The 288358-nt window shown below is 39.2% G+C and overlaps 7 protein-coding genes, 1 long non-coding RNA gene and 1 pseudogene across 18 annotated transcripts in view; 7 read left to right on the forward strand and 2 right to left on the reverse strand.

Annotated features, from left to right (window-relative positions):
• AGPAT3 (1-acylglycerol-3-phosphate O-acyltransferase 3) overlaps nt 1–34061 on the forward strand; it is a 105047-nt gene extending 70986 nt beyond the window's left edge. For 3 of the 5 annotated variants that reach the window (XM_026713627.2, XM_087937670.1, XM_087937669.1), the window contains exons 2-9: nt 19307–19533; nt 21505–21674; nt 22062–22223; nt 23382–23535; nt 25381–25483; nt 27244–27319; nt 28457–28655; nt 31267–34061. In XM_026713627.2, coding sequence (XP_026569412.1) covers nt 19356–19533; nt 21505–21674; nt 22062–22223; nt 23382–23535; nt 25381–25483; nt 27244–27319; nt 28457–28655; nt 31267–31355 — 1131 coding nt within the window. In that variant the 5' untranslated portion in view covers nt 19307–19355 and the 3' untranslated portion in view covers nt 31356–34061. Of the gene's footprint in view, nt 1–4477; nt 4855–19306; nt 19534–21504; nt 21675–22061; nt 22224–23381; nt 23536–25380; nt 25484–27243; nt 27320–28456; nt 28656–31266 lie in introns of those variants that run through there. The other 2 variants (XM_087937668.1, XM_087937671.1) reach the window with 2 other exon arrangements.
• Nucleotides 34062–34847: 786 nt separating this feature from the next.
• LOC148125346 (uncharacterized) lies at nt 34848–36832 on the forward strand. The gene is made up of 2 exons (XR_015744365.1): nt 34848–36402; nt 36657–36832. It is a non-coding gene; the product is annotated as an uncharacterized LOC148125346 (long non-coding RNA).
• Nucleotides 36833–54007: 17175 nt separating this feature from the next.
• TRAPPC10 (trafficking protein particle complex subunit 10) lies at nt 54008–132608 on the forward strand. The gene is made up of 23 exons (XM_026713658.2): nt 54008–54330; nt 94133–94214; nt 95140–95275; nt 95952–96148; nt 97191–97386; nt 98181–98292; nt 98458–98705; nt 100855–101001; nt 101839–101953; nt 102520–102596; nt 103134–103225; nt 104049–104189; nt 106326–106438; nt 107222–107736; nt 110183–110324; nt 112082–112240; nt 113414–113643; nt 114131–114231; nt 114693–114819; nt 123165–123335; nt 123943–124120; nt 124796–124990; nt 129838–132608. The coding sequence occupies exons 1-23, from the start codon at nt 54219–54221 to the stop codon at nt 130074–130076; spliced, it is 3825 nt and encodes a 1274-aa protein (XP_026569443.1). The 5' UTR covers nt 54008–54218; the 3' UTR covers nt 130077–132608.
• Nucleotides 64378–67136, forward strand: LOC148125347 (uncharacterized). Its single transcript, XM_087937867.1, has 3 exons — nt 64378–64563; nt 66408–66644; nt 66885–67136. Exons 1-3 carry the CDS (start codon nt 64378–64380, stop codon nt 67134–67136), a joined length of 675 nt encoding a protein of 224 aa, XP_087793993.1.
• A 3300-nt stretch (nt 132609–135908) lies between the features above and the next one.
• Nucleotides 135909–162067, forward strand: PWP2 (PWP2 small subunit processome component). The gene is made up of 21 exons (XM_026713659.2): nt 135909–136015; nt 140857–140969; nt 143044–143138; nt 143367–143466; nt 143811–143954; nt 146730–146865; nt 147713–147939; nt 149056–149199; nt 149909–149979; nt 151065–151201; nt 152693–152841; nt 153810–153957; nt 154618–154768; nt 155743–155923; nt 156624–156771; nt 156928–157036; nt 157818–157883; nt 158556–158774; nt 159264–159414; nt 160618–160692; nt 161235–162067. The coding sequence occupies exons 1-21, from the start codon at nt 135998–136000 to the stop codon at nt 161389–161391; spliced, it is 2739 nt and encodes a 912-aa protein (XP_026569444.2). The 5' UTR covers nt 135909–135997; the 3' UTR covers nt 161392–162067.
• Nucleotides 162068–164410: 2343 nt separating this feature from the next.
• Nucleotides 164411–177724, forward strand: GATD3 (glutamine amidotransferase class 1 domain containing 3). The gene is made up of 7 exons (XM_026713660.2): nt 164411–164600; nt 166753–166805; nt 167522–167635; nt 168441–168560; nt 170564–170656; nt 172040–172196; nt 176868–177724. The coding sequence occupies exons 1-7, from the start codon at nt 164469–164471 to the stop codon at nt 176994–176996; spliced, it is 798 nt and encodes a 265-aa protein (XP_026569445.2). The 5' UTR covers nt 164411–164468; the 3' UTR covers nt 176997–177724.
• ICOSLG (inducible T cell costimulator ligand) lies at nt 167481–201866 on the reverse strand. Of its 7 annotated transcripts, none has more exons than XM_087937680.1 (6): nt 201564–201820; nt 193822–193862; nt 191936–192280; nt 188438–188707; nt 186512–186664; nt 167481–168312 (listed from the first exon to the last, which is right to left on the reverse strand). In XM_087937680.1, the coding sequence occupies exons 1-6, from the start codon at nt 201581–201583 to the stop codon at nt 168218–168220; spliced, it is 924 nt and encodes a 307-aa protein (XP_087793806.1). In that variant the 5' UTR covers nt 201584–201820; the 3' UTR covers nt 167481–168217. The 7 variants fall into 7 exon arrangements, with proteins under 7 accessions (XP_087793806.1, XP_087793807.1, XP_087793812.1 ...); XM_087937681.1 differs by having other exon boundaries at nt 167571–167876; nt 201564–201817; XM_087937682.1 differs by lacking the exon at nt 167481–168312 and adding an exon at nt 182444–183599 and having other exon boundaries at nt 201564–201817.
• Nucleotides 201867–209465: 7599 nt separating this feature from the next.
• DNMT3L (DNA methyltransferase 3 like) lies at nt 209466–247303 on the reverse strand. Its single transcript, XM_087937901.1, has 13 exons — nt 247213–247303; nt 246354–246446; nt 240005–240079; nt 238426–238470; nt 237672–237751; nt 225095–225207; nt 222922–223093; nt 221295–221385; nt 218744–218832; nt 217827–217902; nt 213362–213501; nt 211809–211894; nt 209466–209775 (listed from the first exon to the last, which is right to left on the reverse strand). The coding sequence occupies exons 1-13, from the start codon at nt 247289–247291 to the stop codon at nt 209631–209633; spliced, it is 1284 nt and encodes a 427-aa protein (XP_087794027.1). The 5' UTR covers nt 247292–247303; the 3' UTR covers nt 209466–209630.
• On the forward strand, nt 238486–239381 carry LOC113444716 (small ribosomal subunit protein uS2-like; annotated as a pseudogene).
• Nucleotides 247304–288358: the final 41055 nt, after the last annotated feature.

Consider the following 288358-nt stretch of genomic DNA (forward strand, 5'->3'; position numbering starts at 1 on the left):
TTTGAGGCAAAATTAGGTGCCTCAGCTTATATTCGGGTCGACTTATACTCGAGTATATACAGTACTCCTTTTATCTGGGTAAATTGTAAAGGTAACAATAGAATAACTGCCACAATCTTTTAAATAATATTATTGGGAGTCTTCTAACTGAAAATACCTTGTATTTTCAAAGTCCTTAATAAAAAATATTGAACTTGGCCAATATTTGTTGGCGGAGAGAATAATCAGTATAGTAGTTATTAATACTTTCTGAATTAAATGACTCAGGAAGTCAAAATACTGTTTTTCTGTAGCAAGATATAGATTGCCAAAACCAATTATCGATCTAGATGTTAGTAATTGCAGTAAATCATATTGCAAACCAGAAAGGTAGAAAAAGACCATTTTCAACTATAGGTAGTCCTTGACTAATGACCACAGTTGGGACCAGAATTTCTGTCATAAGTCTAATGGGACTCGGTTTTACAAAAAATTTTTATGGCACTCATTAAGCAAATTACAGGTTGCTAAGTCAACATTTTTCCCAATGGGCACTTTTAGCCAGACATTTTGCTTTTTTCCAGCAAAATAAGTTACAGATCATCATCACATGACTACAGAATACTGCAACCCGTTGTAAATTTGAGCTGGTTACTAGTGCCCAAATAGTTACCATGGAGTAGTACAATGTCATAACTGAGTAGAGGTCATAAGTTACTTTTTCTGAGGCTGTCATAATTTTAAATCTTTGTTAAATAAATGGTCATAAATCTAGGGTTATCTGAATTATTATTGTTTTATTTTTCACCACTTATACATTTTAATATTTTTTGCAAAGTCACCTTGAACTATAGAGTATTGTGGGAACTGTTACATACTTTGAGAGTAAAAGTCATGGTACATTCAGCCTCCCAAACACAGAGTTTTAAGCAAGACTGTCAATTCAGAAATATGTAAATAGATTTTCTATGCAGTTTACCGTATACCTTAATTTACCGTATTTCTTTATAATCTAAAATTGACAGCTGTTTCTTACATTGCTGATACATTTGAAAATGTTTGAGGAAATATTCAAGGGCAATAACTAAAAAAGAAAATAAGTATAAACCAGCTTGCCCATCTGCCTACTTTGCGAGTCCTTTAAAGTTGATCTATTTCCAGAACTGGTATAAGTCAATAATGCCAGCTAATAGGGACAGGTGCATCTTCTGATCATTTACCATGTTAATGAAAATGACATGCAAATTGCACTAATCTGTAGTTCATTAGATATTTGTAACCATAGCCTTTGGCACCAAGCAAGAGGATCATATCTGCATTAAAGGATTATGATACTGGCTTGTATTACATAAAATAAGAGAAGTTGAGTGTATTATACTTAAAAACTACTGGAAAGTGTTTATGCTACAGGAGACAGAAGTAATACCTTAACAGCTGCACACACTGTTTGCTTAATTATCTTTTTTAGCCCTCCTACTTTTTACTAGCTTTATATTCCAGAGAACAATCTGATGTTACTTGTTCTTTAGTGTTTTCACACCAGCTTCACACTTGTTGGTCCACCATGTCAAGTTAGAAATGGAAATGTAGCCTTTTGAAGGATAGAGAGAGGACGGTATCTATGGATTCTAACGCTAGCCCTCCATTTAGAGATGATGGGTTGAACAAGAAGGCCTTAAGTGCACATCTAAACTCATTTATATATTTTTTTTTCATCAGACCTTTTCTATTGAGAAGAGATTGATATGAGAGAGGAGAACGACATATGGCGTAACAATTTATTGTCTATTGAAACCACATTTGTAGCTACCTAACACTCGCTTGATTACATAATTTATATTCATAATTATTGTTCCCCACATTTTTTCCTGTTAAATTCCCCAGGACAAGTGAGGTGCTCTTCTTAGTCTTAATGTTGGGAAGTCAAAGCATTTTGAATAATTCAGTAAGATATAATTACAATATAATTACAATTTGTTCTTTTATCACATTCCAAAATTTTAATACATATCTGACACACAATCCAATGAATATTAATCACACTTTTATATTTTAATTCCTTTTTTCTATTAATCAAAGTTTGGTATGATGGAACTCTGTTAAATAATCAGAACTATAAATGTTTTTCCTTTTGAACATGTGCCTCTTTTTCTTGACTATAAAATATGGACATAGATCCCAGTGAAATTAATAGTCTGTGTGGTTGTGGGCTGTGTGTGTCCTTCCTAAGCTAGGCATTTAGAATTTTGAAGTAATGCACCCTGTTCATTGTGTAGATTTAATTCAGCTTCAGAAACATAATTCTAACATTATATAGACTGGGATTAGAATTAGAATTTGGCTTCTTTTCAGCATGGTGAATAATGTTTATTGTTATATCTGGATCAATATCAGTGCACCATGCAGTCTATAATCTCCATCTGGGTTAAACAGCAGATCTCATACTTGAATCACTGTGGACAAATTGCTGCATTTTCTGGGTTCTCCACATCTGTTACATCTTGCTTGGTGAAGCATCCTGCAGAACTAGCCTGTGCTCCCAACAGGGGCCTGCTCCATTGCAGATAGAAAAGATTCCCATCCCCAGACCATCCGTTGTATTGAGTTTTAGATTTTCTATTTAATTCCTCCAAATTTAACTGTCCCGTAGGACTTTTAAAAAAAACTTTTTATCATATTGTAAGCCACCCAGAGTAGCTGTATCAGTGCGATGTGCAGCATAAAAAATTAATAAACAAACTCAAAAGCTTACACATTTCCCTGCTAGCATGCCAGTTATACAGTGAATTTTGATATTTTTTTCCTTGTGGGTTTGTGTTTTACTAATTATGGGTGCCTCCTAAGGATTCCTGAAGATCTTTTAATAACTTTTCTTGCAGATTGGCAAGATCTTTTTCTTCTTGAAGATTAAAAATGTAGGCTTTCTGCATCACAAGTACTGTGTGTTTTTATGATTGAGCACAAACTGAAAAAGAGCAGTGGAATAAATCTGTCTCTTTTTGCTTCTTATCCTCCAGATCAGGTTGCCTAAAGAAATTTAGGAGAAAGAGCGAGAGCAAGCAGTTCAACTCTTCCCTCTAAGCCTGCAGATAGTCAGAGTTTGTGAAAATGATAAAAGTCACTACAGTCACTATCGGAGAGCCACCAGCTGGCTCACCCCCCCAGCCCTGCAAGGTTATCCATATTCATATACAGAGGGAAAGTTGCAATATTCGGAACCCACAAAGGCAGAAAGTTTGGTGTTTCTCTGATTCACTTCTGTATCTCACTAATTGATTTGATGATACAAATTAAATAACTTATTAAAAGCTATGCACAATGGGTGTATGCCATATGCATAAATACAGTAATTGAGGTAACTATATGAATTGTATCCATATATATGTATTTTATCCAACAGACTTGTATTATTTGAGCTATTAGTAGCTACTAGACCAGGGGTCGCCAACCTTTTGGACCTCAGGGACCACCAAATTCATAATTTTAAATCCCACGGACCACTAATATGAATTTTGACTGACGGTGGCTGCAAGAAAAAAGTCTGCAGGAAAATTCCCCACCCCGTTTTCCTACCCATCGATCATTATTTGGGTTCGCAGGATACTGTCTCCAACTCCGTTCTCGGGGAGAGAGAGAGAGAGACTTTTGGCTTCATGCAAGGAAAGCAGCAAAAGCAGCAGAAGTCTTTCTTTCTCTCCCCCAAACTCCGCCAGAAATGAGTCTTTGCCGGCACAGCCTCTTGGAGCAGGATGCCTTGCAGGGTCCCAAAGACTCGTTTCTGGTGGAGTTTGATGGAGAGAAAGAAAAACTTTTGTTGCTTTCCTTGCATGCAGCCAAAAGCAGAAGCAGAAAGAAGCAGCCCGGTGACCAGGTGAGGCGTGTGGGGCGAGTGGGGCAAGTTTCCCCCCTCCGCCATCTGCCACCTCCCCTCAGTACCTTGTGTTGTTCGCAATGCAAGTGACGCAAGTCTTGTCTTCCCATGGGCCATGTGGGCGGATCAGCCTTGTGTTCCTGCACAGCCTGGATTAATTGCTTTGGGGGTGACAGTTCTCTATGGACCACCAGTGGTCCTCAGCCCACTGGTTGGCGACCACTGTACTAGTCAATGAATAGTTTATAAATTATTTCTCCTGTTTTTATTCCAAAGTCTTAATTTTGTTAATGTTGTACCATTTCTTTTTTGAGTCTATTTTAAAGTAATAATTGTTCCTGTTTATACTGTGCTTATAAATGCAAATGTTTGTAATAAAAAGCATAGTATAAATAAATTTAAAGGAAAACCCTAGATTTTTTTAAAACAAAAGTTAATTCTATCATGAATAAATTATAAAAATGACCATATTTACACCACTCCATTTATTATCTTATCCTTTGCTGTTTCCTCATTGTGCAACACAAGATCTTGTGAAGCTTTGCATTGCATTTTTCCTTAAGACAATTATTGGATTAAGTCAGTGACTCAATATATCAGTGTTGCCTGTAATGTTTATTGAAAGGTCTTTATGGTATTCTTTCCTTGATTGCGGTTTTTTAAATTTTATTGAATTATTTGGATTGTTTAACAATAATGCTATTGAGAAAAGAAATGGTGCTGGGAGAATAGACAGTTTCTGAGAAGGCAGTTTTAGTGGCTGCAGTGTTTCCAGATTTGCTACTCTGTGTTTTTGCAATCATAATCCTTCTTTCATGTCAAGGAAGATTTGTCCTTCAAGTAAGGACTGCTAAATTCCTGGGTTCTCTGTTGCTTTTCCCCCGCCATTATCTGGAAAACCAAAAATATATTTAAAATATGCTGACAAACCGATCAGGAATGTTTTTCTTAACGGGCATTTGTTCAATGCTGATTGTCCTGGCTCTTTCCTATTACTTATATTGGTAAGTACTATATAGCATCTTGCTCAGTAATTGCTTAAAAAGATTGGGGCCACATGGGTTTTGAACACTGTACTTGTAACTGATATGATTAAGTATAGTAGCTAATTTATATGGATTTTCTTTTTTTATGTTGGCGCTCATTAGAGGAATCTTTTGGATGAAATAGAAGGAAATGCCTTATGTCTTTACTTATGCTTCAGCTGGGCATAAGTATTTGACTTGCGAATATAGCTCAGGAATATCTGTCCAAGAAACTGTAAAATGCTTTAGAAATGCACAGAATTTTGATTTGTTTGTCAAGCTTTTTTGTCAAAGGTTCTTTGAAATGCTATAATTTATGTAATACAGATCGGGGTAGGAACAGATAGGAAATCCTGATAAGTTCATTCTTTGGATATGTGATGATGGGTAGTGATCACCATAAGTAGGCTGTCCTGTGAACTATAGGAAGCACCCCTGAATTCCAACATCTATTTAAATTGTTTTGTTTAATTTTTCCCCATTCTATTATCTATGTAATCATGTTTTGATAACTACAAACAATAAGGGGTGTAACATCTAACTATATAATCAAGGAATGATTTTTGAAGGAAATATTAGGCAACATTACGACTTATAGAACCCCTGTAAAAATTAAAGTTGGCAAGGTGGAAGCCAGTGCTCTTCAGATAGGAGAAAGTAGCCAAATAAACATTGAGCAGATAAATTCTTCTTACCTATCCTTTTCCTAGCTCCAAAAGAGCCCTTTATTTTAAAAGGGTGGTAGGAAACAACTAATTATGTATGTATGTATGTATGATATTCAGCTTTGTTCGGGTATTTTCCCACGTCAATATAGTTGTGCTTTTAAAGTTGTAGCAATGTTTTGGCAGAATCTCATCTGCCATTATCAGGCTTCTGTGTTTGTCAGACGAACACAATACAAGAAGCCTGATGATGGCAGATGAGATTCTGCCGAAATGTTGCTACAACTTTAAAAGCACAACTATAATGACGTGGGAAAATACCCGAACAAAGCTGAATACCATACATATAAATACCCATGAAAACTTAAGAAAACATACATACATGCATACATACATACATATATATAAAAAACTTGATTTTTCTATTTTGCATCATGCTTATCTTCTGTGTATAACTGACTTTTTCCCCATTTAAAATAAAATAATATATCTAGCAGCATGGAAGTCCTTAAAGTTTAGCTGAATGTGGGGATAGGTTTCTGGAAGAATAGAAATTTAGGCCCATTCTTGACTTGAACGGCAAGTGTACGGTGATAGGGTTGGTAGAGGTCACTTAGAATATGGAATGTAATCCCTGCTTGATATAGGAATCCAGATTAAAGCATTCCAGAACCTGGTTGCCTAGCGTCCAGTTGAACACATCCAATGAAGGAGAGTATACGTCCCTGGTTCCACTGTTAGAAAGTTTTTTCTAGCATTTGGTTGGAATCTGCAATTCTGCAATACGGTAGCCCTTGGCTTACAACCACAATTGAGCCCAAAATTTATGTTGCTAAGTAAGACATTTGTTAAATGACTTTTACCCTATTTTATGACCTTGTTTGCCACAGTTGTTAAGTGAATCCTGAAATGTTAAGTTAGTAACATAGTTGTTAAGTGAATTTGGCTTCCCCATTGATTTTGCTTGATAGAAAGTCACAAAAGGTGATCACATGACCTCAGGATACTAAAACCATCATAAACAGAAGTCAGTTGCCAAGCATCTGAATTTTGATCACATGACAGTGAGGATGCTGCAACAGTTGTAAGTGTTGAAAATAGTCATAATTCACTTTTTTCAATGCCATTGAATGGTCACTAAATGAACTGCTGCAAGTCGAGGACTACCGGTATATATCAATTATCTTCTGTTCTGCAACTCTGGAATAAAAGAGTTTGGATCTTTTCTTGCAATATCATAGTTGACGTTCTAGATATTTGAGGAGTGTTGTTATATCCTGCCTCCCTTTTCTCAAAAAGTTAAAAGTTCTCTTCACAAGGCTTAGGGTCTATCCACACTGCCTCAATACACACCTCTCATCCTTGAGATGGGAGGACAGTATGTTCATCCAAAGATCGCTGCCTTCTTTATGTTACTCTTACTGCACTTCAAGAGTGTGATTCAATTCCAAACATCAAAAAATTAATAGGCAAGTTAATGGATTTTGGTAGAATTTGATTAAATATGGTAAAATGAATGGAGAAACTCTGAGATGTCCAAATGTTGGTAGAAAAAGTTAATATAGGTAGTCCTCGACTTATGACCAAAATTGAGCCCAAAATTTCTGTTGCTGTTTTGCCCCATTTTATGACCTTTGTTGCCATGCCTGTTAAGTGAATCACTGCAATTGTTCAGTTAGCAACATAGTTGTAAAGTGAATTTGGCTTCCCCATGGACTTTGCTTGTCAGAAAGTCGCAGAAGAGTATCACATGACCCTGCAACACTCATAAATATAACAGCACCTGAATTTTGATTACATGACCGTGGGGATGCTACAGTGGTCATAAGTGTGAAAAATGGTCATAAGTTACTTTTTTCAGTGTTGTAATTTCAAACGGTCACTCAATTAACTGTTGTAAGTTAAGCACTACCTGTATATGATTGGTTATATGGTATGAATATTTTTGAAAGAAGAAAAATGGCCACTTTGTTTTATGGAAGTGAGAATTAGGTATTTTAGGAGAAATATAAAAGTAACAGAGGGAGAATGTGATACTCCAGAAACATGTGTGGTAAAATAAGAGGATCAAGAATAAGTGGTTGCTGAACATACAAAAATGAATGACTAGTATAAAACCTATATTGACATGATTGATTAAATAGAAAAAGGCAATGAGGATTCAATTGCAAAACAAATTTACAAAGAAAGAGTGCCGAGATCAAGAATATGGTGAAGACTGAGAAGATCACACTTGGGTGGAGTTAATCTGATCCTCAAAAAGAGAAAATGAGAACTTAAAAAACTGCAATGAATGAAGCAATGGATAAACATGGTAGAGATGAGAATGTTTACAAGGAGAGATAGGTACAGTGCAATATAGTGAATAATATTGGAGTAACCTAAATTTAACAGTATTTCCTTTTCTTATTTCATCACGTTAATCATTTCAATTTACTATTTTATTCATGAAGAGTACGTATCCATATATGGATGATAAACATTTAAATGAAAATTGAACAGAAAACTGCATCTTTTAAAACCTCTTTTTTAAACAAAGCTGTTTCATTCTGGAGAATAAATCAAATGGAAATATTATTTTTATTCTAAAAATATTCAAGTTCACATATATAATTAAGATTATTGTGTAGCATTATATAATATCAAACATGATGATGGGTGTGTTCAATTAAAGTTAGATCATATAAAATTATTTACTGCTCTGTGTTTAGATATAAGAGGAATATAGAATTCTGTTGCTAAGTTCTTTATTATGCAAATGATAGCCTAAAATAGATGTGCGAAATAAGGTACTAAATCTAGCTTTTTCTATAGCCATAAACTTTTCTTACCATTTCAATACTTTAAAAAATGAAAAATATAACTAGAAGTGCACAAGTTTCTAGGTGCAAGTCAAGATGTTGCTATTACTTTTAAACCCCTCCATGGCACAGGAGTAGATTACTGTGGGACCGCCTCTCCCAGAGGATATGCGCCCTTTTCATCGGATCAGACAGCATAGTCACTCTCCAGATTCCTTTCCTTGAATGTTATCATATGGCTGGATCTAGGAAGTGTAGCCTTTCTAGAATGGTCCCTGCTCAATGGAACACCCTTCCATTGAAATCTGGCAGGCCATTGGCCTTTTAACCTTCCAGAAAGCTGCAAAGAGTGTTGAGATACATGAAGACAGAGTTAGAAGAGAGTGTTGTGGATTATATCAGTTTTGTGGAAGTTTAGATATGGTGCTGTACAAATATTTTCATAACAGTCAATAAAATGAAGTCTCATTTTAGTGGAATATGTGTTTAACATCCAGGTTGCAATATTTTGGAGTTGATAATGCCTTCTGCAGTATTAAGTAAACCATAGCCAGAGGTTGGTTTCTTTTTTCATGTAGGATGATTGCTTGTCAGTGAAGCATGATTTATTTAGAACAGTCAATGAAGACTATTTTCTAAAATCTCATAACTAGTCTGTTGATAGCCAAACATGGAGACCTAACATCAAAAACGTCATCAATAAAGCACAACAAAGAATGTTCTTTCTGCGCCAACTCAGAAAGCTCAAACTGCCCAAGGAGCTGCTGATACAGTTTTACAGAGGAATTACTGAGTCTGTCATCTGCCCCTCTGTAACTGTCTGGTTTGGTTCTGCAACCCAACAGGACAGACACAGACTTCAAAGGATAATTAGGACTGCAGAAAAAACGATTACTACCAACCTGCCTTCAATCAAGGACTTGTATACTGCATGAGTCAAAAAGAGGGCTGTGAAAATATTTACAGACCCCTCACATCCTGGACATAAACTGTTTCAACTCCTTCCCTCAAAATGACGCTATAGAGCACTGCATACAAGAACAACTAGACACAAGAACAGTTTTTCCCCCCGGAAAGCCATCACTCTGCTAAACAAATAATTCCCTCAACACTGTTTAACTATTACAAAGTCTGCACTATCACTGTTCATCTTCTAATCAGTCCTTATCACCCATCCCCTTCCACTTGTGACTGTATGACTGTAATTTTGTCGCTTGTATCCTTACGATTTATATTGACTATTTCCTAGTGTGATTTGATTGCTTATTGTACCCTATGACTATCATTAAGTGTTGTACGTTATGATTCTTGACCCTTGATGAATGTGTCTTTTCTTTTATGTACACTGAGAGCATTTGCACCAAGACAAATTCCTTGTGTGTCCAACCACACTTGGCCAATAAAGAATTCTATTCTATTCTATTCATAACCTATACTGATACTTATATCTATATCTATAGCCCACACACTATATACGTGTAGCCATGATATCCCCCCTTTGTAAATACTATCTAAATTTTTCAACCTGCTGCTGCTGCTACTACTAAGCTTCTTGTATAGGTGCTGCTTCTTTAAAAGTTACCCTTATCTTTGATAGTCATCCAGCCTGGAGAATTATTAGCCATGTATCAATTAAACTTTCATCAATTTACAGTATTCATTTGATAACAGTTCTATCCTGTTAATTCCAAACAGTTTAATGACAACAGTACTGTCAAGTTCTTCATCGTGGTCTTTGTGATTCATGTACAGGTAGTCCTCATCTTAAAACCATTTGTTTAGCAACCATTTGAAGTTATAACAGCACTGAAAAAGTGGCTTAACTAGTCCTCACACTCATGACCATCACAACATCCCCATAGTTATGTGATCAAAATTCAGGCACTTGCCAACCAACATATGATTGGTTGTAGCATCCTGGGGTCATGTGATCACCATTTGTGACCTTCCCATATGGCTTCTGACAAGCAAATTCACTGGAGGAAGTCAGATTCTCTTCATGATTCACTTAACAACTGCAATGATTCATTTAACAACCATTTCAAAGAGCTGTAAAATCAAGTGCCGCTAACTTGGCCTAGCCATTTTTTTCGGGCGTCAAAAGGGCCTTATTTTCTAAAAAAACACGGTGTGTAAAGAGAGGGAAACATATTGTGTAAGTAAATTGTTCGAATAAATAAAGATTGGTTTTTGTGCTCAGAAAAGCAATTTTTCATTTCTTAAGATTGGTGGGGAAGACATCTCTGGGAGGAGTGAGAAAATATAAATGCAAGTCCAACATGCAAAGAAGCTTGGTTGAGCACAGAAGAATAATTGCTAATTAAAAGCATAAAGATTGAATAATCTTTATTGTAAGAAATGTACAATGTTTTGTAAATAAATCTCCATGTTTAAAATGAGCTTTAAGCAATTAAATCAGTGTACAAAGTAGTGGGGCAACTGGGGAGTGAGGTGTACAAATATTTACAAAATATTGAGCCAGATATAAAAAAATATCAACAACTTTAATGCTCCAAAAGGACACAGTAACTTTTTTTTCCCCACTGTTGTTTGTTTTCCCATAAATATAATAAAAAGTATGTAAGATTTCTAGAAGAAATATGCTCACATTTATATAAAGAAGCAAATCTATATTTATGTATATATCTATAGTAAGAGTAATAAGAATAAAAAAAAATCAATCTGTAATATAGCCAGACTTGATCAGTACTATCATTCAATAAACAACACAAATGGAAGTGTCACCACAATCTATAAATGCTTAAGTTTTATATGATTTCCTGAGTGACATCAAGGAAATAGCATGGCAAATTTCAACTGGAACAACATTCCAAAGATTAAGTTCTGACACTAAAACAGGACCATATTAGCTGTGTTTCATTAAAGAACTGCATTGACAGGGACAACTCTAATTGGAGGAGGCAGACTTTAAAGTACCTAAATGCCAAGTCATATGTGGATTTCTAGATCTAAACCAACATTTTAAAATTATCTGTTGGGAGCTAGTGCTTGGCCGATAGTGTTGGGTAACATCTGGAATTAACACATGGGCCACTCCATTCTGGTCCAGGCACAGTTTCTTAGCAGTCTTTAAAGGCTAGTATTGTGTCTTGCAGGAATTCAATTGGATAGTGATGAGTTACCATGACAAGCTCCATCCATTTCAAGTAGAATTGAAATTGCCACACTGGCCAGAATTGAGTAAAAGTCCCTGTGGCAAAAGACTTATAGTGCAACTCTAATAGAAGCTGTGCATCTAGTAGGAAGCAAAACAACTTACAAAACATTTCAGGAGTATTTTTATAGAACAGCAAAACCTATTAAGAGCAATCATGAATGTAGTTATCTCAATCATAAAAGTAGTAGTAATTATCAAAATGTTTATATTCCATTACAGTGTTAAATCTGCTGTAAAACATGATAGCTACCCCTCATGCTTTATTGGAATACTTAAGAGTAGAGTAGTGCAGAGTAGAATAGAAATTTTATTGTCACTTTATATGTACACTAATCAGCATAAATTAAAATGAAATTTCATTGTATTCAGCTCACAAAAGTTAACCATTATGCCTATACTCACATACACACACACATGTGACACAAACATCACAAAGAAACATCACAGTCTAGTCTGAATGTCTGAATACATGGCGAAAAACTCTCCAACAGTTCCAAAATAATTAAAAACTCTCCATGCTAATAAAAACTGTTGGTGATAACAGACTATCTTGCTGAAACACCCTTATATCCCTGTAAAAACGTTTTACCATCAAGAGCTAGTGCAGCTGCATTGAACAAGGCGCCACCTCTTGTAGGATTTACTAATACTGTGGAACCTTGGGTGACGACCAGAATTTTTGCTTCTGTTTTGCTTCTGGTCGCAAACAGATCTTTGGGTGGCGACCAAGCAAACCTGAAAATGGCTATGGTGATTTTCCCTTCTGCGGCAATTTCCCCTTCAGCATCAATTTATTTTTTTATTTTTTTTGTCCGCACGTGCACAGACGGTCATGCTTCTAGTCACGACCAAATAGGGTTGCGACCCTAGTCCTGGAACGGATTACGGTCATGACCTGAGGTTCCACTGTATAACTTTGTCCAATCAAAATCCTAGATATCAAAAAATATATTATTTGATAGGATGTGTGTTTCTTGCAGCTAATAATATCAGGTTATAATTTGTGAAATTTGTTAGAGATTTGCCCCTTCTTTTTAAAGTCTGTTTACATGGCAACTGACTATCTTATGTACCATTCTTCTTTGTAGATAAAATATTCCTCACTGTCAGTTTCCCAACATTAGAAACTTCCAGGGCTGTAAAAGGCACACTAAATAACAGTGTGTAATAACAGTGTGTAATAGACAGTGTCTATACAAACAATGTATAATAATGTTAAGGCAATTGATTGCCTGGTATTTGCCTAACACATGTATGTATGTATGTATGTAGTAGCCTTATATATCCAGGTGAAACTTGAAAAATTAGAATATCATGCAAAAGTTCATTTATTTCAGTAATGCAACTTAAAAGGTGAACCTAATATATGAGATAGATTCATTACATGCAAAGCAAGATAGTTCAAGCTGTGAGGTGTCATAATTGAGATGATTATGGCTTACAGCTCATAAAAACCCCAAATCCACAATCCACAAAATTAGAATATTGTGAAAAGGTTTAATAGTCTAGGCTCAAAGTGTCCCACTCTAATCAGCTAATTAAGCCATAACACCTGCAAAGGGTTCCTGAGCCTTTAAATGGTCTCTCAGTCTGGTTCAGTAGGAAGCACAATCATAGGAAAGACTGCTGACCTGATAGTTGTGCAGAAAACCATCACTGACACCCTCCATAAGGAGGGAAAGCCACAAAAGGTAATTGCAAAAGAAGTTGGATGTTCCCAAACTGCTGTATCAAAGCACATTAATAGAAAGTTATGTGGAAGGGAAAAGTGTGGAAGAAAAAGGTGCACAAGCAACAGGGATGACGACAGCCTGGAGAGGATTGTCAGAAAAAGGCCATTCAAAAGGGTTGGGGACTTTCACAAGGAGTGGACTGAGGATGGAGTCAGTGCATCAAGAGCCACCACACACAGATGGATCCTGGACATGGGCTTCAAATGTCGTATTGCTCTTGTCAAGCCGCTCCTGAACAACAAGCAACGTCAGAAGCATCTTACCTGGGCTAAAGAAAAACAGAACTGGTCTGTTGCTCAGTGGTCCAAAGTCCTCTTTTCTGATGAGAACAACTTTTGCATCTCATTTGGAAACCAAGGACCCAGAGTCTGGAGGAAGAATGGAGAGGCACACACTGCAAGATGCTTGAAGTCCAGTGTGAAGTTTCCACAGTCTGTGTTGATTTGGGGAGCCATGTCATCTGCTGGTGTTGGTCCACTGTGCTTCATTAAGTCCAGGGTCAACGCAGCCGTCTACCAGATTTTGGAGCACTTCATGCTTCCTTCCGCAGACGAGCTTTATGGGGATGCTGACTTCATTTTCCAGCAGGACTTGGCACCTGCCCACACTGCCAAAAGTACCAAAACCTAGTTCAATGCCCGAGGGATTACTGTGCTTGATTGGCCAGCAAACTTGCCTGACCTGAACCCCATAGAGAATCTATGGGGCATTGCCAAGAGAAAGATCAGAGACATGAGACCAAACAATGCAGAAGAGCTGAAGTCCTAGAAGCATCCTGGTCTTCCATAACACCTCAGCAGTGCCACAGGCTGATAGCTTCCATGCCACGCTGCATTGAGGCAGTAATTGCTGCAAAAGTACTGAGTACTTGAGTACTGAGTACAAACCAAATACTGAGTACATATGCATTCTTATACTTTTCAGAGGTCCAATATTGTTCTCTGTACAATCCTTGCTTTATTGATTGCCTGTAATATTCTAGTTGTCTGAGATTGTGGATTTGGGGTTTTCATGAGCTGTAAGCCATAATCATCACAATTATGACAAATCACAGCTTGAACTATCTTGCTTTGCATGTAATGAGTCTATCTCACTTATTAGGTTCACTTTTTAAGTTTCATTACTGAAATAAATGAATTTTTGCACGATATTCTAATTTTTTGAGTTTCACTGTAAACCACTGTTAAAAGACAAAACCTCTGTGTCCTGTGTTTTACTCCTGGATTGTCTTACAATAGGAGTCATGCTGTAAACACACTGATAGGTTATGGGCCCAGAAAAGAGAGAAGGCCATGGTGATGGGAGAGACTAGAGAGAGGAGAGACCTAGTGAGAGCTTGCACCAGAGCTAGAGGGGTTGTGCAATGTGGTTTAATCGTGGTTAGTGGCTTGTGAAAGAAAGCAGGTAACATGGCTTCCGTGGGCGTAATGCGAGGAGGTTTCTTGGTGTCTCAGCTGAATGGGACAAACTACCTCTCTTGGAATGTGAAGATGTACTTGCGGAGGGAGGTGTGGTGGACGATAGTTACTAATCCACCGCCAGTCCTGGATGATAGCGTTTATGATAGAAAATGCCCCAATTCTTATACCGATTACTTTCCAAAATGCAATGTTATGTAGCTCATCTTGGTGTATTTTTCTGCTCGTAATGTTTATAACTGTTCATGTGTGTGAGTTGTAGAGATACTTAATCCTAACCAATACAATTGGCATCTTTTCCTGTTATTTGAATTGGGAGACTTCTGTTACTAAGATGCCTTATAAAAACTCCTAATAGCAGTAGTGATCAAGCCACATAGATTAGATGTTTAGAAAAAATAATACAATGAATCTAATTTCTGTAATGCAGACCTAGTAAAGTAAAGATCTTTTATGTATTTAAAACAATTAAATACATAAAAGATTACAGTGGTACCTCAGTACTCAACAGTAATTGGTTCCAGGAGACGTGATGGGTACAAAAAAAGATGAATACCAAACAGATTTTTCCCATAAGGAATAATGTAATGAATCACAAGAACCAACAAGTTCTATCTTGTGTATTGAGTACCAAGCAAATGATGAGTATTGGGAAAAAAATTTCATGACAAAATGTGTTCAGTACCAAATTTGATGAATTTCAAAGCAGTTGAGTACCAAGGTGTTTAGCTATTCAAGGCATGAAAGCTTGATATTAAGAACTTTTTTCCTATCTGTTTTTTTCCTTGCCTTTTCCAGTGAAATAAAGTTGCCTTCCTTCCTATTCCAAATCTCCAAATGTGTGAAATCATTTGGATAGAGAAAAAGATTTAATTCCTGAACATCCAATGTTTTGAATTTGAGTGAATCACAAAATGATTGACTAAATCAGGGAACTGTTAAAGAACTTATTAGTTGCAGCAGAGACACTGCGTTACTCAGGCGAGATGCTGTATGAAAGTAAACTCTCTTCCCTCCTTTTTAGGACTTTTGGCCAACCAATGTTATAATCATCCATACAAAAGGGCAGTATGCCAATTTTTGCACAGCATCCCTATATATGTCTGTGGCTGAGGAATCAAATGGAGTAATCTAAGGGGACAGAAAGGAGCAAGTACATGGGACAGAAGGAAAAGAAATTACTTATAGGATGCTTGTTATTGAAAAATATAAAAGAAATTTCTGTTCTTTACTCCATAATTAATGGCTTCCTCTTTCTATTTGTGCCGGAAACAACCTTCCTCACCGCTTTCTTCCAAGGGGGGGGGAATTACCCCACCACCCTTTAATTCTGGCTTTCTCTTTTCCCTTTTCTTCCCAGGGGGCTCTTTTCTGTGATGTTAAAGAAAGCTTTCAAATTCTCACCTAGTTCGAACACACTTTCTCTTTTTTTCTTTCCATCTGAGACTGTCCCAGCCATGTAGCGCTTTCCTTTCAAGTCGGCTAGAGAGGCTATCTCTGGATCTACCAGGGATATTGCGGTATCCCTGGGATCAGCAGAGTGTCCTCTCTTCAATCGTCATCCCTCTGGGACGATTTAGGTCCAATAAACCACCAGCTTTGGGGATTTCAGTGTCCTCCCTAGGAGCCCCTAAGGATTCCGCTATATCACTGCAATGTCAGCTCTGCCCTCCGGAGGCTGAACTCTGGAAAAACTGAATGGCTTTGGGTTTGGGATCCTTCTATTCTGTGATTATGCCATTTTTGATGCTGAATGAGGTTATACAGTTGAATTCTGCTCAATGAGCAGGTAGCAATCTTGGCTAGGAGGGTCTTTGCATAACTTCAGATTGTGCACCAGTTACGCCCATTCCTAGACTGCGGGTCTCTTTCAGTCACTCATGCCTCAGTCACCTCCCTGTAAAAGTCTGGATGAAGACGGTCACTACGGATATTTCAAGCAGACCTCATCAAGGACACTGAAGTCAAGAAGATTAAAAGTGAATAACATTCCAAGAATGTAGGAGATCTTAAAGTCCAAAATCAGGAGAGGAAATATTATTGAGGCAAGTATACCAGAAAACTGAAGAAATAAAAAGGTCATTGGAATAACTGAAGGACAATTAAGATGCACTGAAGGTAGTTCATCATGAAGACTTACTGAATATTGGAGAAGCCAAACTGATCTACATGAAAAGCTAAATGAAGAATAGAAAAGAGACATGACAAGGCAAAGTATTAATTATATGGCCAGTATGTTAAAAAAAATAGCAGGCAAATAACAAGACCTGGCAATGGCTAAATGCAGGAAAATTGAAGGAGGAGGCAGCGGGGCTAATTCTGGCTGCAGAAGCCCAAGCTTTAGAAAGAAATGCATGCAAAGCAAGAATTGAGAAGACAGCAATAAACAGCAAATGTCTCTTCAGCTGATACTTTGAAGAAACAGTGGGCCACCTGGTTAATTGCTGCAAGAGGTTTGCACAGACTGACTCCATACAATGGCATGACAACAAAGCAGCAGTGATGCATTTGAATATCTGCAAGAAAAACTATTTGCCTGCAAACAAGAATTGGTGGGGCCACAAAAATAGACAAAATAATAGAAAATTAAAAAGCTAAAGCGTGCCAGGACTTTAAAATTCTAAAGATAAGCACTTGCCACATAGCAGCCCATACTTAGCAATTGTTAATAAGAAAAACACTCTGGAGAGTGGTTAGTCTATACAGATGGAAATGAAGAAACTATAATTGCCCAGATGTGGCAGATTTTAGTTTTTAGCAGCCTTAATAGCCAGTGTGACCAATCCAAGGTTTCAATAGTAAGCCTTTTTTCTCCCACCTTCTCCAGAAAGTGTTTTTCCCCCAGACTAAAGAGTCAAAGGACATCTGTTCTAAGTTTATACTTCACAATGATTCTGTCTGAACTATATACTGTTGGCGTCAGCCTTCAAGATCTTCTTTCTGGCTGTCATGAGTAACGGGGGGAGGAAAGGGGAAGGCTGGAGATGTTACTAACTAATATTGTATAAACTGAGGAGGGTTTCTATTTCTTGCTTGGCGTTCTCTGCGCAACTGCAAACCTTTATCTGAGTAAGCCAAGGTCAACTAATCATCACCACCTGGAGATGTCCACATGCTGAGGTTCACAACTTTTAATTGGAAGAACCGTTTGAACTGTTGGGGGTGGGTTGAACCAGCTGACAGTTGGTTCTTGTCTTATGAGCTCTAATCCTTAAAAGTGCTCAAAAATTAAATCTTAATGTATGGTTACAAGAGTTTAAGCTTTTAGGTTTCTATCATAATTTGATTTGAACAGTGTTGACATTAATGGAAATACTTTTAAGCTAACAGATTCTATCCTATGAAAAAATGCGGCAGCAGAGATGTTATATTAGCATTTGAAATGTCAAATCTTATTTCTGGAATAAAGAAACATGTTAGGGACTCTGCCCGCTGGATTAGCTCCCTGATACAAATAAAATTGTTACTTCTTTCTTTCGGCTTCTGTAACACCCCCCCCAAAGTACACTCTCCAGAGAGATGGTCATATTTTGCAACAAAACCCAACAGGGAATTTTGTGGGAGTGATGCAGAATTATTAATGTGTATATGTTTTTGCGAAGGGCAGACTCCAGACTGTTTAAAAATAGGTAAACTGTTACAGGATTTAATTTTTCTTGACTCAAAAACTGGATTTTGGTTCATAATGTTTTTCCAAACATAGATTATACTTAGTTTTAAACAAGTAAGACATAAAGCTTTCCTGTTGGTTGAGGGCATTTTTCTTTGGATATTAATCAATTTTGAAAAAAAAAAAGGTTACTTGGGAAGAAGTGTGCCAAGGTATCATCCATTAAGCCTATACTCATTTTTCCCTTACTCCCCTTATTTCAATAAGTTGCTATCCACTTGTATTTTTGCTGACCACAAAATTCTGCTGATCTATTCTTTCTTTGTTATCTTTGTCATCTGGGTTCTCTCCAATACCAAGTATGACAAAACCCAGTAGATTTTACATGCCATGAGATGGCCCTTGAATGGTGTTGAAATAGAATACAAACCAGAGATAACTTAAGACTGCTCCACTCATAAGCTGGGCACAAGATAAAGGCTGTGGTAGAAAGTACATGTTGCCGGACGCTTTCTATATATGTTTGGGACACCTCTATCTGGGGCTAAGGAAGAAAAGCTAATAGTCCATTCCTTTTTAAGGAGCTGAAATTAGTATTTCAGTGAGCCAATGCAAAACATTTACAGTTTCTCGATCTTAAAAGACCTCTGAAACAAAGTATTTGTATTTTCCTGTACATACCTAGGTGATTTTTTTATATATATATTGTGGCTTTAGAGGCTAGGCCTTTTGGAAAACCATTTTGCTATAAAGTATATTACAATTGGGTTGTCATTTAATAGCAAGAGCTCCTATTACTATTGCTTGGAAATGAATATGTAACATAGAGTGCTAACCAATTCTTGACCCACAGCCAGAGAGAACCTGAATGGAATTGGCCTGGTGACAAAAATGGTCTTTTATGGTCCCCAAGCTGCTACATGAACTAGAAGAGTTCTTTGTGTCTTTTTTTCTCCTCTCTCCCCATTTACTCCCTAGATTACAAACATTTTATTTGCTAAGCAATATTTCTTTTTCCTTTATTAGGATTGTTGTTCTGAGTGAAGGACCTTGCAAACGCTACTAAGGGACTATCATGGGCAAACTTGCATTTCTGAAGACTCAATTTATAGTTCACCTCCTGATTGGATTTGTCTTTGTTGTGAGTGGCTTCATCATTAACTTCATCCAACTATGCACACTAATCCTCTGGCCTATAAGCAAGCAGTTTTATCGACGAGTAAACTGTCGCCTTTCCTATTCATTGTGGAGCCGTGAGTATATTATAGTTGCTCTGCATTAGCTTGGAATGTGATTTATTCAGATTGTTCTCACACTGAAGAACAGAGGTGGAGAACTATGGCCCCTTTATGACTTGTGGACATCAACTCCCAGAATTCCTGAGCCAGTATGGCTCGCTCAGGAATTCTGGGAATTGAAGCCCACAAGTTATAAAAGTTCTCCACCCCTGCTATAGAAGATCATTTTTGGAGCAAAATAAAGGCTTGCGCTTTAGAAATGTATTTGCACGCAGAAATATTAGACCTCTGGGATGATCTACGGCTTATCTCAAGAAGTGGTGTCTCTGAATTATTTGTGCATGGACTTAAACACAAAATATATCTTTCTGATTTTCCAAGTGTAGTTGCAGTTATGGAAGCTGCTGGGATAAATAGGAAATATATAGGAAATTCCTATGCCTTTTATTTCTTTATCTGATAAATCTTGAGAAAACAGAACTTTTTTGCAGCACGCATTTTCAACATTGATGCTGGAAACAAAACTGCTGTTGAATTGGAATATATTTAACTAGGTTATCCAAGAAACAATTTAATTGTGACATCACTTGTCCCTCAACCTTGATCTCCCCTTGGTGCCTATCTCAGGTCTTTATACAATATATTTGTACTGCAGTGCTAGCTTAAAAGGTTCTGATTATAGTGACCTTATTCTGAAAAATCTAGAACAGACTACAACTTTGTATAAATAGAAATTATATATTCAAATTTAAACAAATGAAGCTGAAACAATTATGGTAAATCTCAAATTCTCTAACCCTTTTGTTCAGTTTATAAATAGCAAATCTACTTTGTGTATCTGAATTTCTTATTAAAGTGATTATTTGTTGCAGATGTTCATTAAGATGGAGAGGTAATTAATTGTGACTTCACTATGTGCTGTCAAGTATTAGCTAAGGTACAAGTTTCTTCTTTAGATGCAAACTTCCAAATAGAGAAAAGGCATTAAGGAAATACCCTACAGGCTATCTCACTGAGCCAGTGGGCTATATCCATTTCAACTCAAATTTTAAAAGAAGGCAATCATAATACATTTAAGAAATATCAGTTAAAGAAATGTTAAAGCAATATTTCATGGGTTTTGAGATCCATAGCACTGAGAACAAAAAGCTTTGCGTTAGGCAAACAACTAAATAATTCTGTTTTAGGCTTGCCAATCAGCAGATTGAACAAGCTAAATCTATAAATATTTAAACAAAATATTAAAATGAAGAAATTTAAAGGCTGAACTTATTAACAGTGCACCTTAATTGTACTTTATTAAAACACTCTCGGACTAGCTGCCTAATTCTTATAGAACATAATGTACCATTTATTCAATTTTCAACCAACAATGACCAGTGTTTAGTACTGGAAAAATATTGTAGGAGTTATGATTAAGTAGATTAACACACACATGGACACACACATACACTATTTTCTCTAGTCCTAGGGAAGTCAGTATTTCAGCTTTGCTTCTCATTTTTGCCTCAAGTTATATTGTGTTAGTAAGAAATGTCAAGAGAGTAAAATTTTGCTGCAGAATGGAAAGGAAGGATAGACTAAAGATATAGTCCTATGCAAAAACCAGAATAGATTTAATAGCTGGCATGTTGGCAATGTTATTCCTTTGGTGTTAAAAGGGCTTTTGGGAGACATTCTTCCTATTAACAAAAATAATGCTCTTGTTTAGGACTAAAGTATATTGGAAATCTTGGTCAGTTTTATTCAGTTAAAGTTTCCAAGCACTGCTGAAATTTAGAAAACTTGCTGTTTTAAAATATGAGTCTGGGCCTGTACAATGATAAATCAGGATTTGTAGACTATATATTGCTTTCTTCTGTCCTCTGTAAGTAATGCAGTTGTAGAATTAATATCTACTAACCAAGCAAAGACCAAGTTGTAATACAGGCTTTCTCATACCTAGTATCCTTTATTTTTTTATTTTTTTTGTCTCCCATGATCTAGAATTAGTAATGTTGCTGGAATGGTGGTCTGGAACAGAATGCACTTTATTCACAGAGCAGGCCACAATTGATAAGTTTGGGAAAGAACACGTCATCATTATTCTCAACCACAACTTTGAAATAGATTTTCTGTGTGGCTGGACAATGACAGAACGGTTTGGTGTATTAGGGGTGAGTGGTCTTAACGTATGGTTTTGTTCTTTGCAATTGGGGAAATGGACATTTTGTATGTTTTTTTAAAATCCAAGAGTAGGAAGCTCTCAGACTAGGTGTATTTTTTGTGTGCTAACTTATTGAACTAAATTAAAATAAATTGAATCTAAGAGAGCCAATGTAGTTTAATTAGGGAGGCACAATATTCAAGTCACACTTTGCTAAGAACTTGTTGGGTGCTCTTAGGAAATTTATTAGCTTAACCTGACCTACACCACAAGCTTCTGGACAGGAAATAGATAATTTTAGAGAAATTTGTTAGGCTATTGCAGAACACATTTGAAAGGACTTGTATTTGCTAATGATATATTTCAGATGAACAAATAATGTTTGTGTGTATTTTAGAGTTCAAAAGTTCTTGCAAAGAAAGAACTATTGTTTGTACCCATAATTGGCTGGACATGGTACTTCTTAGAGATCGTTTTTTGCAAAAGAAAATGGGAAGAAGATAGAGACGCTGTTATTGAAGGGCTGAAACGTCTAGCCGATTATCCCGAGTATATGTGGGTAAGTGAAGTTCTGCACATCAACTCTTTTAATAGGATAGTGAAAAATATTGATTTGTTTAGGTATGTGTACTGCATTTATGTGTTTTCATAAGACGTATATGGTTATATACAGTACACAGGCTGTTTTTCCCATTATACATAGATGTATAATATTATTAAATTAAATCCATAGCTTTTACAGGAGATATCATTACATTCAATCTTTAATCATTTACAGACAGATATAACGTATATGCAGATCAGTCATAACTGCAGCTGGTATAATGTGCACTTTTAGAGTGCAATAAAAGCACTGTAAAACAAACCATCTCCATGGCTTTCAGAGATTCAAGCTTGTATTGTCCTTTCTTTCAATACGGAGAATTTTTGTGCTATTTGGGATCTGTCTAAATGGGGCCCCTTTTCACAGCAGGACTTCTAACTTCAAGGCAACCCAAGCAGAATTCTGCTTCAGAACATCTAACTCAACAATAGGAGCTGGGACATTAATTTCATATATGGACTGGAAAAATCAGACAACCATAGCACAAAACTTCGTTATCATGCAATTCTCATTTGAACTGTTGCACAGCCCAGTCATGGTAGCGCTAATTTAGGAATAAAATATTATTGCAGGTATTGTTGGTTTTGCAATAACACTGCAGTGAGCAAGTCTGTGATCTGATTCCAAAATATGTGTTCTGGACAAACTGCCGCTGGTTTGTGGGTAGGTGATAGTTTAATGAAGGTGGTTTGTTAGAAATAAGGGGAGCTCTGGAAATGAGATAAGAATGTTGAGAAACCTTCATCACCTACAATAGTGTTCCTTCAACCATAGCAATTTTAAAATATGTGGACTTTAATGACTAGGGTTCCCTAGCCGGCATGCTGACTGGGAAATTCTGGAAGATGAAGTCCACACATCTTGGAATTTGCCAAGATTGAGAAACTTTAATATGCAGAGGTATTTGCAGCAGAATGTTCCCCACTACCCCCAAGGAGCAAAAAAGGCTATAGGCTCCAAATGTTTTCTAATCTTTATTCTAAAGCAAAATATTTTGAACATATTTAAACCCCTATTTATTTTAGTTGTCTTCATGCCCTAAAACTTTTTGTAAAACAATTTAACAGTACCGTAATGCAAGATTTCTCCACCTGCCCCCCTTCTGTGCTACAGTTTCTGTTATACTGTGAAGGAACTCGTTTTACAGAAACTAAGCATCGTATCAGTATGGAAGTGGCTGAATCCAAAGGATTGCCTAAACTCAAATATCACTTGTTGCCCAGAACCAAAGGTTTTACGACTGCTGTCCAGTGTCTCAGGGGAACAGGTACCTTGGCCTTGCTTATACTGTTTGTGAATATGCATATTATGTTTCTTAGCTTAATTGTTGTGATAGTCATTACATTTTCAATATGCAATATCTGTATTAATACAATGTTTAGTATTTAAATGGTGAACCTGATAATATAAGTAAACCTCAATACTTCGATTAGTTTTCTTGTTTAATTCAGAGAAATTAATAATTCTACTTCGCATTTTACGTTTCTAAGCTGGTGTTCTGAGCTGGCTGGTGTTCAAACATTGTCTAATTTACACTTGCAGCACACATGTGAGATGTAAGTTCATGTTATACCACATAGGAAAAGGTGTTAAATAGGAAAGATGGCTGATTAAATACTACGGATGGGTTAAATATTTAACTACGTTCTTCCAGCCAGCAGCATTAAGGGAGTACTGTGAATAGTGAAGCTAAATGGGTTTAGAAATGCATTCCATTTCTTTTCCCTGATGGAGAACCAATTACATTATTTTACATTAGTCTTTCACATTAACAAGTAAAGACAGGTTGACATCAGTAAGTCTGAATACAATGTTTGAATACACATTTCAACATATTGCATTAAAAGTATTTTTTCTTCCTAACACCCACCCCAGGTGCTTTCTTGATTTGGTTTTATTTAAGGCCAAAGCAATACATGAGAAACTGGAATTTCTATGGTTTCCTTTCTTGCTAAAGCATAAGCATACAGTAGAAGCTATCAAACATTCTTAAGGACATAGATTTTAAATGACATTTGATGTATTTCCCAAAAGACTTTATTTTTAAATAGGCTTCACATCCCTTTTAAACCTGCTACATATTGAAATCAAAATACCATCCCCAAATTTAGGAGGGCCTTTAACCAGTGGGGTGATGCTAAATGTTTAAGAACTGGCTCTGTTGGCTCCATAGCAGCCATTGAAACCACCAGATAGATCTTACCATTCAGTTAGTTCATTTTATGCTAATATCAACACCATGAATTATTACCTTCGCATTTAATTAAATTTCTTGGTCATTTAGATCATTTTTATTTACAATTTTTGCTTTCGGACTCAAGTGATTCTGGCCAAATTCTTTCAAATATTATGTAAGATGTGCTATACTTCGATTGATGTGCTTACCTAGTTAATTAATCACAGTTTGTTTTATGTATGTAGTGGATTTTATGGACTAATTATTGGAGAGGGGGAGGGGGAGGAAGGGAGAGAGAGAGGGAAAGAGAGAGGAAGAGAAGATACACAGGTGGGGGAGACTTACCCCAGCAATTTGCAACATTCCCTGCCAGCTTTCTTTTTGAGGAAGCCAGTAGGAAGCCACACAATCATGTGGTTATGGAGCACTGCAACCAGTTGTAAGTGTGAACTAGTTGCCAAATGCCTGCAATCATGTCACCATGGGATTATAGGGACATCATGGACTTGTTGTGGTGGGCTATAGAACTAGGGCAAACAATAATAACCAACATTCTTCAGCGCTATCATAATTTTGGTCACTAAACAAATGGTCATAAGTCCAAGATTATTCTAAGGCATAGTCTGCATCCAAATCAAAGTTTGAAATCACTTTCAGACCATGGCTTTCAATCCTCCTTTTTTTTAGACAGATGTGGGGTTGATATTATCTGAATGGTGGGCTTCCAGATTCAGGTATACCCACAGATGTAATTCTAGAGCTACCACAGCTGGGCTGCAAAAATCTTCATGACCACTAAAACTCTTTGCTGCCACTAGTAGCCATTATTCTGAAATATAGATATAATAGTGTTTGTGTGCCTTTTAATATAATTAATAACTCTTGAATTCCAGCTATGTGAATATTGAAACAATAATGTTATCTTTCTTGTGTTAGTTTCAGCAGTGTATGATGTAACATTAAACTTCAGAGGAAACAAAAACCCATCCTTATTAGGAATTCTTTATGGAAAGAAATATGAAGCAGATATGTGTGTTAGGTGAGTGTGTGAGTATGGTTTGTAACTGAGAGCTGTCACTGTGTCCAATTATTGCAATAAAACGGCCACCCACACCTATATTTTCCCATCTTTAGCTTTTCAGACTTAGTTTAGAAGAGACTTGTTTTACTATGAATATTAGTGGACGGAAGCAAATATATGGATTTAACATAGTCAATTTCTTTTAAATGTGGCTATTTAGTCTCTTGTTGTTTCACTTGACTTCAGTTTTAGTATAAAAACTCATTATGGTCACTAGATATACAACTTTCAAAACTTCAAAAATATGTCATACCAAATAAACATCTTGAAAAAAGTAGAAGAGGCCTTCCTTGGTGCTGTTCCCAATCTATAGAATGCATTCCTTTGCAACCATACTCAGCCCTCATTCTTTCTTTCTATTTTTAAGAAAGCAGTAAGGACTTAGTTAAGTCTTTGAATTCATTTGAATGAGATGAACATCTAGCAGATATCGCCTCTGCTACCTTAGATTGGGGGAATTTAATTCAATACATTTTGCAGAAATTCTGCACGAGGCAAATGCTTTTTTCCATGTTCAGGATTGGCTTCAGATAAGAAAATTGTTCCTTATATGATCTTTGCTATCGGCTCCCTCTAGTGGCAAATTTATTGCAGGATGTGACCATAACAGTTTGCACTGACAGATGATTTAGAGAGCTCTATGCAGAGAGTATGCCTGGAACAGTATTGTCCAGCAAGGGAAAACTAATAATGTAGCCATTTATCATACTGAAGGTTACAGATGTATGCCACTTTTGTAGCCATTTAGGTTCAATGTGGATATTCTACAAGCAAATATTCAATGGATGGCTGTGCTCAGACTTGTACAACCTTTCGGCAACCTTCTATGAATAAACAGTGCAATCCTATATATGTTTACCCAGTAGTAAGTTCCATTGTGTTCAGAGGGTTTTATTCCCAGGTAAGTATGCATAGGGTTGCAGCCTAAGTAAATTTTTGTAAGGTTAATTTGATACAAAAAATCTTACAGAGGCTGTGCAAAAAATTTAGCAAAATGGTCATTCAGTTTCACTCCAAAGGCCACTCTGCCAGGAACATTTCAAGCACAAGACCACATGCAATCATTGGAAGTTCACCTAAACAGGTTTGGGAGGGCCATATCCCAGATTACTTCATTGTTTGGGTTCTTTGTTATGCAAATTGTTCTAATCTGCTGCTTCTCTTGTGCAAGAATTTATGGTGAAGACAAGATTTCAACCAGATGCTTAGAGTTTAGTCTTGTAGCCATGGCATTTCAACTTTTGAGGTTAGATTGTCAATAAAATCAGAGGTGATGGGTTCTTGGCATAGGAGATATAAAACACTTCTTCATTAATTTAGTAAATATAATTCACTGATTTTAATTTTCAAAATGAGAATTTCTGAGGTGAAGCCATTGTTCCAGATTTTACAGTTATTGCTTAAGAGTGTAATGGCATTTTGCCCATCTGTAAAAACATTTTTTATTATGAAGATACTAAGACTGAGAAAAAGTGAAAAAATACTCTTAAGTGCAATCTAAGTGATAGCTATATTGAATTACTGCTACATTTTTCATATGTCACATGTTCTAGCTATTTACAATGCAAGGGTACATTCATAAAATGCATTTTTATAGGAAATAGAGGTCTGGTAAACAGAGAACAATATTAACATCTTTTAATTCTGAAGATATTTTCCTATTGTAATTATTGTCACTCGAATAAAAAAAATTATTGAACCCTTTTTCTATAACCTAGAAGGTTTCCTTTAGAAGATATCCCTTTGGATGAAAAAGAAGCAGCGAAGTGGCTTCATACACTTTATCAGGAAAAGGTAAATAGCAATAGCAATAGTACTTAGACTTATATACTGCTTCACAGTGCTTTACAGCTCTCTTTAAACAGTTTACAGAGTCAGCATATGGCTCCAACAGTCTGGCTCTTTATTTTACCATCCTTGGAAGGATGGAAGGCTGAGTCAAGCTTGAGCCTGTGAGAATCGAACTGCAGGCAGCCGGCAGTCAGCAGAAGTAGCCTGCAGTACTACATTCTAACAACTATGCCACCATGGCTTATGGGTTGTTTGCATAAATGAATTGTTTGCATTTAAAAACTTGCAGAGCTATGTGCTAATAGAACAATTATTTTCGAGTAGAATAAATAATATTGATAACTTCAAGTGTTTTTTCTATTTTAAGTGCAATAAGAGAGCTCTGTAATAAGATGTTACATGATTATTTATAAAGTTATTTAAGAGAGTTAATAAAATTGTCCTGCTATCATATCTGTGTATTTCCTTAGAACAATGCTCCTAATCTGACTTGCCCCAATGACTACTTTTAGCTTTAAAATAAATTATAAAATCTGGAATTGCACCTTTTTCTTTTCTTCTTTTTTGATGCTTCAGTATCTGAGCCTATATCTAATTTGGGACAGTTTGTCTTGAGTTTTAAGTAGAAAAGTGTGAGAGAATAATGATCAAACATATTTGAATGGGTGCTGTCCTGTGTGTTGTCTAGACTTTCTGAAATCATTTGATTGCTGCTGGTGACAGAATGTTTGTGTATACTTTGAATTCAGAGGGAGGGAGGGAGAGACAGAGATGTCTATGGGAGATTTTCAGTCATCCAAAGGGGCTTTTTCAAAAGGCAACTGCTTGCTTGACGTCAGAACTGAAGAAGCTTCTTGGATGAGAAATGAAACGTCTGCAAGCAAAAACAAAGCGAGTCCGGTGGCCTTTTGAAAAAAATACCTTTGGGAGAGAGAGGGAGAGGCAGAGGGAAAGATCTTTTGCCTTCACTTTCTCTCCTTTTTGGGGAACTGTCCTTTCCATTCTACCGTTATCATCTAAAATTCTACCAGCAATATTCTTTCTGAATTGAAAAACTTTACAGTATTTACCAATATACAGATATATAGAAGAAAGCATAAGTGATTAGAACATTAAAGAAAACTTCTTTCTCTCCTCAAGGATGCCTTACAAGAGAAGTATAATCAAGAAGGCTTATTTCCTGGACAACAATTTAAACCTCCCAGAAGACCATGGACACTGCTCAACTTTCTCTTCTGGGCTGCTGTTCTTCTCTCTCCTCTTTTCAAATTTGGGTTTGGAATTTTTGCAAGTGGATCCCCTCTTCTGATTCTTGCATTCCTCTGCTTTGTTGGGGCAGGTAATAGAATTGGCTAGAGTGGATTATAGAAATGGAATTGAAAATGTTCACGAAGCCAGTGGTCTGCATTTTATCAAGTGGCCAATTCCCTCAAAGGTTACTTGTATAGTCAGCTTAGTGACAGGATAGGGAAGAATGATGTTTACAGTATTGAATGCCTTTTAATATTTGCCCAGCTACCTTTTTACATTCATCCCAGCTGCATAGCTGTAGTATTCTATCTTAAACTCTTGGGAATTTTCATTGCAAGTTATCTTGAGACTTTGGTTGAAGGAGGCTTTTCACTAGAGCACAGCAGTTGCTATATCTGTAACTGAATACTTTATTCCCTATTTGAACTTTTATTTCTTATGTCAAATTCACATGCAATATATAGTTCAAATTTATTCTGAATATCTATGTTCAAAGCTACTCCCTAATCCAGACATGACAAACTCAAGTCCCCTGGATCAGATCCAGCCCACAATGTGGTTAGATCTGGCCAACGGGGCCGTCCTGAAGATGGCCAGTGGCCTTGAGAGCTCCCCCTGGGTGTCTGCACAGGAGACAGTGAGTGCGCAGGGGTTGGTGCACCGCTGATCTGTGATCAGCACCATCTGACTCCGCAGGCTGACTGTGTTCCAATTGTAGTAGAGCAGTGTGTAAGCCCAGCAGCAGCGCCACGCCTGCTACCTCCGCCTCCTGGCCTCTCCCACTGGCCCCGCAGCCCGCAAGCCCTTCTCTTTCACCAGGACAGCTTCTGCCGTGTCCCCACTTGGGAAAGCCATGACCACCAGCTGCGCTGCCACCCTCTCCCCCTTCCCTCGTCCCTTCCTAGGGAGGGAGGGAGGAAGGAAGGAATGATAGGGAGGGCCTGCCTTAGTACTTATATTATAAGCCTTTTATCAGTTTTGTATTACATTGGGAAAGTTCTGGCCCTCAAGTAAACCACCAAGTATTTGGAAATGCCAAAAGAGTGAGGAAGAAATCTAAAATTTAAATTCTGAAATATATAAAATCTCTTAACATCTTTGCATGATTGTGTTTGAGGTTTCTTTTTTCCTTCTTCTAAAAATAAATAGTTAAAACCAGTCGAATCTTTTCTAGGAGCCAAGGCTAGCCAGGAACTGAATTTAGAATCAAATGGCTGTGGTCTGTGATTATGCAGAGTCCAGGTTTGATGCCTAACCAGTACTTATTTAAGATCTAGTTGCAAAACGGTTTACCTTATTGAATTATCCTGCCTTAGCTCAGCTGACACTCAAGAAGCTGGTCTGGCTGCAAATCATTTATGCATGTTAAGAATTTCAAAGATGGTCTTCTTTGCAAGTGAGCAATGCAATACAGTGGTGGGATTCAAAAAATTTTACTACTAGTTCTGTGGGCATGGCTGGGGGCGGCGTGGCTATTGGTCATGTGACTGGGTGGGTCAAAAGAGAAACTCACTTTAACAATGCTGTTGGAGCAGAGGGTTGGACTAGATGACTTCCGAGGTCCCTTCCAGCCCTGGATTGCTATGCTGTTTCAAAGCATTCTCTGAAGCTGCGTCTAGTGCCAGGGTTTGTGGTCCTTCCTTCCTTCCTCTCCCTCCCTCCCTCCCTCCCTCCCTCTATCCATATCTCATTCACTTTCCACTTATCCATATGGCCATCCATCCATATCTCATTCTTCCTTCCCTCCTTTTTCTTTCTTTCTCCCCTCCCTTCCTCTTTCTTTCTTCCTCCCTTCCCTTTCTCCGCTCCCTCCCTTTTTCTTTCTCCCTTCCCTCCATCCCTCTTTATCTTTCTCCTTCCCTCCCTTTCTCCCATCCTTCCCTCTTTCTTTCTCTTTCTATCTTTTGCTGCACCCCTCCAGATCCCATTTTGGACCTACCAAGCCTCCCTGGAGCCTCAGGGGAGCCAAAACGGGGCTCGGGGGGGGGCACTGTACTCCCTCCCCTGCACCCTGCTTTGGGCCTAGGAAGCCTCCCTGCACTTACCTGGGATCCAGAACGGAGTGTGTGGGGACTCCTGGGAGGGGCAGTGTGGGGTGGGGCCAGCTGGTCGCCAGGACTACCAGTTTGCCGAACTGGATGTAAAATTAACATCTGGTTTGCTCAAACTGGCTGAATCCCATCCCTGATGCAATACATCCCTACCTTTTGATATTCATTGGGCACTGATATTCATTGGACATTGGGCACTTGTTCACGGGGGCTTAGTTGTACTAGTGAATCTAGGAAGAGACCCCTTTGTTAATAGGAATGGTGTTGACTCAAATTTTGAGCAAGGGTTTATCTCAACCATCGTAGAAATTTGGGATTTACTGACCCATTTTTCTTCCTTTGAAGAGTGGTTCTCAGGTAAAATGTGGCAGTAGAATTGCTTTTTCTTTTTCTAATACCTGGTAGAAACATCATAAGTTTTACAAAAAATTGAATGTATGGCTAAATAATGCATATGTGTATATTCATTCATTTTGTAAAATTAGAGATTTGATCTTGGGTGTAAGAGTTTGTTATTTAAAAAAACTCATAGAGAATATCCAATCTGAAGTTTGGATTGTGTTTGAATCTGTATGTGTACATAAATTTTGCTCTGAATGTTGAAATTACTCCTGGAATAATGCAATCTTTTTTCTCTCCTATACAAAGTGTCCTTTGGAGGCCGCAGACTGATAGGAGTAACGGAAATAGAAAAGGGCTCCAGCTATGGCAACCAAGAATTCAAGAAAAAGAAATAATTTTACAGATGCATTTTGACTATAAAAGACAGTGATATCAAATTAACTTCATTGGAAAGAAAGACACTTAGAAAACTTAACTTCTTTTCTTATTAACTGCTAACTAACAATACTTGAGCCAAGACTGAAGAATTTGGAAGATTCAAGAGACATGGAAAAAGTTGACTACTTACCCGACCAAGGATCCTTGTATTTGTAGTTTTTGAGAGAAATTTGGGCTAACCTCATGGGTTTTTTTTGTTTTGTAGCAGATAGGAAGATGAATTAAGAGAGGGAATTCAAGCATCTTCAGATAACTTTATCTTTTAAGAGTGTCACATTTGCTTTGCAAGAGAAATTATGGAATGTTTCTTCTTGCTACAGCAAATCATAGTGTCTAGTTTATTTACAAATGTTTCTTGTGGAAGATTTCACTTGGGAAACAAAAGCTGTATCATTCTTCCAAGCATTTTATTTTAAAGGTATTTTTATTTTAATAATTATTACCTTCCACAAAAACTGGTATTTTGATGATAGCATCATCCAACAGATAAATGCATATTTTCAACCAAAACTTCCTAAAACTTAATGCACTTCTAGTCTCTTTCATTTTTGCACATTTTTCTACTCAATGTTATCCTAATTAAAACTGAAACATGTTTGGCTCAATTGCTTATATAGATATTGCTTTGCTTTTTCCTTTCTTTGAAAAAAAAAGTGACATGACGAGCCAGTAATTTAGATCTGCATATCTCAGAGTGTTCAGTCTCTGGGTCTTGAGAGTTTCTTCAAAATGTTTCTTTTGCTCAAAGTCTTCTGCATGGTGTGTTATGAAACATATGAAAAAAACACAGCACGGCACTATGGAAAGATCTTGCATTGAGAACTAGGGGATAAGCTGGTATCTCTAGGACTCAAACCTGATATATGCTTATTTGAAAATATTTTAAGCTGCAATCAGAAGAGATATTTTCCAAGTAAACATGTTGATGGGGTAGGATCTAAGTTGCCTGGTTATCCATTTATGTTACCATGTAAACCAACAGTTGCTTTAATACCTAAACGTTGGAGGTTGGGGTAAGGTTATATCTTTCTTACAAATTTTCTGCCATGCTAATGTTACAATAATGTTTTTTTTTAATTCTCACTGGCTTGGAAATATATCTAGAGGAGCTAAATAGCTTTATGTGGCATCCATATCCAATTCCAGTGCATGGGCGGTGCCTCCATTTAGAAAGCTATGAAGCCGAAGTGGACTGCATGCCAGCCAAATTTAGACTTATATGGCAGCTCTTTAATGGATTTTGTATGTAAATAGTTTACCACCAGGAAGAAACCTCATAGAATCTGCCTGCTGATATCTTTAATCTGTAGCTGTGCTGACTGATGTTTGCAAATACTTAGAAAGGAAGTATTCATTTATTAGCATGTGGCCATGGTTGTTTCCTTTTTTTTTTTTGATGTTGGAAAGAAATTTGACATCAGCTCAATCCATCCATACCTACATATATACAGAATCTGATTCAGCTTTATAACTATAATTCTTCATGAACTTAGATCTTTATCTGGTTTATATTTTTTGAATAATTCTACTAAATATTTTTTCATAGCCAAAGGTAAATATGTCAGATTTTACCTTCAAACACTAACAATACACTTAAGGTTCTCTGTCTTTTGGAGCTCATTTTAAGTGTTTTCATGGTGTATTGATTTTACAGCTTTGTAACTCATCTCTAGCAGTGGGAACTACTACAGAAAAGTTTGATGCACAATCATTTATTTTCTGCAAGAATACATGCATCTTTAGAATACAACTTTTTGCTGCATCATTCCCCTTTGTGCTACTAGACCCAAAATAAACTGTAATCTTTCTTACAAAGAATCATATTCACCTTGTCTCTAAGGACTGAGAGCTCTGATTCACTTCACTGTAAGTTGAATAAGTGATTTGGGTGGAAGGGGCAGAATCAACACATGATGTATTATTCACTCAATAAATAGTTTTGTTTGCATTTGTTTTTAAATCATTAAGAATGATTCTTTTTTCTGACTAGGCAAACTTTTTAAAAGCTTGATAAATAAATCTTGCTTGTTGGAAGTTTTTTCCCTTTGACAGATGGTATAGAGTTGCTTTCTGACAAAGATGTTGAAAATACTTTAACAAAAGACAAGTAGGAAGGTCTCATATTTTGTGTTGCAATTATAAGGAGTTTTGTGCTGATAGATTAAAAACCAGGTATTTTGACGGAAATAAATGGGACAGGGTGGGATTAGAGGGAGGGTCATTGAGAATATTGCTGCTAGGAAGAATAAGCAAGTGTCCCCTTTCTGCTTAGGGCATGGCTATTATGGGGAGGAAACATATTGACATAAAACATTTCTGTTTTACTTTCATATCGTAACATACTGATCATACTTTCTTTTAAAACCATGGTAAATTTAGTTTGAAGTCTTGAAAAACACATCCACTTCAACAACTAAAGTGTATAACACTGCACAGTGATAGCTCATCTTTTTGGTTTGTCTTTCAAACAAATAAGCAGAGTGTATGTGAAAGAATATTTCTGAAAATAGCAGTGTATGGCATAAAGAATATCAGTTTCTTTGGATTGGAACAGTAAGAATAGATTTTATACTTTCCACTATTTTGTTCTTGTTTAATAGAACATAGCCTGTATATTTGACTATGAAGCCCTTTGAGAGCAATAATAAACAAAATATATCATACTTTTCTTTTCCTTTTTCTTTCTGGTCTTGATTATTACATTTTGATCATCATTCAAATATGGCAATCTTTCTCGCTTCTTCCTTTATATATTCAGTGTTCTGCTTGGGGCTTGGATGTATTGGATTAAGCTGTAGGTATAAAAAAATAATGAGGATGGGATTCGAAGAGCTGCTAGAGGTAAGTGGAAGGACTTGAATATGAGGATTTTCTTTTTTTTTTTCTGTGACAAATATTAACCCAGTTGGCTGGTTGGCTTGTTGGTTAATTAGTTAGTGGATTTATTGAGTTAAGCTTGGTAATGTAGCTTTCTTAGGATAACAAGGTGTTCTTGTTCATCAAAAAACCCAGTTCACCTGATCCATTGCCAATTGCCTATACAGAGCTATGGTAGCTGTGCACTTCATTGGAGCTATATTGTTAACTCAAGTCTCCTACAATTTGATGCAATCTGGCACCCTAATCCATAGAAATATTCATAGAATCATGGGACTGGAAGAGACCTTGGAGGTCTTCTAGTCCAACCCCTTCTTTACCCATTTGTCTGTTCCAGACAAATGACTATTCAATCTTTTCTTGAAAACCTCCAATGATCGAGTCACCACTCTGAGAGGCAAGCCAGTTAGTTTTAATTTAGTGCTTTCATTTAACTAGGATTTTTAAAATTATATCACAACACTTTCCATGTATACCTCTAGTCTAAATAGTTTTAAATCACATCCCAAATAAGAAAGTTAAGATAAGACTACTCAGATGAAAATAAATCAGAAGATCTGTATATTTCCAGTATCTAAATGAAGAATGTATATTTCATTTCATTTTCAAAAGTAGATTATTTCTTGACTAAATAGGCTGGGTTGTACAGAAAGTGGATTTTGCAAGAGTGAATATTGGACATCTGTAGAAAGATAAAATTTCTTTGTAAAAATGCACTGTTTCCAATTGCTTATTATTTGATGCTGTGATACTGTAGAACAATGTGGACTGACAGAAGAATGAGGCATTTGTGGACAAGAACTGAACTGCTAGTGAGCTGGCCTAAGACAGATAATCCAGTCTTTATTCCTATTTATTTCTCTCCCATATTGTTAACTTCCCCCACAGGGCGAAAGGCAAAATCACACCTGTCAGTATGGGGACTGATTAACATCCACAAGAGCAGCGTTTTTCAATTTAGCAACTTTAAGAAGTATAGACTTCAAATCCCAGAATTCCCTGCTGGGCTAGTTTCCCCAACAATAGGATGCTTTGCAGTGACCCTGTTTAAGGCACATCCAGAAAATTGGTCATTTGCTGTCATCCATTCTGAAGATAGCAGAAAAGTACCTCAGCATAATTTGCTCTGTCCCCACAGCCAAACATTCTGCTTCAGTTACAAGGCTAGTAATTTACTTTACGGCAAGTTAAGGTGTCAATTGGTAGATTTTCCTGCCCAAGGTGTGTGTGTGGGGCGGAATCTATCCAATAATTATCCCACTGTAGGCTGATAGAAGAGGCATGTTTTCATAGGTTGCTAGAGTGATGTGATAAGCATAGCCACCTATCCGAACCCTGAAGTATCACTACTGATCCACCTGTCTGCTTGTCAACCTATGTAGATAAAAACATATCCTTCCTGGAAGTTCACTTCAGAGGTGCTGGTTTCTTATTTTCTCTAACAATATGGATACTACCGCTCTCCTGGTGTCGTGTCAGTCCAACAGCTCAAATCAAATTGGCCAACCAAGGAGTTCAGATGGCAGACACTTCTGGGGGGCAAGTCCACAACAGCTATAAATAACCAATAGGAGATCTCAGCCCTGCCATTCATTACTATGGTCATTGCCAAACAAAGCCAAACATGCATACAGCAAGATGTGTCAACAGAAGATGGGAAATGATAGTTCTATATCAGATTAGAAACAAACAAATTTAGTGGTCTTGACTGTTAGGTAGACTAAGGAAGACTACATTGTACATATGTATCCATGAAAAATCATTAGCAAGACATCATCAAGAAAGGTGGAGTGATGGACTTCCGGTTTGAAGGGCTTCGGTGACAGACAAATCTGCAATTGTGCGTGGTTTCTGTCTGGGCTCGCTGCTGAAGTGCCCCGAGCCGGCTGGTTTCGGGGCTAAGCCACCCCGTAGAGGTGGTGAAGAGGGGGGAGACTGCCAGCAGGGTTGACGAGAGCCGCATCTCTCCTACTCAGCTGGCCATTACTCCCTTTCCCGAAGGCGGTTGCAGCGGTAGTCAGAAATGGCCACCACAAAGGAGAACTTGACTGGAAAAGAATGTGCAGGAGGAAGATAAGAAGTGAAAGTTTTGGCTGACCAGGTTAAATTGTAAAAGCAACAACTAAGGTACCCTGGAATTTAAACTTACAAAAAATAACACCGCTCCCAAAGAAGAGTCTGAAGCAGCGAAGGAAAGTGAAAAGGGAAAGGTTTGGCTTTTTTTTTTCTTCTCCTTCCCTATACTGACAACTAAGAGACTTAGTTGAGAAATCGGAAAAATCTGCTTTGACATCAATAGGCAATTAAGCTGAAAATAAAACAAAATGCCAAAGGAATAATAAAGATTTCTGGACATTAAAATTTTTCTTTTTCATAAGCAGGAAGGGAGAGAAAAAGAATAAGGGCAGGATCTGGAAGAGGGAGGAGACTGCCTGGAATTAAAAAGAATCTACAGTAAAACTTCAACAAGACTTCTAAAAGATACATTTTAACTGAAACTTTGCAACTAAATAGTAACCCCAGGAAGAGAAAGTGAAAAAAAAGAGCAAAAAAGAAACAGCTTGCGTGTATTTGGATTATTTGGTGATCTTTGAATTCTTGGTTATTATATTTGAATGACTAAAATCAATTGGGTGGCTATTTAAAAATTTATACAACGGCACCACTTCTGGATGAATTGAAAATGGAACTTAAAAAGTACAAAGAAGATGCACAAGAAGGGAAGGGTTCTTTTGGCTTTGTTTTTCAATTCTTAGAAATGGAGATTTGGAACTATGAGAAACAACAAGAAAAGACTGCAAAACAAGAAGACTGGGACAAAGAAGAAGCCATCTTTAATGAACAAGCAATTTTATGTGGGGAAGTAAAAGGAAAGTGGGGAAAGAGAATGGAGAATTTAAGACTTAAAAAACAACCAAAGAAAAGAAAAATAATTCGAAAAATAAGTATAATACTGGAAAGCAACAGAAAAGGGGAATACAGAAGAGAGAAATAGAGGTAGAGAGACAAGAGGGTAAAAAGGGGAGAGAGAAGAAGAGAGAGAAGAAGGAAAGGAAAAGAAGTTACAAAGGACCAGAGCAAGATATAGAGAAACAGGACCTATTTAGAGATAATGGATGCAAATCTAACTGAAAAGGGGATATTGTAAAGGTACATAAAATTGTATTGTTATATTAGTAATAGAAATAACTGTAGAAAATTGGAAACAATGTGTGATTAAAATGAGGGATAAAATAGTGTAATTTAGTGAACTGTTTGTGAATAAAATAAGTGAAATAAAATAAATGAGAACATTGAATTAGGAAGGAACGGGAACATTTTAATTAGTGAATGTTTTATAAAATATAAGTGAAGGGGGGGAATTAGCTATGGAAAGTTTATAATTGTTCCCATAGAAGTATGATATTTAATTGAAAAGTAATGTTAACGATGTTAAGACTTTAATGAATATTAATATTAATGATAGAATTGAATTGGAATGGAATGGAATGTTGTTTTAATTATATACATTTATAATTTTTTCTTTTTTTAAGAATACAGTGTGAATACAGTATTTTAAGAATGTACCAAGCAGAATCCGAATGGAAGTTATGTATTATATTGAATGTTACAACTTTAGGGAAAAGATATAAAGGCGTCATACTCCAATCAGTAACTACAGCAGAAATTTTGTTTAATGAGAAAAGATAATAGATAATTGAAACAGGACAGACAAAAAATATAAACCCAATGATTTGAATTGAGATGAGATAATTAAAATAAAATTGAGAAAATTAAAAGAGGGGAGAAGCTATGCAGAAAATGTAAAATAGTAATAAGATATGGAATAGAATATAAAAATGAGCATGAACCTGAATTTGTGTCTGTACAAAAAAAAGTAACCCGGGATTACGCTACTTTCAAAAAAGATGTTTTTGTCTTTTTTTTTCTTTGTGAAAATTCAAATAAAATTTACAAAAAAGAAAAGAAAAAGAAAGATCAGTGATAAATGCTTTTATCTCAAGGATAGACATTTCCAAATTTGGCTTGATTACAGATGACTGCATCCATGCAGTTTTGGCTGTATTACTGAAGTGATCTGCCTTTGCCACCTTCTAGAATTTTTCTCCTTTGAATCTCAAATATAACCAAGAAACCTGCAATTCCTTGGTGGTTTCTATCTTATGTATTAATTTGACCTTGTATTGCTTTCTGAGATCAAGTAAGCTCAACTCAACAGAGATTCTACTTTTATGCCTTGCAACTTAAGATATCTATGCTATTCTCACCACTTCTTTCTCTGCTATTTTTCAACATGCTTTTTGCTAAAGTGTCTAAACTGGAAAAAAAACCCACCCCCATTTTTATATTTATGATATAGGGACTTTAATACTGTGTTTTCCCAAAAATAAGACCCAATCTTATTTTCTTTTGGGCCCCAAAATAAGCACTGGGCCTCATTTTTGAGGAATGTCTTTATTTTTTCCCCCACAGGTGGCTGTGCAGTGCATCCGGCAAGCTGATGTCGCCGCCACAAGTGAAGGCAGTGGGTGGGGCTAGGGCAGGCCACCTCCTGTGTGAAAAAGTAAGACAAAGCAAAAGACAAAGTGGGTGGGGTGTGAGAAAAGGTCCGTCCAGGAAAAAGAAACAGAAAGGCAGAAAGAGCCAGGGAAAAAGTCACACCCTTCTGCCCACTGGGTCACTTCACCCTTTGGGAGAGAACCAAGTTTCAATCCTGCTTCTGGGGTGGAGTGCAGAGTGGGGCACACGGGAAGCCTGCCCTGTGGACTGCCGGCTGGCCTTGCCTGACCTTCCCTGTCATGAAGGAGACTGCTCCCTCCCTTTCTATATCCTTCCTGCAGCAGCAGCCCCCCTCTGGCCCCGCAATACCGCCCATCTCCATGTCCGGACAGGTGGCAAAGGATACTGTTAGGGTTGCAGGGCCTGCAAAGCCCTAAAGCTGATGGGGTGAGGTGGTGGTGGCAAGAGTCCCAGCCACGGCCACAGCAAGTGATGAACTAATTTTAATCCATTCAAATGCATTGGGGGGGGGGGCGTGATTGAAGTAAGGAAGGGAAAGGGAATAGGCGGCCTTCAGGAAGCAACCCTTTCCCCACCCTTAGAAGACACAGAAAATGAATTCATATTCACCCCAAACATGGTGATTTAAAGCACATTTTTTTAGTTCGGGAGATTTATAGTAAGAATGTGAGCTTCCCAAAAAGTTGTAGAGATTCTCAGTCATCCAGGTCATGATTGTTCCAAAGGTACTTTTTCAGGAGGCAACTGGACTTTCTTCTTTTTTCTTTGAAGACGTTTCACTTCTCATACAAGAAGCTTCTTCAGCTCTTAACAGGATAGAGAGAAGCGAAACGTCTTCAAAGAAAAAATAAGGAAATCCAGTTGTGCTATGTTCTGAAGTTCCCCCTCTGGTCCAGTTTCCAGCAGGGGGCGCCCAGCCACAACCTGATTGGCCAATAGTTTGACAGCCGACTATATAAGGAGCTGTCAAACAGGCCAACAGATGTTACCTCACGGCTGAGTGGTTTATTCGCTGTTAGTGCGCAAATTCAATAAAGCCTGACCAACCAATTTAACCGCCTCGCCTCATTCTGTTGTGTGTTTGTTCCCAATACGAAGCAAGTTGCCTCCTGAAAAAGCACCTTTGGGAAAAACCATGACTTGGATGATTGAGAATCTCTACAGACTTTCAGCTATACAGTTTGGGATGAACATCCTTTGAATGGTGTGGGAATAGGAATGGATTTCCAGAGGGAAAAAAATGGCAGACTCCAGGAACCAGGAGCATTACTCAGGTGACTCTGAGGACACAGATAAAAACCTCCAAGTGCTTCAAGGACCCTCTAATAGGATGCAAATGACCAGCTGTTTGCAAGGACTATAAATCCTTCCATTCTCCACTATCCTGTCAAAGCTAAAGAAGTTTCTTCAAAGAAAAAACAAGAAAGTCCAGTTGCCTCCCCAAAAAGCATCTTTGACATTCCCAAAGCTTCCTGGTCTCATTCCTAGCCTTAAATACCACTACTGTATTATCTCTCCCAAGTGGGCTAAATATTCTGACATGTTCCATTCAGCAGAAAATCTAGAAGAAGGTCCTGTAGAACAGGGGTCTCCAACCTTGGCAACTTTAAGCCTGGTGGACTTCGACTCCCAGCTGGCTGGGGAATTCTGGGAGTTGAAGTCCACCAGACTTAAAATCGCCAAGGTTGGAGACCCCTTCTCTAAAAGACCACGAGGCTGTATTGTAGGCATCAGCTATGAAACATCGCCCAATCTTATTTTAATGAAATCAGTGATACAGCAGACAAAGACATCCATAGATTATCCTGACATCTCCAAATCAAATTAAAATCTGCAAGCAATTAAGAATTTACAATTGTCGGCAAAAAAGTTAATCTCACCAGACTTCAGTATTCTCACATGACTTGATAAAAGAATTTACTTGTTAAGATTTTAATATTTTGATATTCTTAAAATGAGATTGCCTGTTTTCATAAAGTTTTAAATATATATTTTCTTTGGAGTCTACAAGAGAAATGTATGATAGCAGCTGAATAGATTGTCAAACTCTACTGTAAGGTTAAATTACTGTCTTTTAACCCATTGCTTACAGCTGCAATACTGAATATTCACACATATATACACACTCGTTTCTCCTTGTCGTTTTTATTTTGAGAAAGCAAGTAAACATCAAATGGTACACAGAAATATTTCTGAGACAAAATATGTCATTATGGCTGTGCCTGCTTACAAAAATATGTATTTTTCTTCATTGTGCTTTGATACCTAAACTTTACGTTATTCCGGATCTTTTCAGTCAAATCGTTGTATTTTTTAAAAAGGTGTCAAAACTACATGAGTTTTTTTTTAATTCAATTGGTTCCATAACTATACTTTAAATCCCAAAGAACATTCAACAAAGAACATTTGTTTAATGTGTGCAGTTCTTATATAACCAATTGATTGCAAGAATGGAAACAAGAACAGCCTAGTCTCCCATTATTCAATCACATTATCTTAATTATTTTTGTTTTTCCCTTCATTAAACACTTTTTCTCCTCCACCCCCTTCAATATTTTTAAAGAAAGGCAAAAGAGCATAAGGATACAATAAAGCATCATCACTCCAAAGCTAATATTCCTCACATGGATAAGGAGAAACTACAAATGCTGAATACTCACATGGGTCAGTAAAATCTAGAATGGCTTAATTTACAAATGCTGAATATTATTGAGGCACAGTACTTTGTTTTTCCCGTTTGCTTCTATTTTCATTAATTATCCAAATTCCTGATACGGTTTATGCTTATTTCTAATGTCATTTCGCTCCAATGAAAAAACTGCAAAAGTTCATTACTTATTCTGCACATACATTCAATGACTCATAAGTTATATTTGAAATATTTTAGTCAATAAACCATAATTAACTGAGTTTGCTCTGTGCATTAAAAATAAACAATGGCTAAATAATAAACACACCAAGCAAAAACAAAATATACTATAGCTTAGAACTTTTCGATACAGCCACATTTGCATTTCTTCAACCCTTGAATCAGCTCAAATATATGCTAATATAAATTACATTGCTCTGATGATGACCAAGACAAGTCCTACGGTGCCTCATTTAAGGAAAGGTAGTAATATGTATTCCCCAGCTCCATTTCTATTGCCACAAGCATCACCTGCTGGCAGGAAAAACAACCACAACAACCAGTAACTGACCTTGTGGCAGGACGGAATTAAATAGACAGGTGCCTGGGATATAGGATTCACATTGCCAAAGGGATAGGTTCAGTGGTGGTATTTGACCGGTTTGGCCTGGTTCTGGTGAGCCAGTAGGAGTGATGAGCAGTGGAGACTGAACCAGTTCTCTCCGCCATTCTGCTGTTGGGCCCACCCACCACCCAGGCTCCCATACTCACTTTATCTACTGCATTTGAAGCGGAGCTGCATTGCGCAGCACAGAATAGTGCCACGCGGCAGCTGCTGAAGCAACCAGGATCATGCAGGCTTGCAGGAGGCAAATTAGAACACCTCTGCGCCTGCACAAAGGGCACATTTGGTGCACGCATGCATGCAAAGTGTGGGCACGCACGCAAAGCATGCCCACCAAGCCACGCCCACTGAATGGGTGGCAACAATATTTGAATCCCACCACTGGATAGGTTCCCAGGATGGAGGGGCTTAATCTAGAGATCTGTCATCCTGACTGTTACTGAATATAAACTGAGCACTATTCTGAGAAAAGCAGCTGAGGAGCCAGGTTGGAGGGTAAGATCCAGGACTTTTCTGAAACAACACCCCATAACTAAAAGTAACTTTATTATGGGTTACAGACCCAATCTGCATAAAAGAAAATACAACATAAAATACAAAATTCAATGTAACATAAAAATGTAAAAATAATTCAAGTGGCAGGGCACAATCACAGAAAGAAAAGTTAGTAGAGGTTGCAACCAACAAACCTCCCACTTTGCCTTGCACCTATCCAATTTAATGTGCCAATTACTATGCTACACAGATAGTCCTCAGTTAACAAAAATAATTGGGATTGGAATTGGCATCATTAAGTAATGCGGTCGTAAGGCATGATAACATATGACTGCTGCTCTTAGCAATGGCAACACTGGCACTCCCTGTTGCCATCGTTAAGTAAGGAATGCAGGTTGTTAAGTGAGTCCTAGGTAACTTGCAAGCAGGCTGGCAGACAAATAAAGTGTGAGATGCAGTGCAAGCATGGCAGGGCCAGAGGTAGCTGCTGCTGGGTGGGGGAGGAAGTGAGTGACTTACTGGAGTACTTGTGACCTTCCCTGCTGGCTTTCCCATTTACTTTGTGGGCAGGGAAGGTTGCAAATGGTGATCACATGACCATGAGGTGTTGCAACTGTCATCCATGCAAGGCAATGACTATGGGATGCAGGGATGCTTGAAACTTCTAGGACTTGCTGTAAGTACCATTTGTTCAACGCCATCATAACTTCGAATGGTTGCTGAAGGGTAGTCATTAAACAAGGAGTACTGATATTCAGAAGGAAATGTTTATTTATACAATTGTTCTCACAGCTCTGGATGGCTAATGGAATATTACGAATCACTACTGACATCCAAAAAGAACAATTAAAATAATCATAACAAGAACAAAATCCTCGAAACAATATACAATACACAGTACAATGCGCCAAAGCCCAATAAAAACAAAATTTCTCACCGACCTACAAAGTAAACATTGGACAAATCCTACTCCTGCTGACAATGCTTGAAGGTGTCATTTAAAATATAGAAAACATCAACATTCAAGACAGAACACAAGAACAAGAAAAAATAGAAATGACAAAAAAATGAATATTATTCAATGTTATGTTTCTGTTATAAAGATTTAAAATGTATAGGTTTATAAGCTTACTTAGAAAAGGTATCTTTAGAGAGAACTATCAATAAATAGCAATTTGACTTCCAGAACTAAAGCTTCTGATGGGAATCACTCCTCTTTAAGGAACTATAGTAGAAATCACAGAAGAAAAGCGGGGACTCTTTGGAGTAATCCCTTTTCATATTTCATGTTTTGTTCTTTGATTACCTGTAGCTTATGGATTAATACCAACTTATTTCTTATGCTTTTGTTTTGTACAAAATATTTCAGCAGAGCCTGATTTATCTTAAATCCTTAATCTCAGAGTTAGCCATCTGATGAAGGGAGAGGTGTATCTTCTTTATTCATTATCTCTTTAGCTCTGAAATGTCCTTGACACAAACTTTATGCCTGGGAAAATACATGTCTCTCTCTCTGTCTCATTTTCTCAAATCAAGAGAAGTGGTTAATTAAAAAGGTACATGTTCTCTAAATCACACCTAAATCTGAATTTCCATGGGATCCTGGGAAAGTCAGTTTTGGGGTTTATCTGCTATAATCTCTGAAAGGGCATAAAGTTGTTGTACTTCATACACTTCCAATATATAATTAATTAGTGTTACCCTCTGGCATGTATCCAATCTTCCTACCTGCTACCTCAAAACAAAACAAAAACAATCAGAAAAATGTAACACATATTAAGCTTTGTTAAAAAAACAACAACCCTATCTTAAAGTGCATTTTTCTCCCATATCATTTTTGTGATATGAGAAATAATCTGATATTCAGTAACATGGGATAGTTTTGAGCTAAAGTATTTAAATCCAGGGAGGTATTATTATTTTCATAGAAAAATGAAAGACTTAAAAACATAAAAGGCCACTATGAAATAAATGAACAAATGAATATAAGATTTACACGGATTATCACTTATATGTTGACCTTGCCATACTAAAAGACATGGATTAATTATGCCCAAAGACCCCATGGAATGATATCCTTCCTGAGGGAAACAAGGAATTGCAAAACCAGAGAAAGGACAGCACCCCCTGGGTCTGAAAATTTGAAATCAGATGATATAATTATGGCAGCACTATGATTCAGATAGCAACAGCATCTCACTTAGCATAGAAACATGATTCTAGTGTGCTGGTTTGCTTCTCCAGGGGCCAACATTTACCCTTATTGACATGGGGAGCTGAAAATACTAGGAAGCTGGTAGAGAAACACACATGCAGCACAAGTTGCAGAGGTGTGACTGACAAAACATTACATGGATATGCATCATAGATGTTGGGTATTGTGCATATAACAGACAAGAAATACCTTCATTCCCATCATGGGGATATGAAAGGGCAAACTGACCGCCTTCCCATTCTACCAATGACATTCGCTTTGGAGGTTTCCAGGGGAACATTACTGATCAGTGTGCAAAGAGAATGCTGGAGTAGACAAGCTTGTAATCCAAATCAACAAATGTAGCCTTCTTAATAGTCTTATCTTGACAGCTGCTTCCTGTTATGGATGCACCACATCAGTGAAGGCTTGTTCAATTCACGACTGGATCCGGAGAGGAGATTTTGACATTCAGATTCACATGCATCCTTATTCAAAAATAAATAACACAAACACTTACTGCAAAATATATGTGCCAAACATTACAGCCTTCACGATTTTTAAACTTTTTTTTCTGCAGTTCAATTACAAGATTAGTCAGCCATCCTTGAACCAGCAAAATGTTATTCTAGCATAACATTTCCGGTCCTTACTGCCGCTCCCTATCCTTCCTCTGTTCTGCTTTGCTGCTGGATTATGTCTTGATTTCAGCTGTGTGGGATCAAGCTATGTGGCTTTGCTCTCCTCTACTTTCTAAACTTTATTAGCTGATGGGAAAACCATCTGACAACCACAGCTCTCAATCAACTGCCAGGCAGTCTTGGTTGAATTGGCTTTCAAAACTGTTGGACAGTCAATTCACAAGATGACTCCCTGATAATCAGGAGAAACTGCAGGTAGACCTTGTTTAGAAACCATTGTTGGGACCAGCAACTTGGTCACTAAGTGAGGTGATTGCTAAATAGAAAAGCATGTGATCACAATTGTGCTTATGATTTTACTTTAGCTTCTCTTTTTTCCCCATTCCCCCATTGTTAGTCCTGCAATGATAATAATCTGCAATACTTCAAACTCTCTATTGTGTCAGGTTATAAACTTTTAATTGTAAACATGAACACCTTATTTTCTATAATTTCTCAAAAAAATGGCTACTGGTTTCATCGCGATTCTTCCATCAAAATTCTCAGTGCCAGTAGCTGCTTTTTTTCAGAGTTTGCTTCACAGGTAATATTATAACCTCTGTACTTTGTGGACTTATTTCAAAATACAGAAGCTATTAAACTGTTAACTTTTTTTTTTTTTTGCATTAACTCCTAGGCATACATCTAATGATTTTGCTTAGTATAAACTGGGTTTATAGAAGGCATGATTTACATGCCAAAAATGGCTGATTGTGCCAAACGAAATATGAGAATGCACATTAGTTTACCAAACTATTAATTAAGCATAAACATTTATCTCCTTTAGAAAGTAATCTTGAGGTCAGGCTGATCAGTTGTATTGATATAAGAGGGGCTGCATCTGCAACATTAATGTGTGCCAAAATAATTATGTCTAAGTCACTAGCCAAACCTATCTGCCCTCACCGAATATCTATTTCAGTAACAATTTTTGATAATTATACCATGGCAAAACTCCGTCTGGCTTTTTTGTCTGTGTTTCAGAAGTGGGGTCTTCTTGAGTTTTCTACCTTATTTTCACTCAAAAAGCAATGGATGGTGCAACCTGATAGTATTATACTTTGGAAATCAGCCAGGATGTGTTTTGAAGTCTTCGTTGATTATTTCTCCAGCATTTGAAACACCCTTCTGTTTTTAAGTGTTGGTCAATTTTCCTCTTGGGTCAATGTCAAGAATAGTTGGCTATAGGTCCATGGACCTTAAACTTGACCTTATTAGCCACCATGGACACAGGAAATAAGACTCATTGGTTGATGGTTTTCTAATTTTTCCTTTTACTATCATGTTTCCCCGAAAATAAGACCCAGTCTTATATTTTTTGCAGCCTCAAAAGACATTAGGGCTTATTTTGGGGGAAACACAGGCAACATGGGCAAGTCGAGATCGTGGGACAGATTGTCACCCAATTTAATGGAGGCAGGGGGTTCCAATGCATGGTGGCAGTGGCAGCAGGCAGAGACAGGGCAAGTGATCACAACACATCATGCAGTTTTCTGTGTTGCAGCTGCAGGCAAGCCAAGAGATGGTAGGAGAGACTGACACCCAATTTAATGGAAGCAGGCAATTCCAACACATGGCAGCACCAGCAGCAGGTAGATGCATGAAGGAGGAGGCAGGATATTCTGATGCACGTCAGAGTCACCTGCCTTTCCCCCACTCCTTTGCCTGATGCTAGTGCCATTGCAGGTCCAAATCTCCTGTCTCCATTAAATTGTCAATCCATCAACTCTTGGCTTGCTCACAGCTACAACACAGGCGGCCATGAATCACGTTGGGATTGCCTGCTCTTTCCCTCCATGTCTCTGCCTGCTGCCTGTGGCACCTCGTGTTGGAATCACCTACCTCCATTAAATCAGATGTCAATCTGTCCCACTGTCTCTTGGCTTATAAAACTGCAAGGAGGGCTGAGCCAGAGATCACAATGCTGGGACTCACCTGCACTACACAGGATGTGGTTGCTGCCGTACACCATCTTCGCCCTTGTGTTCAACACCTTCTGTGCCCGACAAACCCACCCACCCTACCCCTGCTGAAGATCTTCACTGGGGCTTATTTTGGGAGGGGGTAGGGCTTATATTAGGAGCATGCTAAAAACCAGACTAGGGCTTATTTTCTAGTTGGGCCTTGTTTGTGGTGAAACACGGTATGCTTCCTTTCCTCATCAGGCAACACTCTGCTTTCCTTTTCGTCTATAGCCATTGTGCTGCATACAATACAAAGTGCCCGGGGATTTTGCTCCATTCAAATAGGCTGATTATAAAATTGAAGACACTTATGATACCAATTAAAGATTCTTAACAGACCACTAACATCCAATGATGCATTTGAACTTCTAATGAGTACTAGTAAGTATGCCCATGCCGTTTTCATTTTATTATAAGAATATGCTAAGTCATACATCAAAATCGAAGCATCTACCTTTGGGACAGTGGACTACAGATTAGCAGATGCCATTTCCTTGTATCAGTTTCAACTTATTTCATGGAAACTGGTGACTCTTAAGAAAAAAAGCAGAGGGTATCAATACTTTTGGCCACATATGTATATAAAGAAATTTTAGTAAACTATTCTAGATCTTCCTAGAATGGAAAAATAGCAATACTGGGAGCAGCTCCATCTGGAGAAATGGCTGCATGTATTTGCATGATAAGTATTTTCTAATTTAGCTTTTGTGAAAGGATTTCTGTATGATTTAACCACATCAACTAATGTGTCATATTATAGGATTTTCTAATATTTGTTACGTTCACTCCTTGTCGAGCACAATGTAAGTGCAACATAATGAAAAGTTCGGCTACAGTTTTTCAGCTTATTTTTTTAAGTCTTCTTTAAAGACTGTATACAACACATTAAAATCTGAGAATCTTAAAAAAAAAAGACAACATAACAATATGACAGTTACAAGAAATCCTGTGTGTTTTACTCCAAATTATTTTTTTTCCTCACAACCATGTTAATGTGTGTCTGCCCTTTCTTGACAGAGAAGAAAAGTAAGCTAGTACAAATTCAGTTGGTTTTATCAGGTACTGCCACAGGAACAAGAGTAACATTGGTGCTGTTCTGATTTTAATGTAGGGAATTAAAGGAAAATGATTGGTGGGTTCTTCTGACTTCGTTTCTGCTCATTAAGCATCATCAGTAACTGGAAAAAAAACTAATTGCTTTCCTTAAATGTGGAGGAAAAGGTTGTGGCAAAAACAGGTGCTCATTCAATAGATTTAGCCACCTTTCCAAGTCATGGGCCACAAGTGCGAAACTGCTTTGCAGCTGATATTAGTGATAACCACTAATTTTGGATTTAACATGATTTTAAGACATTGCTGCAAAAACAAAACTGTTGTGCATTTTATACAGAAGCCTCCAAATCCTTCAATCTTCTGCCTAAATTCTTGGATCTTAATAATTATCATTCACTTATAAAGCCATTTTCTTAGTTTAAATAAAATCTTAACAAGAAACTTGCATTTTAGTCCTTTATATAGTTTATTTTATTTAAAATTGAAATTTTAAAATTTTAGTCCTCCTTTAGTGACTACAATTAGGAAAATTAGGACTGTCAATTTGGTCACCAAGTAGAAAATTACGTGACTGTGACTGGTATGATTATGCAGTACTTCCCCTTCAGTTAAGTGAAGTAAAGCAGTGACTAAGTGAATAATCATATGCCTGCAATGTATTATACTTTGAACTTCCAAAGTCAATTTCTTTTATCTTTCAAGAACTGAACATTTTTAACGAAATGAGTAAAAAATTGGACTTTACAATTACAGTATAGTAAGCATTACTATCAGTCATTCAAAATTAGTATTTTCTTGTGTTTTTAGAAAAGTTGGATATATTGGGATAGCTAGCTGAGGATTGTCTCAATCTTCTATTCCTCTAAATGAGGAGTGGGTAGAGGAAGGAATTATAGCCATGGAAGGAGTAACTTTCTTAAAGAACTGATGAATTTTGGTTTGCACAAGTTTTTTTCTTTTTTTCTTCATATATTTCATGATAACACTTTAAGATTTTATGCATATCCTGATACACCTTTCCAAAATGTTCTACATTTGGATCCATACTTTGTAATTTTGATAAACTTTGGTTAATGCCCAAGAAAACACCAGCTAATGCTTTCACATTGAACTTTTTGGGCTGAATTTCTACATGTTTTTCCTTCTCCTCCTCTGGTTGTTCTTCTGGTTCCTCCTCTTCTTCTTCTTCCTCCTCTTTTGGTTTCTCCCCCTGTGGTTCCTCCTCCTCTTCTGGTTCCTCCTCTGGTTCCTCTTCTGGTTCTTCCTCTGGTTCCTCCTCCTCCTCCTCCTCTTCCTCTTCTTCTTCTTCCTCCTCCTCCTCTTCTTCCTCCTCCTCCTCTTCTTCTTTGACCCTTCGTGCTTCCAATTCTTCTTTCAGTTCGATTAAATCCTCATTTGAAAGTTCTCCCTCAGTGTAGGTTATCAAACTTTTCACATCTTCAGCATTGACTTCTAAATCAAGGGATTTCACAAGTGTCAAAATTTCCTTATTTATTTCATCCAAATCTTTGTTATGGTCAAATCCTTGAAAATTATTTACCAGAACAGGGTAACATTTTAAACACTTTTTCCAAATCCCTTGCATGCATTTTACAGTGACATCCTGCCACGCTGCTTCAATGTTTCTGATACAATGGAGGATATTATAGTTTTTCCAAAACTCACGCAATGTCACCCTCTTCTCCTCCTCCACTGCACTGACGGCTTTGGCAAACATTGCACGTAAATAGTATGCTTTAAATATTGTGATAGCTCCCTGGTCCATAGGCTGTAAGAGAGGTGTGGTGTTTTTGGGTAGATAAACCACTTTTACATCTGGATAGATATTATGAAGATGTGGAGGATGTCCAGGTCTGTTGTCAAGGAGCAGGAGAATTTTAAAAGGAATCTTTTTTTGCAAGCAATATTCCTTTACTTGAGGTATAAAACAATTCATACACCAATCCTCAAAGAGGACTTGTGTCATCCAAGCCTTCTGGTTGGATCGGTAATAAATGGGCAGTGTGCGCTTGCATATGTTTTTGAATGCGCGATGGTTCCCCGATTTGTGGACCAGAAATGGCTTCAGCTTGAATCCGGAGACATTTCCGCCCAATAGCAAGATTACTCTCTCCTTAAATGTTTTATAACCCGGCATTGCTTTGGCCTCTTTGTGGATATAGGTCTGCTCTGGCATTTTTTTCCAGAATAACCAGGTTTCCTCCACATTGAATATCTGTTCAGGCAAATAGCTCTCCTTTGTAATAATATCATCTAGTTCATCCAGAAAACGTTTGGCAGCTTCATCAACACTTGCACCTTTACGTGACTTGCGTGTGCTGTGGTAATTAAATCTTCGCTGAAACCGCATAAACCAGCCACGGCTGGCAGTGAAGACTTCGGTGCACTCCTGACCTGCTCTTTCTTTCAGTGTTGTGAAAATGCTGCGTGCCTTTGCCTGAATGAGAGAAAGGCTAATCGGAATCCTCTTTTGGATTTGATCTTCAATCCAAAGTAGTAGTAGTTTTTCTGTTTCGTGGATGAGGCCTGTTCGATGTCTTGTTATAATGGCATCTGTTCCTGATGCTCCTTTAATTGCTTTTTTGATCCTTTCCTTATCCTTCAGAATAGTGGAGATGGTGGAATGGGCCAGCCCTTCTTCTTGTGCTATAATGTTCACCTTCTTCCCCTCGTCATGCGCTTTGATGATCTTCATTTTCAAATCAAGATTGATGGTTTTCCTTTGCTTCTTCCTTCCTTCCTTAATTGAAGTGGAGCTCTTTCTCTTTCCTTTTGAAGACATTTCCAGCCAAAATAAGAGCCAGTTGCAAAGTACTGTAGATAGATAGAGATAGAATGTTGAGAAGGATTTATCTTCAGTATTAGGATGGGGGTGGGAGGGGGTGGCAGTACTGTAGTGCAAAAATGTATTTTTCTTGTTTTCTAAAAAATTATTTCCCCTGAATGGTCACTGCTACCAGAAATGTATTCTAAATTCATTTACTATTTCATGTGTTTGTTGGTACACTCATTTTGTCCTTAATTGAATCCCTACCCAGCTCCACCTTTTTCTTACTGTATAGCACCTGAAATATTGAATCTGATTCTTGATAATTGGCAAGGTTGAACTGTGAATGTTGACTGCACATAATCCACTTGTAAAGAAAAGCCAAAGGTTCATAGGAAGCCTTAAAAATTGTTTGCAAAGTTCAGGAGTTTAGAGAATAGATAGATTAGACTCCTATAGCAATATTGCTTCACAAGTATTTTATTCTCAGGTTGGTCTCTGTCATCTGCATAATCCGGTCACTTTTCTCTCTCACACATACAGATCACTGTCACATATGGAGACAAGAGAATACACTCAGAGTAGTCCTTGCTTAATAACCACAATAGAGATCAGAGTCTTGGTCACTGAGCAAAGTGGTAATTAAGCAACAACCAAATGACTGTTACACTTAATGACTGCAATCCCAGTATCCCCGTTGTGGACATTTAAATGATCTCATAATCCTTAAGAAAATAACAAGTTTTTCTCACTGGCTGTGGAGAGATTTGGGGCTCTATGCATGCTTCAATTCAGTTGCAGAGGTTCAAGCAGACATGGAGCTGGGTGACCTTCTCTCCTTGCCTCTCTGGGGCTCTCCATGAAGGCGGGCAGACAGGGATTTTGGGCTCCACGCATGCTTGGATTTCAGCTGACAAGATCCAAGCAGGCATGAAATGGCAGGGATCTTTTTCATTCAGTCCCCAGAGACAAGAGGGAGTCATCTAGGGAGGTGGCAGCAATTTGCAACTTTTCCCACCAGCTTCTGCAGAGACCGGCAGGGAAGATTGCAAGTGGCAATCATGTTAACACAAAGCACTTGGCACCCAGTCATAAGAGTGAAGAGAACTACCTCTATATAGTCCCCTTCCAGCAGAGTTAGAACAAGGATAGTTACATTGGAAAGGGAAGAAAACTAGTTTGAGATGAGGCGAGGAGAAGAAAAGGAAAAGAAGCGAGGGGGGGGTGTCTGCTCAAGTTATTTTTTCTGAATTCAACTTTGAAAAAAACAGGATTTTTAAAGCTTTACTGCAATAATCAATTATGAAAAACTTTATTACTTCAATATATGTTGTCTTCATAGAGCTAAAAAATTGGATATCTTGACTGCACTATATATGTAGAAAGCTACCTGAACATATACAAACACATAGGCAGCCATCACTGAATACTGAGTAAAAGTAGCCCATGCTTACCAACTACCTCACGTAGCAACCTTTCAAAGTTATAATGGAGTAAGTTTCACATTATGATTTTCTATTTAGTAACCATGTTGCTTTAATTAACAACTGAAGAGGAAATAAGAGAAGCTCAAGCACCTGATTGTCCACTTAGTGACTGTTGCTGGTCAGAAGTGTGATCATTATGTGAGAATAACAATGTATAAGAGCATTCAGCCTTATGGGCTTTTTTAAAAAAAACAAGCTAGATCAAAGGCTAGAATGTTTTATTTCTTACCTTCAAAATACTTCTCTTTTATTTAGAAGAACTACAGTACAGGTAGGCCTCGGCTTAAAACAGTTCATTTAGTCATCATTCAAAGTCATGGCAGCAATGAACGAAGTGACTTATTACGGTTTTTCACACAACTGTTGTGGCATCCCCATGGTCATATGATCAAAATTCAGAAGCTTAGCAACTGACTCATATTTAAGTTAGTTGCATTATCTCGGGGTCACATGGTAACCTTTTGTTACAAGCAAAGTCAATGGGGAATCCAGATTCACATAACAACCATGTCACTAACTTAAGCAGTGTTTCACTTAACAACTGTGGCAAGAAAGGTCCTAAAAATGGGACAAAATTCACTTAACAACTGTCTCACTTAGCAACATAAATTTGGGGCTCAAATTTATGTGATTGTAAGTTGGACTACCTGTACTTACTAATACAGTATTAACTCTGCTCATCACAAGTGAAAATGCATGCTCGTTGTGAAATTTACAGTGGCCATACGTCTGAAGGATGCCAAGACCATCGTAAATGTGTGCCTTTAGAGCAGCTATTCGTTTTAGGGGCTTGGTAACTGTGAAGGGTCATTGCACGAGGCAGTTGGTAAGCAAGGCCTACCTGTATATTGTCTAGAACGATACATCAGACTCTACAGAACTGCTGCAAATGAATATATTCACGGCTGCAAAACGCGACCTATTTGTAAAATGCATTTAGTTCTACTTAACAAGCGCAGCAAGACTCTTCCGGCGTGCATCTTACGCCCCTATTTGCCAGGATCAAATCAAGAAGGTGCCTACATCAACTCCTCGGGAGAGAAAAACAAGCCAGGTCATCAGGATGTAGAAATAAATAACGCAAGCTAAGATTCCCTTTTCCGAAAAAGAAAACGTCTATGGCCCTGCTCCGCTCGCCCACTTGCAAACAAACCTTTCTACGGAATGCCAGGCATCCGCCACCCCCTTACCTGCTCTTCTCCCTGCCCTTCCTTTCCACTGCACACTCCCCTTTTAGGAAAAACGTAATCGGAGGCCACGGCAGATTCCAGCCTCCCCTTTAACATCCGCTTCTCCCTTTGCCGGAAGGGGTAATGCTGGTCGGTGATACCGGAAGCGGATGAAGCCGGAACGCTCTTCGTGCCGAGAGACGACCGCGCGCGAGGGGGGGGCCGGCCCGGGTTGGAGGGGGGGCTTTCCGGAGGGTCTCTTCGCCGGAGGCGGCAGGAGGGCGGGCGCGGGGGAGGCGCGGCGGGCCGGCTTTATGGCTCGGAGCAGAAGGAGCCGGGGCTGAACGCCCTGCCCACCCATGGAACTCGCGCCGGTGGCGGCAGCAGTCATCGCGGCGCCGGGAGAAGGCAGGACATCGGTGGAGACGCCGCCGGTTATCTACACGATGGAGAACAAGCCCATCGTTACCTGTGAGTGAGCCGACAGTGAGGCGTGCGGCCGGGGGCGACTCTGCGGCAGGGTCGTTCCGTGCATCCCCCGCCCAGGGTCATCGGCGAGGGGCGGGAACCTTTGCCTTGGGAAAGGCGGATTTTTTTATTTTTCTGCTCGGGGGAAGGGGCTCCTATGTCGGGTGTCACCGCTTAGAGGTGAGGCGTCGGGTCACCCTTGTGGGGTTGGTACCGGAGAGCCGAGGCTCGGTCCACGGGGGCAACCCTCGTCGAGGCTCTTTCTCTTCAGTGCTCGTTCCGCTATTCCGCACAGGAGGCAGTTCTTGGAGAGAGCTCTCCTTAGCGCTTACTGTGCTGGGATGTCAAACGATTCCACGCGTGTTTCTGTCACGGAAGGGACGGACCCCGCTAGAAGGATGGAGAGGTATCACGTTGGCTGTCTCCTTTGGTTCCTGGGAATCCCACACACATAAACGTGTGTGCTGAATATCCCAGTTTCACTTTTCCTCTCAAAACAAATCTAGGAAAAATGGATTTGATAGAAAGGAACGGTAGAAATCTGGGTTTGGGAAACTCGGGTGGAAAGCAAAGAATTCACTGGCCCCAGATCTCTCAGTTGTATGTATACAACTGTAGGAAATTTGCACTATCAACCCTTTTGCTATGTGGTAGTTGTTAACACAGTTGTTTATTCACAGATGAAAGTAGTAGGTTGAGGTCCTAAGAAATGACTATTTGGAGGGCTATGATACAACTATTAAAATGTAAAAAGATGGAGAGTTAAGAGCCTTTTTCACTTTTCGGTTTCAAGGTAGAGTGTCTTTATACCATCTGTTTTGCTACTGGTGGCAATTTTAAAGAACATAAGCAATGTAGATCTATTTTGAAGCAGGATAAATAATTGTCAATTTAGAAATAAATATAACAAGATGAAAAGGTTTAAGTCAAGATATGTACTATCCCTTCTATATTTCTTCAAAATAAGCAGAACAAAAATAATCTGAGCTATTGTAGGAATGGAGTATAAATACATTTCTAGCAGGTTTTCATTCATGCAGAGTATTCAGTCTTAGAATTTTAGCTCTGACGTTTTATAAGATTAGTTTGTGATATGTGTGGTGAACAATAACAACTTGCCTAATGCTAATTAGCAAATGGGTGGGGGAAACATTTTTTGATCACTGCACTAGCTTACAATATTTCTAAACTTACATTTATTGACTTCTTAGTAATAACTACTTGACAAACATTGATTGGTTACATTTGATTATGTGCATAAACATGTTTGTTTCTATTAGAGATTAGTCTGCATTTTTTCAATGTATAGTTTTAGCTTCATTCTGTTTAATAAAAGTGTACATTTCATATTTCCAATAAAAACACTAAAAGTTATAAGTGAAATTGAATTTTACTGTTGTTTGAATGTTAAGCCTTAAAACTTAGAAAAGGCTATGTTTTTTACATTGTTAAAAGTTCTTCATACATGTTATTTCAGCAATCAGTAACTCTTTAAAGTCTGCAGGGAAGAGAATGTCATTTCAGTATCTCACAACTGAGAAAGATATAGTGCATGGGTTATCTTTGATTACCTATCAGGGTTTTGTAATTCGCTCTTTCCTGGCTTCTTGTTTTTATATTTGGCCTGAACATGTCTTTTATCCCACAAATGCCTGGCAGTAAGAAAAATCCCTCCCCCCAAATCCTTAGTCCTACCCACTCAACTCTGCCTGAGGTTCATACATTGTTTTCACAGGTAATTACTGCCACAATCTCCCCCCCCCCCCCAACTGGGGGGATAGGACCAAACTGAAGAAAAGATAATACCTTCTACTTTGTACTAGTGAAAGAAAACACAATATTATTTTAAAGCCATCAACCAGAAGTCAGTTTGAAAAAGCCTAGACCATCTGAAAGAAGTGGACCATTTGCGGGCGGGGGGGGGGGGGGGGGGGGGGGGGGGGGGGGGGGGGGGGGGGGGGGGGGGGGGGGGGGGGGGGGGGGGGGGGGGGGGGGGGGGGGGGGGGGGGGGGGGCGGCTAGTCAAGGGGGGGGGGGTTTTTTGGCCCCCCCCGCCCCGCCAACGGGGTTGATGATTCTTAAAATAGGGAAAGGGTCCACATAATTAGGTTCCAATTTCTTTGATTTTGGGGTAGTTTGTAAGTATTTAGGAGACAGATACACTTTATCATCACTTGAAACCCTCTTAGCCCTCTTTTTATCAGCCTGTTTCTTAGGGGCTTGATGTGCCTTATCCAGCGCCTTATGCGTGATGGGCCAGGTGTGTTGCAGCTGTTCAATCCACTCCACTAAGGAGGGGATCAGAGGCTTTTCCTGAGACAATTCTGGTATGGAGATGAAATCTTGACTGGAAGCAACTTTGAACAGGGTGAAGCCAGTACTACTATGTTCTGAGTTATTATAAGAGACCTCTGAAAAGGGCAGCAGGTTGGGCCAATTTTCTTGCTGGTAATTTACATAGCACCTAAGATACTGTTCCAGAACCGAGTTGGTTCATTCACAAGCCCCGTTTGTTTGAGGGTGGTGAGCAGAGCTTAGCCCCAGGTGGAGCCTAACATTCTTAAGAATTCCCACCAAAATTGGGAAGGTGAATTGTACCCCCCTTTCCGAGATGATACGATCAGGAACTCCATGTAGCCTATACACATGTTGAATAAACAGTTTAGTTAATCCTTTAACTGTAGGTATCTTAGTGCATGGGACAAAATGCATCTGTTTAGAAAGTAAATGTGTAACAACTCAAATAAGTGTATTCTCCCCACTCTCAGGCAATTCAATTATAACATCCGTTGATATTTCCTTTGATGGGGCCTTAGGATTGGAAACACTCTATAGAAGTCCAGTAGGCTTCCCTGGGAGCCGTTTAGCTGCAGCATAGACAGGACAGCTGGGAAAATAAGTCTCAATGTCCTTTTTCAATGAAGGCCACCAAAACTGCCGCTTGATCAGGTGCAAAGTCTTCACAAAACCAAAATGGCCGGCAGTTTTTTTTCTGAGCCATGGTAATCACAGGAATGGCCAGCTGCTTAGAAAGGATGACTGGTCGGATTACTTCAGGCCTAACACTGTTATATTGAGGTAATCTGGACAAAGCATCAGGCATAAAGTTCTTTCCCCCAGGAATGTAGCGCAGTGCAAAATTAAACTGGTTAAAGTCTTGTGCCCAACAGACTTGCTTAGGTGAGAATTTTCATGGCATTTTCAAAGCCTCCAGGTTTTTGTGATCTGTCCACACCTCAAAAGGCTGCTTTGCCCCTTTTAGGAAATGCCTCCAAGTTAATAGTGCCCATCACACAGCAAAGGCTTCCTTCTCCCAAATTGCCCACCTCCTTTTGGTCTCAGTTAATTTTCTGGAGGTGTAAGGTCTGAGTTGTAAGGCCCCCTTTGGCATTTGCCTGCAACAGCATGGTTCCCAGAGCCACATCACTAGTATCAGCCTAGATCACAAACAGGCATCGGTGTTGGGGTGTTTAAATATAGGTTCAGGTGCACTCGCCATAAGATGTATTTGTAAATATGTCACCAATATTGATTACAAACAAGGAACCATAGACTGTCGATAATAGAATTGCTAGGGGTTTTTTTTAATCGTTTTTTTTTTCTTTTTCTTTCTGTGTGTTGTGAATGCGTTTGTTTGACATTTTAGTTGTATAATCAATAAAGTTGATTATAAAAAAGTTTTTTTAAAAAATAAATATGGGTTCAGGTGCAAACAGCCACTTGTGCTTTTCAAAGGCAGCGTGGCATTCCATTGTCCACTCAAGGGGTTGGCTGAGCTTAGGCTTGTTTTCTCACTTAGTTTTCAAAACATTAGTGAGCAATGCAATCTTAGCAAAGGAAGAGATGAATTGCCTACAGCAGAGGTCTCCATACTTGGCAATTTCAAGACTTGTGGACTTCAACTCCCAAAATTCCTCAGCCAGCCTAAAAGGTCCGTAAAGGGGCCATGAATAAGCGCACCAGTGTGCCTACCATCCCTCTCTTACTGTCCTCATTTATCTGTATTTACTTCCTTTGTTCATGTTTATGTTCATATCTATACTTGTTATCTTGTACATGTTCGACAAACAAAATAAAAAAGAATAAAATTGCAGTTTCCTGGTTTTTGCAAATTTTTATAGCGCTCTCAATGCTAGAACCTGGGGGGGAGGGATTTGGTGTGACTTTCAATGTGTAACTTGCATGCATCTTTCAGATCTTGCCTAATGTCAGGCCTGCCTCTGTTCAAACCCTAAGAAAGAAAACCTCCAACTACATTGGTTTAGAGAAGAGTTACTTTTACTAAGTTTGAATTGTTAGCAGCAAAAGCAAGGCAAGATCTGAACCAAGTGTTGAAAGTTACCCCAAATCCTTCCCCTTGAGGTCCAGCACTGAGAGTCCAATCAACATCCAGTATGATGTTATGGGAAAGCTCCTCTGCAGGTATTTCTCACATTTGGAGTCTCAGGATGGTTGGCCTTAAAGAAGTATAAGCAACTCTGCTCAGTAGTACCATAATTCATGAGTGGAAAACTCCCTTTCAACTTCACACCAGCTTGCTTCAAATGCCCAGGCAAATCCAAATGCCTAGGCCCACTCCCTGTTTCTTTGGCAGCCGAGAGGAAGCCACCTTCAGAAAATCATGCTGGAGATCTGGCTGACAGTTAAAACTTTTCTGGAATGAAGAGCTTATAAATAAAGTAAAATAGGATATTGAATTACAGTTATTTGTATGTGTGTTCTGGTCTAATGAAGATCACTGAAGCTTGTCTGCGCCCTTTACACAGTTTATTGAAATTATTGTGCATATTATAGGACAGTAGCTATGTTAGACTATGATAGCAAAATGTAAGCATGTGATAGCACCTTTTCCAACTAAATTCCCATTGTTACAGGTTTTTCTATCTATCTATCTATCATCTATCTATCTATCTATCTATCTATCTATCTATCTATCTATCTATCTATCTATCTATCTATCTATCTATATTTCAAAGTGACAATCATACCTAATACTTCTTTCTCTTCTATTTTTCCCACGACAACCTTGTGAAGTGGGTTGGGCTGAGAGAGAAAGACTGGTCCAAAGTCACCCAGTTGGCTTTCTTGCCAAAGGCAAGACTAGAACTCCTGATCCTTCAGTTTTTAGCCTTGTGTCTTAATCACTAAAATAAACTGTCGTTATACACATTTAAAATATATAAATATTTTAAAGTATTTATATTACAAGATTGTGTTTGTTTATGGGAGTTATTTGCTACCTAGATCCAAAATAGGTTCTAGATCATGTATAAAATACAAACATATCACAAACACAACAATAATAATAATATAGTTTAATTTTTGTCGGTGGTACAAGCAAATAATATTGTTGTACTAGTTAAAATCAGAAAAGAGGAAACCATCAATTTATTAATCAAATGTAAGTAGATTTCTAAATCTACTTTAGCAGAAAGTAATAATTATTGTAATAATTTATGCCACAGGAAAAATAAGCTTTTTAAAAAAAAGCTTGTCACATTTTCTTGAATACAGGCTTAAATATCAGGAATATTGCTACTTTTCAAATTTCTGAAAACAATTCTCTAAGCAACAATCATAATGCTCACAAATAGTGTAGTTCCAAACTGTCAACATAACATTAACATCTTTAATACTAAAATACATCCCTATATATCTGTTTATTTACATTAAATATTTTCCAGAAAGATGTTAGTGATCTATAGGACCAAATTATTTGAGCCAATGGAACCCTGACATTTCTTACATTGCCAGCAGAGAAAATAATGATGCTTGTCCTTTTGAATACGTTTTTTGGAGTATCCAGTAAATTCAAAATAAGATTTTTTGATGAATCCATTTTAAATTTTAAATTAAATGAAGCAAATTTAACATTTTTAAAACCTGAAAGCATTGGTGTCCCATTACTGAGTTTTTCAGTTCTTTAATATGTGAACCATAAATGTCCTTAATGCTGACTTTAAACATGTTTCTTTGTTTTGGAGGTGACAGTTTAATGTCAGACATCAATTCCATCAAATATGTTGACACCCAAGGTTTCAAACATTAAAACATATTTGAGTTGATATTATTGTGAATGAAGAAAGCAAAAATCTGTTTGAAATTCAGAAAAAGATATTGCAAAGTAATTTATTTAAAATATGTATTCCAAATTCTACCCATTCTACTCTATTTTAGAGGAGTTTTTTCCCATAAAGTTAAATATTCATGGATCTCAGCATCCAAGTTTATGAGGCCCAAGCTTGTTTGGTGGCTTGCAAACCTGGAAATTTATATAGCTTTCCATTGCACATAACAGGTGGCTCTAGGTGGCATGCAATAAACTACTTTGTTAGAATGTTTGGTCGCATATTACTTAAACTTCCTTTTAGTATAGTTTTTAATTTAATTTAATTTAATTAAACCAGTAAGACATATTCACAATTAAAGAGAGAGAAATTTAAGTTACTGAAGATTGAGTTCTCAAAGTTGTCAAAGAAAATGAAATATAATTGGTATGCCTGTACCAGGACTACTGAACTTCACATGAGCTCCAAAAATACTAGATTCTCTTTTGCCCAGAAGGAAGCTTACTTTGACTATACCAAATTCTGAGAATTTTCTATTTGGGAAACTTGAGGGCCCTTTTGATGTAACCTAGCAAACAGAAAAAGGAAAACAGTTGTAACTTTAAAAAAGAAAATCAACAAGATAACATTTGCAGGAATATAAATATTATAATCAAAGATAGCACATATGGAAATCAATGAATGGAGTTTTGAGGTATTGCGGTTAGTTAGCCATTGTGACTTATTCTATTCCTGGTTATTGTAGGGCAAGTGTGTGCTATCTCAACTTGTAGCTATTTAGTAATAGTATTTTTATCCAATCCATTCAATTTATCCATTGTCTTTTTTAACTTCGTTAACTATACAGTAATAATTTTCTAGTCCATCATCTGCTTGCTTCAAGTGATGTAAGTTTCTGCTTGCTGATCATTGTCTCAAGGAAACATTCACTTGTTTCTTCTAGGATTGAATGCTTAGTTTTTCTTTTAAGTCCGCAGTACTCTTGGTAACCATCTTCAGCTACTTAATTTGAAGACATTTTTCTTTTTTCTTTTACTCTTTTTCAATGTTTACTGCCATTCATTAGCTGAAAAAAGAGCTTTAATTTAATTCTTTGTCCTAAAATGTATTTAGCAGTCATGATTTTTACCAAAGTTTGCTATTTCAGTTTCTTGGGATTGGTCTTTTTATTTTGAGGGTACACTCTCTCCTTTAGTTACTCTTGAACTAGAAAAGAAAATAAACCAAATCAAAACTTCAGTTTTCTGATACCAACTATAAATTCACTAAGTATGCTGACTGATATTAGTTTCGCTTTGATATTTTACATTAACTCAGATTTTTCACTTTTTATTTTTCACTTTCATAATTAGCTCTTCTAAATAGCTTTGCCTTTACTGCCAGTTTTAACTTCATGTCATCTTTTTCAATCCTACCATTTTTAAATATATATCCTGTATGAGATGTGGAAACAATATTAGTCCTTGTCTTACTTCATTTTCTATTTTGGGTCATACAGTTTCTCCAGATGCATTTCTTACAGTAACTTCTAATTCATGATAAAGGTTTTTAAGAAGAATATATTATTCTAGGATATCCATTAGCCTTAATATGTTTCAGCTTTTGGCATGATCTATATAAAGATCTTGCTGTAGTCAATAAAACAAACTACTTCTTTGCAAAATCTCTCCAATATCCATTTTAGATAGCATAAAATGAATATTGAAGATAGATAAAGAAGTGGTTTCATATCTGTCTTTTGTCCTATGTCTTTTCAGCAACATGACAACATTTTCAAAGTCTGTAACAATAGCAATAGCAACAGCACTTAGACATATATACCGCTTCATAGTGCTTTACAGCCATCTCTAAGTGGTTTCCAGAGTCACCATATTGCCCCCAACACTCTGGGTCCTCATTCTCCCTCGAGCTGCTCGGATCATCCAGAGAGTGGGAGGCGCTCCAGTCTGCGTCTGTGTAGGCTGAGCTTAATTACTGAGGAACGCTCCGCCCTCCATCACGTGGTCCCTTGTAGCGTTCCCCAGTTTATGCTCAGCCTTCGCAGAGTTAGGCTGTGTGTTTGATTGTGCTTCTCACTCTTGGCTGATTCAAGCAGGATAATAATTATTTCAGGTTTGATTCTCAGTTCGTTACTTTCCTTAACCTCTGCGCATCTGAGGGTGCCTTGGGATCCAGGGGTGTGCATTTTTCCCCCCAGGGGGCTGAGCGGGCAGCTTAGCAGCGCTTTAGCGCTAACCCCCTGCCGTTTTCTCTTCTCCGTTCCTGCCTTGTCGTCCTTGTGCCGCCCTAGCGGTCCGGATCCTTTCAGTACTGGTTTTCCCCCCATTTAACGCCAATCGCCCTGGTAGAGGCGATTTTAGCGTCCTCGCCCTCGTGGCTCGCAGGACTCATATGCCCTGAGCAGCCCACTTCGTTTTTTTGCATCAATCTCCAGGCGGCCGCCATTTTGGGCATCGCCTCGTGGCCGGGCGCCATTTTGTAGGCCTCCATATTGCTGCGACGATCTGCTGGCCCTTGCCTCAGGCTCCCAGGCCTAGTAGGGCCCCTCTCTCTCTCCTCAAAAGGGAAGAAGCATTATTTATATTTATTTTTACTGGTGGTAAAAGTGTTGGCTCCCGCAGCAGAGCTCAGGGCGTGGAAGTAAGTGCAGCCACTCCCTTCCTTGGGGGTGGGGGGGTGGGCAAGCTGCCTGAGGCCTTTTATTCCTGGCGTTTATTTGACTAATTGGCTCTTCTTTCTCTACCACAACTGCTAGGTTGTTTTTTAGTCACTCATTAATACAGAATATCTTCATATTTTTTACACTGGTGATCCAATCTCATTCAATTGGCATTTATTCTCTCTCAGATTTGCTTAGAGAGATATAGCCTCTCATTACTGCTTCAACAGTGTGTTTTTTTTCCTGGATCCATATCCTGATAGGATATATTTTGTATAATAGAAGTCTATAACTGTGACAATACAGAATTTTTGGTCATATTTTTCAGATTATTCCTTACAAATTCTAAAAGGGCGCGGGCCAGTTTCTGGATACCCGGCCTTATCCAGGTCGTATCCTAGGCGTGCCAACCGCCTATATATATATATATATATATATATATATATATATATATATATATATATTCATATTGATTCATCTATTTGTTTCACAATGGCAGACGACAACTCCAACACCCGCCATTCTTTGAAGGCAAAATCTAAGTCCCATCATGTGTGCAGACAGGCTAAGGAAACCTCCCAGGAGGCTTCCAAGGCCTCTCAAAGGGACGCCTTAAGGCGCCATAAGGCACTAGAGAGGGAGTTCGACAGGTGCTCTAGGGTGACTCAACCAACACCCCCAGCCGCCCCTTCTACTTCCAGGCACCCCCCTCCAGTTTGTTCCCTCTCTGCAGGCACAGCTCATCCCAGGAGTCTCACGCCCCTGGACCAGCAACCAGCCGGATGCCCGAAGCCACCTTCACCTCCACGGCCTCTGGCCTAAGACAGGAAGACCCGCCCACGATTGAGATGCCTGAGTACATGAGAGTTTGGATGGAGCAGGCTATTCGCCAAGGAATAGCTCAAGGCATGCAGCAGATGGCCGGGCCAGGCCTTCCTCAGACGGCTCCTGCACAAGAGCCTGTGCCAACCAGGTCCATGCCCACCCTGGACCCCGCTCCTGGTCAGGTACCCTCCCGGGGGGCCAGCCCTCTTCCAGAAAGGGAACTGGACGAGGGAATGGAGATTTTAGACCAATACAGGGAGGAGGAGGAGGAGGACCTTGAATGGGGATCCACCTTCCATGGGGAACCCTTTTCGGATTTAGATCCACTGGAAGCAGAGCTGTCGGAGGACGAGGGCCTTACCCCCGATCAGCCTTCCTTTGTGGGGTTATTCAAACCCCACATGTTCAAGTCCATCCTGTTCAAGGCCAAGAATACCTCTGGCCTGGCCACTCAACTCCCCTCTGCCCCCCCTCCTCTGGGGAGGACCCAGAGGACGCCATGTTCAGGCAGCCTGTGGTTGCTGAGGATGTGATCCCAGCCCCTCCTATTTTCCACGATCTGGTTTCTAACCAGCTGGGCTTTACGGGGGCCCCTCCTGCCCCATCCACCCAGGATAAGAGGTTATTTAACCTCGAGCCGAGTTTTTGCTCCCTCCTCAAAACCCCGGAGGTGGACGAGCCCATTGTTGGTCTCGCCTCATCCTCCTCCCCAAGTGACCCCCCTGGAGGCCCTCAAACCTGAGGACAGGAGGTCTGAGTTAGCCTTGCGTCGGGTTCATCTCGCCGACGCCTGGGCCATTAGATCGGCCACCGCAGCCTCTTTCTTTACCAGGTCCTCTATCCGGTGGCTCCGTCAACTGAAGTCGCATATCCCTCCATCCAACACAAGGGCGCTTCAGGACATAGTGAAAATCACGGCAGCGGCAGAATTTTCAGCCGACGCCACGTACCATGCTGTCAAATTCTCCTCCCGGGCGCTAGTGTCTCAGGTCACTGCTCACCGTCTGCTCTGGCTCAAACCATGGCAGGCGGACGTGAAAAATAAGGTCAAGCTGGCCTCCGCCCCCATTAAGGGGGAGAAGCTTTTTGGTCCGGCCCTGGACCCCCTATTGGCCGAAACTAGGGGAAAGAAGAAATTCCTCCCCTCTCTTTTTCGGAGGCCAGACTCTAGAACCCCTCAGCCCTTTTGAAGAGGGTCCTCCCAGTCCTTTTACCAGTCACCCTTCCCTCCCAGATACCCGAGGCCTCCCTCGTATAGAACACCATATCCCCAGGATCGTTCCAACCCAAGCGATCGGAATAGGAGGGGCGGAGGGTTTAAGCGTCCCTTCAGGGGTTCCGGGGGGAGACCCTTCCGGCGCTCCAAATAAATCCCGTCTTTTTCCTCCCATTGGCGGTTGGCTTAGACATTTCGCCGACCAATGGGACTCCACCACCTCCAATAAATGGGTCAGGGACTCCATTAGGTTTGGACTCGCCCTGGAGTTCAACTCTCAACCTCCCGAGTTTTTCATGACATCTCCTCCCTCTAGGGACCCCTCCAAACGCAACTTGATGGATTCTGCCATCCACCATTTACTCTCCATCCAGGCCATCCAGCCAGTTCCCCCCTCCCAATGAGGTCAGGGCTTCTACTCCCACCTCTTCCTGGTTCCCAAATCCTCGGGGGGGTAGAGGGCTATCCTGGATCTCAAACGGCTCAATCGCTACCTAACCCCCCGTAAATTCAAAATGCACACCCTTCAATCCATCTTTCTGGGCACCAGGCAAGGAGTTTGGCTCTCTTCTATAGACCTCTCAGAGGCATACCTCCACATCCCAATTCGGCCCTCCCACTCTAAATTCCTTAGGTTCTGTTACAATCACCGTCATTTCCAGTATGTGGCCCTTCCCTTTGGGTTAGCTTCCGCTCCTAGAGTTTTCACTAAGATCCTCGCGGCCTTGGCGGCTCGCTTAAGGGACTACCCGGTCCGGCTCCACTGCTATCTGGATGATATCCTCATCCTGTCCCACTCACAATCCCAGGCAGAGCTGGACACCAAGACCACCCTCTCTGCACTCCAGGCCCATGGGTTTCTGGTCAACCAAAAAAAGAGCCAACTGGTCCCTTCTACCTGAATTGCCCACTTGGGGGCCATTATTGACATGGTGCAGGGAAAAGTGTTCCTTTCTCCGGAAAGGCTCCTGAGTATTCGAAACTCTATTCATGTTATTCAATGATCAAAGAGGGCTTCTCTATTAGAATTGTCTAAATTACTGGGAAAAATGGTTTCATGCATCTCTATTATTCCTTGGGCCCGTCTTCATACCAGGTCCCTGCAGTGGCTCCTGCTCCCGTTTCAAAGGTCCGGCAGAAGCAACTCAAAATCCACCATCAAGGTACCTCCAAAGGTCCTCTCGTCTCTCCTCTGGTGGACCAACCCTGCCATCAACAGGGGTCATCACTTCAAAGATCCCCAGCGTCTCATCATCACCACAGACGCCAGCCTGAACGGCTGGGGCGCTCACATCCAGTCCCTTACAACGCAGGGCAAATGGTCCCAAGCAGAGCGGGTCTGCAGCATAAACTGGCTGGAGCTCCACGCCATCCACCTGGCCCTGCGCCACTTCCTGCCTCAGGTACGCGGGCGGCACGTCCTTATTCTCACGGACAACGTTACCGCCAAGGCCCATGTCAACAGGCAAGGCGGGACCCAGTCTATCCGGTTGATGAGAGAGGCCGAAAGACTCTGCCGTTGGGCAGAGCGTCACCTCCTCTCGATCAAAGCAGAACACATTTCGGGGGCCTCAAACACCCAAGCGGACTGGTTGATCAGGGCCACCATGGACCAGTCCGAGTGGCGCATCCATCCATCCCTTTTCAGGGAGGCGACCATGATCTTCGGCCTCCCATCAGTGGATCTCTTTGCATCCCCCCGCAACATCCAGCTCCCTCAGTTCTTCTCCAGATTCCCTTCCCCCGGGGCCGAGAATCACGACGCACTTCGCTGTCCGTGGCCCACGGGGCTCCTGTACGCCTTCCCCCCGTTAGCTCTACTTCCCAGAGTCATTCAGAAACTGATCCAGGAGGAGGCAGAACTGATCCTAGTGGCCCCCTATTGGCCCAGACGGCCATGGTTTGCGGACCTCCGCAACCTTTCGGTTTCTCCTCAGTGGAGAATCCCTCCGGACAGGATCTCCCTCTCCCAGGGGCCCATTCAGCATCCGGAGCCCCAATGGCTCCAGTTAACCGTTTGGAGGTTGAGCGGGAAAAGTTGAGGAAGGAGAATTTATCTGACCAGGTCATTAACACCATCCTGGCCGCCAGACGGCCTTCAACCAACCGAATATACAACGCTACCTGGGTCAGCTTCTGCACGTGGTGCCATTCCTCCCTGGTCAACCCGCTCTTGCCTTCGGTGGCCCAAATTTTGAACTTCCTCCAGGACGGGCTCAAAAAAGGTCTTTCACCTAACACCTTGAGTCGTCAGGTAGCAGCCCTCTCGACTGTCGTCTCTGGTGACAACCTGTGTCCCCTTTCTCACCATCCCCGTATCAGGGCCTTCCTCAGGGGAGCCACTAACCTCCGTCCCCCTGTCGTGCACCGGTACCCCACTTGGGACCTTAACAAGGTCCTGGTGGCCCTAACTAAACCTCCTTTCGAGCCTATTAGAGAATCCTCTCTCCAAACTTTGACCTTTAAGGTAGTGTTCCTGGTGGCAATTACCTCGGCTCGCCGAATATCAGAGATTGCGGCCCTTTTGGTGAGAAAGGACCTTTGTATTTTCCACTCCGATCGGGTGGTCCTACGCCCCGACCCGACCTTCTTGCCCAAGGTCAATTCAGCCTTTCACAGGGCTCAGGAGCTAACACTCCCGAACTTTTGTCCCAATCCTTCGCGGGAAAGGGAGAAACGATGGCACACCCTAGATGTGAGGCGGGCCCTCTGCATATACATTAATCGCACGCAACCCTTTAGAAGGTCCGAGTCCTTATTTCTTTCCTTCCAGCCCAAGTCATTAGGCCACAAGGTGTCCCCTTCCACCATCGGGCGATGGATCAGAGCCACCATTGCCAAGGCTTATTCGTCTCAGGCCTTACCAGTTCCCAGCGGGGTCACTGCACATTCCACCAGAAGCGCGGCCACTTCAGCGGCCTGGGCTACCCAAGCTCCAATTTCAGACATATGTCGGGCCGCCACCTGGGCTTCCCCCTCCCCTTTCATTAGACACTATAAGATTGACATCTTTGTGTCAGCGGAGGCTTCGTTTGGCAGACGAGTCCTCCAGCGGGTCATCGATGACCCAGGGGAGCTTCCACCCCAGACGGATTCCCTCCCGTAGGACAACCAAGCTTTGGTATGTCCCACTCTCTGGATGATCCGAGCAGCTCGAGGGAGAATAGGCGTTGGTCTTACCTGACACGCCATTTCTAGTCGAGCTGCGAGGATCATCCAGCCCCACCCTTTTTTATTTTTTTCCGTCTGGGGGAACCTTGTTTCAGCCAATGATACCTTAAGTCTAGTTAGATGAGAGTTAGACGACTTTCCTCCTCTCTCGACTTCGCATAAACTGGGGAACGCTACAAGGGACCACGTGATGGAGGGCGGAGCGTTCCTCAGTAATTAAGCTCAGCCTACACAGACTGGAGCACCTCCCACTCTCTGGATGATCCTCGCAGCTCGACTAGAAATGGCGTGTCAGGTAAGACCAACGCCCATTTTACCCAGTTCGGAAGAATGGAAGGCTGAGTCAGCCTTGAGCCTGGTGGGATTTGACCTGCCAAATTGCAGGCAGCCGATAGTCAGCAGAAGTGGCCTGCAGTACAGCACTCTAACCAGTACGCCACCCAGGTTCTGTGACTTTCTTGTTTGCCACAGGATATATAATTTGTAGTATAATGTTTCTTATAGTGAGGAATATTGATTTTTTAGGATTGGTGCTGCAGAATCTGCTCGTTATTTTTAGTTCTTTGCCTAATTCTTCCAGTGAGGCTTATCAATGCATGATGTAACAAGAGCCTTTTGTTTATAAGTTGTACTGTTACATAATTTAATGCTGATTTGGGTTGAGAGGTAGTAATTGGCCCAGGGTGAAGAATACTATATTTGTATGTATTACAGTGAGGAATATACCATAATTTATTTTATAGATTTCTTGTAAGAAGGGACGTATGTGACAAATTTCAAATCAATGGCTTAAGAGAATTTTGTGCAAAGAAAATAGCAAACAGTATTTTCCATTGTGAACTGATTGTCACTAACTTTTATAGGTAGATATTTGTTTATTACTGAATGCTGTATCATTTTCCTCACTGTTTTCTAAAATATTAGGAACTGCCAAAACATGGTGCCTTTAAAGATATTTTCAATATTTTGGGAGGCAATTTGTTCCTTGATATCTAAGTTATTTAGCTTGCAAACTACATATTGGATATGGAGTTTCATGGAGGACTTTCAACCAAGATAATCTCCAGTGAGTTAATAAATGTTTCCAGTTGTCCCATTTTACTCTGGACTTAAGGAAGTAGGCATAAACAATAGAGGAATTAAGCAATCATATGATAGTGTTACCTTGTATGATAATTAAATACATACTAAACAATTGCAGGCTGATATAGGGTTTTTTTTACAGGAACAGTTATAATTACCTTGTGTAAAATATTCTGTATACTTTGTTGTTGTTAGTTGCGAAGTCGTGTCCAACCCATCGCGACTCCATGGACAATGTTTCTCCAGGCCTTCCTGTACTCTACCATCCTCCGGAGTTCATTTAAGCTCATGCCTACTGCTTCAGTAACTCCATCCAGCCACCTCATTCTCTGTCGTCCCCTTCTTCTTTTGCCCTCAATCTTTCCCAGCCTTAGGCTCTTCTCCAGTGAGTCCTTCCTTCTCATTAGGTGGCCAAAGTATTTGAGTTTCATCTTCAGGATCAGACCTTCTAAAGAGCAGTCAGGGTTGATCTCCTCTAGGACTGACCGGTTTTGATCGCCTTGCAGTCCAAGGGACTCGCAGGAGTCTTCTCCAGCACCGTAGTTCAAAGGCCTCAATTCTCTGGCACTCAGCCTTTCTTATGGTCCAACTTTCACAGCTATACATTGCAACTGGGAAAACCATAGTCTTGACTATACGCACTTTTGTTGGCAGGGTGATGTCTCTGCTTTTTAGTATGCTGTCTAAATTTGCCATAGCTTTCCTGCCCAGGAGCAAGCGTCTTTTAATTTCTTGGCTATAGTCCCCATCTGTGGTGATCTTGGAGCACAGGAAAATAAAATCTGTCACTATCTCCATTTCTTCCCCATCTATTTGCCAGGAATTGAGAGTGCTGGATGCCATGGTCTTAGTTTTCTTAATGTTAAATTTCAAGTCAACTTTTTTTTGGTATGGATCTTAATAATATGCTGCATAGCACAAATAGAGAATATTGTTTGATTTGTGGGTATTCTATGGCTGAATTGTAGCCACATTTTGGTTTGCTTATTGTGGCTTAAGGCTTGTGTGAGTCCAGCTATTGTGGTTTCTAAAATAAATTATTAGGAATTTTAATCTAGGATATGACCTGGAGCCTTCATTATACTAGGAGAAGTAGGAGAAGAAGAAGTAATTTGATATGTTTAGGGTTCTCTTGCTGGTATTCTTGCCTTGAGAAAGGCCTGCCTGCTAATTAGTATTGTCACATAGCAGCAAGTTCATCAGCTTTATTTTATAAGTGAATCACTGCAATTGTTCAATTAACAAGGTTGTTAAGTGAACCTGAGTTCCCTATTGACTTGGTTCATCAGAAGGTTGCAAAAGGCAATCACAAGACCCTGCGACACTGCAACCACTATAAATTCATGCCAATTGCCAAGTCTAAATTCTGAGCACATGACCATGGGAATGTTGCAATGGTCATAAGTTTGAAAAATGGTCATAAGTCATTTTTTTCATTACCGTTGAATGGCCAATAAACGAATAGTTCAAAGTCAAAGACTATCTGTACTTTGCCTTGGATCTCTGGGACAATAACATAACTTGTGTAATTTGGTTATTTTTGTATATTGTGCATTTTTAAGTTCTGTATTCTAATTTCTGTATTTTTGAATCATTTTATGTAAGTTGCTTAACATAAAAATCTGTAGACAAGAAAATTGGTTCATGGTTGTCTGCAGAACAGTCAACAGTATGTTTACTCCATAAACAAATAAATTGATATAGATGAATTGATATAAAAAGATAATCCCTTTAAAATAATTGAGGTATTCTAGAAGTAGATACACTATTAATTAAATATTTATAACACAGGACTTAGAACTTTGTGAGATTTTCATGCTTGGGAAAAAAATTACTTTCAGTTCAGGCAGCTCTAAAAGTAAAGATAGTTCTCTTGTTTATCCTTCCAACCATTTTGCATGATGTAATTAGGCTTGATTTAAATCACTTTTTTGATTTTAGCAAGTATACATTATAAATAACTTTTGTAATTATAAATTTATAACCTTAAAACCATTTACTTGGCAGGGTCTTTGGAAACTTTTTCTATCTCTTGGTGGAATCCGATTTTTCATACATCTACCATTCACTTAAGACTAGCATTCTGGTATCTTGAATGGATTGCTGAAGTGGTGCAGCTGTTATATAATCAGTCTTGATTTTTTCTTAGTTTACTTCATAATTTTATCATACTATTGCTAAAGTCCAGGATTGCCCCACTCCTTTTATAGGGCTTCTACATAAAATGGTTACATCTGTGTCAAAAAGCAAATTGAAGTATTGTTTAAAAGCAATTGTGGGTTCATTTTAATCTCAATTGGCAATTATGTAAGTACACTAGCTATTCAGAATTCAGACAATATTGCTGGTCCTTTTCCTCATTGGCCAAATTATGCCTCTTGATTTGTTGTTGTACTTCTACTTTTTTAAAAAAAACAAATTTTATTAATTTTCAAAGACAATACACAAACAAACAAAACATAAAACGTAAGAACATAAAAAGAGATTCTGCAAAAGTACCTAAGATTGTATTGTATTTATATTTGAAATAGAGTTAGAAAATTGGAATATTTTATGTGTTAATAGAATATTGTAGGGATTGTACTTCTACTTTTTGTAGTCAGTCTGGAGGATGGATTGGAGTGATAGAAAGTTTAATAAAATGAAATTCCTCCCCTTCTCCAAATCCTTATGGCAGATAATATGGCCTTGGATGCTGAAATCCTACAACTGGAATTCAGGAGGAAGATGATGCTTATTTTTCTCTGATATCCTCTCCTAGACACCAATCAAAGATCTACTCTTGAATATTAAGAAATCTCTGAAATAACAGGGAAGATGATACAAGGAACTGAAGCAGAGATGGTAAAAATTGGATTCCTTCTATCCCGAAGGAATTTCTGATTTGCAAGTGATTTTAGAGGTTTAAAAATGAGAGGGAGAGCAAAATTCCAGGGAAATTTGATATTCCCGTGTGCTTTCTTAAAAAATAGGATAAAATGTGAGATTTTCTGTTATTATGAAATTACTGTTAGCTTTTCTATCCCACCTTTTTCTGGGTTTATAAAGTGGCATAAAACACCATAGTGTTGTATAGTGAGAAAATCTTGAATGGATTGCCGTAATGGTGCATATATAACATATATAAAATGCTCAGGAAAATTATTTGTATTGCTATCCAATTTTTACTCTAAATGATATGCTTGGAAGAATTTTATGTATAGGTATTTTACAGTATTGGATTATATTATTGTTTTCTGTATGCAAAGGGAAAGCTATGCAATTTAGCTGTATATCATCTTCCATATGGTATTGACATTAAAAAAAAAAAAGACCAAAGACCAGATTGAGGACTTGTTTTCTTTCAGTGACTTTTTATTTATGAGGACTCTTTCTATCCTCTCTCAACTCAGCGAGGTAGGCAGAACAACAGCAACATTAATAAATTAATGTTGCTGTTTTGCTTACCTCATTGACTAAGTCCAAATGTATGCCAAATTCCCCTTTCTATTTTCTTTTTCTGGAACAAAGAAAAACAAACCCGAATGCAAAATTTCAGAAAACTCTGCATTTGCAGGTCTCTTACTGTGAAGACTGCAGTCCAGTTCAGTATTGTTACTTTCCTCTTTTTTTCTTCTCCTGTAGTTGCCTTATGGATCTTTATATTTGATTGAAAATTTATATTTTGAGAATAAAGTTTGCTTGCCTTGTCTCAGGGAATGTGCTTCTGAATCAGCATCCTGATTCCTACAAAGGGCAACTAAAGCCTCCAGAACACTTAAGAGCAAGCCCTTGAAGGAAATAATCTTCCGCAGCAACTTGTATTCCCTAGCAGTGAGTGTTATTAAAACTGGAGGTTCCATTTTGTTCAGGTTAAGGTAATTTTCTAATTAAAATGACGCAATAAATTCTAGAATTTTACAATGCCGTACAGGATAATGTGGCTACAGCTAGCAGTTACAGTGATTTTTGGAACAGAATATTGTTAAGAATAACTGTTCCAATTAACAATTCTGAAAAAAAAAATGCGCTGGCTACCAGTATATTTCTAATCAGAATTCTAGCTAATAATTATGATTAAAAGTTCAAAGTAGTTTGTAATTTAGATACTGAGCTCATTTTACCTGCCTGTTATGATCTATCATGAGAATTCTATTCGATAGTGGGAACTACAGGAATTCAGAGATGGAAGAGCCTGGTCAACTCTGGCACCTTGATTAGAGATTTCTCCTTCAGAAACTTGGCTGATGTCATCATTGTCTTAATTTTTGTGGCAAATTAAAACCTACTGGTAGTTATTTACTAAATTTAATTTCCTTGTGATATTCATTGTTATGGTGCTATTAATGTTAAACTCTTGTATATTTTGTACTGTCAGTTAATTTATAGATAATTCTTGACCTATGATGACAATTTATCCTGAGATCTTGGTTGTTGAGTGAGGTGGTCGTTAAATGAGTTTCATGTGACCACTTCACTCAACGACTGCCTTCCCAGCTCTCCCATTTGTGGTAGTTAAGTGACGCTAATGGTCACTAAGTGGGTGCTTCAACAGAGGGTGCTTCAACAGGAGGTAAGGCCTGGGAGCCCAGGGCCCCACTGGTGCATGTAAACTTGCTGCGTGCTGGGAGGCCTCAGGCTACCAGTGGGGATGAAGCCATGCAGCTTACTGGCCTTGGCCTGCTCCTCAGTCAGCTCCAGGGCCCAGCAGCATCCAGTTGACCTTTCCATATATTTTTTTTGCAGCTACTGATAGATGTGCCTAGCCAATTCAAGGCTCAGCTTTCTTACAGAGATAGCCTCATGTCATTCTGCAAGCAGGTCCTATTCTCATAATTTTTTGGAAGGCTTCATGTTTAAGGAGACTCTGTTTTAAGGAGGCTCCATTTGAAGGAAAAAAGCCACAGCGAGAGAAAATAAAACAGTGTCATCTGCATGAAGAAATATAGCAATATGCTTATTTCCCAGTTTTGGGAGTTAGTTGGCTATGTTATTCAGATAAGAAACCAGGAAGTTGGTATAATAATAGGCAGAAAAATTCAATCTCTCCTAGTGCCCTATGATTTGATTTATTTGTAACATAGCTCTGAGATAGACTTTCAAATGACAGTTGTCAAGGAACTTGTATGATAACTGTGTCTATATACAGTAGAATTCTTAAAAATAGACTATAGCTTAACTTAAAAATCAAATTAATTGCAAATTTAAAATCTACACAATTTTCATATAAGGCTTGAACCTTAAAGTGCTGCAAAATAAAAGTATTGCTTAAAAGACAGTAGCCTACACTGTCTGCAGTTAGACTGCTTGGGAGATTACCTTATGGCAGTGGTCTCTTTTAGACTTGTGGACTTCAACTCCCAGAATTCCTCCTCCAGTCATGTTGGCTCAGGAATTCTGGGAGCTGGAAGTCCACAATCTTAAACTTGCCAAATTTGAAGACCCTTGCCTTATGGGATAGAATTTTTCAATGATAGCATCTAGACTTCAGTACATCTTTTTTTTAAGCTCACGTCTTGGTAGATTTTTATTTACTGACCAGGAATCGGATAGCATTGCCAGGAACAGGATGATAATTCAAAGTCTGCCACTATTGAATAATATATTTAGAGAGTCCTTCTCCCATTTAGTTTTCATATCAAATCTAGCTTTGGGGTGAGTTAGGCAAGCTGCTGTTATGTGGCCTCTGCCTCGATGACTGTATTAAGCTGTACTAGGTATGTGTCCAACTTACTGTAGTTACTGGTTAGTAAATTGCCTTTTCATATGAAATATGTATATAAAGCGCAGCATTTTTTATTTTATTAAAGTTTATTATAAAATACAAATGATAACAAAGATCATAGGGGAAAGTGGTCCAAGATAAAGAGGAAAGAAAAAGCAGGGACTTCCAATTTTTTTCAGTGCAGTAGAATACATAATGCAGTTACAACCTCAAATTTTGCTTTACATATTTAGTAAGTAATAGCCACTTAGAGTTAATCTAACCATCAAAACCTAAAATCAAAGTTTCAGTTTTTCTGTTTGGAGCATAAAGTTCAGAAGCTGTTTCCAAGTGGAAACAAAACTGGAATTCTTTGATTAAGAACAGTTAATTTTGCCATCTCTGCCAATTCCATCACTGTTTCCATCCATTCTTCCATTATGGAAATTGACATATCTTTCCATTTTTTAGCATATAGGATTCTCATTCATCATATCATAATAAAGTTATGAATTTTTTATCAAGTTCTTTAACCAATAATCTTAAAAGAAAAAATTCTGCTTTCAACTTTGTATTTGTTGTAAAAATCTTCTGAATCAAAACAAAAATCTGGCTTCAGTATTTCTTTGCTTTATCACTGGTTCACCAGTGATGATAGAAAGTACCTTCTTCACAGTTACATTTCCAACATTTATTTGAAACACCTTTATACATCTTTGATAATGTTTTGAGTGTTAGATATCTGTGATTTACAGATATGCATTCTTAATTGTCCTTGTCATACAAATTACATATTAATGCAATATATGTATGCTTGGGGCAGAGTTAGCCTAACATAGATAATGGCTAAAATGTATTTGAATATTAGTAGCTCAGGTTGGTAGTTGGGCTGTTGGTTTGACCTGGCAATTTGGTTGCAAACGTTTCATCAAACGTTTCATCACTATTTGAGGATACATTGTCAGTGCACTTTGAAGTTAATAGCATCAAGTAGCTTATAAAATGTTGTACTTAAAGCTTTCTCAGTGATTGTCAAAGAAAATTTTCTTAAGCTGAAAAGGAAAACACATTTCTGCTTTTCTCTGAACAAGTGATTATGGTCATATCTGCCAAGTCTAAGGAGGCTGGCTGATCAGCAATGTATGTTATGAAGGAGAATATATCAAATTGTTCTTTGCCCTTCTACCCTCCTCCATCTGCATGTGAGCCACCCAGGATTGTTTTAAGATAGGGACCATACAAATCAATCAATAAAATATGTACATACTTAGATACAGTACATACAATGGCTAGTTGCATTAATGGAAATAAATATTATGCCACATGTTGGAGCTTTTCTTTTAGTATTAATTTTTTATATGTGTTTGTTTATTGAAGAAAATATCAATAAAAGAAACATAGGTGGAGTAAAAGGGCATTGTCTTTTCTGCTACCTATAAGTAAAATGACCTTTGCAAACTATTTCAGAATTATCTTCTATCTAAATATTATTTAGTTTTAGTTGGTAAATACTGCTATTTCAAAAGATTTTAAAAAATGATTTATAACTATAAAAGTTCCTTTCTGAGCAGTTTATAAATATTTAAACTGAATAATTGTTTTCAATAATTATTTTCAGTGGCTTCTTGTAGCTTCAGTAACCCATGACTACATCTGCTGCTTTTATGCTGGTCAATATATTGCAATTAGAATGAATTATGCAACTTAATTTATTGAAAGAGATTTAAATTTGCTTCATACAATTTTTTATGCTAGTTAAAATTCAATAGCTGCAGGTTTTTTTCTGACAAAAAGGCTTGGTTTGTCTATCTGTCTGTCCATTGTTGAAACAGCTCCCTGATTGCTAAATCTTTGTCCCCCATATTTTTGAAAGACCAGAGTTATGTTAATTCTCCCTCGAGCTGCTCGGAGCATCCAGAGAGTGGGAGGTGCTTCCGAGTCCTCTCTCACAGGCTGAGCTTCAATTGAGGAACGCTCCGCCCCCTCACGTGGCTCCATGCTGCGTTCCCCAGTTTTTGCTCAGCCTCGGAGAGACAGGCTGTTTGCATTAAAGGCTCCTTGGCCGACTCAGGCTTTCTTCTATTTCGTCCTATTTCTTCACTACTCCAACTAAGGAAACAGGTTTGTCTTAGCCTCCTAGCCCCTGTGCAAAGGGTATTGACCTAGGGGGAGGTTTCCCTCGCCCCTAGGGGCTCAAGCGGGCGGGATCACAGTGCTTCATGTGAGCCCCCCACCACCATCAGTTCGCTTCTCTGCCTCTGCGCTGCTTCAGCGGCTCGTTAATTTCGCACCCGAGGGCGCTGCTGGTTTTCCCCCCACCTGGAACGCCGACCGTTGGGAAGGACTAATTTCCTCCTCACAGCCCTCTAGGCATGCTGAGCTAGCCGGAGGAGCCCTCCCTTCCGTCCCGAGAGGCCCCGACAATAGCTCAGCTCACGGCCGCCATCTTGGCGCCGCCTCGTGGTCGGGCGCCATTTTTTTCTACTGTTTAACCGCTGCGGTTGATTCAGCTTCCATCAGACCCCTAGGGTCACAAGCTCTATTCCTGGGTGCTACTTTGATTGATCCAGTCAAGCACGTTTGTTGGGCTCCCGCAGCCTCACTCGGGGCGAAGCTCAGCAGTCTCCCCCCCTCCAGTTTTCATCTGGAGGCCTACTGCTAGGCCTCTCTGATACAGGCCTCAGGCGTTCATTTGGCAAATTCAGTCATTTACTCTAGCCAGTCCAATTTATTTAACCTTGTTATTGTTTAAAAAATAATATTAAAAAAAGAGAATTTTTTATTAATAATCAAAATCATAAAGAATATCAGATAAAAAAAACACTTTTATATAAAAATAAATAAAAATGAAAAATACAATACCTTGTATATATTTATATCTTATTGCTATCTTCAAGTATCTTCCTTCCTGGCATCATTGTATATACCAAATTCCAAAAGTGGGTGCGGGCCAGCTCAGAAATCACCCGGCCTTGGTCGTAGGCCGAACTCTAGGCGAACCAACCGCCTCTAGTGAACTTTATACATTTTCATTTATCAAAATGGCAGATGACAATTCCTCTAAACGCCCTTCTTTGAAGGCTAAATCGAAGTCTTACCACTTGCGCAGGCAGGCTAAGGAACCTTCCAAGGCCTCCCAGCGGGACGCCTTAAGGCGCCATGAGGCATTGGAAAAGGAGTTCGATAGGCGATCGAGGGAGTCACCTTCAGTGCCTCCAGCCCTTCCTCCTTCCACTCCCTCCACCTCTACTCAACACCCCCCTCCAGACCTCTATTCCCGATCCAGGCGCAGCTCACCTCAGGGTCATCAGGCCCCGGGACCGACGACCAGACGGACTCCTGAAGCCACCTTCACACCTACGGCCGCTGGTCTGCGCCAAGAGGGTCCTTCCACAATGGAGGTTCCCGCTCACATCAAGGCATGGATGGAAATGGCTATCCGCCAGGGTATTGCGGAGGGCCTGCAACAAATGTCCAGACCCGGCTTCTCCCCAAGGCCCCCTGAACACGAGTCTCTGTCCATCAGATCCCTTCCAAGATCGGATCCTCCTATCGGTCAGGTACTCTTACAGAGGGATAGCCCTCTTCCGGAAAGGGATCAAGAGGAGGAGGAAGGGGCCTTTGACTATCTCAGGGAAGAGGAATCCCGAATGGGATCTTCCCGTTACAGCGAGCCCCTTTTAGAGGCAGAACTGAGCGAGGGGGAGATGTCGGAGGATGAGGGGCTTACCCCCGACCAACCTACATTTGTGGGGCTGTTCAAGCCACACATGTTCAAATCCCTTCTGTTTAAGGCCAAAAACATTTCTGGCCTACTTTCCCAGTCTCCCTCTGCCCCCCCTCCACATCGGAAGCCCCAGAGGACTCCATATTTAAGCAGCCCGTGGTGGAGGCCAAGGTCATCCCGGCCCCACCCATTTTTTCAGACCTAGTGGCGAAGCAACTGGCTTCCACGCCCCCCCCCCGCGCCTTCCAGCCAGGACAAGAGATTCTTCAATCTCAACTTGGACTTTTCTAGTCTTCTAGACATCCCTGAGGTTGATCAGCCCATTGTGGGCCTAGCGTCCTCCTCCACCCCCAGTGAGGCCCTGGAGGCGCTGAAGCCCGAGGACAAATGGGCGGAACTGGCCTTACGCCGGGCCCACCAATCCGATGCTTGGGCCATTAGATCGGCCACGGCCGCCTCCTTTTTCACCAGGTCCTCAATTGGGTGGCTTCGTCAGTTGAAGCAGCACGTCCCCTCCTCCAACGTACGTGCACATCAGGATATAGCCAAGCTCGTGGCGGCAGCAGAATTCTCAGCCGACGCCACCTACCAATCAGTGAAGTTTTCCTCTAGAGCTATAACCTCACATGTCACTGCCTGCCGCCTGCTCTGGCTCAAACACTGGCAGGTGGACGTTAAAAATAAAGTTAAACTGGCCACCGCTCCCATTAGCGGAGACAAGCTGTTCGGCCCAGCTCTAGATCCCCTGCTAGTCGAGGGCTGCAGCAAGAAAAAATTTCTCCCCTCCCTCTTTCGGAGGTTGGAACCAAGAGGCCCTCAGCCCTTTTGGAGAGGCTCCCCCCGTCCCTTCTATCAGTCCCCCTTTCCGCCCAGATACCCGAGACCCCCTTCTTTCCGATCCCAACCCCAGGATCGAACCGACACGGGCGATAGAAGCAGAAGGGGCGGCAACTATAGGAAACCCTTTAGGGGATCAGGGGGAAGACCCTTCCGTCGTCCCAGATAGAATACATTCCTCCCCTCCCTCCCCAGACACTTAGCCGTCCAGTGGGATGCATCTACCTCCGATGCTTGGGTTAGAGACACCATCAGATTCGGTCTCGTCCTTGAGTTTCGGTCCGCCCCCTCTGACTTCTTCATGACATCCCCCCCCCTCAAGGGACCCCGCCAAACACCAATTGATGGATGCCGCCATCCAACATCTCCTCGACATTCAGGCCATTCAACCCGTTCCCCCAGCCCAGCGAGGGCGGGGATTTTACTCCCATCTCTTTGTGGTTCCTAAGCATTCTGGGGGATGGAAAGCAATTCTTGATTTAAAATGACTTAATCGTCATTTAATCCAGCGCAAATTTAAGATGCACACTTTGCAATCTATCCTCTTGGGTACCAGGCAGGGGGACTGGCTATCCTCTATAGACCTTTCCGAAGCATATCTACATATCCCAATCCGGCCCTCCCACCATAAATTCCTCAGATTTTGTTACAACAACCTTCACTTTCAATATGTGGCCCTCCCTTTTGTTCTGGCATCGGCCCCAAGGACCTTCACTAAGGTCCTTGTAGCTCTAGCGGCTCACCTCAGAAGCCTTCCTGTACGCCACCACTGCTATCTGGATGATATTCTCATCCTCTCTCCGTCCAAATGCCAGGCAGAGAGGGACACCAGGGCTACTCCCTCTGCGCTCCAGGCCCACGGGTTCCTTATCAATTGGCAAAAGAGCCAACTGGCTCCATCCACCCGAATTACTCACCTGGGGGCCGTAATCGATTCGGTCTCAGAAAGGGTCTTCCTCTCCTCAGAGAGGTTCCTCAGTATCCAAAATTTGGTCAAACAAATTAGGCGGTCAAAGAAGGTATCTTTACTTGACCTCTCCAAACTACTAGGTAAGATGGTCTCATGCATTTCCATTGTTCCCTGGACCCGTTTACACAGCAGATCCCTGCAGTGGTTCCTGCTCCCATTCCAAAGATCTGGAAGAAGCAATTCGAAATCCAGGGTCAAGGTACCTCCACAGGTCCTCACGTCCCTCCTCTGGTGGACCAACCCCGCCATCAACAAGGGCCATCTCTTCAAGGAGCCCCGGAGGCTTACCCTTACCACAGACGCCAGCTTATCCGGATGGGGCTCTCACGTCAATTCGCTCACGGCACAGGGCAGATGGTTAATGATAGAACAAGGATGCAGCATCAACTGGCTGGAGCTTCACGCCGTCCATCTGGCCCTGTGAAGCTTCCTCCCTCAGGTGCGCAGACGTCATGTCCTCATTCTCACGGACAATGTAACGGCCAAAGCACACAACAACAGGCAAGGGGGCACCCAGTCTATTCAGTTGATGAGGGAGGCCGAACGTCTCTGTCGTTGGGCAGAGTCCAACCTCCTCTCGCTAAGAGCAGATCATATCTCCGGAGTTTCCAACATCCAGGCGGATTGGCTGAGCAGGGCCATGGTGGACCAGTCAGAATGGCGCCTCCACCCATCCCTGTTCAGGGAGGCGTCCAGGATCTTCGGCCTACTGGTGGTGGACCTTTTTGCATCCCCATCCAACGCACAATTTCCCAGGTTTTTCTCGAGATACCCGTCCCACGGGTCAGAGAACCACAATGCGCTACGCTGCCCCTGGCCCCCAGGGCTCCTATATGCCTTCCCCCCTCTAGCCCTAGTGCCCTGGGTGATCCAGAAGCTCATCCTCGAGAAGGCAGATCGGCTGTTGGTGGCCCCCATTGGCCCAGGCGCCTGTGGTTCGCGGACATCCACAACCTATCAGTAGCGCCCCCTTGGAGAATCCCCCCGGACAGGATTTCCCTCTCTCAGGGGCCCCTTCTACATCTGGACCCTCAATGGCTCCAGTTAGCCGTCTGGAGGTTGAACAGAACCGTTTGAAAAAAGAGAAATTCTCCAGTCAAGTAATTGATACCATTCTGGCCTCCAGGCGGCCCTCAACCACATGGATTTATGATGCCACTTGGAATGGCTTCTGCAGGTGGTGTCATAAGTCCCAAGTTAACCCCCTCTCTCCCTCTATTGCCCAGGTCCTGGAATTCCTCCAAGAGGGCCTGCTCAAGGGGCTTTCCCCTAACACCCTGAGGTGGCAAGTCGCAGCCCTGTCAACTGTTGTCTCTTGCAACAGCTTCGGTTCCCTCTCCCACCACCCTCGGGTCAGGGCCTTCCTCAGAGGTGCCACCAACTTGTGCCCCCCGACTGTTCACAGATACCCTACCTAGGACCTCAATAAGGTTCTCATTTCGCTTACGAGGCACCCGTTTGAGCCTCTAAGGGAGTCCTCCCTTCAATTTTTAACATTTAAGGTAGTTTTTCTGGTGGCCATCACATCAGCACGGCGAGTTTCGGAAATCGCAGCCTTATCAGTTAGAAAGGACCTCTGTGTGTTCCATGCCGATCGGGTGGTCCTTCGTCCCGACCCCACCTTCCTGCCCAAGGTCAACTCAACCTTCCACAGGTCGCAGGAATTGGTTCTACCAAACTTTTGCCCCATACCCTCGAGGGACAGGGAAATTCTTTGGCACACCCTAGATGTGAGACAGGCTTTGCCATCTACATTAAGCGCACCCAACCCCTGAGAAGGTTGGAATCCCTTTTCCTTTCCTTTCAGCCCAGGTCATTGGGGCTCAAAGTATCCCCCTCAACCATCAGCCGCTGGATTAGGGCAACTATCTCCAAATGCTACCTATCACAATCCCTCCCCACACCCAGTGGAATCACTGCTCATTCCACCAGGAGTGCAGCTACTTTGGCAGCCTGGGCCACACAAGCCCCAATCGCTGACATATGCCGGGCGGCCACCTGGGCCTCCCCGTCTCCCTTCATCAGGCATTACAAAATAGACGTATATGCCTCAGCGGAGGCTTCGTTTGGCCGATGAGTCCTACAGAGGGTCATCAGTGACCCGGAGGGGCTTCCGGCCCAGACGGAGTCCCTCCCGTAGGACTGCCAAGCTTTGGTATGTCCCACTCTCTGGATGCTCCGACCGGCTCGAGGGAGAATGGGCATTGGTTCTTACCTGATACGCCCCTTCTCGGCGAGCCGCGAGGAGCATCCAGCCCCACCCTAATTTCTCCGTCTGGTGGGGGAACTTGTTTCAGCCAAGGATCCACTAGTTCACTAGGATGAGTACATAGCCTTTCCTTCTCATCCTCGCAAAAACTGGGGAACGCAGCATGGAGCCACGTGAGGGGGCGGAGCGTTCCTCAGTTGAAGCTCAGCCTGTGAGAGAGGACTCTGAAGCACCTCCCACTCTCTGGATGCTCCTCGCGGCTCACCGAGAAGGGGCGTATCAGGTAAGAACCAATGCCCATTCACATGGGAAATAGCAATTAACAAGGTCTGTACTCAGATCAGGTCTGGTCTGATACACATTCTAATTATACTTTGATCATATCCATGGTTCCATTCATTTCTCTTCGTGTAATGCTTTCATTACACAAAACAAAAGAAGAAAGCAAAAGAAGAAGGGGACAGCAGAGAATGAGGTGGCTGGATGGAGTCACTGAAGCAGTTGGCGTGAGCTTAAATGGACTCCGGAGGATGGCAGAGGACAGGAAGGCCTGGAAAAACATTGTCCATGGGGTCGCATGGGTCGGACACGACTTTGCAACTAACAACAACATTTTCATCTTTTTATCCTAATCTTTTTCTTTTTAATCTCTGCTTGATCTTTTATTTTTGTGTTATTTTATCGATATTTATAGATTTGCATATATAATTCTGAGATTACCTTTCATTAAGGACAGTGTTAGGATTATATTTTAATAATAGCCAAGCAGTAAAATATATTCCTTGAAAAATCCATGAAATAACAGGAAGAAAAACTAATCTGATTAATTATCTGAAAAAAACATGGAATTTTGCTTTAGGTCTCCAAGGTTAGGGAAGCAAGGACAGTACCATCCAGGACTCTTGGTTTTTTTCTAATAAGAAAATGAGCTTTCAAGGCTGTGATAAGTCACAGAGCAGATATTTGTTCTGGCATAAAATATATCTCTTTTTAAGCAGTAGGAGAATTGCTAAGTGTATGTTGGCAGTTTCTTGTTCTTGATAAGTGCAAAGCCTAAAGCAAATTGAAAGTTTATGGCCTTATCAGACTATTTGAAAAAATATTGTGTTTACTGCATATGCGTTGTACTTTTTAAGTGTACTTATATAGTACTGTTAGTACATTAAATATAAACAATTCTCTTATTCAGCATCCATTTCTTCAAAGCTATTAAATATATTTGTTTTGCAATACTTAAAGTTTATTTGGAAATAAAACTCAATTGGAGCACTAGTCCAGAAATTTTATAACAGGCTAGTAAAATAAATTATATCCAGATTTTCAATTAATCACAGATTAATTGATCTCAGATCTTTTAAGCAATGAAAAATCTTACATAGTCAAAATAATATCAACTGAGAAAATTCCGTTCGTTTAGCTAATTGAGAATTCCCAAGTGATAATCCTGTCATTTAATAAGTCATGATACTGATTAATTCTTTGTTCCCTATGGTGCTGATCTATTACTGATATGTTACCCTAGGCTATGGGATGTGTGAAATCATGAATTATGGGAGCTACATAGAACACTCTCTAAATATCTATTCCTACAGCATTCACATTTACATTTCCTCATTCAAATCCAATTCTCATTTCCATATAATGAAATGAAAAAAGGAGCCCAATTTTATAAACAACAATTTTTATGCTTTTGATAAACATTTCCTACAAAAAATTACATAAATATCCCTATTGTGTACCAACATTTGCTTGTCTTAAAATTTCTTGGAAAGAAATTAAATAAAATGTGAATTGAAGATCTTTAGTTTGTCTAACCATAAAAGACTTAATATATGTGTATATGTATCAAAATGTTAATAAAACTTATAGCTTTTCTGTTTACTTTTAATAAATAAACTAACATTCCTCTATCCAATTATCTAAAACATATTTTGAATTTACTGGGCTGCATTGTGTTGTATAAAGTAAATTATTTTCAAGAATTGCAGTGAGAATAATTCCTTTTCGATATTATTCTTATTGCCAACATCTTCAACAACAAACTTATGTAGTGGATTGAAGATCTTATTTGCAACATATAAATAAATTGCTTACTAACATTGTGCATGGACAATTATAATGAAACATGGCCATATGTTAAACATTTTATGTAAAGTTCTATATAACTATAGACCATACATTCAAGACCTTATATATACATTTATGCGTGGAGAGGTCTTTCCTTTTCCCCTTTTCTTTCTGTTTTTTTTTTTCTGTTTATTTTTAATAAATAAACTAACTTTTCTCTATTCAATTATTTAAATTTAAATTGTAGTAATTCATTCATACTTATTGCATCTTTGAATCCAATATTCACAGCTTATATTATTATTTCAATCAAAATATTGTCAAACATATTCTGTTAGCAAATTCATTTCCATTTATTTTTTAATTCATTGCTTTTGTATAAAGGAACAGAGACAACAATCTTCTAATTGTCAGAGATGTAGTCTTTATTCATGCTAATGATGTCAGAGAGCCATTGCATAAGCGAACCATATCCATTTTTAACATTTTTCAAATATACCTTGGAAAATATATACCTGCAGCCTTTCTATTTTTTTAATGTTCCATTTTATCAATCTTTCCTTGAACACTAAAATTCATAGCATTATTTTTAATTCTACTGACATTTTATTGTTATTCAAACAAGCCTCTAAAATATTTTTGCCAGAATTCCCCTACTTCAGTTTCATCCCTAATTTCATTCTTAATTTCATTCATGCTATTTAAGACTCCTTTTCATTAACTTAACAATATTGTTTGGGTGAAAAAACATTACATAATGTCCAAATGATACAAAATTAAATATAATGTTCATTAGAATTGAAAATGCAATAATTTACAGATTCAGATTAAGTAAAAAAAACCTGGCTGCTAGAGAGATTTGGGCACCTTCCAGTGGGTTCAGTGTGGCTTTTTTTTTTACTGTAAAGTTTTTATCATGCCCCCCCTCCAATTATTAACCTGTTAGGTTACAATTAGCTAGAGAAAAACCGTACACAGATATTCTGGTATTTCCAATCCTTTAAGAATCCTATTTTTTAGTTTATATTAGCATATGATCACGTTTCTATAGCAATTTGTAACAAGTAACTTCTGTATCTTACATCTTTATCTCCACTTTTCAATCATTCTGTGGTGAAATTAATGGAAGATGTTATACTTACAGGTTTCTTATTTTCTTTCATTCTCTTTTCATTTTTCTTTATTTCACTTACCATATATACTCGAGTATAAGCCGAGTTTTTCAGCACATTTTTTGTGCTGAAAAAAACCCCCTTGGCTTATACTCGAGTCAGATTCCCTCTGAAAAAAAATGGAGTGGAGCTCTGGAGCTGGGCAGCCGCTTCCCTGCTTCCGTGTTTCCTGAGATCGCAAGCCTAGAGCCAGAAAACAACATGGGCCACTGCCACCACCTCCTCCTCCCCCTCCTCCTCCCGAGCGGACTGAAAGCAGCTAGGGCTGAGGAAACGAAGCCACCTCGGCTCGCGTTGTTTTCTGAGCCTAGAGCCAGGGCGCTTTCATTGCACGGCGGAGCTTCTTGTTTCAGGAAACACCGGGCGTCGTTGCTGCCCCCTGAGGGGAGGGCGATTCTGGGCTGCGCGATTGGGGGACTTCGTGGCTTTGGGTGGGTGGGTGGGAGTGAGGACGGATGGAGTCCGCGAAGCGGGGCTTGCCTGCCCTTGCTGGCTGCCTTTGCTTCCTTAGGGGCGGGGAAGGGGGCTCATCTGGACCAGGGGTGAGTCTCCCCCTCAGTTTCCCCTGAAGGATCTTCTGTCGCTTTTGCCTTCTCCCTATGTCTTCCCTCTGTTAAAATCCCCCCCCCACACACACACACTTATTTTCAGGTGGATAGATTTCGTGTCTGAGCATTCTCACATGACAGTGGGTCTTTTCCCCCCCCTAAAAACAGTTAAATAAAGAAAAAACAATATATCCTCATGCAAGAACTTTTCTGCTTCCGATTACCCCCATGCTTACAAGTTGCAATGCTTACACGGAAGCAGGGAAGCGGCTGCCCAGCTCCGGAGCTCCACACCATTTTTTTTTCAGAGGGAATCTCACTTGAGTATAAGCCGAGGGGTTTTTTTTCAGCACAAAAAATGTGCTGAAAAACTCGGCTTATACTCAAGTCAATAAGTTTTCCCAGTTTTTTGTGGCAAAATTAGGTGCCTCGGCTTATATTCGGGTCGACTTATACTCGAGTATATACGGTATTTCCTTCCTTATTTCCAAGAGTGAGTCTTCAGAGGAAATTTATGGCACTACCAAATGATCTGTCCCAAATTTGGAACTTTTCATCCCCTCATAACATTCACCAATTCTCTAAAATCTTTTTATCATAAACAATCATATTTTAGGATGATTTTTTGTAGTTTATTTGCATGAATGGATATGCTGAAGCAAATGTCTTTTTCTAAGCTGAATTTAACTAGTAACCATTCTAAGTCATTCTTAGGTTTCTAGTTGGAACAATATTTTTTCGTACTTTTGTCCCACTCATCTGTTCATATCAGATGAGCAACACCCCTCTCCCAATTTCTCTCATTCAGAATGTGTAATTCTCTTCTAATTATCAAATGCAAAGTATATTCACATATAGGATAGTTGGCATTTTGTCCCAGTTGTAGTTTTTAGATATTTTTCAAAGTTAAATAAATGCAACACATGGTACAATTATAGGTGGGTTGTAGCATTTTCTCCAGATAAACATATATTTTATTTACACTATGATTAGTTCTAGATTTATTAATTTCAGACATTTAGAGATAAAATAAGTAAAATTAAAAATAGAACTTACAGGCAGTCCTCAACTTATGACCACAATTGAATCCAAAATGTGTGTTGCTAAGAGAGAGTTATTAAGTGAGTTTTGTCCCATTTTACAACCTTTCTTGTCACAGTTGTTAAGTGGTTCATTACAGTTGTTAAGTTAATGACATAGTTGTTAAGTGAACCTGGGTTCCCAATTGACTTTGCTTGTCAGAAGGTCGCAAAAGGTGATCACATGAGCCTGGGACACTGCAACCGAGTTAAATATGAACCAATTCACAAGCCTCCAGATTTTGATTACATGACTATGGGGATGCTGCAATGCTTGTAAGTGTAAAAAACAGTCATAAATCACTTTGCTTACATTGATCAGTCACTAAATGAACTGTTGAAACTCAAGGACTACCTGTCTTCTGTTTCTCCTCCATGCTGCATCGGGAGCCCAGGATGGGTTGACTCCTTCCTATGATGTCATTTAGCTGAGTCTTAGTACAAAGATATAAAAGCCAGCCCCTGGAAGAGACCCCAGCTTTTTGACTCAGCTCCTTTCAGTCAGAAGCTGTGTCTCTGAAAGCTTATGTTAGATAACACTCACCAGCGATCTTCAATGGTGTTTTTCCTCATTTCAAGCAAGGTTGGGAGCAGCGTTGCCAGAGCGCTGTTCAGGCAAGTTGGGCGGCGTCTGTAGACCTCCCCCATGCCTGCGGTTTGAGCGGTCGTAAAAAGCGATCAGCAAACCGATAACACCTTCAGCCAGCTGAGGTTCTGTAGATAGCACTCACCAGCGATCTTCAGTACCTTTTTTCCTCGCTTCAGCAGCTCCCAGGATCTGGGCAGCTGCTCTTCCAGGAGAGCAGGGCTCTCTCTCTCTCCTGCAGCGTTGGGAGCAGCATTGCCAGAGTGCTGTTCAGGCAAGTTGGGCAGCGCCTGTAGACCTCCCCCACGGCTGCGGTTTGAGCGGTCATAAAAAGCGATCGGCAAACTGATACCAGCGTCAGCCAGCTGATCGTGTGGCCAGAGGCTGCCCTTTCCTTTGCTGACTTCACTCGGGGCTCTTTATAGCCTAAGGAGAAATTCTTCGATCTCAGAGCCTGTTTCCCATAGTCAGTGGCCACCTTGGATTGAAGCCTTCCACCACGAGGTGAAGTGGCCATTTTGTAAGCCCGGGGGCCAATTTATACCCTAAGGGGCTTAATACAAAAAATTTACAAACAGTTTCTTTCCATCGTAAGAGCCTTTATTCTTCAAATGGAGCAAGATAAGGGTCAGGCAGAGGTCCCCCCCAGTGGAACAGTCTCTTAAGCCAATAAGAGAAAAAGTTGTAGGCAACGCACCCAATCAGTCCAGAGGGAGGTGGCTGATAAAATCAGAGCTAAGGCTCTAGCCCCTAAGAAGGCAACTCAGGCTGAGTTGAGGGCAGAAAAGCACAGACATGCAGCCCTAGAGAGGCAGTTCAACAGAACTATTCAACAGAAGGGAGTGCAACTACAGCATGTTTCAGGTGATACCTGTGGGCCCCAGCCAAGTGCTCTCAGGGGAGGAGAATTATCTATGAGCCTGTTTCCTGAGGCTTTTGCAGTGCAATGATCCTCAGGATCTAAGCAGATCTGGGCCTTATTTCCAACAGACTTCTGGGCCCTATGCTCCTCCCCCTCTCTCCAGGCCTCGAACCTCAATCTAAGCCTGAAGCCACCTTCACTCCCTCAGCAGCGGGCCTTCGGCCTTCTGCCCATACCTTTGAGCATAGACCAGGGGATATCCAAGATGTTGTCTCTTTGGCCATTTGGCAGGGATTGGCTGAAGGCTTCAAGCAAATCCTTCAACCTCCGGAAAGGGTTCAGGCTCTTCTCCCTTCTCAATCTATAAGTTGCCTCATCACCCTGATTTACACAGGCCCCAGGACCTCAGGGTCCATTCTTCTCTACCAGAATGGGAGGAGTTTGATGAGGAGGGAAGGGCTTCACCATCTGAACACAGTTACTCCTCTCGTTCAGAACGTGAAGAAGGCGAGACCTTTGACCAAAATCTTTCAGAGGAAGAGGACTCTCGCCCAGAGCAGACATCCTCTGCATTGGTCTTCAATCCTTCTCTCTTCAGACCATTACTCAGCATGACCTTGGTCACTGCCAAGCTGACGCCAGAGGAAGTGGCTCCCGAGCCACAAGGAATTCCCTCTAGCCAGGGAGACTCATTCTTCTCCAAGCCTGTAGTGCATGCAGGGGTTTTGCCTTCTCCCACTTTGTTCCTGGACATGGTCAAGGAACAGTGCGCTTCCCCTTTGGCAGGTCCTCACCCATCTTCTCTGGATAAGCATTTCTACAACATCAGCACAGCCCTGGACAATTCCCTGGCAGTGCCTTCTGTTGACATTCCGGTTCTGGCCTCGTTCCCTTTTTCTGGCACTCTCACATGGGCATCCATACGGTGGGTGCACCAACTCCAGATTAGATTGCCTACATCTGACCTTCGGTCTCACCAAGGCCTTAATAAGATTATCGCAGCGGTGGAATTCACTGCAGATGCCACTCTCAATTCTGCCAAATTTGCATCTAGGGCCATGGCATCTTCAGTAGCAGCAAGAAGACTGTTATGGCTCAGAAATTGGCAGGCGGAGTCACGCCATAAATGGAAGCTGGTTTCAGTTCCATTCGCAGGCGATAAGCTTTTTGGCGATGTTCTGGAACCTTATCCCATTGAAACCAGAGATAAACGTAAAATTCTCTCTTCCTCTGGGAAGAGAGCTGACTATCGCTCAGCTCCTTATACTGGTAAACAGCCCTTTCGGGAGGGTGGGGGTCGGTCCTGCCATCGCTCTAAGTAATCCCTCGTTCTCCCCACCCATAGAGGTCGCATAGCCTTCTTTGCCTCCAAATGGGAGGAGTCAACGGCGGATGCCTGCGTGCTCAGCACTATTAGGTCAGGATTACAATTGGACTTCCTAATGCACCCCCCCTATTTTTTTTTTTTTTTTGATCTGTCCTGTCTTGGGACATTTCAAGGCAAGACCTCATGAATCAGGCCATTCAACTCCTTCTTGAAATCCGAGCTATTCAAACCTGTTCCCCACTCTCAATGGAGACGTGGGCTTTATTCTCGCCTTTCATCATTCCCAAAGCCTCGGGGGGTAGCGAACCATCCTGGATCTAAAATTTCTCAACCAATTTGTAAAATACAGGCTATTTAAAATGCAGACACTGCATTCTATTTTAGAGAGCATTCGGGAGGGCGATCTCCTCTCTTCCACTGATCTCATGGAGGCTTACCTCCACATCCCCATTTGGCCTCATCATCGCCAGTTTTTCTGTTTCTGTTATCAGAATACCCATTACCAGTATTGAGCACTTCCCTTTGGCCTCTCATTGGCTTCAAGGGTCTTCACGAAGGTTCTGGCAGCTTTGATGGCATCTCTGCTTTCTGTTCCAGTGAGGATCCAATGCTACTTGGACAACATTTTGATTCTGTCCTCCTTCATCCATGCAGCCCATCGGGATTTGCAAATTACCCTGTCATATCTCCAGAGCCACGGATTTTTCCACTCCTCTCCACTCTAATGGTTCCTGTTTCCCTACCAACAAGCAGGAACCAGCCACGCATCCATCAAGGTCCCTCTCCCGCCACAAATCTGGAGATCTCTCAATTGGTGGTGTTCCCTGTTAATCTGTAAGGGACTCCTTTTCAGGATCCCAGACAGGCTAGTGATAACCACTGATGCCAGCCTCCTGGGTTGGGGTTCCCATATGTAGGGCCAGATAACTCAGGGCGTTTGGTCCAGATCAGAACAGATCCTTCCCATAAATTGGCTCGAGCTCAGAGCCATTTTTCTAACTCTCAAGCATTTCAGGCACTCAGTGACCAGCTCTCATGTTCTAGTCCTTATGGACAACATGGCCGCCATGGCTCATGTCAACCGGCGGGGGGGACGAGGTCCAGAGCCCTCATGGGAGAGGCTCTATGGTTGGGGTTATGGGCAGAGCAACACCTGTTATCAATCTTGGCAGACCACTTCTCCGGGATCAACAACTCCCAGGCCGACTGGCTCAGCAGGAGCTTAGGCAGAATGGTCTATTCCTCCTTCTCTATTCAGGGACCTTTCCCTCAGATTCGGAACGCCGGAGGTGGATCTTCTCCACTCCTCAAATTGCCCAGGTCACCAGATTCTTCACCAGGTTTCCTTGCTAGGGAGAGGAGGGGACCAATGCCCTTCGATGCAGATGGCCCAAAAGTCTCCTCATACCTTTCTCCCACTCCCATCATTCCGGCAGTAACTCGGAAGATGTTGGAGGAACGAGTGGAGCTCCTCCTCCTGGCACCCTATTGGCCAAGGATGCCCTGGTTTGCAGACCTGGTCAACCTGTTGGTGGCTTCTCCTTGGAGGATCCAGCCCATCTAATCTCCCTTCATCAGGGGATTCTGCTCCACCCAGAGCCCCAGTGGCTCAGGCTGACCATGTGGCACTTGAGCGGCAGCAGCTAGAGGTGGCTGATCTTCCTGAAAGGGTCATCATCACTATCCTGGCATCTCGCAAACCTCTCACAAGGTGCATCTATGATGCCACCTGGAAGGCCCTTCCCAATGGTGCCTTAGGGAGGGTCTCTCTCTCCTGCTTTAGCCCAGTTGGCAGAGGTTCTTAGATTCCTTCAGCATGAGCTGGAGAAAGGTTTGGCCCCCAACACCTTACACAGGCAGGTTGAGGCCCTCTCCTCGGTTCTTTCATGGGGTTCGCTTCCTTCCTTATCCCATCACCCTTCAGTCAGGAGGTTTTCGAAAGGGGCTTCCAACCTGCACCCTCCAGTGGTTCACAGGTATCCTTCCTGGGATCTTCATGTGGTCCTTTATGCCCTTACAAAGCCCCCTTTTGAACCCCTTAGAACATTGTCTCTCCGTTTCCTGACTATGAAGGTAGTGTTCCCCGTTTCCATCACTTCAGCCAGGCGGGTATCTGAGCTTGCTGCTCTTTCCATCAGACAGGACTTTTGTTCCTTTCACGATGATAGGGGTGTCCTCAGTCTGGACCCCTCATTTATTCCAAGGGTTAACACCTGTTTCACAGGTCCCAAGACATTATGTTGTCTGGCTTCTGCCCCCTCCCACACCATGACTTAGAGCAGCAGTGGCACTCGCTAGACGTAGGTAGGGCTCTTAGAATATACATTAAGTGCACTTCCTCCTTCAGGAAGTCTGAAGCCATTTTTTTTCCTTTTCCCTTCTCACTTGGGGCACAAGGCCTCTTCTCCTACTATTAGTAGGTGAGTCAGATCTTGCATTGAGCAGGCTTACAAAGCTGCGGCCCTTCCGGTTCCTCGAGGTCTGACAGCGCACTCTACCAGAAACGCAGCCACTTCGGCTGCCTGGACGACCCAAGTACCCTTGGAGAAGATCTGTCGTGCGGCCACATGGACATCTCTGTCTCCTTTCATCAGATACTACCATCTGGATGTCTTTGCCTCGGCAACTGCAGCCTTCGGCAGACGGGTGCTTCAACGAGTGGTTCAAGAGTCGGTGTGATGAGCCGGACGAGGACCCACCCATGGACATGCAAGCTTTGGTATGTCCCATCCTGGGCTCTCAATGCAGCATGGAGGAGAATGGGCATTGGTAGAAGTTACCCTGAACGCCCTTTCTATCTATGCTGCGAGAGAGCCCAGCCCCTCCCTTGATTTGTCCGGAGAGGGTAAGTCATATTTCTGTATTCATTTGTGCTTTCAGAGACACCTTTCAGTCTGTCAAGTATCTTTGCCAAAGCTGGGGTCTCTTCCAGGGGCTGGCTTTTATATCTTAGTACAGACTCAGCTAAATGACATCATAGGAAGGAGTCAACCTATCCTGGGCTCTCTCGCAGCATAGATAGAAAGGGCGTTCAGGGTAACTTCTACCAACGCCCATTTTCTTTTTCTTTTTTGTAAATTCAAACAATTTTTTTGTGCTGAATGTTGTGTTCTATTAATTAATTTAGATATAGATGTATTTCTTTACATGGGTAAATGTACAAGCTGTCTGTATGGTTTTGTTTTCTGGTATCCTTGTTAAAATAATTGTCAGAAATCACATTGAGCTTGTATATAATACATTCTTTCCTGCTCATACTAAAAGTGCTCTCTCTTCTTTTGTTCTTGGGGGTTACCTTATATCAGCAAAGAGGGTATTTCTGGCTTATCTATATCAGGGATCCTCAACCCTCGGAGTGAGGACCAGTATCTGTCTGTGGCCCATTGAGAACCGGGCCACACAAGTGGTGGGCAACTGTATAAAGCTTAGTGCATATGCGGGATTAAGTTGCACACACAAAACCACAGCCGCTGCCTCTAGTCCATGGAACCAGAAAGATTGGGGACTGCTGATTATAATTATGATTGCATATTTATCTGTAAAAGTTTAATATCTTCTTCATTGAGAAATATAAATGCAAAAACAACTAGTATCTTATTCAAAACATTGGCCAATGGTTATGTCAGTTCATCAAGATATCTAATACATATAACTTTATTTTAAATAACTTTATTTGAACAAGAATAATGTTCAGATTCTGATATTTTTATGTCTTAGGTGCTGGTGATCAGAGTCTTTTCAGTTCTCTGTATCCAACACTTTCTCAGCAGCTCCCAAAAGAGCCTATGGAATGGAGACGGTAATACATTTTTTTTTCATTGTTCATATATTTGCCATTATGTACCACCAATGTAGACAGACTAATTTCCTGTACAATTAAAGTCTATTCAAACATGCAATCAAAACAACATGCAATAATTTTCCTTATGAAATAACAGTTAAATGTTCTTTAATGTCTTGACACTAGTTGAGTATAAGACCAACAGCTAAGGAGGAATGCATGTGACCATATAACTTACTTGTATGCTTCTTTGTTGTGTTTAAATAGATAAGTAGAACTGAAATGAATTCTAGCTTCAATTCAGTAAATCTTTGGATATCTAAGCATATCATGTATAAAAATAGTATATGTTAAAATGATTAAATGAAAAAAAGTTTAATTGAAATAAAGCATGGAGATTTCAATACATGTTTTTATGTTTTGGAAAAAACATTTGAGAATAATAAACAACTAGTAGAGCACTTTCTCTTTCACTACATTTTTTTTAAATTTAGTTTTTTATATAAGTTCTATAAATTTTAGTTTTTTATAACAGAAAATTGTATGAAATTTTGTAAATTAGCATGACACTTTATATAAATTATTAAATCTGCATATCCAAACTAAGTACCATTTCTTTCTTACCTTTTCTATAAATATTTATCTGTTGTTCTTTTACCTTTGTTCAGTATACATGTAGGAGATGAGTAGGCTGAGCTGGAGGGTTGGATTAAATGCATAGTCAGTTTGAAGTCATTGGGTAGCCACGTGAGACCCAAGTCCAGCGCCCCATGAATTTCATTGACTCTTATTTAGCACCAATTTAGCTTGGATCATTAGTTGTTAACATTCTTGTGATAAGTAGCAAAAATAAACCCTTAGTGCTTTGAATGCAACTCCTCTTCCTGTTTATTTGGACCTGACAATACAGTCAACTAATGTAAGTTTTCTAAATATTATTCAGATCATATGGACGGGCCCCTAAGATGATCCATCTGGAATCTAATTTTGTACAATTTAAAGAAGAGCTACTACCTAAAGAAGGGAACAAAGCTCTTCTGACATTTCCTTTTCTCCATATTTATTGGACAGAATGTTGTGTAAGTAGTCTTGTGTGTTCAAAACGTAAGTCTTACATATTTTGATGATTGAAGATATTGTATATTTGATTTTGAACCTTGCCATATTTATATTATAAAATATAACAAATTGAGAAACAATGGAAACATGCAGCTATAAAGAAGCACATAGTACAGGTAGTCCTCAGCTCATGACCACATTTATGTTGCGAAGTGAGTTTTGCCCCATTTTATGACTTTTGCCACATTTGTTAAGTGAATCACTGCCATTATCAATTAGTAACACTGTTAAGTGAATCTGGTTTCTCCATTGACATTGCTTGTCAGAAGGCCTGGGACACTGCAACTATCATAAATGCGAGTCAAGCATCCAAATGTAAATCACGGGACCAGGAGATGCTGCTATGATTGTTAGTGTGAAAAATGGTCATAAGTCACTTTTTCCAGTACCATTGTAACTATGAACAGATATTAAGTGAACTGTTGTAAGTCGAGGACTACCTGTATACAGGTGGGATAGACAATTAAAAACAAATGGTTCTTATTCTAATATATTTATGATCTGAAAAAAAGATATTGGCCTTTCTCATTCAGCTTGATAATTGTGAACATTTTTGCTCCCAGTTTTATCAGAAAAGCAGTTCACGTTTATTTATCCAGCAAATGTAATCTTGTGATTCATCACTTATACCATTAGGATACAGAAGTATATAAAGCTACTGTAAAAGATGACATCACCAAGTGGCAGAATGTTCTGAAAGTTCATAGTTCGATGGATTGGTTAATTGTTGTGGTTGAGTGTGATGCCAAGAAAAAAAACAAAACAAATATCCTTCCTCGAACGTCTATAGTAGATAAAATACGAAATGATTTCTGCAATAAGCAGAGTGACAGGTAAGATTTTTGTGATGTTGTAACATAGATCTGTGCTAATCATTGCTAAATATGCACTGAAGTCTTCAGAATCAGTATGTTCTTAGTGTTTCTATCTAAAATAACTAAAATAACATAGGTTATACATAGGGGATAAAGTTTAACCCCTTTATCATGTTAGTTTGGAGATTGCAAATTAATTTCTGCTATGGGAATGTTTTATTTTTGAAAAGCAGTTATTATATAAACAAGCAAAATGTAACTATATAAGAAATTATAATTATGAAATGCAAGCAAATATAACTTGCTTATAGCAATAGCATTTAGACTTACTTATATAGTGCTTCACAGTGCTTTACTGCCCTCTCTAAGCGGTTTACAGAGTCAGCATATTGCCCCCAACAATTTGGGTCCTCATTTTACCAACCTTGGAAGGATGGAAGGCTGAGTCAACCTTGAGCCTGGTGAGATTTGAACTGCCAAATTGCAGTCAGCCAGCAGTCAGCAGAAGTAACCTGCATTACTGCATTCTAACCACTGTGCACCATGGCTCTTATATTCTTATATTCATAAGAGACACCATTGTAATTGTCCGATTTTTCTGATTTTACTTTGTTCCATTATGTTATTGTGATATTATTGGATAAATTTATCTATGGTTTTATAATAATCACAGGTATCTGTGTAACACACATTAAGAGTTTTGAATGTAGATTTATAATCTGTGGTGATGTGAATGTATATAACAATTTATTAAACTTGTATGTTGCATAACTTAAATGTTTGTTTTTTATTATGATTTAAAGATAAGCATCCTAAATGTTTACATTTACAAAATTTGGATCTAATGAGAAAACTGCAAAAGATTTAATCATGGGGCAGTTATCTGAGAAAGTCACAGCAACATATGACTGATGTGGTGCATTTCTTGAATGAGAGGGTGTTTCATCCTCTGGAAAAAGGGCCAAATCGGCTCGGGGACATTTGTCTATAAGAAAAAAAAACTATGTTCCATTTGATTGTGTAACCTTGACTGAAATATTCATTTATTCACTTACTACAGATGTGTAGTTCTCTCTGATCCTTTGAAAGACACTTCCCGCTCTCAGGAATCCTGGAATGCCTTCTTGACAAAACTTAGGACACTTCTTCTCATGTCCTTTACCAAAAATCTAGGCAAATTTGAGGATGACATGAGGACTTTGAGAGAGAAGAGGACAGAACCAGGGTGGAGTTTTTGTGACTATTTTATGGTCCAGGTAAATTAAAATACTATATAAAAATAATTTCTTAAAACAATATTTTTACATTGCTTTGCTTTGCTACTCATGTAATAATAGAACCTTTTTGTGATTAAAATATATGTTCTTAAAATGACTATAAGCTAAAATCATGAGCAAAAGCTCTAATTTTGCTTGCATAAGTAGCCAATCCAAAGTCAAACTGGGTTATTTATCAGAGAGCTTATAGACTTCATATTTTTAAACAGTTATGATGTTGCAGCAGAGTGATAATATTTACAAGGTTTTCCTGGAAAATATGATTTGCTGTTTGATTGTTTTTTCTGTTATAATCCTGATGTCAACATTCCGACTAACACACCCAACCAAAGCAGGCACCAAAGTGGACAATCCAATCTCTTAATGCAAAATTTTATTGAGTACATCATTTTGGCACTAAAGAGGGCAAAACCAGATCTAGCTAATTCCCGCACAAACCCACATAATCAAAGTATAGGATTCTCCCCCTCCACATTATTGTAGGTCACATTGTCCAATTGAGTCCCATTGTATTGTTATGAGAAAAAGTCTTTGGCTTTGGCAAAGACCTGCTGAAGTGTCCTTGGCTCTCATACTCGTCTTCTTGATATCTGGAGCCTACATTTCATCTCCCCCATCCCTCCCCCCTGGTTCGTTAGCAAGCTGAGAAGCAACAATGGTTGCAACAGCAAAAGCGCACTTTGAGTCTTGGCACCTGATCAGTTATGTGCATGTATCTTTTAAGTGTGCGTGTTTGTGTGTGAATATATAATGTTTTTTATTTGTATTAAAAGGAAGAATTGGCTTTCGTATTTGAAATGCTTCAGCAATTTGAAGATGCCCTGGTGCAATATGATGAACTGGATGCTCTATTTTCTCAATATGTTGTCAATTTTGGTGCTGGTGGTAAGTATTTCTGTATATGCTTGATTATTTTTCCTTTGCAACATTTCAGTAAAAGCCATGGGGATTGTTTAAACTTGTTATTGCTAAAAAAACCCTGCGTATTTTGGAAATATTAAAATATTTTCATCTGTTCTGTATCTTATTGTATATATTTTCTTGTCATAGATGGGGCAAATTGGCTGACCTTTTTTTGTCAGCCAGTGCGAAGCTGGAATGGGTTGGTTCTTCGTAAACCAATAGATATGGAAAAAAGAGAACTGATTCAAAACCAGGAAGCTACTCTGTTAGATCTGCGCAGTTACCTTTTTTCTCGTCAATGCACATTACTGATCTTCCTTCAGAGGCCATGGGAAGTATCTCAGCGAGCACTAGAACTTCTTCATAATTGTGTGCAAGAGCTAAAGCTTCTTGAAGTAAGTCTGGTTAATTCAATCCAAGTAATTAAAGCTTAAGTCTCTGTCATGTTTCATTTGCCATAGGTTATAGAGATGATGCATAATTTCAAATAGGATTGCTAGCAGTTAGTGGTTTATGTTAACTGTGCAAAAGTTCCAGGAAGCAGATTATAGTTTGGTATAGAAATTATAATTGAATCTTTTAAGTCAAAGAAGGTGAAATTGTTTTATACCTCTTTTTTATCTGCAATAATTGTCTCTTCACATTTGAACCAACATATGTCTGATGTCTTGAAACTGGATAGGAAATTAATAGCTTGATAAACTTACATTTTACCTGAGAAAAACAATGTTCCCCGTTAAGTAATCTACAATAATTGTTTTATAAACAGCCAAGTGACGTTTTAAATAATTTATTCAGTCCTTGTTTTACAAAAATAGGTTGTAGCAGTATTTTAGGTGAATTAAGGCAGATAATGTTTGTCACTTCTTAGATATGAATACAGTTTGAAGTCATTCCACCTCTGGGAAAAATGTGGAATGAATGTATAAAAATGAAATTCATCTTTTTCTTCTGTTACTTTCTGCAATGCTTCTGATAATGTAGTTGGGAATATGGTGGAGTTCATATTTTGGATGCCAGAAAATATAAAATCTTTTTAAAAAAATGTCTTTTGATGCATTAGAAGTGAAAAACAATGCCTAGGTTTAGGATATGCAATTTGTGCCACTTTAGAAGTTTCTGAATTCCTCCTCCTGCATCATTCAGTGTACTGGCTATAGCCGCTAGAAACTGTAATTCAGCAACATCTACAATGCCAACGTTTACTTATTTCTTATGGCTTATATCAAGTATGGATCCAATTCAGAATAGATTCAGAAGTATTGCATTATTACATTATTTCCATTTTCTATACAATTAACTTTATAAAGTTGGAAGTTATTTCTGTTCATATAGATTTTTTAGCCTTACAGTTCTGACTTTGACTGCAATTATCTCCATTTGGAAGAAATGATAAATTTTAAATCATGGTTCCAGAAACAAATGTTCACCGCCTTATTAATAATGCCTGCACTGGGAATCGGATAAAAAAGAATAACATATAAGCTGTCTGATTTATCTGAGTAGTAACTTAAAAGAAACGTTATTAGTAGAGAATAATTTTAAAAAGAACAGTACTATAAAGCATGCACTACATCCCAAATGACAGGAGTATAGCCTTTTAACAATGGGGCACTTGTAAATCTACCTCGCATAATTGCAGAAGGTAGAATATTTAGTATGTCAGTAAAAAAGCCTGGAGATACCTTGGAAAGAAGTTTATAGGTAAATCTTTGAGTAAGAGCCTGGGCCAGGATTTTAAAGTTCTCAGTGGCATAGGATTACATTTTACATTTTAAATAACAGAATGGAAGCATTGACATGTAGAAGACTCATATTACCATTTTTAATTTAACAGATGTTTTAAATTAAACAGTAATTTCTGTTCTAGTCATATCTACTTCTTTGTCTGTCCCTATTCTCTTTCCACCATTGCTTCTCTCCCTATTTTACCACCCAATTTGCCATGTATGTGGGGCTGTAGAAGCACAGCATGAGATTAAAAACAATAATCTTATTGATATCAGGGTCTTGGTCTAAGTATTATATTTAAGAGCAAACATTTTAAAATAATTTTTATAAGTTATTCTTGTTTGTTTACTTGTGTTATTCTTTGTTTACTTGTGTTATGTTTGTCAGATATTTTGACAGTTTTTGTCTGTGTAGGATTTTAGCATACTCTTAGAAAATAAGACTTGCTTATTTTTTAGCTGTCAATATCTGACGGTTGACTGATTTGGATGAATCCCTTACTCTCTCTTTTAGTTGTTCTGATTGTCTTCCCCCTACATCTTTCCCTTTTCTTCCTTCCTTCTTAGTGGCATTATGGGTACATGGATTACATTCTTTCTTGCTTCTGTTTATTTTTAAAAAATATGTTCTGTAATTATATTTATATTTAATTTATATTTCTGTCCTCTTCAGTTAGCGCATAGTACTTTTGTTCTGTACAGTTTTGTGTTGTGTGAGAGCATATTAAAATCTTTCAAAAATAATTTTTTGTCTTAAGTTATATTCTGTAATAATATTCATACTGATTGATCTCTTAACTGAATTTATTTTAAGGTCTCTGTTCCTCCTGGGGCTTTGGATTGTTGGGTCTTCTTAAGCTGTCTTGAGGTTTTGCAAAGAATAGAAGGTTGTTGTGATCGGTCTCAAATTGATTCTAATGTTTCCCACACAGTTGGATTATGGAGTTATGCCACTGAAAAGGTGAGCAGAAGTAGAACTGTGACCAAAAAACAATCACATTTAAAATACATTTAGAATAGAAAATATTCTATATTTTTTGTTAAAATCAGGACATGTTTAATTAAAAATATTCCTCTATATAGCATTTTATTTTTGAAGTATTAAAGTTTTACTGATGCAGTAATATGCTAATATATGGAATAGCAGACTATCTTATTTTCTTCAGACAACATTGTATCATCAGAATGTATTTGGATGGCCATGGTTCAAGCTAGTGTATATAACTTCATTTATCCAGTTGGCAACTTGTTTTCTCTATGAAAACTCTCTCTCACACACACACACTATCTATATGATTATATACTAGATTATAAATGCTGAGAGAATTAGTATCATCTCACTCATGCTACCTTATTAGTATGGCATTCTATTCTATACATTATGTGCTGGACCTAATTATATATCTATGTACAATCCAGTATGTGTAGAAATCAATTATGCCAAGTATGTACACACACACACACACACACACACACACACACTTTGGTTATGCAAATATATATGTAATTTCCTAATTATTTCTTATAAATATCACTCTTGCAAGTTGTTTATATTTATTCTTTTGAAAAAATAAATTTGTTTTTCAAATTTGCAAAATAAAGTTTTGCACATCTTAGCTTAATAAATTTCAGACAGTTAACTATGTTACAATATTAAGAGATAGATTTAAAATTTGTTAGCTTTTATCGAAACTTGTCAGTATCCAATTTCTAAATTTTAACAAAAACTTATAAGTCTTTTTTAATATACATTATTACCATAAAATGAAGATACTTCTTGTTTATACTTCTCTTACAGTTGAAATCTTTGGGGTACTTATGTGGACTTGTGTCAGAAAAAGGTCCCAATTCAGAAGATCTTAACAGAACAGTTGATCTTTTGGCAGGACTTGGAGCTGAGCGTCCTGAAACAGGTATCAACATATCTGCTTATAAAACAGATTGATGCTTTTCAAGTAATAATTGATATTTAGAATCAGTGGTTATGCATTTGTTTGAATATGTGCTAGTGATTATTTTTAATATGCTTTTATTCTTTTTAAAATAAACTTGAAAAACTGAAGAGTATATCCAATAAGATAATTCAAACTAACATTTTGTATTGTCCCAAGAGGGAGGGCTTACAAGGGAAGTGAAGTTGAGGAACACAGATGTTCCCAGTCCATTCAGGAGTCCTTCTTTGGCCCAAAAAGGAATTGAAAGCCAAATCTGATCTGAATGTAAAAACTATCTTTTGCTTTCTACCTGTAATAGCTGGTGGCAGGTTTCTATTTTTGCAAATATAGCATGGATTTTTGTTGCAGAGGTGCTAGTGAACATTCCCCTTTAATGGAGGCAGTAGCATTATAGCTACATCTGAATTTCCTCCATCCATCAATAGTTAGAATTAAAATTGAAATCCTTAGCAGAACACTTAGTGCAAAGCTGTGGATGATGCTTTTGCTTATGTTTTCTATTATGTTCTGTTTTTTTTCTGAAGCCAATACAGCACAGTCTCCTTATAAAAAACTCAAAGAAGCTTTATCATCTGTAGAAGCTTTTGAAAAGCATTATTTGGTAAGGATGGTTTATGTATTTATATATTTATAAAATATGTTGAGGATGGCTAACTACATAACTAGTATTCTAATTAATAGTTAGAATAGTATAGTGTTTTTAGATGTGAATTAGAATGTAGTTTGAAAAATAGCATACATTAGCAGCTCAATCACTTAGTAAAATGAATTTAAAGTGTAAAAATTTGGATATCCAAAATGAAACATCTCAGCTAAGAACATTAATCAAAGTACCTCTCCCTGAAATATTATATGTATATACGAATTCTGGAGTGGAAACTAATTGAATTTTGTAGTCAACTCTTTCATTTTAATATGCTCTTGGTAACACTTAGATGAATAAATAAAAGTGCTATGTCATTAAAAAGCTTACGACTTTTAAATGGTGACTTGAGTCCCTTAAGTTACAGAATCTTGTTTGCTTAGACCAACTTTAGGACATCTATATTCCTGAATTTAGATAAATTAAACCTAAATTAAAAAAGGATGAGTTGTAACAGTATAGTGTATCCTCAGTCCTTTTGTTTCTTTTTCACAGGATCTTTCACATGCTACTATTGAAATGTACAAAAATATTGGAAGAAAACGCTCAGCAAATCTTGTTGGAAAGGATCTGGCAGAGTTTTACATGTATATAAACTTATTGGAATTGTTGCATATAATATTCTGAAAAGGGTATCTCTAACTACTACGTGCATTTCACCTTTAACCATAAAAGCACACTGCAGTGCTTTTGAATAGTTGGAGAACTGTAACTTCCAGGTTCCCTACCCATATCTTGGCAGAGGCTAAATATTCCACCGATTACAGGATGGTGCAGCCTTATTAAATCTTAAAAGATAATATTTTCCAAACTATGTTTTATTCTGCTATTTGTGGCAGCCAGAAATAGCACACATTCTCTATTTGGGAAAAATACTTAATTACTGCCAAACTATGCTGCTCTGACTACTGAACCAGGATACTAGAACAGTGTTGGTCACTTAAATATTTTATTGATTATTGTAATGGGCAAAAGGAATCCTATGTATATTAAGGTGTACTCTTTTTATAAAGTTCTTTCTGATAAAATACACTGATCAGTAGTTAAGTTACTAGCTTCTCTGTACAATACAAAGAAAATTACCTTAGATCTAGAATAGGGAAAGAGAGTACTTTGTGATTTTGAAACTTCAAATGTATTTGCATGTGAATAAATGTTTAGGGAAGAATTTAATAGACTTACTTTTTTTGTAGCACATGACCTGGAAATATGGTTTAGTTATATTCTAGCTGGATTTTATATGTTTATTAGTGAATTGACTCTACTAAATGAAGAATTTGCCACCTATTCATTAGTTGATAGTTGTAATAGACAATAGCTAAAGAAAAGGGTTTATAAATAAAAGCTATATATGAATGCATTTAATGTATTTTCTTTTCTTCCCTTTCTTTTGATGATTTTGTTCCTAAGGAAAAAGAAGAGTCCTCAAAAAGCCGAGATTTACCTTCAAGGTGCATTAAAAACTTATCTTGCTGAAGGATGGGCATTGCTTATTACACATACACGAAAGCAATTAGCAGAATGTCAGAAGCACCTTGGACAAATTGAAAAGTATCCCTTTTTTAAAAAAGTGGAAAATTGCTGATTATGTGTGCTTGGATTTATCTTATTAAGTAAGGGCGGGTAGTAGAACCAAAAACACATCTGAGAGGAGCAGAAATATTAACTTCCAAAAGGCTGCATGTGTTCATATTGCTATGTAATAAAGATAGATACCCTTTAATCAAACTTGACTCTTGAGTACCTCAGTGCAGTTCCTTTGGTAGCAGCATAAAACAGTTTGCCATATATTTGACTTCCCATCTAAGTATTTTGTCCTGGGATGCATTGATGGTTCCTTATGCAAATATTAAACAGGCCTAACTTTGCTTAGCTTCAGAGTGCAGACAAGGTCGAAAATGTAAATATATAGCACACTCATGAATTTGAATAGACTCATCCCTGAGGATATTTAAATTTATTGAATTCTATTTATTTAATTTTCCACTTTTTAAGCTTTTATTAACTTTGCTAATTCCCTACTATTAGGTTATTTCCTTTTTAACATAGTCAATTCCAGCATTTTAAACAATGCTAATTAGTGCCAAATACTGTATAATCTCCAGATTCAATTTCCTATTCTGTTATAATCAAAAGTTTCTCTCTGAATTGTATCACTTCTGTTTAAGACATTTTCAAAAATTTCTTATGTTTTCCAATTTCTCTCTTTCTTTCAAATCGTCGCTAAAACAATCCTTCACGAGAATTCTTTCCTGTTATTTCCAGGGTTAACTTTTAAAGTGCAAAGTATTTCACCTGGTCCACACACTGTTCATGACTCACTGGTCCAGCATAACCTTAGTTTCCCAGATAGCTTCCCATCTTCATGGTAGCCATTGTAGGCTACCGCTACAGCTCGTCTTCAGAGGGAGTGTTCCTAGCCAGGAAGGGGAGATGCAGCTCCCCTCGACCCAACAAGCGGTCCCCCTTTCTTCATCACCTCTCCACAGTGGTTCTGGTCCTCTTTGGGACACTTCAATGAGTAGAGCTCGGACCAGAGCCATGCACGATCACGGACTCCAATCCAACTTCCATGGAAGTGCCACTGGAAGTTGTCTGGGTCATATGATCATGGGGATGTTACAAAGGCCATAAGTGAACAGCTATTAAGTGAACTGTTGTAAGTCGAGGACTACCTGTATGCTTTTATTTTTTTGTTGTAGTTAAGGGTAACATGCAAAACTACCAGTAGGATCATGGAAGCCTGTTATATCATGTATTATCATATATTATCATCATTCCCTAAAAATTATAGTAATTACATCCATTCTAAATGAAGCTAAGAAAAAAAATCAGTTTCTAGCAAGGTATTGTGTATCATGTTCCTTTAGTTATATATTTAATGGTTCAGATACTCCAATAGAATTTTTTTGCAGTTCTTAAAAGAGATTCTCAAATCAAAGGAAATATGCTAGATGAGGAAGAATGGATGGGTTGATATGCATGTGTGTGCACGCGTGCACCCACATGCACACACATACACATACAGGTAGTCCTTGATTTACAACCACAACTGAGCCCATAATTTCTGTGGGTGAGACATTTGTTAAGTGAATTTTGTGCCATTTTACAATCTTTCTTGCCACAGTTGTTGGTGAATTACTGTAATTGTTAGATTACATGGGTTGTTAGGTGAATTTGGCTTTGCTTACCAGAAGGTTGCAAAGGGTGAACACATGACCCAGGGACACTGCAACCATCATAAATATGAGTCAATTTCCAATGTCTGAATATTGAACATGTGACCACGGGAATGCAGCAAAGGTTGTGTGAAAAATGGTCATGAGGCAATTTTTTTCAGTGCCATTGTAACTGAATGTTACTAAATGAACTTGTAAATTGAGGACTACTTTGTGTGTATTTGTGTGTGTGTGTATCCCTTTCTCTTGCTTCTATTTAATTGCCTTAAATACATATTTTCACATGTTCATATTTGAATCACAGTTTTAAATAAAGCATCAAGAATACTGGGTGATATAGAAAAAATGGTTTTTGCACTATTTCAGCATAAAATTGCTACTGAACTACTAAAATTATTGGATTATTATCTGTTTAGTGTTTCTGATGAAGGGAAGATAAAAGAATTGACTGATTTTTTATCAAGAGTTGTGTACATTCTTTTCCCATCCTTCCTTATCTTTGTGCTAGCTATCTTCAGACAAGCAGTCTTTTAGCTGGTGATAATAACTTAACTGAAGAAGAGCGGAAACATTTTTGCCAAGAAATATTAGATTTTGCCAAACAACCCTCAGAAAAAGAAGGTAAGTTTGAGGGAATCAATCAAACTTCAAATAAACTACTTTCAACTTCATTTGGTGAATGTCAAAATAATGTCTTAATTTTCTCAAGATTTTTACTTGTGCCTGCCTTATTTTATTTTGTTTGATTACAAGTAATTTCAGGTCAGTTTAGTTTTAAATTCTATGTAAATCCAGCAATTATATCACATTTACAAAATATGATAATTCGGTTTTAGGTTTTTAGAGCAACAAGTTTCTAGTCTTTACAGCAGAAAAAATACAGTTTAAATATATAAGTAATATTTTTGAAACCACAGAAGCCAGAAAAGTGAATGAATACATTTTCAAATAGGTTTAACTCGAAGCTTTATATCTCCCTTATTCTAGAACATACTAGAAGAAAATGATAAATGGCAAAATAGTTTGCATACAGCAAGAGAAAAAAAACAATATAATTTGCATAATATATTTACTTTTCTTAATATTAATTCCCTTATTTTAATTTAGTTAACTTAAAGCTACACTCTATCTTAAGTGTTTAATTCAGCGAAATGTAGGGTTAAAAAATATTTTAGGTGTACTCAATGTTTTGTTCCAAACTGCAGGGCTTTAAATAAAATTGTTTTGGGTTTGAGGATCAATGAGGTCATGTATATTTATTGAGTTACATATATTTAAAGGACTAAACTAAGAAATTATTTTTCCCTTAAGGTTATTATAATTAGATAAATGGAAATGTTGTTTTAGTAGAACTGATCCTGCCAACATAATGTACCATAAATCCCATTTATATTTTATTCCCAGGACAGAAAGTTATGCTTTCCATACATTCCTTTGCACAGTTGAAGAATCTACATTTTGATCCTCCTAATGCTGTGGTTCATGTGGGTGGAACCCTATCTATAGAACTGACGTTGGTAAATCTGATGCCCATCTCAGTGAATGTGGATCACATTGCTATTAATGTCCATTTCAGCATTGAAAAAAATAGCTACCGGAAGACAGCTGAATGGCTTACAAAGCACAAGACTTCCAATGGTATTATCAACTTTCCAAATGAAATTGTAGGTGTTTCTCTTTCAAGAAGTGGCTTACAAGGGCTGGAGTTGTATGAAATGTATGAGAGAAGTCCCTCGGATAATTCTTTGAACACAACAGGAATCATCTGCAAAAATGTGCATATGCTCTTACGAAGGCAGGAGAGCAGCTCTTCACTGGAAATACCTATAGGGCTGACTCTGGAGGATGGGGCCCACATATTAAAATGTAGCAATTTAATACTGGAACCAGGGATCAATAAAATAACTTTCAGAACCCAGGTATGTTTTGTACTTTTGCCACACAGAAATGTGTAGTTTGGGATTATTTTCCTTAGAAAATTAATGAACTAATACAGGTGAAACTCGAAAAATTAGAATATCATGCAAAAGTTCATTTATTTCAGTAATGCAACTTAAAATGTGAAACTAATACATGAGATAGAATCATTACATGCAAAGCAAGATAGTTCAAGCCGTGATGTGTCATAATTGGGATGATTATGGCTTATAGCTCATGAAAACCCCAAATACACAATCTCAGAAAATTAGAATATTGTGAAAAGGTTCAATATTCTAGGCTCAAAGTGTCCCACTCTAATCAGCTAATTAAGCCATAACAGCTGCAAAGTGTTCTTGGGCCTGACCCTTCAGTCTGGTTCAGTAGGAATCACAATCATGGGAAAGACTGCTGACCTGACAGTTGTGCAGAAAACCATCATTGACACCCTCCATAAGGAGGGAAAGCCTCGAAAGGTAATTGCAAAAGAAGTTGGATGTTCCCAAACTGCTGTATCAAAGCACAATAGAAAGTTATGTGGAAGGGAAAAGTGTGGAAGAAAAAAGTGCACAAGCAGCAGGGATGACCGCAGCGTGGAGAGGATTGTCAGGAAAAGGCCATTCAAAAGTGTTGGGGACTTTCACAAGGAGTGGACTGAGGCTGGAGTCAGTGCATCAAGAGCCACCATACACAGACGGATCCTGGACATGGTCCTCAAATGTCGTATTCCTATTGTCACGCTGCTCCTGAACAACAAACAACGTCAGAAGCGTTTTACCTGGGCTAAAGAAAAACAGACCTAGTCTGTTGCTCAGTGGTCCAAAGGCCTCTTTTCTGATGAGAGCAACTTTTGCATCTCATTTGGAAACCAGGGGCCCAGAGTCTGGAGGAAGAATGGAGAGGCACACGCTGCAAGATGCTTGAAGTCCAGTGTGGAGTTTCCACAGTCTGTGTTGATTTGGGGAGCCAAGCCGTCTGCTGGTGTTGGTCCACTGTGCTTCATTAAGTCCAGGGCCAACACAGCCGTCTACCAGATTTTGGAGCACTTCATGCTTCCTTCCGCAGACGAGCTTTATGGGGATGCTGACTTCATTTTCCAGCAGGACTTGGCACCTGCCCACACTGCCAAAAGCACCAAAACCTGGTTCAATGGGATTACTGTGCTTGATTGGCCAGCAAACTCGCCGGACCTGAACCCGATAGAGAATCTATGGGGCATTGCCAAGAGAAAGATGAGAGACATGAGACCGAACAATGCAGAAGAGCTGAAGGCCGCTATTGGAGCATCCTGGTCTTCCATAACACTTCAGCATGCCACAAGCTGATAGCTTCCATGCCACGCCGCATTGAGGCAGTAATTGCTGCAAAAGGGGCCCAAACCAAGTACTGAGTAGATATGCATGCTTATACTTTTCAGAGGTCTGATATTGTTCTATGTACAATCCTTGTTTTATTGATTGCATGTAATATTCTAATTTTCTGAGATTGTGGATTTGGGGTTTTCATGAGCTGTAAGCCATAATCATCTCAATTATGACAAATCTTGGCTTGAACTATCTTGCTTTGCATGTAATGAGTCTATCTCATATATTAGTTTCACCTTTTAAGTTTCATTACTGAAATAAATGAACTTTTGCACGATATTCTAATTTTTCGAGTTTCACCTGTATAATATTTTTGACTCACATGTTTAATTGGGTTCTTTTTATCTCATTTTAGGATTTGCATAGAGAATAGATAATAGTTTAGCTCATATTTATGAAGAAATATTGAGAGTTCCAAAGGATACACAAGCTTTTAAATACCACTGTACTGTGTACACAGAAACATTGACCAATACAAAAAATAAAGATAAACAGAAAAGATCAAAAGCAAAGCAAACCCAAAACTCAGTTTGTAATCAATTAACACGACACAAAAAAAACACTCCATTCTTAAAACTGAAAATTCTCATGATATTGAGGGGCCTGGTATGAAGACCATCAAATAATAACTGGTCATAGGTGAAAATTTAACTAACAATGGCCAATTCAAACATGTATGTACATGAAATAGCACAATTCCTAATGCGAAGGATTTATTTGTGTAAAGAAGAGCTTCACTATGGCTGGTTGACCTGCATATGCTTTTCCTGCTACATATAGCAGAACACAGTTCAATATTCACAGGGTGGAATGGTTGGAAGTAGAAACTAGATGATAGTCCTCTTCAAATTAATGTAAGTTCAAATTATTTAATATAAAAGTGAACTGAAGCTGTGTTAGGTCTTTTTGCTCTGTTCATAAAAATACAGAATATACCAGTGGTTATATGGGTATCCCTTTGAGGATGAAAAATGCATTCTATTTCGTGTAATTATATGCTGATCAGATGTTAAATCTCTTGCTTTGCATAAATAGCCTTCTTGAGAAGAAGTTTAATATATAAATACTTCAAATGTTCTCATAGGGCAAAGAACCTGGAACATATACACTTAGGCAGTTATGCCTTTCAGTGGGCAAAATGCAATTTGTTCTACTTCATATTTATCCAATTGTGCAGTATGATATCTATTCTCAGGAGCCGCAGCTAAAAGTGGAACCATGTACTGGTAAGTAAATAATTAGAAGTTGTACTTCGTTATTATTTCTTATAGTTTTAAAATTATTTCTCAATCAGAAAAACTGCAACCTAACTTGTGAGGACTAAGTTCCTTGCAGCTATCTTCCATTAATCATTTAAAATAATAATAATAATGTATTTGGACCAAATGTAATTTGATTGTTCCTAAGTGATAGCTTACACATATTTAAAGATGTTATTGGTTATTTGTTTTGGGAATTTACACATTTAAACCTTGAAAATGATTACTAATGATTACAATATGGAAGTGTCTCAGTGTTGAGAAAAAGTGTGTTAATTCTTTATATTTGTGAATGCTCCATTAATAGCAGTTTAAATCTCAGATCTTATTAGAAGTCACAGTACTGCATTATTGCAGATAATTCTAAAGAGTTTACAAACTTTTTCTTACTGCAGTATATAATAATTTCTTTAAAATCAAGAATAAATATAGCTTGATGAATTCAGGGGAACTGTTAAATGAACTTCACTGTTCATGTAATGGCACTAAATATTTTTAAAATGTGTATCTGTTGTAATATATGAGAATATCATAAAAATATGGAACGTAATAGAGTGAGTTCCTGGCACTGTCTTCATTTCCTGTGTTCATTGTGAAGGTTTAAGCTGTTTCTAATGGATGAAAATACTCAGCTCCTTGTTCATCTAAAACAAGATGTTCTACAAATAATCTCTACTTATAAAGCTGTTTGCTTGAGATCTTTCATAATTAAATGAAAGTGAAATACTCATATGATAGAATTATGTGATAGCAAACAGGATATTTGAACAGCATTTTATTGTTTTGTGAATGCTGAAATAATACCCATATGTGTAATAGACTTGATATGTGTAATAGAGTTGATATGGGGCTATTCATAACATGGTAAATGATTTGGTATTGCTGGAAAATTGTTCAAAAATGTGAACATTGCAGTTTATTGTTTCTAAATCATACGATCATGCACCTGGAAGAAAAGGAATCCTCTGGCTGGGTATAGTATTGGGGGTACAGTGGTAGAACAACAGAAGAAACAAATTTAGGTGCGCTCATAGCAAACAGCGTGGCAAACAGCTGTGAAGACAAACAAAATTTTGGGATGCATCACTAGAGGGATCACAAGCAGCAAAAAGGAGGTCATAATCCCACTGCATAGAGTATTTATTAGTCAGAGCCCATTTGGAATAATGTGTCCAGTTCTAGATACCTAGAAACCTTAAAGGGTAGACTCAATTGACCACTAGGTCTTTTTTTGCCATCAGTTTTCTATGTTTCTACAGAGAATTTGTGATTTGATTCACTGAAACTTTTTGGTAAATAATATTTATTACCTTTCTGGTGGTCCCAATATAACAGAATTAACAGTGTTTTCTTAATGTGTATTTTGTTTGTTCCTTTTGTATGTCTCTGTTTTAGCTAAGCTGTTAATTTAGCAGTTATTGGACAAACTTTTTGGAGTTTTTAATGTAGACTGTCAAACTTTTTTAATGTACACTGTCAAGACGGGGAAGGAAGATGGATGGATGGATGGATGGATGGACAGACAGATGATAGAACTTTCTGAGCTCTTACAGGCACAGTATTGTATTTTTAAATGTTTATATGTGATAAAAATTAGGGTTAGGGTTAGGCAATTAGGCACAGTAAAACAGATCTTGTGCAGTTGATTCAGTAATATCCAAATTATGTTATGCAAGCAATGATTCCTTTGCCACACCCCTTATTATCAACTCATTATTCTCCAGATAGCCTTTTGGCTGGCATTCCTCAGAAGGTAAAATTTACAGTGACTACTGGCCACTATACTATAAAGAGTGGAGATGCATTACAACTAAGTAATGCTGATGCTATGCCTGTCTTGTACCATCCTGAAAGCAAAGCTGTGATTTATTCAAACACTCAAGGTATTTATATTTTTTGTTACACTCAAGATATTCAGTTTTGTTACATTTTAATCCTATGATAAAAGAAATTCCAGATTATAAACAATGAAATTGTAGTTGTTAACACATAGTGCACCATTTTCACTGAGATCTTATTTTTTGTTGCATTTAACAATATTTTGTGACAATTGCAGTTTGCATTTTATTATGATTTGGTATAATATGTGTATAGTTGCTCTGTGAGTGTGTAATGGATAGTTTCCAAATTTGATACATACATTTATAAAATTAAATAGAATCAAATCTATTTCTGAAGTTTTACTTCTCCTTTCTTCCATGCTGTTTAAAACACAGGGAAATAGCATTAGAAGTAACATTAAGTCTTAGAACATCCACACATCTGTTGCTGTTGCCAATTAATGAGAATGTGTTTTCACAATGAATTCTCTATCTTAGTGCTAACAAGTTTCTGAAGTAGGTTTGGTTGTAGGGTGATCTAGCAGGCAACTAGAGTTTTTCATAAGAAAACAAAATAAACCCTCCTCAGTAAAACTTGAAAGTCAACTTCTGCAAAGCATAAGAATATGCATAGAATGCACAACCATAAAAAGCTTAAGAAATAATTTTGTATTAATATAGTAATTTTATATACGTAGATATGCATATACACATTGTGCATGTATGTATCTAAAATATTAATACAAAACTGATTTATGCCAAATCATAAGCAACCAAGCAACCATTATTAAAATATTAAGATTATGTGCCTTCAAAAGAATACAACACACTTGTGGCCTTTCCTACATGCATAACCTTAATTTTCTCATAACAATAATTTAGAAAAACTTTGCTCTGCTATTTTTCTGACTAACAAGGAATTTAAGTCCTATTTTATTTTGAATACTTAACTCCTACTCCAGCCCATCCAATCTACAGCAATAGAAGTTTGGGCATGGCTGATCACGAATGTGCTGGTGCTGGTTATCTCCTTCTGCTTCCTTTCTCCCTTAAAACAATTACAATACTCAGAACAAATAAAATAAAACTGTGAAACACATACTTTACTTCATGCTTGGAACATTCAAAATAGTTACTTGGAGGTCAAAACAGGGTTTGCTTATATGTTACCAACTGAATAATTTATTAATTCAAATATAAATTATAGTCTCTAATTTATATTTCATACAATTTTAGAAAAGGTATCAGAAGCATCATTAACTGTTCAGTCATCTGAAAAAATCACAAGCATCAGTTTACCGATGGTTCCTGCTTATCATGTGATTACCTTTGAACTTGAAGTTTTATACTCACCATCAGTCCCAATATGTATGATGGAAAATGAGAATCTATCAAGTAAAGAGTGTAGGAAAAAGGGCAAAGAGAAAGAAACATCTTACAATAGCATGACTACGATTGACCAAAAGGTAAGAAATTATGAATAAAGATTAATATTTAAATTAACTAAAAATGAAATTCAGATGTCAATATCACATTTCAAACTGGCAAATAGTTCTATATTAATAGTTTGCTGTGCTGCTGTTTTGATCCCTGGAGATGTTTTGCTAATCTTCCAATGTTTCTGTATTGTTTTGCATTATTTTTGCTAAACATACACACATCAATTCCTGAGAGAGTTTGAATATATTTTCAAGCTTGCTATTCCAACTAGTTTGCTTTAAAATGGTTGTTTTGTGCATTTGATGCAGAGATGAAAGAATTGCAAGACAATAAATCTGTAATAAATTAATTCAGGATTCTGGATTGGATTGGAATGGATTGGATTGGATGTGCTATGCTACATATTCTTCACTTACTCTTCCATGCCCAAAATTGAAAAATGTAGCAACTATTTGTCTGTAAATAGAAATTTTAAGCCATATATCAGATGATTTTATTATATGTTTCATATAGGTAACCATCGATTGTCCATGGTCAATTTACTCCACTATTATTTCACTTACCTTCAGTGTACCTTTTAAAGCCAAGCATTCCTTATTATCAGCAGGCATAAGGTAACTTATTCAAAATTCTCATTTTCTATTCCATCATAAAAGTTTTTCTTATCAAAACTATGAATTAGGTAGTTTGAATGAGCAGGAAGGGTTGAAAATACTTTTTAATCCCAAGGGTCCTTTTATATTTTAAATTGCAACTCCAAACCTACAACTTCCTTGGGAGAAAGCTCTGTTGAATTTAGTTTGACTCTTCTAAGTAGGTATGTATACAATTGTACTGTCAATTGTGTGGTGGGATATTTTACCATTCAAATGAGATCTTTGCTTAAAACATCATTTTAGGGTATAATCTAATGTAAATTAGCATGTTTTTCTTATTTTTTAAACTATTGTTTTCATTTGGTTAATTCTGCTGCAAGGGTATACATGCGTGCGTGCACACAACTCAATTAAATTGTATATAGCAATACCTCTTTATAATAGTTTCTTATTTTTAATTTTATTTTTTCTTATTTTAGGAAATATATACAAGTTTGTGTGCAGAACATGTCCGAAATCTGTTTTCAATTCTCTGAAAATAATCTCAAAAGTTCTGACATTTACCTAGATTTAAGTCTTCAACCTCTAAATCCTAAAGCTGAACAGGTAATTATTTTACATGTATTTCTTGTAATAACATAAAACATAGATTTGAACTACAACTCAATTTCACTCATTTTGTTATGCATCTTAAAAGTTATAAATATATATATGTGGCTTCAAAAAATCAAGTGTTTATTTTAAAAATGATTATAAAAGCTATCATTTTATTGTAATGCCTGAAAAGATTTGGGAAGAACAAATGGAACCTCACGAGTCCCTTGTCTCATCTAATGCACTTTTATGGAGAGAAGGGGCGTTGGTTCTTACCTGATACGCTTCTTTTCATGGGGCTGCGGAGAGCGTCCAGATTGGGAGGTGCTTCAGTCTCGGCTCCTACAGGCTGAGCTTGAAATTGAGGAACGCCTCTTGCCATCACGTGGTCCTCCGGCGTCCCAGTTTTGCGAAGACGAGAAGGCAGGCCCTGTACTCGTGCTAACTAAAGAACGTTAATGTGCTTGGCTGAACGATGAGGTTCCCCACCAGACGGCTTAATGGGTGGGGCTGGACGCTCTCCGCAGCCCCATGAAAAGAAGCGTATCAGGTAAGAACCAATGCCCCTTTTCCATGGAGCTGCTACGAGCGTCCAGATTGGGACATACCAAAGCTTGGCTAGTCCTCCGGGTGGGTTCCCGTCTGGGGTGGAACCTCCTCTGGAACTTCGATAACACGCTGAAGGACACGCCTGCCAAAGGAAGCCTCAGCGGATGCAAATATATCAATCTTATAGTGCTTGATGAAGGGAGAGGGGATGTCCAGGTGGCAGCCCTACAGATGTCAAGTATCGAGGCTTGCGTGGCCCATGCGGCAGAAGTAGCCGCACTTCTGGTGGAGTGGGCGGTGATGCCCACTGGAGCGGAAAGTGACTGAGCCTGGTAGGATTTGGCGATAGCGGCCCTAATCCAGCGGCCCACAGTTGAGGGCGTCACCTGCGACCGAGAGAAGCAGGATGGAAAGACACAAATAAGGCCTCTGACTTGCGAAAGGGCTGGGTGCGTGTGATATACATCCTCAAGGCGCGTCTTACATCAAGGAAGTGCCACTGCCTCTCTTTCTCGTGAGAAGGATTGGGGCAGAAATCAGGAAGTATGAGCTCCTGATTTCTGTGAAATGCCGAATTCACTTTAGGGAGGAAGGTGGGGTCGGGACGGAGGATGACTCTGTCAGAGTGAAAAGTACAAAGATCCTGTCTAATAGAGAGGGCCGCCAACTCCGAGATCCGACGGGCGGATGTGATGGCCACGAGAAAGACGGTCTTGAAGGTGAGGAGCTGTAAGGGAATCTCCCTTATGGGTTCAAAGGGGGACTTGGTGAGGGCGACCAGAACCTTGTTGAGGTCCCAGGTCGGAAAACGGTGTATGGTTGGGGGGCGGAGGTTGGCAGCTCCCCTAAGAAAGGTCTTGACAAGGGGGTGGTGGGAGATGGAACCCCCAGTGTCTGAGGGGACAACGGTTGCAAGGGCAGCAACCTGGCGTCTTAGGGTATTGGTAGAAAGACCCTTGTCGAGACCCACCTGGAGGAAGTCAAGGATTTGGGGTATGGAAGGAGAAAGAGGATTAATTCGACGTCTGAGGGCCCAAGAACGAAAAGCAGCCCATGTGGCATTGTATATGCGGTTGGTCGAGGATCGTCTGGCTGCCAGGATGGTGTGTATAGCCTGGTTAGAAATTCCCTGAGCCCTTAGACGGCTCCGCTCAACCTCCAAACGGCTAACTGGAGCCATTGGGGTTTGGGATGAAGTAGGGGGCCCTGAGACAGGGAGATCCTGTCTGGGGGATCCTCCAGGAGGGGCCACCGAGAGGTTGCGGAGGTCCGCAAACCAAGGGCGTCTGGGCCAAAAGGGAGCTACTAGGAGGATCTCTGCCTGCTCCAGGATCAACTTGTGGATCACCCTGGGGATGATGGATAGGGGGGGAAAGGCATAAAGGAGCCCTGGGGGCCAAGGGCAGCGGAGGGCATTGTGGTTCTCTGCCCCGGGAGAGGGGTACCTTGAAATGAACCTCGGAAGTTGAGCGTTCAGAGGGGAAGCGAAGAGATCCACCAAGGGGGCCCGAAGATGGAGGCTGCTTCCCTGAACAGAGAAGGGTGGAGGCGCCATTCCGCTTGGTCTAGGGTGGCTCTGCTGAGCCAGTCCGCTTGAATGTTTAGGACCCCGGATATGTGATCTGCCCTGATGGAGGCCAGGTTTGATTCCGCCCACCTGCAAAGGCGCTCGGCTTCTCTCATGAGGCTTGCTGACTGAGTGCCCCCCTGCCTGTTGATGTGGGCCTTTGCGGTGATGTTGTCCGTGAGGACCAGGATATGACGACCGCGTACCTGGGGTAGGAAGCTGCGAAGCGCCAGGAGGACAGCGTGAAGCTCCAGCCAGTTTATGGAGCAGAATTGCTCTGTTGGTGACCATTTGCCCTGTGACGATATGGAGAGGACGTGAGCTCCCCAACCGAGTAGGCTCGCGTCCGTGGTGACGGATAGCCTGTCGGGCTCTTTGAAGTAATGACCTTTGTTTATGGCCGGCCTGGTCCACCAAAGGAGGGACGTAAGAACTCTCGGAGGAACTCTGACCCGAAGTCGGGAGTTGCTCCTTCCGGAACGTTGATACGGCAGCAGGAACCATTGTAGAGACCTGGAATGGAAACGGGCCCAGGGAATGATAGATATGCATGAAATAAGCTTCCCAGCAACTTAGACAGTTCTAAGAGAGAAACTGTTCTTGCCCTCCTGACCTCCTTAATTGACTGTTGGATGCTAAGCCACCTGTCTGGGGACAGGAAAACTAGTTCCCAGTTGGAGTCAATCACTGCCCCCAGGTGAGTAAGTTGGGTAGAGGGGGAAAGGTGACTTTTCCTCCAGTTGATAATGAACCCATGGTTTTGCAGGGTATTAAGGGTGAGTTTGGTATCTCTTAGGGCGAGAGCTCTAGAGGATGAGAGGATGAGGATATCGTCCAGATAACAGTGAAGTCGGACGGGGAAGGAACGCAGGTGGGCGGCAAGGGCCGCCAAACCTTCGTGAACACCCTGGGAGCGGAGGACAGACCAAAGGGAAGCGCGACGTACTGGAAATGTTGTCTATTATAGGCAAAACGTAGAAACCTGTGGTGGGAGGGACGAATAGCAATGTGCAAGTATGCCTCAGAAAGGTCAATTGAGGATAGCCAGTCCCCTCGACGGGTTCCCATAAGTATCGACTGCAAAGTGTGCATCTTAAATTTGCGGGGGGCAATGTAGCGATTTAGTCTTTTAAGGTCTAGGATCGCCCTCCAACCCCCCGAGCTCTTGGGCACTACAAACAGGTGGGAGTAGAAGCCTCGCCCCCGTTCAGAGGAGGGAACGGGCTGGATGGCCCTTATATCTAGGAGGTGGTGAATGGCGGCCTCCATGAGGGCCCGTTTTGCAGGGTTCCTGGAAGGGGGAAGACATAAAGAATTCGGGGGAGGAGTGGAACTCGAGTGCCAGTCCGAGACGAACCGTATCTCTGACCCATGCGTCAGTAGTGATGGCCTCCCATTGGTGAGCAAAATGCTTGAGGCGGCCGCCTATGGGAAGGTTTGCCCTAGCGAGATCGACGGAAAGGTCGGTTTCCGGATCCCCGGAAAGGCCTCTTGAAGGAACCTCGTCTGGACCTGTCAGACGAGTCTGACCGGACCTGCGAGGAGGGGGTTCTGTAGGGAGGTTGGGAGAATCTGGAGGACGAAAGGAGCCTCGACGAGGGGAGGGGGAGGGGCCTCTGGGGTCGGGCCTCCGAAAAAGAGAGGGGAGGTACGTGCGTTTGTTCCGAGTCTCGGCCAGAAAGGGATCGAGGGCCGGTCCAAAAAGTTTCCCCCCAGAGATGGGGGCTGAGGCCAGCTTGGCCTTGTTTTTGACATCCGCTTGCCAGTGGCGGAGCCAGAGCAAGCGGCGGGCAGTGACTTGGGAGGAAATGGCCTTGGTGGAGAACTTGGCGGCTTGAAAGGTGGCATCCGCCGAGAATTCAGCCGCGGCCATAAGTTTGGCGATGTCCTGTTGGGCTCTGAGGTTGGCCGCAGGGACATGTTGTTTGAGTTGTTGGAGCCATTTAATCGAGGACCTAATGAAGAAAGAAGCAGCAGTGGATGCCCTGACTGCCCAGGCATCGGAATGATGAGCGCGGCGTAGGGCCAGCTCGGCTCGTTTGTCCTCGGGCTTGAGGGCCTCGAGAGCATCGCTAGGGGTAGACCGGGAAGCTAGTCCTACAATGGGCTCGTCCACAGGGGGGATCTAGCAAAAGAGTGAACTGCGGGTCAAGATTAAAGAAGCGTTTATCCTGGGCAGAGGGAGGGGGGAGGTCCTGAGGAGGCTAGCTGCCTGGAGACCATGTCCGAGAAGATAGGTGGGACGGGGACCACATCGGTCTCCACCATGGGCTGGGAAAAGATGGAGTCGAGGGGTTCCCCGAAGCCGCTGGTTGGGAAGGAGTGGGGGAGGTCAGGCCGGAGGTATTCTTGGCCTTAAATAGAATGGACCTAAACAGGTGCGGCTTGAACAAGCCCACGAAGGCGGGTTGGTCCGGAGTGAGGCCCTCGTCCTCCGACATGTCCCCCTCCAGTGGGTCTGCTCCCGAGAAGGGCTCACTGCCAGAAATGGACCCCAAGTCTAGGTCCTCGCCTTCCCCAAATTGGGTAGGATCCCCGAGCTCCTGAGTTTCTATCTCCTCCTCCAAAGACAGGGGAAATTCCGTGGGATGCTACCTGCCCGTGCGAGGCCTCGGATCCGGAGAATGAGCGAACGGAAGGTGCCTGCGCTTCAGAGGTCGCGGGCCGTGGAGCCGGGCCGGCTATATGCTGGAGCTCTTGCGTTATGCTTTGTCGGATGGCCAACTCCATCCACTGCCTGAGATTCTCCGGGATTTCCAGCACGGGAGGTGGGTGAGGCTCCTCTGGGCGTAGACCTGCAGCGGTGGGAGTAAATGTGGCCTCAGGGGCCTGTCTAGGCTGAGAGTGAGAGGAGGGTGCCGGGAGGAGGGGAGGGGGGTTGGGTGGAAGTTGAGGGAGTAGGGGCGGAAGGAGCCAGAGGCACGGAGCCTAACTCTCTGGACCGCCTGTCGATCTCCTTCTCAAGTGCCCTGTGTCGCCTGAGGGCATCTCTCTGGGAGGCTTTAGAGGCTTCCTGGGTCTGTTTACGCAGGTGATGAGTCTTTGATTTGGCCTTCAAGGAAGGGCCACGAGGTGTTTTGTCATCTGCCATCTGAAGGAGCAAAAAGAGGAATTTTGGGTTAGTATTAGACGGTTGGCACGTCTGGATGTGGCCTACGGAAGGCCAGGAATCCTAGCAACTGTTTCACGCCCCCCTTTGATCAAAAAATTTTTTTTTTTTTTTTTTTTTTTTTGGGTGAACTGCTATCGAGTTGAGGGCCTGGCCCCTGAAACCAATCAGCCAAAAGGTGAACGCCCAAGCAGCTACCCTCTCCGGACGGACCGGGTGGGGGATTACTATGCTGCTACCTCGCCTGCTGGGTAGGCTGCGAAGCCAGCGGACCCTTGAAGCTCTGTAAGCCTTGTGAGAGGCCTGGGAAAACGAGCGGTAGTCTAGGTAGTCCCGGGGCTGCCTAGAGTCTCAATTACCTGCAGCCTGTAACAGAGTGCCTCAGACAAGAAAGGTAGGCCAGAAAGCCACATTCAAAATGGTGTCGCTGTCTGAAGCCACATTCAAAATGGCCGACGCCATGCGGTGAGGCCACATTCAAAATGGCGTCGCTGTCTAAAGCCACATTCAAAATGGCGGACGTCATGTGGTGAGGCCACATTCAAGATGGCGTCGCTGGCTGAAGCCACATTCAAAATGGCGGACGCCATGTGGTGAGGCCACATTCAAAATGGCGGACGCCATGCTGAGGCCACATTCAAAATGGCGGACGCCATGCGGAGCCCCAAAATGGCGGCCGCAAACAATTTGAGCTAAACCCAGCGGCGGAACTCTCCTAATGAAGGAAGAGGCAGGGAGCGGTTTCCCTGAGCTAAAGGCGTTCGTGGGGGAAACAGTGAGAAGAGAAAGTCAAGGCAGGCAAGAAACGATGCGTTTTCACCGGAGCGAAGGAACGACCAGCGAAGGAGGGGGGGGTGGGGGGTGGGGGGCGTTCAGAAGGCTAGCCTCTGCCCCTGAAATACGCGATAAAATTCTCCCCTTGTATCAGGGTACTCCCTTGAGAGTCCAAACCTCAATTTTCCTGCGCTGGTTGAAGAGAGGGTCCAATAAAATGAGTAGAATGAGTAGAAAAAACGATCAGCCAAGGAGCTAAGGAGCGAACAGCCTGACTGCCACGAGGCTGAGCTAAAAACTGGGACGCCGGAGGACCACGTGATGGCAAGAGGCGTTCCTCAATTTCAAGCTCAGCCTGTAGGAGCCGAGACTGAAGCACCTCCCAATCTGGACGCTCGTAGCAGCTCCATGGAAAATATTAGCTTCAGTTTGGGCTGATATTTTTTCAATAATTTTACTGTAAACGCTATTGAGATTATTTGAGAGGCAGCAATAGAGATGGGGTTTTGAGAAAGTATTATGACAGGTTCTTTTATTTGATTGGTAATCTGTCTTGACTAAAAATCTGTTTCTGATCATTTGAATTGCAGTTTTCTATTAGAATACATTTATTTTCAATCCACTGAACTACTTAAACATGTAGGACAAGAAGAAATTAAAAGGCTAATGTTAATTGCACTTTTTTCAACAAATAAAGAACAAAATTGTCTGCCCTAGAGACTGAAAGATTGGCATACATAATTTATACTAAAAAGAGAATATGTAAATTTCTAAACATTTAATTCCTAAACACTAGCAAAGTTTTTGTTTAAGATCTTGCAAAAAATAATAGATCCATACATAGAAATAGAAAAAAATGGCCAGCCAACTTCAGAAAATGTAGAGAAACATGAGTTCAAATAGCTAATAATAGAAAGAGAATGAAAGTTTAAGAAGGTAGTTTGCTTTTGCTTCATTGTCTACAGAAAAGCTATTGTATAGATTGTGTTAGAATATAGAATAGCTTAAGTTAAGGAGCATGTAAAACATTTGATTATATTTCTGCAGAATATTTCTAATAAAAAAGTTACTGTAGTACTAGGAAAGAGTTTGAGCCTGTTGGTTCTGAGGAAGTGGATAGAGTACTTAAGCTGTAAGTATGGCCACCTGTGTACTAGATCTATGTCCCACTTGATTGGGTTAAGGCCTTTCATGAAATTTTTAATTTAATTGAGATGATGGTGTATGCATACTTGAGGGAAGGGGTAGTCTCTCTAGCTCTTAGATAAGTAGTGCCCATCTTCTTAAGAAACCATTGCTTGATCCAGTAGTGTTAGGCAGTAGGGAAGGTTGTTGAGAAAGTACTCTGGAGCAGGGGTTGCCAACTTTTGGACCTCAGGGACCACCAAACTCATAATTTTAAATCCCACGGACCACTAATATGAATTTTGACTGATGGTGGTTTGCTGACATTAGTGGGAAAGTCGTTCCCATATTCCAGAGCTGTAGTATTCACAGGACTGGCCCTTTGGTCATCCCAGAGCAACGACTTTCCCACCAATGTCAGCAAGCCACCCCGGGGTGGATTTCCTTCCCCCACCGTTGGTCTTACCTTCCAGTTCCAGCTCGTATGGCTCTACTCAAGGTAAGGTTTGTGCTTGGCCGAAGGGTGGGGGCAAGCGGGTGGGCAGGCCATGTAGGCGACGCAGCCTTGTATTCCCATGCAGCCTGGATTAATTGCTTGTGGGGGAATGCTTTGGGGGAAATTTTATCTGCGGACCACTAAAATGTTCTTGCGGACCACCAGTGGTCCCCGGCCCACTGGTTAGCAACCACTGCTCTGGAGGAAGCTGATAATCTGCTTACAGTTGGCTTTCAGACCTGGATATAGTACTGAGATGGTGTTGATTTTGTTGATGATGGTTGGCTGGCTGGACTAGATAGAGGTAATGCAATCAGTCAAACCATTCTTGACTTTTCAGTAGCCTTCAGTACCACCAGTCATGACATCCTTTTGGACTGGTTTGGCAGGGGGACTGGGAGGTGGCACAGTATTATAATGGTTCTCTTTCTGCTTCTGCGGTCAGTTTCAATTAGTGTTGTTTAGAGGGAGACAAGACAAGAGGTTTCTCAGTGTTCTAATCTTTTCCCGCTTTTATTTAACATCTACATGAAATTACCAGATGAGGTAATCTACTGTAAGTATACATCTCTTCCCTAACTGACCAACATTAACTGTTTCTAAGTTAAGCCATTGGTTCTGAAAATATATAAATGAACTCGTAATTGCTTTATTTATTTAGAAAATATTTCAGTTCTACCCATTGCTATCCAATATTACAGTTCTAATGTAATATTAATTAAAAAATTCTTTCTTAGCACATCTACAGTAAGCAAGCAATATTTTTTGTCTGGGAACTGAAGTGGACAAAAGAGCTTCCCCCAACATTGCAGTGCATATTTTCAATGAACTTTTGTTCTGCACTCTCTGAGGATCACTCATTTTCTCTGAAGCCGTACACTTATGAATTCCAGCTGGAAAACTTTTTTGTAAGTTGTTAATACCTTGTTGTAAGAACACTAGGATGCAATAAGAAATAACAATTTACATTAAATTTGATATAGAGATGCTATTTTAACACTGTAGTACTTGACATCATGTATGGGTTTATATTTTATACTTGCCCTATTTCTGTCTTTGTATGTGGCAAGCAGCTTTTTAAAACTACAGGATCAAGAAGGATATATATTTAATTATGATAGTCCTGTGGGGTTTTCTAGTAGAGTATCTTTATTGAACTTTCTGCTGATGTTGCAAAGTTATACAAGATTGCAATAAAGCATTTTATATAATTATTGTTCAAAGTATTTATCATCTATCTATTGCAATCACCATTAAGGTTTTACATTTGGGATACCAAAGCAGTGACTAGCAAAATGTTTGATGTCATTGCAACAGTAGCAATTTTTATAAATGTCAGTTTTAAACATAAGAAATTGGCTTATATGGGATTCTCCCCCCATGCTGTGTTTATAGAAACTCAGAGATTAGGCTGTTCTATCCACTCAGAAAAATGGATTATCTCATATCAATTTGAATAGTATGAAAAAGTTATCTTTTGTATGTTGACCATAAATATTATTGTACTCCTGTCAGACATTGTACAATGTGAATGCTGAGATTTCCCCCCCATTGGGGGCAGAATATTGTAAAACAGGCTCGCTCTGTTCATTGGAAGTGTCAATTACCCGTCTTTTAGACCTCCTGGATGTGGATAAAGATGAAGCATTAACAGAAACTGATGGATACTGTACAACCAAACTGATGTATGAAGGTTAGTGAATATTTATTACTCAAGATTTAGTTTGGTTACTTATTGATAACTTACTGAGCCATGTTAACATCAATTGTCAAAACAAGCACTTTTCTTTTAGTATCTCAGGATATCATGTATTTGTTAGATTTATATCGTACCTTTTGTACAAGAACTAGGGACAATGTACACAGTGCTCAGTCCTTCTGTTTGTCTCATCAATAGCAGCAACCCTGTGGGGTGGCACTGAACTGAGCAAAGTTGCCCCATGAAATACTAGAAACCTGGGTCTTACAACTTCTAACTCAGCACCTTAATTGTTACATCAGATTGTTGTCATTGTAAACAGAACAGTGAAGATGTTTAGAGAAGAATCTTATAAATTCCTTTAAAAGTACTAGTAGAATCATAACCTAAACTTTTTAACAGAATTATGTTTTTTCATAGAGATAATTATATGATGGAAATATGTTTTATATTTCCTTAACAGGCAGGGATGCTTGAATATTCAATCTTATAAATATGTTATACTTCCAAGATTGTTTCTTTTATAAGCATGTCAAATCTGTAAATTTAAGCACCAGGTGGTATCAATCTACAAAGGTTGCTTCACAGGATGTTATCCAGTATTACATTATGATACCATATTAGTTGAAGTAATAGTTGATTTTGAATAACATTTTCTCTTTATTTTAGTTGTGGATGACAGTAGTAACTGGGCAGTCTGTGGAAAGAGTTCGGGGGTAATATCTATGCCAGTAGCAGTTCAAGCAACCCATAAAGTGCATATGGAAGTAATGCCCCTCTTTGCTGGATACCTTCCTTTTCCTGATGTTAAACTATTTAAATATCTCCCCCATCACTCTGCTCACTTTATGCAGCTCGACGCTGGTAAGAATGTGTATTTTTAAAAGTTATGTGAGAAAGGGCTAACATAAAATTACAGAACATCCTTTCTCTATAGAGTTATAATTTATAGCATTACACTATGAAAATTCTTCATGATTAAAGACATTATTTTGGGTTAATAGATATTTATGTGGATGTTCCCATTCTCTGAAAAATGCTAAATTTAATTTGAACAAACATATTAACTGGGCAAACCAATGCATTATAGGACAACAATTTTTGAATCAAGGTACTTCAAATAGACTAATTTACAGAATGTGTTCAAAATCTGAGACATATGACTCCCATGGAATTGAAATTTGGCAAATTTTATAAATCATTTTATGACACAAAAATTACCATAAAATGGTTTGTGATAATACAAATGGCATCGAACTGTTACATCTCTAAATACCTCCCTGAATCTTTAAGAACTTTTCCGTGAAGGCAGAACATTAAAAACTCATCATTGCCGAAGTCATTGGGGAAACTGGTAAAGCAGGGGTGTCAAACACAAGGCCCGTGGGTCGGATCAGGCCGGATCCGGCACACGTGGTTATCCTGAAAACTATAAGGGTCCAGCCTGCATCACTTTGGCCTGGCCCCCACCATCCCGGCATGCGTGCATGTGCACAGGCCCCGTTCTCTGTCGCCACATGTAGAGCAACTAAAGTAGTCTGTCGGACTAGGGTAAAAAAAATAGTTCAGACCTTCCAACCTCGCGAGATCTTTTTTTGTGTGAGAGAAGCTGAACTATTGTTTTACCGTAGTCCCACAGACTATTTTAGTTGCTCTGCATGAGGTGGCAGCAAAAGGAGCTGGAAAGGTTAGTGAAGGGATATGGCTGCCCTGGGTGGTGGTGGGGGGTGAGGGTTGGCCTGTCTGAAGGGCCCTCAGGTAAGCTGGATTGGGGCAGGGTAGGTGGGGCAGCTCTGCACCCCCTGCCTTGCTTCGTCCTCCACCCCCATCACCATAACCTAGTAGGAGGCTGAGCAACGCACTGGTGCGATGGCCACAAAGCGAGGCATTGGTGGACTACGAGGTGGGGGGGTGCGGAGCTGCCCCCTCTATGCCCTGCAGCGGCTTACCTGAGTGCCCCACCAGCCAGGCACTGAAGTGCCACAACTGCTGCACCAAGACAGAGGGTATGGGGCTCTGCAAACTCTGTGTGTGTGTATGAGAGAGAGAGCGTGCAATGCCTGCTTTAGTTGGGGCATTAAAGCTGCTGCTGGTGGCGGCGGCAGGAGAAGTGGGCAGGAGCCACCTGAGCAGCTGTTTTTCTCCTCATCCTCCCCACTGAAGCAGCAGCGGGCTCTGTGGGACAACAGGGCTTCTCATTTTTTCCCCAGCATGGTGAACTCCAGCTCCAAGTGGGGCATTTAACTGGCTGGTAGTGGCAGCCACCTAATGATTGCCCCCTAACCAGGCAGCCTGCATCACCTGACCTGCTCCCTGCCAGCTGGCGCAAAGTTTCGTCATTCTTCTCCTCGTCGTGCTCCCTGCCCAAGCGGCAGCAGGTTCCACAGGACAGGGTCTCATTCCTGCCCCGGTGCAGCGAACTCTGGTGGGTTGGACGCGGGTGTGAAGGGCCTGGCCCCGCAGTGCTTCCTTGCTCAGTTGAAGGCTTTGTTTGTGGCCGTGGAATCAGAATCAGCTGGGTACAGGAACCAATCCCATCTATGGCCCTGGTGCGTGGAGGAGAAGGGTGCGGAGAAGAACAGTGAGGCTTTACACCAGCCGGCAGGGAGCAGGTCAGCTGGCTGGCTGGCTGGTTGGGGAGGTGGCAAATGGGGATTAGCTGATTGCCACTGTCAGCAGCTTAAATTCCCTGACTGAAGCTGGAGTTTGCTGCGCTGGGGGAGAACTGAGAGGCCCTGCTGTCCTGCAGAGAATGCTGCTGCTTCAGTGAGGAGGACGAGGAGAAAAACAGCTGCTAAGGTGGCTCCTGCCCTCTTCCCCCACTGCCAGCAGCTTAAATGACCCAACTAAAACAGGGATTACATGCTCACTTCCCCCACCTCTCTCACACACACACACTTTGGAGAGCCTCCCTCTCTCTGTCTCTCACTGCAGTGGCAAGGCACAGTGCTGGGCTGCTGGGTGCTCAGCATCCTCCGCCTTGTTTCATAGTCCACACCCCCCCTGCCTCGCTGCTCAGATGGCTCCTGTCCCCTACGCCATACAGATCTATTTCTCTCTCTCTCTCTCTCTCTCTCTCTCCCTCCCTCCCTCCCTCTCCCTCTCCCTCTCCCTCTCCCTCCCTCCCCCCCTTCTCTCTCTCTCTCACACACACACAAAATTAGATTTCTCTTTCTCTCTGTCTCGTCCCATTTGCTCTGTGGGACACAAGGTCTCATTAAGTAGTTAAGTGGAAAGTAGTGGGGGAGGGAGAAGCAGGAGACCGGCAAACACTTTTGACACTGAGAATGAAAGTTTTTGGGTCCCTGACTCTGCAAAAGGGGATAGGTGCCTGAATCTGCACGATACAGCAGCCAGGAATATCCATTTTTGCCACAAAGCATTTCCCAGCCTACTGTCCTCTCCCTTCCTCCCTTAAAGCAAAGACAAAGAAACAGAGAAAGAAAGAGAGGAGATAGATGTTTGCAAGGTGAGTCCTTGTTGCAGGAAGGGAGTAAGAAGCATGAGGTATCTTAGTGGGAGGGCCTGTTCTATCACTAGCCCCCCCCCATGGCTTTCCCCACTCTGAGATACCTCATGTGCACATTGGTATTATTGAATTGTGAGCTCTTAGGAAAGTATCCCCTCCTTGTGTGTTGCAAATAGCTATTTTCAGTGGGGAAAACAGGACAAAGAGGGAAAGAAAGAAAGAATGAAGAGAGAAGGAAAAAGGGAAGGAAGATAATAATGAGAGTGAGGGTCAGAGGTAAATCTTGCCTGAACACTTGGACACCAGCAGCCCTGCTGCCTTTTGCCATCCTCTTGTCCCCTCTTGACCTCTCCTGGTGGTCTCCCATCCTATCACTGAGGATGCTTTGGTTACAAAGCCAGGTCTCCTCGTAAGGAGATGGAATGGGCCTCCCTCTGACCCACCTGTACGTACCATGAGCAACCTGACCAAGGAGAGCAGCAGTGGGAGCTGGTCACGCCTACCACACCCACGCCCACCATAGCTCCCCAAAGTCAACCACAATCCTGATGTGGCCCTCAATGAAATTGAGTTTGACAACCCTGTGGTAAAGGAATATCTACAAAACAATGACTCAACAAAAAAGTAACTAAAAGTAGGTGTTTGAGACTTCAATAATCACATCTAAGGTATTATATCTTTCTCCTTATAAAACTATTGTTCTGATGACATGTAGATGAAGTATAATTACTTTTTTTAAAAAAAAACAATTTTATTGTTTTTTTAACAAACAAACAAACAAACAAAACATAAAAACATCAGCTCTCATCCTTATTTATATACAAACAGTGAGTCGGTTGGTTCATCAGTTTTGTGCATTCATTTCGTAGTCACAATTACAATTACCTTACATAATAATTCTTATTATCAATCCAAACTTATATATCCTCGTATCATTATTAAAGAAAAAAAAGATTTGACTACTTTTATTCAATCATGCCTTATGAGATAACTATAATTTAAGTAATTTACTCGAAATCAATATTATTCCTTATTGTCTAACATTCTAAATATTCTATTTTTGTATTTCATCATTCAACCATTGATAGAAAAGATCCCAAATTATATAAAATTGTTTATCTTCTTGCTCTCTAATTTCAAAAGTCAATCTACTCATCTCAGCACATTCCAATATTTTCTTTATAACTTCTTCCTGCAATGGAATTTTCTCATTTTTCCAATTTTTTGCAAATACAATCCTAGCCGCAGTTAACACATTTACAATCAAATATTTCAAATCTTTACTATAAACATCTGGTAAGATTTCCAATAGAAAAAGCTCCGGTTTCAAATCTATATGCTTCTTTGTCATTTTTTCCAACCACATGCGGATTTTAGTCCAATATTTTCTAGCATCCTCACAAGTCCACCACATATGGTAGTATGAACCAGGTTTCTGATGACATTTCCAACATTTTTCGGATTTGTTCTTGAACATTCTTGCAATCCTTGTCGGGGGAAAATGCCACCTGTAAAACATCTTATACAAATTTTCTTTATAGGCTGTGGACATTGTCATTTTATAGTTTTGCACCCATAATTTCTGCCATTTCTCTAAGTCAATCCCGTATCCAAAATTCCTCCCCCAAGCAATCATAGTTGATGAAGTATAATTACTTCTTTGAATGCTGCCAATATATATCTTTTGTTGGTAAAAAGACTGATTTAATCCAGTGTTTTCCAATCTTGACATCTTCCAGGACTAGGGATTCAGATCCCAGTTTTTCATCTATTGCTGTGCTGGCAGTGGAATTCTGGGATTTGAAGACCACACCTGGAAATTGCCAAAGTTGGGAATGATCTGATTATTCCTTCTGCATTGGAAGTTCCAGTAAGTGGTCTGAAATGTATGTTGCCTTATGTTAAGGCACCAGGTTAAAAGACAAAATTGTATTATAATAGATAGCTCTTCTCTTTTCAGGAACTCCTTAACTTAGACTTTTCATACGCTTCAGTGGGGATGCATTCAGAGTTTTATCTGTGAAAACATTGAGAAGAGTTGTGTCCTGGCTGGCCTTCTTTTCTTTTTAATGAAATTGATGTCATAAATTTGTCAGATATTCTTCTTATGTTAATTTAAATGCATTCATAAATAATCTCTGATAATTTTAGTTAATTATGAGTGCAAGCAAACTAGTTATAATCAACAATATCGATAGATGAATGTGAAATAGACCTTCACATTTTTTATGTTTTTTTACAGATAGCTGGATTGAAAATGATAATCTCTCTGTGGATAAAAATATGGATGATCAAGCTGACAACAGTAGCATAAAGAGCAGAGGAAGCATACATTCAGCAGCCAGTGCAGAACACAAAGGTTTGCCCATGCCCCGACTTCAATCATTTTCCCCTGGACAGGTCTTCAATTCCAGCTCTGGCATGCAAATCCTTGTCATTCCCAGCAAAGATGATCACATTTTGGAAGTCAATGTCACATGACGTTTCTCTGTAAATGTGTAAAAATATGCACATGAGACTTGAATATAAATGCACTTTAAAAGATCATAACCTGATAGTTCACCATTGAGATATTTTAACACTATGGCAACTTATTCCTTACTGGCCCTGGAAGCATCAGACAATTGTATCAATTTAAATGTACAGTGATACTTGTAACTGATAGATAATATTGTTACATTTTATGTAAAATGAATTCTGGGATTTTTTTTCCTCTGTCATTCTATTGATGAAATAAAAGATGCTTACCGCAAATCGTTAATTTGAGCAGCTTCAATAATTAGGTTCCTGCTCAAATGATATTTCAGGTTGACAGTGTAAGTCTTGCAGTGTGGCAATTAAATACTGAAGTGGGTGCCTTTCTAGTCACATGATTGTCTGATTTCCTGGACCAGGGTATTTTTCCAAATTTCTGTGTAATAGAGCGATTCTTAAACCCATAACTATCGACAAGATTTTAAATAATGCATGTGTGTGTGTGTGTGTGTGTGTGTGTGTGTGTGGAGGGGGAGGGAGGGAGAGAGAGAGAGAGAGGTTTCTTGAAGACTTAACTTCTTCTGTGCCTTGGAACATAACAGATTTATCAATCTGCTGATGCTTTTGAATTTGTACCATATAGAGAATCACATTGTCAACACATGGGATAATATGCAGAGACACATACACATATATGCATGCACACCTTGATACAAGTAGCAAAGAGGCACAAAAGTGGTTAAATTAAAATTAAACACACAATTCATTTAGTTTGGAGTGAAGACACAAAAATTGGTCTAAGGTTGTTCCCAAATCTAATACTTAAGTGATTATGTGTAAGATATTAGGTCTTAAGTTAATTGATTTTGTTGAATATTTCACCTGATATTTTTAACACCAAAGTTTCTGTTTCTGTTACAGTTGTTAATTTATTATGGACTGCAGAGCCATATATATAGTAAAAGAGTAAGTGTGTATGTACAGTATATACACACAAACTTCCATACCATACTGTAAACTGAAGAGGCAAGAACTGCAGGGAGCCTTAATTGTTTTTGCAATCTGGTTATAGGTGAATTTAAGGTCCTAGTTTGAATTTATGGTGCAACAAACTGCATTTACACCAACTGATTACATTTTAGTTGTAAATCTATTGTATAAATGATTATTTTAAAATGTTTGAAATAATCTGATGTATTTGTCTGTGTATAATTTGTTCCAGAAATCAATGACAAAATAAATGTGTTTTTAATTGGTGTGAAAATCAAAGCTTGTAAATACATTTAATATGTAGAACTTTTTCCAGTTCTTAGAAACAATGTATTTTTGTACATAAACATTTCTTTAAATTTCATTGTAATTACCTTAGCTGTTGCTCTTATCAATTATTAGCTTACAGTTACTTTATTAGTGAATATATGTAGCCTCTTAGTAATCAGCCTCCATCACATTTGAAAACAATTATAATTCCAGATATAGGAGGCATAATGAAATTAAAATCCAAATCATTTATTAAGCTATATAGTATGTAAATGTGTTCCAAAATTGTGTATCTATTCTTGATTACTTTGCCTACCTTCAGAGCAATTCAACCTTTTTTTAATAAGAAATGAGACATCACATTTCTGCTAATTTGTCAATAGCTGTTTGTATGTTTAATTTTCTTCCTTTTGTAGAAACTTCCCTCATGAAATTTCCATTGAAATCAGGTTGATTGTCTCTTTGCCATTTGCTTTATTTAGAAAAAAAATGCAAGCTCTCAAACATCTTTTTGACAATAATTTCTCTTAAGTTTGATTATTTTCTTATAAGAATTAACAAGATTACACACAATGAACATATGTATACACATGAGTTTCTTTATATATATTTTTTAAAATAGAGACTGTCTTTCAAACAAATTTGAGTATAAATGTATATTTTGGACATAATGAATAATCTGATGTATTGTGAAAAAATCCAAAGGCAAAGTTTTATCAACAATTAATGTGGAAGACTTTGTTTTGTTATAGTTTCAGAGCAGCATAAAGTATTCATGTTCATATTGAAATGACGAACTTCACTAAAATACACCAGAAGTGTATTTTAATCACTGCTGAGGTGATAATATACCGTATGTATAGAAGGAAACGATTGCTTTCTAACTTGTAAATAATTGATTCAATTTGCAATATATGCATCTGGCGGAAAAAGACAAATTATCTTATTTGTAGATAACTTTCAAGCCTGTAAATATGTGTTAATGGGTTAAAGGAGTAAAATTTTGATGATTTTCACAGATTTGTGATTGGAAAAATTAACTCCTATGGAAATTGTTGAATTTAAATGACATTTATGACATACCCTACTTGCAACTCTGTACAATATTACACTATAGGTGTAATGTCAATGTTGAAAAGCAAATAGGAAAAATATCCAGAAAATTATTATCCAGTTTTATTCTTTCCTAAAGCAGTGCCATTAAAAGTAGGGAATAAACTGTTAAAAAATGGAAAACAAGCTACTGGATAAAATGAATAAAAATCTTGAATATTTTAAGTAAGTTGTTCTGATTCTCAACATTTGTGTATACAATCCTTTGTTTCACCTGAAAAACAAAAACCAACCATGAGTTGAGCTTGACTCTTGGTTGACTTCATGGACAGAACTATGCAGTTTTCTTGATAAACTGAACTATTGGTTTGACTTCCCAATCTAGCCTTCAGGCCTGGTAGGAATAGGTAGTCTCCCATACAATTATATGTCAGGGCTGAGTCATATCATGCCATTTCATTGCACATTCTTATCATACACAATTAGCAAAACAATCTTTAATCTTAAAACCATTAATAGAAACAAAACAAAACAAAAAAAGGAAAGGGAAAAAAATTAGGAAAATTCCCAACACCAAATAAACTAAAAAAGGGGGAAAGTAGGAGGGTGAAATCCACTTTATATATTATATTAAACAATAGTGGTTTATTGATCAATACAATAATCTGACAGAACAAAATATTATACCACAAAGTTTCAGCCATTGTGACATATGTTGCTGCATTTTACTAGAGAATGCCTTTTTCAAAACAGATATACATATCCAACAGTCAGTCTTCTACATCTGGAACATCGTATTTCCAATTTCTCAGTATTAGAACCCTCTTACAACCATAGTTCCTGATAAACAGTCAAATTTCAAACTTTGCTTTATAGTTCAACATTACTTTGTTCTGATTATCCTTAGCTCTCCAAAACAGACAAGGGTGACCACATTTACCATTGGCTGTATCTTGTTATGGTAATATCCAGATGGCTGGATATTAAAAGACTTAGACTTACCATTCTAAATTGATCTGGTAGAGATTTATTTTAATAGTTTTTCTATTAGTTTAATGTGTTATCTCCCAATTAATTACTTTTCCAGATGGAGTTTGACAGAAAACACCATGTTGCTATAAGGTTAATTAGCATAAATAGTACATGAATCCTGTCTTATTTCTGATTCTTATTTCTTATTTTTGTTAGTTATAAAGCAGTCTATAGAGATTCTCAATCATCCAGGTTGTTGTTGTCCCAAAGGTGTTTTTCCAAAAGGCAACTGGAAAGCAATTATATAAAAAGTCATTTGCCTTCCATCTATTAGCATGTAGGTACTTTTAATGAATCTAAATTTTTATATAGAATTATACTTGTGCTTCAGAGATTTGGTAAGCAAATATTAAAATTGGAATGCCCAGTGCAGCAACTGCAGGTGGCAATACACTTAGTGGAGACATGCTATGCTGCTTCGTTTTTCCCTTTTTCCTTTTGGATCATGAGGATTATGAAATTCAAGAAAATTGAATAATTTATTTAAATTCTGAATATATTTCTTAGAGACATGGACAAAAATTCATGCTAGCTATAATACAGGAAAATAAGTCATTTTAGCTAATTTGTAGTTTCATTGCAGCCAAAGGGATGATACACAATTTATATCCACTCTTAAGATTTTTTTGTGTGCTCTTTTTCTATACTTCCTCTCATATAGAAACATTTTGGCCTTGAAGGTAGTTGTGTTTTTACATTCTCTGCATCTGAGAGTGAGTGACTGACCCAGTCACCCAGCTAGCTTTCATGGCTAAGGTAGGACTAGAACTCACAATAGCAGTTTTTCTAGTCTAGTGTCTTCACCACTCGGCAAGTGATGGCTAACTTTTTCTGCACTGAGTGCCCAAAGAGCAAGCACACATGTGTGTGACCTTCCAAAATGCAATGCATGTGTGTCCTGCTGCCCTTTGCCCCCAGCTCATGCGCAGCAGAGACCCAAAGACCAGCTGACTGGCAGGAGGCATGCGCTTGTGTGACCGCAGAGAGGACTCTGTGTGCCACCTCTGGCAGGCATGCCATAGGTTTGCCATCACGGCACTAGGCCAATCTGGCTCTGTGTTATTGTTTTATTCCTTTGAAGTTTTGTTTATTGTTTTATGTGTCTTTTCTAGCAGTTCCTTTTTTGTTATGACAAAGGTGTTGTCTATATACTGAATCCGTACTTTTGGTTATACGTGTGGCATATGTAGTATCAGTGTCAATGACTCCTAGTTTCATGTCATGATTTGTAATCTAAAACTATACAGTGGATGTCCATCATTCCATTAATTTAAAGAAGCTGAAGCATTTTAGGAATATTTTTTTTATCTATACATACAGGTAGTCCTTGACTTACAACCACTTATTTAACAATATTTCAAAGTTATGAAGGCCTTGGAAAAAGCGTTTTACAACCTGCCCTTAAAGTTACTACTGTTGCACCATTCCAAAAGTCATGTGATTGCAATTTGGGCACTTAGCAGTTGTCTTAGGTTTCTGTCCATTTGCAGCATTCTGTGGTGATGTAATCACAATTTGCAACCTTCCCAGCTGGTTTCTGACAAGCAACATCAAATGGGAAGCTGGATGCTTAATTACTACGTGATTCACTTAATGACTGCAATAAAAATGGTTATAACATTGGGACTGTTCACATATTTCTACACACTGGATCTATGACAGCTATAGCAGTACACAACACACCCAACCTAGCCAAATACATTAAGATTGAAGTATCCAGAGTGTTGGATCTCATCAATCTCAGCCTCACTACCTACGTCCAGTTTGACAAGTAAATTAACAATCAGAATGACACCTGTGGGATCACCACTCTCGGGACTTGTGGTAGAGACTGTAATGCAGTGTCTAGAAATATAACTGGGGACCTGCACAATTTTTATAAGCTTTCTTTTTGTGGCAATGATTGACATATTTATTTAAGGCATCACACATTTTCCTTTTTATTTCCCCAGAGTAATAGTGACATACCATCTGAGTGTTCAAATAATTTGAGGGTTTACCTACTAAAAGGCTGTCCCAGATGTCAGAATACAAACACTATATTGATGCATCTGGCTCCCACCTTAACAAGAGGCCAGCAAAGTGTTTCCCTTAGGTTTCCTTTTCTATGTAGTGAAATTATGCCAAAATGCGTGCGGAGGGGGTGAACTGTGGAACTCTGGGCAACTGTTCAATTTGCCCATACCTAAAACCACCATCCAATTTGTAATTTCATGGCCACGTACGACCCTATGCATCGAGGGGCTTGCTCCTAAGAAACAATGCACGGCGACTGGCAGTTTAAACGTCTGTTAAATCTTTTGCTGGCCAATATATGCAGAGCAATGACTGCATATTATCAAACGCACACAAAACCTCGTCCGGTCAACGGGAATCCGGACCCTCCTGCTTCTGAGCTCGAGTCTCCGAAGATTTACAGCTCAAGTCGACTCGTCTGCACAAGGTTAACCAAAGACGCCTCCAGTTGCTATGGAAACATTTTTGACCCGGAAATGAAAAGAGGAAAATCTTCCGGTTGCCTCGCCGATTTCACGTGCTGGACGCTTTGCTGCAGGGAGTGGGGCCAGGAGACCTGCGGGGATATGAAGTTCGCTTACCGGGTGAGAGAACGGGGCCCGGTGCAGACTTGGGGATTTGCAAGTCTTCTTGTGTGGGTGGCTCCCTTGTTTTAGGTTTTCCTCTCCCCATCGGTTTGCCATCTTCTTTTTATCCCATGGTTGCTTACCCCCAGGTTTCACAAGTGGAGCTGGTTGGATATCCCTAACTTTCCAAAACGTAACTTGAGATGAGCCACGGTTCCTTCCCGCTTCCTCTCTATTCTTATCCATGAGTAGGAAACGTACTTGGTAACCCACGGGTTCACTTTGTCCCTGATAAATGTCGGCTTTTTACATTTTGACAAGTGTGCACCTGGATTGCTTGCAAAATATCTGTCCAGAAGTCCAACACATCTGAGAGATTCTCTACAATTTATTTAAAGCCATTTACTAATTACGTTTGAAATCAGTCCTGCATCTAAATTGGGTGATGGTTTCTTTTTGTAATCAGAGTAATTTATAAATGTACTTATGTTTGCTGCAAATGAAATCAGAAAGTTCTATTTTTTCCTTTCTTTTGCACTTTTTTCTTTTTTAACCTTTTATTGATTTGTGTTAATTTTTATGTTTTGGTAAAACTTTAAATTAAAATTCATTAAAGATAACTGATGTTATATTTTAAGATCAAGTGAAATATTTTGGGCACATAGAAATGGCACTTGATTGGAAAAAAATTATGGAACTTTGTTTCTATTTTAGTTTTTCCCCATCAAGATTTTTATTTTATATTGTTTATATATATCAATGAGTGAATGGTGTGATACCTGGTAATTATACATTTTGATACAAATAGACATAATATTGCTGCTAATTATTACATTTCATTTTCATTGTTTCATATTGTTTACACATACCTTGTACAATCGCCCTTATGTTTCTAAACCTCCTCTTGTTTTTTCATATATCTTGATACATACATACATACATACATACATACATACATACATACATAATATGTTTTCGTAGATTTTCACGGGTACAGGTATGTAGGTCTTGGTGTGTTCGGGTCTTTTCCTATGTAAGATTGAGAGTATCTTGGCAACAATTCGACAAGGTCCCACTCGTCATCTTCAGGCTGGTGCTTTCGGCTTTGTGCTTGTGCGAACAAGAAGAAATACTTCCTCCCTTTTCCAGCACCTTAAAGCCACAGGACATGAAATTAATTTTGAGGGAACCAAATTAATCTCCAATACTGAACACTTCAACAAGAGAATAATCAGGGAAGCCATCGAAATAGAGAAACATCCCCATAACATGAATAAATGGGACGATGCCTCCCGCCTACCAGACATTTGGAAACTAGCCCTCACCAGCAAATGAGTTACAGCCATGAAAACCAACACTGGACCCAAAACAACACATGACACCACCATTCTCCCTCGCCAGACTCAAACCCAAACCCATCCCATAGACAAAAGACAACCACCGTCCAGAAACCAGACCACGGCTGCATCATCAGCTGCCACACACCCTAACCCCCAAACCAAGCAAACTGATAAATGCCATGAACACATATCCAGGCCTCAAACTCGGAGCCAAACCAAAACCCAGAACGTCACATCACAGCCACCTCGCTCAGGATATCACATCACCGAACTCAGGAGGTTACACCACAAAACCTCTGGATGTTGCAGCACAGTCAATGACCCAGGAGATTACAGCACAAGACACGGGATGTCACAACAGTAGAACTCAGAAGATCATCACACAGCCCATTACCCAGGTCGTTACAACACAGGAGGCTGATAGACACACAGCCAATACCTCAGCCACACATGTTCTTACGAAAAAGCCAGCCAATCTGCAAACATCAACTCCATCAACCAATCAAGAAATGACAATACAGCCAACCTCCCCACCAGTATATACAGGGAGTCGGCAGCTCCGATCATGCTTTGCTTACACAAGCACGAAGCCGAAAGCACCAGCCTGAAGAAGGCGAGTGGGACCTCGTCCAAACGTTGCCAAGATGCTCTCAATCTTACATGGAAAAAGATCCAAACATGCCAAGACCTACATATATATTATATATTATATATTTATATATATATTAAAAAAGCTATTATTCCCCTCTTATTTCTATTTCTATTTTAATCTTTCCCCCATATCACTGTAATATTCAAAGACATTTCTATTTTCCATGTTTCACCTGTTTTATTGTTCATAATTCCTTTATTTAACTCTTCACATCTATGTTAAAATTTCATCCTTTATTTTTTCATTATCCAGTGTTTTAATATATGCTCCTAGTATCAATCACAATCATTTAAACATTTAAAGTACATCTGTTCATGTTCTTTCCAATCATCCAATCTGTGTGATTCTACTGGTAAACACATGTTTACATTAAAATATATTCCTTCATTATCTAATCACCCATTGTTTAATTTTGTCATTTCACTGCTAATCTTATTTTTATACTTATTTAATAATGCTTTCATTCAATCTCTAATTTTCCAGAATACAGTTCTTATTCATAATTCCTATATTTCCTATACTCTTCATATCTATTTTATTTTAAAATATTATCGTAATATCTATCACATTACTTACAAAATAATTATCCAGCCTATATAATTTTATTATTAATATACATGTTTCTATTAAAATGTATTCATGGAAGATCTTTTACTCTCTATTTTTAAGTCCATCATCTCTTGTCCACATCAGAACTTTTAATCTTTTTTTTTGGCTTGCCTCCCATATTCTTCTCTTAAATCTTTTTACTCCATCTACTTCTAGATCTATATTCTGACTATACAATCTAACCTTTTCTCTCCTCTCTATCCTTTCCCACTGTCTAATTTTAAAGCTATTTGTTCTAGCCCCTACCTCTTTTCCCCAGATATCCTCCTGTTTCTCCCATTCCCTTTTTAAATCTTTTAAAATATTACCCTCCTGTTTTAATTTCTTAATCATTATTAATTTTGATAATGTCTCCTCCTTGTCTTCTTTTTGTTCGTTTCACAGTTCTGCTTTCTCCATTTCTTCTGATGGCTCCTTTCCTCATAGTCTTGGTCCTTGCTCATTGTTCCTTATATAATATTTTCCAGTTTTTGGTCTATATAATCAAATATTTTCACCATCGTCTTATGTTGTTCCCGTATAAGGTCCTTAATACTTTGAAACATCAGCTCCATTCCATTTAAAACTCCAGAGATTTCCGCCTTGCATTGCGTCTTATTTGGTTTAACAGGTCTCCTTTTTATCCAGTTGTCCAGGATTTGTTGATTCAAAACAAAGCTTGCCAAATCACAAATTTTAGTATCTCATCAATAATCAGTCAAATCAATTTTAGATACACCAGGGAGTTTTCCACGCCTCTTCAAGTCACTGTTATACATTCAATAACATTCAGGGGTCCTTTAACTAAAAATTCTTATTTAATATTCAAATCTCCAGTGCTGTTAGAGTAGATACATGTAATCCAGTAAGTATTTTCAGTCCTTCAGATGGTTATTCCCAGGCTTGCATATTTGCCCTCTCTTTAGTAGATGGCGCTGTCTGCTTCAGCCTGCTTCAACCTCTGCAATGTTGCTGGCAAGTCTGATTTTAATTATTTTAAATTATAATTCCAATAAGTAAGCAGTATTAATAAAAAAGATTTTAGGTCTGTAATTCCAGCATTTTAAAAATGCCTTCGTGATATCACAACTTTTCACTTTGAGAATTCAATTTTCTAATATTTTCAAATATTTTTTAAGAAAAATGTTCTCTTCTTAAATTCTCCAATATTTTTCCAAAGTGCTTGTTTGCCACTTTGACAGATAGTTCTAAATATATATTCCCCTTGGATTCTTAGGTGTCAGATTTCAACAAAAAGTATTCTCTCACCCAGTTCACACACCATTCACGGTCTCTTGCTGCACTGTCTTAGGTATTCCTGCACTGTCTTAGGTATTCAGACTGTTTCCGGCTTCATGGCAGCCATTTTGCTGCCACTGCGTCTCGTCTTCGGATGAGGGGATTTTCAGAGTTAGGGAGGAAAGAAGTGGCTCTCTGCAACCTGCAAGGCGACCCCTTTATTTCACCACCCCTACAGGATGGCTATGGCTCCTTTTGCAGCCCTCTGACAGAGTTCGGAGTGGGGCTGCGGAGCTTGCTTTCGATAACGTGGGAATTACAGCTGGAAGGGAACTTTGTTTTTATATATGAAAACTGCAGCCAAAACTATTATACACTATTATGCAAGATGGAAAGATTCGACTTTCCACCTGCAATGGAGGAATGGATAGTAAAAGTTATGGAACTTGCTGAGATGGCTAAATTGACAGCTTCAATTAGGACATTGTCTAAATTTAACGATTAATACAAACCCTCAATTGCAGGAAACATAAAAAAATGAAGTCATATGGTTCTTAGGATTAAAAATAATGGACTGTACAAAAATGTAAACAATGCTGTAACCATAAAATTACAGGCTATTTTATATTTATGCTTATAATTGCTGTAAAACAAAATTGGATAATTTATAATTTTATAATTCTTTTTTCCTTTTGTTGATTTCTTTTGTTGATTTTGTTGACTTGTTGTGTTTTTTCTTTTTCTTTCATTTTCCTTTATTCTAAATATTCTTGTTAGTTTTTAACATTTTAATAAAATTTGGTAAAAGAAAAAGAAATGGCACTTGAGAGCATCTCCTAATATAATTTATTTGTGCATTATGTGTACTTCTCTACATTTTGGCAGTGAGTTTGTTACAAATCATGTACATTTTTTAATTCCTATTCAAGTTTGCATTGTCCGAAATTGCCTTCAAGAATTATGGTACTGTACCACTTTTCATGCTTTATTTCATTTTCTGCTTACGCTGCATTAATGCAAGTACAATTTTATTTTTCTAGTTTTCCAATTTGTTGGGGACAGTCTACCGATGTGGAAACTTGACGTTCACTCCAGATGGAAACTCTCTGATTAGTCCAGTGGGAAACAGAATTACAGTCTTTGACTTGAAAAAGTATTCATTTATTTATTTGATTTATTAGATATTGTTTGTTCAGCTCAAAGCATGTGAGAGTGTGGGATACTAGCTCAACAGCTTCCACAGTGGAAGGTGGATTTGAACCTGGGTTTTCCAAGTGTCAGTCTAACATTTAAATATCTAGCTCTTGTACGGTGACCTCTAAGTGTATTGTTAGTAAATAGCCTGTTAAAAATGCTTTTGCAGTCTGCCTCTGAAGCTACTGTTTGTGGAAGGGATTTATGAAATACATTTGATAAGTTAGTGCTATAGAGGATTTAGTTTTCTACTCTGCTTCAAATATATTGGATAATGTTGCCTGGAAACCAAGTGCTACATTTGCTTCCTTACCTAATTCATGAATTTGGCAGACATACAGTTGTGCTCATAAGTTTACATATCCAGGCAGAATTTATGATTTCTTGGCCATTTTTCAGAGAATATGAATGATAACACAAAAAAATTTCTGTCACTTATGGTTAGTGGTTGGCTGAAGCCATTTATTATCAATCAACTGTGTTTATTATTTTTAAATCATAATGACAACAGAAACTACCCAAATGACTCTGATCAAAGGTTTACATACCCTGGTGATTTTGGCCTGATAACATGCACACAGGTTGACACAAAGGGGTTTGAATGGCTATTAAAGGTAACCATCCTCACCTGTGATCTGTTTGCTTGTAATTAGTGTGTGTGTATAAAAGGTCAATGAGTTCCTGGACTTCTGACAGATCCTTGCATCTTTCATCCAGTGCTGCACTGACGTTTCTGGCTTCTGAGTCATGGGGAAAGCAAAAGAATTGTCAAAGGATCTGTGGGAAAATGTAGTTGAACTGTACAAAACAGGAAAGGGATATAAAAAGATATCCAAGGAATTGAGAATGCCAGTCAGCTGCATTGACACTAATCAAGAAGTGGAAAATGAGGGGTTCTGTTGAAACCAAACCACGGTCAGGTAGACCAACTAAAATTTCAGCCACAACTGCCAGGAAAATTGTTTGGGATGCAAAGAAAAACCCACAAATAACTTCAGGTGAAATACAGGACTCTCTGAAAACATGTGATATGGCTGTTTCAAGATGCACAATAAGAAGGCACTGGAAGAAAGATGGGCTGCATGGTCAAGTCACCAGAAGAAAGCCATTGCTACGCAAATGCCACAAAGTATCCCGCTTATAATACGCCAAACAGCACAGAGACAAGCCTCAAACCTTCTGGCACAAAGTCATTTGGAGTGATGAGACCAAAATTGAGCTTTTTGGCCACAACCATAAATGCTACATTTGGAGAGGAGTCAACAAGCCCTATGATAAAAAGTATACCATTCCTATAGTGAAACATGGAGGTAGATTGCTGATGTTTTGGGGATGTGTGAGCTACAAAGGCACAGGAAATTTGATTAGAATTGATGGCAAGATGAATGCAGTATGTTATCAAAAGATACTGTAGGAAAATTTGCATTCATCAGCCTGGAAGCTGCGCATGGGATGTACTTAAACATTCCAACATGACAATGATCCTAAACACAAGGCCAAGTGGACCTGTCATTGGCTACAGCAGAATAAAGTGAAGGTTCTGGAGTGACCATCTCAGTCTCCTGACCTCAGTATCGTTGAGCCACTCTGGGGAGATCTCAAACGTGCTGTTCATGCAAGACAGCCCAAGAATTTACAGGAATTGGAGGCTTTTTGGCAGGAAGAATGGGCCTTATCCACACATACCACAAAAGACTTCAAGCTGTCATTAATGTTAAAGGGGGCAATACACCGTGTTAAAGAATTGGGGTATGTAAACTTTTGATTAGAGTCATTTGGGTAGTTTCTGTTGTCATTATGATTTAAAAAGAGTAAACATAGTTGATTGATAATAAATGGCTTCAGCCAACCATTAATCATGAGTGAAAGAAAAGTTTTCATCATTCATATTCTCTGAAAAATGGCCAAGAAATCATAAATTCTGCCAAGGTATGTAAACTTATGAGCTCAGCTGTATATATATATAATTAAAATTACTGTATTAATCGCTACTGTGTTGTTACCTTTGATACGTTGTTCATCTTTTCTTTCAGTAACAAATCTGAAACTTTACCACTAGCTGCTCAATACAATGTTGCATGTATGGGACTGTCTCCAGATGGAAATCTTGCTATACTTGTGGATGAAGGTAATTGTTTAAGATGTTAAGAAAGGATTTGATCAGTAAGTTACATTAACAAATATTAGCATTATAATATTTACACTAAAAATAATGTTTTAATCTTTTGTTTAAATATTCAGTTGAACTGCAGGTAAAATTATTTGTGTGAGTTAAAATATGAGTAGATCTAACATGTAAACAAACTGTTTTTCATATATATAAAAATATCTGAAATATTTCTTCTGTTCCTTACAGAGGGATCTGCTTTACTTGTCAGTTTGATCAGTAAATCTGTTATCCATCGATTCCATTTTCAGAAACCTGTCCATAGTGTCTGTTTTTCTCCAAATGGAAAGTATGAAGAACTGTATTTGATTTTATTATTTTGCATTTTATAGAAATATGAATAGTAATTAACAATAAAGTAAAATAAGCTTCATGAAATTACTAAGGAAATTAAGTTTGTTTAAAGAAAAATAGATATAATGGTAGATGAAATGATTTAATGGATCGTTCTTAAGTCAATCTATATGTTATTTATGAGTGTGTACTAATAGTTCTTGTAAATTATCAGAAAGTAAGTCTATCTGCATCAGAAGCATAAATAATTTTAATTACACAAATTCTTATTTACTAAATTGGCTGTAATGTGACCTTTATTTCTATAATTTATTTTCAATTTTCATTTTTGTAAAACAGAAAATTTGTGATTACTAAAGACAAAGTTGCCCTGATGTATCATGCTCCAGGGAAAAAGAGAGAATTTAATGCATTTGTTCTTGACAAAACATATTATGGTGCTTATGATGAAACAACATGCATTGACTGGACTGATGATTCCAGGTAGGTTTTTGTATAGTTTATTGAGAAAGCCAAATGCCTAGTGTCAATGTCAGTGACTCCTGGTTTCAGTTCATGATTTGTAATCTAAAAATATACAGTTAATGTATGTCATTCCATTAATTTAAAGAAAGAAGCTGAAGCATATTTTATAGGAATATTTTCTTATCTATACTTATAGGTAGTCCTTGACTTACAACCATTTATTTAACAATACTTGGCCTTGGAGAAGTGTTTATGACTTGTCCTTAAAGTGACAACTGTCGCGCCATTTCAGAAGTCCTGAGATTGCAATTTGGGCACTTAGCAATTGGCTCACGTTTATGCCCATTTGTAGCATTCTGTGGTCATGTAATCACGATTTGGGTTCAATCTATGTCAAGTGGTCTGATTACAGAAAAGTGCCCTGGTTGACCAACATGGATTTTGATGAAATTTTGTGTGAACGTGCACACATGTCCCCAATGAACGTTGGTAAAGTGTTATGTTTGCTGATGCAATACTTGTGGAGATATAGTCATTTGTTTGACTCCATACCCGCAGCCTTCTACAGTAGAACTCTGAGGTTTCAGCAACTTTGAGACATATCTCCAGGAATATTTTGTTGAGAGAAACAAAACTTGTACAACTTTTTGTCCTCTATTAAACAAAATAATAAAAACATTCTCATGAGCAATCTCCATCTAGATAATTTGGAGCAAAGTTGGCCAAAAATATTGCAGATTGAAAAAAGGTTAAAATTTAGCTTTTTATGTCTCTGGAAGGAAAGATATGATAAATGTGAACCTTTGTGCATAATAACTTAGCAACACAAGGTTTTCAAATATAAAATTTCATTATCCTATTGCTTTCTAATAGCTTACAAATTGAGTGTAAAGTTAACATTTTTTTTTGTAAAAAGGTCAAAAATAGGATATTTCCAGCCCACTTTTACACAAAAAGACCTTCTGGAAACTCTGTGATATCATTCTCATTAGAAAGAGCATGTTTCAAACCGCTTAAAACGTAGGGTTGGTTTTTCATCGCTAATGTAATAAAGCCCTAAAAATAGGGACAGCACCAGGATGGGTCGGAAGAAGAGACAAGTGGAGGGGTGCTTCACTCCTGCTCTGGAATACGGAGTGAGTCTCCATCTGCTGCTCTCGCCCTTTTCTTCTCCGGGCAGATGAGTGAGTGGGAGGGGGGGTGCAGGGCGGCAGTGGTGGGTTCAGCCGACAGGGAGCCACAGCAGGGGGATGAAAGAGCTTCATTTATCTGGGAACCTGAAATGACTCTTGATTTAAATCATATGGTAAAAAGCACCCAAAGAACAAGAAAGAACAACATCAGCAAAAACAAAAAACAAAACCCCAAATCTCGCCTGTCTTTGGAAATGGTTCAAGAGGGAACACACACAGGAGGGAGGAGAGAGATGAGAGAGAGAGAGATGAGAGAGAGGAGAGAAGAGACAAAGAGATGAGAGAGAAAGAGGGAAAAAGAAAGAGATGAGAGAGAGAAACACAGAGAGGTATACCTGTTTCCCAGAGAAAAGAAAATAGCCACAAAAACTGGGTAGGCATGGCTTGGGGGGGGGGGTCACGTGACTGGGTGGGAGTGAGTGATGTGTTGGCCATGTCCACCCAGGTTTTGTGGCTCCCTGTTTTCTGTGGGAAATGGATCCATATGTGTGATGACTTGGAGCGTGGCACAAAGGCCACACAGTTAGATAATCAGTAGGAGTCCCTTTATTAGCTCCAACTTTGCCCACAATGTCCTGGTTACCTTCTGGGCTGGAGAAAAACTCTCCCAGGAACAGCCTTTGGCTGCAGAGAATCAAGTCCAAAACATGGTCAACAAAAACTATAAGTCCAATCAAGGCAAGATGAGGTAATTAGTCTGGCAGGGCAAGAGAAGGAATTCCAGACGTGAAGGAACAGCAGTAATTCAACCCAGCTGGGAGGATGCCAGGAACGCAGATAATCAAGTCAACCAAGTTCCCAGCAGAGGCCGCACTCAGCTTGCATCTCTTTTAAACTCTGATTCCCAGGTGTGGCTAATGAAGGGAATCAGGGGCCTTTCCTCCCCTGTAAGCCCCGCAACCCACATTGTTCTCTTCTCCGCTCCTCCCTGCATGCCCTAGGATGAAGAGGGGGTGGGCCTGGGTCTTCTTCTGAACTCCCTCTCGTTCTACCTCTCCCCTGCTCTGCCCAGCCAGACTTTGCCTTTCCTCAGTCAGCTATTCGTCTTCCACCTCGGATTCAGACTCTGACAGGGGCATGACAGTATGACTCTGAGTGTTTAAGGTTGCAGACCTCTGCGCTAGACCCTCCTAAGTCCAGATGGAAAATCCCACAGAAGATCATGGAGACAAGAAAGTTAAGATACTGTGAGATTTCCAGACTTCCACTTCCCACACAGAAAAGCAGGTACTAATCAATCAACCCAGACATGATAGTAGACAAGGACCAAAAGACAGCAGTGGTGATAGATGTAGTAGTGCCAAATGATAGTAACATCAGGAAGGAGTATAAGAAGCTGGGGAAATACCACCGTCTGAAGGAAGAACTTTGCCTTAAACAAAACAGTTGCTAAGTGCATTTATTTATACTCTCCTCTTCTTTACAAAGGTCATAAATGTGAGAATGGCCACATTTTTCATCATCCTTGAGCTTAACTTATGTGAACTCATCAGTATTTTTCCCAGTGCATAAAGCTATTAGGAGATAGCTGGAATGAGTCTTACCCACAGCTATGTAAATATCATAGACTTTAATAATGATGAAGTAACTTTTTTTTTAGATGTTTTGCAGTGGGTAGCAAAGATATGTCAACATGGGTGTTTGGAGCTGAACGCTGGGTCAATCTGGTTTATTATGCACTAGGAGGTCATAAAGATGCAATTGTTGCCTGTTTTTTTGAAGAAAACAGTTTGGATGTATGTATCTTTCACATTTTTTACATTAAGTTAATGTAGTTAGTATTTATTTGATTTAATCCCTGTGAGGTCTATATTTTTCAATATTTCAATATATTTTTGTGCCTGTGTGTGTAGTTACAATGTTAATGCATTAGTGCAGGGCTGTCAAACTCCTGGCCTATGGGCTGAATGTGTCATGCACTGGCCACAACCATGCTTGGTTTAGCAAAGGGGGGAAAAGTCCTGATTTGTCACATGACACTGCCGTAACAATGTGAGTTTGACACCACTGTATTAGTGGGTAGGGCAATACTTTAAATATGGTGGCAGTTGATATAGTGTTCTGAAAAGCCATAAACAATTAGCACTATAGATTTTGGACTTAAACAACTAATGAATGCACATGTCCAGTTATCTATTAGGGCTGTGCAGATTCAAAAGGAAAAGGATGCTTCGAAGTATACAGATGAGCACATCCTACATTTCTAAACTATCCGTTAAATTGATTTTGCAGAGCGCAGCCTGGGAAGGAGTTGCAATTGCTGAAGGAGTTGCAGGCATGTGATAGATGAGCTTACCCCAAGTACTCCAACCCCCTGTTGCCTTTGAATTTGAAGTACTGTACAGCCCAATTCTCTGTCATTAAGTGCTATGCACAGATCCAATGTAAATATAATTATATAATATAATAACAAATGCAATCCAAATGTCATGCAGCCAAATATTTCAAGAAGCTTCTCTCTCATATACCAGAGATGACATGCTCACACTAAAATAAGAGTATAGATTATTGTGATTTTGGAATTCCTGCACAGTTCCTTTATTTTCCTTTTTGCCAATTGATAATTATACTTTGTTATTGTAGTTATACACTGTTAGCCGTGATGGGGCTTTGTGTGTGTGGCAGTGTGATACAGAACTAAATGGTCTGATAACTAGAAGTTCCAAAAGCCATCCCACTGACCAGGCAGAGTCAGCAAAAGACCTAGATGAAGAGTTGATAGAAACACAAAGAGACAAAGAGATTCATGGAAAAACCAGTGGAAATGAAAAACAAAACAAGAAAAAAGTGAAATATTCATGTGCTGCCAAGTAAGTGAGTTTCTAATGAAAGAAACTTATAAGATGAATTTATTGAATTTCTAACTGGTTTGTTATGTAGTTAACCTTTACATTGGGATGCTTTTAACATGAACGCAATCGTGGTGGAAGTGATTGGAAACAGGTTGTTATAATTAGCCTTCTGAACTGAAGACCTAATGTATTAATTTCTATATTACTGATGAGGAGGACCCAGGAATTCTAGTTTTGTTAAGAAATATCAAAATTGTCTTTGTTGATCTCACTGTTATTGACAAAAAGTAAAAAGAATCTAATGTTGCTGTACCTGTAATCAGATTATTGTTCTGTATGGCACATAAGATGTGAGGTACAGCTCACTGAATTTCAAGAAGCCTGAACTAGGAAGAATTGTTAACAAAGCACTGCAATCAGTTCTTTTAAGTAGAAGTCTTAAAAGTATGGGCTATAGTAGTTTCAGACAAACAATTGCTCTTGCATTATTTAACATCCCCCACACACTGTGTTTTGGATTTCAACTGCAAACATTACCAGCAAGGATGACAAAGAGTGAAAAGTCTATTAATTGAAGTCCAGAAAATCAGGAGGACAATAGGAATGCAGGAGATGGTCTCTATCCTCTGGCAATGTAAATCCTTGCTATTATATTATGCATTCTCTCCAGTTATTTAGGTAAATATATACTGGGAGCAGTAATAAAAGTATGCTGCAGGTGCTTGTGCAACTAATAGTTGAATAAAATAATCTAAATCTTAATCAAATATGCCACCCACTAAAGTGATGGCTATGAGGAAAAAAAGACAACACACACTTCCATTTAAACTTAATAGATTCTTAAAGCTGTAATAGACAGACTGCTAAAATTTAAGACAGCAAACACTTGAAACTTTTCTGCTCATCATTTTAACTTAAGACTCATGATTATTGTTTAATCTTTAGTGATGTGACAAATATTAACATATTGTTAATGTTTTCTTCCTTTTCTTGATACGCTAACATAAAACAGCATTTTATTACCAACCTACCGCTTCCTTTCCTATCTGTTAAACTACTCTTTGAAAGGTAATTGGATGATTTGTTCTTATATAAAAATGCATCTGATAATTTCTGTATTCTTTATGTGTTCAGATACTTTTTTAATAAAGAAGGAGATTTTAACACCCTGACAGCTGCAGCTTATCACAAGAAAAGCCATCTGTTGGTCACTGGATTTGCTTCTGGAATTTTTCATCTTCATGAGCTTCCAGAATTCAATCTCATCCATTCTTTAAGGTTAATGTTAATATTAATATTAAACATTGAGGATACATATAGTATTAAAGAAACAATAGTTCATCAGTGTTAAAAAGATCTTTTGTTTAGGGCAGGGGTGTCAAACTCGCGGCCTGCAGGCCAGATTCATCACATGCTGGCCATGCCCACCCCTATTTTAGCAAAGGGGAAAACAGTTGTGATACATCACGTGATGAAAATGTGATGCCGCGAGTACTTGAAATAATATATTTAATTTTATATACACACAGAGACAGACATGTTTTTGATCTACAGGTAGTCCTCAACTTATGACCACAATTGACCCCAAAATTTAAATTTCTCTAAATGAGAAATGTATTAAGTGAGTTTTGCCCCATTTTATGACTTTTCTTGCCACATTTGTTAAATGAATCATTCCAGTTGTTACTATTAAATTACTGTAGTAACACGGGTGTTATATGAATTTGTTTCCCCACTGACTTTGCTTGTCAGAAACTTGCAAAGGGGGATCACATGACTCCAGGACACTGCAACTTTCATAAATGTGAGTCAGTTGTCAAGCATCCAAATGTAAATTACATGACCATGGGATGCTGCAGTGGTCATAAATGTGAAAAACGGTCATAAGTCACTTTTTTCAGTGCCGTTGTAACTTTGATCGATCACTAAGTGAACTGTTATAAGTCGAGGACTACCTGTATTTAATTTTTTTCTTCATTCTGTTCAGCATTTCAGACCAGAGAATTGCATCTATTTCCATCAACAGTACCAGTGACTGGATTGCCTTTGGATGTGCAGGTTCATAACTAAGATATTCTAAGGATTTGGGAGGGCTTATTTATGTAATAGTGTTAAAATAATAGTTGGATTTGTACATAAATACTGTATTTTTTGCTCCATAAGACACACTTTTTTGTCCTCCAAAGGTGGGTGAAAATGTCTGTGCGTCTTATGGACTGACTATTACGTCACAGACCGGGCCACGGCAATGGGGGAGAGAGGGTTTGGGAGGCGGCAGCAACAGGCAGCCGTGAACTGCTTGTTGCTGCCACCACCATTTGCGTTGCGAATGGCAGTGGCGGCGATAACCTCCTGGAACAGCTGATTGGCAGTATTCCAGGAGGCCAATCCAACTGCAGATAGGTGGCAGTGGCTAGTGGTGACTGCAGCATTAGGTGGTGGCAGCAATAGAACAGACTCGGGTCCCAGGAGAAAAAAATCCATTGTGGGGACAGCCGCACCTATGGGAAATTTATTCCATAGCTTCAAAAGCTTTTGGCTGAAAAGAGCAGAGGAGCAGAGCCCTGACGAGGCATGTGCTGGCGCTGGGAGGCAGATTTTTTGTTTTCTTGTTTTCCTCCCCAAAAGCTAGCTGCATCTTGTGGTTCGTAGTGTCTTATGGAGCAAAAAATACGGTGCCTATATTCATACCCAGGATGCCATGTTCTTTTAGTATAAAGCCGTGTAAACAAAGCTGAAAAAGAGTGTAAAAAATAGTGAGAGAAAGAAATTAAGGCATAATATAAGAAAAAATAGGAAAGTAAATGTATCTAATTTAAGTTTATACCAAAATTGTAATTCTCTATGCCTTTCTATCCTTGCAGATAAATTTTGTGTATATGATGTCTCCAACTCGAACATTCCCTTTTGTTTTATTAAACCTTTCACTTCTTTCATTACCTCTTCATCAAATACATCTTGTCCAATCTTTCTAACCCTCTTAATGAATTCCTCAATGAGGAATGATTTACAAATAAATGAAGGAGGAGTGAAAATATTTGTGATTCATTCCTCATTTGTCCTCTCTGTTTGACCAAGGTTAGACGCTTTCTGGTACATTCAGAGATCTCCACTGATCAGATTTCCTTTCTGTTTATTGACAGGTCTGGGACAGCTCTTGGTTTGGGAATGGCAAAGTGAGTCCTATGTGCTGAAACAGCAAGGCCATTTTAACAGCATGGTATCACTTGCATATTCACCAGATGGGCAGTACTTAGTTACTGGCGGGGATGATGGAAAAGTAAGCACGTTGATTAAAATGTTGATTTTTAAAAAGTCTTAGTATATAGTTTCAGAAGACCAAGAAAGGATTTGTTAATAATATTAAATGGGTGACCTATTACATTAACATTCTACAATTAATATACCTAACATCACAATATTGTTTTGGATGCAGAAATCACATTAGACTGGTTTTTTTTAAAAAAAATAATGCATGAAATACTTGATAAGTATGAGAGGGCAGTTTAAGAACCAGCAATCACTGGTGTAATTTGAATTTGCATTGAGGAAAATGACTTTTTTTTTAAATATTTATGTTACAGAGATAAACATCAAGGTTATTTTTCTCTATTATTTGTTGCATTCTTTTGCTAAATCTGTTAGAAATAGAATATGGAAATGATTCTCCATTGCCTTCTTCAAATATATTTTCTGATTTTCCAGTCAAGCCTGTATCTTGTTATCCCATCCAAGTGCTAGTCAGATTAACCTTAACAAATCACAGTTGTCAAGTCCTATGAGATTATCTTTGACAAATCAAAACAATCTTATTAAGGAACTCAAACAGTAGTTATTGTACTAAATATTATTAAGTGTATTTAAGGATAAGTAATATATAAAACAATGTAGAAATAAATGTGACTATGACAAAAATATATCTTCATGTTAATTGTCAGAAATTAAGTATGCAGTTTCATAATTCATCATGCATGTTAAAAATTACAATTTAGCATGTGCAAATATTAAATTTGGGGGGAATACTAAATCTTAAAAATATTTGTGATATTTAAAATAAATTGTGGGATTTAAAAAAATACTAAGAATACAGAACCATTGAAAAACAATAAAACATTTAATTCAGTCTTGTTAAATTTTTAAATTTAACTTTGCTTATAAATAACATTTTGTGAAGTCAGCATTATAAAAATGCTGAGTATGCTATTATATATAATATTAAACTACTGTTAATATATACAGTACTTTACTGCTAATTTAACATTGGAATGATAGGGTCTAATTTTATCTCTTGGGTTATGGTCATGTTCTTATGAATTGATGTTTTGTTTTTTCTAGAGTAGAGTGGTTTTTCCCCAACTCTAATCAATATACCTAGGGATTAGGAAGTAATATGTTGTATATGTTTGTTTAATCCTGTTGACCTATAAAAGACTGGTTCTATTTTTTTAAAAGATAAATATTTGGTTCGTGCAGAATTGCATGACATCTGGTTTGTTTTTTGCCTTGAAAAAGGGTATATAAAACCTATACAAAAAGGGTAAGATAAAAATGAACAACTGGTGAAACTTATGGGCATACCAGCTTTTAAAGAGATGATTCTATATTTTTTGTTGAAAATATGATTGGTTAACCTCCCTGCCAGGGTAATTATTAAAGGTGGTGACTTGGAATGTTTCTTTCAATAGTAATCTCTCCAAGTTAAATCATTAATCAATTACTGAAAAGGTTTAATTTATCTCAAGCTGATGTAGAGCTTTTTTTTCCATTTCAGGTGAAAGTATGGAATACCAGCAGTGGCTTCTGCTTTGTTACCTTTACTGAGCATACCAGCATCATATCTGCTGTAACATTTACCAATTCAGGATATGTTGTTTTGAGTGCTTCTCTTGATGGAACTGTGCGGGCATTTGATCTTCACAGGTAAGCTTATTATTTTACTTGCTTACTTTTAGTTTTGTCCACCTTGGAATAGACATTGGAAGTTTAGTGTATTCTTTATTAATGTCTCAAGATGCAATTTTCCATTAAACCAGTTAGATTGTGTTCTCTTTAACAGTTGTGTCAATCTAATTGTATTAGTTAATCTAATTTGGAAGCCTCCCCTATAAAAATCATGTTCCATGATTGAAGAAGACATCCCCAGGTTATGAGTGTTCCCTTAGCGAATGTTCGAAGTTACACAATAAGTACCCCGTAATGTTTATGAACAAGTCCCAAAACTATGCATCTTGCACCACCAGGGCAGTTGTTTGCCCTTACAATCATTGCAACATTCATTCTGCACTTTGCTGGCCAAAATGGAGCTTAGGATGAGCAGATCTGCCCTTCCAAAGCTCTATTTTGGCCAGCAGAGTGCAGGAGAGGCTTGCACACACCAAAACGGAGTTGCAGAGGGACATGCGTAGCTGAGAGGCTGGAGAAGAGACTGCTTGTTAGATCTTCGCACAGTAAGTGACCTGGTGTGGCAGGTTTGGGAGGAGAAGCAATTTTGGGGAGCATGAGGTATTTCAGTGGGTTGGGGAGGCCTTGGGTGGTCTTAGGCAGGTGGCCTGTTCCATTACTAGCCTGCCCCCCGGTCTTCCCCACCCTGAAATACATGTGCACTTAACAAGCCTTGCATTTAATTAGTGAATGCGTGGATAAAAGAAGGGAGTGATCCCGTTCAAGGTATGAGATTCACTCCCATGAATCCTTGGGTTATAAATGGAATGGGCAGGCTCCAATACATTCGTAACTTGAGAACTACCTATACTAGGTTGTTGTGTAGAAGCATAATTAAAATCCTAGTCAAACATTTTATGTAATTAATTGCTCTTTTCTAGCATTTAGGGGTTTTTAACTTAAGTCTAAAAAATAGTTTTATATATTACTCTTGCCTTTTGCGATAGGTACCGCAATTTTCGCACTTTCACTTCCCCGCGACCAACACAGTTTTCCTGCTTAGCTGTAGACTCCAGTGGAGAAATCGTTTCAGCTGGTTCCCAGGATTCTTTTGAAGTATTTGTGTGGTCTGTGCAGAGTGGACGACTTTTAGATGTAAGACATAGACACTTTTTATGGTGCTTGCAGTAATCCATTTTGACACAAATGTTACTCTTATCAGTGTTGCCCTTAAAGATGAGGTCTTATTAGTACAAGTGATTATTAAAATCAAACATTGAATTCCTATGAATTTTTAAGCAGATTATTTATGTGAAAAAAATAAAACCAGATACAGTTATAGAACTCCTGATTTTGCTACCATTCCTCACAGTTATTAAGCAAATCATCATGGTTGTTAAGTGAATCACACAGTTAAACAAATAGAGCTTTTCCCCCCATTGACTGCTTGTCAGAAGCCTGCTGGGAAAGTTATAAATCATGATCACCTGACTGCAGGACATTGTAACTGTCAGGTGCCAAGCACCCAAAGGTGGTGCAATTTTGTAAGGATTGGATTGGACTCTTCAGTAGCCCATAGATAAAATAAATGATGATTTCCTTTTTTAATTATAAGTGTTTTACTTATTTCAAAGTTAAAATACAAAATCCAAGAAAAGAAAGAAAAGAAAAAAGAACAAAACAAAGACAAAAAAAGTGCATAAAATGAAATGCAAACATACACATAAAATCTCCCCCTTGGTTGAATACTGATAAATATATTTCAAGAATTTTTATTATAATTCTCCATTGTTACATAAATACTTTTTTCATTAGGTATTAGATGGTCATGAAGGCCCCATCAGTAGTCTGTGTTTTAACCCAGTGAAGTGTGTTCTGGCAAGTGCCTCTTGGGATAAAACAGTCAGATTGTGGGACATGCTAGATAGCTGGAGGACCAAAGAAACGCTAACACTAAGTTCTGATGGTAAGTCTGTTGAAATGTATGACTATTTTTATCTTGTTTGAGTGATGTTTGCAATAATTATGGAGTAGAGTGGAGTGAAGCCAAATTGCATGGAGACCTCAGAGCACTGGTGTTGGAACAAAAACTTCCCTGTGACACAATTTTTATTAATGAGTCTGAAGTTTTACTTTTTTTATTTATTTAATACAATTTAGAGGTTGTGTAACTCCAATAACTCTTGAGTGGCTTATATTTAAAAATGTAAAAGCAGTGGTGGTATTCAATTTTTTTTACTACTGGTTCTGTGGGTGTGGCTTGGTGGGCATGGCTTGGTGGGTGTGGCAGGGGAAGGATACTGTATAATCTCCATTTCCACCCCCACTCCAGGGCAAGGCTATACTGCAAAATCTCCATTCCTTCCCATCCCACTAACTTGCTTTCCAGCTCCGTTCTCCTGTGCAGGGCAACAAAAGACGACCCAGCCGATCAGCTGGGACTCGGGAGGCAGCGAATAGATGGGGGTGGGGCCAACCAGAGGTGATATTTACCGGTTCTCCGAACTACTGAAAATTTCCGCTACCAGTTCTCCAGAGCTGTCTGAATACCACCTCTGATGTAAAGCAAGGAACAGTGTAAAAGCATCCAGAAAGCAAAGTCTGAATAATGATAAACTATCATATATATGTCCCAAGACCTGTGAGAACAGCTATGCTTTCACTGCCTTTCTGAATATCATGTGGGTGATAGCTACACAAACCACCAACTAATCAGGTGGGAAATTATATTGACTATGTTAAAACTTTCCGTGTTGCACATGTGTTTTAGTATAAGAAACAGGACCATCTTTATAAACTGTGGAATCTATGTTTGTGGAAATTTAAAATATAACAATTGGTCTCTGATAATTGTTTGAGGGAGGTAATGCAATCAAAATGCATGTAATGGAACGAAACTTAAATAAAGCTTGCCTTGGATTTCACTCATGATCTTTGCAGTGCTTGCTGTTGCTTTTCGTCCGGATGGCAATGAGCTTGCCGTAGCTTCCTTGGACGGACAGATCACTTTCTGGGATCATGAAAATGCAATGCAAACAGGATCAATTATGGGGCGACATGACCTTCAAATGGGGAGGAAAGAACTGGACAAAATAACTGCCAAACAAGCTGCTAAGGGCAAGTGGGTATTCATGACCTTTTTATCTTTTTTTCCTGTACTGGTATTTATTATAATTGGTGAAATCTTTTATCTGAATGTTCGAATTTTATTACTATAGGCTTATTTTAGTATTGGAGTGCAGAGATTTGCTTTGCATGCTTTCTATGGTTTTCTTTTGAATATTTAATCCTAAAATTATAGGTATTTATTTAAATCAATTTCCAGCCAGAGAGAAAATATGAAAATATAAAATTTTGGGTGGAACCCTTAGAAGAAACTTATAGAATCATGGACGGTAAAGGTTGGAAGGAATCTTGAAGATTTAGTTCAACCGAAGCTTTATTTGAAACATAACCTTGAATGAATTTCTGAATCTCCCAGCCACCTTTTTATATCTCTTTAACCGACAAAGGTTATAAAGAAATAAAGTGAACAAGTCAGGAATGTGTTCAATTTGTTTGAATTTTACATGGGGATATTTTTTTTTGCAAATATCTCTTTAGATTTTCAAATCTCATAAGTTTTGAGTAAGATTTAATTAAAATATATCTGCACATATGGATTATCACACAAAATTATGCTTGAAAAATTCCCAACCCTATCAGATAGGATGCAGACTGCAATTATTCCAGAGTAACTGCTCAGGGATGAGAACTATAAACTCTGTGGGTACCGAGCTTGGGATACATGTAAATATACTGATTTGAACTTCTTTTTTCAGATCTTTTACAAGTCTATGCTATTCTGCTGATGGCCAGTGTATTTTGGCAGGAGGTCTGTCAAAGTATGTTTGTATTTATCACGTCAAGGAACAGATTCTCATTAAAAAGTTTGAAATATCTTGCAATCTTTCCTTAGATGCAATGGAGGTTAGTATGTGTGTGTATGTATGGGATAAATCTTGTAAGTTTATGAAATAAAAAGATGGTCACTTTTGCTTATTTTGCCTTGCCACACATTATTTTTAAATTATGCTAATAGTAAAAGTATTACTTGACTATGTTGTTGTATGTTTTATTTTACAGGAATATTTGGATCGCAGGAAGATGACTGAGTTTGGGAGCATGGCATTAATAGAAGAAGGAAATGGGGACGATGATGATGTTATCATTCCTCTTCCAGGAGTTAAGAGAGGTATTAGTTAATTTTAAATAAAGGTCTCCAAATCATGTGTATTAGATTTATTTAAATTTTCCTGATGAAAAGGGCAGTTTTAAACAAGTCCTTTTGTTTCCTCTCATTTTGACAAAATGATTGAATCTTAGTTTGGAGATCAGCCAGTTAATTTACTGAGGAATGAGAAGCATTCCCCCAGGTTATGGCCATTGGAAAATATTTCAATGTATTGAGTGTTTTATGACATTTTTTTCTTCATTATCTGATTATTTTAGCTAATTCAAAGGTTTAGTAACTTTTGCACTTAATAACATTAGTGTTTTCACTACTGCCCTTACTATGTATATGTATCACTACTCCCACCCTCCCTATGTTGCCTGAATTTAATTAATTTGGAATAATTCATAACAAGACAAAATTGGCTTGATCAATAAATACTATGATCCCAATATGCTTGCTAAATGTTTGTAAAGTTGGCAACTGACAAATGTAAATGTTCCAAATGATTTCTGTGATGGTAACAATTGTACGCATCACATAAACATTTGTACTGGTTAATATGTTGAACAAGGGCAGTCATTTACTTCCCAGGGTGGTAATGGTTTAGGTGCGGGAACATTGATGGAGGAAATGCCCTGTCCAATAATATGTTTTTTAAAGAAAAGAAATGTAAATGTATCTGTGTGGTTCTTTCTCTTGCCATACTTCTTTTGTAGAAAGAATCAATTTACGGTGTCAGCACTGGTTTGTACAAGGAAATTATTGTAGGAAATTATGTTGCTTTTTGCTTTCTTTTCAGGTGATATGAGTTCTCGGCATTTTAAACCAGAAATAAGAGTAACATGCCTCCGCTTCTCACCCACTGGTAGGTTTTTAGAGGTTCTTTTCGTTACTTGAAAAATATTTTTCATATCTCTGTCTGTCCACCTATCCTCCCACACAGGGGTGGGATTCAAATTTTGTAACAACCAGTTCTGTGGGCGTGGCTAGGTGGACATTGCCATGTGACTGGGTGGGCATGGATTCTTTTTTTCTTTTTTTGCAGCAAACCCTCCCCCCCATTTCGGGGGCCTCAGGGAAGCCCAGGCGTTTTTGCTCCCAGAAGGCTTCCCTGGGGCTCAGGAAGGAAAAAAACAGAGCATGAGGGGGCACACAGCACCCCCCTGCGCTCCATTTTGGGGCCTTCTAGGCATTAGGGAAGCCTCCTGGGAGAGGTGTCTTTGCCCCCAGGAAGCTTTCCTAGGGCCCAGGAAGGCAAAAAATGGAGGGGGGGCGGGGGTATGCTGAGCGAGTGACTGGGAGTGACTGGGCATGGAGTGACTGGGCATGGAATAATGCAGTCAGCGATGTCGGGCATGCACACGATGTTGCGCATGCGCGATAAGGACTGACTGGGCGGCGAGGAGAGGGGCCAGCCAAGGGCACGATTTGCCGGTTCTCCGAACTGCGCAGAATCATAACAACCGGTTCTATAGAATCCCACCCCTGCTCCCACATCTCCATAGTTTTAGTTAATATCACAGTACTTCTCTTTCAGGAAGAAATTGGGCAGGAACCACTACAGAAGGTCTTCTTATCTACTCTTTGGACTCTAGTCTCACCTTTGATCCATTTGACTTAGAAATTGACATTACTCCTAGAAATATTCATAAAGTATTGTACCAAAAGGAGTACACTAAGGCTATTGTCATGGCTTTTCGACTAAATGAGAAGAAAATGATTCAAGAGGTTCTAGAAACTGTGCCCTATGATGAAAGTAAGCTGGACTACTATTACTAGTGTGATGTTATGGTTGCAGAAAACAAAATTTCCTAAATTTCTAAGTTGTTAGCAAAACTTGATGTGTGCGTATGTGCTAAAGAGAAGGAAAAATACAATATCTTGAATAATTTGAGTGTTTTAAGTGAATAGAAGAATTATTAAATATCACACGACAAAAAGTCGGCCCAGCCAGTGGATATGTCATCTGCAAAGACCCCCCACAAAAGCATAAAACTAGCAACACAAAAGGTAGACAAACACAGAGGTGTTTGTGAGGCAGTTTGTATCCAAGACTATTCGTGAATCCAAGACTATTCCTTGGTTAAAGGAATTGTGTCATGCAATATAGCATTTCCTTGCCTTCAGTTTCCCTTGCTAAAAATGCAGACATTTTCCTTCTGTATGTCATGACAAGTGAACTGTTTTGACATATTTATTCATTTGTTGTCAACTAATACATCCTCTTGTTTGTTGTAAAAAATAGTTGATATAGTCTGCTCATCGCTTCCAGACTTGTACATAGAAAAAGTCCTAGAATTTTTAGCATCTTGTTTTGAGAAATCTCGTCACTTGGAATTCTATCTCGTGTGGACTCAGAAATTGCTCATGCTTCATGGATGCAAGTTAAAAACAAGGTTAGTGAACTTAGCTTAATATGATTGAAAAAGAGAGAATACATATTAGTTGATAATTTTAAAAGTAGAATTATATCTACCATCAAAAGGCCAGTAGTTAAAATGTCAGTGAAATTCCATTCTTTTTTCATTGGCTTTGGTGATTTGATTGAAGACTGGAATACAAGGGAAGCAGCAGATAAGCTTCAAACTGCCATATCCAAGAAAAGTTGCAACATGTATGCTGTATGTCTGTTGTAACTACTAGCTATTTTATTGGTAATACATTAAAGATACTTTTTCAAGCTCATTAATACTTTGAAAATTAAATATAAATTAGCATTTGGGCTTTTATATTCAGCATTTCTAGGACTTATTTTCAGGGTTGTGAAAAAAATGTGCATTGGCACCAAGAAGCAACTGCATTCTTCACCATTTTTATGGTTTTGACATTTTTTGCTGTGTTTGTATGTGCATACTTTCACTACTCTGAAATGTACATCCAGGTAAAAAAAAATCTTAAGATGAATCAAAATGTATCGCCTGCTTGTTGGAAATGCACCCAGGAATATGGATCATACTATCATATATAGTGGTCGTGTAGGAAAGCCCAGGAATAAGATTCAGAGATAGTTAGAAGAGATTGGTGAATTTAAGGTTGAGTACAAACTGGAATTTGTCCTGCTGGGAATCACTACAGAGAAATATAATAAGGAATTGATGTATCTAATAGTACATGTGATTATGGCAGCAAGGTTAGCTTATGCTCAAAAATGGAAATTCCTGATGAAAGTGAAATAATTAAAAAGATATGGATATGCGCTGAAATGGACAAATTAACTATTAAAAATAAGGATGAGACGAATATTACAAAATATGAGATAAATTTTATCAATAGTGGGGAAAAAGGAAGGACTGAGAATTAAAATAAGATAAGGTTGTTAGGATAGTAGACTAGAAATATGGGAAATTTTTGATGTATAAATGTATATGCTATGTAAATATGTATTATATGTTATGTACAATAGATATGAATGACAAGCAGAATAGTCAGGATGATTATACCACATTCATTGTTTTTAATGCTTTATTAAATAAAAAAAAATAAAAAAAATCTTGCAAAGGATGTTTGTTTTAATGTTTTAAAGTTTTTATACTAATGTTTCTTTTTCAAGAGCTTTGCACAGCCCTCATTTATAAAATGACTATTTTGTCCATTTGCAGATCAGAAAAACTGCTGCCTATTGTTCAGTTTCTTCAGAAGAGCATTCAGAAGCATTTTGAAGACCTTTCTAAACTGTAAGTATTTTGTTTGATTCCATTCTACTTAATTGAGGAGAATAAAAAAGCTGCACTATAAGATCATTTTATTTTTAAAGCATGTTTTCCCCTTTTTCCCATTACATATGGCAGGTTGTAATCTGGGCAAGTGCCAGCTTTGTCTGATTTCTCTTTGGGCCTTTACTTATTCTCTGTAGCCCAAAGTTACTGTTTTGAACAACAGTCCATACATGTGATATCAAAAACTACATTTTCTAATGGCAGCAGAAAAAGTACAGGCTTGCCTGATTTACTGCAGTATTGGATATTATGGAATACCTTTCAACTAGAAGTAACTAAGCGGAAAGGAAAGTTGTTCATTTGATTAGAAACTATGTATAAATAACACATTGTAGCACATTGTATCATATGACTTCAGATTGCTCCGGAATATTGAATGATGTGTTGAATAATTGAGCGATGTATATATTTTACTGCCTCTGATTATTTGCTGTACTGTATATGCAGGCATGTTTAGCATTGCTTTTGACTTATTTTTATGATGGTTTTTCTTTCTGCAGTTGTGATTGGAATTGTTATAACATGAAATACATTCTTTCTATTTCACAACAACGGGGTATGAAACGCAGAGCAGAAGATTCTGAACACAATGATTTGAAAAATTTGGAAGATTCCAGTAGTGAGGATTTTATGGAAGAATCAGCTGTACATTTATAGAAATATGACACTTTTTTCCATGTGTAAATTTAAACAGCAGTATTCACTGAGAACTTCATAGCCCTTTGAAGTGGCCTATTTTTTAATAGATGATTTGAATGTGAAATAATGCATCTAGGAAAAAGTAGTTTATCTTTTGTACACTTTTTTCAGTAATTGAATAGCTGGACAGCTATGGCCATTAAATCCTAACCATGACTTTTTTCTTGCAGTTAGACATGTATTGTAATTTTGTTGTAGACTGCATGAATCATAAGTGTTCCTACCCATGTCTGATGCTCACAGTGTTGGTGATTTACAAATTACCTAAATGATCTTTTATATAAAATCACTTCTATTAAATAAAATATATTGGGGAATAATGGAGACACAAGGACTAAAAAAATGAACTGAATAGATTCAGACTTATATTTTTTGCAAAAAAAACCCAACCAAAAATCATTTATTGTCCTAAAATAACCACAGATTTTCTAGAAATCCTTTGTAGAAACTTACTTGTCTCTTCTCTCAAAATTCTTGGTGTTTTTGTGAATCTACTCTCTATAATTCCTGTGTGGAAACTTCAGCAAAACACTTGGGTAAATTCAGTGTAAAAAAATTACCCAGATCTCTTTTCTAGTTTATTATTTATATATTGATTTCAATGATTAAACCATCGGCCAGTTTCATTTGCAAATCTGTTATTTCCATCTCTTTCTTGTAAGTTATTGGTTTTTTTAGTCCACCTACAAATCAGTTTCAGTTTTATTCAACAGAACTTGTCCCTCTTCATTAACACCTTCTGATTCTTTTGTAAAGGTAAAAATAACCGGAATTCTTCCTGCACCCATTTATTAAAAATCTCTTATTAATGGAACTATCTGATGCCCTCTAGTGTTTTCAAACATAAACACTAGAAACACTAGAAAAGAAAGATCCTTTCAGTTAACTTCAAAGTCCATCTAAACCCTTAATTGGTTTAAGCAATTCTAAAGCTAACATTAAGAATCTTTTTGCTCTAAATGCTACAATGTTTTCTTCTTACAAAACTTTAAACTTTGAACTTTTTTTAAAAAGGATTGTAGAAAAACTCACCCAATGATTTCAATAAAACTTGCCAGTCTGAATGTTCTTAATCTTTAAACAACAACAAAAATAAATGTGATTAAGAGATGAGCCTGGGTCAAACTTAAGAGTTTGCATAGATTATATTAGCATGATGGAATCCTGCGACACTCAGCCAATTATAAGCTGACTGCAAAAAGGCAATTCTTGCCATCTGCTCAAAAAAAAAAAAAAAAAACCAGCTATCCATAGTACATATGGTGATCTTGTGATCTCTTCTTACTCCAGAGAGATTTGGGTAGCCCAAATCTTCCATTTGAACATTACTCAGTTTCAGTGTGTCCTGTTCTATTCACCATGGTAGCTCACCAAAAGCTCTTATTTGAAATAATTGAAAATCTGATCAAAGTTTAACAGGAAGTGTTTGGACTCCATATATTATAAAAATCATTGTTGTTAGTATGTAATAGTGTATCTGTTACGCTTCAGAATTTTTGTTTGATATTATAGCCTGAATAGAAATTATGAAGAAATTCTACTGGTTTAATAACAAAAATGCTTTAGGCTAGAATAAATGAAGTTCTTTGTATATGTTGCTCTGGAATTGTGGGCTAGCTTATTTCCCCCTCCCCCTTGAGTCCTGTTTTATTTAAAAAGTAGTTATAAAAAAAATAAGACAAAATACCATTCAATATAGAATATATTTTTGAATATTTGAAAATGATAAATTGGGAGATATGACCAATCAGACCTCATCAAAAAGTTATTCCACTTGCTTCATGAGGTAGAATAACAAACAGCATTTCCCATCTCGCAATACTATGTTATTTTGCTGGATAAGAAAATATGTGTATCCCTGGGAATAAAAATATAATCACTAAAAACAACTATTTGATTTCTTTTTGAGACATTTTTTTTGTTTTAGATGGATGGCCATGTCATTCTGATTCATCAGAGTAATTATTCCATCTCACTTCCTTACCTTGTTTTTTAGTACTATATTAAGTGAAATTAGTGCAATATGGTGGAAAGATACAGATGTCACTATAATCTGAATTCTCAGCTAAATAGAAAAAGAATCAAGTTATTTTAATGAATAGTTTTCGCTGCATCAGAGGTGAAGGCTCTTTGATTCTGTAAAAAATTAGATTGTTCATAAAAGAAATTAGTTCTAAAATCCCTGGAGGCCCTATAAAAATAGTGTTTCTGTTCCTTAACCAAGTGGGACAATGTGGCTTACTTTGCTGGAAAGAGATGACAAATGAATATCAAAAGTTGGTGTAGTTGTTAAGATAATAGGGTTGGAGACCTGGAGATTGTGAGTTCTAGTGCCATTTAGGCATGAAAGCTGGCTGCATGACTTTGGTCACTCTCACTCAGCCTAACCCACCTCCCAGGGGTATTGTGGGGAAAAGACAAGGAAGAAGTATTAACTCTGTCCACTGCCTTAATTATAAAATAAAGGCAGCATAAAAATTAAAATTAAAACAGCAATTAGAGAATGTTGGAAGAAAAATCTGTCCCAGTTCCAAGTCTGGAGAAAGAAGCTGGAAATGGCAGCTGATTGGAAAAAAGGACGGTTTATTGATGAGCAAAACCTATCAACAGCATGTAGTTCTGGCACAGCTGTCAAATCGGTTTGATGAATACATGGATTTTTATAGTGCTGCAAGGGGTTGTGCAAAGCTGCAGCGATTGGCCACCTGGTTGGTTCGCTATACAAACTTATCAGAATGGTTTGTATAGAATGGGCATCTGAACGTGTCGCTTCCCTTCCCCGCCTCCCAAACGGCATTACCGAAGAATTGGTGTGGAGCTGGTCTGACAGCGCTCCGTTGCACTTTGAGGAGCTCGCACAACGCCAAACATCAAGCTGCTCCTCCAGGCAACGAGCTAAGCTGTTACAAGGCAGTGACATGGGATAAATCCTCCGACCTCTAGGTGGCGCTGCGGCGTCCTCGTCTGAAACTCAGCCTTTGGAGAAGTCACTGACAAGGCTTCGGTGGCAGCGGCTCGGTTTTCTTGGAGTCAAGATGTGGGCTGCTAAATTCGTGAACGCCCGTTCGCCTCTCCTGTCCTCGGTGCTGTTGCTCTCGAAGGGAGCCCCAGCTTCCAGCTCGCCCTTTCACTCCTCGGCGCGCTGCCATGGGGCTAAAGTAGCTGTGGTGAGTTCGCCTCCGCGGCAAAGGCGGCAGCCTCATGGCTGCCAGGAGGAGGAGGAGAGGAGGAGGAGGAGGAGGAAGCGCAGCCTTTTTAGAACGCCCCGAGGCGCGGGACTCAGCCTGCGCTCCCTCGGCAGACGCTTTTCTCGGGCGCCGCCGAAAGACGCTTCCGTCCGGCGGCAAAACCAAACACTGCAGCGTTGGGTCATTTTTCCAAGGCTGGGAGTCTGCCGCAATTGGAGAGTCGAATGGGTGCGTGTGTGGGACGGGTGCGTGCGTGTGTGTGTGTGAGTGTGAGAGGGGCACCAAAGACTGGTAACAAGTGAAACCACACAGCTATGTAACGTGACTGTATCTGGCCGACCTTAGCTTGGCTCGGCCGTTGGGGAGTCACAGGAATGAAGGAATCCTAGGATTAGTCCAGAAATCGCACGACTTTTCACAAGGTAATGTCAAGCTACTCACTATCTTTTAATATACCAAATGGACACTTAATATAAGTGTTTTAAGACTAACGAATTTAAATATCATCTGACACATAAATTACACCAGAAGTAAGTCGTTGAGTTACCACTGAGTCAACTCATATGTATGTGTATTCCTGCAATCATCCGAAGCTGAGTTGACCCCAGTCGTAACTCTACTAGTTACTTTTGAGAGTAATTTGTCTTTAAACTCATTTGCCTTTTAAAGCATTTATATGAAGTGTCTATTTGCTATGTTAGTGACTTGCTCATAATCACCTACTGAAGTTAATGACTGAAACCTGGGCATCCAATTGTAGACCAGCTTTGTAATGGCAGAGTGCACAATTTTTTAAAGATTATCTCTCAACTTTATGCAGCGTCTCGGGCTACAGAAAGAGGACAAAAAAACATGAGTGGAGGGACAAAACAGAATTTGTCTGGATTAAAATTAAGTGCAACAGAATTCAGTGTGTTTAATCAAATGGCCTATTACTTTAAAAAGTATAGTTGATTTACAGCATCTGGAGAGCTCTTGTGGGCTAGGGAGGCAGAGTTAGGCATTTCTGCTCCAATTTCTCTGCCTGCACAGTCTGGTATCTTCAAGGTTTATGTTTAATGGGGTTAATTTTAATCTTCAAAATATTGTGCTATGTTATGTATTAGTCTTTTAAGCTATCTCTTGTTTGTATTGCTACAGATTACTTGTACTGGGATGGCCAAGGCGTCACAGACTTGAAAAGCATTTAATTGTTCTCTGTTGACACACTTTATGTATATAGACAATATACAGTAGTATTACATAAAGGAGCATGTGCCAGTATAACACTATATAAATCAGTTTAGAAGTAAGCTATTATCCTTGATTGAACTTCTTATTAAATTGTAACTGTATCTTCAATTCTTTATAAGAGAACAGGTCTAAGCATTCTGGGACCATCCACATACATGTTAGAACAGCCTGCAGCTTACATTGTGCTATCAAGCCTCCAGTATTGTAGAAAATGTGGCAGAATTTCTGCCTTACCATTTTTGAGGCAGAAAACAAGCAAAAATTGTAGGTAAGACTTACAATAGGTTTACCAATGTTTAATCCCACCTAATATTTCCCCCCAAAATAAGTCCTGTTTTTGAATGCTGGTTCATTTAATTGTTCTGTTTCCATAAGTTTAGGGGCTCCTACTTTATCAAAAGACATACGAGACCAGAATGTAGATGTCAGAAATATTTAAGATATAATAATATAGTTGTCTTATAACAAATTAATAAAGGAAAGGAAATCAAATCTTTCCTGCTGCTTCATTCATTGCTTCTCTGTGGTTTATAAACTGCTTCTGGATATCTAAAAAAAAATTTTCTTAGGAAAATTACCATTCTTGAAATGGAGAAATTATTAAAATCATCAGAACTTTCCATACAAAACTGCAAAGTGCAAAATGCCACCATCGCATATTTCATATATACTTTGTATAATAAAATAATTTACATTACTTGTATAAGAAAATAATCTGTAAGACTGGGTGTATTATTTTATCTCCAGATATATTTGCTCCCTCTTTTAGGTTCATAACCTTTTGTGGTCAAGCTGTATCAGGCTACTATTTCTATCATCTCTGAAGTTCATTAAATTTAGCAAGGTTAGGAGGTATCTAGAAAAGGCTATTTTATTTTATCTTTATTTCTTATTACAGGTTCTTTCTGGTTGTGGTGTTTATGATGGCACTGAAATCCATGAAGCCGCTGCGTAAGTGTATTTTTAAACATTGTAGGACAACCTCCATTGCCATAAATAAAGCTGATTGATAGATAATCCAGTTATCTAGAAAGCATTACAGCATTAAGTGACTTTCCATTAGAATATTTTGAAATGTCATTCTCCCTTCTATCAGTATTTAGTAGCCTCTGGATGAGAGGGGCAGAACATTAATAAATAAAATAACATTTCATTTTAAATTTTGCATTTAATGGAGTACTTATTTAGGCTCATTCTGGCTTTATTATACTTTGATAATAAATACTGAAAAAGTCTGGATAGTGGACATGGCAATACCTGGAGACAGCAGAATAGAAGAGAAAGAACTAGAGAATAGAAAGACTGTGGCAAAAGAGAGCAAAGATACTACCAATATTAACAGGCACCTTGGAAGGGCAGGCTGAGTTGGAAGGTAGGATTAAACATGTCAGTTAGAGCACCATTTGAACCCCCTCTGCATTGACAAAATCAGTAAATTGCAAAAAGTAGTTTTACTTGGAACAGCTTGCATCATGTGATGATATCTTTAACACCGTCAAACATCAATATCTGCCTATCCCAGGCCAATGGGAAGGACTTGATAAAAATCCCAAAACCAATCTAAACTCCTGGCTAACCATGTGATGAATTATAGTAATAGTAACAAATCCAGTCTAAACATCTGGCTGAATATGTGACAAATCATAATTTATTAAATTTATATGTAGGATAATGGTTCATTTGAGCCGAGGAGGAGCCAATGTTGACATGTATGCCCCAAATATTTCTCAGATGCATGTTGTTGATCACAGCAGAGGGCAGCCAGCTGACAGGGAATCGAGGTAAGAATTACTAAAATATATGCTTGATTAATGATGTGCCATCAAGTTGTTGATGACTTTTAGTGACCACATAGTTAGATTTTTCTCCATGATGATCTATCCCTAACCTAGTTCTTCAGCTCCTCTAATGGTGCCCCCTTCATCAGTGTAACAATCTATCAAGTTTCTGGTGGTTGTCCTCATCTCTTCTACCTTTCCACGCACCGGAGACTTCTCCAGAGAGCTGGGTCTTCTCTTGTGTCTGAAGTAGGTTAATTTGAAATTATCATTTGTGCCTTGAGTGAGAACTCTGGTTGATTTGTTCAATAATCTTATTTGTTGTTTTCTTGGCTGTCCATAGTGTTCTTAAGTCTTTTTCAACACCAGAGTTCAAAAGCTTAAAATATTGCATGAGATAACTGTAAACTGGAAGCATTTTCTCTTGAGGCAGTGGTTTTTTCCCATATTCTGATCACAGTTCTGGAATCAAGTCATAGCTTATGAAATAGGTTTGGTAACTCTGCAATTACTAACAAGTTGCCCCAAAGGTGCTTTTTCGAAAGACAACTGGACTTTGTTTTTTCCTTGAAGACGTTTCGCTTTTTATTCAAGAAGCTTGTTCAGTACTATCAAGTAGTATAAGAAAAAGGGGTTGAGACTTAATGTGGTGATTCTGTTAAAATTCCATTCAATTCCACCTTTAACATAATTTAAGTTTTTTGTTACGTGAAGGAAATAGGCACTCTGTTCTTTTTTTAAACTCTGCTGATAACCAGTACTCTAAAATTGGATGCCCCAAAAACATTTATATTTATATTCTTTTAAGAAACGTCTTAACAGAATCAGCAAGGATCGCTCGTGGGAAAATTATTGACTTGGCTAGACTTACTGCAAGAGACTATGATGCGGTAGTATTTCCTGGAGGCTTTGGAGCTGCTAAAAATCTGTGAGTATTTAATTCTATAAGTTGCCACAATATGTTACCACTACTTTCTAATTAGATGTGACTAAATGACATAGCAGGCAGTGTAAATTCTGACTGCAACCCTGAATTGAAATGAGTAAAACATACTTTTAGATATCCTTTCTCAAATCATGAACAATAGAATTAAAAGTTGCTGTCCTGTTGTGGCCTGCCCCTCCAGTAGCTGAATCAGAGGAGGCAGATTGGGATTCAGGCCAATCTTAAGACAATCTTCTGTGGGGAAGAGGGAATGGAGCTGTCAGAGACAGAGACAGAGGTGGAGCCTGAGCCATCCATCAGTCCTGAGGGGCAACAGCCCCCAGGTCCGGAGGTGGCTGATGAGGAAGAGGAGGAACAGCTGGGCCCTGTGTCTGATGCGCAGAGGAGAGGAGAGCAGTGGGATGCTATGGAATGTGTATGTATGTCTCTGATGCTGGAAACAAGCAAGCGCACCTACCAGGACTTCCTTTACAAGTGTGGGGAGAGAGAGACTCCTGATAGGTTGGGGTCATTTCAGGGGGAAAGGGAGAGAGCTTTGCTTTCCAAAGGCATTAAGAGACTGCTGTTAGTCTGCTGTGTGTGTGTGAGAGAGAGAGAGGCTCAGGGCTGGGGCTGCTGACGCTCTTAATAAAGGCAACGTTTACTTACAAACAGCATGCTTGTCATATTTGAGAACCGGATTACAACATCTCCTTTCTATATGTCTTTGTGTTGGGAGTGAGAATATACTGTGGTTGCTTCAGGAAAGATTGCAATATTAGCTGCAATAATTAATGCAATATAATTTCTTATAATTAATGTATCAAACATGTTGAAAATCTATATTTCAATTTTGTTGTCAGCCTTCAACCTCTTAAAATGTGCCACAATTATATTGTATGAGAGGAAAATGTTTATTTTTCAGGATAGCTTCCACACTGAGACTAAAGTTAGTTTCTCATATAAGAAAGAATTGTTTAATTTGTGTTTTGTGCTTATTTCTTATTTATTCAATTGTTAAGTATTTCAGAATTTATTTTTTCCTTTGCATGGAGGTATTACAATCCATACTGAAATCTTGAGTAGTGGTCTGGGTGTGGCATATGAAAAATGTTTTATAGGACAACGGGAAATATTAGTGTAGATTAGTTCTTGGCATGCATTTAAAATTACTTAGAGGAGCAGTCTGAAGTATCTGGAAGCATGGCCACGACAGAGTAGCTGTGCCTTTTTTGGGGGGGTGGGGGTGGGGTGCTTCTGTGCAAGCCTGAAAAAAGCTTAACCAATGCAATTCATTAAAACAGCTTTATGACTGTTATTATGCTTGCCTTTGAAGCACCCATAACTGTTGTTAAGTTTAGGTTAGCTGTAAAATGAATAATCTCCTACTCTTGATTTTATTTAGCTCCATTCATTCACATCACCATTTATTTAGTTGCTTTCTCTTTTCTCTCCTGAGTTTCTCTTCTAACATCCATCTGCCAACATATACATCAATAAGATATTGACAGTTGTGTCATTTTTGACTTGGAGCATTTCAGGGAAACACTTTCTTCCCAATTGATTACAAATCCTGTTCCTGGCAAAGTAATTCAGAAAGAAAAAAATTCTGTTGGTTTTTGTGGAAGCTTATTTAAAGTCTCAGAGATAGCAGAACAAAGGAAAGAATCTCAAAGTTCCACTTTTCAATGTTCCCTTTCCTGAATTTTTGGAAACATGAGAATCCTGGAATTATAGGATAAAAAGGAGAAATATAAATATAGAACATATTGATAAACCCTTGTCTCTCAGCTTCTATTTCTTTTTCAGAGAAGTGGAAAGACTGACTTTGCTATTCCTGACATTTTTGCTGGAAAAAGCATTTCCACATTTAAAGGAACAGTATTTGCATTTATGAATGACAAAAAAATATGGTTATTTCAAGCATTCATACCTTCTAGGTTACTGTGTGTGCATGTGTATCTTAGAACTATAATGCATTGTATGGGTTTCTTTTGTTGTGGCAGGTCTACCTTTTCTGTGGATGGGAAAGATTGTAAAGTTAACAAGGATGTTGAGCGTGTGCTGAAAGACTTCCACAAATCAGGGAAGCCCATTGGGTATGTCACCTATTTAAATACTCTTTTCTAAAGAATCCTTCCTAGCTCTCCCTTCAGTCAGAGACTAACTCCTGGTGATTCTCTTAGGTAAAATGAATTTACAAGCCTAGAACTGCAAAATCAGATTGGTTAGGCACTTGGCAAGTCAAGTCAGCTAGTAAGTTGGGGGAGGGGATAGTCATCTGATTAAGTTAAAACTAATAGCTAAGACTAGTTTAAGCTATTCATTAAAATTAATTCATTAAACTTGTTTGCTGCCAATTTTCAAGGATTCTGAATAATACTTTAGATTAGAAGGGCAGCAGATACAGTATGTCAGAACCAAAGGAATTCAGAAAAAAGCACCTGTCTATTGCTCTTTAAAATAGCTGTGCCTTTTCCTGCCTTTTCTTATATGGCTGCTCTCTCCAGTGCAAACATAATCCTGATTAGGTATAATACAGCAAACCCTTCTATAAAGAATTTATGAGGTTTTTTTTTAGCCTGAGATGCAATTCTTTTTCTTTTGAAACCTTTATATTTATGATATAGAAAAGAGGACGAGGAAGCAAAGAAAATAAAAGCAAAAAGCAAAATATACATGCAATCTCCTCTTGCTGTTGTCTACATTTTTAAAAACCACAAAAAACTAAGGTTTTATAAATATAAATTAAGCATTTAAATGCCATCTTGAACCAGTAGAACAAATTTTTCTAGAAAGAATGTTACGGAATATGGTCAGATAAAAAAATAAAATTTATAATACAACGGTCTAGCCAATGACTTAATGGTTGAGATATTAAAAAATAGTCAAATCAAAAACGTGGATAGTTGAAAAAAAATATCAGGGGTTAAACCCCCAAATCATCATGTGTCCACCAAATTCAATTCCACTAGGTAAACTTGGACCACATTCCAGCTATATAATTGAAATGTATTTAAAATACTACCGTCCAAAGTATCCAAAATTATCCAGAGTAAGCCAATTGAGAAAATTTTAAATGGAATATATTCTTGAAAACAACTTTTATTGATAACAAAATATGAAAACATGAAACCCTTCAGAATGCATTGAAAAAAATGAAAATACTGTGTGTGCTTATCCACAACTATAGCTGGAATTTTAAAAATTGTATGTATTCATGGATAACCCATCTGCAGATAAGCCAAACCAAATTTTTGGGTTGTGTTTTGGATCCTATAATTCTTGGTTTATCAGCAAGTGTAAAAGGTATGCAAAATGCTGTATGCTTAACTGGAGCACAATAGTGAAAGCTATCTCTAAATGTCTAATCACTAAAATGTTTTATATCAAATATTTCTTTTTTCCATTATTAATCTTGACTGTACACAATCCTTTTATGTTGAACTCTGCTTGCAAATTATGTATTGGCTCTCTTTTAGGTTGTGCTGTATTTCCCCTGTCTTGGCTGCAAAGGTTCTACCTGGCACTGAAGTCACTGTAGGCCAAGAACAAGAACAAGGTGGGAAGTGGCCTCATGCTAGGACTACTGGAGCTATTAAAGCCATGGGAGGAAAACACTGTGCTAAAGATGTAACAATATCCTTTTCATGTTCAGTTTGACTACCTTGAGGCAGAATTATAGAATCAAAATTATAGGCCTGAAGGGATCTTGGAGGTCTTCTCGTCCAACTCCCTGCCCAAGATAGGAATCCTTATACCATCCTGGACGAATGATTGCCTTTTCTTGAAAACCTCCACAAATATAATACTCACAACTCTGGGAGGCAAGCTATTCCATTGATTAATTATTCTCACTGTCAAGAAATTTCTTCTTAGTTCCAGGTTGGACTTCCCTCTGATGAGTTTCCAGCCATTGCTTCTTTCACTGCCCTCAGGTGCCATGGAATTGCCCCCACTTTCCCTGTGACTGCCCTTCAAATATTGGAAGATTTTTGTCATTTCGCCCCCTAAGACTTGTCTTCTTCAGGCTAAACATATCTAGGGTCCCTTAGCTTTTCATCGTATGGTTTAGTCTCCAAATCCTTTATCATCTTTATTGCTCCTCTCTGTACTCTTTTTAGGACCTTAGCATTTATTTATTTTTTGGTATCATGGTGATGATAATTGGATGCAGTATTCCAAGTGCAGCCTCACTGGTGCTGTGTAGAACAGTATGATCCCTTCCCATAATCTTGATGCTATCTCTGTTGATGCAGCTTACGACTGCATTGGCTTTTTGGACAGCTGCAGCACACTGCTGACACATACTTAAGCAGTCACCAGAATATCTAGATCCCTTACTAGCACTATTGTGAAGCCATGTACTGCCTATTATGTGTGCATTTGATTCTTCCTGCCTAAGTGTAGGACCTTACTTTTCTCACCACTGAACTACACCTTGTTGGATAGGGCCCCATGCTCAAGTCTGTCCTTCTGAATCTTGAATCTATCTTCTAAAGTGTTAGCAATTCCCCACAGCTTAGTATTATCTGCAAATTTGATAAGCACTCTTCAGTCCTCATCTTGATCATTTATTAAGGTGTTGAAAAGCAACAAGACAGAACCATGAAGTACCACACAGTATGCTTCCCTCCATGTAGATGTAGTTCCTTTGAGGATCACTCCTGATTATCTGTTCCAGGATTTCCCTAGATCCTGAAGTCAAGCTGATTGGTCTGTAGCTTCCTGGATCCACTTTTTTCCCTCCTTTTTGCGGATTGGAACCACATTGGCTGTTTCTAGGTGCTCTGCCTGTTCCCATGTTCCAGATTTCATTCAGAGGTTCTGAGATCACATCACAGTGGCTAATATCTGTAGTACAGGTGTAGGGTGAGGGGGAAGGTTCGTTCTCTGAGCTTGTCAGTTTCTAAACATTTTGTTACAGGTTTTTTCCCCTAAATTCTGCTGAAGATGTTACCTAGCCTGGTAATGAAAGGTTCGAAAACCAACCCACAAGCTCGGAGAATGAACCTTCACCCTCATTGGTGCATGTCTTAGTTCATCCTGAGCCTTAGCTTTACTGATACTATCCTTGCAAATTTTGAGCTATTTGCTGGTATTCTGTTCTAGTTATATGCCCCTTTTTCCATTTTTTATTCTTGTCCTATTTGATCCTCAACTTGACAGAGAGCTTTTTGTGAAACCATGATGGTTTCATTGGGAGTCTCTTGTTTTTCTTTCTCTGTGATATTGGTTTTGTTTGGCCTTTATTATCTTGTTTCTCAGTTTCCCAAGCATACTGAACTGTTTTTCCCTCTAAGATTTCTATTCATGGAATTCTTCATATTCTATTAGCTTTGTTGAAGTCAATTCTCTCAAAATCTAAAACTCTAATCTGACTTTTTTCAGTTATCCTTGCCTACATTATGATGAATTCCAGTATGACATAGTCACTCAACTTTCATTCTCTCAATCATTTCATCCCTATTAGTAAGAATTAAGTCCACTATAGTTGACTTTCTAGTTCCCTAATCTATTTTTGGATGACAAAGTTGTCAACTAGGCAGGTCTGGAACTTGTTTGAGCTCCCACTCACCACAGAGCTTGCTTCCAATTGATGTTGGAGTAGTTAAAGTCCCTCAGTTCCACAGTGGTGTGTTTCCTGTTCATCTCATCTAACTGGTTAGCATTTAATTGAGGAATCTCTTAATTCTGCTACAATTCCAATCTCACATACATGTTTAGAAGAAAATCCATAGAAATCATCAATTCACTGAAATGTTTTCTAACTGTAATTACAGAAGTGAAGAACTTTATTGGATTGACCAATAAATTCCCAACAATGGTATGAGTTACATTGCTAAAACATTTCCTGACTTTCTAAATTTCCAGAACCAGGAAGCCATCATTCAGCATCAGAAGTTCTGCCATTATCAGTACTTAGCTAGCAATATGGTGGAAAGGGCATTTCTCCTTCCTCTACTGGCTGCCTTTTTAAAGGGGAAAGCTTAAATCACACTTAAAGAGGAGTCATCTATATTTTCCCATTGTTCATCGAACAATGCCTGACTTTAGATTTTTTGCATCCAATGTCTCTCTTTTGCTTAAGGCCATACTACATATCTTTTTCTCCTTTTCTGTTCTCCTGATATTGGAGCTTCAATATTTGCAAAACAAGGAACCTGGACATTTTTACATAGGCAAGGGAGAGAAACAATGTTCGGTTTTTCCTTTTGAGACTAGAGTTCCCTCTCTAAACTTGAAGGAAAAATACTATTAATCTTGTGTCCCCATCCCCATACTGCAAGGAGAATAAGATTTAATTAAATTAGAGATGTAATATATAATTGAGAAAAACCGTTTGGGGAAACTAATTTTTCCCAAGGATTAATATTAGGAATGAAGAATTTGTTTTTAAATGGATTTATCTTCTATTTATTATCTTTTTAAGATATTAAAACAGATTGTAAATTTCTTTTTCTTCCTCTTCCCATTTGCTCCTGTCACAGTGCTGTCCCTGTGTGAAGAATGCAGATAATATAATAGTAAAGACAGAGTAATTAGCTTTATTTGGACAGTGTCATTTAGCTCTATTTTTTGTAGTCTCCCTTTTTCTTCAATATTATTTCCCCAAAAGAGACTGAAGATTTTTGATTTCATTCTAGAGTAACATTCAATTGTGGTTATATCATATATTCCCCATTTCCCTTTTTTTTTCTTTAGCCTAGCCACATGGAGCATGAAAGTAGAAGTGTGCAACTTAGATTTGGCTTATTTCAGTAAACCTTTACTATTGTAAAGGTTACTGACCACTGTCTGTGTTCAGACATGACATTAACCTGCAGTTATCTGAAAATGAAAAGCAGTTTTCCTATTAGACAGAATCTACAACCACTCGCTTTAATACTCCAACGTTTTGTTTCTGAAATGTATTGGTTTTGGAAGAGTTCTCTAGTTGTTTCTCTTTCCCCCTTGGTTATTTTGAAAGTGTGGCAAAATGTACTTTCAAATAATAATATAGTCTGCTGAGTCCAAGTTATGCCCTGAATTTGGGTGGGAAAATGCTAAATTCTAAAATATTCTTTTTAAAAGTTATAGTTAACATAGATTTCAACCAACACATCCTTAACTGAATACTCATTTCAGATGTAAAGTAATCCAGAAAGTGTTGAGAATATTTCATTTTCTTATTAGTATTCTTGCAGAGGTTAGTGGCATTAATTTAACCCTAGATCAGGGGTGTCAAACTTAATGGCCCACAGGGTGCTTAAATCTGGCCCATGGTGCCTCTGCTGGCCAAAAACAGGCCAGGTCCCAGGTGGCCTCCATGCAGCCTGTTTTCGGCCTCTGCAGCCTCCAGCAGCACTCTGTCAGTCGGTGGTGCAGGAGGCCAAAAATGCATGCGGGGGGACATACACGCCTCCTCTCCGTGTGCCGTTTTGGCTGGCAAAGTGCTGCAGGAGGCCATCCAGGCTGAAAATGGGGCATGGGGGGGATGCACACAGCTGCCACGTACCCCATTTTGGCCAGCAGGGTGCTGCAGGAGCATCCGTCCCGTCTTCCCTCCTGCCGGCCCGCAGAGAACTACAATGCTGATCTGGCCCTTGAAGAAATCCAGCTTGACACCCCTGTCCTAGATAATGTCAGGTGATGTGCTGGAGCCTATCTCTAATTTGTGGCCTAGCTTCCTGGCTCATAACTGGATACTGGAGCAAAAAAGAGTTGAGACCTTTGTTGTTAGTTGCGACGTTGTGTCCGACCCATCACAACCCCATGGACAATGTTTCTCCAAGCCTTCCTGTCCTCTACCATCTTCTGGAGTCCATTTAAACTCAATTGAGACCTTGTTGTACTTTAAATGGTTGTGAAATGCATGACTGGTTTTTAAATAAATGTTTAAAACATTTATTAAATATTATTTATATTTAACATGGAGCTGAATACAGGTACTATATTTAGGCTGCAAAAACCACATTACTACTAAACCACTTGGCTGCTGTTTACTAATTGTCTAGGTTTTTGCAACCCAAATGTGAAAACCTGTTCCTAAAATTGAGCTTGATGTTTGACGACTATATGCAGTTCTTATGGAGATACTGTGAGAATGGTTTACCACTACTTTCTTTCAGAATATTTATTGTCTTCTCAATCCAGATTACATCTCTAGTATTTCCATTCAAATGGTAACCACCTTCAACCCTGCCCAGTTTCTGAACCAAGATTAATTTGGCCAACAGTTGTCATCTATAGGAAGTTCTTTTTTGTCAATAGAAGGAAATTAATTTACAATGTTATTCACTCTTGTTAATTCCCTTAACTGCCTTTCACGAAGCGCATGTGGACAATACCAACAAGATAGTTACTACACCAGCATTTATGTGTGAAACTGAATTTCATCACATTTTTGACGGTATCGGAGCCATGATAAAAAATGTTTTAAGGCTGACAGGCAAATGAAATGGATTGTTGAATAACAAAAAGCAATAGATTTTAGGAATATTGCAGCTGTGATGACAAAAGTTGGCACAGAATGTACTTTTAGATGTATTTTAGAGGATTGACTTAAATTTTTGAATTGGAGCATCCTTCACTTATTGAATCAGGATCCTTTTATGTCAAACTCTTTTCCATATAGTCCATCATCACTGGCAATATCACCTATTGTTAAACAAATTGGAAATAATGACTCAAGTATTTAAAGTATTTACCAGCTGATACCAGAATGTTTCCAATATTATATCATGACTTTGCAAATATGATTTAGCATGTTAAAGTTGTACAATTGGATTTGAATCACTAATATGACAAACTCTTGAGAACCTAATTTGGGAACTGAGAACAGCAGAATAGAATTCCACTCATTTTTCTAATTTAAATTTAATTATTAGTACTGTGAATATCTGATTGCTTAATATTGCATAAGCACTGACATGTTACAAAATTCCCGAAGAATTAGACACTTAGGTAGTCACTTAAAGAAATTAGGGTTTGGCTCCAAACACAATCCTGACCATAGGGAATGTTTTAGAAATAAATTGTAATCCCTCTTGCAGAATCCATTAAGTATTCTGATTTACCAAGAGAATTGGGGAGGCAAGCTACTGTGCAACAGTTCAGATCAATGAAGAAAAATTAACTTTCTCAATTAGATATACCAGATGTTAAATAAAATGAAGTTAAAATCATGTTTCCATTTTTATTAATATGTAGAATATTTCTTTGGTCTATTGTTGTCTGCCTCATATAAGAGAATTTGTGTAATGGTTTTAGATGAACTGGTGTGTGTGTGTGTGTGCACATTTTGAAATCGGTTTTGACTCCTCGTGACTGGGTAAATCCAGGCAAGTTTTTTGGCAACATTTTGAATAGTAGTTTGCCATTGCCTTTTTCCTAGGGCTGAAAGAGGGACTGGCCCAAAGTCACCCACCTGTCTTTGTATCTAGGCAGGATTAGAACTCAGTCTTCCAGTTTTCTAGCCTGTTGCCTTTAAAATCAAGTCTCGTACAAAATTGGCTCTAGCAAGCCATTAAGAACCGTGGTGGCACAGTGGTTAGAATGCAGAATACAATCCTAAATTGCATTAACAGAGGGATTCAATCAAGATTACATGAGATACTACCACCCCTCTACAAGACTACACCTAGATTACTGAATTCAGTTTTGTTCACCACACTACAAAAAAGGTGACTGTAAAGAATACAGAGAAGAGCAACCAAGATGATTAGGGGACTGGAGGCTAAAACATATGATGAACAGTTGCAGGAACTGAGCATAGCTAGTCTAGTGAAGGACCAAGGGAGACATAATAGCAGTGTTCCAATACTTGAGGGCCTGTCACAGAGAGGAAGGGGTCAAGCGGTTTTCCAAAGCACCTGAAGGCTGGACAAGGAATAATGGATGGAAACTGATCAAGGAGATATTTGACCTAGAAATAAGAAATTTTCTGACAGAACCACCAATGGAACAGCTTGCCTTCAGAAGTTATGGGAGCTTCAGTGGGGACTTGGACTAGATGACCTATTGTGGTTCACCTGCAGACAGCAGCGGAATCAGATGAGGGTCCTGTGTCTGATGCAGAGTGGGGTCATGACCATCTGGGAATTGTGTGCGCACTCCAGAGCCTCCAGAGTCTGGCAGCAGAGAGGCAGAGGAACAAGGGGAGCCTGTTCCCAGTGCACGTGTGCACAGAGCTGCTAGAAGGTAAGAGCAGCTCAGACAAAAGGGGCAACTCTGTGGAGTAAGGCTTGGAGGTGATTGCCCTTCCCCTAAGGTACAAAGAAAGTACAAAGGTAGAGAAACCCTTGCAGAAAGCAAACAGTCTTCGCTCTGTTCGGACTAAACCTTGAAGCTCTGTGTGAACTTTGTACTTCAGTTATTTTTGTTTAAACAGTTTCGCAGTTTAGTTCTTGGCAGCAATTCAAATGAGATAAAGATGGGTGCTTATCTTGAGGGACTGTTTGGGACTCATTATGGGCTGGGAATGAAAATAATTCCCAGCGTTGAAATGAGAGTTGTTTGGACTAAGCATGTGCTTAATTACGGTCTCAGGAAGCCCAGAATACCTATGAAGTCCCTTTCAACTCTGTTATTTCATAGTGGGCAACACCTCTATCCAATTGATTACTATGCCCTGTGGAGGAATGCCTGCCTCTTCAGTCCCTGGTCATTGGTTCTCCATTGCCAATTTTTAAACAAGTTTCAGTTGAATGTGAAAGGTTTGGTGGAAGATTAGTTATAGTAACACTTGCATTCCCTACTTCCAAAGCTGCATGGATTTTGCACAACTTTTTGTTAAACACTTTCATTTATTTTCACACAATATTATACAACCCTTCTCAAGAGATTTATTTTATGTTGTGGTTTACATTTTGCAACAATAATGATTTCTCTTTTTTCTCTGAATTCCCCTTTCTTCCCCCTTAGTTTCTTTCTCATGATCACATTGTGATTATTTCATTGTGGGTAGGAAAGCATACCACTTCTGTAGTGGTATGAGATTCTCTGATAGTCATGAGTCTTGCAAATTATTCTTGGGAAAGATGTTTGCACCAATTCCAAGTCAAAGGGGACTCCAAGTCAAAGAGACCAATAATATTTTTGCCTAATTAAAACGAGTTTCAAATAATACAGACAAAACCTTGTCCCGATTAAAAAAACATTTACATTTTTAAAAAATTGATAATTTCATTTGCAAACAAATTGATTACATTTGGAAATTTTAATATTTTAAGTTACTGTTCATTATTCTAAGTAACATGGATTTGGGCCAACATTTGGGTATTTTTTCTCACAATTGCTATCTTATAAAAATTATAGCAACCACAGGTATAAGAATCATAAGATTATAGCAACCATACAGTCTCAAAATCTTATTTTGAAATCCTTACAGCCTTGACATTAGATCTAATTTTCTTCCTCCTAGTGTAATTCCTAGTATAAAATGTTAAGTAACATTTTGGTAAAATCCTTGAAGTCAAGCCGAGCTCTTCAGGGGCCTGTTCATGCAATTTTGGAAACTGGAAGTGGTTTGCCACTGTTTTTTTTCAAGTCTTTTCTTGATTTACCTAGCCTACAGTTCTGTAATTCCCAGATGATCTCCCACCCAAGTGGTAACCAGGGTTCATAGGTTTTGAATTCAGAAAAAGTCAGCTGTGTGCCACATACTGACACGTTAATGATATATTGTCCTAAAGCCAGAGTCAGAATGTTTTCAGTTTTCATTCTAGTGAAGATGTTCTTTTTAATTCCCCAAATCTGCGAATTAAGAATGCTGAATAATTTGTAGTCATTCTTCATGACAGTGCTCAGCTGTATAGCACAGCTGTTTCAGGAGAGTCTTAAATTTGAGAAAGAAGCAAGGCATCATCTGCATACAAAATAACAGAAATGTATCTATTTCCCATGTCTATGGAGATTCTTGGTCATCCCGGTCATGGTTGTCCCAACCATGGTTGTTTTTCCAAGAAGCTTTTTCAGCACTGAGAAGCCAAATGTCTTTAAGGAAAAATGAAGTTCAGTTGCCTTTTAAAAAAGCACCTATCTAACTGGGATATCTATTTCCCAGTTTTGGCAAAGTAATATTTTATCAATTGAGGAAGAGTTCAATTTCTCCCATAGTTTGGATCTGAAGATGAGACCAAAATCACATCTAAGATCAATAAATGCTGCACGATGAACATGCTCTTGGAGTAGTATTTCTTAATTAGATGTTGGAAGGTTAAAGCGTGGTCAATTATTGAATGGCCTTCTCTGCCTACTCATCAGCCAAAAGATTGTGTTATAACTCAGTCCAAGAGTTGTTAACCACATTGAGAAGACTAATTGAATGGTATCTGGCAGCTAAATATCTGCCTCCTTTGTTGATCAGAATCACCAAATTAGGTCTCAATCATCAAAGATTCTAACAATATTAGTGTAAGTGAATAAGAATTTCAGGAGTTCTGGTTGACATCAAATGGTTGCAAAATAGTGGAGCTCTGCTGGGCTCCATGAAATGCAGCCGGCAACTGCTTGCTGGGAGACCCTATGGCAGAGGTTGCCAACCTTTTGGACCTCAGGGAGCACCAAACTCATAATTTTAAATTCCGCAGACCAGAGGCTTTGGGAAAATCCAATAAAAAGTCTGCAGGAAAAATTCCCACCCCATTTTCCTACCAATCAATCATTCTTTATTTGAGATCGCAGGATACCGTCTCCAGCTCTGTTCTCAGGGAGGGAGGGAGGGAGGAAGAGACTGTTGCCTTCATGCAATGAAAGCAGCAGAAGTCTTTCTCTCCCCCCAAACTCCGCCAGAAATGAGGCTTTGTGAGATTTGTCGCCCTGGCGCAGCCTCTTGGAGCAGGATGTCTTGCAGGGTCCCAAATACTCATTTCTGGTGGAGTTTTGGGGACAGAAAGACTTTTACTGCTTTCCTTACGTGCAGCCAAAAGCAGAAGAAGCAAGCAGCCTGGTGGCCAGGCCAGGTGCATGGAGCAGGTGGGGCAAGTTTCCCCCCCCCCGCCCTTCTCCCCTCCCCTCACTACTTCATGTTGTTCGCAGTGCAAGCAACGCAAGCCTTGTGTTCCTGCGGGCCATGTGGGCACGCAGCCTTGTGTTCCCACGCAGCTTGGATTAATTACTTTGGGGGTGACATTTTTCTGTGGACCACCCAAATTTTCTTGAAGACCACCAGTGGTCACTGGCCCACTGGTTGGCGACCACTGCCCTATGGGGTTAAGCCTCCCTGGAGGGGAGGTGAAGAAAGGAGAGGCTTTTAGTTGATCGTGAGGAAACCGTAATTTCCTTGCAGATCTGAAGAAAACTTTCCTGATCGGCAGCAGGGATGACAGCCACTTTCTTAGTCTGTCACAAGCTGGGACAATCGGGACACTAAGATTTTGTGCTGGAGCAGTATGTGGACAGAGCAGTGAAACTGGGTGAGATAATTTCCGACTGTTACCTTAGAAGGCTAATTTAAGTAAAAAGTTCCAGAAAATAATCTCCAATCCTTAAGAAAGTGGTGACTGGATTTATGGAGAAAGTTTAAAGATTAAAGACATAGAAGTAAAAGAAAAACCTAAAGGATGATTTAAACAAAGAAAGCCTGAAAAAGTTGAATAACATTGTAAAAAATGACTATTGGGAGAAATAGCTTTTCTGAAACTTAATCTCTAACACCCCGCCCCGCTGGATGCAAATCAGCTGTTTTCAATTTTCTATATTCTGTTAAACATTGGATTTGGGAGCAGGGGAGCCATTTATTGGAGGAGGAAGATTACTGGAACATGTAAAATCCAAAGGAATGTGAAGAGAGAGAAAGTGAACCACCTCTGGAAAGCTACTTGACCTTGAATTTATCTTAGTAGACAATTTGGATGCTGGGAAATATCTACTGAGCTTTTTGAAGATTTATAAGGCAAATCAAATTAAACATTAAAACTTTATTGGAACTCTACACTGAAAAGCGGAAAAAAGGAAAAAAATAATACCTTAAAATCTGGACAATTGGGAAGGGGTAAATTGGAAATTATAAAGACTGAAAAGTACAAATTTATAGTATTTAAAGATCAGAAATATAGGGGACTTGGAGAAATAATTTTAGAATTGACTAATTTTTATGAAAATTTTTGGGGGGATATTGGGATAGTGGAATATTAGAGTGCTCCTAGCCCCCTCGTGCTTGTAGCATGTGCCGGTACAGCCCCCTCGCACTTGTGGCATACACCAGCATTTGAGAGCCTGCCTCACGCTCACAGCATACACCGGCACTCTCATCCCAGAGAGGCTGTCAACCCAGAAAAGTTGAGGAACACTGATACAGAACAGCTTTATGTAGTGGAAGTGCCTCGTTGAGAGAGCATTTGGGTTACTTTGTCCTTCATCTGACTTGCCCATTGTGTTTGTATTTGTTCTGGGAAATCTTCCGATGGAATAAGGTGTATCCAAAATGGGCACCCCAAAAACAGTATGTTGGGACAGTGATCACTCTTTGGATGATCCAACATGGAACTGGAGAATTGAGAAGCATATAGTTCTTGATATGGCAATGTAGTCAATCAGATATGGCCAACTTAATGAGAGAACTCTGCCAGATAATCGGTAACAGTGCTTTTCATAATTTACATTAGAACTTGTAAAATGTTTGTAGCACATGTAAACTCCTGAAATCTCCAATATGGTCTTTAGATTCTCTAATTAGGAGGGGCATCCAATGAGCATAAGAAAGTAATCAAAGTTTGGACCTTATGCTGCGAAGGCTGAAATTGCCCACTGTTGAGTCAGAACAGTAAATGCTTACAAATACAGGGATTCAAAACCCTTACATGTCAAAAATCGCATTCGGGAGGTTGTCTGTATCTCCAACCCATTTCAGATGCAGCTGAAAGTTGTCTTCAGCTGATTTTCAGCCAAATTTCATTAGAACTTTGTTATTTGCAGGGAACGTTCAGTTTTTAGTTTCATAGTTTCATAAAGCACACTATGTCCAATATGTGAGGGAATTCATCAACGTTGTACTGCAGTGTCATCTGATTTCTTTCCAGGGAGTCTATGGCCGTTGGAAACTTACCACTTCCACAGGAGCTTCAAAAGTAAAACAAAACACATACATGTACACAGTATATAGGAAAAAAGATAACTGCTTAATTCTGATATTCACTTAGTGGAGCATGTAACCTTTCTAGTCCAAAAAATGACACAATAGCATCAACATACTTAAACTGTCTTTTATCCATTCCATGATCTTAGTATAAAGTCTTCTGTAGAAAGAGGTTAAAGCAATTCCTCCCCCCACCCCCCCACAACTGCTGCAAAGGGAAGATTGTAATGTTTGTTTTGTTTATTCAATTTCTATAACCAGTCAAGTGACTCTCTGTGTGGCTTACAATTCTAAACTGTTCCTAAAGATCAACACAGAATATTGGATGCTCTGATTATGGAGTAAAATGCCTTCCCAATCATTGGTCTTTTCATAAAGACAACTTTTCCAAAAACCACCAGCAGTTGCAACAACTGGAGACTAACAGAATTGGGGATATAGTGAGCCATACTGAAGCTCCTGAAAAGCTTCATGCTGCCCATTTGTGCTTTTTATGGATCAAAATATACTTCCACTTTTAAAGACTCTAGCTTGCTTTTCTATAGCTATCATGCTGGCAATAGTTGTCAGGACCCACCCTAAAGATGGGGCTCAGAGTTTAACTAGCTTTTGTCTGGTGCTTCTTTTGCCCATGATGATATGATGTGGGTAGTATTAAATACAATGAGAATATTAGAAGAGGATATTGAAATGAACTGTGGTTAATAAATGCAAGGAAACAGATATAACCAGAATTCAGGATCAGAATAGAGCTGGAAGGGACCTTGGAGGTCTTCTAGTCCTGCTCAAGCAGGAGATCCTATACCATTTCAGACAATGACTATCCAGTCTCATCTTAAAAACCTCCAATGATGAAATACCCACAGCATCTGAAGGCAAGCTGTTCCACTGGTTAATTGTCCTCACTGTTAGGAAGTTTCTCCTTAATTCCAGGTTGCCTTTCTCCATGATTAGTTTCCATCCAGCCATTCCATTAGTTTCTTGTCCAACCCACTGGTGCTTTGGAAAATAAATTGACCCCATCTTTGTGGCAGCCTCTCAAATATTGGAATATTGCTATCATGACCTCCCCAGTTCTTTTCTCTAGAAAGATCGGTAGTTTGATAATGGAAGCAGTAGAATTAAAGAAAGAAAGAAGGGAGGAAGAACTACAAATATGAAAAACACTTCAGAAGGAGAAGAAAACAATTTGGCAGTTATTCCAATGTCAGTTATGCTTAGTCATATTATGGAGCTCATTAAGAAAACAGGCAGGTTGTGGAAAAGTAGCAACACATGCATGTACCTTTGGAGCCATAGCAGCTCCAAAGCAGCGCTGCCATTTCAGAATGGGCAGGAAAAAAAGTTGAAGCACAGGGTCAAGGAGAGAAAGTGATCAATTTGAGCCAGCCTGGGGGTGCAGATGAAAGTTGCACTTTGGAATATGGAAATGATCTAAGTGAAGTTGTGAGTCCATCCGCTGAGAATGGGGGCAATGAAGCCATCAGTTCCTGTAGTAGAGGAAGTGGTTGGAATATGCTGAGTGGTGATGTTACTCAAAAGTAAAAGAAAATGTGGAAGAGCTGGTGGGTGGATATAACCCGCAAGGGAGAAGCAACGAATGGTAGGTGGACCTCCCACGAGCAAACAGAAGAGAAGCAGGGGAAGTAACCACAGTTCCAGGGTAAATCCAGGGCAAAAAGATTCAGGGAACACTGGGAAAATGAATACTGTAGGTGGGAATGATTTGTTTCTTGTTGTCTTCATTGCTATAGAGGGAAATAGAACAGCCAGCAAATTGATGTAGATTCCTACCAAACAAGCCCTCCTTACAGGTTGGATTGCTGGCAGCCACAGCCTCAGACTGTTGCTGGCTAAAGGGAAGCTAATATAAACAAAAAGTCCTCTATACATGACACAGACGCAGTGAGATATCAGGGCTGGGAAGATACAGATAGTTGTGCTATTGCTGATGTTTGCATATAAATGTTTTAATGGGTCAAAACTATACAGAGAAGATAGAGTTGCTGGTGGTATATATTAGTCCCCTCAGGACAACATAATAGTGGATTTCACTTTCCATGCTGGGTATGGAGTCCAGTGTGGTTTAGATTTTAGGGTCTCCCTGGCCTGTTCCGGATTATTTCAACCTCGCCTGTGTTGACAGTCATATGTTAAACCCAGTACTTTCCTCAAGGGAAATGGTATATGGTTTTAAAGTGGAAAAAGTTATTATGAATTCTTTGCTGTGGTCAGATCACTTCCTGGTCAGTAGGTATTCATTCTACAATTACTCTTGTATCCTTCCTACCAACCACGTAGGAAATACACTTTGACTATAGTTCAGTTAAATCTAGCATTTTACTATTTCTTTCCTGTTGCAACAATTTTTTAAAAGTTGTATCCAATCTGCACAGTAATTTAAGATGAAAGCAGACTGGGATGGAAGTAAACTATTGAGGAGTTAGATTCTGAAATTGCTCCTTATGTTGAATATTTAAGATCTGAAGTAAAGCAGACATTAGGTATAATCATTTTAGCTCTCTGATCAGTGGCATTCACAGACCTTGCTTTCAGTATTCTGAATAAAGAAGTATTGTGATGGCATGTTGCAAACTTTGCCCCTTCAACAAACTCTGTGTGATGTCAAAACACATGCTGAAAACGATCAGGGCCTATAACTCAATGCCATGTCATCTTGATCCCAACCCCCTTGCCTCCTCCCTTCCTATGGAGGTAATGTCTCTGACTTAATCTTTTCCTAAACTTCAGACTGCTATCTGCATGGACAGCTAAACAAGTAACTGTGTTCACTTTTGCCAACCCTCTCATACAAATTAACTGGCAAAACAAATGGAAAGCTGCATGATCGGCTAAACATGATTTTATAAAAAAGTATGTACTGCTGCTTACTTACCGGTATATCTTGTTTGAAGAGAATGTTTATATATTTTCCAACTTATGCATGCAATAAAAATTATGAGAATAGTAATAGGAATGCTGAAGGTTGCAGCTCTTTCATGATATTTGTTATAAATTATAGGGCTGTTTGTTGAATTATTTAAATCAACTGAATAAGAACAATAATAAGATAGGGAGAAAAGAAAAAAAAGCATTGAACATTATTGGTTTACAGTTATCACACACTAAATAGCTTTTAAAAGTAGCAACGTTAAATTAAGAATCATTCAAGAGTTTTCTATCCATATCTAAATTAGTATCCAGCAGAATTCTTGCTTTCCCAACATGGGATCAGATCAGAAATTATTTTGGAAAATTCCAAACAGCAAATTTTAAAATAATTCACCAAATAACAGGGCTAATAAATCCCGAGTACCCAACATGGCAAACAATATTTCCTTTGATGCTGGCTGGGCATATCATTATGATTAAAATAATGAACTTTAAAAACATCTTTAAAGGGGGCATTACCCCATTGCAAAGGAAAGAACCAGCCCTCTAAGTCTCACATAACCCCAGGGGCATTTTTTGAACATAAAAGTGATGGTAGCTGTAGTCTGGTATGTCTATCTGCTTATCATCTTTAGCATTCAGAGGGAAAGACAAGGAGTAACCTCACCAATTTACCTTCTAGTTACCTTTTTGTGTGTGACTGGCCATGCAGTTCAAGGCAGTTATTTTCTGAAAGTACTCATGACATGTTCTTAAACCCCAAATTTATTAGTTCAGTAAATTTGGGAATCCCACCCTACATTGTGTATAGCACCTCTTCAAAGCCAGTATATAAATACCTGAATCATATGATGCAAGTACACTGTTGTTAGGAAGATATCAATTATTAAGAGCCTCACCTGCCTACTTATTCTACAGTATTTTGTTTATAGCCGATGATGGCACTTAATAACTGACTATCCATTTCCCACATCATCTGTTATCTCTCCAATCCTAACCTTCTACTGAAATTGCTATGTCGGGACATTGGAAAATAGATAGGGTGTTGGGCAGAATATATCCAGAAAGTAACTTTGCCCAAGTAAAAGAGAAATTGAAGTGCTAGAAGTGCTGAAAAAAATTGGATGGCAGTAGGAAAAGTGATAATGATGAGAAAAGAAGGGATAAAAGAGTCTGGATGCCTCCAGATGGAGCATTCTACCACTCTACCATTCAGAAGAAATTGAGAAAACATAATATAGAGGATAGTATCCTTGGGAGACTTATGTTGGGGAGAGAAATGGAAGTGCAGAATTGCCTGTTTATAGCCATGACTTAGATAACGTAACTTAGATAATGCAAGAAGGGGAACTGTTATCCCAGCACAACTGTCAAAGCACTCTGGCATTCTGAATAGGAAACAAAAGCCATGAGGCTGCAGTTTGGCAACAGGCAAGTTTCATCTTTTGAATTAACTAAATCATCCAATTACAAAATATTAATTATCTTTTTATTCTTTTCAACCCAACTGAATGTTGAGAAGAATTTATGTCGGAGGACTTGGGATTCTTGTCTTTCAGCAGGATAATTTTACACAAACTGAACAGAATAGAATAAAATTTGGTGTCAGCAGGAAAAGCTGGTAAAAGAACAATTATGTTAAAGGAAGATCAGGTCAGACTATGGAGAATGTTCCAGAAAAATGCATCTCTAAGAGACAACTGGACAATAATTTGGAATGTAGCCTTTCCTCTACTCTGAGCTCTCTTCCAAGTCTGATAATTTGGATCAGAGCCTTTATTAAGTGGTTGGAAAGACTTTCAGAAGCCAGATTTGGCATGTTTTCCTATTTCATTTTATATATAATGAAGTATATTGCCACATCAATTCTTCCTTAAAGATATCAATGGACGGACAAGAAGTAAGAAATAAACCATAAGGAAAAACTTACTTGTGGTAGTAATATTTTGATGCAGTTGCTTATGTTCAATTGTACACCTTAACTTCATATCAGAAGCTACTTTCATCTTCAATGTACTGAATACACTGAAAGTCCCATCAAGCTCTTTGGTGAATTGCACAGTTATGTTCATAGTGCTGTTGTTTATTTCACTTCTCCAATAAAGCCTTTGTTCTGGATAGCCATGGCTTGAATTGCACATAAACATCACTTCTTCTCCGAGCTGAACAGGACCCGTTATCACTGGTTTGCTGTAATTTGCTGGAAAAAAGAGAGAAAGAAGAGCAGTAAAATTTTATAGCCATGTTTCCCTACAATTTTATCTGCCACTTTTTAAGAAGGTATAAGATTGGAGATAAATCTTTTTAGAACTAGATAATACACTGCTCAAAAAAATAAAGGGAACACTTAAACAATACAGTGTAACTCCAAGTCAATCACACTTCTGTGAAATCAAACTATCCACTTAAGTAGCAACACTGACTGACAATCAATTTCACATGCTGTTGTGCAAATGGAATAGACAACAGGTGGAAAGCATAGGCAGTTAGCAAGACATCCCCAATGTGTAGTTCTGCAGGTGGTGACCAGAGACCACTTCTCAGTTCCTATGCTTTCTGGCTGATGGTTTGGTCACTTTTGAATGCTGGTGGTGCTTTCACTCTAGTGGTAGCATGAGATGGAGTCTACAACCCACACAAGTGGCTCAGGTAGTGCAGCTCATCCAGGATGGCACATCAATGCGAGCTGTGGCAAGAAGGTTTGCTGTGTCTGTCAGCATAGTGTCCAGAGCATGGAGGCGCTACCAGGAGACAGGCCAGTACATCAGGAGATGTGGAGGAGGCCGTAGGAGGGCAACAACACAGCATCAGGACCGCTACCTCCACCTTTGTGCAAGGAGGAACAGGAGGAGCACTGCCAGAGTCCTGCAAAATGACCTCCAGCAGGCCACAAATGTGCATGTGGTTGCTCAAATGGTCAGAAACAGACTCCATGAGGGTGGTATGAGAGCCCGACATCCACAGGTGGGCTTGTGCTTACAACCCAACACCGTGCAGCATGTTTGGCATTTGCCAGAGAACACCAAGATTGGCAAATTCGCCACTGGCGCCCTGTGCTCTTCACAGATGAAAGCAGGTTCACACTGAGCACATGTGACAGACGTGACAGGGTCTGGAGACGCCGTGGAAAATGTTCTGCTGCCTGCAACATCCTCCAGTATGACCAGTTTGGCAGTGGGTCAGTAATGGTGTGGGGTGGCATTTCTTTAGGGGGCCGCACAGCCCTCCATGTGCTCGCCAGAGGTAGCCTGACTGCCGTTAGGTACCGAGATGAGATCCTCAGACCCCTTGTGAGACCATATGCTGGTGCAGTTGGCCCTGGGTTCCTCCTAATGCACGACAATGCTAGACCTCACGTGGCTGGAGTGTGTCAGCAGTTCCTGCAAGACGAAGGCATTGATGCTATGGACTGGCCCGCCAGTTCCCCAGACCTGAATCCAATTGAGCACATCTGGGACATCATGTCTCGTTCCATCCACCAATGCCACATTGCACCACAGACTGTCCAGGAGTTGGGGGATGCTTTAGTCCAGGTGTGGGAGGAGATTGCCTCAGGAGACCATCCGCCACCTCATCAGGAGCATGCCCAGGTGTTGTAGGGAGGTCATACAGGCACGTGGAGGCCACACACACTACTGAGCCTCATTTTGACTTGTTTTAAGGACGTTACATCAAAGTTGGGATCATCCTGTAGTGTTTTTTTCCACTTTAATTTTGAGTGTAACTCCAAATCTAGACGTCCATGGGTTGCTAAATTTGATTTCCATTGATAATTTTTGTGTGATTTTGTTGTCAGCACATTCAACTATGTAATGAACGAAGTATTTAATAAGAATATTTCATTCATTCAGATCTAGGATATCTTATTTTTGTGTTCCCTTTATTTTTTTGAGCAGCGTATAACAATTTATATACTCCTTTATCAGCAGCCAGAATCTTGGTAGGAATGAAATGTTCTCTGGAACGTTACAGGAAAGTCTGTCAGATTAACCCCTTTAATTCTTTGTGGTCAAATCAAACAGCACAGAGTTGGGTTTGATATATCACATTCGTTTCCAAGGCATAATCCATAATGGCACATCTAGCATAAGCATATAACATACAGTACAAAATTAAAAGATGTATCCCCGTACTTTCAGTGCCTACCTTCTCCTCCTCTATGAGTTTGGAGGAAAAGGAATTAAGTATGTGATGCCCAAGAGTTTAAATTGTAGTAAAAGGCAGTAGGCATTATACAGCTAATTTAACCGGACATTTGAGATTGCCTGCATCATTGTTGTCCACATTATCCTCATACCATCCAATTGCAGACATTAAATTATTCAGCAAAGGATACACTGACAAAAAAAACTTTTGCTAAGGGTGAATAATCTGCTATACGCAGCCACAGGTGCAGGATACCTTCCAAACACAGGCATCTCTCCATAAGCACAACTGTTTCCAATTCATGCAGTTACCAGGAGGGAGGAAATGATGTGGTGAGGAAGTGAATTGTCTTCATGTCTACCTACTGCCATCCAGTCTAAATTAGCATTTAAGACTTTTGGACGTTTTTCCTTAATTGATAAATACTAATGCTTTGCAAAATAGTTCTGGAAACTGAAAAGAAGACAGGCGCTTAACCCGCACACCATGGGACTCTTTTTCATAGTAAAGTTTTTTTTTAATGTTATAGTACCATTAAAATAAATTTGTGCTTATTCCTACTATACAGTAGCCTTTGCTATTATGTATTTACATGTTCATCAGTTGTTTCAGTATGTACTTTATCTTCCTGCTTTAATACAGGAATTAACTTAATTGTCTTTGTGTTATTAATTTATTCATAAAAATTAGTTTAAATTTAATTTATTACTTTATTTAGGAAGTATTGTACTTTTATTTTCTGCTTGCACAGTCTTTTCAACACCAGAGTCAATGAAGGAAATACATAAAAATAATTCTTCAATGAGCTTTTAGGAAAACTAGCACCCTATTCACTCTTCTTGATACTAAAATCTGATTCCTCCTTTTCAACTCTACATATATCATTTCACCAATCAGTCTGTTTTGTAGATCTCCCTTTTGGATTTTTCTGGGTTTTCCATCTCACATTCCTTCTTCTTTTAAAAATTGTCTCTCCAGCTTTGTACCTGCTTTCTTCCAGCAGCTTCAGTCTATGCTGCTTGATTTATCTGGCACCAAGATAAAAACAACCAATAATATTTTCTGCTTAACAGATCTGCCCCTTTTAAATCTTCCCTAATTTATAGATCTAAACCTCAAAATGTGCATGAGAAATTTCATACCATCTATCCAATTCTTTTTATGGACTGGCAAGCTGAGGAAAAATGATCTCTGAGGCTAATTTCAACCCTATCATAATAAAGTATCTGGCCATCAAAACAATAATTCATAAGTACCGTATTTGCTCAGAACAAATCCTTACCTGCCACTTTGAGTGATATGGATTCATTATGAATGAGTTTAAACTGTCCATTTATATTTTTCTGTATTATGCACTGATAGATAAATTCATCTGCTATCCTGATGTTTGATAACTGCAAAGAAGCACTGCCTTGTTTTGGCTCATTTAATAGAGTTCGTTGTTTGAATTCTTGACACTGGTACTTTTCCATATTTTCATTAGGAAAATAGCCAGCTACAAAGCATGAAAACCTGTCTTTTATTTGCCATAATATTCGATTCCTACTGTAGTTTAAGGATTCTGCTTCCGGATAAGAGCACTGCAATTCAATACTGCTTCCTATTATGCCAATCACTTCTGTTTCAGCTATAAAGAGAAAAAAGACACAAAAAATGCATTGCATCATATAATCTACTTTCCATTTTCACAAAGTTAAAACTGAAGTCACTGTTCCAGATTCAGCTTTGTGTTCCATTCTCTTCACTCCTGAAATTCTTATTTATTCTTCAGAAGTACATGGGGCTTCAACTATATTCAACAGATGAGCTGCATTGGCTGCTGGTGTTCTTCATGCTTGGGACTGGGTTACCTAGGGCAGAGGACCCAACCCCTAGGCCATGGCCCACCACCAGGCAGTGGCCTATTTGGACGGGGCCGTGCAAGAGACAGGCCAGCATGCGTGCATGCATGCAGATCAAATTGCGTGAGTGGCAGGCTGGTGTGCACACACATGGCGTGCATGCATTTGTGCGCCAGCCCAGCGCTTACATGAGTTCAGCTGCATGCGTGTGCTAACACACCGCTTGGCCCAGTTCTTTCTCCCCCACAGCCAGGTCACAAAGGTTGGGGAACGCTGACCTAAGGAACCTTCTCTCATCCAATTCAGTCTGGCAGGTTGGTCATGTTATGGGTCCAATGAGCCAATAGCTGGTGGGGATAAAAGAAGTGCCTTCTCCTGCTCCTGCGCTTCAGAGATTAGACTGATGCCAGCCCTGTTGGCCTTTCATAAGGCTGTGATGATCCAGCATGCCTGGGGTCCTGTGTGGGGCCTCAAGTGTGTTAAGTGCAACAGTTTTACTTGATGATCATACATATTTATTCTGTATTGTTTTATGTTTTTATGAGGTCCATCACCCAGAGACATTTGTTGAGATGGACTGCTATAGAAATTAACTAAATAATAAAATAAAATAAAGGTCACTGGACTCTGCTGTATTTAAATTTGTACTGAAACTTTATTTGTACTGCATATTTATGTACAATCTGTTATACAACTGACTGTAAGGAATGGATGTGACAATGCATTTCTGTGCATTATCTTTAGTCAGTATTTACAGTTCATACTGAAAAACCTACTATTTAATTGATTTGCTTATATGGCCATCTGTCTTGCAGCAGTGAATTTGGGCAGCTAATAGTTTAAAATATCAACAGAAAACATATACAACTGAGGAAAACATAACGGCAAATTTAAAGGAAGAATGGACTTGATTGAATTCTTAATAAGAACCTTCCCTGTTGGTCTCTGTTGCTCTTTATCATAACTGTTCTATCAACAATCTTTCAACTGATGTAATTTCAATTGACTCTAATGGAAATACAATTCCATCCAATACCTGGTCTTTGTTCTGTCATTACCACAGCAACTAAGCTTAATATGTATATTAAAACTATTTAAGGAAAAAATTCTTGAGAATATCAGTATTTTATTGAAAAATATTTAACAGTAAAGGAAAAGTTAATTTAATAGTTCAACTATATTTAGAATAATACAGGCAACCAAATTAAAAGTTCCTTGCCTTTGTATAATTTGCCCTGAAGTCAAAATAGCTGTGATCTTTTCTATTAACACATACAGTACTTAAAAACTTGCTTTATAGTTGAATAAATCTAACATAATAACTTACCAGATCTCCAAACCCAAAGAAACAAGACCAAGAGTCCAAAGCTAAAATAAAATAAAATATAAAACTGTACATTTCAAATTAAAAATTAGAATGTGTAATTTTAAAAATTCCACAAACTATTGGGGAAAATGTATAATAAGATTTAGCGTAAGCCATGTAATAAATTACTAGTAGGACTAGGATGTGAACCAATTGAATTCATTATTTTCACTATTTTATCTTTTATGTATTTATTAATCATAATTTTATGCTGCAATAATAAAATATAATCTTGGCAGCTTATATTACAATATACATACATATCTAAACAGCCCATCCCAAAATAAAAACAGAACACTATAAGAAGAACAGTAATATCAAATCAGGGAAAGGCTGATAAAGTATTTTTGCTTCGTGCATTACAACAAATTGCTTTTGTAAGTCTGAGAAAAGGAAAACACAAGTTAATATACACATTATTGGGTATGATATCCAGGAGTGGGATTCTACCGGTTCTGTCCACCTCTGTAGAACTGGTAGTTCTGAAGAACAGCAGACAGAGAGCATACATAGAACCGGTTCTATGTCTGCTGCTGTTTTGGCCCACTCGCCCGCCCTCTTACCTGACCTTTTTTTCCTGCTTTTTCAACCGCAGCTGCTTTGTGCAACACAGCTGTGGTTGAAAAAGCAGGAAAAAAAGGGCTTTTCCAACCGCTGTGCACTTGCACACAGCGCTGCTTAGCTGTCCAGGCAGCTCAGCAGGTCCTAAATTGCACTCACGCAACTTGCGCGACTTGCGCGCGTGACGCAGAGCAACAGAACCGATAGTTACACCGGTTGGATCCCATCCCTGATGATATCCTTCTGAGACCACTTTCCTATTTTTATTTTAATACTTGGTCATTCCCTATAGAGGCAGACTTAGAGGAACTCTGTTATCTGTACAATAACTGTTTCCTGAGATTTGGACTGAATGTTGTATTGAATGCTCAAAATTATCCAAAGAGGTTCCTTATGCATAATTAAACCAGGTTATTCAAGCCACAGGAAATAATTATCAATTTTTCTACTTTGGTGAGATGCAATTTAAGAACTTTACCACATGATAAAGAACTTAGTGCTGGTCAGAGTTTTTTTTCAGTAAATAAGTGTTTATATAAATATGTTTAATAAGTAAATTAGTCCTGGTCATTACATTTTAAAAAAGATTCAGAGAAACTGAAATACAATTCCAAGCCAGAAACCAAAATGATCAAAGAAATAAGATCTGAATCAGTGGTGGGATTCAAATTTTTTTACTACTGATTCTGTGGGCGTGGCTTGCTTGGTGGGTGTGGCTTGGTCGTGTGACTGGGTGGGCATGGCCAAAGCAATGTCACTCACATCAAGGGGTGCCTCGCCTGGCCCCTCCCCTCCCAGCCATTCCTTGACACACCAGCCTCAACCTATCTATAGTTCTGTAAAAATGTTGTTCACCCTTTTTTGACTTTATTATCTACATACTATAGATGTACTTTCATGGCCCACTGAAAGGAGGAAATGGCTGACATGCTTTGCCCAAGAGTGTGACAGGCAACAGGCTTTTAAGGGGCTGCATTTTCCAAAGCACCAGAAGGCAAACAAGAAGCAATGGATGGAAACTGAACAAGGAGAGAAGCAAAAGTAATTTGAAAAGTAATCATAATATCAGGAAGAAGCAGAAGGGAGGATCACAGAAGGGAGAATCAGATAGGAAAGGGAATAAAAAGGGGAGGGAGAAGAAGAGAGGCAAGAGGGAAAGGAAAAGAAGCTACAAAAGACAGAAACAAAATATAGAGGTACAGGAAAAACATACAAGAATTAAAGGTATAAACCTATTTAAAAGACACAGAGACATTGGTTAAAATTTCTTTCTTTCTTTCTTTCTTTCTTTCTTTCTTTCTTTCTTTCTTTCTTTCTTTCTCTCTCTCTCTCTCTCTCTCTCTCTCTCTCTCTCTCTCTCTCTCTCTCTCTCATACATACCTGGTCTGGGACAAACTGATCTGGCAAGCTCCAGAGCAGAGGGCAGTGGGAGAATGAAGAAAGCGAGCAGCCCTGGGACATCCACCCACCCGCCCACTCAGAGCACCTCCACCACCACTCGCTTCTCCCAGGGGACAAAACTAAAGGAAGCAGGCGGCAGCGGAGACAGTGGAGGTGCTGCAGTAACAGTGCTGCTACAGGAGGCAGGAAGGCCCCCGCCCGCCCGGTCGGAGCACCACAGCCACCACATGGTAGGGAGAGCTGGGAGAGGACTGTGGTAGTTTAGCCAGCCAGCCGAGCCCGGAGATGGTGGTGGGGGCAGCTAGCTAGGTTCCAACCAGCGCCGCCAGTGGGATGGGGCCATGCTGGTGGGGAAGCCAGTCAGCCGAGCCTGGGGACAGTAGGGGACCCCTCAGCAAGCTCCGGGGATGGTGGTGAGGAGCAGGAAGATCCAAAGACAGTAGGGGAGGCCAGGAAAGGTCTGGGGCCGGTAGAGGGGCTGGCAAGGTAAGGGGACGATGGGGGAGGCCTGTCAAGGTTCGGGGACAGAGAGGGGAACTCTCCAGGGACAGTGTCCAGGACAGTGGGGGAGGCCCGGCAAGGTCCGAGGTTGGTGGCACAGGGGCTAGTGCGACTCACAGGCTTACCTGTGAACAGGCAGATCAGTGCTGCTCAGTTGGGACACAGGTACCATTTGGGAAGGCAGGTTAGAAAGGCAAGCCACGAGGAGCCAGCGTGTCGCATAGGTGGGGAGGAGTGACTGGGCGGGGACAGCATTGGGCGGGCAGTGCAAGCGAGCAAGCGGCGACTGGGCAGCTTATATTACAATATACGTACATATCTAACTCTCACTACCAGTTCGCCTGAACTGATCCGAACTGGCTGAATACCACCACTGATCTGAATCCTATATTAATATAGATGAAAGAAGCTGAGTGTCAGTGTTCCAGGTAACCTCCATTCCGAACAGTAACTCTGATACAAGCATAATCTCAAAAGTACTTTTATTAGAATAGCACCTGGCACATCTACGGAATTTAAAAACTAAAAATTTCCTGGACTTCCCATAATGTCCCAACCTATAAACCATCCCCTTTTTACTCATCATCACATCACATGAACCAATCCCAAAGTAAGTTCTGTTTCTTCCTGCACCATACTCTTTTACCTTGAACTAACAAAAGAATTTATTTTGTCTACTAAGAGCTACTCAATTAAAATCACCCCCTCCCACTTTCTCAAGCTATGTGGCAGCGATGAATAAGGATTCCAAAGCTGACACTGAGCAGGTTAAGCTGTGAGAACAGAGAAATACTAGGGTGGTGGTTGGCAACATGCGGCTCTAGAGCTTCCTTTGGCTCTTTGGGCCCTCTCCTGCGGCTCCCTGTTGGATGATCCCACAACTGGCTAGCCCCGCTGCTCACCCTCCCACTCTTTGCCGTCTCTGAGAAGAGAGACAGCAGATGGAGACTCGCTCCATATTCCAGAGCGGGAGCGAAGTGCCCCTCTACTTGCCTCTTTTTCTGGCCTTGTTGGTGCTGTGTGCACCTCGGCACCTCTACTGCTAGGGGAAACGTGTGACCTTTTTCTGTCCCGAGACACTGGTTGGGCCGGCTGCAACTGATGCTCCGTGTCATAATGGGCTCCAGAGGGGGGAGGAGGGGATGCCGTCTCCCCCATTGTGAAGTGTGCTAAGTTTAAGTGTGCTGCACAAGGCACTGCAAGTAGTAGCGAGTAGCAATAGAGATGGCAAAAGCAGCGGCATCAGGCGCAGCTGGCCCAGCCAATGTCTCGGGGCAGAGAGAAAGTCATGCATCTTCCCATATTCCTCTCGCCGCCTCCATGGCTGCTCACTGCTCTTGCAGTGCCTTATGCAGCACATTTAAATTTAGCGTGCTTCACAATGGGGGAGACTGCATCCCCTCCTCCTCCTGCTGGAACTCATTATGATGCGGAGCATCAGCTGCAGCCGGCCCAGCCAGTGTCTTAGGGCAGAAAATCGCAGGTCTCCTCGGTGCGCGCAGTATCAAGAAGGGCCAGTAGAAGAGGCAAGTAGAGGGGTGCTTTGCCCCTGCTCTGGAATACGGAGTAAGTCTCCATCTGCCGTTGCCCTTCCCTTCTCAGAACTGGTGAAGAATGAGAGGGGAGGGTGAGGAGAGGAGCCAATGGTAAGATCATCAGACAGGGAGCCACAGGAGTGGGACGAAAGAGCTTCAGTTATCTGGGAACCTGAAATTACTCTTGATTTAAATCATATGGTAAAAAACACCCAAAGAAGAAGAACGATCAGAGGAGGGGAAAAACCCAACCCTCGCCTGTTTTTGGAAATGGTTCAAGAGGGAACACATAAGAGAGAGAGAGAGAGAGAGAGAGAGATGAGAGACATATGAGGGGGGGGGAGAAAGAAAAAGAGATGAGAGGGAGAAAGATGAGAAAGAGAGGGTAAGAAATGACACACACACACACACACACACACACACACACAGATACCCATTTAAAAGTAAAAACCAGGAGCCACAAAACCTGGGTAGGCATGGCTGGGAGGGTCATATGAGTGTGTGGGAATGAGTGATGTCAAGTTGACCCGCCTGCTCAGGTTTTGTGGCTCCCTGTGTTTTCTTTTCTGTGGGAAATGGGTCTAAATGGGTCTTTTGAGCGTTTAAGGGTGTAGACCCCTGTACTAGGGTTTCTTAAATTAAAAGACAAGGACAAAAGATAATGATCTGCCCTTCTTTTACATATTACAGGGCAGAGAATGGCATTAATGTAATAATTTTAAAGACCCCGGAAACTATAGACCAATCAGCCTAACATCAATACCCGGGAAGATACTGGAAAAGATGATTTACAGATCTGCCAACATCTAGAAACAAGTAAAGTAATAACTAGCAGTCAGTAGGGGTTTGTTAAAAACAGATCATGCCAAACCAATTTTATTTCATTCTTCAACACAGTGACTAAATTAGTAGACCAGCAAAATAATGTGGACATAATATATTTAGATTTCAGCAAGGCTTTCGACAAAGTAGACCCCAACCTACTTCTTAGTAAGCTAGAAAAAAGTGGAATAGATAGCACCACCACTAGATGTACTCGCAACTGGCTGGCAAACCGTACTCAACGAGTAGTCCTTAATGGGTCTAAGTCTACATGGTGGGAAGTAAGCAGTGGGGTGCCACAAGGTTCCATCTTAGGCCCAGTACTCTTCAATATCTTCATTAACGACTTAGATGAGGGAATAGAAGGGGAACTTAGCAAAATTTGCAGATGATACTAAGCTGGCAGGAATAGCTAATACCCAAGAAGATAGGCTCAAGATCGAGATGGATCTTGACAGACTAGAATAGCAGTCACCAACTGGTGGGCCACAGCCCACTGGTGGACCATGAGAAAATTTTGGTGGGCCAGAGAGAAATCTCACTCCCAGACCACCACCCCCAAAGCAATTAATCCAGGCTGTGTGGAAACACAAGGCTGCGCCACCCACATGGCCTGTGGGAACCCTTCCCGCCCACTCACAAACTTGCATGCTGAATTTCTATTTTTCCTTTTTCCGACCATCATCTGTTCTGCTGTGCCAGGAGATTTAGATTAACTAGGAAGCAGAAAACGGTTGGATTTCTTGCTTTCTAGCTAGTCTTTAGATCTTCGGCTCTGCTTTTAAATACAGCCGAACCTCCCTTCGGACTGAAGGTTTGCTTGCAAGCAAATTCAGTGCAGACTCACAGCAAGCAAATTTGAGAGACTGAGCTAGCCAATGGCAGATAGATCACTGAATGATTCTGTGAACAACTCAATCTGCCTGCCTGCTTTGCCTGATTTTGGGTAAAAGTTGCTCTTTTTTAAATAAAAAATTCAATATTTACATGCATGGTGTGTGGTGAGTTAATTTTGTGAGTTTGCTTGCTAGCAAATTTTATGTGACAGACTGAGCTAGCCAATGGCAGATTTCTGAATGAATCTGTGATTCTGTGAGCAACTCAATCTGCCTGCCTGCTTTGCCTGATTTTGGGTAAAAGTTGCTCTTTTTTATAAAAAAATCAATGTTTATATAAATATTTACAATATTTACATACAAGCCATGCCCAGCCAGTCACATGACCACCAAGCCACACCCACAAATTAGGCCACACCCACAGAACCAGTTAGTGGTCCCTAGGATCTAAAATTATGAGTTTGGTGGTCCCTGAGATCCAAAAGGTTGGCGACCCCTGGACCAAAATGAAATTCAATGTGGAGAAAAGTAAAGTCCTACACTTAGGCAAGAAAAACCAAAAGTACACATATAGACTGGGTGAAACCTGGCTCAATAGCAGTAACTGTGAGAGGGATCTTGGAGTCTTAGTGGACAACCAGCTAAATATGAGCCAGCAGTGTGCAGCAGCAGCCAAAAAAGCTAATGCAATCCTAAACTGTATTAACAGAGGGATACAATCAAGATCAAGTGAGGTACTAATACCACTCTATAAAGCCTTAGTAAGACCACACCTAGAGGACTGCATCCAGTTTGGGTCACCACATTATAAAAAAGATGTTGAGACTCTAGAAAAAGTACAGAGAAGAGCAACCAAGATGATTAGGGGACTGGAGGCTAAAACATACAATGAACAGTTGCAGGAACTGGGCATAGCTAGTCTAGTGAAGAGAAGGACCAGGGGAGACATGATAGCGGTCTTCCAATATTTGAGGGGCTGTCACAGGGAGGAAGGGGTCAAGCTATTTTCTAAATCGCCTGTAGGCCAGACAAGGAATATTGGATGCAAACTGAACAAGGAAAGATATAACCTGGAAACAAGGAGAAACTTTCTGTCAGTGAGAATAATCAACCAATAGAACAGCTTGCCCTCAGAAGTTGTGGGAGGCCATCACTTGAGACCTTCAAGAAGAGATTGGACTGCCATTTGTCAGAAATGGTGTAGGGTCTCCCACTTGGGCAGGGGGTTGGACTAGATGACCTACAAGGTCCCTTCCAACTGATTATGTGTTATCTGTTAAGACAACTTCCAAACAAACAGTAGGGAAAGAAGAGAAAAAAAAAGAGTAATTTGATAAATAGAATCAGTTGTCCCATAAAATGTTTTTCCCTGGATATGTTCAAGTAGAGACTAATCAACTTTAATTTGAAACCCTGGATTAAACATTAACTTGGGCTCATAGATTAAATGAATGTAACCACTACACCACATGCGCTGTGCGGCTAACCTGTCACACCAAACCAAAACACCTCGCACCAAATCAAATCACATTGGATAAACAGGAACCAAACGAGTTGGATACATCGTTTCATCTTACAAAACAAAACAAAAACACTTCAAAATTGGGAATTAAAACTACGTTTCAACAAATCCTTTCACGTTAAAAACAGCTATCCGAAATTGCTAATAATGAGGAAAAAGTGCTTCATTAGCTATCACTTCCAGTCTGGTCTATTTATTCAGAATTAAGTCCTACAAAGCAACTAAGAGCAACTTAATCATTAGTTATTCTGGCAACTAAGAGCAACTTAATCCACCGTTTAGAATTTACATACAAATCCTCTTCTTGGGGCTGTCACTTCACTGACCGTGAATTCAGTTCGAGTTCTAGGCAGAAAATATACAAATATACCTGCTACCAGGAGCAGGTAAAAATGTACCTCGGTTCCTGCACATTCAGTCGGTCAGCAGTTCTTTCTAGCCTTCTAAGCCCAGCAAATACTTTGTTGATTTTATTATCACATTTTAAACCGACTTTTGATACTCGATCGCCCCGCCGCTACTCACCGCTCGCGGGGGGCAACCATGACCGGGCCTCGTCTGCGAAAGCTGGCCGAAGACAGGGCGGGCGCTCCTCAGCCGCTAGCCCGCGACTCCCACGCCCTCCCAGCCCTGCAGCAACGCAGACCCCAAACTGCCGCCCGGCATTCTCTCCCGTTTCCCTTCAGCCTCGGCGCCTCAGGGGAAAAACCAACCCAACCCCGGAAGCGGCAGTTTCCTTCTGCCTGTGGCGGGAAGAAGCCTCGGATCGGTTAAAAGAGGACTTCCCAATTCACGGCGAATGACTACATAGGCTTCAACCGAATTAGCGCTCCCTTCCCTCGTTCCGGTTTCTGTGACTTGGTACAATCTAAAAACTAAACTAACACACGTGGTGTTGTAGGTTGGAAGTTCTGCATGTAACGGGGTGGAATACAACGTCACTGTATTATCTAGCCTGTTTAAACCCACTTTACAGATTTGTTTCAACTGATTTCTTTCAGCAGATTTTTTTCCCAATCATATGGATTTCAGGGTATTTGTTTTTCCCTTATTGTCTTTCCGGTTAAGTGATTATATCAGTTCTTGGGAGAGGGAAATTATATGTCAGTTTCTGTGAATAAAGATCCAAGCCCTTTGACTTCTGGATTGAGGGTATCCTTTGTACATGTTGAATACTAGATGTAATGTCCCCTTGCATTGAGTAGAAGTATGCTTCATGGGAAGAAAATAATTGTAATTTAAATTTTTCTATAGAAATGTTGGAAGAAATTTCCCAGTTCGTTCCCCACCTGGGAAACAGAAGCTGCCAGAAAGCTGGATTCTTTAAGGCAAGAAAAGTTGTGACACAGCTCTAGCATTCCTGGCTGGCAAGCAAATCGGGGAGGCAAACCCATGTTTTTTTTATACTTGATTTTCCTTTGAAGCTCCTACAGTTTGATGGGGTTATTTGTGTGCCTCTAGTTAAAGTAATTGCCCTGAGTTCTGTCTTCCTCCCTTAATGGGGTTAATCCTTTTCCTGAACCCATATTGGGATTTAAATTTTTTACTACCGGTTCTGTGGGTGTGGCTTGGTGGGCGTGGCAGGGGAAGGATACTGTAAAATCTTCAGCCAGAGGTGGTATTTGCTGGTTCTCTGAACTACTCAAAATTTCCACTACCGGTTCTCTAGAACTGGTCAGAACCTGCTGACCACCTCTTTCCTGGACCTTTGTCTTTCGTATCCTGGGGGTTAATCCTATCAGGGAAGAGGAAAAGAGTTCTCCTTGAATTATTTTTAGCTGGTTTTAAGTATTTCAGGATCTGCTTTACGGCCAGGCTTTATTTCTATAATAGCAGTTAATTGATTCCAAATGACTTACCAAATTTAAAAAAATCATGTAATAAAAATCCATTAACACACGCGCACACACACACCATCTCATGGTAGCAGCAAACCCAGTCAAATCATCCACTTGATAGGCTCTGTTTCCATTCATGATCCCCAGGCCCACTGACAAAACCACATTTTAGGGTCTTTTCAAAAAGCAACACAGTGCAAGCCAATCAAACCTTATGGGGGAAATGATATTCATAAAGAAGGAACCACCATCATGAAGGCCTATTTTCATGGTCACATCATATCACAGTCCCTAATTAATGAGACCCATAATATGCTCTGCTATCCTGGTAGGTAGAGTGGATGTAACGGGAGAAGTCCTTCAAATATATATTTTATCTTTTAACTGGATTAAGTGGACTGAGATATGACTATCATGGCAATATCTCACTTGAAGCCTCAGAACATAAAGCTGGCATTTTTTTAATCTTCCCAATTTCCAGAACACTGAGAACAAAATAATTAGCATAACTGTTTACCAGCAATACTCCAAAGACATTGTTTCCATAGTTTATGCTGATATAAGTTTAACACATCACAATCTTGCTTAATTTAGATTACAAGAAAGATGAATCATTACATTTTAACTGGATGCTAGATTGTGACTTGTTAATCTGAATTCTATTCATAGATAGTACAGCATACCTGTAAAACTACACATATATATAATAATTTTTCACTTAATGTTAGAGAAGCTGAGAGGATGGAAATGTGTGTGGTGTCTGTGTTATAAAAGTATAGATAGTCCTTGACATACAAGAGTTCATTTAGTGACCATTCAAAGTTACAACAGCACTGAATAAAGTGACTTATGACCATTTTTCACAGTTACATTCTTTGCAGCATCCCCTTGATCATGTGATTAAAATTCAAATGCTTGGCAACTGGCTCATATTTATAATTGTTGCAATGTCCCGGGATAAGGTAATCATCTTTTGTGAACTTCAATGGAGAAGCCAGATTCCCTTAACAATTGGGTTACTAACTTAACAATTTCAGTGATTCACTTAACAACTGTGGCAAGAAATGTCATAAAATAGGGCAAAACTCACTTAACAAATGCCTCATTTAACAACAGAAATTTTGGGCTCAATTATCATAAGTAGAGGACTACATGTACTGCTTTGTGAACCAAGATACTTAGTCTGTAAGATACAAATAGAACTCAATGTCTTCTTAAATAAAAAAAATGACCACACATCCTCCTTCAGCTTTGTTAAATTTCCTTCTTCAGTTTAACAAATCATTGGAATAAATAATCTAGAATAGTGATTGGTGATTAGTGATTAGTGATTCTAAAAAAGATTAGAAAAGATTTCATTAGAAACATGATGTGGTAAAATCTTTCCTGTACAGTATCTCTCTTTGAAAAATTTACAAATAAAATTACTCACAAATGAAGGCCCAGGTTAAGGTTGGTCACTAGAGGTTTTGACTTCTGAGCTTTCAGACTTTCAGAGGCTGAAGCCCATCTTCAGGCACTTCTGTAGGAAGTTAGCACCTACTCCCTCCTAGAGAAATGAAATATCCTAGGAAATATTAAAAAGGCAGAATGTTTCCCCTAAAAAGAGTAGAAACTCAGAAGCAGAAACTTACTTCAGAAGCAGAAGCTCACCTCCCCACCTTTGTTAATGGGTGGCCCATTAAAGCCTGGGTCAAAATATTTTACATAACAAAGAACTCCAGGCAGAGTTATAGGAATTGCCCAAAGCCCTTTTCATAACATCATCATCCAGCAAGGCTCAACCAAGCCTGGGACCCAGGACAGCCTACAGAGTTGCCTCTGCATGGCCCCATGGGAGTCTGACAGCCAATCAGAATACAAGCTGAAATTCAAATGCCAACAGAGGATATAAAACCCAGGCACACCCAGCATATCAGCCAGTGGTGGAATTCAACCGATGTTACTACTAATTTGGTGCCTACATTTTGCATTTTGCGTTCATATATATCCGTCATATGGATATATTTGATATGGCACGTGTGCCACAAGTGGCATGCAGAGCCATTTGTACTGGCACGTGAGCTGCAGGCAAACTTACCTCACTGCGCATGCGCATGTCTTACAGTTGATTTTTTTGGTCGGTTTGAGGCCTTTTTTGGCCTCCCAGAAGCTTGGAAACAGGCTCTGCAAGGCTTTTCAGGCTGAATTACAGGCCCATTTCGTCACTTCCTGTAATACTGGCAATGACAAAACGGCCCTATAATTTGGTCTAAAAAGCCTTGCAGAGCCTTTTTCCAAGCCTCTGGGAGGTCGAAAAAGGCCTCAAACCAGCCAAAAAATCAGCTGTGAGGCACAGTGCAGGTAAGGGGGGGAATTACGCGTGCATGGGCATGGGGAGGGGGGCCACGCATTGCATTCTGGGTGTTGGCACGTTAGTGCGTGCACACTTTTTGGCACAGGAGCCCAAAAATGTTAGCCTCCATTTAGTCTCCAGTCCCCTAATCATCTTTGTTGCTTTTCTCTGCACTCTTTCTAAAGTCTCAACATTTTTGTTATAATGTATGATGCCCAAAACTGGATTCAGTATTCTAGGTGTGGCCTTACTAAGGTTGTATAGAGCTGTGCTATTATCTCATGTGATCTTGATTGAATCCCTCTGTTAATGCAACTTAGGATTGCATTGGCTTTTTTGACTGTTGCCATATACTGTTAGCTCACATTTAACTGATTGTCCACTAGGACTGCAAGATCTCTCTTACAGTTATTGTTATTAAGTCAATTTTCACCTAATCTGTACATCTATTTTTGGTTTTTCTTGCCTAAGTGTAAGACTTTGCTTTTCTCTATGTTGAATTTCATTTTGTTAGATAGGGCCAATGTTCAAGTCTGTTGTGATCCATCTGGATCTTGAGCGTATCATCATTCTAGGGTGTTGGCTATTCCTGCCAGCTTAGTGTTAGTAACTGTGTTACTATCTTAACAACTGTAGTGATTCACTTAACTGTGGCAAGAAAGGTCATAAAATGGGCAAAACTTACTAAACAAATGTTTCACTTTGGTCATAACCAGTGGTGGTCGTAACCAGTGGTGAGATTCAGCCAGTTCATACCAATTTGGGAGAACCAGTTGTTAATTTTCTGAGCAGTTTGGTGAACTGGTTGTTGGAAGAAATCATTAGGGCAGAGAACTGGTTGTTAAATTATTTGAATCCCACCACTGGTCATAACTCAAGGACTTACCTGCATAAACATTCTCACTAATCTCAGTTACAGACAAGATGATTAGTTAATGAACTGATTCCTCCCCCTTTTTAATAAATGTTGTTTGCCTTATTTTGTGTTTTCTTTGTTAACCCCAATGGATGGAATAAGGTTACTTTAAAAGATGCTTTGAATTTGGACAGATATAGCCTCTTCATTATGTTCTTTTTTCTCATGCACCAGCACTGAGATTGCCCAAAGTTAGTTTCCTTTAGGTCCCATGTAATCAGTGGGTTATTTTTTTAAAAAAAACTCACTAATTTCCAGGATTATAGCTACAGAAGGAAAGAAGTTGTGATAATGATCTAGAATTAGTTATAGCCATTGTAACTCCTCACCCCAAGAGCTCAGCTGAGGCTTGGGCAGGCAATTTACTGACCACCTATCTATCTATCCTTAGGTTATGGGCTGTACAAGAAAGCTTAGCTAGATTTGACCTGTGAACTTCTTTGCTTTCCAAGGATTGTACATACATCATAGCCTGGGGGCCCAACCCTGAGACTGTAACCCACTACTAGGCCTTGATCCTCTTGGAACCTGGCCATGGTGGGTGAGTACATGTGCACCGCTCCATTTGTGTGAGCAGCAGGCAGAGATGCAGAACCATCCCCTCTCCTCCCTCCGCAAAGCCAAAACGCTTGGGGAACTGTGTCATAGCAGATCCATACACAAAGTTTTATTGTGGCAAATATAGTACCTTCCTCAATAACAGCCAATGCCTGTTATCTCTACACTCCTAGACTTTGCAAGTTGATGTAGCCACATAATAAAGGCATCTTTAAATACTTACTCCTTAAAATAATTAAACATTACCAACATAGTTCTCTTCACTTATATTGCATTATAGTTCTCATAGTATTAGCTGGTGACAGGTATAGCCTACTCACCTGAAGGGTAGCATATTAGTGCCCTTCATTTCTAAGATATCATTAATGATATGTTGTGCATTATAAAGATTTCAGGAGCATTTAGTCATACCCATTCTTAACTGTCAGAGTATGCATAGAATGCAAATCATAAAGAAATATGCTACAAATGATAGAAAATTTAATTTAAAATTTTGACTGAAATAATGGTTTAAATCAAATATCTCTCCTTCAGTTGAAACAAAATTACTTGTTTTTTAAAGTTTGATAAATTTGTTACAGGCCTGGTTATTATTCTAATACTGCTCTAAGTAGCAGGAAGTCTTTTTTATATGTTGTGTTCATAAAATGACAAATTCTGCAGAAGTTTGATTGTTTATATTTTTCCTTTCCAAGAGAATATATTACAGGGTAGCATAAAAATGTGTCAGTTTTGAACTATGTGAACTTTTAAAATGAAGTTGTAAAATGAAAACCCAATTAACTAGTTTGTTTTTCTTCATTTTTCCCTAATGTATGCTTATGAACTGAAATTTTTTTGGACTTAATGGCATTGTGTAACATTGCAAAATTTGACCTAGTTCTTTTTTTCAGTGAACCAGCATAATGAACATTCCAGATCTAATATATTGACTATAAATAAATGGCTATGAATGTGAAATCATGAAAAGTGAATTCCAAAACCATAGTTTTAAATAGAGTTTTGAAAGTGATCTTGATAGAAGAGGTTGCTGTGTTTTTGTAGTTGTAGGTTGCCACCTAACCTGAGAGAGAAAAACGAAAAAAATGAATGTACCATAATATAAGCACAATTTTTCAAGAGCATGGTGATGTGGTATTAATGTAGTTTTTCCTTCAATGAAATTGAAATTATGGTGACTTGAATGGTTGGTTTAGCTGTCTCTCAACTGGCCCACCTAACTGATCATTTGATACCCATGATATTTGCTATTGATATTTCTGAAAGGAGATGTAGTCCTTTTAAAAAAAAATAATATGAAACCTGTATGAAAAGAGTACTACAGCTGACACACAATTTTTGCACATGATTTAGCACTTAAAAAAAAAAACACCACACAATTCCCATCTTCAGAAATAGGCCAACAGGCAGGTCCTAGTTGTGAGGAAGGTATAAGGAGCATAAGGAATACAGTACTCCTTCCTCTTCTCTTACAGATCATCCTGCATTTCTCTACATCTGGGATGTGTGGCTTGAACTAACTGGTATGGAGAGGTGGGTGAATAGAGCTGGAAAGAATGATTGATAACAAATGCCTCAATCACGTGCTGCAAATGGTAATACAGATACTAAGTAGTGGTGACTCACACCATATATATGTAGAATGTGGCAAAGGCAAAGTACACCCTCTCCTCCTAGTTGAAACTGATCGTGTAACACCACTTGTATCAGAAGCAATGGAAAGCCTATTACGCATAGATGATACAGGCAGGTTCTGACTGTCTTTTACACTTTAAACCCAACGTGCAACAAAAGATTGGGGTTTTCTAAGTTTTCTAATGGTCTAGCATTTTCAAAAGAATACTAAGCCTGTGTTTATAAGGATCTCATGTAAGACCTGGTAAAGTTTATGGGAAGCACAAAATTAGCCTTTATGTATAAAGAAGAAGTCAGTTTAGGTTGTGGGGTTGTTGTTTTTTTTTTTGCAGCATGATACAATAGTCATGATGTGTAATGCCCAGCTACCAGCAGGCAGATAAATACCCACACTGTTTTAAACAATCCACCCATCATGAACCATATTGTTGATGAAGTGCCTTAGAGATCATGTCACACCAAAATTTCTGTGAGGAGAACAGGAAAAGCATTCCTTTTAAACTAACATAGCTAGAGACAAATTTAAGGTGTAGACTAGGGTTGAGTTGGAAGAGGTGTTATGCAAGAAATGTTATAAAAAAGGTTACTGGATATATTCATGCAGTAGTTAGGACATTCAGTAAGCGTTAGTCCTCAGTCAAGAGAATTTAGAATAATATGACAAGATTTCACAAGCTTTATAGGTAGTCATTGTCTATGGGAATCAACATAAAGAATTAAATAATTTCTATTTTAAGACCATAAAATATTTTATTACAAATAATTATTTAGAAAATTTATCAAAAATACAGTATATAGCAATGCAAGTATTATCTTTCCACTGTTTATCATTGATCATTTCCCTTTTTATTCTCCTTATGAGACATTTGGAATCATGAATTGTAATATTTCTATATGTTTATCAGGGCATTCTGTTTATATATATCATTTGCATTTTAAAATTTAAACCTGCATTTACTAACTTAAATATATTCAGCATGAAATTATGCATGTAACTTCCCCAAAAAGAAACACATAGTTTGTATATAAACTGAACCATTTAAATTGAAATTTAAAAAGCAACAGTTGAATGACATAGCAATACTATGCTTATAAATGTTTTTAAACCTTATTATGAACAGATTGGAGAAAGAAGAGCTTGATCAGTAGCTTGATGCAAATGAATCTGGAGACGAAATTATGTTCAGCAGCAGTATAATTGTTATAAACACTGAAAATTATCTTCATACTGAGCATAATTTCATCTGCACAGCAAGAAAAGTCACATTGCAAAAATCACCTTTGCTTTGGATTCAAGGCAAAATATTGGCTTATGAAAAGGCCCTAAAATAGTCTTTCAAAGGAACAAAAAACTCTCTAATCAGTGTAGCTGGACGTTGAGAGAAAATTCTAGATCTGCAAATGTTCTCTGCCAAGAGAGATAAATCCATGTTCAGTGCTGAAGCAGAGTATTTGCTAGAAAGGAATTAGAAAATGTTTATGTAACAAAAACAGTCAGGCAAGCAAGCACACAAAAAAATCTACACTTTTCAAGGGGCTGTTCAGCATTTCACTTACTTAACTTACTTATTTCAACTTAACATAAAGGATTATCCTGTTTTCTACTTGGGCCATTTTACCTTTGGCGATCTTACAAGGCCTCATTGTGCACAATAGCATTTAAAGATGCTGGCGCCAAGTTCATGACAAAATAATGTGTGTGGACACGAATATGATGGGTAGATTTTTTTTTCTTTCTTCCATGTTCCTGTTTGGTTTTGCATGTGTTAAAAGGACAGAAGTTCTTTGGCTAAAAGGTGGCTTTCCAACATACTGTACAAGAGGAAATTCTTTCTCCTTTACCCCTTGTATTCCTGAATAAATTACAGGTAGTCCTCAACTTACGATTACAATTGAGCCCAAAATTTCTGTTGCTAAGTGAGATATTTGTTAAGTGAGTTTTGCTCCATTTTACAACCTTTCTTTCCACGGTTGTTAAGGAATCACTGCAGTTGTTAAGTTAGTAACATGTTTGTAAAGTGAATCTGGCTTCCCCATTGACTTGGCTTGTCAAAGGGTCACAGACCATGATCACATAAACTCAGGACACTGCAAATGTCATAAATCAGTTGCCAAGCACTCCAAAGTTTGATCACAATGCTGCAACTGTTGTAAATGTGAAAAACAACCATAAGTCACTTTTCACTGCTGTTGTAACCTTGAACATCCCTAAACAAACTGTTATAAGGACTACCTGTACACCCTTATACATATGGTTTCTATTTTATATATATATATATGGTATGCAGCTTTGTTCGGGTATTTTCCCATGTCATTATAGTTGTGCTTTTAAAGTTGTAGCAACATTTCGGCAGAATCTCATCTGCCATCATCAGGCTTCTGTATTGTGTTCGTCTGTGAGAACTCACAGACGAACACAATACAGAAGCCTGATGATGGCAGATGAGATTCTGCCAAACATTGCTACAACTTTAAAAGCACAACTACAATGAACAAAGCTGAATACCATGCATGTAAGTACCCGCGAAAACTTAAGAAAACATACACACACACACACACACACACACAGAGAGAGAGAGAGAGAGAGAGAGAGAGAGAGAGAGAGAGAGCAAACATTGCCCTTGGCTATTAAAGAAACTTCTGATAGAAAAATGAAGCCAAACTGTAGCCACAATTCCTCAAAATGAAAATGGCTAGTTGACTCATATTTTCAAATGTTATTTATTATAAACAATATTTTATCCTGCTGTCCAGTTTCATTTTATACCTCTTACTCCATTTAGATAAATTATACTGTAGTACTCATGATGGAAATGCAGAAAGCCAAATTATATTTAACAAAGATAATTATACAAATTAAACTACATTGGTTTGACTTTTCTTGCTAATGCTATATATTCATATGACACATATTTGGAGAATAACTGCAAAATTTCAAAATTACCAAGAATTACTATATACAGTTAGCTAATGCTCTCCTGGAATCATCCTTTATAAAGGCATTGGTAAATTATTTAACTGTTGTTGCAAACCTTACCTATTTACCGGGTATGTTGTAGGAATTGGTTTAAACTGGAATACAACTTGATAGTCAAATGATAAAAGTTTTGTGTGAGAGTTCATATGAAACATTACCTAGCTTCCCTTGGTACATTGACCAGTAGCTATAGTTCCTGGCACCGTAATCCAGCAAAATATCTGAAGGAGACCAAACAGTTTACAGCATACTGTTCTGTTGTTAGGAGATATGGGAGGGTGCTCTAATTCATGATATTGATCAACATTCCTGTTTACAGTAGGGATGCACAAATTCAGGCATCTTTGCTATATCTAATTCTGAAACTTTGTTACTGCAAATTTGTTATTGTTTTTTATAGTAAAAAAAGCAAAGAATTGTTAAAGAGGATTTCCTAAATTATTTACAACATTTTGCATTAATTCAGTTTTAAAAGAATATGCTAAGTTAAATTGAGAAACAAATTATTCACCTCTTAACAGATGGAATGTTGCTCCAGATATGCACTGCATTCTGTACATTGCTGTCATCTTGTTTATATATGAGAACTGCTTCCATCTATAAACATATTTATACCTCAACCATAAGAAGGTTGTCTCCAAACAATAATCATTCCACATAATACGGAATTATAGGCAGTCTTCAACTTATGACTATTCATTTATCAGCTATTCAAATTTATGATGATGCTGAATAAAGGGGCTTATGACCCTTATTGCAGTGCCACCATGGTCATGTAAACAAAATTTAGGCACTTGGCAATCAGCCCACCCTTATGACCAATTGCAGGGATGCTGCAGTCCCTTCTGTCTATCTCCTTCACTTCCATTCCTCTCCATTCCTATAGGTTTTAGGCCTGCTTTTATGCCCCACTGGGTCCCCACAGGCCTTGGACCTGCTTCATAGCCTCCTTCCCACCCTTAATTTTAATTTTTGGTAGATTTTCAGGAAGCAGCTGCTCCACTGCATGGTCTATTTAAACAGTGGAGGCCATGTGACACTGTCCTGGAAATGTGCACCATTTTGGGAGTGGCCGCAATGAAATTCTCTCCACTTCCTGTATGGTGTCATGAAGCCTTCAGGAAGGCCAAAGGGTAGAGCAGGCCAGCTCTCCTCAAACACAATCTGCGGAGCTCTAACAATCCATTCTTTAGCCTCCCTATACAGTGGAACAGGCCACATGTGAACTAGAATCAGGCCATGGGTAAGCTGGGGAGGTGCTGCAGTGCAAGTCTGGTCCTGTGCTAGGACTCCCAACGATCCATGCAGTTGTTTAACAACTGCAATTGGTGGGGAGGAGAGAGCAGGTATTCAGTCATTAGATAAAGTAGTTATGTAGGCACCTCACTTAATGACTATCATGACTTGTGACTGTAATAGGCAGGCTGCATTACAGTCATACACCAAGGACTACCTGTACACAATTGTATTTAATTTGGCCAGGAGACTTTGAGTTTTGCTTCTGATATAATCATGAAAGCCAGCTGAGTAACTTTGGACCAGTCTCTCTCAGCCCACAATATCAGGCTCGGCTAACGAGTTGGTCAGTCAATTCCTGTTGAAACCAATGGATCAATATTCAGTTGATCTGAAAAAGGCAGACCTTGCACTTGCGAAAAAAACACTAAGATGAAGAAATAAAGGACTTCCAATAATTACCATTTTGCTCTCAGCCTGTGGCAACTTTACCATGGAAGGGGACTCTGTGGATCAACTGGAAAGCGTGAGGTCCACAGATCCCCGCACAACACAATGTAGAATGCTTTTATATTTATATGAGGCTTGGGACCAAACTGGGAGTCACTTTAATGCAAGCTTGCTGTAATCACATGTTTGTGCATTTGAGTTTCATTGTGAATGCCAACCGGATGAACTGAAATCTTTCCTGGATATGTCAGGGATGCATGCAGAGCCAATATCATATTTTGTATTGTTCCAGTAAAAATCTACATGAATGTTAGTATTTAAATCATTGATGCAAAGTCAGTTCATTCACTTCCCAATAGCAACTGATTTCCAACTAACCTGAAAAAAGCGAGAAGCTGCTTCCCTCTCTTCTTCATCCAAGACAATGTTGTCTACAAATAGCCAAAAAAATGGCTTTTTATTTTTTTCTTTAGGACTTCCATACTGAAGTATACGAAAATATTGGTAAAAATACCAGGCTTTAGAAGGAAGAAAGAAGTTTGTTTTCTTGTAAATAGCTTTTGAAAATGGTTTCTAAAAATAAATTACAGTCTTTTTAAAAAAGTGATAACTACTACGTGATCTTTCTCAGTTGTCCAGAATTTTGAGCTTCTGAAAACCAAATGTATCAAAAGGAATCCTTTATTGAGATGAGACAATTCATGTAGGGATTTAAAGCAGCGTCTAAGGTCTCTCAGGCATGCAGAGACAGATAAGGGAGTTTAAAACCCCTCCCCTTATCTTGATGTGTATTTAGTAAAACAAACAGCCAACATGTTAATTCCCCCACCCCTTTTTTAGAACAATCTTTTTCAGGGTTTCCCAGGACAGTTCTCACTGTGGAAGGTTCCGGCCATCTGGGTTTCATCTCTCCATTATATCATGTGTAGGTTATACAAATTCGATATAAGATTAAATATATTCAGGTTACATCAAGAAGGATTTCTTTATCAGTCCCCTCCCCACTTTTTTTTCTCCCATTGAAGAAATGATACATGGATCTGACAGAACCTTTTCAATAACATTCAGTTAGGGCAGAGGTGTCAAACTCAAGGCCCAGGGACTGGATCCACCCTGTGAGGTGCTTAGATCTGGCCTGTGGGGCTACCCTGGAAATAGCGAAGGACCAGCCCACAGTGCTTCTGCCAGTGAAAACAGCTCACGAGGGCCACATGGGGTCCTCCAAAGCTCTGTTTTTGCTGGCTGAGGGTTGCAGAAGGCCATCCCAATCAAAAACAGAGCCCGCAGGGGCCACATGTGAGCCCCCTGAGCTCTGTTTTTGCTGGCAGAGGATTGCAGGAAGCCGTTGCAGCTAAAAACAGAGCTTGGGAGCCTGTTTTTTGCTGGCAGAACGCTTGGGCTACCACAGGCGCCCCCAAAACAAGCGACATGCTGGCCATGCCCACCCTGGCCACACCTACCCCAGCCCCTGAGGTCAAACACAACCATGCGGCCCTCAATGAAATCGAGTTTGAAATCCCTGAATTAGGGAGTTGTCTCATATCAGTAATTCACTGGCACATAATACAGGTAACCATTATGACCACAAGTGAGACTGGAATTTCAGTTGTAAGTCATGATGGTTGTAAATCAGGAGTGTCAAACTCAATTTCATTAAGGGCTGCATCAGCATTGTGGTTGCCCTTGGGGGAGCTGACCGGGTGTTGCTAGGGGGTGTGACCAGGTGATCACAGCCCAATGGGTAAGCGTGGCCAGGTTGGACTTGATCAGCTTGACGTCGCTCACATTGAGGGGCACCTGTGGGGAAACAGGCAGGGCTGGGTGGGATAGAAGGGTCTCCAGCAGAAGAGGGCAGTACCAGGGGCCTGATCCACTGGAGGAACAAAAACAGACAGAGGGATTGTGGTGAGGCAACCCAGCTGGTCACCATCATCACCATGCTACAGCCCCTGCATGCTTGGCCCCCACCATTAAACCTTGTCCTCCAGAGCAGTGGTCACCAACCAATGGGCTGGGTACCACTGGTGGTCTGTGAGAAAATGGTGGTCTGCAGAGAAGTGTCCACTCCAAAGTGATCACCAACCGGTGGACTGGGGACCACTGGTGGTCTGCGAGAAAATGTTGGTAGTCCACAGAGAAATGACCCCTCCAAAGCAGTTAATCCAGGCTGTGCTGCCCACATGGCCCACCCACCCGCTGGCCCTCATCCTTCAGCCAAGCACAAGCTTTACCTTGAGTAGAGCCATGCGAGCTGGAACTGGAAAGTAAGACCAATGGCAGGGGAGGGAAATTCGCCCCAGGGTGGTTTGCTGATGTTGGTAGGAAAGTAGGTCCCATATTCCAGAGCTGCAGTAGTCACAGGACTGGCCCTTTGGTCATCCTGGAGCAGCAGGTGTACTGACCTGCCATGGACTGGATGAGCTGCTCCGGGATGACCAAAGGGCCAGTCTTGTGACTACTGCAGCTCTGGAATATGGGACAGGCCTCTGGTGGGGTTGGAAATCTCCGCCATAGGGGGTGTAATGTGCAAATTTGCAGGTGGTGCAACATGCAAAAAGCAGTGCAGCCCTCACTGGCCAGGACGAGGTAATAGTGCTGTTGTGGCAAGAGGGGGGGGGGGAGGCACAGGCGGGCCAAAGCGGTGATAGAGATGGTTGGAAGGTGCAGGAGTGCCACACTACTTGTATTTGCATGGAATCAGCATTCCACCTTTGCTCGAGGAGCCTGGCCGAAGTTTCCTGCACTGCTCACGCTTCAATGCTTTGACTTCCAGGGACAGGAGTTTAGCCAACCTATCTGCAAAATCATTTCTCTCTCGAGAAGCGTTCTCAGAAGCAGCGTAGGAAACTTCGGCTGGGGTCTTGAGAGACGAGAGTTACTCCTGCTGCTTCTCTCCACGAGTGCTCCTCGAGAGCGAGAGACGGTTTTGCAGGTAGAATTTAAACCTGGAGAATTTAAACCTGGAGTAACAGTAAGAGGATATGATATGGATTAACATCTTGATTATCAATTTTTACCTGGGTGGAAGACTTATTCCCTTTGATACATTATTATTGTTATAATCGGATTCATTTCTTGTATCTATATTCAATGTACGCCTATATGTAATTACGTTAAATATTGTTGTAACCAAACCAACCCGAGAAATAAGGAGATGGTTAAATCACCAGGTAGTAGTAATTCACAGGTCTGAACTGGTGAAATAGAACAGGAGGGATTGTGATATGTAAAATTATACCTGTGAAAATATAAAGCAATGGTAACGCCATCTTTAACCTCTGTGTTAACCTAAGATAATTTACTGGAAAATTATGTAAGAATTTTCTATTTTTTTTTTGTATAAAATTACATATGTGGCAGGTTATGCTGACCAGTGTCATGTTAATGATGGAGATTACTAGAAATGAGAACAGGTAAACTGGACAAGGAAACAGATGGTATGCTACATTAACAGGAGTGTTGTGTAGGGAGATACGTAGCTTGGATAGAGTGTGGACTCAGGAAAGGGGCAGAGACTGTATATTTGAACCTGTATATAAATCCCAGCCCTCCTGGGAGAAATGTTTTCTGCCCACAGGCAGAATTCCCTTTTGCAAAAGCTTCATAATAAAGCTCTTATATATTCTTTACGTGTCTCCAGTATTCAGTTGTCTGAATACCTGAATGGTTGATTTTTATCACAAACTATAATATTAGTCTAGTGGATTAATGGTACCCACTTTTTTTTATTTAAGCCTTCAAGTCACTTTTTGACTCCTGATGATTGTCTGTACTAGTCCCTGCAGTTTACTTTTGCAAGGTTTTTTAGAAGTGGTTTGCCATTAGTTGCTTCCTAGGGTTGAAAATGTCTGACCCAAATTCATTCAGCTGGCTTCAACCCTCAGGCAGAATTCAGTCCCCAGGTTTCTAGCCTGATAGCCTTTATCACTACACCAAACTCTATTATGTAAATACCCAATAACAATGAGAACAAATGGGATATGTCTGAACTAGGACTAAGATGATTCAGATTCAAGTCCTCACTCAGCCATAAAGAGCATCAAAACAAGACAATCACTATTGCTGAGCTTAAACTGGTTTATAGAACTTTTGTCAGAGGACACTAGGATGCTATCTTGAAATCCTACAAGATACAAAAAGGTGAAATTGGTTTGTGATATGTTTTACCATCATTTAGCAATTGCAACAGACTGTAGTTCCTCCCTCCACTGGGCAAAGGTTAGCAGGATTTATTTTTTTCTGTATACCTGAAGCTTTATTTGACAAAAAGATTTATTCTGGACCAAGGGAGGGGGGGAGAAGGGGAAAAGATGTGCCAGTATAAGTGACTGGATCATTCAGCTGTGCTACCCATGTATCAGGAGGGAATCTATGATTATAATTATTGGATGATCACCATGAGTTTATGGCACTGTAGCTGTTGTTGAATACAACTTCCAGGGTACCTCAAAATTGCTGTACCTAAGAAGCTTGGAAAATGTGGTTCAGCAATATTTGGATCCAGCTTCCTTTTTCCGGCAGTGAGAGCAAAGTTAATGCATGGAGGATTGAAGAGACCTTACTAGTGATTGCTCTAATATCTTGCTTCTTTTAGAATCATTTTTTTTTTGCTTGAATAGAACAAAATATGCTTAGGAATGTGCACCATGGGCAGATCACTATGCTATAAATACTTTTGTGGGAGATAACTAACATCAATGGAATCATCAAATTATTTCCCAAGTAAATCTATTTACAGAAAAGGGAACAAAAATGCAATCCAAAAAACAAATGATTTTCAACAAACCAGAATCCATGGTACTTATATCAATATTTTCATTTTATGTATGATTAAGTTGCTTACCAGATGGATGCTTATAAAGTTTTGCTACAGGAGGAGTTGAGCCAAAAATAAAATCAAATGGATCCCATTCTTCTATCTAGTAAATAGAATAAATCAGCTTCAGAAACTTGATTGGTTCATTAATTAACATACTGATCATTAATAATGCTGATCTACAAATTAATATATTTAATGGACAAAAGCAGTAATTTCCCCAATTTACAAGTCCCAATTAAAATGTATCATATTGGGTAAGATTCTGCCCATTGACAATAGTTTATTTCAAATTCATTCAAATATATTATTAAATTATTATGAATATTAATTAAATAATTCATAATTTCCAAACACCCCTCCCCCCAGTATAGCAGAAACATTCTATGCTTTCCCCCAAAATCCTCTCACTAGACTCCTGAATGAGCATAAAATCCCCAAACCTACTTTTTTTTTATTGTGGGAGGCACATCTAATTCTCCCTACCCAAACCTCTGTCTCCTACTCGAAGATTATGCTTAAAATTCAATTTTTCTCAAGTTCTCAACAGTTGTACAGTTCTTCTCTTAGGCACCCAGTTCCTCCAGCAGACTGCGCACAGATCTTGGTTCCAGTCAGGCTGAAAGCATATACTAACCTTCCTTCCATTCCACTGTGGATGACTATATTTTGTATAGGTTATCTTCAAATTCAGCTTTTGTTTCTATCTTTATTTTAGCTCTTTTTTCTCTTGCCACTGGTTTTCTCCCAAACTTTCAATTCCCCATTCTACTTTCTTTCAGCTTGCCCTCTTATCAATTCTACTATACAAAAATTAATCCTCAAAATAATCAGCAAAACAATCCACACAGTGTAATAAATCAGTGTAAACCCTCCCCCTCTTAACAGTATTCTGACTATTATCTTGAAAAATAAAAGTTGTATCTTGTACATCTTGCACTTACATTTGTTCTTATCACATCTGTGACATCATCCATGTATTTTAGGTGTCCATTGCCTCTCCTTTCCCCTAGAAATCCCAAGCTTTTCAATTCTGGAGAGATGAAATGAGAAGTGCAAAATACATTAGGTATAATATATGATCTCAGTTTGCCTTGGATACATATGAAGATGCCTGTTAAAGCCAATTGAACTGTTAAACAACATGGAATGAGGAAGGTGTATGTATGTACAGTATTCTCCTAAGTAAAATGATAAAGAACACAGTTCACATAGCAGAGTTTTTAGTGGATTAAATTACATATTCTCCATTTATTGGTATGTGTTTAGTTATTAACACATACCAATAAAGCCTGTGGTGTAGTGGTTAGAGTGCATTACTGCAGGCCACTTCTCCTGACTACCAGCTGCCTGCAATTTGGCAGTTCAAATCCCACCAGGGTCAAGGTTGACTCAGCCTTCCATCCTTCCGAGGTGGGTAAAATGAAGACCCAGATTGTTGAGAGCAATATGCTGACTCTGGAAACTGCCTAGAGAGGGCTGTAAAGCAGTATATATAAGTCTAAGTGCTATTGCTATTAATTGTTTTCAGATCTGCTAACCAGGCAATATTTACATAGTGTGTTTTGTTTGACTGACCGACTGATTGATTGATTATATTCATTTACTTAAAAATGGAGGTTGATGCCACTTGTAGGTCGTTGATATTTTTCATAATAAATGAAATGATTTCGGCAGGAGTTAAACACTTAAATATTTCTTACACAAACCAAAGGGCTCAATGAGTATGCCATTTATTTTTCCATGAACATGGAATGAAACAAATGTAAATTTAAAAGTAGCATTCAAAAAGCAATATTGCATGCAATGTAAGTATAAGGGGGGCGGGGGGACTTCTATAACTACCTATAGTCCTTGCAAATGAAATAGAATCCCAGAAACATTTAGGCTGATGTAGTCAGATCATGATGTAAATTCTCCTTCATAAAGATGTAAAAAAGAAACAGATTTGGAAAAGTCCAAAGGTATCCTGTACAAAGATCTAAAGCAAAGGTGCCAAACTCAGAGGCCCACAGGCTGCATCCAGCCCATGAGGTGGTTACATCTGGCCCATGGGGCTGTCCTAGAAGCAGCAGACTGGTCTGTATCACCTCAGACTAGCCCAGGCCGACCGGGTGCCAATCTACAACTTGGTGGCAGCCATATGGACAGAAACCTGGCCAGACTTAGATCCTCAGGGCAGCACTGGAGCCCGCAAGGGGCCGCTCTCACCCTGCTTCCTGGATGCATGCACAGGAGGCAGTGAGCACATGTGGGGCCTGGTGTCCCTGGGGACTGTCTTGCCCCACAAGCTGAATCCATTCTGAGCACTTCCCTTTTACCCAGGAGACCAGCACGAGTGTGCTTGCTGCCTCCTGTTCACCCACTCAGGGGGTGGGGCCAAGGTGGCAGAGTAGCTCCACGGGTCGAATCTAAGGCCGGCCACAAGAACCAACATCATCCATGGTCTGAGTTCGCTGCTTGCTCGTGTATACCAGCCTTCTTGTTTGAGGGCAGGAATGAAGATTTCAATTAGACATGTCAAACACAAGGCCCAGATTTTGCCCACAGGGCCACCTTGGAGACAGTGAGGCATTGGCTGCCACCAACCTGGCCACAGCCCACCCAGTGTACGCATAGGCGACATTGAGTGTACCAGGGTTGATAGTATCCAGCAACACCTAGCGGGCTGAGGGGCTCTGCAGCACATGCAGTGCAGGTGGGTCTGTGATGCTGCAAGTGCCAGGCTGGCACGTGATTCAGCCCATTAGGAGTGCTGGGCAGCCACTCACCCACCTGCATCCTCCATCCCACTGTCTTTGCTTGCTGATGCATCTGGCAGGCTGGATCATGTGCCTCCCCCCAAGCCTCTACCTTAACCTGATGCTGGTGCTGCTGGCTAAGGGTGGGGGAGGCAGGTAGTGGAGTTGGGGTGGAGCCTCCAAGTTTCTTTTTTAACTCCACTGCACATACGGGATGAGTCTTCTGCCTGCTGCCCCACTTGCGAAGAGCCAAGCAAATGGGAAAGGCGGGGAACTCCTGTCCTCAAGAGGCAGCTGGGAGTCTGCAGTCCATGCAGTGCAGATGAGTCCAAGCCTTGCAACTGCCGTACTGACACTCCAAGCAGCAGGTGGAGGAATGTGATCCAGACTCTATCCCCCCCAGCCTTGCACAACACCCCCCAGCGCCCCCGATGCAAGCAATTTCGAGCTGGCCATGCCCACCCATTGGGCCATGACCACCAGCCATGCCCACCATGGCCATGCCCCCCCGCCCCTCCCATAGCAATCACAATCCCTCAATGAAATTGAGTTTGATTCCTTATCACTATCACTATCTTCTAGTCATTTGCTGGTAAAATGCAAACTGCAATGAGCAATCAGCTGAGAACACAACTGATAAATAAATGTCTTTGTAATACAGCCAGCTCCTAATGAGCCATGTCAGCTAAGTAAGTTATACTCTACTATATGTAGATAGAAAACTATGTCTATATTACTGTACCTGTTCACTTACCCTCTGTAATATTGTCAAAAAGTGAAAGCACATGGATCGACTTTCTCTCCCATGGAGACAATAGCTGATATATCCACATGTTAGGGCTGTTCTAACTCAATCAATAAAACAAATATTTGTATATTAATCCAATAACAACAATTACAAGCTCACACATTTTCTCTTATTTTTAGAAATAGTTATTTCAATTATTATATGTATCACATGAGTACAATAAGGCTACATCAGGTTCAATAACAATTTAAGCTGTTTGTTAGATCATTTTGCTAATTAATGCGCATTTTTATCATACCTTTATGTTATGCTAGTTTATTAAAATCTTTATATCTGCCTTTTTTGAAAGTTTTAAGTGTCTTTATGTTAACAATCTTTATAAAATATATCTTTGTATGTTCTCCCAATCATATATGAATGTGGCTATGAGTTGAAAATACATAGTTGAAAGGATTGAACAACTTGCCTCCAAAAATTGTAAATGCTCCAATACTGGAGGTTTTAAGAAGAGATTGGAAAACCATTTGTCTGAAATGCTATAGTTTCCTGCCTAAGCAGGGGGTTGGACTAGAAGACCTCCAAAGTCCCTTCCAACTCTGTTATTCCTATTCTATTTTATTATGTTATAATTTTACAGAGAATTTTCATAAAATGATCTACTATAGGTATATATCACCATCAAAATTGCTTAGAATATATAAAAGGAGTTCAAATTTATGTTGGAAATGTGAACAACCAGAAGAGATATTTTATCAAGTTTGTTGGATTTGTAAAAAGCTAAAAATTATGGATTCAAATATGCACATTGATTTAGAAGATGTTAAAGATTAATGTACAATTGAGACCATAGGTTTTTCTGTGGGATTGATGGACATATTCGACCCTACTCACAATGGAGGAATGGTTGGTGAAGATGATGGAACTTGCTGAGAAGGCTAAATTGGCTACTTTGATAACATAAAAAAAAAAACAGATCTAAATTTATTGGTGACGGGATACCCCTTATGGACTTCCGAAGAGAATTAAATCGTAACCACAGAGTAAGAGGTAAATTTGTAATTGTGCTTTTAACTGTAGTAAAGAAGATGCTATCTTTTTACTTTGTTTTCTATTTAGCCTTTACTACCTGCCTCCCTTTGGGCAAAAATAATTTGCCAGACCCTGGACTACATAGAAATTACTCTCTTACAAGTGTACTGGAGGTTTATGAAACTAAACCAGCCATTCTGAAAAATCTGAAAATTTAAAAATAGATGCATTTTTTAGATGTTCAAACTCAAAACTATAAAAGTTTATAGGATATGAGAACGGACAACATAGGAGAGATAAGGATTACAAATACCTATTCGCTTTTGAAGTTATGATATCTATCTAGCCAGAATTCATACTTGTAAAATGTGCCAGCTGAAAGTGTGTGCTGCCACTTGATTTAAATTAAGGATATTTTACATTGTTCAGCTTTGTATATTTGCACCATCTTTTGATAAAACAATGATTGTATCTCTGTCTGAATAGCATCCCTATCAGAAATCAATTAATTTAGCTAATTATTTTATGCAAAATCTGGTACAAAATTTACAGTTAATTTAAAGCCAAGCAATACTTGAACACTTTTAAATGAGCTTTTCCTTACAGATTCTTGATCATAGAAATGTTTCAGAACTTCACGCCATTTTATTCTCCTCTTTAGCAATCCATTTACACGTTGAGGTGCACACATGAAGCATATCCAGGTAGCTGTTTCTTTTATTTCTTCTGCATGCCCAGGATAAACAAGGGTGTCCACACATTCTTCACAAAAGCATCTAAATAAATTTAAAAATAAAATTGTTTAAACGAACAAAGTATTATTTTCTCGTTTGTGTTCCCTGAACGAGCCTTGCTGCATTCTGTTAAATGCTTCTGGCTTTTTTATAACATATTTTACTTGTCCCATGAAGTGCTATTAAAATACCTTTGAGGTATTTTGTATTGTTGGAAGTTAAAACCCACCCCACTCCTAGAAAAATGAAATATTTTAGGATATACTAAGAAGGCAGGATATTTCCCCTAAAAAGAGAAGTAGAAACTCAGAAGCAGAAACTCATCTCAGAAGCAGAAGCTCACCCCCCCCACCTTTGTTAAAGGGCCGGCCATTAAGGCCTGGGCCAGAGTATTCTACATAACAAAGCCCTCTACCCATCTCACCACATGGCCTGGGAAGATTGCATCAGCCAGCACTCAGGTGAAGCCATGTGGTCCAGACAAAGTCTACAAAGTTAGCTAAGACCCCTGCCACTGGGAGTCTGACAGCCAATGGGATACATTTCTTACACAGGAACAGGAAACACTAAGGTGGGGCCCAACATAGGATATAAAACTAAGGGTCTCAGCATCTTAGCCCTTCTTCTTTTCCTTCACCCAACATCTTGAAGCATGTGATCATCCTTTTCACTTTGGAGCTCGAAGCCATGTGGTCCTGTCCACCATTAAACCATCTTTCCAAACAGCCTCCATGTTTCCAGTATCTTTTTTGCCACTTGGAACTGAACCCAGAAGGATATTTCTTCTAACAATTTGGTGCCCAGCAGATGGGACTCCAAGCTAACCTAACCAATGGACAGGCCCAGGTAAGATTCCCTTGCCGGCAAGCAGACCCATTGAGTCTGTGGGTGAGTTTTCCTGCACCTTGGCCATTTGGAAAAAAGGTTTTAAAGGGGTTTTGAGTGTTGAGCTCAAAGGCTGCTTGGAAGGAAGGTGAGTACCTCTAAATTCTAAATTGAAAGCATGGGAAATGTGTGTATGCCTACATGTGTGTGAGTAAGAGGGCCCTCTTCCAAATAACAGCTGGATCTTGCTTCCTGTGTGCATTTCCCAACCTCAGAAAGACCAACAGTCTGGAGAGAGGTCAGGGATGAAGCACACTGTAAGACTGGGCCATCTTATCTACAAGACAAAAGACCTTCAGCTCCAGGATGATAGGATTAGCCCTTACTCAAGATCCAAGCCAAGACAAACCATTAAGCCATAATATGAATTGCCCAAAGCCCCCTCATTACATCACCCAGAAAGATTCTACCAAGCCTGGGACACAGACAGCCTACAAAGTTAACTAAGACCCCCATCCCTGGGAGTCTGACAGCCAATAGGATATAATATGATCAGGAAGCTCCAGTTCAAAACCCAAGAGAGGGTATAAATATCTCTCTCCCTACTCCATGTGGTCTGCTACCCAGAATTACACGTGCTTGGGGGTTCTGTTTCACCGTTAAACCATCCTTCCAAGCAGCCTCCATGTTTCCAGTGTCTTTTTTCCCACTTGGAACTGAATCCAAAAGGATATTTCTTCCAACAAGTCTTAACCGCAAAGATTAGTTGATGGGGTTTTTTTTTTTTTGCATGATGGTTCCTTCCCTATTAGAAAAAGCACCACTTTCTATTTCATATCACTTTGCTATCAAATAAGCACATCTAGCAAAATAGATTATTATGAGATGAATCAAAAAAACAACAGAAATCAGAAAAAATTGAGGTTTTATGGTGGTAATTTTGTTAACTGGATAGAACTGCAATTAAGGTGGAATATCAACCCTTCGTTACAATAGTAGTAATAGTAAATTATTACTACTGCTGTCAAGTCCAACTTCCCATTTAGTCATTTTGATGATTTTTAATAAATAAGATATCACATACACCATCAAATCAAGTAAAACAAAAGAATATTTTATCCCCCCTCCCATTTAAAGTTTCAATGCAAAACAGAGACTTGCAATTTCACACTTTGTAGCATTTTAAACTCTTATTTGTAGCATTTGGATATGGCTCACTTGTGACATGCTGAATGATCACACATTATTAGAGATTTGCCCCAGCAGCAGATGGTACAATCAGCTTGGTACCCATCATCATCACACAGGAAGAATCTTTCCAAAAGTCTTTCCTTATAAAAAGAAAAAGGACATAATACTATTTTAATTAATAATACTATTTACTGAATACTGTATAAACATAATTCATGCTATTGTTTACTTAAAATTCACACACACACATGCTTCAGCCAATCATAAAATAACACTTTAAAATACAGTAGGCTAAAATTATTAGTCTTATTTTATAAATAGGAAGTGAAGTCTGAATATAGTTTACTTAGAAAGGATTACTGGGGTTGTTATGCATTTTCAGTGATGCTGTAAATGACTACTGTACTAATATTAAATAGGTATTATGAATAATACCAACACCTCTGATCATTCACACTAGCATCTTCTATTTCAGTTAGCATCTACAAGACGTGCATTTTAGTCTTATTTTCAAGGAACACTAATTGCTTCTTAGCCATATTGCCTTTTTGACCCAAGATCAAGATATAAAATTGGGTATTATTAGCATTCTGATAACACCTGATCCTGTATTGATAGAAGACTTCTCCCAATAATTTCATGTTTACAGCCTGTTGAATAGAATTGGAGACAGCCTCTGTGGCTTCTGATATTTCAGCGGCCTGAGATACATTCCCTTCCATGTTGACTTAAACTGCCCCCTCAGGAAGGAGGAGAAACACACAACACAGTCCCCCCCACAGTCCTGAAGAATACCATGGTTAATGGGGGAGGGAGGGAGAGAGAGTGAGGGAGAGAGAGAATACTAAAGGAGAATATTAGAGGTCAGTTTAAAGCCTGTGATTCAAATATACTGTCCCAAGGAAATTAAAAATATCAGCTTAGCCATAAAATATTTAGAAGGCCAAGGAATGCTGATAAGTTAGGAAAAATATTGGGAGCTGAGCAGAGCTTTCAGAAAGCAAAAGTAACTCCCTAAAAAGAAAATAGTCATGAAATGTTACCCCTTTCTTCTTTCCAATCCCCTTAGTTTTATAGTCCTGCCTCATTATCTCATGTTTGTACCCCATGATTTTATTGACCTTCCTAGGAATATGACTATTCAAATATTTGCTGTTGTTGCTACTCAAATACCTTGCTACTGTATTCAATCACACATATATTCTAATATACATAAGTTTGTAATCCCACATTCCTTTAAACCTTTCTTTCCTATAGTTTGTACTTCAATATAATAGTATCTTGGTCTCTGGGTTAAATGAACCCCATTAAAGGAAAAACATTCCTTCTATATTGTCCTACATTTTCTTTTATATGCCTGAGTTCTTAATTTTTCAGATAAAATGAAACATTAAAAGAAAGCAGTACAAATGTGCAAAACAGATCCGCAGTAGCTTAATTTCAGGGTTAAATTATAACACAGCTTAGTTTTGAGACAGGAGTCTGCAGGGTTGCTCAGAACCCAATTTCAGAGCTATGGATTTGTCTGGAAAAGTAAGCCACAGTTCTACCCACTAAAGAATGGATTCTCAAGGGCGGCGCTGGTGTCCCGATGATACGGCATGCGATCTTGGAGGTCTGAGATCGCTGCTGATATCTTTGTTCCTGAACGGTCCATTTGGATCTAAACCGTCCCGAAGAGATGGTGAATGTAAAGAGTGCATCCTGTCGATCCCAGGGATATCGCAAAGTCCCTGGTAGATCCAGGAGAAGCTCTTTCTGCCAGCGGCAAAGAGGCAGCCATTAAAGCTGCTGAACTTGGGACAGCTCTGAAACAAAAGAGAACGGAAGGAGAAAGTGTGCCGGTTTGGTGAGAACTTTTTCTTTATTTTAAGATTTGAAAGGACACCCTAAGGAAAAGAAAGAATCTGTAAAAGTTTTGACAGAAGTGATTAAGCAGCAATTTTAAACAGGAATGTCAAAGTAATATTTTTTTTTTCTCATTGCTGGATTTTGTACACATGATTTTATATTTTGAAACTGGACTGCTTTTTTCTTCTTCTTTCACCTATTCTTTCTCTCCTTTTTGACTTTATAATATTCTAGGCTAGAGACTCCCTTTTAGTCATCTTTTTAAATATCTTTTTCCCTTTTTAATTAATTTTTATTATATTTTGTTTGGAAAAGGAGGGGGAAAGTGAAAGCAAAGAAAATTTGTAACACTGCCAACTAGAGGCTTGGAAATATTCTATCTCTTTTTCTTGACCAGACAAAGCTGAGAAAGAACTGAGACTTCTTTTCAAGGACATTGCTATTTTATAAGATAGAGGGAGGAGCACGGGAGAGTATTATTGCAGGTGCTCTTCTGGGTTTCTATCAACAGCTCTGGTGTTGGAGCTTATAGGAAAAAAAGGTGATAAGACTCTGGAGAAGAGAGTTATAAATTTTAACAAAAGCCTTGGATAATCAAACAAGGTGCAGTGTGCTCTTTTTATTATTTTTTTAAGCTGCGCTATTTCTTACTTTAACAAACCCCCTCCTTACTAGTTTACTTTTCATAATAGCTATTTGGATTTTTGGCCTTTTGGAACTTGTTTTTGTCTTTCTTTTTGTCTTTTGAAGTCAATTTTTTATGTTTGCATTTTATTTTAAAGGAAAAGCTCTAGTATTAATTATTTCCTTCCTTTTCTTTTTAAGGGAGGAGTCTCTTTTCTTTTTTCTCTCTCCCTCCCTTGTTTTTTTTTTTTCTATTCACCTTCGATATTGTTTTTTGTGTGTGGGTGGCTTTCTTTTTTTCTTATGCATCCTTTTATACCTGAGACCTCTTAATTGGATTAAGGTGTTGAAGAACTTGAAGATTTTTTCTTTTCTCTTTTTTAGTTTTTTACTTTTTACTTTTCCATCTTTTTCAGGATTTAACAATTTTTTCTTTTTTGTGTGTGTTTATGGTCTTTTCTTCCACTTTTGAGTTTTTACTGCTATCTAGCCAATCGACTGGATTAAGGTATATAAGAACCTGAAGAGTGGATGGAGAAAGAACTGGCTTTCTTCTTTAGAGAAAACAAAAAAGAAGACACATCAATCCAGAATGTATGGGATACAATGAAGGCATATGCCAGAGGCTTGATAATAGACTATACAAGGAAAAGAAATACCATGAAAAGACTAGCCTCTAAGGCATTAGAGGATGAGTATAAAGGACTTGAAAAAGAGCTACAGAAAATGCCACAGAAAAAGGACATTAAGTTAAAAATGGATATAATTAAACATAAAATGGGTCAAATAGAAAAAGAAGAATTAGCACAGAAAATCAGAGGTGCTAAACAGAACTACTTTGAAGATGCAAATAAACCAGGTAGATGGTTAGCATATAAATTGAGAAAGGAGAAAGAATCAAGGAAAATATTGCAATTAATAGATGACCAAGTTTGCTATGTTAGTAAAGAGAAGAAGGAAATCATATGAGACTATTATGGGAAACTACACACACAAGAGAATATTGATGAGGAAAGAGTTAAACAGTATTTACAGAATGCTAATTTACCCCAGATACCTAAAGAGATTGAAACAATGTTAGAAAGCAATATAACGATGATGGAGTTAACTGAAGCACTCAAGAAGCAAAATCATGGAAAGGCACCAGGCCCAGATGGACTTCCGGCAGAATTTTATAAAACACTACAAGAATAATCGAACCTTCCATTGCTAGAAGTTATGAATGAAGTTATGTTAAAGAAGAAGGTACCTAAATCATGGTCAGAAGCTTATATTACACTTGTCCCTAAAGAGGAGGCTGATCCATTACAAATCAAGAACTACAGACCTATTTCCTTACTAAATGCAGATTATAAAATTTTGCTTCAATATTGGCAGAGTTAAAAAATACTTAAACAATTTTATCCATCCTGATCAAAATGGATTTCTGCCAAAGAGACAAATTAAAGATAATATGAGAGTAATCTTGGATACTTTGGAATACTATGAGGCACACCCTGAAAAACAAATGGCTTTGATATTTCTAGATGCACAGAAGGCATTTGATAATGTGAATTGGTGATTCATGTTATTACAGCTGGAACAGATGAGCTTTACTAAAAAAATTATTCAAGCAGTAGAAGTTATATATCATAACCAAACGGCAAAGGTAATGATAGAGGGAGAACTGACAGACTCTATTGATATAAGAAAAGGAACAAGACAAGGGTGCCCACTATCACACTGTTGTTTGTGTTAACCTTGGAAGTGCTAAACAGAAATATTAGAAAAGAAAAGGATATAAAAGGGATGAAAATTAAAAAGGAAGAATTTAAGTTGCAAGCATTCGCAGATGATCTGGTTTTCATTTTAGAAGACCCACTAGAAACAGCATCAAAATTGATAGAAAAGATAGAGGCATATGGAAAGGTGGCTGGTTTGAAAATAAATAAAGATAAGACAAAGATTTTGACAAAGAATATGCTATCAAGATAAAAGGAAGAACTGGCAGATCTATTGAAAATTCAGGTCACGAATAAGATCAAGTACTTGGGGATACATTTGACAGCAAGATGCAGTACACTAAAAGAGAATAATTATATCAAACTTAAGCAGCAGATAGCGCTAGATTTGGTGAAATGGGAAAATTTACAACTGTCATTAATAGGGAGAATATCAACAATCAGGATGAATATATTACCCAGAATTTTATATTTGTTCCAAACAATTCCAATTAGGCTTGGAAAAGATTACTTTGAAGATTTAAATAAAATTGTATTGAAATATATATGGCAAGGTAAGAAAGCGAGAATAAAGTTAAAATTTTTGCAAGATGCCAAAATAAGAGAAGGATTTGGTTTGCCTAATTGTGAGTTGTATTACCAAGCTACAAATTTGATGTGGGTTAAGGAATGGATAAAATTAAGAAATACTAGATTGTTAACATTAGAAGGACATGATTTGTTGTTGGGGTGGCATGCTTTTCTATGGTATAAAGGAACTAAAACACAGGGGTATTTTAGAAGACATTATATACGGGAGTCTCTGTGGTTAAACTGGGAGAAGACTAAAAGACAATGTTATTTGAAAATTCCAGTCTGGCTATCGACTATTGAAGCATTTTCTTATCCTATAACATATAAAAAGGAACAAACAGATATGGTTAAATATTGAATGAAAAGGGTAAACTTAAATCTATACAAAAATTAGAGGAACAAGGTATAAAGATGAATTGGTTTTCATATGCGCAAATACATTCAAGGTATGATAAAGACTCTAAAACAGGTTTCTACGATAAACTGACTGATTTAGATAAGATTTTGACAGGTACTGATGAAAAGGTGATTAAAAAACTGCATGGATACTTATTAGAAATTAAATTAGAAGAACAAGTTAAAGAAACAATGATTGCTTGGGGGAAGAATTTTGGATATGCGATTGATTTAGTGAAATGGCAAAAATTGTGGTCTCAAAATTATAAAATGACAATGTCAACAGCATATAAAGAAAATTTGTATAAGATATTTTACAGGTGGCATTTCCCCCCAACAAGAATAGCAAGAATGTTCAAGAACAAATCTGAAAAATGTTGGAAATGTCATCAGACACCTGGCTCATATTACCATATGTGGTGGACTTGTGCAGATGCTAAAAAATATTGGACCAAAATCTACACATGGTTGGAAAAAATGACAAAAAAGCATATAGATTTGAAACCAGAGATACTTTTATTGGGAATTCTCCCTGAAATATATAGTAAAGACTTGAAATACCTGATTGTAAATGTATTAACAGCGGCTAGGATTGTATTTGCTAAAAACTGGAAAAATGAGAAAATACCATCACAGGAGGAAATCATTAAGAAAATATTGGAATGTGCTGAAATGAGTAGATTGACATTTTAAATCAGAGAACAAGATGATAAACAATTTTATAAAATTTGGAATCTATTCTATCAATGGTTAGACAATAAAACATGGTAATGAAATATGTAGATTCTTAGAAAATAATAAATATATAAAGATGTATTCTTTTCTTATTATATCTACAGAATGATTGTAGGATAGATTTGAGATGATAATATGAACTGTTATAAAACAAATTAAGTAAAATATGATTATTTCATGAAACATGAATGAATAAAAGTATAGTCAAATGATTAACAATGATATTAATGTATTTAATATTTGATTGAAAATATGAGAATATATATGCAATGTAATTATAATTGAAGACTACGAAATGGAAGCACAAAACAATTTGTAAACCAACCAGCACACTGTATGTATATATATATAGAGAGAGAAGATGGCTTGATGTTTTTATGTTTTGTTTGTCTATGTTCGTCATAAAAACCAATAAATTTTTTTTAAAAAAAGAATGGATTCTCATCTGCAAGTTTCTGAACAGCATGCAAAGACCACATACAAAAAATAGTGGAAAAATTCATGTTGTTTTCACTTTATTTATGTGACATTACATTTATTTATCTTATTTGTTTGCTGCCCATCTTGCTGCAAGGTGAATCTAGATGACTTACAAACTAAAGCAAAAAAACCCCCATACAAACACAAATAACTGTAACAATAAAATACAATAAAAATACAAATTATAATTAAAAGATGGAGAGGGAGGTAGCAGGAGATGCAGAGAGAAGGTGGGATCTTTTATTATCAAGCACCTCCAGATTTTAATGCAGTGGTGGATATTAAGAAAGACTATACAAGTAATAAAAATAAGAAAAGGAAAACACTACCAAATATATTATTTGAGGTGATACAAGAATTAAACCTGCAAGATACATGGAGAGACTTAAATCCAAAAAAGAACCAATACACCTTCTATTCAAGTCTGCATAATTCATGGTCAAGGCTAGATAAGGTATGGATGAACCCGGAAATGGGAAAAGTCATAGAAGAGATAGAAATCATGACAAATTCTTGGGTGGACCATAATCCTCTGAAAATAAGATGGAAAGGACAGGAAAAAAAAGGAGATGGACATTTAACCAAAAGATTTTGAAAGAAAAAGACCATGTCCAAATGATGGGGAAAGAATTGGAAGTATTCCTTAAAGAAAATAAGAAAGAATAAACAAGGCTGCAAAATTTGTAGGATACCACTAAAGCAGTGGTCACCAATCAGTGGGCTGGGGACCACTGGTGGTCTGTGAAAAAACTTTGGCAGTCCTCAGATAAATGTCCCCCCCAAAGCACTTCCCCCAAAGCAATTAATCCAGGCTGCATGGGAACACAAGGCTGCGCCGCCCACATGGCCTGCCCACCCGCTGGCCCCCACCCTTCAGCCAAGCACAAACCTTACCTTGAGTAGAGCCACGCGAACTGAAACTGGAAGGTAAGACCAATGGTGCGGGAGAGAAATCTGCCGTGGGATGGCTTGCTGATGTTGGTGGGAAAGTCAGGCCCATATTCCAGAGCTGCAGTAGTCACAGGACTGGCCCTTTGGTCATCCCGGAGCAGCTCCTCCAGTCCATGGGAGGCCGGTGCACCCGGATGGAGGAGCAGCTGCTCCGGGATGACCAAAGGGCCAATCCTGTGACTACTGCAGCTCTGGAATATGGGAGCTACTTTTCCACCAACGTCAGAAAGCCATCGTCAGCCAAAATTCATATTAGTGATCTGCAGGATTTACAATTATGATTTTGGTGGTCCCTGAGGTCCAAAAGGTTGGTGACCCCTGCACTAAAGAATATGTGTGAGGATTAATGATAGTGTATGTAGCTAGAAGAAACAAGGAAAAGAGGAAACAACAAACTTCACTTCAGGAAGAGCTTTAAAAAATGGAATTAATACTACAATGACAAAATCAAAGGAGAAGGGCTTCAATTAAACATAAAATAAATCTCATGACAGAAGAAGAAAGGGCACAAAATCTTAAAATGGTGAAACACAATTTTTTTGAACACCCAAATAAACCAGGGAGATGGCTGTCATATAAATTTAAAAAAGAGAAAAAATTAACACAACAACTGTTAGACGAGAATGGGAATCTACATTATTGGATGGAACAGGAAAAGACTATCACACAAAAATTCTTTGAAGGCCTGTATAGTCAAGAAGATATATCGGAAGAGAGTATAAAGCAGTATTTAAGGGAGAAGGGCCTAACTGCAATATCGGGAGATAAAAGGGAAATATTGAATGATAAAATAACTTTGTCAGAATTAAAAGAGGCAGCAGGAAAACAAAAAAATAATAAAATACTGGAACCTGATGGACTCCCAGGGGAATTATACAAAACTATACAAGAATCACTTGAGATGCTAATGTTGGAATTATTTTTATTTATTTATTTGATTTGTCAATCGCTTACAAGATAACAGGTATAAGTATAAACATAGCTATGAATACATGAAATGGATATGTATAAGAAAAATAAAAAAAGAAACAATAGTACAGGGACGGTAGATACGATTGGTGCGCTTATGTACACCCCCTACAGACCTCTTAGGAAAGGGATGAGGTCAATAGTAGACAGTCTAAGGTTAAAGTTTTTGGGGTTTGGGGAAGAAACCAGAGTCAGGTAGACAAACATTGACCATTCTGTTGTGAAGTCGTATTTCCTGCAATCAAGTTTGGTGCGGTTAACCTTGAGTTTGTATCTATTGTGTGCTCTTGTGTTGTTATGGTTGAAGCTGAAGTATTCATTGACAGGTAAGACATTGCAATGTATGATTTTATATACTATACTTAGATCAGACCAAAGGTGGTGTAGTTCTAGGTTTTCTAGGTCTAGAATTTCAAGTCTGGTGGCATAAGGTATTCTGCTATGAGTAGAGGAGTGGAGAACTTTTCTTGTGAAATATTTCTGGATCTTCTCAACTGTGTTAATATCAGATATGTGACGTGGGTTCCAGACTGATGAGCTGTATTCAAGTATAGGTATAATTAAGTATATAATGAAGCACTGGCAGATGCTAAATTAACAAAATCTTGGTCCCAGGAATATATTACATTAATATTAATGGAGGGCACAGATCACCAACAGATTAAAAATTATAGGCCAATTTAGCTTTTAAATGCCGACTATAAAATATTTGCTACTATAATTACAGAAAGAGTTAAAAAATTATTAAATGAAATTATACACCCAGATCAAAACGGGTTCTTACCAAAAAGGCAAGATTATTAAAATAATATGAGAATGGTAATGAACATTCTGGAATTCTATGAAGCCCATCCCAAGAAACAAGCAGCATTGATATTCTTAGATGCGCAAAAAGCGTTTGATAATTTAAATTGGCAGTTTCTTATTCAGCAATTAAAAACTATGAATTTTGAGGGAAAGTTTATGGGGATAATATCTGCAATATACTCTATCCAAGCAACTAGTGTAATACTAAATGAGGAAACAACAGGGAAATTTAGTATAGCCAAAGGTGAAAGATAGGGATGTCCCCTGTCACCTTTACTTTTTATTCTCTCATTAGAGGTATTACTAGCATGTATTAGACAAGGAATAAAAGGTGTAAAAATAAAACAGAAGAATATAAAATACAGGCATTCACAGATGACTTAGTATTCTTCATAAAGGAGTCCATAGAAACAGGAGCCAATTTAATATGAGAAATAGAAGAATTTGGTAAGGTGGCAGGACTTAAAATAAACAAGGACAAGACAAAGATAATAGCTAAAAATCTTATGGATAGCCAGAAAAAGGAGTTAGAGAGGAAATTGGAGATACATATAACTAAAAAGGTTAAATAAATTGGAATCTGCTTGTCAGCAAAATGCTCCTCAATAAACTGCAATAAATTGCAATAAATTACAATAAATTGCTCCAACAAATAAAAGAAGTTTTGGATACTTGGGGGACACTGTAATTATCACTAATTGGATGAATTGCTACAATTAAAATGAATGTATTACCAAAAATTCTATACGTATTTCAAATGATACCTGTCGAGCTTCAACAACACTATGGCCGAAATGAAGCCTGACACATAGTCACGTCCTCCAGATTGGGTCAAGTGATCCTTCCTGATGACCCCGGGTTGATGGCAGCTGATGACCCCAAATGCAAGCTCTTTCCCCCGTCGGGTGTCACCAATGCTACTGACGAAATGAAGCTCGATACGTCATCGTAGCTATTGGCCAGGAGACTAATGGATCATCTGTTTGGCGCGACCGGCTGCAGGGTTGCCTTGTCAACTGTTCAGCATTTTGCAACTATCTCGGCAAAATGCCTGTCTCTTTCTCAACACGCCCAGCTGGGGAACATTTTGAAAGATAATATCGGCTGGTCGGCATGTCATATGGGGGATCGGGGTAGAGAGAGACCTGGGGTAAAGGGAAGGTGTTATCTGAGGGCTTTTACACCATAGGTAGAATGCGGGTGGGTGACGTATGTTGGGTAATTATCAGGGGTGGGTGTTAGCTAATGATTGGGGGTGGAAAGGGATTATAAAAAGCGCTGAGAGGCAGATGCTCTCAGCGCTGGCTTTGCTCGGACTTACCATTTGTTGCTGCTATTGGAGGAAGCCAAAATAAAAACACGTTGCTACACCAGGACTGTGAGTAAAAGTGTTTTATTGAACCAGTTTCAGCGACCTCCTGTAGGAGCTGACAATACCAATAAAATTAGGTAAGAAATTTTTTGAGGAGCTAAATAAAGTGACAACTAAATTTGTTTGGCTAGGAAATTTTTTTTGAATAAAACTAAAACTACTACAAGATAGCAGAAGTAAAGGCGGCTTTGGACTCCTAGATTGGGAGTTATACTATCAAGCAGCAGCCGTGATGTGGATAAAGGACTGGATAAATCTAAGCAACAAAAGGATATTGACATTAGGAGGCCATGATTTACAGTTAGGGTGGCATGGATTTATTTGGGAAGGGAAAAGTAAAATACACATCTATTTTCAGAGACTTCAAGTGAGAGATGCTGTTCTATAGATTTTGGGGGAAAATAAAGACAAATTAAAATATTAAAATACCAGTTTGGTTATCAACTATGGAGGCCATGAAATACCCAAATGTATTAGACTTAGATAAAATGGTAAGGTATAAAGAACTATTAAATGCCCAAGGGAAGTTAAATACAAACCGAGAGTTAAAACAACACGGAATAGATATAGATTGGTGGCCATATTTGCAGATTCAAGCAAGATATAAAAAGGATCTAGAAAAATATGGCTTTTTCAAGGAACAACAAGAACTTGACAAAATAATACAAGGGACGGAGGAGAAAATGATAAAAAAAGCATATAACTATTTCCTGAAATTTAAAATGGAAGGAGAAACGGTCAAATAAACCATGATAGCCTGGGCAAAGAACTTTGGCTATAACACTGAATTACAACATTGGGAAAAACTATGGGGAAAAGCTATAAATTAACAAGGTTGACAGCTTATAAAGAAAATTTGTACAAAATGTTTTATCATTGGCATTTACCCCCAGCTAGATTGGTGAAAATGTTTCCAAATACATCTGCGGAATGTTGGAAATGTAAACACAACCAAGGCACATTTTTTTCATATGTGGTGGTCTTGTTCGGAAGCTAGGAAGTATTGGACCACAATAAGAAAATGGCTAGAGGAAATCACGAGTCAATGAATTGAGTTAAAACTCAAACTATTTCTACTAGGGATAATAAGAGGAAACTACAGTAAAAACATTCAATATATTATATCGCACACAATGACTGCAGCCAAAATTGTGTATGCGCAAAACTGGAAACAGGACAGCACGCCCTCTGAGGAAATGGTGATGAAAAAGGTGTTAGATTGTGTGGAGTTGGACAGGCTAACATTAGAATTAAAAGAAAGAGGGGAAATGGAATATTATTGGTCTGGGTGACATGGTATAAATGGTTAGAAAATAGAAGTAAAGATTAAATGTAAAGGTAATTTAAGAGGTGTATCAAACTTAATGGCAAAGTATAAAGTTGAAGGAAGAAAAAGGAATGTATAATTGTATATATGAGTAATTGATGCTGGAACGCTGCAAAGACTGTAAAAGTGATATAAAATGATGAAATACATTTAATAAACATATTTAAAAATAAAATAAAATAAATATAAATTATAATTAAAAGATGGAGAGGGAGGTAGCAGGACATGCAGAGAGAAGGTGAGATCTTTTATTATCAACTACCTCCAGCATGAAACTTCCCCATTGGAACCACAGGCCAACTGGCAGAACCAGTTCTTTGGGCTCTTATGGAAAATCAGGAAGGTGGAAGCAGACCTCACCCAGGGGGCAAGATGTTCCAAAGGACAGGAGCCATATGGAGAAACCTCTTCTACTGGAGTGTCTATGATGAATAGATGCCACTAGCTCAATGTGGCCAGCAGGGGAGGGGAAGACACCCCCTGCTGGTCAGGTTGAGCTAGTAGTGTCAAGTTCTCCCATTCTGTCTGCTGGACCAATAAATAGGATTGCTTAATCTCCAGTTAACCACGTAAAACACCACAGTGGCAAAAAACAAGTTTTGAAGTCTTTTGGATATTTCTGCAGTCTCTGGGTTTCAGATAGTGCATCTCTGTGCCATAGAAGAAGATAGCTTCTCTGCCATGGCTAGTAATTCTTACATTCTAGGGCCAGCAGAAAGATTCACTCTGTTGGATGAAGAGGTATGGCTCAAGCTAAAAGAACAGAAGCAAAAGTGATCACATTTATCAGCTGCTCACCGAACAAGGAGCACACATTCCTCCGTGAAACAAAGGATGTTGAGTGTGAATCTCAAATCCTCCACAGCATATACAGATATCTTCAAACAAACAAAACAAAACAAAATCAGGAAGATTCAACTTTAGTAATCATTTCCATAGTTTTCTGTGATTTGATAATAGGAGTTTGCATTTTATAGGACACACTCAGGAAGATTGGATTAAGACATAGAACATCAATCAATTCTTTAAAAAGAATGATATAGGTATTAAAAAAAGAGGTAGAAATGCAGCGTGGGTTGAATATGGTGCTCGTATAATGTTAAGAGCAAATAAAAGTGTATCCATACCTAAAAATGTGTATATATTGTAGGTCAAATAATCTATCAACATAAACATTATCATATACAGAGTATTTTTGAGTAACACCATTCATTGTCAACAGGATTTCAGGTCTCTTTTCTGTTGAGCCTTTTTCTGTAATGACCTACAGAATTTGTTAACAAAGATTAAGTATTTTTTTTTCATTGCCTCAGATATTTTTTTTGACAAAAATGAATAATTAAATGGACATTGCACTGTATTAATTTATTTACGATCTAGGTGGAGGAAGGGTTAGTCTTGTCTACAGAACTCAGGACTGCAATTCTAGAAGCTGTAATAATAAAATATCTTTTGGAAGCCATTTAACTGAGGGTAGATATCCTATTAACAGCAATTCATGAAAATACAGTAATGACAAAAACAACAATTTTTAAAAACATTAACATCTCACCTTCAATATGTCTCTCATTATATTTCACTTCATGTGCAATATTTTCTACAAAAAAAAAGAATGGGCACTTTTCATATAGAGCTTTTGAATTAGTTTCCACTTGAATTAGTCTATAGGAATACTAAACTCTATACAATACAATACAATACAATACAATACAATACAATACAATACAATACAATACAATACAATACAATACAACAAGAATAGGATACTCTAGGAATTAGTCCCAGGAATACTAGGCAGCGTGCTGTTTTGAAATTTGCTGCAGCTACTGATGCAACTCTAATTGCTGGTAGAGTCACTCCTGGCACGTTTACCAATCAGATCCAGCTGCTTTTTGTGAACCCCGCCTTTTGGTGGTCACTGATCCAAGAGCTGATCATCAGCCTCTGACTGAAGCACCTTATGTAAACATTCCCACCATTTCCTTGTGCAATACAGATTAGTCCCTATGTTTTGTGGATATTGCTATTCCCTGCAACAACAAGGGGCTCACTCAGTTGGTCTGATGTGGTGAGTGTTGGCTTGGGAAGTCCTGCGAATGCATGGCACTATATCCCATGAGCATCCATGGGAAGTTATGCCTGATCTCTATTTCTACTGAGATCCTGAAGAGATTAAAAAGAACAAGCTGCAGCTGAGAAGGCAGTTACCAAGGAAGAGTTCCAGGGTGAATGGACAGCACCTGCCCCTTAATTCACTGCACCTCCACAACCTGAAGTGTCTGATTGGTCTGAAGGGGTAGAAGTGCCTTCTGTCCCAATACAGCCTTACCCCACTGAGGATTGGAGTTCACAGACTGCCACTGAAGCCTGGTCTGCAGCTCCCACCGCTCAGGCTACTGAGTGGGTTGGTGCTGCCACAGAATGGTCTTGATTAAGCAATAGGAATTCAAGAATTACAGTTGAAGAATACAATATCTTTCTTGTTTAAAAAGAAAGAAAGAAAAAGAATTAGTCTCTAATTCAGTGTAAAACATATGTTGAATAGGCTCTCTGTTAATTATTTTGTCTAAATTCAGTACAATAGCATATTTTTTAAAGGTTCTAAATTTGTCCTGTGATCCTTTCAGATCACAGGACAAATAGGCTCATACTCCCCACCGTTAAAGTGCAGAATGATAACAACAACAGAATGAGGTTTTTGTCATTTATTTTCTACCACCACACTCTACAGATACTTCTGTTTCTCGCAGTTTCTTCCTTATAGGTCAAAAAGACTTTTCTGTTTCGTGTTGTGCTGTATTGTACAGATAGACCTTGTTCAGCAACTGTTTCGTGTAGCAACTGATTGCAATTATAACAGTGATGAAAAAGTAACTTTGCAACCAATCCTCACATTTGCAAAATTAACACGTAAAGCAAAGCTAAGCTGAACTAAGATCATAAGCAGCATTATGGTTTCACTTAGTGGTTGCTTCACTTTGCCAATTCCAATTGTGGTTGCTAAACAAAGACTACCTGTAGGACAAAATTGCAGTCAACATACTCAGAGCCCATGGATGAAAAGTTTAGTTGCTATTCAAGGTGCACCGAGCAGAAGAATTCATGTTGGGAAAAACAAAATTAGATATTACCTTTGCTTAACTTAGAGGTGCTTATTTCTTCCACAGAACTTGTAGAAATATCAAGTTCAGAACTGTAGCTCTCTACTGATACAGATAAAAGTATAATGAGGGAAAAGAATTTTTTTACATTATATAGTAGTTTAAGTTAGTAAGATATGTACAAATCTTATTTAAAGCACTGTCAGTTGTTAGTATGTGAAATTTCTCAGAATTAAATTGAATTTCAGATCAAACTTAGAAGTTACATTTGTGATAGGCTCCAAGAACCAGAATTCCCAGCCAAAAGGCCTATGTTGATGCTGTATGGGAAATCTAGACTAATAACAAAATAACAAAGTTGGAAGGGACCTTATAAGTCATCTAGTCCAACCCCCCTCATCCAAGCAGGAGACACCCACCACCACCATCCCTGTCAAATGGCAGTCTGTAACTATATTGGAGAAGCCTGATAAAAATAATCAATTTATTTGAGCTGTAGCAATTAGTCCACTTTATTCCTCCTGGAAACATGTTTGAACTTGGAGAGGTTTTGGGAATACCTTCTAGAAAACGTAATGGAAGCATATCACAATTATGCTTGAAAGTTATCAATGTAGAGAAATAATCAGACTGAATCCTTCAGCCATTTCTTTGAGCTAATTGTCTGTCCCAACTTTATACCAATATATCCACATCATGGGCAGCAATGTGTACCAGTCATTATTTTATAGGTTATACAGGGGTGGGATTGTACTGGTTTGGACCAGTTCTATAGAACTGGTGGTTATGATTCTGCACAGTTCGGAGAATCATACTCTGGCAAATCGTGCCCCTGGCTGGCCCCACCCCTCTCTGCCTACCCCTCCCTGCCCAGTCAGTCCTTATTGCACATGCATGACATCGCATGCATGACCAACATCGCTGACTGCATTCTTCCCACCCAGTCACTCCTTAAGGTATTTCTTTTTTTCCCCTCCTGACGATCAGCTGTTCTGATGATCAGTTGAGACAGGATCCCCCTCGCTGATTTACTGCTTCACCCAGGAGGCTTCCCTGAGGCCCAGAAGGCAAAAAGGGGCATGCGGTGTATGTGTGTGCATGTGTGTGTGTGTGTGTGTGTGTGTGTGTGCTGTGCCCCCTCCCCATGCTCTGTTTTTTGCCTTCCTGGGCCTCAGTGAAGCCTTCTGGGTGAAGCAGTAAGTCAGCGAGGGGGATCCCGGCACAACTGATCGTCGGAACAACTGATCATCAGGAGGGGGAAAAATAGAAATACCTTAAGGAGTGACTGGGCGAGGAGAATTGAAGTCCACACATTTTAAAGTTGCCAAGATTGATAAACATTGGCTCATCTAGGAATCATCAAGCTGAGAAAAGCTCAGATATTTCAATGCAGTTGATTCTCAATTTTACTTGCTATCCAAAGCAGGGAAGTAGCCACATTTTTTTATAGGATGGTGCACCAGAATTCTCAGAAAAGTCAGAAAGCCAAGATGGTGCCAACAGAGGAAGCATTGTTAAATAATGGGGAGAAAAGCTGCTTTTAAACTAAGATAAAATGGTAGGAGGAGAGGTGGTGAGGAAAAGATAAGTCACAGAAAAAGAAAAAGGACTAGAGAAAGGAAAAGGAGAGGAAGACTGGAGAAATTAGGAGGAAAACGCCACCTAGGGCAGTGGCCCACAGCGAACTTTGGCTGCTGAGAGAAGCCCAGCTGAAGTAGAGGCCCATTGAAGTAGAGAGGCAAACCGACTGCAGGCAGCAAAATGAACCAGTGGAGAACAAAGTGGCAAGCTGGTTGAGCAAGTGAGGCCAACTGCAAGCAGAGAAGAGAATCCAACCCAATCCACTCTGATGGTGCTGAGTGCTGAGCAATCGATTTCATAGACTTTTCCTGGAAGAAAACATGCAGACACCTAGAAAAGAAGCATCATCAAATGTCCCTTAAAAAGTAGCATCATCAAGTGCTTCTGTGACAGGTAGAAAAATACCCCAAACTTCCCTACCCCACACTCCCCGCAAAAAGGCAAGTGTTGGTGACAGGAGATTAAATTATCAAAGGAACAGACCAGCTGTCTGTAGACCAGACAGTCAATCCAGAGAGGTATGTTGTCTCCCTGGAGCAAAAATCAAAGATGTGGCTGAGAACCTAACCAAAGTAATAAAACCCACAGATTACTACCCTTTTTTATTACTACAAGTAGGGGATGAATGACACATAAATGGACCTGAAAACAATATTGAATGATTACAAGCAGCTAGGCAAGAAAGTTAAGCAGTTAGGTTGTTTCTTCTGTACTGCCAAGGAAAAGTCAACATCCAGTAAGAGAATAAAGAATTCTAGAAGTGAATCAATGGTTAAAGGGTTGATGTTGCCGAAATAACTTTGGAATCCTGGACTATGGTCTGCACTATCTCCACAATGGGCTTTTGGCAAGGGATGGGCTGCACCTCACAAAAACTGGGTAGAATGTTTTCAGAAAATGACTGGCTCAACTTATCAGGAGGGCTTTAAACTAAAATTGAGGGGGGAGGGTGACCAATCTTTAAGATCTCCAGGACCTAATTGCAAGCAAAAACCCCTAGAAAACAAATCAAATAATTAGGTAAGGAGGGATGGGAAGGAAGACAAACTCAAACACCAAATAGGAGACATAGGAAGCATACCCAGAGTCAGTCATGAAGATCTCAAATGCTTATATACAAATGCACAAAGTTTGAGGAACAAATAGGATGAACTTAAATGATTAATACATGAAAATAGATATGATATAGTTGGAATCCCACCACTAAAACTTGGTGGGATGAAATCCGTGACTGGAACATACTGATAAAGGATACAAATTATTCAAAAAAACCCAGATCCCATAAAAGAGGAGGTGGAGTTACCCTATATGTAAAAGACTACTATACTGCTATAGAAATGCATGAAACCAAAGATGAAAACCTCCTAGAATGTATATCGGTCAATATAAAAAGGAAAAAAAGAATGACATTGCCATAGATGTATACTGCAGGCATATACCAATCAAGCAGAAAAAATAGATGTACTTTTTGCTAACCAATTGACAAATGTATGTAGGAAACATATTATAATAGTAAAGGGAGACTTCAATTACCCTGACATCAACTGAAAGACCAATTCTTCACCAAGTGAGGAATTGAAAAGGTTCCTGACCAACCTAGCTGACAACTTAAGTATCCAAAATATAGAAGAAGTAACTAGAGGGACAACAATACTGGACTTAATTCTCATGAACAGAGAAGAAGTGATAGAGGAAGTCAAAACTGCAGGAATCTTGGGTGAGGGTGACCATTCATAGTGGAATTCAACATAATGCAAACACAAGTAATAGAACACAATGATACCAGAGATTTTAAAAGAGCTTATTTTAACAAGGACTTGGGAAAGATTCCTTGGATGAAAATCCTAAAGGGGAAAGCAACTCAAGAAGCTTGGGAAACTCTGAAAAATATGATAATAAAAGCCCAGTCCAGCACAATACCAATGAAAAAGAAAAACAATAAATCCAAGTAGAAACCAGCATGGCTGCACAAAGATGTCTCTAAAGTAAAAGACAAATAGGACAAGAATATAAAAATGGAAAGAGGGACACGTAACCAAAGCAGAATATCAGCAGATAGCCAGAATCTGCAAAGACGAAGTCAGGAAAGCAAAGGCTCAGAATGAACAGACTTGCAACCAAAGTCAAAGATAATTTTTAAAAGTTTCTTTCAACATATAAATAACAAAAAAAAGGAAACAGCCCGCTAAAGAGAGAAGATGGCAAGGAAGTAACAGGCAGCAGAGGGAAAGCAGAAGTGTTTAATTCATTCTTTGCATTGGTCTTCACACAAAAATAAACTGTAGCCCAATCTACCAAAAAACACAACTGTAAAAGACAGAGTACAAATAAAAGTTAAAATAAGAAAAACATCCGTCTGATCTTGATGAATATAAATAACTGAGGCCTGAAGAATTACTTCCCATAGTTCTAAAGGAATTGGCAGATGTCATCTCAGAACCACTGTATCATATATTTCAAAAATATTAGAGCACTACAGCACTGGGGAACTACCAAAGGACTGGAAAAGAGCTGATGTGGTTCCCATCTTCAAAAAAAGAAAAACAACCAGATGCAGGAAAATACAGACCAATCAGCCTAACATCAATACCCAGGAAGATAATAATCAAGAAACAGATCTGCAAACATCTAGAAATGAGTAAAGTAATAACTGGAAGTCAGCATGGGTTTGTTAACAACAGATCATGCCAAACCAATCTTATTTCGTTCTTTGACATAGTGACTTAATTAGTAGACCAGTGAAATGCTGTTGACAGAGTATACTTAAATTTCAGAAAGGCATTCAACAAGGTAAACCATAATCTGCTTCTTGGTAAGCTAGAAAAAAGTGGGATAGACAGATAGCATCACCATCAGATGTATTTATAATTGGCTGACAAACGAGTAGTCCTTAATGGTACTATGTCTACATGTATGGAAGTAAGCAGTGGGTTACCACAAGGTTCCGTCTTAGGCCCAGTACTCTTCAGTATCTCCATAAACAATTAGATGATGGAATAAAAGAGACTTATCAAATTTGGAGATGATACTAAGTTGGCAGGAATAGCTAAAACCCATAGATGATAGGCTCAAGATCCAGATGGATCTTGACAGACTTGAACACTGGACCCTAACTAACAAAATGAAATTCAATGTGGAGAAAAGTAAAGTCCTACACTTAGGCAAGAAAAACCAAAAGTACATATATAGACTGGGTGAAACCAGGCTCAATAGCAGTAACTGTGAGAGGGATCTTGGAGTCTTAGTGGACAACCAGCTAAATATGAGCCAGCAGTGTGCAGGAGCAGCCAAACAAGCTAATGCAATCCTAAGTTGCATTAACCGAGGGATACAATCAAGATCAAGGGAGGTACTAATACCACTCTATAAAGCCTTAGTAAGACCACACCTAGAGGACTGCATCCAGTTTTGGTCACCACGTTATAAAAAAGATGTTGAAACTCTAGAAAAAGTGCAGAGAAGAGCAACCAGGATGATTAGGGGACTGGAGACTAAAACATATGAAGAACAGTTACAGGAACTGGGCATGGCTAGTCTAGTGAAGAGAAGGACCAGGGGAGACATGATAGCAGTGTTCCAATATTTGAGGGGCTGCCACAGAGAGGAAGGGGTCAAGCTATTTTCTAAAGCACCTGAAGGCCAGAGAAGGAATAATGGATGGAAACTGATCAAGAAGAGATTCAACCTAGAAATAAGGAGACATTTTCTGACAGTGAGAACAATCAACCAATGAAATAGTTTGCATTCAGAATTATCGTGGGAGCTATATCAATGGAAGCTTTCAAGAAGAGACTGAACTGCCATTTGTCAGAAATGGTGTAGGGTCTCCAGTTTTGGTGGGAGGTTGGACTAGATGACCTGCAAGGTCCCTTTCAATGCTCAAGGTTACAGAGAGGTGGAAAGTTTCTGCTGTTCTCCAATAAATACTACCTGCTTCCCCACACTTCAGATTGTTTAACCAAATCATGGCAATATGATGTGCTTATGTGACAAGAACCCACCTAATTTACAGCCTGCTACTAAAGCCATGACCCAAGGGAGTGAGCTTGTTCACAAGATCAGGGGAGGTGGGGCCAACTCCTCCCTTTTCCCCAGAGTAGCTGGTGGAACTACTAGAAATGTGTGTTTCTCACCACTGCAGCACCAATGCCAATTCTGAGACAAGGAGATGTGAGAAAGAGGCATTGGCTTTGTTAGATGGATTGCCAATACCAGTTCCATCACCACCGGTGAAGAGAGCATAAATCTCTAATAATAGATAGGGAGTATTATTGCAGCAGGAAGAGATCAACTTACCAATGAACAGAGTTCTTCTTTAGAGCCAAAAAACCCCCACCCCTCTGAGTACAGTGAGTTATTGCTTAAATTCCAAACAACACAAATAAACAAAAGGAAATTTCAAAAAGCCATGCAAAATGGAATGAATTAGACATTACTAACACCATGAATACTATCCCATAGTTGTTCACGCTTAAGCACATTTCAGATAGCAAGCAATCTCCCCTCCACACTCCTGGCAGTTTCTCTTGATTGCTGGAAAAACAAGGTGCAGATTCAAAATTCAGGTGATGATGCAAGTATGCCTACTTTCAGCTGCCATGAAACCTATAAATATTCCTGGTTGGTCTTTTGGGGTATTTCTGGCTTAATACAACAATTGCTGCCAGGAATGATGCCTGAAAGTCAGGGCTGCACCAAACACAGAAGAGCAAGGATCTTATTTATCTTCGTTCATGTCACCTCTTAATGTCTATCTTTCACCATAACTTTTAAACCCTGCCTGGAAAAAAGTCATTACTTGCGTTTGGCCCAAGTAGACTGGCAGGAGATGTTCCTTCCATTGAACTGACAGAGATGATTTCAAGAAAATGTCTATCCTTGAATGTTAAAGCTGAAAAAGAATGGAAAGGGGAGGCCGGGAAGGAAGGAACATTCATAAAGGCACAAAAAAGATGAACGACATGGTTTCTTTATTTATTTAGGTTTAGAAGACTGCTCAAGCCCAAGGAGACTCCAGATGGGTTATATACTTAAAAACAAAAACAGAAAAAAAATGAAAAAAGAGTGCTATACCTTACAATAGCTCATAAAAAGAGCACCAGGAGCTCAACAAATGCCTTATCCACAGACCTGGGAGCAAGATTTGTGGAACCACTCAAAAGATAACAATCTAGTAGTATTAGTGGATCACCAGGTGAACCAGAGCAAGAAGAGTCACTCAGAAGGCCAAAGCAATCTTTGGGCGGCATTAATATTAGTGATGTAACCAAATTACAGGAGGTAATTTGTCTTTGCACTGGATGGCTAATTTTGCACTGGTTAGCCAGCACCCGAAGAAGGGTTGGACTGGTGAATCTGTTCAGTTCATGCTTTCTGTGAAAACTTTGGACTATTTCTAAAGCTTCACTTAACCTAAGATGAATATTGCCTTAACAGAGCTTATGGCTCTCTCCCTACCAAGCAGGTTTACACGTGTTTTCTATGGTATTTTAGGAAAGATTTTGCCTGGATTTGTGGCACCACTATTTTCTGTCTGTGTACATACATTGCTGCGTTCGTCCCTCTTCCCTGCTGTTCAGTCTTCCTGTTTTCCCTGGGCCTCCGGGGACTGGAGGGGACGAAATAGATATGCCCTGCCCGGAAACCTTTTGACTCACCTGCCTCTGAGAAGCTGGACGTTTCTTCGGGGTCGTTGTCAGTGTCCACTACGACGACCGTCATCTGGTCTTGAGCCATGAGTGAAGAGAGCAAGTTCTTTCTGACGGCGGCCAGGATCCCCAACCGGAGAGAGAGGCGCGATTTCCCAGATGCGAGGCGAGCGTTGAGAGAGAAAAGTGAGCGGTTCTCGGAAACGCACTGCGCGTGAAAACACACAAAGGGAATTTGGGCCGAAAAGACCCTTCGGCTTCGAAGTACTATATGGGGAATTTTGTTACGGATTGTTACGAAGTCAAGGTAAAATATGCCCGGACTTGAACCACAGCCGCAGCACGAGGCTTCCTGGGAACGCGAAGATGGCCAAGATGCTGAGCAGGAGGAAAAGGACGAATATGGAATGGGCAGTTTTAGAATCCGATTTTCCATGGGTACCCGAAGATCTTACGCAGTCTCATTGACTCTCATTGGCCATGTTGGTTTGTAATTCTGGGAGCTTCAAACTTAACACATATGGAGGAAAGGCTAGGGCAACCCTACTGTTAATTTCAAAGCATTAAAATAGACCTTTAAAATGTTCTATAGCACAGATTTTAAAAATGTGACCCCATGCAGCAGTCTTCCCTAACCTGACTCCCCCTCCCCATATGCTGTGCTATGAATCCCCTATTCTGCCTGTTGAAAAAATTGTTCTAGTAGTAGAGAGCACCTGGTGTTGCCCAGACTGAGAAAGATACAAATACAAGATGTTTGAAATACCACAATACAGATGGCAGATTTCCCTCCTCCCAACTGGTACTCTCATTTGTTTTAAAGTAGACGGAAGATGACTTTAAACCATCTTAATTTCACTGGTGGGTTTTTGGGGGGACTGAATGTAGTTAGACTGTCAAATGGATGTCCATCTGGGGTCCCCAACCTGGCATTTAGGGGTGACATTATCCACACATACTCCCAGAATTCTTGCTGCATCTGATCTTTTGCAACTTAGTAAAAAGAAAAAAAGGGTAGTGGGGAAGGATGCTGCAAAGCAAAGTATCAACTCTTTTCACCTTCTTTATTTTCAGGAATGTGTCAGATTTCCATATACTTTTTTTTTTTTTTTTGAAATAAAAATGGTGAGTTGATGCTGTCCATGTTAAGTCTGGCCTGGTGTCCACTTGCTCAGAAAAGGAGACAAAGATAAGCAGGTTAACAGGACATATGCATCAAGAAGTGATAGAGGTGTCATTTTATAAACTGATCCTTTGCAACTGACAATGTATTCATTTACTGAAGCGTGAGCCATTTGCCCCAAATTAATTAGAGTGCCCTCAGCTGTTGTTAAGATTCCAAAGATCCCCATCACCCCCCAAAGATTAAGAACTCTTTATTCTATTGTAATTGTCACTCCAAAATTGACTAATGAAAAAAAATATACTTGTCTACCCTGTAATGTCACACTGTGACAACACCCATTTGTAACAAAGAGCCAAGGGTACTGCTTCTCTTATCAGTCCGATTGTACCCAGCCAATAATTCTACTAATCATTCTTTGCAAGAAGATTATGGGAACTTATAGTTATTGTAATGCTACTTCTATGTATGTATTCCATCACCCTGCTAAAACAGAAACGATATGGTTGATTTTATATGCGTTTGCTTATGGTTTTTCAGTACATTTCAAATTAGGCATATACAAATTAAGTATATGCAAATCAGCCTTCATTTGTTTTGAGCTACTGAGATTCTATCTAAGTATTATTACCTGGTACTTCTGTAACATAAATATTTATCTGCCTGTTTATATCCTGAGATATTGTAGGTTTCTGGAATAACAGTATAAAAATCAAGGCTGTTCTGCTGCTTAGCAGTATCTTTTAATAAAAGAATATCTGCCCAGGCAACTCATACTAGCATGATCCTATGTGTTACAGTGTCTTAAAAATGCTAATGATTGTGAAAATACATTGATTATGTAACCTTGGGTGTAGACTTCCTTTTCACTGCAAGGAACAAACTCTGAGTGGATTTCATAGAGTTTTACTATTTTTCTTTTCTTTTCCCTGCAGCCTCAGGCTTACAAACTATGCTGAATTGGATATTCCCAATTTTCTCAATCTTCCGGTAGGTGGGGATAGAGCAGGTAGTGGAGAGAGAAACCTGCAGAATGTGTCATGCCCCTGTCAGAATCTGATTCTGAGAGGGAGGCCGAGCAGCTGACAGGGAATGGGGAGTGGGAGTATGGCTCCATTGGCTGTGGAAGAAACTGGGGAAGAGCAAAGTCCAGCTGGGCAGAGCAAGGGAGAGGGAGAGTAAGGCAGAGGGATTTCAGAGGAAGATCCAGGCCCACCCCCTCTTTAACCTAGGGCATGCAGGGAGGAATGGAGAAGGGAGCAATGTAAGTTGCTTGGCTTGCTGGGGAGGAAAGGGCCCTGATTCCCTTCATTCGCTGCAGCTGGGAACACAGTGTTTAAAAAGGGAAGCTACGCACAGCAAATTTGTTGGAAGCAAATTGTAAATTATCTGTTATTGTCCAGGCTTATCTGGGTTCCTGGTGTCTTCCTAATGGTGTGTGTTTTGTTGGCCTTTCAAGTCTGCAATTCCTTCTCCTTCCCTGTCCAATTAATTGCTGCAGCGTGGTTTGTGTGGATTTTTATTTACGGTTTGTGTGTACTTTGTTTTCAGACTGAATTTCCTCCACTTAAAAGACTTCTTGGGAGAGTTTTTTCTCCAGCCGAAGGTAACCTGGACACCGGGAACAAAGTTGGAGGTATTAAAGGGACTCTTCTTGCTTATTTGACTATGTTGCCTTTGTGCCACGCTCCAGTCATCACAGAATGTCTCCTTGTGCCATGGTATCAGCAGCAGATGTAAAAATCTTTGATGTAAAACTATTGAAGTTTACAAGTTGCCCTTTCTCAACCAAGGAACATCTTGTCTTCTTTTTTAAAAAAAAACCTTGCCTTGATTGTACCTGAATTATATTTTTATCTCTTCGTTGGAAAATACTCTGTATTAAGTTTATTTCATGTGTTAACTTTGTTCCTTTATCTCTTTTGGATTCATTTTGCTTTTGAGTTCACTAGAATTCATCTGAAGTTATTGTCATTTGTGATTGGAGTGATATGGCTTTGGTGCATTCCCGATTAAAGGAACAAAAAATAAATAAATAGAGTAGGAATCATGACTGATGGAACTGGTACTGGACTAATAAGACTGGGGGGTCTAGTGTTGGATGTAATTTCCAATTTTTTAAATTTATCAAAATATAAAATAGAAAGAAAAATGAAAATAGTGGGAAAGTTAGGGAGAAAAAAAGGAAGAGAAAGAAGTGTAGGGTAAAAAAGGATTCTTTTTTGCACAGAATCTTTATTCAAAAACAAACAAGAAGCCTTCTTTGCAAGATTAATGTAGCATTTTACACAGAAATTTAATAACATGCCAATAGATGGTGCTAAAGTACTAGTAATGTCTATCCATTCTTAGTTTTTCCTAAGTGGTTATAATTTCATTTAACTGCCTGGAGAAAGGCTCCCTTTCACTTAACAAGCTTCATCAGGAGCAAGTGCTCAAGTTGCAGTGGCAAATCTCATTTTCTCTTATATTGTAATTGTCAGGATAACAGAATCTTTCTAGAGTTTCAACATCTTTTTTATAGTATGATGACCAAAACTGGATGCAGTCCTCTAGGTGTGGTCTTACTAAGGCTTTATAGAGTGGTATTAGTACCTCACTTGTTCTTGATTGTATCCCTCGGTTAATGCAACTTAGAATTGCATTAGCTTGTTTGGCCGCCGCTGCACACTGCTGGCTCATATTTAGCTGGTTGTCTCTGAATTTAGTTCAAATCTTCTCCTATAGAATTTGAACTACTAAGTAATCTGTAATGTTTGCCAAATTTTAGGCTTGATTTTACGCAATTAGGCATTGCCATAGGGATGTCTAAGGTAGAAAACAAACTTGGGACCACTTGAGGGCAGCAAATGCCATATCTTGATTAGAGAGGGATACCTGAAAGTTTGGATACTCTCAAAATGTTCTTGTATGCTTTTTTTTTGGGGGGGGGGGAACAGAAATTCAAGACTTTTTTGTCTTTTCTTCCAACTAAGCGAAGCAGCTAGGAGAAGTGAGAGGGGCTGTTTGTCACCATGATGGAATTGTTCATGTAACTAGAAAAGAGGCAGTTTTACAAAGCCATACCACTTCACTCAGATTGAGTAAGATACATTTAAGCAAGACTTGATGATCAGATTCTTTGATGATAGATTATTATTTGTATTTTAATGTTTTAAAATTCTTTGTTAGTCCCCCAGAATCACTTGGTGACTGGATAGCCATAAACATGACATTAATGAACGAATGAATAACAGTGCAAAGTTTAGCATTGTCCAGATGTTACCTGGACATCTAACCAGAGGTGGTATTCAGCAGGTTCTGATCAGTTCTGTAGAACCGGTAGCGGAAATTCTGAGTAGTTCGGAGAACCGGTGATAACTTTCCCCCAGGAGTGGGGAGGGAATGAAGACTTTACAGTATCCTTCTCCTGCCATGCCCACCAAGTCACACCCACCAACCACCAAGTCACACCCACCAAACCATGCCACGCCCACCAAGCCATGCCCAGTGAACCAGTAGTAAAAAAATTTGAATCCCACCACTGCATCTAACCAAAACTTTTGAAGAAGTCTACTGATTGGTTTGTATTAATGTAAGCAAATGCAGTCCTTTGGATGATTTGATTACTGATGACAACAATGGGTAAACTGCACTACAAAACATCCAGACCCCATAAAGTTGGTTAGTTTTGACTTACAGATTACATTCTCTATATGGAATTTCCTTTAGAGGACATTGACTTCTTATCTCCAAGTCTGCTGCAATGGAAGCTGCTAATGCATAATACCATTTGCTGTTATAGTTGAGGGGGGGGGTTGCAAAGTGAAAGGTCTGTGAGTTTAAATTTGAGTAGTGGGTTTCAGCCCCATAGAACATCTTCTGGCTACTCACCTTCAATGAATTCCAATAGGATGAATTGGATTACATAGTACCTCCTGGTGGTCAATGTATTTGGCAATACAAAATGTCAATATGTCTTCATAAGATTAAAATATGTAAATTGAGCTATGAAAACAGAACAGAAGCAAAGTGTTTTCTTTGATATTATAGCAGAATTTACTTTCCATCATAATTTCAAAGTTCTTTTTGTCTGAAGCTGCTAACAAAAGTACCCTTGAGATGTGAATAGGCGTTAATGATTCACAGAAGGAAGAAGCCCAGAGATATTGCATGTCAATTTTTTAATAAGTGAATGTAGCCTTGTCATATTTAATTTGGGAGAAAAGTTATGAATTAAGACAGTTTTTGACAACTCAAGGACCTTGTGTTAAAAATGAAACAATCATGAAGGGTCCCAAATTACCCCTGGGAATTTGTCTCTATGAACTTACTGTATTTCCAAAATATTTTGCTTCTTTTCCTACATACCTTTGCCTTTTCTTCTGAGAGATTTCACACAAAGATTGGTATAGGCTAGGAGTTTCCAAAAGTATTACAAGCAAAGTTTCCAAGGCTAAGGAAAAATGGACAAAGCCTTCTGCAATGTGTGAACTTTTCTTCCAGACATGCTTTCCTCTAGAAGCAGAACTCAGTCAGGGGGAGGTGAGTTGGGGGTTGACTTTTTTTTAATTTTCCAATTGTTGTTGATCGTTCCATGTTCTATGAATGAATTTTACGAATTACAAACTAGCCAACCAACATTAACCTAGATTTTTGTGTGACGTCAGCTAATCCCATATTTTGTGCAAATCTAGGAAGTTGAGTTAATTAAGTAAATTATAGTTCACTTAACCATGAGCAATTGTGTGTATGTGCCAGACTATGTGAATTGGGATTAGCTAAATTTAAGCACTGTATATGGTGATATCACACAGAGTTTGAGCTTTTATACTAGAAGAAGCTGGATGGTGATCCTGCAAGTTGAATATTTGTGATTTTAGCAAGTCAATGAACAGGGAAAAATATAAAATATCCCATCTCTTTGACATTTCTGTATTAATTGTGCTATAAAGTGATGAGAATCACAGAACATATGATTAGAGTGTTGTACTAAAACTAATCAGAATTAGATTCAAGTACATCCTCAACCATGGACGCTGATTGGGCGACTGGAGCAGTTTCTTTCTCAGCCTCACTTTCTCTCTGGGTTGTGGAAAATGTTGGAAAGGGAATAGTAGGAAAAGGCAGAATATACATCTCATTAACTAATAATAAAACAAATCATGTTGTAGCTCAGGTTATTTTCTGAAGCCAAAAGCAATATTCTATAGAATCTTAAGATATTGCCCAATAAAGCTAGGATACTGAGCCTCGGGTAGTTGCACAGGCAGTTCCATAAGACAGATTTCATGTTGCAAGTTGCTTGACCCACCCAGCAATTGCAGGGCTCTGTTTGTTTCTTACCACTGAAATGGTAAGTAGTTAATTCATATCATGGTAATGTCTGTTGCAATAGTTTATTGGCAAGCTTTCCTGACTTTATTCTCTGTTCAGGGCCAGAACAACATGGTCAGTGTGGTGCTGGACTTCTCCTAGTAGACCTGTACTTTGTCTCTTTGTTAATCCTTATATTGGCTAAGTCTTGGGGGAGCATTTAAATTCCTGATCCAAATGGTCATGGCTGTGCATACAGAAGCATCCAATTATTTGAATTAGCTTCAGTACAATCTATGATCCTCCATGCTGCTTGACTTTTATTCATTTTATTTTTTATTTGATTTCATTTGTCAATTGCTTACAAGATAATAGGTATAAGTATATACACAGTTATGAATACATGAAAAGGGTACATATAAGAAAAATAAAAGAAACAATAGGACATGGACGGTAGGCATGTTGGTGGGCTTATGCACACCCCCTACAGACCTCTTAGGAAAGGGGTGAGGTTAATAGTAGACAGTCTAAGGTTAAAGTTTTTGGGGTTTGGAGAAGAAACCACAGAGTCAGGTAGAGTATTCCAGACATTGACCACTCTGTTGCTGAAGTCGTATTTCCTGCAATCAAGTTTGGTGCGGTTAACCATGAGTTTGTATCTATTGTGTGCTCTTGTATTGTTAGGGTTGAAGCTGAAGTATTCATTGACAGGTAGGACATTGCAATGTATGATTTTATATATTATATTTAGATCAGATCAAAGGCGGTGTAATTCTAGATTTTCTAGGTCTAGAATTTCAAGCCTGGTGGCATAAGTTATTCTGCAACGAGTAGAGGAGTGGAGAACTCTTCTTGTGAAATATTTCTGGACTTTCTCAACTGTGTTAATATCAGATACATAATGTAGGTTCCAGACTGATGAGCTGGAATTCAAGTATTGGTCTAGCAAATGTTTTGTGTGCTCTCATTAGTAGTGTGTTATTACCAGAGAAAAAGCTACATAGGATTAGGTTAACAACTCTTAATGCCTTCTTAGCTATGTAGTTACAGTGGGCTCTAGCACTTAGATCATTATAGAGATGAGTACTCCAAGGTCCTTGACAGAGTTTGGATCATCAAAAAGGTCTTGACTATTCAGCTTGTATTTTATTTTCTGATTTTTTTTGCCAATATGTAAGACAGAGCATTTATCTGTTGAGATTTGAAGTTGCCATTTGTTTGACCATTCTGATACATAGTTGAGGTCTTTTTGAAGGGTAGCAGTATTGTCAGTGGTGTTGAATAGCTTTACATCATCAGCAAAGAGAACATAGTTGCTCTTAATATGATCACAGAGGTCATTTATGTAGAGTATGAAGAGAGTTGGTCCTAGAACATTGCCTTGGGGGACACCACTGATGACAGGTACAGAATTTGATAGGACGCTCTCAATTTTGACCATTTGTTGTTTTGTTTGACAGGAATGCTTCTATCCAGTTATACAGGTGTCCGGAGAAACCGTAAGATTTTAGTTTTAATAGTAGTTTGTTATGTACCACTGAATCAAAGGTTTTACAGAAGTCTATGTAGATTGCGTCTATTGCTTTGCCCTGATCAAGTTGTGTAGTCCATATGTTTTTTCAGTGTAAGAGTTGCAGATTACAGGATAGTTTTTCTCTGAAACCAAATTGTTTATTAGAGAGTAGGTTGTTTGTCTCTAAGTGGAGGATAATGGATTGGTTAATAATTGATTCCATGACTTTACAGGTGACGCAGCATAAGGAGATTGGTCTGTAATTTTCAACTAGGCTGGGGTTTCCTTATTGAAAATGGGGATGACTGTGGCTTGTGACCATAGGTTTGACAAGGAGCTGGACTTGTTTCTGAAATCAAAGTCACTTTGCTTTATTTTAGTTTTTAGAATCTTCTCCCATTTAGCTCCTGTTCTCCAGACTTAACTCCCCCTTGAATGACATTTGTAGTCTAATTTTCCCCAAAATTATAGTGTAGAAGCAGAGCGCCACTTGCCTTTGCACGGCAACAGGATTCTGCTGTTGTTGCAGTAAATTTGCACTAGCTGGTGGCACCTGTGCCACCACCACCCCTTGCAGCAACAGCACCATTACCTAATTCTGTCTGGCAAGGGCTGCACTACTCCTTGCACATTGCACCACTTAATACATTACATGCTGACATACTACCTTCTACAGTGGAGATTCCCAGCCTCACCACAAGCTGCCTGGCCAGTCTCATATTCCAGAACTCTAGTCAAAGGACTGGCCCATTGGTCATCCTGGAGCAGGTCTTCCAATGGAGTGTACCAGCCTGCAAGCAGCCCTGCACTCCTGCTCACTAAGGCTCTGGCCATTGCCACCGCTTTGGCTCACTTGTGCCGTTGCCCCTGTTGCAACAACAGCACCATTACTTCATTCTGGCTGGTGAGGCCTGTGGTAGTCCTTGCATGTTGCACTACTTGAAAAGTTGCACATTGCATGTACCACCCTCTATGGTGGAGATCTTCAGCCTCACCACAAGCTGCCCAGCTGGTTCATATTCCAGAGCTCTGGTCACAGGACTGGCCCATTGTTCATCCTGGAGCAGCTCTTCCACCTGGGTGCACTGGCCTTCCGGGGAGTGGCCAGGAAGCTCTCTGGCAGGCCAGTGGACCCAGATGGAGGAGCTGCTCCGAGACAACCAATGGGCCAGTCCTGTAACTAGAGCTCTGGAATATGGAACCGACTTTCCCACCAACATCAGCAAGCCACTGTCAAGTCTGCCTGCCTTCTTTTTCCTTCATTCAGATCAACCACAAAGCTGAGGGCCACCCACTTGTCCACCTGCTGGCCAGATTGGTCCAGAAGTGGCGCATCCCCCAGTCATGGACTAGATTCAGGGCCCAAGGTAGAGGGGAGGGCAAATAGGTGGCAGGTGCACAGAGGCCCCATGGAAGCTGAGAGGCAGGCCCAAAAGGTGGCTGAGCCTCCCTGTACCCCACAGGCGGCCCTTTGGTCAAGTCCTGTGGTGAGTCTGGGGAGATTTTCCTTCTCTGCCATTGGCCTTACCTTCAAGTTCCAGCCCACATGGCTCACACTGCTCTGTTCAAGGTAAGGCTTGCACTTAGCTTAAGAATGGGGGCCAGTGGGTGGGTGGGGTGATGTGGGGAACGCAGCCTCATGATCCCTTTGGGCCAGATTCATTGCTTCAGCAGACCATATCCGTCCCAGGGGCCATAGTTTGGGGACCCCTGATTTAGTGCAATATAAAAAATGCAAATAATTTTTCTGCAGACCACCAAAATTTTCTTGAAGACCACCAGTGGTCCATGGACCACTGGTTGGCAACCACTGCTCTCATACTATACTATACTTCTCATATACTTGATGCAATCCATCTGTTGATGCAGCCTAAGACTGTGTTGACATTTTTATGGCAGCTATATCACATACTTACACTTAAGTAGTAGTCCACAAGGCACCTAGATTCCTCTTGCAGGAACTACTGTTGAATCAGGTGTTTCCTGTTCCATACCTATGCATTTGGTTTTTCCCACCAAAGTTCAGTGTTATGTCTTGGGAACCGGTTGGGGCTCCAACCGGGTCCACTCGTGCAGCAAGTTCAACAGCCGTTCCTATTGGCTGGCATCGTTTGACAGCCGACTATAAAAAGCCGGCTGTCAAGCCAAGCCAGCCGTTGTTCGCAAGCTAGTCTGCCCGTTTGGCTGGCAGACGCGACAACCACTGTTCCTTAAATAAACGTGTTAATTGCATGCCCTGGTCTAAGCCTCTCTTTCCCTTGAAATATAACACTGGCGACGAGGGTGGGATTTGAAGGCTAGCCAGGAGCATTTTCTAAAGGAACAGGAGCCTGTCAGTGGAAGCCGCAGCCGCTTGCCGTTTTGCTGCCGAGCCTCGGACTCAGAAGCCTGTCATCGGAAGCCGCAGCCGCTTGCCGTTTGCTTACCGAGCCATCGGACTCAACAGCCTGTCAGCGCAAAAGGAAGCCGCAGCCGCTTGCCGTTTGCTTACCGAGCCATCAGACTCAGCAGCCTGTCAGCGCAAAAGTGAAAGCTCAGGTTAGATCAACCGGGTTAGAACACCACAGATAGGGAAAGTCGGGCGCTGAAGCCGCAGCCGCCCGCGCGCGCGGAAAAAAAAGGCGCGAAAATCCTAACGGCTGTCACTGAACTGCAGCCCCGAGCAAGCTACGGCGCTGAGAGCCTCAGCCACCTCGATCACAATGGGGCACTAATTACAGAAGCCGTCTCTAAGTGAAGACTCCCCAGTGAAATTGCGAGCACCTCAGCCGCCTTGCCAAAAAAAAATAAAAAAATAAAATAAAAAATAATAATAAGAAGAAAAAAGGCTCGAATTTTAAAGCGCTGTCAGTACAGCACCACAGCCACAGCCGCCTAACGCTCGCAAAAGAGCACTAAAATCCAAACACCTCAGAAAAGCCGAAGTCCTTGAGTGAGAATAGGGCACTGTAGCCACAGCCGCCCACGCCCCCAAGCAGCATCAATCCAAGACAACGAGCTCCCTGTGAGGCAGACCAGTCTACCAAGAGACTGAGGGACCCAAAATGAATGTCAATTCAGTATTTCCCCCTTTTAAACCCGATGAGGAAAAGTGGGACTCATATAAAAATCGCTTCAACCACTTTATTGATGCTATTGGACTGGCTGAAGCTTCAGAGCAGAGGAAGAAATCCTACTTCCTCAGCTACTGTGGGGCTGTAGTATATGACACTGCCACAGCACTCCTGGCCCCACGAGAAATAGGGAATGTCCCATGGGCAGAGCTGGTGGAAACACTATCCAACCACTACTCCCCAAAACCGTCTCAGATTGCTAGGCGCTTCGCTTTTAGGATGAGGAAGCAAGCTGAGGGGGAATCCATAAACCAATATATGGCAGCCCTGAGGACAGCAGCTCTACAATGTGAGTTCAAAAACTATTTGGACGACATGCTACTAGACCAACTCTGCCTGTGGGGTGAGGGATCTAAAACTCCAGAGGCGTTTGCTGGCTAGAAGAGACCTAAACCTCCCCAGGCAGTTGAGGAAGCCTTAGCTGCAGAACTTGCAGCACAGTCCGCAGCTGAGATCCAGGGCACCACTCCCAGACCTAGCACTTCCTCCGTACACTCTGAAGAAGCGGTAAGTGAGGATGACCCGGCAGAATACTCCGATGTGCATCGCCTCAAACCAACGAGACAGCCGCAGGTAGGAGCGAGGCCAAGAAACAACAGTGGGTCCCCCGCGTAGTTCCTAGCAAACACTAGGTCCTGAACTGCGAAATTCCTGGCCAGACTGTCAGACCCCAACGGGGTGTCTGGGCAGTAGTGGGGGTGCAGCCTGTCTAAGGCAGTCCTCAGGCATCTCCCCATCAGCAGCTCAGCCGGGGATTTGTTTGTAACCGTGCACGGTGTGGTATGCTGGCTTAGGAGGAATTGAGACAGTTTAGAATGCCAACCCTTCCCCCCCCTTTCGCAGTTCAGGACCTAGTGTTTGCTAGGAACTACGCGGGGGACCCACTGTGGGTGGCCGGAAGAGTCGTAGCTGTCACGGGCCCGAGATCTTATCGGGTCCAACTTGAAGACGGTCGTATGTGGCGAAGACACCTGGACCAGCTGCGGAGACGACGGAGCAGCCTGACCGGCCCAGACCCGTTTCCACCAGAAGAGCCGCGGGCGCCACTCCAAGGTCCAGCTAGGGGTTCCCAGAGTGACCAACCTTCACCAACAGAGCAGAGAGAGCAGGCAGTAGACTGGGACTGCCAGCCGGGAGCACCACCATTTAACCCCAGTGAAGGCAGAGACTTTTCACTGACTCCAGTTCCTGCACCGAGCCCTGGTCGCCACACTACGTACCCTGACCTGGAGTCCGCGAACTCGTCTTCGCCAAATGAATCTCCTGAGTTACGTCGCTCAGGTCGCCAACACAGACCACCGGCGTATCTCAAAGATTATGTGTGTTCTCATCTGGGGGGAAGGGGTGTTATGTCTTGGGAACCGGTTGGGGCTCCAACCCGGGTCCACTCGTGCAGCAAGTTCAACAGCCGTTCCTATTGGCTGGCATCGTTTGACAGCCGACTATAAAAAGCCGGCTGTCAAGCCAAGCCAGCCGTTGTTCGCAAGCTAGTCTGCCCATTTGGCTGGCAGACGCGACAACCACTGTTCCTTAAATAAACGTGTTAATTGCATGCCCTGGTCTAAGCCTCTCTTTCCCTTGAAATATAACATTCAGGACCTTACTTTTCTCACCAGTGAGCTGAATCTTGTTGAATAGGGCCAAATGCTCAAGTCTATCAAGTTTCTTCTGAATCTTGAATCTACCTTCCAAAGTGTTGGCAATTCTTTCCCAGCTTGGTGTCATCTGCAAATTTGATGAGTGCCCTTCAATTTCCTAGGCCAATCTAGGTCACTTATGAGATGCTAGGCCTAAATCAGAATCTTGAGACATCCCGCTAATGCTTTCCTTGATGTAGATTTAATTTCATTGAGCACTACAAATAGAATTTGATTGGTCAGCCAACTGCAAATTGGTGGTGATACTGTCTACCCCATATTGTTTTATCTTTCCAAGAATTAGGTTGTGGTCTATTTTATTGAATGTCTTACTAAAGTCTAAACATACAAGATCCATTATATTTCTTGATCCACTAATTTAGTCACTTTATCAAATAAGGCAATAACATTTGTTTGGCATGATCTGCTTTTAACAAACCCATGCTGGCTTCTAGTAAGCCACTTCATTTCAGTTCAGGAAATGGCTTGATATTTCCTGTTTTGATTGATTTTTCCTGTTTTGGCTTGATTTTTCCTGTTTTGGCTTGATTTTTCCTGTTTTGAGACTATATTTTTAAAAAACTTTTTTAGTCAACCTATAGTCTTTATTATAGGAGATAGTCTTCCATCCAAATACTAATTAACCTTGCTTAGTTTCTCAGCACAGTTAAGGTAATATGCTTATGTTACTTATCTATAGCTAGGACTGTGATTCTCAAAACAGTGTTAATGCTGTAATTTTAAATAAAGCTAAATCAGATTTGTCAAGAACACCCCCACCCAGCAATTGTTGTAAAACAATATTTTAATTCTTTAATAATTATTCATATGTTCCAAAATGTTTGAGAGTCTTTGGTTTTATCTTCTGAATTTAAACCTAAGTCAGTTGGTCTAATTCTACTTCAGCAATTAAAGTTCTAAAGGCATTCTTGGATTGAAAAAAAAACTGTTTCTAGGATACGGAGGATGATGTTTGTTCTCCACTCAGTTCATTTGCATCATCTTAACTCTGTTTTGTTTCTTATAAAAATCTATTTTCTGATGAAATGGATGCTTGCCTCTAGCAGATAAAAAAGACAATGACTAGTCTACTTGATTTATTTGGTTGTTATTGAGTAGCAAAAAACAAACAGAAGTGGCAATATATATTTTTAAATCTTCAGCTTTGGAAAAGATCTCAAAATCTTTTTTTATTGAAAGTGTTCAGCTCATGTCTTCATATACTGAGGAAGATGTGAAAACTATTGTTAAAGGAAATAAATCAATGGCCTCATTATTATCCTTTCTAAGGAATTATCAGAATAATTCCTATATTGTATTCACACTTTATAAGACTTGTCAGGAAATGGGTGGCTATATTAATTGTATCAGCAAATAAGCTGTTTTTGGTGTGGTCAGAAACCTTGACCAGCATTTTTAAAATATTAGGATGAAATCATAATTGATAAAGCTAATCAGAGAGTCGTGAACTAAAGATACTACTATCCTACTTAGTGCCTGGAGTTTTATACTAAAATCAGTGAAAAGATAACTCTGTGATTATAGCAATTCTATTTTAATTATCTAAAAATAAGGAGTTGGAGGAAAAGTTCCAAAGAAAAATAGTAAACTTCATCCTTCCATCTATTACAAAAACAAAAGATTCAAAATTATTTATGAAACATGAAAAGGTCATTCTGGAAAAATGGTCAGAAGCAGCTTCAAAAATAAAAGAATTATTACTGATATGTTAAATGGAAAACAAATGAAATGTTAAATGGAAAACAAATGAAAAGGAAAAACACTTCACACCCAGTCATGGTTGGAATTTAAAATCTAGTTTTCTGTCTAACTGTGAAAACAGCAAACTCTCTGAAAGAATTGATTGATTGTGTTCTTTTGATTTTAATTTTAATATTAGCCTGTTGTATTTTAGTGGTTATTGTTTATCATTTTTTACTTTTTATACGGATTACATTTTGTTTTTTGAAACTGGTGTGGTAGGGTATGATAAACAAAACAGCAAATCTGTATGACTCGTTTAATCAAAAAATTCATCAAGTGTTCTACTATTGTATCCTTTTAGAGCATCATTAATAGATCACACCTTTGAGATCTTCTGTGAAGAAAAACTTCATGCAGCATTGTATTCCACTACAATTTATGTAGTTAGGAAGGTCCTTTTGAAATCTAGCTTGAATCACCCTCCATGTAGTTTCAACCCTAGTTTCAACCCTCCATGTAGTTTCAAGCTCTGGTTCTCCTCTTCAGGGCAATGGAGTTCAGCTTCCTCTATTTGATAATTCTTCAGGTATTTGAAAATTGCTTAATTGTCTCTTTTGTAGTCAAAACATGCCCAAATCCTTAATTAATTCCTCTTGGTTTCCAGACTCTTCATTATTTTGGTAACTCTACTTTCCTTTATAGCCATTTGTAATTGTCTTTTTTGAACTGTAATGTGGAGAACTTGACACCATATTCCAAATAAGGATTTTCCTGTGATTCAGAACCTATGCTTCCCATTAATGCACTCCAAGATAGTATTGGTCTTATCAACAGTTGGTTCACATTGCTGGCCTATGTTTAATTTGTGGTTGATGAGGACGTCCAGATCCTTTTCAAGTGTACTACTGCCCAGTCTGCTCCCCTCCATTTTATGACTTTTATTTTTGCTACCCAGTTGCACAACTTTGCATTTCTACCTGTTAAATGCCATCCTATTTATTTCATCCCAATTCTTCAGCTTGTCTAGAAATGTTTAACAGATTAACAGAGTTGGAAGGGACTTTGTAAGTAAACTAGTCCAACCTCCTGATTAAGCAGGAGATCCTACACCATTTCTGACAAATGGCAATCCAAACTCTTATTGAAAACCTCCAGTGATAAAGCTTCCAAAGGCAAGCTTTTCCATTGGTTGAGTGTTCTCACTGTCAGAAAATTTCTCCTTATTTCTAGGTTGAATCTCTCCTTGATCAGTTTCCATCCATTATTCCTTGTCTGGCTTTCAGGTGCCTTGGAGAATAGCTTGACCCTTTCCTCTCTGTGGAAGCCCCTCCAATATTAGAACACGTGTCTGCCCTAGTCCTTCTCTTTACTAGACTAGACATGCCCAGTTTTTGTAACCGTTCTTCATATGTTTTAGTCTTCTGTCCCCTAATAATCCTGGTTGCTCTTCTCTGCACTTTTTCTGGAGTCTCAACATCTTTTTTTATAGTGTGGTGACCAAAACTGGATGCAATCCTCTAGGTGTGGTCTTAAAAATGCTTTATACAAGTGGTAGTAGTACCTCACTTGATCTTGATTGTATCCCTCTGTTAATGCAGTTTAGGATTGCATTGGCTTTTTTGGCTGCCGCTGCACACTGCTTGCTCATATTTATTTATTTAATTTATATTTATTTAGTAGAATTTGTCAAACAAAAATGAGAACAAGAATAAAAGAATAAAAATTATTGTGATGACTGGGGCATGGCACAAAGGCAACTTAGTCAGATAATAAATAAGAGTCCCTTTATTATCTCCAACTTTGCCCCCAATGTCCAGGTTACCTTCTGGCTGGAGAAAAACTCTCCTGGGAACAGCCTTTGACCAAAAAAAATTAACTCCAAAACATGGTCAACAAAAACTGTAACTCCAAACAAGCAAAACTGAAGTAATTAGTTTGGCAGGGCAGGAGCAAAAATTTCTGACTTGAAGGCACGGCAAAACTCACATGGTTGGGAAGACGCCAGGAACACAGATAAGCCACGATAATACACAATAAAGTCACATTTGCTCCCAACAGCCTGTTGCACAGAGCCTGTCTGTCTTATAAATTCTCTTCCCAGCTGTGGCTAATGAAGGGAATCAGGGCCCTTTCCTCCCCCATAAACCACGCAACCCATGTTGCTCTCTTCTCTGTTCCTCCCTGCATGCCTTAGGATGAAGCAGTTGGTTCTTCCTCTAAACTCCCTCTCCCTTGGTCTATCTCTGCTCTGCCCAGCTGGACTTGCCCTTCCACAGCCTCCTCCACAGCCAACAGAGCCACACTCCCATTCCCTGTCAGCTGTTCGGTTTCCTCCTCAGATTCAGACTCCAACAGGAGCATGACAATTATTTAGCTGGTTGTCCACTAAAACTCCAAGATCCCTCTCACAGTCACTGCTATTAACTCTGGTTTCACCCAGTCTATATGTGTACATTTGGCTTTTCTTGCCTAAGTGTAAGTCTTTACTTTTCTCTACATTGTATTTGTTGAGAATTTTGTTAGATAGGGCCCAGTGTTCAAGTCTATCAAGATCCATCTGTTTGAATGTTTTCCTTCTCTCTAAAGAATTAGTCATCACTTTCAGTTGGTAAATATACCAATATGGAGAGAAAGAGAAAGCTGTCGTTATCTTATCTGATCTTTGATTAAAGTAGTATAATTCAGTTGCATCTTTTGTCTCTCTATTTGATGTGGATTCAACTGCCTTGCACACAAATCTCCCAGATTCGATCCTTAACATTTTACCTTGGGTTGGGAAGGCACTACTTTGAAAAGCTACTTTTGATGAAAGTAGACAACACTGAGGTAAATTGATAAATGACATGATTTGGTAGAAGGGATCCATCTTTTTCATATTAGGGGAGGTTAATATGTAAATCAAAATGTCTGTACAAGTGCAGTTCTGGTTTTAATCCAGGTTTATTCTAGAATGAGCCCTGTTCTATTAGAGGTTCTTCTCCAAATATTCATTCCACGGAGCTTCTATATTTTTAGGTATATAGCCAATATGAAAATATATAATTATTGACAAAAAAGGAAAGCCTCACAGTTTTATAGTTTCACTAGTTTTATTAAACCAGGAACACCCAACTTTGTTTAGCTTGAGAATGACGTATAGTTTTGGATAAGACACGAAGAACTCTGTTCTCCAAAGTAGTTGGACCTCAGACAAAATGGGTATTGTTATAACAACAATTCAATTGTTTTGATTTAAATTTAGCATTTAATTAAATTCAGTGACTATGATTAATCCCCATGAATTTAATATTTTTCTTCTTGTGATATATTAAAAATGCAAGCAATGGCAAATTTGGGGGTTATAGCTAATGTTTTTCAGAAACTCCTTGCAGCCTGGGGATATTTTTGCACTTCTGTTTCGAACTATGCATCACATCAGTAATCACTGTAATATTATTTAAAAGCAATACTTTCCCATTTTTAAAAGGGAAGTAATGTATTACAGATTATTACTAAAATATTGCCTGCCTTAAATGTCCTAAAGAAAATATCCTTTTCTTTGAAGAATAGCCATTAAAAAAAAACAAATCAAGAGAAATTCCCCCCTCCCTGTACTAGATATTGTAAATGGTGTCATCACAAGCCTCAGAGCTCAGACAAATGATGGTTGTCCAGCATTAGACATGCCTTCTGCACACACTCCAATTGTTTTGCATGCTTCGATCTGCAGGGGCTACAGGGGAGGCTTCCTCAGCTCATTCATTGCTTTTGGGTCCATGTTTAGGATAGTGAAAGAAAATAGTTCCCATCATTATCCCTGGAAGTTAATTAGCTGTGACACTGAGAAAAAGGCAACCTCAGGAGAGTGAGATGTTTATAAAAAGGCCTGTCATTTTCAAGGTTAGCCAGTTATCCAAAACATACTACCGTAGTACAGTATATGGGGCTGTGTTCCTAGTATGCCATTTACTTAGAAGGTAATAAACATCATCAAATCAAAGGTGATAACTATAATATAGCAAAATTCAAGCTATAAGTGTACCATAGGAATAAGTTGTAGTATGTCTACCGCATAACAGGATAAGAACATTCACATTTCCAACTGTTACCTTTTTCCCAACTCCCTATTTACATCTATATGAATATTAAAGCAAAACAGAATCATGTCTGTTATAGAACAGGGTCAAATGAAGCAATATATTGCATTACCGGCATACAATTTAAAACCAAGTCCTTCCTACACATTATCTCCAAAAGACCCAGAAAAGAATGTTTTCTTAAGAATCTCCTTTTAAGACCAGATATCTATTTAATCTTCTTCAGAACATTAGGTTATAGTTTTGTTAAATGAGACTCTTCTAACTCATTGTTCCATGTTGCTTGCCCACAGTATTTATCTTAATACAATGTCTCAGTTCTGAGCCAAAGCTAATGACAGACTTGGGAACTTCAGTTAATATATTTGGTTTCAGAAAAAAACTATCCTGTAATCTGCAACTCTTACACTGCAAAAACATATGGACGACACAACTCAATCAGGGCAAAGCAATAGACGCAATCTACATAGACTTCTGTAAAGCCTTTGATTCAGTGGTACACGACAAACTACTCCTAAAAATAAAATCCTATGGTATCTCTGGACACCTGCATAACTGGATAGAAGCATTCCTGTCAAACAGACAACAAATGGTCAAAATTGGGAGCGTCCTATCAAATTCTGTACCTGTCAATAGTGGTGTCCCCCAAGGCAGTGTTCTAGGACCAACTCTCTTCATACTCTACATAAATGACCTCTGTGGTCATATTAAGAGCAACTGCGTTCTGATGATGTAAAGCTGTTCAATACCACAGACAATACTGCTATCCTTCAAAAAGATCTTGACTATGTATCAGAATGGTCAAACAAATGGCAACTTCAAATCTCAACAAATAAATGCTCTGTCTTACATATTGGCAAAAAAAATCAGAAAATAAAATACAGGCTGAATAGTCAAGACCTTGTTGATGATCCAAACTCTGTCAAGGATCTTGGAGTACTCATCTCAAATGACCTAAGTGCTAGAGCCCACTGCAACTAAATAGCCAAAAAGGCATTAAGAGTTGTTAACCTAATCCTATGTAGCTTTTTCTCTGGTAATATCACACTACTAACTAGAGCATACAAAACATTTGCTAGACCAATACTTGAATACAGCTCATCAGTCTGGAACCCACATCACGTATCTGATATTAGCACAATTGAGCAAGTCCAGAAATATTTCACAAGAAAAGTTCTCCACTCCTCTACTCGATGCAGAATATCTTATGCCACCAGACTTGAAATTCTAGACCGAGAAAATCTAGAACTACACCACCTTCGGTCCAATCTAAGTATAGTATATAAAATCATACATTGCAATGTCCTACCTGTCAATGAATACTTCAGCTTCAACCATAACAATACAAGAGCACACAATAGATACAAACTCAAGGTTAACCGCACCAAATTTGATTGCAGCAAATATGACTTCAGCAACAGAGTGGTCAATGTCTGGAATACTCTACCTGACTCTGTGGTTTCTTCTCCAAACCCCAAAAACTTTAACCTTAGACTGTCTACTATTGACCTCACTCCTTTCCTAAGAGGTCTGTAGGGGGCGTGCATAAGCTCACCAACATGCCTACCGTCCATGTGCCTACTGTCGCTGTCCTATTGCTTCTTTTTTATTTTTCTTATATGTATCCATTTCATGTATCCATAACTATGTTTATACTTAACCTGTTATCTTATAATTGCTTGACAAAATAAATAAATAAATAATAAAAAAAATATTCCCCTAGAATTTAAATGAAGCATGAGAAGCCAGGGATGCCGCATATTGTGACCAGAGAATTGTACAATGAGAAAAAGCAATCCACACACCTCATGAGCAAATGCACAATTGGCCTACATACTGCTGCTGACTATAGCCTGTCCGGGTTAATATCAGACAGCTATATTAGGTTATATATATTTGGCAGGAAAGTCTATACAGATAATCAGCAGTGATGAGAAAGAATGAATTTATTGGATGACAGTTGTATAATATTATTGTGCAATTGAACTCTTCCAACTGTGAAAGGATCTCACGGCAGCTCTTCATTGAGTTGGATGTCTTAAATGCTTGTAGTCAAGCAGGATTAACTTAAGTGTTCTATTTGAGTAGAATTCAGCCTCCTCCAGGTTGGTAAGATTTAGAATTTTTTGGTACATGGCTACAGTGCCTGGTTCTGCTTATTTTTGAGGCACCACCTTTTCTGCTCAAGATGGAGGCAATAGGAAGTTTTTGTGGGAGGCTATCAAATATCTAACTAATCAGCCCAGACATTTTGAATGCTTATGAATAATCAGTCTTGTTTTCAGTTTGTTAAAAAATAACATAGTGGTGCTTATTGATGTGAAAGGAGTTACCGGTTCATTGATAGCTTATTTAGGGGACCGTGGGAAAATGACTCAAAGTTGTTTAGCTTAAGGGATGTAATCATGCACAACAGTTAGCATGCTGGTGGAGGAAGCTGAAGTGTTTGAAATAAGGAAGATGTGAATCATCATGATTCTTCAAAGATAAAAACTCTCAGAAACATGGAGAGCCACTATGTTACAATTTCAGATCTATAGACACATATTTTAGATTATACAAACCACTTTCACCCTTAAGGCAATTTCAGCTTTCTGGTGTGAAATGTTTGATCTGAAACATAAAACTGTTTGGATACTTCATGCACTGAAATATCTCTTTTCTCCAGCAATATCACTACATTTGTTTCAACGTAATATAATTTTAAATCCAATGTAACTAAATTAAATATATTAAATAAAATTGTTTTCCTTGTAGTAAATACTTTTTCATTTCATTCATACAAAATTATAATTAAGCTGCATATATTGGATAGTCTCTGGATCTTTACAATAAGATTTGGAGGATTTCAAACATTTCTGAGACTTTCCCTACAGTGGAAAGGAAATGTGTAAATAATGGATGTATTGTCCAGAAAGAGTGTTCCTTCTCCTGACTTGTTACTCAGCTGTTGACCTATGCTGTTGTCGAGCACAACACAGGCATAGATCATGTCATCTATTATGTAGGAAGTAGTTGGAAGACAATACAATAGTGGTGGCATGAATTCATCGGGAGCCAGATCAGTACCTTCAGGCTCAGTATCAGGAGGGAATTGGCTCAAGTTCTTCAGCAGTTAGTTAGTTAGTTTGCCAGTTCTTCTTCCTCAGAGCTCAAAGCTAGAATCATTATACTTCACACTTACACAAGGACTGAAGCAGCGGTGGGATTCAAATATTTTTGCCACTGGTTCGGTGGGTGTGGCTTGGTGGGCGCGCTTTGTGTGCGTGCACACACTTTGCATGCACGCGCATGCCAAATGCGCACTTTGCATAGGCGCAGAGGCGTTTGCGCAGACGCTGAGGTGTTCTAACTTGCCTCCTGCAAGCCTGCATGATCCCAGTCACTTCAGCAGCAGCTGCGCGACATTATTCTGTGCCCTGCAAAGCAGCTGCACTTTAAATTCGGCAGATAAAAGTGAGTATGGGAGCCTGAGAAAGCAGGTGGACCCAACAGCAGAGCAGTGGAGAGAACTGATTCAGTCTCCGCTGCTCATCGCTGCTACCAGAACAGGGCCTAACCGGTCGAATACCGCCACTGGACTGCAGCTATCCTCATCAATAAAACTTCTGTTGACTCAAGGTTCAGCTTCCTTCTTCTATAAAAAGTGGCAACAAAACTGGAAACACATTGAAAATCCATATTAAGGGAATTAGAAAATCCACAATCATCTTACCATCTAAAAGATTTCAACTTGTTCACTGCAAGGGCTTGATAGGATTGCCAGTCCTGAGAACAGAACTTTAAAACAAGGCTAGGAGCTGAAAGAATGTAGGGACTCGACAGAACTTTTACAGTGGACAGCTTTGGTAGGAGGAACTGACATTGTCATTGTTCCTGGTCAGCAATGAGCTGTACTTCATTTCTGCTATTTACTCTTTTTAAAGATAACTTTATTAGATTTTTTTTAAAAAATGGAAAGATCAAAAACTAATAATTAAGATAGAAAAAAGGGAAAAAGTAAAGAATGAAAGAGCAAAGCCAAATGTGCAGAAAGAAAAATATAAAGAAATGACTTCTGATTTTCTTTTACAACAAATAGGCGTACTTTTACATTAACCTCTTATTCTAACTTGATGATGGAACTTTCAATTTTTCTGTTATCTACTATTTTTTCTAATGATCAAATCTATATATAATAATTTCATTTTCCTTTAGAAAATCCAAAAGGGGCTTCCAATCAGCATTACAATTAATGTCTTTTCTGTAGTCAGAGTTGTCAGTTTTGCCATTCATCCAATTCCATCTTCTTCACCATTCATTCTCCCATTGCAAGTTGTGTGAAAACTTTCCACTGCTATGCAGATAGAAGTCCTACTAGCTATTATTATATATAACAGCAAAGTTCCATGGGTTTTTCCAACTGTCTATTCGTCCCAAAAGGATGTATATTAATCTTTAAAATATTTGAATTGTTTCTATTTGAATCCATTTTTTATTTTCTACAAGTCCATCAAACATGGTAAAAAGTCCTCCCTTGCTATTCCTATTTCCAACATAAATTTGAAATACCTTTATAACATAATGTGAATTTCAGTTATTTCATTCACATTTTCCCATTATTCAATTTGTATACCCATTTGTATTTGTATAAAAATATATTGCATGTATTTGTATAGCCCAAAGTTTTTAGCCCATTTATCATCCACTCTTTCACTTGTTCATCTTCTGTTTCAAATTTCAATAAAATTTATACTTTTTAGCAATAACAAAGTCATCATTTATACATAATTGCTGCCTTATCTGGACTTCCTCTGTACGGAGGTGGGTGCTGCCAGTTTGTACCGGTTCGGGCAAATCAGTTATTAACTTTATGTTAAGTTTGATGAACTGGAAAATCCCACCCATGGCTGGGCCTGCCCTGCCCCGCCCCCCCAACCCCACCCTATCTCGCCTTGCCCACCATGGCCCGTGGCTAGAGTCACGCCCATGCCCAGCTACTCCCTGGCTCCTTTGCTCACTCACCCACCCAGACCTCATGGCCCAGCTGATCTCTGCACCTCACCTGCTCTGCTCACCATGGCTGCCTGTGAAGGTAAGGCACTCAGCCAAAGAGCCACCTCGGAATGGACACAGCAAGGCTCAGCTGCTTTTCAGGCCTGGCTCTCGCCATCCTTCCACCTGCATGCCTCCCATTTCCCCATCACCTCAGGTTGGGGAATGTGCCAGTCCCTGTCTCTGGCCTTCCCTGGGACCTCCACCTGCATGCCGGGTTGTCACTGTGGGAACAGTGTGAGTGAGCGCCATGGGCTAGAAAGTAAGGCTGATGGCGGGGAAGGAAGATCCATTCCAGGCTTGCTGTGCTCAACCCAATGACTGCCTCGATGGGGGTGAGACACATGGCGAGGTTCATCTGTCTTTTGGGCCCAGCTTTGGCTTCCATGGGGTCTTCCGGGTGCAAGGTCTGAGAGAAAATGCCTCTCCCGAGGGCCACCCGCTTGCCCATCTACCAGCCTTGTCACAGGCTGGATGTGGGACCTGAGGCAGAGTGGAGGTCGAACAGGTGGCAGCTAGAGTAGAGCCCAAAAGGTGGCCGAGCCTTGCCATGTCTCCCCCAAGCTGAGAAGCCTGCAGCCACTCCCTTTTTTTTGCCAGTGCAAGAACCCTCCAGCCGCTGCTCCTGGCTTGGTTCCGGCCAGCAAAGAGGCAGCTGCTGAAGGCCCTTCATGCTGGCAAAAAGTAGCATGAGAATCCTGCAGCCACCACCTCTTTGCCGGTGTTCATCTTCTGTCTCATATATCAACGAAAGTGTATGTATTTTACCAACATGAACATTATTAATATTTAATTCTGTTTCAAATGCAGTCTTACTTTGTTCAAAACCAAAAAATATTTTACTTCTTTTAAAACTTTCTGATAATTGCATAAAAGAAAACCATTGACATGGATATCCTTCTGTTATCAGATGTTCTCTTGATTTTATTTTACAGTACTCCTGAGATAATTCTAATACATAATGATGAGTTAAAATTTATATTTACATATCATTTCTCATCTATAGCATGCTTCTTGCACTGAAAGCCATAAAGGTATTTGGATCAGATTGCACTCACTTCCCATGGTTCATGGAGGAGCTACAAAAGAGGAAATGAAACAATAGTCATTTAGAGTGCCACTGGAGGACAAGAAGTATGAACTCAACCAAACATGAGTAATCATGGGTTATCATTGTTGCGTTGTGGGAAAAGAGACTCAAGACCCAGTTGGCTTTCTCTCTTTTATTTTCTTCTAGGAACTTGTTTTTCGGAGAAACCGCAGCAGCCTTCTTATAGATGGCTGCTCACAGCTTGTGTCCGATGACAGCTCTTCAAATCTCCCGCCACCTCAGACCAACCTATAATAGGTACGTATGCAAATATATAACACCCCTCCCCATGTGGTCCAGTCTAACCAATCCGGGCCCCGCCTATCTTACATAGTCTCGTAGGTAGGCGGGGCTCTTATGCTTCCGACTGGACCTGCGCAATTCAGTTGTGAGTTTGTCTCTGGACTGTTTGGACGGGGTTGCTGTTTTCCCATCCTTTCCCGTGGGGCCTCCTGGAAGGTAGAGTCAGCCATGTCACTCCCGCCAGGCCTTTCCTGGCTGGTTGAGTTGGCTCGGCCACTCCTGCCAGGCGTGGCTTCCTGATGGTTCTTTGAAGCCTGCTCCAGCACCCCCAAGTTGTTTTCTTCTTCTATAGTTTCAGGTTCATGTTTGCGATTTCTGATTGGGGCTAATGTTAGTATTGGTTGTTGTGTTGTTGTTAGGGTTTGTTATGTCAATTCTTTTATTTGTGCCCTCCCTTCTCTGGTTGGGTTGTTTTTGTTAGAGGTTGGTGGAGGGTCTCCCCCTTCTTCTTCCCAATTGTTAGTGTTTCTCAGTGTGGTTCTCGATCTGATTTGGTCTATGTGTCTTCTCCAGCTCCTCTCGTCCTTTGTGTCTACCCTGTATGACCGGGGCCCTGCTATTTGGATTATTTTTGCCGGTATCCACAATGGTTCCCCCATGAGGTTTTTTGCATATACTAGGTCCCCTATTTTGAATGTGCAGCACTTACTGGAGGAGTCTGCTGGCTTTTCTGGGCTTTATGTGGGGTGTAGTCTATCTAGGTTTGATCTTAGTTTTCTTCCCATTAATAATTCTGCTGGGTTTTTATTTGTTGTGGTGTTTAGTGTAATGTGTTGTATACTTAGAAGTTTGTCTATCTTTTCCTGTATATCTCCAGGTCCCAATTTGTGTAGTGTTTCCTTAGTATAATGGACCAAGCATTCCGCCCGTCCATTCATAGCCGGACGTCCCGGCGCTGTTAGTGCATGCCTTATCCCTTGTTCTGCTAGGAAACTTTCAAATGTTATTGCTGTGAATTGTGGTCCTTTGTCAGATACAACTAAATCTGGCAATCCATGTGTCGTAAAAAGTTTTCTTAGTTGTCTAATAACAGCTTCTGTTGTGGTTGAGTGCATGATGCTTACCTCCAGCCAATTTGAGTAAGCATCTACCACTATTAAGAATGTGTGTCCTTTACTTGGTCCTGCAAAATCAATGTGTATTCTAGACCATGGTCCCCTAGGTGTTTCCCATTAAACTTTTTAAAGACCTCCCTTAGGCGGTCTTTCAGTTGTTCTTTATCCTTGGCTGATACTAATACATCATCAAGTATGGTACCATCCCCTTTATTCCTTGCAATAGGCATTCAATTAAACTCTGGAATACTCCTGGGGCCACGCTAACTCCGAATTGCAGTCTGTTGCATTTGAATGCCCCCCCGTGTGTCACAATTGTTTGTGCTTCCACTGTTTCTGGGTCAACTGGTAATTGTTGGTAGGCTTGCACAAGGTCCAATTTCGTGAAGATTTTACCTCCCCCCAAAGAATGTAATAGGTGCTGTACCACCGGAACTGGGTATGCACTTTGCTGTAGCGCGTGGTTAAGGGTTGCTTTGTAGTCCCCGCAGATACGTACTGACCCATCTGGTTTAATAGGGGTAACAATTGGGGTTTCCCACCTTGCGTGGTCTATTGGTTCTAATACCTCTTGTGCGATAAGTTTATCTAATTATTCATCAATTTTTGGTTTTAATGTGAAAGGGACTCGCCTTGCCTTTAGTCTTATAGGGGCTATATTTGGATTTAAATTAAATGAGATAGGGGACCCCTGGTACTTGCCCAGTTCTCCGTTGAAAATGTCCTGGAATTCTTTCATCAGATCCTCTTCCCAGTCTGTCTCAGTATCCTATCCTCATCGCCAGTGTTGCATTATGGGAAAAGAGACTCGAGACCCAGTTGACGTTCTCTCTTTTATTTTCTTCTAGGAACTTGTTTTTTGGAGAAACCACGGCAGCCTTCTTATAGCCGGCTGCTTGTGGCTCATGTCCAATGACAGCTCTTCAAATCTCCCACCGCCTCGGACCAACCTATAATAGGTACGTATGCAAATATATAATAATCATGTTTGCAGATAGGCAATCAGTGGCCTTATTTAAGATGTCTGCTCCTCCTTTTAAGTCAACCTATAAAGTTCTGTGTAGGAATTTATACAGCATCTCTCAGACAAAACTGCTTAAATTCATTCCAAGTTGGATGCCAATTTTTGTACAGATCAAGATGGCATAGTCTTGCCTGGTTATCTGGGAATAGTTTGATCCTATTGGGCCTAAGGAAGTGGGTAGGGTCCTTACAACTCTGAGGTCAACCATCTGCTCCTTAGATGCTCGAAGAACCTAACCCTGTCCTAAACCTTCCAGGCTATTTCAAGTTTACCTGTGGGGTGGTATGTGGGGTGGCCATGTGGCTGGATCTTAGTGATAGTTAATTTTTATTTGAGAGAGGGGGTTATTCTCCCCCAACTTAACAAGGCATTTGTTCACACCCTGCTCAAGATTTGCCCTTTAGGTTTATAATTCCTAACTCTTAATAAGCTAAGCCTGAAATTAAAAATTCAGCGGCTCAAAGAGCACTTCATTTAGCCAGGAAGATGTTTAGCAATCTGTAACAGATTAAAAATTATGACATTTTTGTGAATATACAATTTGATTTGCTGTATGTGTTTCTACTTCTGTTCATATATGAGTCATTAAAAAGTGAAGTGATTACTCATCACTTCAGACTGGCATTTAAACCCCTATAAAATTTTACTCTGCATATTAACAAAATGCTTTCTGAATATATGTTCAGCATTTTTTGTGAGAGAAGGATGGCATCATTCCACAGTCTACAGTGAAAAACACATAGCATTCACCATGCAGTAAAATTCATAATTCTGAAAAACCTATTAATGGCCAAAATAAAAAAAAATATACCAACAAAATAATTTTCATCATTCTTGTTAGTCTTAAAAAGCATCAATAGCTTAACTATTATCATTCACTAAAATGATATTGCCTCATATCTGAAGGAATTGCTTACTAGCCAATATCATCATATTATCATCATATCATATTTCAAGAAGAGTTTCAAGAAGAGATTGGACTGCCATTTGTCAGAAATGTGTAGGGTTTCTTGCTTGGGTGGGAGGTTGGACTAGATGACCTATAAGGTCCCTCCCAACTCTGATTATCTGTTATCTGTTATATGCACAGTTGTGATTCAATAATTTATTCATCAAGATTGTCTGGCAGCATTTGCTTCTTTGAGTTCCTGTAAGCTCCTGAGAATGTCATCAGTGGTAGTATTTTTATTTTCCTTATCTTTAATGAGTTCACAAATTTTCATCCAGAGTACTTCAGGCTTAAAATCTAATCCATTAAATCCATTCTTGATCCTCATTGCACAATCTTAAAATTTAGATAGCCTCCTGTTGATCGGATTATTTTGTTTTCTTTAAATTTGAATTGTTCATGAAACAACTTGCGATCTGAGCTCTAGTCAGGTTTTAATTCTGCTGATTTCTCCTCTTCTGTTAGCTAAGTATAAAGTCAGTTGATATGTGTGTTACCTACCCAGTGATGTCCATGTGTATGGTCACCTTTTGGATTGCAGAATGTATACAATGAAACTGGTTTAGTCTCTACTGGTGCAGTCCATACAAGAAAACAAGACAACATGAATAATATAAAAAATAACCCTTATATGAGTAGTTAGGAAAAAAAACTAGTCATATGTTTCCATATCTACATCATATTCTGTGCAACATGTATATTACTCTGGTGTATGATCTTATACTATGGTATTTACATATTACACGCTACACTAGCACCGGTGAAATTTGTCATATTAATCTGTTTGTGGTGCTATATTGTGTTTAGGAGTCTGACAGTCCATGGGTAGAAGCTGTCTTTAAACCTGTTTGTCTGGCTGGCTATATTTCTGTGCCTTCTGCCCGATGGTAAAAGTGAAAAGAGACACTGGCCAGGGTGTGAATCGTCCCTAAGTATCTTCTTTACTCTGCTGAAACAGCGAGACCTGGTGATATCATCCAGTGGTATTAGGGGGCAACCGATGGTTTCTTGTGCCTAATTAATCACTCTCTGTAGTGCCTTCCTGTCTGCAGCTGTTGAACCAGTGTACCATACTGTTATACAGTATGTGAGGACACTTTCTATCATGGACTGATATAGAAAGAAGTCATCAGCCGTTGTTCCACCTAATTTTTCTGCAAGACTCTAAGGAAATGAAGCCTCTATTGAGCCGTCCTAACCACCAGGGACATGTTTTTCCAGGTGAGGTCTTGACTAATGAGCACTCCCAAGAATTTAAAAGAGGAAACCCTCTCCACACAGCCCTCCTTGATATACAGTGGGGCAGGTTCCTCTCTTTGCTTCTGGAAAACCAGCACCATCTCCTTTGCCTTGCTATTGTTTAGATGTAGGTTGTTTTTTGAACACCATGTGGATAGCTTCTGGACTTCTTCCCTGTATGCTGACTCATCCCTTCTAGTTATAAGACCCAGCACCACTGCGTCATCTGCACACTTTATTATGATGTTGGATATTAGAGGATATGCAGTCATGTGTATACAGCAAGTATAGGTAGGGGCTGAGCACACAACCCTAGGGGGAGCCTGTGATGAGTTTCATGGTGGAAGATGTAAAAATACTCAGCCCTGTTTGTGGATGATCCATCAGGAAGTCTTTGATCCAGTCACAAGTGAAGGGAATTCAGATCAGTCAGCTTTTCAATTGAGAATGCCTGGTAAGATGGCATTAAAGGCCAAGCTATAGTCTATAAAAAGCATTCTGACATAATTCCCAGATTTCTCAAGGTGTCTCAGTGCAGTATGTAGAGCAGTGGTGATGGAATCCCTTGTTGACCTGTTGCTTCTATAAGTAAACTGGTGTTGATCAAAATTTTGTGGAAGACAGGACCTGAGGGGTTGTAGGACCAGTCTCTCAAAGCACTTCATCACTATAGACAACAGTGCAATGGGTCTATAGTCATTCAGGCTGTTTATGGCTACTTTCTTTGGAGCTGGGATAATTGTGGCTGCTTTCAAGAATGATGGGACTCTAGCCAGTTGCTGGGAGATGTTAAAAATCCTTGTCAGGACCCCTGTTAATTGGTTAGCACAGGTTTTTACCACTTTCTCCAGCATCCCGTCTGGAGCTGCAGCTTTGTTGGGATTTAAGGCCTTCAGCACAGCTCGCACTTGATGTCCATGCAGAGTGAGTGGCTGGAGGTTAGAGGGCCTTTGGGCTAGAGCCACAAAGACAGATCTTTTAAACTCAAAGTCCTGTCTCTGTGGCTCTAGCCCAAAGGGTGACAAAGCTATTCAGCTCTTCCATCAGGAGGGCATAAGTGTTGGTTACTTTCATCCTAAAGCTAAAACTTATTTTTGGTGAAGTTTAATTCTGTGCTTGGTGACATTTAATCTTGTGTTTATTGATGGGATAATTTTCCCTATTCAACTTGGTTTGGAAGGAAAAAGGTTAATCTCTGTTCCTGAAAAGAAACTGGGTTGAGAAATCTGGCTAGTTCCTGTTCTGGTAACTGGTTTAACAAGCGACAGCTACTGTGTTTGCTCTTTTGCTACATTCTAGCATTAATTGCTTTCTTTGTAGTTAGGCCTATCTCAAGTGTTTACACTTGAGCTTGCCTGGGGTGTGAGATAGGGCAATGACCCAGACAAGGCTTGTTTTGGCTTTAAAAGGATTTAAACTGTTGTGATTTAATTATTAATATTTAATTATAATAATTATTTAATTATAATCCCTTGTGTGTCCAATCACACTTGGCCAATAAAAGTATTCTATTCTATTCTATTCTATTCTATTCTATTCTATTCTATTCTATTCTATTCTATTCTGTTCTGTTCTGTTCTGTTCTATTTGTATTGTGTTTGAATTTTTTTCTGCCTCATGGTTTCTTTTCCTATCTGGGGGGGGGGTGTCTTCCTTCATTGCTTTAGTGGTATCTGGCACTGTGCTTTTGGGGTGTACTTCCAAGAGACAGGATGCAAGCTTGGCACTTATTTTTTACTGCCTTTCTGAGGGGCATATGATCTTTCCTTAAATCTGGATGATTTCTTTAGGATATCTTGTGAGGTGAGTGAGACTAGCTGGTGGTGCAAATGGATCTAGGGATTGCTTCTCCTGGGTGTGCTCTTTCTGGAGAGCTTAAATGACATCTCTGCTAAGGGGTTTCACTTTATGAGCAACAGTTGGCTGCTGATAGTTATCATTGCATTTTAACTATTTTAATTCCTCAAGGTGCTCTGGCACCCTGCCTGATTTGTAACTCCGACTTGCAGGTATTTTTAATCTAATAATTGGTATTTAGGGCAACTTTTTGCAAGCAAAGAAGCTTTTTGTATTTTTGTACAGGTAATCCTTGACATACAACAGTTCATTTAGTGACTATTCAAAGTCACAATGCCACTGAAAAAAGTGACATGACCGTTTTTCACACTTATGACTGTTGCAGCAGTCACAAGGCGCCAGGCGAGGAGAAGCACTCCTCGACGTGAATGACGTTGAGTTGGCCACACCCACCCAATCACATGACCACCCAGCCATGCCTACCCAGCTGGTCATTAGAGCAGAAAACCAGTTGTTAAATTATTTGAATCCCACCACTAGTTGTAGCTCCTGCCACACCTATCTTGAGTTATTATCTGCCAGATGCTTCTCTACCTTTTGTTTGTATTTCTGTTTATCTGCCTTAATGACTCTTCTCAAGTTTGCCCTGGCCTCATTGTATTCATCTTCATTTACTGCCTTGAAGGTGGAGTTTCCAGCTCTCAGAAGTAAATGTACTTCTGCTGACATCCAGGGCTTACGATTATTGTAAACTCTGATGTACTTATTCACTGTTACTTTGTCCGTACATGTTTTAATGTATGAGAGTACAGTATCAGTGAATTCTTGGAAAGATTTTTGTTCTAAATACTGACTTTTCGTAAGTGAACTCTGTTTTTCTGTCTCCTGTTTCCTACAGGAGTGCATTGCCAATATCTAGAAGATCATATTTAGCCTGACCTCTTGTCCATGATTAGGGTCACAACTCACAAAGGGGTTATAGGAATACATAGTTATTCCTTTCAAAGGCATCTTCACTCAGCTATGGTGGGATAATATTAGATGGTGCCTATGAGGGGCAGGGGCTATCTGTGGAAATGTAGGCCAGAGTTGCCTTTTCTCACAAGCTCTACAGTGGTAACTTCGTATTAAAAGTCTGCTTTGTAAAGCATGTAACCAGTATTAACCAGCTGAACTATTCTAATTGGTGTAATGGGATACATATTAAAGAATTAAAATGAATTTATAGTTTCCATAATAACATGTGTTTATAGTATTAGCTACTTTTAATAAATATTTAGAGAATGAATTTATATAAATTATGACTAAAAAGAAGATACAGATTTAAAATAAATGCTTGATAATGTTATGCATATTTACTCAGAAATATATTTGTTATATCCAATTCAAAAATGCTTATTACAATTATTTTAAAGCTAAGCAAATAAGATGGGGGGAATAAATGTTTATTTATATAAAATGTTTTGTACTCCCCACTTAACTCCATAAATAGATGTATCAGACTTTCTTATGTTGTTCACTAAGGGCAGAAATATTTCCTGAGAAGAATACTAACACTGATCAGTGCATTCAGCTCAGTTGCCTGGAAGGATTCTATTCCATAGCAACCATGGAATTTAGGGTCTTGGGCCACAGGTATATAAGCATGCATGATTTGTTACTAAGGGTCTCAAGTACTCTGCTCTGGTTGGGAACAAATTTTAGCCTGAAAAGACAATAGTTTTCAGCAAACCTGTCAGTTCTTGCTTGACAGAAGATCAGGGTAGACTGCCTTACTAGGATAGAAATGGAGATTCTCTCTCTCTCTCTCTCTCTCTCTCTCTCTCTCTCTCTCTCTGTGTGTGTGTGTGTGTGTGTCTTTAATATGTGAGATGAAGAACCAAAATGAACACTGTTTTTTTCCATATTCCTGTATGCTGAAGTAACTTTCTGGGATCTTGAATGGTTTTGGTTGGTGAGCAGATTTGGAATTCTTGGAACCTGCTTTAACAGACAGATTTAAACAGTAGCACATAATACCCCAAGCAAGATGATGACAAATCTCCAATCAACTGTTGGGAATCTCCATGGGAAAAACAGTGACAAGACCCCAAAATGTCCAAGTTACACAGCATTCAGTGAATCTAAGTTCCAAACTCAAAAAGCAATAGTAAGGTCTTACTTAACAAAACAGGGTATGGAAACCCTGTTTTGATGATACAAGATTGCAGGATCTGACTTTGGCTGCATGGTGCATCTGTTTATTGTGCAAACTGACCAAAACCTGGGATGGGAACTATACAGATAAGTCAATACCAGTCTAAATAATTTAAAGGTTTCTCTATAGCTGTGTGAAGATCCCTTTTCTTCCTCATCAAGCAGCCTAAACATACAATAACACAGAGTGAAATTTAAATTTCTAGATTTCTAAATTTCTTCTTAAGATGATGGAGAAATTAAAAGATATCATTACACTCTTTGAAATACATTTTGCAATGCCACTACAATGTTGTCATATTCCAGGGGAATATTATGCAGTAAAAAACCTGCTTCATCTATTTCTAGTTATAAGCTGCCACCTGCTGATGACTTTTATTTCTTTGGTCACTTGTATCAATTGTATATCATCACCACTCAGGTATAAAATTATAGTGCAAACTGAATTTGAAATGTACCCTAGTTCAACAGCAATAAAGTATATGCTGAGGATTAAATAATTTTTAACTCTAGAAATGCCATAAATCAAGTATCCATAAACTCAGCCAGAGGCAAGTTCTGTATAATAGCATATATAAGTGGAAGCTGGCGAAAATGAGCAGACATTCTAAAGTGGTAATAATAATCTGGGACCTCTCAGTTCAGCTGGGAAGTGGGAGGACTGGGTTTCTTTTCTAACAATACTATTTTTTCCCTGTTTCCTCTGACTTTTCTGCTGAGTCTGCAATTATTCCACATATAGCACTACTTTATTGTCCATGTGTACAGTGAAAACAGAGAAAGAGGGAATAAAAAAACTTGGTTGCTAGGAATATACCCTTGCCCTAGATATTCGGGATGGTGGCAAGAAGATGAATGTGGAAATGCCTGATTTAAGGAACCTGCTGTCTAAAACTTGATTTGCACCACAGCCTTAGAAGGAATGCTTTTAGAGAAAGTGAGTCCTCATGTGTGTCTCCATTTCATTTCATTGGTACAGCAAAGTGCGCGAATCGGTAGTGTACAATTTGGAATCCTATCGCTGGCCCCACTTGATGTTTCAGTCTCAAAAATATCACTTGGAGTTTAATTTTAAGCAAATACCAAGGAAACACCAACAGGGGGAGTTTCACATCAATTAAAGATTGATACTCCTCTAAACTCCCAATTTTTGTGACAATATCATAAAAGAAATCTTAATATTTACAGTGTTAGATCAAATCAGAAATATGAGCATTTTGCTCTTACTTTGATCACCCTGCATGGGAATGGTCTATCTTGTGGCAGACTGATATTCCAAGAAATGCTTCTGGTTTTAGCAGTATTATATAGACAGCTATTATGACTACTTTGATCGATAGATTTAAACCCCCCCACCCCTGAAAATTGTCTAAAGCCATCCACCTCACTAGCTATCAAAGGACAATAGTACTGAATTCTATAGATAATGAACAGAATGGAGAAGCCCACACTCTTAGTGATGTTGAAATTCCCACTCCTGATCTTTATTAGATAAACAACACATCATAAAAAGGTCTTCCTACCCACATTCTTTAGGGCTTGCATAATTTTATGCATATCTATTCTTTCCTCCTTAATTGCTGTACAGATGATATTTTATCTTATATTTATTTAAAACTCTTTATCGCCACACAAATACGTTTGGGCAGCTAGTGATCAACATAAAACAATGCAATTAAATTAAACATTAAATTTTAACCAAACCACCACATACACACACACATACACACAACCCCATACCACAGAGCTATTTGGGCTTCACTAATGTCCTAGTCCTAGGGTCTGAGGAAGAGCCAGGTCTTCAAGACCTTCTGGAAGACCAAGTAGTATAGGGCCAACTGGATCTCAAGGGAAGGCTATTCCAAAAGGCAGATGCTGTGAAAAAGAAAGCACATCTCCTGGGTCCTACAAGAAGATATTGCTTCAGAGAGAACAGAACACACCTATCCTGTTGGGTTTGGTTAAGTAAACTGAAATAATTGGAAATGGGTGGTTCCACAAGTAAATTGATCCTGTGATATCAAGGTTTGAAAGATGATAAACAGCACCTTGAATCATACCTGCAAACCTACTGAATGCCAGCAATGGTATTATAGGGGCAAATTTCAATATGCCATAACTGTGTACCATTGCGTTCTAGACCAGTTGAAGCTTTCAGATGCTTTTCAAGAGCAGCCCCACATAGAATACATTGCAGTAACTCCACTGGAAAGAGACTAAGACAGAAGTGATCGTGACCAGAGCTTCCCAATCCAAGAATGGGAGCAATTTGCATACAATATGAATTTGTACAAATGCTCTCCTAGCACACCTGCCACCTTGAGCAAAATTTGTGTGTTTAGGCAGACCCTGAGATTGCACACATCTCTTGCCAGAGTTGGAAGTTCACCAGATTCAGGAGGCTGAAAAACTTATAGCCGCTTAGTCTAGCTATGGTTGAGTTGCAGCCTGTTTCTCCTTCATCTCCAAGCACTAGTGAATAATCTTAATGGTATCATTTGTAAAGACTGGGGTGGATATACAATATATTAGTGATACTTCACCTGATACCAATGGATGACTTCACCCAGATGTTGAATTGGAGTGGGGACAGAGTCTAGCCCTGAAGCACATCAAGTGTCAGATTTCCAGGGCTGGACTCAACATTAATTGGAACTAGACCCAGAAGAATGAGGAAATATCTGCAGAACTATGCCCCTATTCCCAACCTCGTGAGCCAGTCTAGGTTACCATGATCATTGGTACTGAAAACTGATCAGAGCCAAATGGATATAATGTTCCTAACATGGGCCTGCAAAAGTCACAAGCACAGTCTTTGTCTCATAGAGAAATTACCCCAACAATTCAATAATTTCGGCTTTTCTTTTGTTATATCAGTTCCAGTTCTTTTTGAGGTCCAGTGTCCAAATATCTCCATATCATTCAAAGTATCACTGCTCCATAAATTAATGTAAAGACATGTTGATTTTGACAATTTTTTTATTCCCCTGCCTTCCATAACACCGATATGGATTTTGCCTTTTTTATTGGATGGAAGTTTCCATAAAATTGTGCATATAACCACAAGTTCCTTTTCTGGTCAATTGCCAGTTTAGATCCTATCAGTGTATATAATGTAGAAAAATGTGATATTTTAACCTAATGTACATAATAGGCTTATGGTGGAAAGTATTTTGTTTTTTTATTTTTAAACAGTTACAGATCTGAATAGAGATCTTTCCTCTTATTCCATGAGTATTAAATTTGCTCAATATTATTTATTTACTTACTTACTATGGCTTTTCAGCTGTTAAGTAACATTCTTGTAAACAATTTAGAAAATCCAATGTATTTCATTTCTCCTTTCAAAACATTCTGAAAATGAATACAATACAGACTTTTTTTAAGGAAAGTATTCGCAATATGTAGTTTTAATTCACTCTCTTTTAAATTAATATCTGTTTCCCATATTTTGATTTCTGTAGCACTATGATTTTCTCATGGTCTTTGAATGTTTTAATCTATTCTATTAACTAAAATTTAATATTCAAATTCTCTCAAAAAAAACTCTTTTTGTGAAATAGAGCATTTCTTTGAAGAAGGCATGTTGACTTTTCTTTATCAAAACTCAACCCTTTGCATGACAAATTTGTCTTTAATTATTCTTTGTATTAATTTATCCAAAAGAAATGTTTATATAATATTTAAAAATAGGGATCACACTGGTAACTTTTAGTTGGCTTGGACAAAAACTAACTGGGTCATCAACAGTTAGAATAGTATCATATATTTAATATATAGCTCAATTAAGAATTATTGAATATATGCAAGTCTTGATTTGGTGGGAATAAATAAGGACAAGAACTTTTCCTCTGTGTGTTTGCCAGAGCTTCTCAGAAAAATATCAATTAACTTGCCTAAACATTGTCTGCAGTAGAAACAAAATGAAAGGAAATGCTCTCTACTAAGCTGCCAGGGCAATATTGTATCAATGGTCTTCGTATTAAGTGAACAATGTGGCCTACATATCTATTAACTGAAAATGTTTGCATAAATAAAATGTACTTATAAGGGTAGCTTTGCGCTTCCCAAATTTCTGCTTAGGAACCATTTTCACCTTCCCCTTGTACTACAGCAAAAGGGGGAAGTTGATGCTTATATATCACAGTAAAAAAAGGATTGCTGTATATTAAAAATGACACCAGGGCAATCCAACAATGGCATCAGATGCGATCACAAATTTTCCTGACCTAAAGCTTGGGGGAAAGAGAACAGAAAAGGGGCAATAAAAATTAGCAAAGAGCAATAGCAACTTCTCTATCGTGAAGGTTATAAGGGGCTAGGGTTTTTCTCTTAGAAAAAAAGGCAAAGAGAATGTGACAGTGATATATAAAATTATAAAAGTGGACAAAAAGATAGGGAGACTTTTCGCCCTCTCTACACGCTCTGAATCTGGGGATTATCCCATAAAGCTAATAGTGAATGATTCATGTGCAGAAGGCATTACCACAGACTACAAATTTGAATGACTAAGTTTATTATGCTAATTCCTGCAGGATATGGTTATTCACTATTATTAGGAAGTATCTGTGTTTTCTTCAGTAATTCACATAATCATTTGATATGATTGCAGGAGAATATTAATGGCATTTGATTGGTCCAGGTAGAAACAAAATGCTTGATTTGGTAAGCTTCTGATGTGATCCAACACAGTTCTTATGTTCTTCTTTTATTTTTATAAAATAGAAACAGCATAAGCAGCTAAGCTTTCAGAGCTGTCACAACCATCCCTTCAAACCTACTACTTCTTTGCTTCATATGTAATATCTTTTTCATATTTTAGTTTGCTTATTTCTGTGACATTGCATTCAGCCTTACAATGATTTTATTTATTTATTTATGCTTTAAATTGGGTATCATTTATTGAATCATAATAGACTGACACGGTGGGAAAGTATCCTTCTTGCAAATAATGTAAGTAACTTGCATATTTTGTTTATGTACAATTATCATAAAATGTGTTTGCAATTTACATGAGAATTAGGCTTACTAGCTTAGTTAGTGAATGTGTTATATTTCTTTCATTTAGCCATCTGTGCATGTTCCAGCTTTACATTAAATATGGCAGTTCTGAGGATGTCTTAGAAGCTGACAGTTATTGAGATCAAACCTCACTTTATCAGTCCTATGATTTAGTGCTCAAAACAATTTCCTCAAATACATGTACAGAGAAAAGAAGATTGGAAGTAACTCTAAAATGGCCAATTAGAGATAGCAGTGGCATTACTGTATAGGAGTTTCTTTATTTTCATACAGTAAGGCTGGATTTCTGAATGCAAACAATGCTATAGCTTTAAATATTATAGGAAAATTTGACACAGGGGTCTCAAATTCAAATAATCAGAGTGCCACTCAAGGACAAGTTCATGAGCCTGAAGACTTTTTATATGTGGTTACAAAAGTCTTTACAGATATCCTTGACTTATGACCATAATTGTGACCAGAATTTTGGTCATTAAATGATACAGTTATTAAGAAAATCATCATGTGACTGAACCTGATTTTATGACCAGGATTTTTACTGCAGTTGTTAAGCCAATCCAGTGGTTGACTTTACTTTGGTCAGAAGCTGGCTGGGAAAGTCATAAATTGTGATCATGTGATTGCAGGATTGTGCAATCATCAAAAGTACAAGCTGGTTACCAAGGGTCCAAGAATTGGCCTGGAACTGGTGTGGAAGATGGTCAGTAACAGTGTTGACTGATCAGCACTCTGACAAGGTCTTCAGGATTTGAAACCCTCCTGATGATGATCTTAGAATTAAAGCAACTGTCCTCTGCATGTCTCCCCAGAAATAAGTCCTACAGGTTCATCTCTGGCAAAGGGCATCGGATTGCAATCCTATATGTGGCAATCATGTTGGTTCCACCTTTATGTATTTAATCTATTATGGCACAATATGGGTTTCAGGAGTGTTGCAACAATACAAAATAGAAAAGCACAGATCAGTGTGAAAGCATCTTTTCAAAGATCATGTAATGTGCATTGCTGTCCCGGCACTGGACTGGAATTGACTCTAGTCAGAGTTCAGAGTCCAGATCAACCCTTCTTAATATTTGTCTTGTGATTTAATCTTCAATGAACACAAACTGCTCTCCACTTTGATGTTGTTCCTGCCAACTTTGGAAGCTATTTCCCCATGCATGCATTTACTTCTTTACCATTTTAATCACTTTATTTTAATATCTGTAAGAACTTTAAATGCCAGAAGAATGGAAACACTCGCTGTACAGCAGGCTGGAAACATGAATATCAGTAATCACATTTGCCAAGGAAAAGAACAAGCCCCTGATAATAGGTTACAATAGTACAGTTGCATCCTTTTTATCAGAAAACTATTTATGCCAAACTGAAGCAACAGATCAAAGTACTAATGCATCCAAGCAAAATCATCTTCTTTCTCAGAGAAGTTGGAACAAGAAGGGTCTGTGAGAATTATGGATAGTATCAGGGAAGTATTGGTAAACCATGACAAATAGTGTTTAAGTTATTTGATCCAAACATACCCATGGACTTGAGTTTACAAGGTAGATTAGTTTAAAAGTAAGACTCCAAATGCAGATCATTGTGGGCTACAAACTGCCACACTTCACAGCATATTTCTGAAGATAAGTACTCTTATGCATCAGTTTTCCTGACTTTGATTCCTTTTGGATCTGCTAAATTACTGTATCCATCATTCCCCTCTTTCCAATATATCTTTAGAGTACCAGTATAGGCTGTTCTTGAACACCGTTGAATTCACTTGATGAAAAAGTTTCTGAATTGTAATTATTTTTAACAGGCCTTAAGTTAGCACTTTAGCGATCCAAATTTACTTTCCATTTCTTGCTTATGCACATATTTCTGTTAAAATATTTTTAATATAAAAATATAAAGAGAACAGCAGAAGGCCATCAATTTGGCAGTACACTCTGAGAATATTTTAAATAATGGACATGTTTTGGAAGCATAGCAGGGGAAAGAAGTATACTTTCTGTTTTTACTTTAGAAAGAAGTAAAAATTAAATTAAGAAAATATCGAGACAAAGTAAAAATGGCAACAACAAATGTCTTCCTCCCCTTCAAAGAAAGGAAAAGGAGACAGTTTAAGTTTAGAAGAGGAAGCATAAAAGAAAGTTAAAACTATGAAATGAATAAATTTAAAACACAGTATGAATCTATTTTTAAAAATGTAATAGAAATCAAGAAGGGGAAAGTAGGCTGGTCAAGTCCAAAATATTGGTCTGTATTCTGGAGCATATGGGCTTCAGTGGATATTGTATTCATTTCATCAGTTCCTAAGGAGAAGGTAGCCTGATGTTTCATGTTCACCCCTCAGATTTGGGGTGGGAGTTCTGTACTATCAGGCAAATACACACCTACCACAGATTCCCCTTTAAAACATACCTGTGTTTCACTTGGACTGTTTTGAATTGTTATACTCTTGTTTCTCCCACACACAACAGACAAGAGGAAGAAAGATGGGGAGAACTTAAGAAGAGTTTCTCTGTTTATGTCCTGCCTTTGTTGACTCAGAACAAATGACACATGAAATTGCTTTGGTTGATCAATTTTTTATGGTTCATCACATAGTCCTTCCCAAGGAACTGATGTGGGTGTTTGATGGTCTTATAGGTATAATCGCAGGATATAAGCTGTTCTGAACAAAGCTGCGTTTTGCAATTGACTTATGGTGAATTTGTCAATGCTGATGGTATTCAAGTAGAACTCCAGTTGGATTGCACTCTAGGCATCTATTGATACTACCTTTGCTTTCTTTTCCCACAGTCATATTTTTCTATTTTCAGGTATTTTGTTATCTTCTCCAGTTCCTTCTCTTCTATTCTGCTGCCTCCAGGTATTACAATGTTCATTGTCCATGTCCACTGTCCTTACTTTTTGTCTTTTTTTATTAATGATTGTTAAGTCTGCTGTGTTATGCGGCCGAGTGCCTATCTGCCTGAATTCTAAAGCACTTTAGCTTCT

The sequence above is a fragment of the Pseudonaja textilis genome, chromosome 7 (genome assembly GCF_049901715.1).
Source record: "Pseudonaja textilis isolate UNSWEBS1 chromosome 7, rPseTex1.2, whole genome shotgun sequence".
Taxonomy (NCBI): domain Eukaryota; kingdom Metazoa; phylum Chordata; class Lepidosauria; order Squamata; family Elapidae; genus Pseudonaja; species Pseudonaja textilis.

Coding starts and splice junctions, on each gene's coding strand:
- TRAPPC10 (XM_026713658.2), top strand. CDS start 54,219: ATGGAACTCGCGCCGGTGGCGGCAGCAGTCATCGCGGCGCCGGGAGAA. Junction 96,149..97,190: donor TGCAATAAGCAGAGTGACAG/GTAAGATTTTTG, acceptor CACTTACTACAG/ATGTGTAGTTCTCTCTGATC. Junction 114,232..114,692: donor TTATTATCAGCAGGCATAAG/GTAACTTATTCA, acceptor TTCTTATTTTAG/GAAATATATACAAGTTTGTG.
- LOC148125347 (XM_087937867.1), top strand. CDS start 64,378: ATGTTCAGGCAGCCTGTGGTTGCTGAGGATGTGATCCCAGCCCCTCCT. Junction 64,564..66,407: donor CGGAGGTGGACGAGCCCATT/GTTGGTCTCGCC, acceptor CTTACAACGCAG/GGCAAATGGTCCCAAGCAGA. Junction 66,645..66,884: donor GTCACCTCCTCTCGATCAAA/GCAGAACACATT, acceptor TGGCCCACGGGG/CTCCTGTACGCCTTCCCCCC.
- PWP2 (XM_026713659.2), top strand. Junction 157,037..157,817: donor TCTTCCAGGAGTTAAGAGAG/GTATTAGTTAAT, acceptor CTTTCTTTTCAG/GTGATATGAGTTCTCGGCAT. Junction 160,693..161,234: donor TTTGAAGACCTTTCTAAACT/GTAAGTATTTTG, acceptor TTCTTTCTGCAG/TTGTGATTGGAATTGTTATA.
- GATD3 (XM_026713660.2), top strand. CDS start 164,469: ATGTGGGCTGCTAAATTCGTGAACGCCCGTTCGCCTCTCCTGTCCTCG. Junction 167,636..168,440: donor CCAGCTGACAGGGAATCGAG/GTAAGAATTACT, acceptor TATTCTTTTAAG/AAACGTCTTAACAGAATCAG. Junction 170,657..172,039: donor AAATCAGGGAAGCCCATTGG/GTATGTCACCTA, acceptor GCTCTCTTTTAG/GTTGTGCTGTATTTCCCCTG.
- ICOSLG (XM_087937680.1), bottom strand. CDS start 201,583: ATGGTTGCCCCCCGCGAGCG. Junction 186,665..188,437: donor TCAAAATATTACTACCACAA/GTAAGTTTTTCC, acceptor GTTCTTATTCAG/TTGATTTAAATAATTCAACA. Junction 168,313..186,511: donor TCTTCAAACAAGATATACCG/GTAAGTAAGCAG, acceptor ATTATGTTAAAG/GTGGAATTGAATGGAATTTT.
- DNMT3L (XM_087937901.1), bottom strand. CDS start 247,291: ATGGCTCAAGACCAGATGACGGTCGTCGTAGTGGACACTGACAACGAC. Junction 240,080..246,353: donor TCTACTTGGGCCAAACGCAA/GTAATGACTTTT, acceptor TATCTGTATCAG/TAGAGAGCTACAGTTCTGAA. Junction 237,752..238,425: donor TAATGAGAGACATATTGAAG/GTGAGATGTTAA, acceptor GTTTGTTTGAAG/ATATCTGTATATGCTGTGGA.